We start from the raw sequence: 263,029 nt of genomic DNA on the forward strand, positions 1-263,029 counted from the left end.
ATTTGATTGCCTGAGCCGGGTACCTAAATTCTGCAACATGAGAGTGAATTCAGCCACGAGAGCTGCGAGTTGAAGAGCAGGTTGTGGCTGATCTCTGGGCAAGCCGTGGTATGAGAGGAGCTAATTCAGATGCACAACGTGTGCATGCCAATCCTTACATGGGGAAGCTGCCAGAAGAATATCTCCCCAGGCGTGAAATGCCCTAAATATTGTCTTGCAAAATTATCTGTCAGAGAACAGGCTGTTTTGGGCAGCAATGTGCTAATGGCAGTGGCCATGCCCAAGAGTTGCTAGCCTTTAGGTTTGAGCACAGGTGCTTTTTTTGTCACTTATTGCACAGTATTATTAGAGTAGGAGAAGGCACAATTCCCCTTGCCTCCTCTTACAGCTCCGTTTGGTGATTTAGAAGACTGGGTGATGGAATTCAAACCTAATAATGGGATTGTGTAGAGATATTGATTTACTCTACATCTGATGGTTGTGCTGCTTTATTCTTCTCTGGGCTCGGTAGTATTACTAGTAGTTCATCTTTGTTGATATGTCTTTCCTTGAAGCTTTTTTAAAAAATGTTAGTGGGTTTCATAAAATATATATGCTATATAACAAACAGAGGTGGAAATGTGCTCCATCACAATGATTTTGTAAAACAACACACATCCTGAATTGTTATTTGCTTGATTTTCTTTCTCTGATGTTTGATTCCTGCAGCTTTTTCTCACAGTGATATTTATGCTTTCTCTGTTACATCTCTATTACTCCTGCTAAAATTTTTCCAACCACAGATGCAACCCTAGATTAATTCTAAAAAAGGCATTATAGGGTGTTGCTTGTTAGAAAACAACCTTGCATTGTAAATTAGTGGGGCAGGAAAAGTCTGAATTAATTTTTGGAGAGTCTTTGGGCTAAAATCTGATAGTGCCATGGAGTTTCTGGTTACAATCAGTTTTCAGAACTGTATTAGATGCCCAAGAGAGAAATGTTTTCTCTTTCCAGCACTGTAATGTTTTTTTAGTGTTCCTGTTGTTAAACTAAGGACTCATCATCATCAGACACTTCTAGTCAATTTTCATTTAATAGCCAATGGAAAAACATAAAGAAGTGAGGAAGAACAGCAAGACAAACTTCAGAAAATATGCCTCCCAGTGGGATTTGTAAGCAACCTGTTACTTTGGCATCCAGACACACACATGGGTGGTGGGCAACAGTCTTTCCCTGCTGTGGACAGACGCCTCTTTGCTGACCACATCTGAAATACTTCTTTTTTTTCTCCCAGAGCTGCATGAACAGCTCCTTACAGAGACAGACATTGCCTGGAACTATCTACTTCCCAGCTGTTTTAAAGGCAATTCCATCCCTTGGTTTGATCCTGCAGTCCCAAGCCCCATGCTAATTGCTCTTAATTTAAATGACATATTTATTTGTTGATGTTGCTTCTGTGCAGCCCTGGGTTTGTGATATCTGGGCAGCCTTGAAGACTCAGAGGGTCTCTGCACTCATCTTCCCTCAAGTCTTCCACCAGACTAGGAGGTTTGGTTTGGCCTAACCTGGCTCAGAGACATGAGACAGCCCCAAATCTGGTCCAAAGTGCTGTTTGAGTTGTTTCCCCACGGGCTGTTGTGCTGGCCATGGCATGGAGGCCATCACAGGTGGGGGAGATGTCGGTGGTCCCCAGGATGATGGGTATTTGGACTGCACCCAAGGAACGACCTGTCTGCAGGCACCATGGAACACATCAGTCTGTTCACGCGCTGGATTTGTTCTTGCTAAAGGCAGTTGGCATTTTGATGCCTTTTGAAGATATAGCAGAGAAGTGAGTCCAGAGAAGTGACAGCGCTAAACTCTGATTAATGTCTCCAAGGAGCTAAATAGTCAACCAGAACCATTTTCTTTAAGTTGCATCAATTTCCAAATGTAGCTCAGATTTTTTCTGAGCTTGGAAAGAACATGGCTTGTTATAAGGAATGTTTCTCTTTCAGCCTTTAAGAAGATATGAAAAAGATTTCCCAAAGCTCTGCTTAAAGACCCCAGGATATTAATTTTCACAGTAATTTAGGGAGAGCATCTTCTAGAGATATGGCTGGGTTTGTTCACACCAGGCACATGACATAAGATGCTGCCCAAAGCTTTAGTCTGTGAATTAAATGACCAAGGCACTGCACAATCTAAAAATGTACATTTGGCACTTGGGTCATCTGCGTTCAAACAGAAAAATCACAAGCTTTGAGCAGAGTCCTCGTGAGCTGTGCTAACGACCTACAAGCACATGGCTGTGTTGTCACATGTTGTCACCAAGTGTCTAGCATTTGGCCACCCTCCTCCTCCCTCTTTTCCTAATTGCTGTGCTAACAGACTGCTGACCACGTTCAAAGGGTCAGAGATATGAAGCTAAGAGTGGCAGAGAGGCTGAGTGTAGCCAAATACAGCATTTTTTTATACAGCCTTTCTTATCACCCAGAAATAGTTAATTTTAATCATCTTTTGCATGGGCTGGAGCAAGTATTGCAAGTTTCCATCTATCTACTAGCACCACACATGCACATCACACACATACACACACACACACATACACTGCAGCCTATAGAGATTTTGCCTTTTTTTTAATTGCTAGAGTAGCTATTTGGCAAGTCACGCAGCAGCAGATCCAAGGTCCATGTGCTTGGCAAGGGGAGCAGGAAAATGTACAGTGTGTGTAGGCTGCCCAGATCTGAACCTGAGCCTATCTGAAACAGCCTGGGATGAGGATGAGCAACTTGATCTGGGTGAAGATGTCCCTGGTCATGGCAGGGGCTTGGACTAGATGAGCTTTGGAGGTCCCTTCCAACCCAAAGTATTCTATGATTCTATGCCTTGGAGGGTGATAGGCTCAGGGTTTAAACTCAGCACTTGGATGATGAAACCCAGCAGGGTTAGCACATAAATCATGGGAGTTGATCTGGCTGTAATAGTGTGAATACATCCTGACTCTGTCAGTGACCATATTTCCAGATGGTTCTTCTTGCTACCTGTCCACCCAAGCGATGCTTTCCTCCAGCAGTCAAAGCACGTGGAGCTCAAGCAATTTTATGAATGTCGTCCTCCGTCAGGTTGGATGTCAGCCCCTTGGTCAGTGATGCAACTCCACCTTCTCCACATCCCGTGCACAGGGACCCTCTTTGTGCCTGCCACTAGCAAATCCTGCCCTGGTCTAATTGTCACCACCTATGAGCTGTTCCTTCCACCCCTGGGTCAGCTGCTTCATGAGACCTCTTGAGTTTACCTGATCCATTGTAGAGTGACGAGACCCTTCCTAGAGTTATTTCTCCATGGGAAATCCTGCCTTTTCCTCCTCCCCCACCCTTTTTTTTTTTTTTTTAAGAGATCTGTGATACTTTTGTCACAGAGAAGGACATCTCTCAAACAGCAAACACATGGAAACAACCCAGATGCGAGTTTTTTTTGTGTTGTAAATGGCTGCCCACCTTGATGACCAAGGGGCCAAGTGCAAGGTTCACCCAGGGAGAAGTATTGATGCAACCAAAAGAGAGCTAGAGAAAACTGGCTGTTTGCAAGATATATTCAGCTCTTCACATAATAAGGCATTTGTACAACATCATCTTTCAACTCCCACTTTCTTCTTGATTTCTTCTGAAATCGTATGTTCTACATGAAAGATCTTGTAGTCATTAAAAGAAAGTAGAACTCTCTGAGCAGAGCAGAGTCTGCTTCCTTCCCTGTGTGCCATGAGAAAGGCTGGAAATAGCCACCTGTTGCCTTAATTATATGCCACAAGATGACTTTATATAATAGAACTGACTTGCCCATTCACTTGGTGTTATTGGGGTTTTGCTTAAGCTCTGTCTCAGAGCGATGCACAAGATGGATAAAAGAAATAGAGTCAGGCAGCTGAAGATCTTGCATAGTGAATATGAAATGTGTCCAGATTAAAATGGCAATAAAACAGAGGGAAACCAGGAACACAGGTAGAAAGTGTTGCGTGGCTGACTTTCAGTTTTATTAGACTTTCAACTTAAATGCTACTAGAAGGTTCAAAATAGGAGCTTTTTCACATAGAGGGTAGGAGATCTATAGATTGTCTCGCCAAAAAAAATATGGGTGATAAATATTTCATGAGTTTCATGGAAAACTAGACAAATCATCCAAATCATAGAATACTGAAGTTGGAAGGGAAACCTGGAGGTTTCTGAACTGTCATGCTCAAAGCAAAGACAGCTTCAGAGGTAGATCAGGTAGCTCAAGGCCTGATGCAGCTGAGGTTTCAATATCTCCAAAGAAGGAGATCTGGTCCCAGATGCAAGATTTGGCATTTTTCTGTGGAAAACCCCTGGGGTCACACGGAGGTTTGCACAGAAACCATGTCTGAGTGGGGAATTTCCTGAACTAAAAATGGTTGGATGCTTGGAAAGTAGTGGAGAGTGGGAAGGCATATGATCCAGACTGTCCTTGTTCTAATATTCTTCCCAAGGCATCTCCGTATATCTACTGTTGGAGAAGTACTTATGGGCTGGATAGACTTTTTATTTCGAAGAGAAGAATGTGGTAGAAGTCTACGAAATCAGAACTGGCCTGGAGAGGGTGAACAGGAAAGAATGCTCATCCTTCTTCCTGATGCAAGGATTAGCCAGTGCCTAATGAGCTCAGCAGATCATAGAATAATGAAATTGTTTGGGTTGGAAGGGACCTTAAAGGCCATGCAATTCCAACCCCTGCCATCTGCACCAGCTCAGGTTGCTCAGAGCCCCGTCCAGCCTGGCCTGGGATGTCTCCAGGGATGGTTCATCCACCACCTCTCTGGCCAACCTGGGACAGGCTCTCACCACCCTCATAGTGAAGAGTTTCTTCCTTTTATCTAACCTAAATCTACCCTCTTTCAGTTTAAATATGTGACCTCTCATCCTATCCCTACATGATGGCATGTTCAAAATGAGTGAAGGAAGATACTTCTTTACCTGAAGAGTAATTAAATTGTGGAACTCGTTGCCTCAGGATGGCAGAGTAGGAAAAACAGAAATAGTTCAGAAGGCAAGCACCCATTGGAGGTTATTAAACACTACAAGAGCACTTCTGGCTCAGCAAATTGCTGAACCTTTAGTTGCTGGGACCAGAAAGGATGGCTAGAGATACCACAACAGGTTCTCTGGTTTTCAGTCTCTCTCTGTAAGAATCTGCCTCTGGTCTCTGCTTGAGGTAGGATCCTGGACTAGATCAGCTTCCAGGGATGTGCTGTAGCTGTCTTAATATTACATGATCACCAGGAGATGGTAGCGATGGCTGGACCCGAGTGGAGATGAAGAGCACGGTGGGTTTGCTGAGCTGCTCGTGCAAATCTCCAGCACCCGCCTCTCTCGGCCAAACCCATCCACAAAGTGCTGATTTCGGAGAGCGGGGAGATTTCACGCTTTTTTGGGAAGAGATATGCCAGCTTTTACTGCCTTGGACTTTTTGTTACATCTCCAGCTCATCTTGCCTGGCTTTGCTCAATCATTATCAAAAACCTCCCAGCCCCAGCTGGGGGGCTGTAGGGGTTTGTTCTTTTTTCCCCAAATTGTTTCTGCCTATGTTTCTCTAAGTATTTCCCTTGCACACAGAGTGGAATAAAAAGCTGACTCGAGACCAGCTCGTTTTATGCCTGAATTGCTTCGATTTTCTCTGCCCGAGGCTCCTTATTCTTTTCCACTGCATTGCTGCGAGTCTGCTGGGACTCTCTCATTGCCCATGAAAGTTCCTCTTGTCCTCCTAAATTGATACTTCTCTCCATGAGCTCAGGTTTTTGCATAAACACGAACTCTTACAGAGCTAATTTCTCTTAAATCTTACATAGTTTGGTTAGGCACATGCATGCATGCCAAAATCCATTTTGAAATGGCTCAGGTTTATTTTAAGTTTGTGGGTTGTTGTTGGGTTGTTGTTGTTGGTTTGGTTTGTGGTTTTGTTTGGTTTTGTGTTGTTTTGTGTTTTTTCCCAGATGCTGAATGCATTGATTCCTGATTTTTTTTTTTTAATAAATAAATAAGAAGGGAAAAAACGCACAAACACCACAGAGTATTTTCAACATGATTTAGTGGCTCATCTACAATGATCTTGACTGGCTTAACTAAATGGTTGGTGCTCACTCGTGTACAAAAGGCTTTGGTGTCTTGGGACGCACATTATTTAGATTAAATAGCCTAAAAAAATGTAATCTCAGAGTTAAAAAGCAAGAGTTTAAGCTGATGTCTCACAGCTTGAGACAATTACTACTGGAAAAATAATGCAAGCTATGTCATTATTTTTTGAGCAAAATGTTTTGTTTCAGTGAAGCTATTACGTTTAAAGACTTTGAATGCAAACTGTTAGAATTGTTTCTGGGAACAAAGCTTTTCTTTTAACACAACTACAGCTTAAAATGAAAGTATAAGGAAAAAAAAAAGATTATCAGATAAGCCTTGAGTGAAACAAAACATTCAAGTCCAAGTAAGGAAAAAATTGATTTTTTTTTTTTTTTTTTTAAGATAAATGTACAACTTTGCTTGATTCCTTGCTTAGAAAAAGTTTGCGTTTTGGTTCATCCAGAATCATATTCTTTCCCCTACTTTTTTTTCTTCTGGAAGAATCATGAAATCAGGAAAAAAGTATTCATATGACTTCATTTTGAAAGGCTTAAATACTGTTTCATGGCTCTTCTGCAGAATACTTTTAAGCAGTGCTAGAAATACTATCAGAATAGTGGTGTTAAGTGGAACTTAACATTAACTTAAGATTATGAATTTTGAGGGCAGTTTAAGAACCTGTAATTTACAGAAAGTAAGTAAAACCACACCACAATGACCTTGGGCATATAAATACAGCACCGCAGAACAAACCAGAGCCTTGTTGTGTGGTGAATATGAAATGGGCTGTCTTGGGGCTTTCACGTCCTGATGAGACAATTCGAATGAGCAGCTGGTTAGTTTTAATCCAGGCAGCTCTGTCAAAAGGGCACCGTTAGCTCCATGGCGTGGAGGGAGCTGGGGGGAGCCCAGGGAGGACATCAGACCCTGCAGCAAATTCATGTCCCCACGGCAGGGCAGAGCTGGCGACCAGCTGCTGCTAAAATGTTGTGACAGATGAGACGATGGCCCCAAGTGTTTTCTGGGAGGAAAGGGCTGGCGTTTTGATAAGCAGCTCCTGAGACGGGCACTCAGACCGTGCCCTAGGGATGTGGTGTGTTGGAGACTTCTTGTATGGGCTTGGAAGCAGAAGCTTCGTGAGAAGTTGCAACCAAGCTGGGGAAGGGTGATGAGTAGCAAGTGCACCAAGGTGAATATATGCCATCAAGGGGAAGTCGAGAGGTGGTGGCAAGGTTTAGCACCAGTTCATGTGGGAGAACTGTGAAAGCAAGAGAGTGAGGGTAGGAGGTTGTAGCATGGAGGGTGTTGGTCTCTTCTCCTAAGTAGCAAATGACAGGATGAGAGGAAACGGCCTCAAGTTGCACCAGGAAAGGTTTAGATTGGCTATTAGGAAAAAATGCTTCCCCAAAGGGCTGTGGGGCATTGGAACAGGCTGCCCAGGGCAGTGCTGGAGTCACCATCCCTGGAGGGGTTGGGCAGACGGAGATGAGGTTCTCAGGACATGGGGCAGTGCCAGGGGTGGGTTAATGGTTGGATTTGATGATCTTGAGGTGCTCTTCCAACCAAAATGATCCTGTGATCATGCCTTCCCCTGTCTCATTGCATTGGTGGGGTCTCTGGTTTGCAGGATGCAAGACCACAGGGCATCGCGGGGTCACCACTCAAGTTACGCAGGGTAATAGCACTGGTCTTTGAAAGAACAGCGGAGGACAGATCTGTACTGCTGGCACGCACCCTGGGCAGTTCAGCAAGGCTGGAATTTTTGTTCGTCCTGGACAAGAATATATATCTTCAGAGATGTACAGCAACCTCTGAGCAGTAGGGGCTAGGGACTGAGCGTGGCTGCAAAGCATGCAATACATGGTCCTGTTATGGGGGGCTCAGGCAGCCTTGTACAAACCTAACACCAATGTACAACTGTAGGCAGCAAACCAGGGAGATGATTGATAGAAAGAAGGAAGGGAGAAGAAAAGAAAAAAATAAAAGAAAAAATGAAGAGAGAGAAGAGAGCTGTTAACCATCTTAGCACAATTGCTCACTACTCTCTTAAAGAACCCCTGGGTGGAATAATAGATGAAGGAGGGCTCCAGCTAAACCTTTAGGATCTCTCCCAACTAGGTCCTCCTTCAAGTCTCTTTACTGTCTGATCTTTAAGCATTTCCCACTGGAGAATCATACGGCAACTACAACCACCTCCTCTGTTCACATGCACAATTCTGGTGCCAGCTGTGAGGAACAGGAGCTGGAGAACATCTGGACACATTGCTGTTCCTGTGCCTGACCTCTCAGTCGTTGGGAGATTCCCAGTGGGCTTCAGCCAGTTTTCCTGCTATGATTCGCCAGTCTAAATTGTAGACTGTGTTGGGTGTCTATAGAAAATGTAACTATAAAAAGAAGTAGGATAAAAAAAATCTATTAAAAAGGGAGGAAGTGAGAACACAAAAGATTTCACCAGACATTCAACAGCTGACACCAACAGCCACTCATACTGTATGACATTGCAAGAGGTGGGACTACCACTGCTCTTGCTTGATAAAGAAAATCTGTAGTGGAAGGAGAGCTAGAAACCCCTTTCCTGAGCCTCTGAACCATCTGGCTTTCACAAGAGAACCCAGATGGGAGATGCTCAAACCACTGACCCCATGGAACTGACACCATCTACAAACAGGCAAGAGTTTGTGGGGCTGCAAAGCAAGGCTTTGGTTGGTTAAGAGCAAAGGGGACTGCAGGAGGTCCCCCCACCACAAAAAAGCAAAGAAGCAATTTAAAGTCAAAGCGACCAAATAATTTACACCAAAAGGAGGAAACCAGACTTTTTTTTTTTTTAAAAAAAAGATACATCATTTAGTATATTTTTTCAAGCTTGCTGTACAACGTACTGAAGCACTGTAAAGCAGTCACAGAAATTTTTTTTTTTTTTTCTGTTGTCAACCAAAGCGTGCTTTTATGGAGTCAATTAGCCACAAATTATGAACACACATCACTTGTCTGAGAATGAATTACAGTACAACCCAATAAACAGATCCGTCTTTGCTCATTGGTCATTGCCCGGATGAGGAGACCATTGGACTTTCCTATCCAACCATAAAGGAAACTTCATGTTCATCTGTGTTTCACTCTGTGAACGTGCCTCTTTCAAGTGCTACAGTGTGAGGGGAAATGGGGTCATTGGTATTACTGCTCTGACGTGCAAACCTGGACATGAGCTCAGTGTGTAAAATGCAATTACATTGGTGGAAAGAGTCCATATAAGCTGGGATGGCATGAGTGCTTGGATCTACAACAGAGCCTATAGCTGCTGTCATATTTAATAGAGACATGCAGCCAATGTCATCTTTACATCATATATTGTGTGCTCTCCACAGACCTTAGAGCCCTTTTCAAAGGTGGAAAGCCACAGTCTTATCAAGTTTTTAGGGGTTTGTTTGCGCTTTGTTTTTTGGTGGTTTTTTTTTTTTTTTTTGGTTGGGTGGGTGGGTTGCTTTCTTTTTTTCTTTTTTTAACAGTTGGGGAAACCGAGGCACAGAAAGGTGGTGTGACTTGCCCACAGTCTGTGGTAGACCTTGGACTCCCCAGTCTTTCTCACGGCTTCTCAGCACCAACCTGGGACAAGGTGAGAAGGGAGGGTTGCCCACTTGTTCCCACTGAGGGCGAGGAGAATCGCAACCCCGAGAGGCAAGAGAAGCAAGGAACCTAAAATGGCGAGGCAAGAGTCCTTTGGTCAGGCACTAGGCGAGAGGACATGGCTCTACAGGATGCACTCGTGCCTCTCTGTGGCTTTCAGGGCCTCGTGCATGCTGGCGGCGGAGAGCCTCCTGTTGATGTTCCTGTACCTGCACCTCAGGAGGTTCCAGAAAGTAGTCCTCAAGTCTCGGTTAAAGAAAGCGTAAATCAAGGGGTTGATGAGGGAGTTGGTGTATCCCAGCCAGAGCAGAGTCCTCTCCAGCCGCAGGGGCATGCAGCTGCAGCGGATGCCGCAGATGAAAGGCCGAGCCGTTGACATCAGGAAGAAGGGAAGCCAGCAAAACGTGAATGCCCCCACGATAATGCCGAGGGTCCTGGCTGCTTTCTGCTCCCGTTTGAAGATGGAGATATTCTTTCGGTCTTGCCGGAGCAGTTTGGAGAGCGTGGCGCATTCCTCCACGGCTTTGGTACGCTTGGAGCTGTGGTGGCCCCGGCTGGAGGCCTCCAGGCAGTAGACGCCCTCCTCTTCATAGTGCTTGGGGAAGTTCATGAAGCGGTGCTTCTCGGCGCTGACCTTGGCGGCTTTGTAGATCCGGCTGTACATGACTAGCATGACGGCCATGGGGATGTAGAAGGCAACCCCCGTGGAGTAGACCGTGTACCCAAAGTCCTGGCTGATGAGACACACTCTTTCCACGGTGACGTTCTTGGCCCAGCCAAAAAGTGGAGGAAGGGTGATGGAGGCAGACAGGAGCCAAACGATGAAGACCATCTTGGCCATCAGCTTCCCATTTTGTCTCACGGGGTACGTCAGTGGCCGAGTGATCCCCAGATACCTGGAAAAGAGGAGAGTTGCGAAGTGTCAGGGGGATTGCAAGGTTTTCATTCCTAATCAGCTGTTAATTGTCACAGGAGAATTTCAGCCCTGGGTGGGGACAAGAAATGAATTCCCCAAATGAAAGTGGTCCGGAAGACACGCAGCTGCGGCACCGACTGTGAAATACATTTCACACCCTTTCAGCTCTCCTGTCTAAACACTCTGCTTCAACTATTCCCCACTGCTTTCTTGCAGCCACCCCGTGCATGACATGAGATGCCGTTTAACAGCTGAGTGCAGTCTGAGCTCCGCATGGTTTTCCTGGGAATAAAAATGCTTTAAAAAAAAAAAGCTTAGTTTTTCCACCAGAATTAGTTTGTACAAAGAACATGCAACGGCTTCCAGTCATGGCATGTAACTTTACTCAGGAATGTTGAAGCAACTGGAAGATGCCCTCAAGATACCTTCAAGAAACATTTGGACAACGCCCTCAGATACACAGTGTGAACTGTGGGGGTGTCCTTTGCAGGGACGGGAGTTGGACTTGATGATCCTTGTGGGTCCCTTCTAACTTAGGACATTCTATGACTTCCCAGGGAAACACCCAGGAGTGGGATGGGTGATCCACAGAGTAATACTTCAGAGAATCATAGAATGTCCTGAGTTGGAAGGGACCCACAAGGATCATGGCGTCCAACTCCTGTCCCTGCATGGAACAACCCCACAGTTCACACCATGTGTCTGAGGACGTTGTCCAGTCTCTTCTTGAACACTGTCAGGTTGGGGCCGTGACACCTCCCTGGGGAGCCTGTTCCCGTGTCCAGCACCCTCTGGGTGAAGAACTTTTTCCTAACGTCCAACCTAAACCTCCCTGGCACATCAAAAGTCCTTTCAAGGTCAAATTTGCACCACGATACACCAGGACTGACTCCAGATAAAATGAATAGACTCATACCAATGTTTAATGGGAAGTGAGAAGGACAAAACTCTTCTCTTATTTAGCCAGGCAACGTGGGAACTTGGAGAAGAAATACAACCTGCAGTTGAGACGGCCCTGAGGGTGAGAAAAATCTTGCCTCTGGGAAGACTTCAGGATGTCTCTGGATGGGCACAGAAAGCAAAGGTAGTGATGGGGGGTGATGGACTGTGGTGTAACACTGGTAGCTGTTGACTCACACCTGCCTTCAGCCGATGGACAGTGTGTTTGCATCTTGCAACACTGGCATCCATGGGAGACACCACCGTCAGCAGCACACCCATCACTCCCCTTTCCATCTAGGTTGCAATATCAGGACAAACCTACAGGTTCCTGTAACAAGTACTTGAGATGACCTCTAGAAACCAAGACAGGAGCAAGCACCAGTTGCAAACAGCTGGAGCAGTCTGTTCCCTTGCATGGCCCGTATCTCCTGAGGTGATGGTGCCCAGCCATCCCTGGAGAACAAAATGAGAGGATCTCTGAGTAGGACATCCCAAAAGCATGTGGTGACCCACAGATTCACAAATCCTGATGCCTGGAGTAGGAGTTACCTTGTTAGCTTGACTGAAAGGAGCTGGAAACTGCAACACCCTTCAGCTCCTGGTTAGACTATGGGGTAGAATTTTGAACCATCCCCAGCCTTGATTGAGAGAGTTCATGTTACTAAGAAATTGTGCCAAATATTCGTTGGTAAATTAAGATTATAAACTAATACCTCAGTAGGGAGTTGGCCACTGTCAGACAATGTTCCCACTGAAAAACTTCTGCCTCCTATTTAGTCTCAATCAGTACAGCAAAAGCCTCCAGCTGTCAAATTGATTTCTTTTATGTTACAGCCTTTTTGATTCAAACCTGCCTGCTATCAGGAATGTCTAGGCATTTTTAGGCAAGACCATGTCACCTCTTAATTGTTTTGGATAAGCTGCATCAGTCCAGAGGGGCACTAAGAACAGCAGCTGTTTGGATACTTTTAGGTGAAAGCTTTTCCAGGGAAGAAGGAGCTTTTCTGCTGAGATAAAAATTTCTGCAGAGAATTTTACCTCTGTTGTATCATTATTTTTTTTCCTGACAATCAGTCTCATTGTAGGTGTTAGATTTTTTTCTTCTCTGATTATTTCCCTTTTCCAGATCCTCCCCCAAGATTGGAAGAAGACAGAAATAAAATTAAAAAAAAAAATCCAATTCTCCCCTCCTCCTGACTGCTAAATAAATTCAAAGCCTTAGTATTCTCTCCTGACTCTCTGATAAAATGAATTTGAATTCATTCACTGAGTTATTCTTTTCCTGTTTGCCTTTGTATTTTCTTCAGCTGGCCTTACTCACACAAACCAAGCAAAACGCTCCACGACCACCTATTCTGCTTGAAAGCCCAGCAGTGGTACAGGCTGAAGGACGATGTTCACGGATGCAAAGGCAACACAACATCTCAGGACAAGAAACAGCTTTTAACCCCATCACCCCACAGGGCCCTGTCTGTGCAGGAAAAGCCCTGGTGAGATGGAGATGGACTGGATTTGGTGCTGTTTTTCCAAAACTTACCATTTTCTTCTTCTGACCTGGGCTGAGCACAGTGAGAAGTGATGAGCCTGGCTGGAAGATCAGAACTCTGGAGCACAAGTGTGACGGGAGCGGCTGAGGGAGCTGGGGGTTCAGCTGGAGAACAGGAGCTGAGGGGAGACCTTCTGATCTCTGACCTGCCCGAAAGGAGCTTGGAGCCAGGGGGGGTCGGGCTCTGCTCCCAGGAACAAGCGCCAGGACCAGAGGAAACGGCCTCAAGTTGCGCCAGGGGAGGTTGAGGTTGGACCTGGGGAACAATTTCTTCCCCGAAGGGCTGTGGGGCATTGGAACAGGCTGCCCAGGGCAGTGCTGGAGTCACCATCCCTGGAGGGGTTGGACAGATGGAGATGAGGTTCTCAGGGACATGGGGCAGTGCCAGGGGTGGGGGAACAGTTGGACTTTATGATCTTGAGGGGCTTTTCCAACCAAAATGATTCTGTGATTCTATGACTCTGAGAGATGGGTGGGAGCAGGTTGGAGGGATGCTACCAAATATCCCTCCTGCTGTAGGAAGAGGCTTTGGAGAGAGAGCACACTTGATGTCCCCTAAGCTGGGAGAAAACCGTGCCCTGCCATTGCATATCCAAATTCAGCACCTAAAAAAATCACTCCTCTGTATACCCAAGCCAAGAACTTTGCAAACTAATATATGCTGTGTTGTGTGATATCCTTTATTATGCTATTACTGGGTTTTCTTTAGAAGCCGATCCACTCGGGATTTGCTGAAACTTCAAGGAATTTACATGCTAGCCAAGCAAAATGCACAGTGACAAGATTTAAAAAGCCAGCAAAGCTGACACTTTTCATCTGCGGGTGCCTTGTGCAGGCGCTGCTGGAGGAAGCGGGGCTGTTTTGAGGTCTTTGCTTATAATTTTGATGAGAGACGGAAGAAGACCTCAAAATAGGCCGGCGTTTACAGCAGCGCGGGAGGCGAGATTGCACAGACACGCAATGGAATTTAAATCAAATTCTCTTGCTTTGATTCATTTATTTTTTAATTTGTGTGTGTGTGTCTTGTTAATCAAGTTTAGCGGTAAGCAGGTAACAAAAGCCAGTTCCCAGAGCGGCGATTTACTGGCATTTTGTGAGGCTTTGCAGGACTCCCCGCCATGCAGAATTGATTGTGTAGCTGCTTGTTCCTTCTGCAATAAAATCCTTCCATGTCCTCGCTCCCACAGATGCCGGGGCAGCGGGGTAGGAGACCTGCCCCAGGCTGAGCTCCACCATCAACCCCACGGATTAGCCAATTCAGTTCATTCATTCTATGCTCAATGGTAATCACTGAATTCTGATGCCCGGCATTAAATAAAAAGATAAACAAAAATCTCTCCAAGGTGTCCCTATCTCCGTTCTGCAGCTGGCAAACTGGGAAAGGAAAAATCTCAGCTCTAACAGGTTGGTTGAGCCCAAATGAGCCCAGAATTGGGATTTCCCTGGCCCCACTGTTTTACCACAATCCCATGCTTCCTCTGGGCTAAATTTAAGCTTCCAGGCTGATGTCCTGCCTGCCCCATCCTGCTGAAGGAGAGGAAATCTCCAGGAGGAGGATGCTGGAGGCTGAAGCTGCTGGTGGCTTCACCTGTCCATGCTCTAAGCCAGGGGTGGTGGGAGCATCCCAAGGATGCGTTCCAGGATGCTGGAGATACAGTGCAGGGACCTACCTGGCCTGGGACATGTTTGGATGAAAGACAATCCAGCAAAAATACGAAAAAAAAAAAAAAAGAAATAGGGCAATCCAGCAAAATACTGTGCATGTTTCATCCCATCAACTCTTCCAGGAGGCATCCTTTTTACTGGAGATGATGCCAATTTGGAGTATATCGTCTGATTTTGGGTAGAAAACACTTGCCAGAGAGAAGGGAGAGCCCCAGCAGGGCTGCCTGAGAAACGGATGGAGACTTTTTTTTTTTACTAGCAAAACCTGAAGTGATATGTGGGATGTGGGGAGCTGCTTTTGTCAGCTGCTTGGCATGTTTTACGGAGAGCTTCATCAAAAGCTGAGCAGCCAAAAGGGTTTTTTTTTGTTGTTGTTCTGATTTTTTGGTTTGTGGCAATAAGGAATCTATAACATTGGCAGGCTTTTAGATAAGAAAAATGGAAGAGAAAGACAGATGTTTCCAACATCTTTCCTTTTTGATTTAAAAGAAAATCAATCAAATTCCCCTTCAGAGAAGATTAGTTCTACCAGCTTCAATTAGAGGCTTTTAGAAAGCGCTCTGCATTAATAATCAATAATAGCAGCCTACATTTTAATAGTACCCATCATCTTGGGCAAACCAAGCACCTTTTATACCTAAACTAATCAAAACATGAGGACACTTCAGCCATCAATAAAATTACAACCTGCTCTTTGGCAGAAACAGGCACCTGTCAAACAGTGCTGACCAAGTTGGCATGTGGGACAGAACTAGAGGAGATGTTTATATTTCCGAGGAACACCAGTGCTGCTCCTCTTTTTTGTTGTGAGGCAGGAGGAACAGCTTGCTAAAGTCACCAGTGGAAATTTCAGTTAACACCTCACTGAGATGACCAACTATTTCATCTCTTTTGGCGCAGGCGTTTCAGGCTCTCTGCAAACTCAAGTATACTTGTGCTTTAGCTTTGGGTTCAGCTCTGCTTTGTATCAGCACAGAAGCTGAAAAGTGTGCTTGGAAATGTTTGCATCAGGAGCTAAACCAAAAATCTTGCCTAACCCAAAGTGGAGATCCAGGTGTGGTCCTGGATCTGTGCTCTCCCTCAGTCCATCCCCATCAACTGCTGTGTGGGACCAACAAGGATGATGGGTTGACACAGAATCGTAGAATCACTTTGGTAGGAAAAGACCCTCAAGATCACCGAGTCCAACCATAACCCAGCCCTGGCACTGCCCCACGTCCCTGAGAACCTCATGTCCATCTGTCCAACCCCTCCAGGGATGGTGACTCCAGCACTGCCCTGGGCAGCCTGTTCCAATGCCCCACAGCCCTTTGGGGAAGAAATTGTTCCCCAGATCCAACCTCGACCTCCCCTGGCGCAACTTGAGGCTGTTTCCTCTGGTCCTGGCGCTTGTTCCTGGGGAGCAGAGCCCGACCCCCCCTGGCTCCAAGCTCCTTTCAGGCAGGTCAGAGATCAGAAGGTCTCCCCTCAGCTCCTGTTCTCCAGCTGAACCCCCAGCTCCCTCAGCCGCTCCCATCACACTTGTGCTCCAGAGTTCTGATCTTCCAGCCAGGCTCATCACTTCTCGCTGTGCCAGTCCCAATGCACTCGCAACATGTCCTTCCTCCCACCCAGAGCTGAGGTGGACACAGCTGGGAGGACTTTCCACCCCTTCCGTCTGCCCTGCCAGTCCTTATTCTGGTCAAATTACAACCTTCACTCTTTTTCCCTGGCTCTAAATGCATCTCAAGCAATTGCCCTCTCACCACGCAACTTCCCCATTAGGCATTTGGCTGAGGAGGATGAAGGTCTGGGAGCAAACGGTGATGCTGCAGCCCAGCTGAGCTCCCAGCATGTCATGGTCCCTGTGAAAATGCACTCAAAGAACAAGCCTGTGCCAGAAGACTCAGGTGCTGTGGCAGCCTCTTGTATCACAGGCTTTTCCTCCATCACTTTGCTGAGAGGTCAGAAGCACAGAAGTGTCAAGACATTGTAAAAAAACACCTGGCAATCCGCTCCCTCTGTTATTTCTTTTGCTGCAGCTCCCCTTTCCTCTCCAACATCCAAAAAAAGATGAGGAGTTTTGCGTGGCCAGCACTCAGAGACGGTGCAGCAGAGCTAAGTAGGTGCTCGAGAGCTCCATGAGACAGGACACAGGACTGTGTCCCTCTATTTTGGGATGGTTTTCTTTCCCTGCAACCTCTGGGCTCCTTAGAGCCTTACCAAGCTCATCTGGGTGAACTGGGTGGAGAATCTCCCCCAGAGAGGTGCGGGTTGCTGGAGACGGAAGTGTACCAACAAGTGCCTCCAGCATCACCCAGCTAAAAGACATCCTCCTTGGCTGTGTGACCGATGGGTCCAACTTAGACCCACCTTGGGGCTGCTCTCATTTAAGCCAGGATTAGAGTTATGCACATGCAACTCCTGCCTTCCTACATACCCTCAGCACTGCCCAAGATTTGGCACATGTGGACTCCCCGACATTAATGTCCACACCTCCCCAGAAACCTGCCTGGTCCCATTCCAAGAGGAAAAGGTGGAGAAGTGTCAACATGAGGCACCCACTTGCATGGCATCCTCAGACTGCGGTGACATTGGGTGGGAGGGACGTGATGGACAAGCGGAATGAATTGCTGTGATTTTTGTGAAAGGTCTGTACTATTTGTGTGTGTGTTTGGAAAAGTGTTTCTCCAAGAGATGGGATGGGTGGGGAAGGGGAAAAGAAGGGGAAAGGAAGGGGAAAGGAAGGGGAAAGGAAGGGGAAAGGAAGGGGAAAGGAAGGGGAAAGGAAGGGGAAAGGAAGGGGAAAGGAAGGGGAAAGGAAGGGGAAAGGAAGGGGAAAGGAAGGGGAAAGGAAGGGGAAAGGAAGGGGAAGGGTGATTTTTTTAAAGCAAAGCCAATATGACCAGTGTGTAGCTGCTTCCCTGCTCCTCAGTCATCAAGAGGAAACATTGACATGTTTCATTACTGCATTTAACCTCTTCCCTCTAACAGAGACAGACTTCTGCCAGCTCCCGATACACCTGCTGTTTTATGAACAGGCTTTTTTAAATTAAAACAAAGCCAGTTCAGAGCAGAACTGGACCTCGCCGTGTGCCTGGGGAGTGATTTTGCTTTCTAAGCGGATCAGGGCGATGGAGCTCGGGGCAGCTCGCAGGGGAGCAGCGGCTGGCGGGGACCGAGGGCTTCGGAGCAGGAGATGCTGTTCGCTTGCTGGGGGATAACTCAGTCATCATCAGCAGGATTTTCTTTGTCCTTTCTGCTTTATCACCTGGTTTCACACCCGGGGAGAGTGGCCAGGGAGGTCTTATAGCTGAAGGCGCACACACACATCTCATCCTCTGTCTCCTTCCCTGAGCTGCTTATCACAAACCAGCCTGGCTCAGCGGTGCCAGCGTAAACCCAAACCAACCCTTGAGAAAGCCAACGCTCGCGTCAGATCTGGATCCGGCCCACCAACTCGTCAGTGCGATGTCCTTAATGACGCAGGCTGCTATAATTAGACCCATGGGGGTGCTGACTCGCCCGAGTCTTGCCAGTTTGCCAGAGGGGCTTAGCCTTTCCCTCCCAACTCCCGATGTGGGAGTTGAAGCCAGAAAATCCTCACAAATGCCTGTACCGGGCTAAACGAGGGGTTTTGGGGATTTGGGATGGGGTGGGGGGAGCTGCCGATGTCCTTCACCAAGGCACAAGTCCAGGCAGCAGCAGAGCATCCCATAGGACCAGGCTCCAGAAGCTCCGTAACCTGGATTTTCAAGGTGCATGTGGGGTTTTTTTTGTTGTTGTTTTGTTGAATAATTTTATGGTTCAGCCTCCTTCCCTGGAGAAGGTCAGGTCATGGGTTTATCCTCCAGGCTCTGCTTCTCAAGGCAAGAAAGAACAATGAGAAGCAGCTGCCTAGATGGGGAGGACTAAGCAAAGTAACTTAGAGAAGTTACTTGAGAAGGCACCTTAAGCCCAGCTCTTCCAAAGGAACTGGGGCACCTAATTCCTGCAGAAAACCCTCTGCAACCCCATGCACCCGGAAAACACAGGCAGAAGTATTGATCCAACCGGCAACATGACCCTGGTGGCCCTCAACCTTTGGAAACACCCTTATATTCCAGCCCACTCAAATACACGGCAAGCGCCTGGTCAGTCCTTACCTGTCCACGCTGATGATGCACAATGTCATGATGGAGGCGGTGCAACACATAACGTCCATGGCGATAAACACGTTGCAAAAAACCTTCCCAAAGAGCCACTCTCCCCCTACCAGGTCTGTGATGGTCACAAAGGGCATGATGGCGAAGGCCACCGACAGGTCGGCGGCTGCGAGGGACACCACCAGGTAATTGGAGGGTTGCCGGAGCTTCTTGACAATGCACACGGAGATGATGACCAGCCCGTTGCCGGCGATGGTCATGAGGATGATGATGGAGAGCACCGCTCCGATGACAATCTTCTCGGTGTCCCCATAGAGCAGGATCTCCTCGCCACAGTCCGTCGTGTTGGTGAGGTTGGAGGACAGCAGGTCTGGCTCGGTTGGGGCGGAGGGTTCCTCAGTCATGAATGGATTCGGGAGCGATTTCTGAGCTGGGTGCTGCTGCTCTGCGTTCTCCACAAAGAGAAGATGATGCTCCAGAAACCGCCTGGGGCTGGCCCTTAGCAACATGCTCTGAGCTCACCGCAGCGGGCAAAGGCACGAGTTCCTTCCCAGCAATGACACCTCCAGTGACAAACCAGAACATTTTATCACAAGCAGGCTAAAAAAATAAAATATTTCCCCCCGCCAGCCCCAGCTCTTTCCTCCCAAAGCTGGATCTCACATGCTTAGCAAGAAGCCGCTTCTCAAGACTGCTCAACGACACACAGTTTGCTGAAGGATGCTCAGAAAAAGCTCATTCTCCACTTTTAAAGGAGCACAAGCTGCCCAATCCTCCTGCAACAGCTGACTGATCATCTGCATGCATTTCCAGAAGGATAGACAACAGCAATCACTCATAACTGCCCACATTTTCATGTGTTACTGCCGAGCTGTGCTGCTGATTTTGCACTTCTTTGCATCCTTACATTTAAATCCCATGCAACCACATGCATATTCTCGTATGTATATATCGAAGAGTTATGTGATAACACGAATCACGGCCACAAACCTGTGCACACACATCACCAGCTGCATCCCCTGCATACGTTAACACACAAACTTCAAAGCTGCGACTGCAAATCCATGCACATGGTGCGTGATGGCAACATGCAACCGTCCGTACGCCCAGGAGCACGGTGCGGAGCTGCGGATCGCGGTGGGAGCACATCCATCGCATGCAGCATCCCCAGGGTACCACGCACGGCCGGGGCATCCCGGAGCCGGGAGCATCACAACCCCACACATCACAGAGATACACGGGGGATCGTGGTGGGAGCGCATCCATCGCATGCAGCATCCCCAGGGTACCACAAACAGCCAGGGCATCCTGGAGCATCACCAGCCCACACCTCCCCAGAGATACATGGGGAGCAGCTACATCGTCCCCCCACAACTCGGGTATTCACCCCTGTAAGTATTTCCCGGCCATCAGTAAGGAAACTTTAGGGCAGTGCTCACCCCTCTGCAGGGCTCCAAGCATCATGCACAACCTATCCTCCTCTTTTTTTTCGTTTCAAATCCCCTTTTTCCCCTTGAAGGGAGTTTTGTTTAAATCCGAGGGGGATTGCAAACCCCTCCTCCCCTTTGCAGCCCCCCCATCCTGCCTCAGGTTGGGGTGATGGGGGTCCCGGAGTTACCTGTGCCGAGGGGGTGAGACATCCTCCAGGCGAGCCCCTGCGAGCTCCGGGCAGGCGAGCAAGCAGAAGAACCACCCCCGGAGCATCCTTCTCCCGTCCCCGCCTCGCCGGTCCCTCCTACCGCCCTCCCCTCGCCTCTCCCCGGGCAGGGACCCAGATGGTCGCTCTGAGCCCCAGGGAGGAGCGAAGATCGAGGAATGGGGGGGTCAAACACCCACCCCATCCCTGCAGCGATGAGGGGGGAGCGTGCGAGGACCTCAAGGGCAAGGCTGGAAGTTGAGAAGATGCTTTAGAACGCAGTCCTAGCGCAGGAGGAGCCGCCTGAAACCCAGCAAGCAGGGTACAGAAGCAGGGGTATGGCAAAAAGCTATTTCCAGAGCACCCTCTCCCATTTTTTTCTTAAATCATTATTTTACAGAAGAGGGTTTCTTTCCCTGCTCCATGCATTTTTCCACCTCCCTGCTTGTAGGAGATCCCATATTCCTTCAGCTCAAAGAGCAGCGAACAGCCAGGGAGATGCACAGCCCTAAAGATGAGCCTTTCCCTTATCCTAGTAAACTCAAAATAGAGAGAATAAACAAACCAAACAAGAGCATGCAGAGATCCACATCCCTTTTTCTCTCTGCCAAGTGTTTCGCAGGTGCTTCAGTGCTGGGATCTCTCTGGCGCTTCAACCCAGGGTATCAAACATCTGCTGTTCGTTCCTCCCTGGGCGAAAGAAGCAGAGCAGAGTCATCTCCTGCATCGATTGCTCCTAAAGGCATCTCCCCCAGGAGCTCAGCCCATCTGCTGCATCCCCAGGGTGGGGAGGGGACAGTGTGGGGCTTGTCCCCTTGCGCAGGTCCCATCCTGCACCCCTTGGGTCATGGGTGTCCAGCCAGGAGAGGTGCAGGCGGCTTTGGAGATGTTTGCAGGCTTGGAAAGTGTTTCCCACTGCCCTGGCCCATGCTAAGCACCTGGAGAGCAAGATGGGCACATCCACCCCTGGTGCCACCAGCTCCCTCACTGTGCAAACACCCCAGCACCCCCCAGCCCTCCCGGTCACAGCACAGAGGGCTGATCATGGAAAAAACACCCTTAAATCTCCGAGATGCGGAGCACGGCGTTACATCCGGTCAAAGCCGGCACCAACCTCAAGATCTTTGGGGCAGACGTTCGCTGCAAAAAGTACATCAGCAAGGAAAGCTCTGGTGAGCTAAACCAGGGCTGCTAAGGCTGTGCTTAACACTGGGCTCTCTCCTTTGCTGCTCAATCATCACAGTCTGCGTGGGAGGCTGGCTAAAATTGCTTCCTCACCAGGGCAGGGTGTGCTGAAGCTCTGGCTTTCTTGCTCTTTGCATTACATGTGTTCTTTTTTTTCCTTGAGAGTGATGACATGTCCATCCCTGGAAATGTTGTTCCATCCCTGGAGACATCCCAGGCCAGGCTGGACGGGGCTCTGAGCAACCTGAGCTGGTGCAGATGTCCCTGCTCATGGCAGGGGGGGCACTGGGGGAGCTGGGAACGTCCCTTCAAACCAAATTATTCTGTGATTCTACAATGGACTGATCCACAAACACAACCTGCAAACCCTGAGCCAAGAGCTGCTCCAGTGGCCAGTCTGAACTCACCAATATTTAGTGGAAAAACACACCCTGTATTTCCAAAGAGAAAAGAGGGATCTGCAGAAGCCCCTGCTGCAGGACCAAAAGACTCTGCAGTATCAAAACCCCGACAAATTAGCCCAGGAATAAAACCATCCCCTAAGGACCAGCTGTTAAATGCCAAGGCAGCCTCTCGCCAGCTGCCCGGAGAGTTTCAGGAAAACCATCTGTGCATGAGCTGCAAACCCCTGTCCTGCTTTCCAGCTCTGGGACCGGGGTTTGGCAGGAAGGATACGGGGTGGGGGACAGGCAGGAGGGTTTTTTCCAGTTTCTCCTTTGGGAGAGCAGCTCCTGTGCATTAGCAAGGAGAGACCGAGAGGGATTTTCTTCCTCTCGATGCATCGCTGGGAAGCAGCCAGCTTACGCACGGCGGTCGAGTTCACGTTCTGGCAGAGGATGGAAGGAGAGAAGGTGCTTATGAAGGTGATGAAACTCATGGTCCCTTTGCTCTGGCTGATCTTTTACACACGGTAGAACCTCCAAAATCCTGCAATAGCTTTCAGGGAGTGGAGTTAAGCTCCCACTCTCACATCCCAGCCCCATTTCTTTAGGATGCAACACACAGCTTCTGCCTTCTGAAACCCCTGTGCATCTAGGGACTCCAGAGGAGGGTTTTTTCCGCCCATTTCCAGGGAGAATGAGCAGCTCTGATAATTTGGGGCACAGCAAAATCCCTGGAAAACCAAGGGCAGCAAGCCACCAGCCAGCTCACGGGACATGCGGTGAGCGGCTGGAGGATAGGTTCTCTGCATTGGCTGATTTTTGGGAGGAAAGTAGGGAAAATGCCAATTTTTGCATGAAGGAAGAATTAAAAATAATAATTCTCATTCTCCTTAAAACTCTCAGTGCAACATTTCTCCAGCTGCAGGCCATGATGACCTTGCTAAGACACTTACTCCTGGGACACCCTGGGAAGCACTAATCGCATTTAATGGTAATTAGGGGAGGAAATGGCCAGTGCTCCTTAGCTTAGCTGCTAACCATAGATTTCTCCCTTTGGCTGAGAAGGGAGCACAGATTTGGAGAAGCAGGGATGTTACTGGAGCATGAGGGATGAACTCCAAAGAAAATTGTCCTTGCAGAATAAAGCTGAGACCCTGAAGACCCAAAATAGCCAAATTTTTCCCCCTCCATCTTCAAGCAGACAAGAGACAAAGTCCTCCTGCTGTGTCATGAAGGCAGCACCCAGATATGTTCTTCCATCTTCATGTACAAATGACCATTAAAGTAGCTATTTTATTAACTGTTAATTGTTAATATGACACCCTATTAACTCTAATGGCAAGGTAATAGGCACAGTTATTAATATGCAAATTCTGATAAATCTCATTAACTCCAAGGTCCTAAACCTCTCAATATTTTCAGGGCTAGCATCCCAAAGCAATCTTCCCTGTATCACAGGTGTTGACATTTCTCTCTGCAAACAGGCAGAGCCTGCCCAGGCAGATAAAATTAATCACTTGACACCATCAGCTTTCAAGGAGCATCACCAAGGACTGCACTTACCACCAAAGAAGGTCCCGATGAACGGCTCTGGGGTATCTAAACCCGCTCTGATTTGGAAACAGAAGGGTCTTAATCCACTTTCACGAAGGGGTGGCCAATAACCAAACCACGTGCAGACGCCGTGGTGCTTCTCCCCAGTGGTTGCAGTCAGGAATCACGGTGACAGAGACATTTCAAGGACTCAACATGCCCAAGGCATCACCTCCTCTCCACGGACACGTGTCTTGCTTTCCCTCCAAGGCTTCCCACTCCTGAAGACAGCCTTGTCTCATCCTGATGAGATTTGATTGATGAGCATTTCCTAGGGACAGACTTTTCAACAGGGCCTGTTACAACAGGACAAGGGGTGATGGTTTTAAACCAAAGGAGGGGAGATTCAGGCTGGACATGAGGAAGAAATTGTTGGCCCTGAGGGTGGTGAGAGCCTGGCCCAGGTTGGCCAGAGAGGTGGTGGCTGAACCATCCCTGGAGACATCCCAGGCCAGGCTGGACGGGGCTCTGAGCAACCTGAGCTGGTGCAGATGTCCCTGCTCATGGCAGGGGGGGCACTGGGGGAGCCGGGAAGGTTCCTTCGACCCAAACTATTCTATGCCTGAAGCCCAGCTGCCCAGAGGTGTTCACCCAGCAAACACCATCTCAGTGTGGTGGGAACGTGGTACCCAATAGATGGCTGGGTCTCCAGACAATGGACCTCCAGACTCAGGGTCCAGCCTGGGGTGACCATTCTCAGTCACTCGGCACCCACTGGAACGGGCCCAGCAGGGGTCTGTGGCAAACAAACTGGATCTCGGAGGGGAACTGAGGCACTTGAAAGGCTCAAGAAGACAGCGAAGCGCTCCATTTAAATATTCAAATGACACATACCCTTTAAAAATCAACGCACAATTCCATAAAGGAAAAAAAAAAAGTGTTCGAAGAAGAGACCCCAAATGAAATATATTAGCACTGAAGTGGAACAGCTTTGGTTGGAACAGAGGATGATCTCCTCCCTGTCCCTCCTCCAAGGCGTGAGGTGCTCAGCCCACCTGAGCATCCCTGCGTCCTCCTGTCTCTTTGGTTTCTCTCTGCACTGCAGCAGCACTATAGGGAACTGGCTCCTTGCAGAAACCTCTGGGAAGGAGGAAAACAGCAGGGACACAGAGAGGGGACACTGCTCAACACCCCGTGGGGGCCAGGGGACCTTGTCTCATAGCGGTGACATCAGTAACCAAAGGACTTCAGCAATGGGATCCAACCAGCAAAAGTGTTTCTGCATAAATCCTTCTTCTACTAAGGGAAAAGCCAACAAAACATTGATAAATTAACAACCTACCTGTGACTTAAAACTCCCAGAGCGGAGTCTTCTGTTTGTTGTTTTTTTTTTTTTCTCACTGGACTTCCCTAAAACAGAAAAATAATTAAAAAAATAAATTGACTTTTAATCTATTCATAAAGGCACCTCATGCGTTTTGCTCTTTTAGCAGACAGGGAGCAATTGAGAACCTTGTGGGAAAACGCCATCCAAAGGAGACATCCAGATAGCTCATCTCAAAAGAAAAGGTGCGTTTTCTGAAGAGCAGCGGGCACAAATGTTATCAGACACAGCCACGCTCCCTCTGCTGGAGTCTGCACAGACAGCAAGCAGCTTTTCGTGCTTAAATCGCCCATGATTTGCAAATTTTGCTCATCTGAGAGGGCTCGTAAAGAATTCTCTCTGTGCTCCATCGTAGGTAAAGTCAGTGCAAGCCACACGCTGGCAGCACCAGTGCCTCATCCCACGTCCTGCACAGATGGGACTGAAAAAGCCTGAAATAAAAGAGAAAAGGGTCAAAACTGAAGGATTTAGCTGAAGTTTCCAACACAAACCCTTCAGCCCTGTAGCTCCAGCTCATAGCTGTAGTCACCCACTTAACATACTTCTATTAGCGACTGGCATCATTAGCACTCATTATTTATTCAAAGTGATGGACGTGCAGCATCTCCACCTACTGTGCTTCCATCCACCATCTCCAAGGGTTTGGGTAGAGCCTGATTTTAATTATATGCAGTGAGGTAGGTGCTGATGTAGTTTTTTTGGCGCAGAGTCACGCAGCGCTGAACCGGCCCCCTCAATGTGTGGAGCTGGTGCTATAACTCCAGACCATTCCAACTCAGGAATGAGAGAAGAAGTTGATGCAGAGCAAGCACTCCTTGCAAAACTTTTCCTAAAATGCAGCAGCAGATGGCCCTCTGAAGAGCAACGAGAAGGAGGAAGGTTGCTTCAGGTCATTGTGGCCCACCTAGAGCTGAAAACTTGAGGGGGCTCTGAGCAACCTGATCTGGTTGAAAACACCCCTGCTCATAGCAAGGGTTGGACTGGATGAGTTTTGAAGGTCCCTTCCAAGCCAAACTGTTCTATGATTCTATGTGCCTACCGAAAGGTGAGCTCACAGCCTCCCTTAGAGCAAACCAACAAAATAAAACCCTGGTGCAGGCTCCTCTGGTCCATGGTTTTGGGCCCCTCACGCCAAGAAAGGCCTTGAGGGGCTGGAGCGAGTTGAGAGAAGGGAACGGAGCTGGTGAGGGGCTGGAGCACAAGTGTGATGGGAGCGGCTGAGGGAGCTGGGGGTTCAGCTGGAGAACAGGAGCTGAGGGGAGACCTTCTGATCTCTGACCTGCCTGAAAGGAGCTTGGAGCCAGGGGGGGTCGGGCTCTGCTCCCCAGGAACAAGCGCCAGGACCAGAGGAAACGGCCTCAAGTTGCGCCAGGGGAGGTTGAGGTTGGATCTGGGGAACAATTTCTTCCCCAAAGGGCTGTGGGGCATTGGAACAGGCTGCCCAGGGCAGTGCTGGAGTCACCATCCCTGCAGGGGTTGGACAGACGGACATGAGGTTCTCAGGGACATGGGGCAGTGCCAGGGGTTGGGGAACAGTTGGACTTGGTGATCCTGAGAGTCTCTTCCAAACAAAATGATTCCGCGATTCCAGATACTTTCTGTCCTGGATTTGGGGCTGGCCAAGCCCTGCACCCACCAGCTCCCCGTTTTGAGCCTGGTTTCCCCACGCTTGGAGCCAACACAACCAGCCGAGCATCACAGAGGTGGGCTGAGACCCTTCGGAAGTTGCAGGTGGTTCGGGGTGGTGGAGAAAGTATTGCAGGTTTGGAAATGAAACTCCTCCTTGTCTTCTTTTGCGTGTCCTCTAGATGGCACCTGCTCTCAGCAGATTAAATCCCTGATGAAAAAACAGCAGGTTTTAGTGCTTGGAGAGGCTCAGGGCTGCAAACTGCTTGCCAGAAAACAAACAAAAACCCACCCAAACCAAACAAACATAAAAAGGGGCAGTTAATGGCTTTTTTTGACTTTTACACAAAGCACTCAAGATACCTGAGCTCTTGTTGGCTGCAGCATTTTTCTTGCTTTCCCTTCTGGTCCGTCTCTAGGTCCTCAACCCCCCCAAAACACAGTGGACAGGGGCTGATGGAGCCTTTCCTATCAGCTTTACTGCAGCGGCCGATGCAGATCTGGGGGCAGCAACAGACCCCATCAGACCTGGGAAGAGATATTTTGGTCCTTTATAGGGCTGGAAACTGCAGGGAGGAATGTGCCAGCTCCCTTTTCTGTTTAAATCAAAGCAGGTCACTGAGAAGGGAAATACCCTCAAACACTCACGCCCCTTTGAAGAAAGCCCAGACACAACCACCCTAAACAACCCGTTTTTCTGTGTCCTTCATACCAAGAAATGGTACACGGCAAAAATGCAAACTGCATCCCAGGTGCCTGGCTCCTCTTTGAACAATTTATCCAGGCAATTTTTGGCCAGTGGATATTTAAACCCCTCCTGCAAACCTCCCGGCAGCACATCGCATATGTGTCCTGGTGGGAAAATAAGGGCATGGTGAGTGGAAACATGTCCCCATCTGACCCCTTCCTTCCCAAGCTTAGATCTGCACCAAATGCTACTGACATTTAAACCAGCTATTATTAGATGCTTGCTTTGAACTTTGCACCTTGTGGGGTTTTGGCCTTGCTGTCTGCAGTCACAGGCAGATGCCCATGAGGCCAGACATGAGGAAGGAATTTTTTACAGTGAGGGTGGCGAGAGCCTGTCCCAGGTTGACCAGAGAGGTGGTAGATGAACCATCCCCGGAGACATCCCAGGCCAGGCTGGACGGGGCTCTGAGCAACCTGAGCTGGTGCAGATGTCCCTGCTCATGGCAGGGGGGGCACTGGGGGAGCTGGGAAGGTCCCTTCAACCCAAACCATTCCGTAATCCTATAAAACCCCATGCAGCGCCATGCGGAAGGTGACAAACGTGGCCTGCCCACCCTCTCAGCTCGCCAGCACCCGTCCCCAGGAGCTCGCTGCATCCCCACCTGTTTATGGTCCTTGTGTAGCACTGAGCCCTTTGCCACACCTCACTTCAGCACAACGGTGCTTTCAGCCTTCCCAAAGCTACTCCTGGGCACCGAGCATGGACCCGGGAGCTGTTCCTGGGAATAGGCCCTCATGGACTGGAGAAAAATCTGCCACACACAGCGAGACCATGGGCTCAGGGGACCCCGCAGCTCCCAGGTGTTTTTCTTTGATGGGTGCACAACCACTTCTTACCAATTTTGTGTCCATTCTTGGTACCTCCTGCCTGTCCAGGCTGGATCCATCTTGGCTAGGAACACACCCTCACTCTCCAGTCATCTTGCAAGGAGATCTCCAAGTGTTTAGGACAATCAACCCACACATGCAATCCTTCAGCACAGACTGAGACTTCCAAAGGGAGAGATATTTACCACATGCCCCACTCTCCTCCCACCCCAAGCTGCTTCTTGTTGCCAAGGCCTTAGTCCTTGCACATCAGTCTGAGGATCTCTGTACCTGGCTCCTTTTGAAGGTCCCTTTTTGGACCTTACTATGAAGACGGATGCAATCTACCACCCTTCTGCAGAAGAGGACAGTACAGCAAGCAGTCTGGACGCTCCTTTACCACCCCAGGGACTGGCACATCTCAAAGGTTCCCATTACAGAGTGTGGAGCAGCTCAGGTCCCAAAAATCTGACAGAACGTGAGGGAATGGCAGGAAGATGTGCTGAGGAGGTTCAGGTTGGACATTAGGAGAAGGTTCTTCCCCCAGAGGGTGCTGGACACTGGAACAGGCTCCCCGGGGAGGTGTCACAGCCCCAACCTGACAGTGTTCAAGAAGAGACTGGACAACGTCCTCAGACACACGGTGTGACCTGTGGGGTGTCCTGTGCAGGGACAGCAGTTGGACTCGATGATCCTGGTGGGTCCCTTCCAGCTCAGGACATTCTGTGATTCTACGCTCACAGGCTCAACTGCCTTCTGAAGGCAACACTGCAAAGACCTTTGTCCTCCTCTTCCTGATAGCCTATCTAGACATATATATATACACACATGGAAAAATATGAAGAGGGTCACCAGCACTGCTTCTAGAGCAGCTCATGCTTATGGAGGCCAGAACTGACCCTCTGCGTGGAAGGTGAATCCCACAGAACATGGCGATGCAGTGGCTGGAGGCAAAGAGCAAGTTTGCAGACTCTGGCAGCTCCCAGATGGTCCTGCCAGCCCTACCCTTCCCTCAATCTCTCCTCGCTTTCAAATCCAAAAAGCCCCTTTTCTGCAAAATTAGCTCCTCAGGGATCCTGATGGGCTAGAGGGAGCTGGAGAGTCACAGAACCACAGATTCTAGGTTCACAGAACCACTATGCAAGCCTGGGTCCTGTGGCAGGTAACAGTGAATTTACCCCTTGGAGAAGTCATCATTCCCAAGCTCCCACATGACACAAAATTGACTAGATTTTAGCCTCATCATCTCTCAAAGGGCAATTCTAGCCAGGTCTAGATGCTCTCAGTGCACCACATCAGATAAAAGGTTCTGTTATTTCTTATGCTTCCCCATTAAAGCATGAAGGAATCCCATTTTTGGCTCTCCAGACTCCTATGCGTAAGACAATGCTCATTCTTATATTCACCATTGAGATGCTCAAACGCCACAAGTGTTGGGGATTACAGAAGTGTCTCAGCTACAGGGATCCCCACCAGTGACCAGAGAAAAACGTACATCAGCTCTAGGAGAGAAGTCCAAGCAATGCTGGGAGCTAAAGGTTAAATGAAGGACACCGAATAGGCATGAAGTAGAAATATATAAACAGTATATTTCTTTTTTTATTTTGTTTTTAAATACAGAGTTTCCTTATACAATAAAGGAATTCCCTCTCCCTCCCCACCCCGAGCCCCAAGCAACTCTTATCAAAAGAAATCATTCACTGTAAAATCAACACTAGATAGAGGCATGCGCTTTAAGAGCAGATTTAGCAAGTGCTATATCTATAGGCCGTATCTCCCTAAACAGGAACATGTGCTTTCCCCTCACTTAAAATAGTTCCCTTGGCAATCTGTGACGGAAACCTCCCGGTTCACGCAATACAGAAGTATTTAAGCAGTTACATGCCATTTTGGAAAATGAACCCACCGCTGGTTTTCTGACGTGCTGCAGGTTGCCCCAGCCAAGTGGCTCCGCTATAGCATGGGATGGGGACACAGGGTTTGAGATCAGCCTGCTCTGCCTCAGGAAGGTTCCTTCTCTTAAATCACCTCCTCAGAGCTTGTCCTGCATTTACACTCCAAGGAAAGCAGGAGGGGAATAAGAGAATATTGAAGATACAGCTCCTTTCTCAGCTCGGGACAAGGGGAAGAGGGTTTGATTTGCACTAAAGTTCAGGATGTAGACTTTGGAGAAATAATTTTTGTCTTTAGTAAGACAACTTTTTTCTGGGTAAAATCTGTGTGGGAATGAGGTACAACTTCACATCAGTAAAGAGGACAGGGAGAACAGAGGGGCTAAACACTTCCAAAAATAACCAAGCACTGAGCCACCTTACTTATTAAATTAGAGTGGCTCCGCCAAACCTGAGACACTAAAATCCTGAAAGGGTCAATAAGCTTCTTGCTTTCCAGCAGCTGCCAAGCTTTGCAGCTAAATCTCACTTCCCACCATGGGAATTGACCCACCTAGACCTGCAGGGTGCTTCAGATCACAGCCCAGCATCTGTCAAGGATGGACACAGGGGTGCACATCCCAGCAGCCACAGCTTCCAGCCACTGGCACTTAGAACCTCGTTACACTTTGGCATCAGAAGCCTTGGAGACAGGAGGGAGCTGCTAACACCTGGGCAAAGGATGCTTTGCAATAAAGATGTGAATCACTTACACAGGCTGGGACCCTGCTGATGATGCAGCTTGAAGTCAGCAGCACTGATCCCAAAATTGAGAAGTTGAGAAATGTGTGATGCTACAGATGTAAGATGTAAGTAACAGAAAGGCGGTAAATGTATCTCCCAAGGTGAGCAGTTCACAGAGAGGAGGGTACACTTCATGAGCTTGGTCATAGAACCATTTTGGTTGTAAAAGACCCTCAAGATCGAGCCCAACCATAACCCAGCCCTGGCACTGCCCCATGTCCCTGAGAACCTCATCTCTGTGTATTTTAAACCCCTCCAGGGATGGTGACTCCAGCACTGCCCTGGGCAGCCTGTTCCAATGCCCCACAGCCCTTTGGGGAAGAAATTGTTCCCCAGATCCAACCTCAGCCTCCCCTGGCGCCACTTGAGGCCGTTTCCTCTGGTCCTGGCGCTTGTTCCTGGGGAGCAGAGTCACATCACTCAAATGTCAATCTGAAAAGAGATCACCTGCACAACTGGAGATGCCATCGCTCACCGCACCAAGGGCTGCACCTTCTCCAGCCTCGCCTGGCGGAGACCAGCACAGCTGCACTATCCTGCCATGGCTCGTACAGACACTTGCCAGAAACCATCTATGTCATCCAGTCATGAGAAACTTGACTAAACTCGATGCCTGCAAAAAGTGTGCTGAGACACCGATTGTTGCTGATAGGCAGAGCTAGAACTGATATCAGCCCTTCAGCAAGACTCCCAAGCACTGAAACTGATACTCCAGCTGTTGAATTTGATATGCTGATTTTCTGGAAAACACTGATCGCATAACAAAGACTTTACTGCCAAAGAACACTTTTTTTTTTAAATGATAAGAGCAAAAACCCAGTATATCTCAGGTCAAGAATGAGAGAATTTAATTGCGACCTTTTTTTTCCCCCCCCAGCTCTTTGCCATTTTGTTCCCACCTACAACTAAATGGGGGATACTGATAGCTTCTGCAGCAGCAGGAATTTGTCACATGGATGACCAACTGAGATGACACATGCATCTTGTTCTTCTGCTCCAAGAGCAGCCTTCAGCTCTCCAAGCAATAGCTCCTTGCAGCACAGATGCGGATGGGGAGCAGAAGGCAGCATCTCCCCCAGGACAGGCTCTTAATATTTAATGCAACATCAGAACAGTGCCAAGCGATCCAAGCTCACGCAGAGTTTTCTACAAGGGAAAGAGACAGACGCAGCCAAGGATTGTCTTTGTTTGAAAGGAAAACACACAAAAAGCTGAAGGGGAAAGTGCTAATTTGTATTGCTAAAGCATGTACTCCAGCAACTCCCTCGTCTGTCTGCTCTTTACACAATATTGATGGTTTGCTCTTCGCAACCAGATCTGCAGCCAGTAATGTAATGGACAGGGTTTGGTACTTAAATGCCTTAATTAGATATGAAAACAATTAGAGAAGACTATTCTAACATCCACAGGCCTCTGCGCAGATAGAAAATGGGGCAAACGCATCCCATCACGTCTATTTAAGTTGTTTTGGGAGCTTGACAGATGAGAGGACAACAGCCCAACTGGAACACTGCGCCATAAAGTGATCATTTAAAGAGATGCAGAAGACAGTGCAACTGCAGGACAATTAGGAATCTTTCATAATTGCCTGTTATGGCAAAGCGATCCCCAAGGGATCTGCTGCTCAGACACAGGCTTGAGTTCTCCGGAGAAAAATATCCACTGGGTACTTGGGCAGCATTTCCACAGAGGGGACGGCAGAGCCAGCTTCCAGAAAAGTGCTGGGGAAGATGAGTTCTAGGTTAGGAGATGAGAGAAAATGCTTTGCACAGAAGTTTTGGGGGGACAGACACAAGAGATGAGCTTGAGCCAACCCCAGTTCTGCCTGTTAACCTTCCAGGCAGGTAGAAACACTACAAAGGGAACACACAAACACAACGAATGAGGAAAAAAAAAGAAGCTTGATCAAGGAGTAACGTGAATGTGTGAACAGATAGTGTAGATACACGCTTAGTGGGACACCGGCTGAAAAAGGTAGGGTGCTTTTGGTGATGTGGCATGTCTCATCAGGTCCCTTTTTTGTTCCCTTCCCTCCCCTCCCACCCCCCAAGTGTTCTCCAGCTCTGTCCACCTTTGGCCAACTTCACGTTCCTTCAAAGGGTGTCCACAGAACACAGTCCAGCAGCAGTTTCTAGAGCAGCCAAGTACAATATGCAGAAGTTCACATATAGTTTGTCTTTTGGTGCAGCTGGAGACGTGGACTTTCTGGGGAGAATCATTTGACCTACAGTATATGAAAAGGCAACCATTTACCATATTTGTTTTCAGAGCATCTCAGCTCACGCAGGTCGTCAGGAAGCGTGTATCACATCCCATGGTCATTGTGCTCATCTTGAGGCATTTCACCAGATGGCAGCCTTGGAGCAAACCAGTTGAATTCATTTACTCCATCCCCATCCTCTCAGAGCAAACCAGCTGAATTCATTTACATCCTCTCTCAGCAACACAGTGATGCATATCTAAGTAGAGCTTGACATTGACTAATAGCCTCACATCTTGACACCAGAGAATTTGGGGATTGTTGTTAGTGAAGTCGTCAGATTTGCTTCCTAAGCAATCCAGAAAGTGCTATGCTGCCCGTTCAGCAGTTCATGTTTTCACCAACTTGCCTTAATTTACATGGAGAAACACACCTATTTCCACACATAGCATGTCAACAATATTTTTGAAGGCAACAAAATAAGTATCAGGCCAATAAAACTATTCAGGTATAAATCCAATTTTAATTATCAAGCTAACTTCTAGCTCCTACATTCAATGCAAGGATCAAAAACTACAAGTTTGGGAGCAGGAGTTTATTCTGTCTCTGGTTTCTGATCGTTTTGGCAGCTGTCAGAAGTTAACTTCCAAAATCCACTTCTTTCAGAAGCTTTTTACTACCTTGTGGTTCCAGGTGAACATCACGGACTCTCTTAATAGCTATCAACATATTGCAAACACAGTTCTTTGGCAAAAGTTACACATAGCATTGTGCGTATATAAAGAGCTTATAATAAAACTTCTTTTACATTCTAATTGTCTTAAACCTTCACAGAAGTATTAAAGTGCTCAATCAACTCTGAACAAACTCTCCTTCCCTAGTTAGCCTACTTCCTGGAAACGCCTGCACTTAAGTCAGCAAAACCAGAAGCAAACAAGAAGAGAAAAGATACTTGCATGAAAAAAAAAAAATCCTCTGCAGGATCATCACAACCCCTCATAAGCCAAGAGGCCTCGCGTCTCACATCTCACTTCTACACACGTATTAAGACAAGGGTCCAAATGTTCAACCAGTGTAAGACAACACAACTTCTTTTCCCGAGTTGTGCTGATTTCCTATCACTTAATTCTTTGGCCCCTGATTTCTGTGGAAAGAAAATCCTGCAGAACAGAATCCTATCGATGCTACAACGAAAACGTGAAGACTGAAGTCATAATGGTAAAGCAACAGTAATAAAAAGATATAAACAGGAGTTGTGATGGATATTTAAGCCCTTAGTTATCTGGATTTCAAATGACGTCAGCAACATTTGGCACTATCTAAAACTGATGCTTTCAAAGAGGCTTTAAATTAAGGACATTTTTGGTCGTAAATGAGGGGATGGAGGGTACATCTCAAAACTATTTCCTCTGGCAAGACCTGCATGCCAGTTTGCCCCACCATGCTCTGTGCTGGAGGGACTTTCACCCAGGGCCTCTGCTCTTCCTCAAAAAGGACCAGAGCCACATTCCCTGGGGCACATCCTCTCCTTCCTCCAGCCACAGCATCCACAATAGGATTCAAACCAGCCCACAGGGTCACTTTGTCCTGCCAAGAGCTGAGACACCAGAAATGCAACCCCAGGACATGCGCGTTTAATAGTCACAGGATGGTTTGGGTTGGAAGGGATCTTCAAGCTAATCTAGTTCCAACCCCTTCCATGGGCAGGGACACCTTCCACCAGACCAGGTTGCTCAAATCCACATCCAGCCTGGTCTTGAACACTTCCAGGGATGGGGCATCCACAGCTTCTCTGGGCAGCCTGTGCCTCACCACCCTCATGGAGAAGAATTTTTTCCTTATATCTCATCTAAATCTCCCCTTCTTAGCTCACTCAACCACAGGATGCTGCTTTTCATTCTAGTTGTGGTTAAATCTTTTGACATCTGTGGGAAAAGCTCATTATTTAAGCATCACCAGGCCTTTCACTCCCTGTCTTCCAGCAGGTACTGAACCGTTTGCTGTCACCTGCTCTTTTTCTGTTGACTGAAGATCAGACATACTTTTACCACCTCTGCCTTGACGCTGCCCCGAAATCTTGTTGACTGTTTGCCCCGTTTCAACATGTAGACCTTAGTAATGGCTATTAGTGATCTCACCACAGAAATGACTCAAATGCTAGGAAATATTGACAAAGGCACGTATTGACACCTGCTGTCACGCCGCTTATCAGACATGGCGTGAGTTACCCCTGCTGCCTCCAAGACTGACTGAGGGCCCAACGAGTGGCATTTACCTGCTTTGATGTCCTGGGGTGGTCAATCCTGACTCTGAGACTTCCCAGCAGTCCTACAGGAGCTGGTTGGTGCAACACGATGGTCACGCGATGCTGTTTTGCTTGCTAAGCTGAGGGCTTTGTCCTGCGATTGCCCTGGGAGATATTGGCCACGTTCTTGGGAACGCTCTTACTGCTCTCCCCCATCAAGTATCAATATAGAGACGAAGGGCTTCATTAGAAAACAAAAATTTAGTTTCTTCCCACGTTTTAAAGCTGTAGGCAGCTATATTAAGATGAAACGTCTTCTGATATTTAGTGCAAATACACCAAATCTTCAGTGGCTTGAGTGTGGCTTTGTTTTAGCATAGGAGAATTTTATCCAATGCCTTCCTCCCTTATTAAAGGGTTGGTCTTCCTCATCATGCAGAAGACAATTCATAGTAGGGCATACACTGATAAAAACTCTGCACCACTTACTGGGTAAGCAATTGGTAAGAAACACTTCCCTGTGTCAATAATACATTCGCATTTCCTTTTATATTCCCTTTCTTCCCTCATTTCTACTCTTTTGAAAGTTAATTATCTTCACAGTCTACATTTTTTTTTAACACTTTACCTGTGATCTGTAGTGTGCAAAGGGCAAGCACTGAGCTAAAGGGCAGCTTGTTTCACAGTACTCCAAATAAGAAAACTGGCCATAGTACAAGCAAAATTAAATAAACTGAAATATAAAAAGACAGCAGAAGTTAGATTCATCCAGAAATATAATATAATGTCTGTGAGTGGGGGAAACTTGAGATTAGCTACAAAACAGAAACAATGAAATGACCAACAAATATTGATTAGGCGAAAGAGGAAAACTTTCATTGCATGCTGTACATTAAAATTAAATGCAAAATTCACACGTTGGAGCATCAAGACAGAATGAAGAGTGTCACAAGCCATGGGAAGACGACAGCAAACACATGAACAAAACCAGTAACTGAGCAGCTTCAAAAGGAAAAAAAGTGACCATATCTCAAATGAGAAAAAGCAGCACTGAAGCAGCAAACAAGTATATGGTCAAGACATCACAGGTAACACTGACTGCACAAAACACTTTTGATATTTTGAAAGAATCAGGCCTATTTGTAGATCTATGCAAAATATATACAGAAATCCATATGTATATATGTACACATAGGCACTACTGTACATATGTATAAGCAATCGTTAACACAACTGCCCTTTGACGAGTTTCAGTATCTGACTCTGGGTGCAAGCAAGAATATTGGAGTTGTGCAAAAATACACTTTTGTGTTTGATTACCAAGTAGTAACAGTAGAAAGATCCAAAATCATTCCCAAATTGCTTAGACCCAGATGCAGTTTCATCAACATCACCATGCGAGCCCAACCTCTGAACATTTCCAGCTCATTTGTAGGAATTAAATATTCATCCAAAGCTGTGGATTGTATCAGTACAATTTATATCTGTTTCCAACCCTGCTAATCTGAAGAGGTGGCCAGAAATCTCTCCTGACAGTGGTTTAGTGTAAGGCCATCCCACCCAAAATACCAATTTGGGAACACTGGATGAATGGGAAATTGAATTCAAAGGCCAGAACAGGACTGTCATTCTGTAAAAGAAGGGCCAGTTGCTGTCCTTATAGTGTTCTGAAAGAAAAGGACGTGGTGCATTAAAAAAAAAAAAAAAAAAAAAGAGAGAGAGATTCCCCCCACCCCTCAAACAAGGGAACACATGACAACTCTGAGAACGCATGCTCCAACCCTTTGGACACGCTGATCTTTGGGGTTTCCAGTTTTGGGATGTGGAAAGTAGCATTTTCCATAAAGCTTGCTTGCCTCGCAGCTCCAAAGAGCTTCGGCCTCTCAAGTCCAAGGCTGTTTTGGTCTGTCACCTCAACGCTCAAGTGGTCTTGGATGTGTGCGCATTGCCAATGCCATATTAGAGCAGAAAGAAAGTGGTGAAAGAAAGATCTGCAGATAGATTGTTCTATGCCTCGGCAAAGCCGCCTTCCCACTCCGAAAGAGCCGTCCTCGCTGCTCCATGTGCGGAGGACCCCAGTTAATACTCTGCATCCATAGCATCCAAGTACTTGGCCTCGATGATCCTAGGGAGCAGGTTATACCTAAAATTGAACCAGAGAGCGCACATTAGTACTTGTTTTTATTTACAAAACCTTTTGCATGTCCCAAGACCCTCAGTTGAGTTTGTCCATGCGTACAACAGATTCGCCCAGCTGAAGGGCAGATGAAATGGGGGAAAGGAAAACCAACCAATCCTGCAAGCAAATGCAGCACTTATAGAAATAATAATAGAAATAATAATGCGGGTCTCATCCTGGAAGAAGCCTCCTCATTTCAGTTGAAGAGGAAAGAGAACATACTCATCCTCACAGGAAAAAAGTCACTTACCCAGAGCACTGTCTCACCACAATGCCTTAAAAGCACCAAAAATAGACTGTCTCACCTGACCCACACATATGGTCCTGGTTTGTGCTGGGGAGGCAGGCAAGAGCTTCCTGCTGCCTCCAGTTTGTTAGTGGATGGGTTACTTTGCCAAGAATCACTTCTAATTTCTGCTTTCTTCACCACTTTCCCAACACACGAACCCCACCTGATACAGCCTTACGCTCATTACAACACTGTCAACACCAGACATTGAGAGCTGACCGGAGAAACCCTGCTCTAAATTCACAGGGCTCACTCAAAGTCCTGCACATGAGGGTTATTTGCCTTGCACTTCAGTTCTCCAAGTACCCCAGGTCACTTCTTTCAGCTCTCACCACAAAGAAGTTTTAATAGACAATCCAGACGCTTTGGTCTTTAGAGAAGCACCAAATATATCAGCTGCTGGCAAGACTTTATCCCCACCTGCTGTCTGAATTCTCCACTGGATCGTGAAGACAGTGATTCCCTTACTTATTTGAATTTCTTTTTCTATTACTATTTGCTTCTTTGCAAGAACATCCTCATGAATTAACTTATTTGGGCGAGAAAGGCACGGCACTGTAATATGCTATGTAGTTTCTCCTGGTAAATCCTATTGCATATTAAGTTTGACACTTTTCCTTGCTTAACAAGGAAGCTGTTCTTCAGCTGTTAAAATAAGACACAAAGCACTAGAAAACCAGTTTAAGACTTGGAAGGGCCTTTTCAATAGCTATGCAAGAGAACTGAAACAGCACTACTGAGAAGCACCAGAATCTGCTTAAACAGACCTGCCATGAAATAAAATGCTTGAGAGCTGTGGGAGCACAGATAAGCATCACAGAAAACTTGGAAAGAAGATTCCTCCTCTGAGCAACAAAAAAGCTAGTCATCCCAAAGTTTTGAATCAAAGCCAGGAGCCGGGGATACCCAAAGAGATCACATTTTGTCCCAACAGGCTGTTCTTCAGTGCAATCATGAGAAGCCATTTAAATCTATTAGCTTTCACGTTAACGCTGCACCAGTGAAAAAAGACGGTCCCTCACGACTGACAATGCAAATCATGCGTCTAATGCAGTCAGACAGATGGAAATGTGGCTCGGAGACAGACAAGTAACATGGCTGGTTTTCTGGATGGGATACTGAGCCATGACTCACTCATCTGGGTTTGATTCTTGAGTTTGACCCCTGGCTACTCTCCCATCTCCTCTTCCTCCCTTCACTACTTTAAAAATAAAAAAAAAAAAGATATTTCATTTCTTCTACTCTGTCTCATCTATTTAGAGAGCCAAACCTCTGTAAAAAAGTCATTGTTAACTCCAGAGCTCATGCATCATGGTGCTGCCTTCTCAGCTGGACCCCCCGAAACGACACAAAGACAAAAGATGTCAGAGAAAGGAAAATCAAGAGCAAATTTCTGTATTGTGCCAGGTAGCACCATGTTCCCCTTAGCAGCAGGGTTGGTTATCCAGCTACTAGAAAAATCTGCTCCAAAATGCGAAATGAGTTAGCAGAGCTAGTATAAGATGACAGTATCTTATTTACTCAAAAGAAGATATTTGCAGCACTAAATTAGCTCTTATTACAAAATCAGGTTCTTTGACATCACTATCCCCACATTAATTTTGCTTATTCCACTCTGCCCAATATTTGAATGTTGGGCAGGGGACCCCACATTTTCTTTTCTGTACTGAGCTGCTCTGTGTGGGGACTTGCAATTCCCACAAGAGTCAATCATCCAGCACTGCACACAGTTGAAATATTCACCAGCCACTTAACCAGTCACCCAAAGTGATGCCCGTGTGAAAGGTGGGTGAGAGACTCTCACCGTAGGAACAATAATTCCAGTGTTTTCCAAGAATTTGTTTATGTTTAAAAATTCAGTCCAAATAGCTTTAACCTGATCCTGTTGAAATCCATGGTAGTTTTGACATTTGCTTTTGTTTTAGAAAGAACTGGACCCGTCTTTATCACCCAAGGAAAACACCACAATAGCTGCCTTGGCAAATTATCACCTTGATAGCCCTGAACTTTGAGATCAGACAGAAAATCTCCGAGACTACAAGCTCAAAGGCAACCAGATATCGCTGGATACCACGCTGGCCTAAAAATAATCAAGTGGACTGGAAACAGATCTGTTCCTTCCAAGACCTTATTATGACTTCTCATTATAACCAAAGGATGGAGAGCATGAATGATTTAACCAGAGAATGATGGGTAGTCACTCTTAATGAACATTAAGGAATGAATTACTTAAATTTCTCAATGTCTCTCTCTCAAAACTGCAAGATATTGTTGGGTTCTTCTGATTTGAAGACAAAATTTAAGACTAAATGCAGCCAGTTTGACCTAAGGGATCATTTGCAACAGGACCCTGCAAGTGCAGGTCTGTAAGGTCACCACAGCACTGGTAAGAGATAAAGATTCCTCTTTGGAAAAGCTTCTAGCTCTGCTCTGAGCACATCCCTTAGGAAATCAAGTTGCATAGCAATAAGGATCATCATCAAATGCCTCAGGCATCTCATAAACCACAAAAGGAGACTTATTTACCTCTCTGCAAGCTGCAAGAAAAGCACCTGCCAGCCCAGAACCCTTTGCACAACATCCAGCATCAGTGAAACGACAGATTTCCTGTGCTATTCCTCCTCCAGGCTGAGCAGCTGGTGAAGAAAAGGTCACCATCACCCACTTCCAATATCTGGCTACTCAGGAAAGTACCAGATGCCCTTCTAGACCACTCAGACTTCCTGCAGTCCGAGTCTCAAGACAAAAGGCATTGGAGACAGGAGGAAAAAAAAAAAAGGCAGACACCCTTCATACCTGATGGGGATCATTCCTATCATGATGAGCGGGAAGATCATCTTCATGTAGGGCAACGGTGACATGCCGAAACCACAGAGGATGAGGAGCTGCAGGACCTGCAGGCCTGTGAAATAGTGGATCTTCCTCTGGGGCACTCTGCGGATGTAATGTGTGGGAGGATAAGCAGTCTGGGAAGAGAAGAATTACACATTAGATATGCAGTGACCTGGAATCGTGACTGCAGAATGTGTCACGGGCTTTTGAACACAAGGGTTTTTAGGAAGTCAACGTGCACAAATGGAGTCCATCAACATTAGAGTCCTTAATAGGTCCAACAGCTGAACACAGGTTTTGCAGGGTTAAAACAAGTGCCTTAAACCACAGCGTTGGCAGCAACACACAGCAGATGACTGGGCACTAGAAACCGGGAGAAGAAAAGACACACCACCCAGCTGAGATTGCCTTCGGGAGCATCTGGAGTGCAACAACAATATCTTGATAAGTACAGTAATGAGATTCCCCTGAGCAGGATTATCAGGGCTTTGCAGCAACACGTGAAGTGCCTGTGGGGGTGCAGGTAAGCAGATGCATTTGGGGGCTGTTACTGCTGGATGGTTTCTCCACTTGCAGCCTAGCTCCTCATTATTTTACAGCCTTCTGTCCTCTGCTGACCAGACTTGCCTCTGGTGGTCTCGCTTCTTGGCTGAACCCCAATAGGGGAAGACCAGGATCTGTGATTGCAGAGGTGTGGAAAGAGGCTGTACTCAGGCTGCAGTGATTTTCTATCCATTTTTGAGGAAAAAAAAAAAAGGGGGGGGGGAAGTGACATTAATAGGCTAAATATCACTCGTGGTTTCTTTTGACAGTTACTTGCTCATGTCTGAGCACAGGCTTTGACTCACTGTCTATACATCAATGAAGACTATGAGCGACTGTCTGCTGGCACCGATACAGACTCAATGGATTTCAAGTTGTGCCATGACTCATTAAAAGGTTTCCAGAAAAGGGAGATCTCCATATTTGAGAATACTTTTTTTAATTTTCCAAACCAAAGCCTGGAAAATTCCACACATAATTGGTACTAAAACCAGTAATATTCCACACACATCACTAACTATTCAATCCTCATTCAAAAATTGACATGACAAATGTAATCTTTACCCAGATTTCACAGTTTTAACCTCTGGGATGTAATATCAAAGATTGAGATAGATTAGCAGAGATGTAGAGCCAAATTTGGGGCTTATTAAGCCCTTGACCCTCATTTCATAAGAGAAGGTGAGCTGGAGACCTCTTATGACTCCCAGGTACCACATACACCACCAACCAACACCTCCTCAGCACTTGTAATGGAGCTGGCTTGAAAACAGATCTTCCAGGTTTGTTTTCATCCCACATCAGAAAGGTTTCAATAATGCAAATGATTTCGTTTTGAGTTTAAAATCCCCTCCCGTGGTGTTCCACATAAGTCAAAACGAAAGTGTAAAATACAGCAAAAAGTTACCTGTTCTGAAGCTTTGTTGGGGAAATCAAAGATCACCATTTACTGACATTATGCATGTGCTTTTTTATTTTTATTTTTTAATTTTAGAATGTGTCTACCCTGCAGCTGACAGACATCACGGTGGGTTTTTAAAACTTAAACACCCTAGATTCAGTGAGCAGCAGTTTGTGCCTTCTTTTTTTTTAAAGGCATTGCTTGAATGTATTTTTGTTCGCACTCTACATGGTTTAGGGGGTATCTTCACTGGCAGCAGGTATCCTGGCTCCATCCATGCACTCATTTTTACCTTCTGGAGATAGGGGCTCCAGAGCAATTCTTAGATTGAAAAGAGAATGACTACATTACTCTGAACAGGAAAACTCAAATGCTTTCGCAGCAGTGAAAAGCAGAAAGCACTTTATGTAGAATTTAAAGGACGGATGAAACGCCGTGCAATTCTATGAACAATTCAGCTGCCACCTTTGCTTTAACCCAACGATAACCACGCCACTTTTGTTGTTTCACACTGCATTATTCTCCAACTCATTTGTCTGCTTTAATGGAAAAGATTTCTCTTGCTCATGTCTCGGTGGCAGCCAGGCTCAAATAGAGACCAAGTTTCACTCCCTCTTTGCAGAGAAAGCAAAAGGGATATAAAGTGTGGGTTGGAGCTGGAAATCAGCCTCTTGAGAACATGAGTTTTGTGGGTAACACCGTTCCCAACACCAGCAGCTTTCTGTGTCAGCTCCTGGCACGTTTTGCTTCCAAGGTTGTAAATAAAATTTCATTTTCTGCTCCACCAGGCTGGCGTCCCAGTCCGCGTACCTGTTCTTTGAGCAGGAGAGCCACCCTTTCGAAGAGCTGGTTCCCATCTATGGAGGTCAAAGCAATGTAGAGGAAGAGCCCGTAGAGAACCGGCTTTGGGATCCACTGGAGAGGTAAAGGCAGGAGCAGGAGCGAGAGGCCAACCAAGAAATTTGCCACGAGACTCGTCAGCCGCGTCTCCTTCACGCTCACAATCCTTAAAGCGAGAAAACAGGGATTAAAGGAGTAGGATGACGTCCCAGTATTCATGTAAAGCTTACGGCTGGGGCTCCGTGCTCCGTGTAGGTGCAGGACACGTGCTGCTGGGGAAAGGGAAACTCGTCCCCGCGGCACTGAGATCAGCGGTTCTGGCCTGAGAAGGCAGAGCGAGCTCTGCTGGACCCGGGCCAGGCGCTTAATCCACAGCTCAAACCGAGCGGCTGGAAAAAAGCCAAATTCCCCTTCTGCAGAGCTCCACAGATCCCATCCTGAACTAAATTGCCCTCTAGACTAATTCTGTTTAGCACATCGAGAAGAAAAAAAAAAAAGCAAACCAGGCAAGAATCCTCTTTCTGGGCAGTAATCCTTTCCTCAATTTACCCAGTGCATATGCAGCTGGCTTTTATCCAAAAGAAAACTCATCGACTTCTACAGGAACTAATGAGCCTCTTGAAAAAAAATAAAAAAGTCTGCAGGCTCTCAACTACGAGTCAGCATTTTTGATGTATATGAGGATCTCCTTGTTTACATGGGAGGGAAAGCTGAGAGCACTACTCAGGGAGCTCGAAATTTAATTCTGCTGTGTATAACAGCAGTCACACTACAAATTGCCTATTACCATGCAAAACATGTAATTAATTAATGCAAATTTTCCAGAGTTGACAGACCACAGATTTTTTTTTTTCCTTAACGGAGGAAAAAAAGCCTGACAGGAAAGCATGCAGCAAATTTCAGAGCCTACTTGGGGGGGTGAGGAGAGGTTGCTTTGTTTTTACTTCATTTCAACTAGACCTGTGAGCATCTCCTAGTTTAAAAAAAAAAAATACCAGAAACGATAGGAGGAAAGAAAACTCTCATCTTTCAAGACTATTTATAATGGAGAAAAGGGTGATTCGTAACATAACTTTTTTGAGAAGATAAATTCACCAATTCAGTGGATAAGCTAATGAGTAAATCCCACTATAATCAAGACAAACTCTTGTCCATAGGCTGTTTCAGTGTCATCCAGTGGCCTCGTTCCCTGGATGTGAGACCTCCTATTCCAAATCAACCCTGTGCACAAAATACGCTGACTATTAACACAACGAACAGCCATGAGAGCTACCGAAACACATTTCCACATTTCTATGTGTTCTGTTGGGACTTCATAATCCCTTCTGTCCTAAAAAATGACTGCTTCCCAGTGAATTCTTTCAATATTAAGTTTTTGGGAGTCTGGCTTATAAGTAACATCGGGCTGAATTTCAAATCTGTTTATACATTCAAGAGCATAATGAGGCTGTGGGGATGAAGGAGCCTTGCACACGTGTATTTAGAGGGCAAGGGTAACAGCCTAAGGCTTGCTCTCAGGGTTTGGATCATGAGCAGTCATCAGACCTAAGGAACAACAGATCACAAACAGTACCCAAATCCTGAGGACACTCGAATTCTTTGGTGTATAATGGGGCAGATCATACATATTATCTAGGATTACCAAGAGAGAATGCACAGAACCACCACAGGAGATGTTAACCGCTAAGTAACTCACCCCCACGAACCCAGATAGGTTTAAAAAGCAAAAACCACATCTTTCCTCCTTCCAAGTAGATTTTTCTTTTTTTTCCAGATCCTCTTGCAAGTCTCCCACGTCAAGAGGTCCCTGCCAATGCCTAGAGAAGCTGAAGGAAAATGGGATCACAGAATCCCAGCCTGGTTGGGGTTGGAAGGGACCTCTGGAGATCATCCAGTCCAACCCACCTGCTAACGCAGGGTCACCAGAGCAGATCACACAGGGTCGTGTCCAGGCGGGTTTGAATGTCTCCAGAGGAGGAGACTCCACAACCTCTCTGGGCAGCCTGGTCCAGGCTCTGGCACCTCACAGGAAAGAAGTTTCTCCTCATATTCAGATGGACCCTCCTGTGTTTCAATCTGTGCCCATTGCCCCTCATCCTGTCGTTGGGCACCACTGAACAGAGTCTGGTCCATCCTCTTGACACCCACCCTGGAGATATTGATCAGCATAAATAAGATCCCCTCTCAATTTCTCCAGGCTGAACAGCCCCAGCTCTCTCAGTTTCTTCTCCTAAGAAAGATGCTCCAGAACGCTCATCATCTTTGTAGCCACTGCTGGACTCCCTCCAGTAATTTCTTGTCCTTCTTAAACTGGGGAGCCCAGAACTGGACACACAACTCCAGATGGTACCTCACCAGGGCAGAGCAGAAGGGGAGGAACAACCTCCCTTGACCTGCTGGCCACATTTTTCCTAATGCACTTCACTCTTACCTCCAGACTGTCCTTGCCAGATCCAGAAGAACTGGGACATCACCTGGATGGATATAGTTTGGCACCCTTTTCACTGCCTCCAGGTCTGTTTCACCACAAAACAGAAGTCATGGAGATTACAGAGCCAAGCAGCTCAAAGCACAACTGTGAGTGCTAATTCAGAGTAATTTGACAGTCCAACAAGGACTGGTCAGGTCGCTACCAGAACCACTACGAGCCTCTCAAGTGGCCCAGTAACGTAGGAGCGAAAGGATGCACTAGTTGATTTAGCCTCATCAAGCTACAGTGAGAGTTCTTTGGCTTCATTGTCAGGCAAGGTACAGAACTAGCATTTCTGTTATTTCAGGCAAAAATCAAACCCATTGGATCAAATCAAAACCTGCTGGGGATGCTCACGACCTGCGAGCAGTCTGAGCATGCACAAGCCTTCTAGGTTCCTGGGAAACAAAGTCAGGATCAAAATCAGATATAAAGCCACCACATTTCTACCAGATGCAAGTCTGCGAGTACAAGAAAAGCCCAGCAGCCCTTTGGTAATGGATTTTTGAAGTTCATGCAATTTTCTGCCTGTCATCTCTTGAGGATGCAGCAATCGCAGCACTGGAGAGTGTTTGATCACAAACAAGATCCACTGCAACTACTACTGCCAGCTCCTGCTGACGCCACTTATTAAAGTAGTTTGGAATTTCTTAGCAGAACACAGTTTAAATTGCTCATAATTGACCCAACTTGTGATCCTTAAAGCTGAAGTTCCCAGCCTCAGCTGGTCTCAGAAGACCAGCCTCGGTCTTCTGCCAGTTCTAGCACCTTTCTTATTTCCAAAGTAAGGATATCAAGAGCAGTCACTTCAAGTCAATAGAAGAAACCTTGTAATTTGTATGTGTTCAGAAACTTGTTTGGCCCTTGAGGAAGCAGTGCCAGAAAGCTTATGCTGCAATGAAGTAGCTAATGGAGATTAAAGAGCATAATCCAGGCTCGTTTCCCCAGGATCCTTTAAATATGGCTAGCACAGGATTAGGCAATCCCAACCCCCTCCATATGAGTAATAGAACCTGTTTGCAGATTGCCACATGGAACTCAAGTGGTTACTCTACAGGGGAGAAGAAAGTTTTACTTTCGTTGTGACAGATCTTTATTCTTGTTTACATCATCATCCTCACTTAGCGCTTTGATTCAAGTGCAGGAGAGGAGAATGCCAAGGGAGCCAGTGCTGAAAGAGCTTCTGATTTTCTATAATAAATTGAGCTTCAGGACATTTCTTTTTCAGCAGAGCTGGCTAAAGAAAAAAAAAAAAGAACATAGCTCAGAGCCTCCTGTTTATAGCTCAACATTTTGCAGAGAACAAAAAGCTTCCGTCTCAAAGGGAGTTCAAATAACGAAGCAAATCCTAGTTCCCTTCTTCGCTCCCAATATCCAGTTCACAGCACTCATTTACGTACCGATTTGCCTCCAGCAGAGGAAGAGCTGTGCCACGAGGGAAGACGCTTAGTGAGATCAGGGCATCCCTCAGCTCTTTCAGGATAATATCCAGAGCCATATCTAGGTGAGCATCACCAAATACTCTTTTAGGGGAGCTGGGTGAAGGAACAGAGGACAAGGGCAGAAAGTAGTCCTTAATTCAGGTAGGGAACCAGACTTTTGTCAAGGAGAAGCCAGAGTGCAGAATAAAGACAGTGGCAAAATGGGAAAAAAGCCACCAGGTATTAAAATTAACAACAGAAGACACAGGGGAGGCCTGGCACATGGGTTTCAAAGTGTAAATTATACATCTCACAAAAAAAATGGAGAGCAGAGATATCCCAGAGCAGATCATGGATGCCAGGAGCAAGGGCATTGACTAAAACTCTACGGAACTCAAATTACAGAGTTGCCTTTTTTTTTTAAATAGGGTTTAGCATGGATTCAAGACAAAGATATAGTTGTCGCGACAACTAATACCAACACATACTAATGGGAATATGAGCCCAAGGGACTGATCTCCCAGGAAAGATTTGTAAAAGCATTGCAGGGAGCAGCAGGACTTGGCAATTTCCAGATGTAGAAGGTGAAATCTGTCCACCACCGACCCAAAAAAGCAGCTGTGCCAGGTTGGGCTGGGCCAGCTGGCAACAAGAACAGTGTGAAGGCGAGACCAAAATTAAATGACAAACACACTTCATCCCCCAAAGTAAATGACCGCTTAGCCTCACTTTTGGTAAGTGGCAAGTCTGAAAATGGAAACCAAGACAGGATAATAGGACTAATGGCATGTGAGTGGAAATTACCACTTCTGAGGTAAAAACACTCAATTATAACATACCGAGATCAAACAGGCCAGATAATCTCTATTTTGGAGCAGGTTTCATGAGAATTTTTTTTTTTAAATCTTTATTTTTTTAAATAGGCATCTGGTAGGAGTGTGTTGGACAACTCAGAACAGCAAAAAAAGTTGGTCTTAAATAGAATGCCGTGACCCGGGCATAGCTCCACAGTTGCTTTCGCATAAAAAACAAGATAATTTAATAAGCATCTCGCCTTCCTGAAACGTGGCGGAAGATGCTATGGGAGCTCTCAAATAATGGTGCATTTTTCCTGCCCTTTGTAATAACCACCAGATAGGTTTCAGGCAATGAATCAGACTGGATTTTTTCTGGTGAAGACATCTGGAAAGATCTGGCCAAAGCATCTCCTCAGCTTTCCACAAGGATAAACCCTAAAAAAGGCCTCGCCTGATTCCTCCAGAGAACAATCTGCATCAAAGCAGGCTGAATCCCTGCAGGTTGACACCAGACACTGATCATAGAATCATTTCAGTTGGAAGAAACCCTCAAGATCGAGTCCAACCATAACCAAACTCTAGCACTAAACCAAGTTCCTAAGAGCATTGTCTATATGCCTTTAAAACCCGCCCAGGGACAGTGACTCCAGCACTGCCCTGGGCAGCCTGTTCCAATGCCCGACAGCCCTTTGGGGAAGAAATTGTTCCCAATATCCAATATCAACCTCCCCTGGCACAACTTGAGGCAGTTTCCTCTTGTCCTACCACTTGCTACTCGGGAGAGGAGACCAACACCCTCCTTTCAGGTAGTTGTAGACAGAAATCTGTGTCAGTCTTAAAATAAGCACTTTGGTGAAGGGAGATGAAGCCAGGTCACCGGCCATGCTACCTGAGGTGGCTTCATTTGGTGCATCTCCCCTCTACCTTCATATCTTGCAGGTGTTCAAGACAACAGCTAACTTCCCAACCATGTAACCCACTGCACCCAAGGGATTAGGAAACCACAAATCAAACTAAAGAGATCCGAGACAATTCCTACTTACGTCTCGTAGATGTGTCCATTTTCTACTCTCTCCTCCACATAGGCCAGGGCACGGACGTGCATTGGGGAGTGAGGGAAGGCAGCGTGGATCCACGGGAGGCCGAAGAGTGACAGCCCCGTGTTGATCAGCGCAACGAGCAGGAGGTCCCAGTGATAAGCTGTTCCCTTCACCAACCTGAAATGAGGTTTTTGTTGACAGCAGTTACACTCGGTGCAAACAATAGCAGGCTGCCCTTGCTGAACCTGAGCTCAAATGCTGAACACCGAAGTGCACTTCTGTGCACAGAGCAATTTCACACTCCCCCTGCTTCACAGCCTGTGTTACATGAACAGGAAAGGTAATGAAACTTGATAGTTTGCTCCCAAAGCAGTCATCTCCTGGAAAGAGCAACGCTGAGCAGAAAAGGCAACCCACTAAAATAACAGCCCATTAAAATTTCACCAGCATTTTACTGCTACATTTATTGCAGAGTCCACTCAAAATATACATGTGTACTTCCTAGCAGAGCCCATAGAATCACAGAATGGTTTGGGTTGGAAGGGACCTTCCCAGCTCCCCCAGTGCCCCGCCTGCCATGAGCAGGGACATCTGCACCAGCTCAGGTTGCTCAGAGCCCCGTCCAGCCTGGCCTGGGATGTCTCCAGGGATGGTTCAGCCACCATCTCTCTGGCCAACCTGGGCCAGGCTCTCACCACCCTCAGTGTAAAACATTTCTTCCTCACGTCTATCCGCTCCACGTAGGGAGTGGTTAGAAACCTGAACATGGGTTGCCAGACAACTGACACTGAAGTTTCCCATCCATCTTGTTTTTAACTCTGATTTCTCTCTTTCCCCACGAGCAGAACACGTGCTCAGTATGCTGCAGAAATCCCCTAATTATGTAATTGCTACTGCATGATAAGAAAATAGGACATGAATTCATTAAACTTTAGCTCCTCCTTGGTAGGGAACCAAGGAGATAAGCTCCTAACTTTGGTGAATACACAGTAGCCTCTACATTTCCTTTCTCAGGGTAGGAGGAAACTGTCAGCCTTCACCAAGGAAGACGACAATTTCACAAAGATGACACAGAGAGTAGCTGGTAACGTTAAACTCACATCTAGCTCAACTTTGCCATGTTTTTGCAAGGTCTGCCCCTCTCCTGAATACATCCATCTGGTGCTAACCACTCAGATGCAATAAGTTTATAAAAAGGCTGGGGAAGGAGTCAGCGCTCAGAGGTTGATACCTAAGTTAAAGGTCTATAACTGTGTTTCTGCCTGGCACTATCAACTGGAAACAAACACCATTTAGGTGTCTTAATGCCACCCAAGCAAGCTCCATTCAGAGACTCAGAGCCAGAGATGCTGTAGGATGAGAGGTGCATGGAGCTATTAGACATGACCCTGTAGACATGTTCTACGGCAAACATCTGTCTCGAAGAACAGCAGATGTCATTGTTCAGGCAGCAGAAATCTTGGGTGGGGTTTGCTTTTGGAAGACGACTTGTCTCACTTGGAAGCGCTCACCTCCATTGAGTGAGGAGGTGGCCACAGGGTGACTAGGTCAGGTAGATGTCTACACTGCAATGCTTCTGAAGCTGGAAGGTGCTGGCAGGAAGGGTGGGGTTGTAAACACACTTCCTGCGTTGGCTCACACTTCGAAAGCACAGCCCCTGCTCACATGCTGCTTCCTCAGAGCAAAAGCATCTCCAGTATCCTCAGGGTTCTCTCTTGATTGTCCCATCTGCCCTTTTTAGAGGGTTTTCTATGTACAAAGGCCATACACGTAACAGCAGCATCATTTCAGCCCACTTGGGACACTGTTTGGTCTCAGCAGGCTTGCAGCACTGCATGTGGTGTGCACCTGATTTGACCAGACAGGCTCCATGGAGCTTGTCTAGCTCAACACACAAATATCTAGGTACCTTATCCTGAGTTACCCTCACACTCCCCAACCAGCCCAGTATTCCTTGGACTGTCCCACAAGTTTGCTCTGTTTATTCTTTACCAAGGCACACCAGTGTACTTTCAGGCAAATATCATCTTCTCCCCGCTTTTTTTTTTTTCCCTGCAGGAGGAAATCACTATATTTGGTAAGACACCAAACAACACGTTCTCCATTTAGCTGGTATCGATGATGGTATTTCTATTCTGTGATGGTATCACAAACAGAAGATGTCAAGTTGTAGTTTTCCTGTCTCTAAAACCCCATGTCCTAATACCTGATCAGCATAAGCTCAGGCCTGCAACAAGGCATTACGAAAAACACTACTAAGAGCTCCAAATAATATTTTACATTCCTTAAAGACATCCTAGTGGAAAACACCAACTTGTATTAGGAAAGAGATGACCCACTTACATTACAGATTTATGCAACACTTTAAGTAAAGGGATATAATAAAGATAAGAGGAAAAATCATGTGGTCAAAGAAAACTAAATTAGTATAACTGGATTTGAGCTTGTCTTCTCTCCCCTAATTCCGTGTCACTCCAGCTACAACAGGGAGAATGCTAATTATTTTATGCAAGGAGAGAACCCTCCCACGCATTACATTAGCAAAAAATCCTCTGAGACACTGTGGTTTCCCTGGAAAAAAAGAGTCATATGCGTTCATTCTTGATATCATTTCTGATTGCAGCTGGCACAAAAACATCAGAAGGAATATTTTAATAGTGCGACATCTCAACGCAAGTTTGCACGTAAACCAGACATATGAGATATTCGACATACTGTTTTACTTCACTTCCACCTTTTCAATTGGAGACTAACAGCTCCAAACTCTTATTTTCTGATGCTGAACTGCAGTGTATCATGCTATGACATTTGTGCAGGTCACTGACTTTTCATTTTCAAAAAAATTTCTCTGTACTGTAAGAGCAGTGCAAGTGTCCACATGGGTCAGACACACCCTAAATACCTGGAGGTACATCCACAGACCTCAAATCATACAAAATATCTATGTAACATTCATACATTAGCAAAGAAGAAACAGAATGAGGTGATGAGCTAATTGATGCTTTGCATTTTTGACTCACTGCCACAACACTGGGTTTTTGGGATGGTGAGGAGTTAAGCCGTAGAGTTACTTTCAGCTATGACAACAGTAGTTCTCCAGAACATGTCACAAATATCCTTTCCGATATTCAAGACAAACTTTGGACAAGCAGTGCTAGGAAGAGACTCAAGGACGTCCCTCCACAAAGGATGAGGAGTACCGAAAGCATTACCTGTTCTCTGGTGCATTTGTGAGCGACGCCACGATGTTCTGCTCTATGAAGAAGAGCATGGACAGAAGGAATCCCAGCCCCATGGCGCTCATCACTGACCCGATGGACAGGGACTGGACTGGGGCCAGCATGAACAAGCTCTCAGATGTGTTGTAGTTAAATTTCGACACTGGAAAGATGAGTAGAACGATGTTAGGAGGCACCTTCTTTTCCAACTATTGCATGGACTCAAATGTTTCATGCATACCACAAACTATGGGGAACCAATGTGGCAAGCCAGGCATGATGCTCTGGCATGTGGGAGCCAGAAGGCCATAGAAGATGGGCTCATCTGGCTGTTTTAGTTTATTTTGTTTTCCTCCATCCTCTTAGAACTTGGCTGCCATCCTGATTTGACAGATTACTGCTCGTTCTAGCGGGACATTACATATATTTGAGCAAAACAAAAGAGGGAAACTTGTTTTCCCACAGATGCAAGGCGTTTTTAGATTAGAAAACCTTATTTCTAACTAGCAGCATACTCCTCCTGCTCAGTTAATCAACTGACAAAGGCATTTAAAAAACTTTCTCATATCCAACAAGCTGTGCAAGGCATTTTAGTCTAAAATGCCCCTACTTTCCTGCCATTGGAAGAAATCCACGACTAGGGATAAATCACACATGGCCACACATTTTACAATCCAACTGGATGGAATGGCCATCACAGAAAAAAAAAAAAAGCCATTTCTTATTTGTTTCCATACATTTCCTCACATCACCCGCTCACGTCACCACGGGACAATGCAATTCCTGTCCCCATTAACGCTTCCTGATATGGAAAAGTTGATCTATTTGGCCAATGAATGGTGCCTCATTTTTAGATTTCTTTGTCTAACTAAAACTGCCCAGATGCTCTGCACCATTTCACCTAAATTAGGAAAACGTAAGCTGGAGACAAAGAGGACAGGCTGGGATCATCATCTCTATGTCTGTATGGCTGGCAACAACCCTTCCTGCCTGCTAATTACTCTGCCCTTTGTTCTTTGCCAGAAATTGTGGATCCCCTTATTGTAAGGGATACATACTTTAAATTACATTGAAATGAAAAGACACACTGGAATAATTTGTCTAGAGAAAAAAACGTCACGCTCAGCCTCGTTTGATCAGGGTTTTCCATGAATTCAATCTAATATTGAGGAAATCTGAGCTCTTGGTGTGGTGGGAGGTACACTGAGTATTGGTGAAATGATACAGAACTTTGCTATTTTTTTAGCAAAATCTTCCAAGGATTTCATTTATTTTTCAAACACTAAATATTCCAGAGAATAAGAATTTAACTTACTTTCGATTTCCTTGAAGATATAGGAACCCACGACAGAGAAAGTCAGTACTGAAATCGGTAAGGCACAGTCAGACAGAATTTCACGTACTCTTGCATGCAAATATGGGCTGCAATTTAAACACAGAAAATTTCTATCAACACCACACTGCAGGGACAACAGCTCAATCCAGATTGCATTAATGCTTTAACAAGTGAAAATTCAGTCCAATCTTGCAATTCTAAAGAGATACTTGGAGCGAAGAATTAGTCTTTAATTCAGCCCTAAATCCTCTGGAATCTATAGCCTTTGGAGGTTGATAAATGCATAAGCAAAACCATGAAGAAACAACAAACTAAGATGCAAGCTAGAAAAACATCCTCCAAGCACCAATTTGTGTCTTATTTCCACTTTAGTTGAATGGCTTACTCCAGTATTTCAAATGAAGAGTTCTAAGGGCAATGGGTGTAAAATCCAAATTAGGGCTGGGCATTTGACTCCCAGGAGCACAGTGAAGGTCAGTTCCCCTTAGACCTTCCAGCACCCACCGGGGATTTTGCCCACCAAAATGGTTCAATGCCTATTTGGGGAAGAGTTACAGGAGCTCCAACACAAAAGACATGGTTCACCCAAAGCTTTCTGAAAAGTCACTTGCGACGCCAAAACAAATACGGAAGGGCAACGTCCAGTGACCGAACATTTTGTTCTGCTGCTAACATTTTCCAGGTGGCCAGCCAAGTTCATCTCTGGCTTTGGTTTCCACTGCCACTGATGGAAGAGTTCCACCTGATTTTACTAGGTTACAAAACTAAGATCTGAACCGTTCGCCATTCCTCACAGGTAACGTGAAATAATCAGTAGTCTGAGCTCTAAGACTGAAGTAACTCACCTTTTCTTAAACTGATAGAGCGTATGGCCAAGCCAAAGGGTACCCAACATCAACATGAGACTAAGGACGGCAGTTTCACGTCCATAATGCACATCATGCATGCCTGTTTGATTCTCTAGGGATATGGATCTGCTCACTGATGAATTCATCAAGAAGGTGGTATTGATGCCGAGGCTTGGAATAGCATCAGTTCGTGCTTTTTCCAAGTAACTGTCTCCTGTGCGCCCATGGCAGTAATATTTCTTAAAAACTGTACAAACAACCAACAGGCAAGCATTAGGATAGGTTTGTGACAATCAAAGCAAGCAATATAAAGTAGTTCTTTCTTGCTTGATCATGCAGTATTAACATTATGCTTCACCAGGTTTATAGCTCTACCCCTCAAAGCAGTGAACAGAAACCAGGAGAGCTGCTTCTCTTATAAAGCCAGCACTTTACAAATTTTTTTTTTAAAACGTATTTTAACAGGTAAAAATACAATTGTTGTTGCTTTAGATCAATTTAAGGACTTCCAGTGCCAATTATTTACATGATTTTGTTCCTAGCACTGGAATCACTGCTCTTCAATAAATAACATATATATATATATATATTAGAAATATGTATAAAGACATAAACCTACTTTGATCAGCCTGGTAAACAAATTCCATCAGGAACTCTGAAAAATTAAGAGCAGCCAGGCTGCACAGATCCTTAAGCGGACTATAAAATGTACAGTAATTACTTTTCCTCCAAGGCTGGTCCAGATTTTAAAGATAAGTGTTTTTATATGCAAAACCTGGCAGAAGACTTAAATGTACACTGCAAATGAAAATACAGTTACAGAGCACGTGCAGTAAACCTGTACAAGTGAAACACCCAGTAATGCCTCTGTAACTGTCCATAAATGTATTAGGTTTGCTAAGAGGCATTTATGTAAGTAATTAACAGCTGTAAATACACCCTTGATCTTGCTCATTTAGACAGCTGGGTTCGCATTTCTATGGCAGTAGCTGGCTCCAAGCTTATAAACACGTTCGGATGATTTTGCATCTTTTGGGACCAAGAGCCTGAGGTGACACAAGGAGAAAGTAAAACCAGAAGATGGACGTTGGGCTTTGTAGCCTCGATGCTCCCATGTTCCACAATCAGATGGCAGCACCCACTCACCCCATAGCAATGGGGAGATACAGGAGGATGAAACCACCTCGTTAGAGCTTTGCAGTCTCTCTGCCTTTCTTCGCTTTAGTCCAAAATATCCCTTCAAACTTGGCATTGGGAAACTTCAAGAATTTAGCGTAAGACCATCATATTTAGGTGAAAATACAACAATCTGAAGCTTATGCTGTGATGCTCCTCGTAACATTTCCCCCCCCGCCACCAAATAATCATCAAGTTTCTGAAAACCCCAAGCACCTCAGCTTTTCCATCTGCAACAGCTACACGGAAAGCAGGCAAACTGTGATTCTAAATATTTGAAAACAAGCAAAACAAACTTTAAACATTCTTGCAAAACAGAATTGGTATTTGCAACCACCTTGGATTTGGCCAAAGCACAGTTTGTGTTACTGCTGGTTTGGAGCTCACCCCAGTGTAAAACACCCCATGTTTTGTCATTTTAGCAGTGGTAATAACCCTTGTTGTATCACCTTCATGTTTTAACAGAAGTCTAGGCATTCAACAAGTGGATGGGCTCAACAGGCCATGAAGGTCACAAGAGAAAAGATCAGTTACTTCACATTCAGTACTTCAGTATATAAATTTAGAGATCATAGTTTACAGTTCAAGGTTTAACCTTTCCATTTGCTCTCAGCAGCAGCCAGAAATGAGGAGATCATCGTGCTTTTAAAGCACAAGGAAGGTTCCTGAAGTAAGGAGCAATCTCACTATGACCTCCATTGGCATGGTGTATTTCTGCATCGCGCTCTACGGAAGAGGCTCTGCTATCATTTCCTCCCTCCATCCTCGCAGCTGCGTCTAGCCCAGGCAGGACACCCACACCTGCTTTGCAAACAGGTAAACTGAGGCACAGAGCACTGCCATGATCCATGCAACAGTAAAGAACAGGTTGTTGGAGGATTTGTGGTTTCCGGCTTTGAACATTTAAAGGATACTTTTGTCATAACAAAAATGATTATGGCAGTATTTCCTGAGGATTAGCAGCTGGCCAGGGCTAAAAGCCTGTTCACCATCTCAGCTGACCCTAAATGTTACCAAGTCCTAGAGGCATGCACCATTACTGAGCATATGATAAACCAACAGCACTTACAACTCAGCAACGATGCAGAATATAATTGCATGCCTCTGTATTTAGATTTGAACTTGAATAAGAAACAAGTTACTTTTTGGGCTGGGTCCTGGGCATTTTCTCAATTTGCCTACACTTGGCTACATTGCAATAATACATTATGGCCAAGCACATCTTTGGTGCCCTGCATTCTATATTCTATGTACGCTACCTCTCAGGCTGCAATTCAGTTTGCACCCACCTCCAAACCAGGTAGGATTGCTCCACTCAATCCTGGATGTAGGAAAATAAACTTGGACTTCAGTCTTTTATTTAAATTAAAGCAATGAGAATGTGTCAAGACGACTACCAGAGGCCCTCATCTTGCACTACAGACTTGCCGTAAAGTATTAGATTCCTGCAAGTTTAGAGTTTGTTTTTGTAACAGATCTAAGTGACTCCTGTTGCCCACATTCAGAGAGAGCAGCAAAGCAGGTGGTGCCCTCGCTGAAATGGAGCTGTTCTCAAACCCCGTGTGTGCTCAAGTTCCCTCCAACAACACTAACTCGCTTTGTTTGCTTCGGCCGGTTCAACGCTGCTTCCTGCAGAGTGCAGATGTCAAGATCAAACAAACGCAGCTTCAGTGGCTGGGCCACGCGGCGAAAACAAAGTGTCACCGGGGTGGTGTGAATGCACATGGCTTGATTCTTCTATACAGTATCGCATCCTTCCCCTCCTCCTTTCCTGCACATATATGAGTACCTTGCAAATAAAGATCAAGGCTAGGAACAGAATGAGGAAAGCACATCTGGGCAAGAGCAGCATGTCCACTGGCACTCAGGAAGCCACAAAGTCCCTGCGAGCTGGCTAGCTGTCCCCAGGACACATCTAACAGCTTGGTACCAGCTTTCTTTTCCTACTTAACCACTCAACTGAAGTTTTGGTGGGGAGACAGCAGCTGCAACCATCACCTCCTGCTACCAAACAGGAGCAGGAGAAGATGAGCATGTGGCTGTGAGCTGCACTGGTGTCATATGTTTAATTATGAGGGTTAAGGATGAATTCTGTGCCTGCCAGCACCAGTGCCCTTCTGCATCTGGGAATGTGTCTGGATTTGATGTCCCACCTCCTGTTGTGCTGAAGACTCCAGATGCAGCTCAAGCCAACATGAACTGGCAAACAAGTGAAGTGTTGGTCTGATTTTATTGTTCCTGTAAACTCAGCCCTTCCCAAGTACAAGGGAGAATTATGCTAATTATACTAATTAACTTCCATGATCCTCTCCTGTCCCCACTACAATACTCTGAGGTATTACTCACATATTCCTGAAATTCTGGCAGCTGAGACCAATGGATGCTTTCTGTACCTTTAACCCACACCCTGCTATGGGAAATCATCTACTACAGAAGGACTGTGAATATTTGCATTTGCTAATTTTTACAGAGCACTTGAATATTCTGTTGAAGAACACAGAGTGCCACAGGGAGACTGTCCCACGCCTCCAGAACAGGGCACGAGCAGCACACATTAAGCAAAGCTCACAGCTATGTTTTGAGCAAGGAGGAAGCAAAGCATCCCAGAACACCTTCTCTTTCACCAGGCTTTGTCTAAAGTAGGATATTTGAAAGATGCAGGTGTTGTGCAGAAGAAAAAAAAAAAATTCGATTGCACCAAAGCATACGCCCAAGGAGCCAAATCAAAGATTCCCAATGAAGCGAGGAAGAATCTCGCTTCAAATTGCTTTGCAGTGTCAAACCTGCTCTTTGAAGGTGTTTTCCATGCATGCAAAGACACCATAATGAGCCGAGCCTGAGAATCTTGAAAACACGGGATGTGCTCAGTGTGCTGAATTATGTCCTAAAGGATTTCAAACGATAGCCCAGACTTGGGGCTGTTGGACAATAGGTCATAACAAACAAGGAGTGCAGACTTGGCTAACTCCTCACTGGGATAAACAGAAAATTGCCATTCACGTGGCATTTTCTGCTAACATTTTCACAAATACCTCCTGCCAATCCTGATCAGGAGGAAGAGAGGAATTTGTTAAATTCCAAGGCTGCTCATGGATACTCACCTAGATCTTAACCCAGAAATAAGGACCAAGTGGTTGGAAAGGGCAGAATAGCTTTAAGAGCACACTGGAAGGGTCTCAGTGCTCACATGAAAAATGGGCAACCTCAACACATCTTTCACTTCCCTTCCATGTAGTTTTAATCATTTAGCAAGGAAAAAGGTCTAGATGCACTGCATTTAAATTGGATATTTTTTGCCAAGACCATTTGAGAAGAGACTGGTATCAGGAAAAGACTTTCACAGCACAATTATTATGGTTTCTCCATTTGGTAAAAGTTAAGATACTAATCCCACCCCAGCTACCTGAAGTTAGAACTGATAGAGATTCTACATATCCAGGTAAACTGCTGACAAAGGGCTGCTTCAGTCTCACACGCTGGTTTTTTTTCCTGAAGACCATGAATGAACATGGAACAAGCAAACATCATGCATATTTACAGCCTTATACTTCCCTTTGACAAGGAAGAAAAGAAGGGATCGGCACTGAAAACACACTGTTGCAAGACTTACCTTTAATAATGCCTTTGATAGCATCAAGAACAAAGGTGATGGATATAAAAAGTGCAATTATTTCTTCTGTTGACCTGTGGAAAAACCCCAGGAATTAAAACAGCCATTAGTAGTATCTGCATTCAACTCCATTCAAAGGAAAATCAGCATATTCATGCATTTACATGAAAATATACCAATTTTACTTAGACTTCAACTCAGGAAACAAAATCCAGTGAATCTTTAAAAGCTTCTTTCAAGCTGGAACAATAAGCTGAAATGATACTAGCCTCATCACACAAAATACATTTTACAGCAAGTTTGCAATTAAAGAGCTTGTGGAATGTATAATTTTTCCATTTGCTGAATAATCAGATCAAAATATGACTTCTTGAAAATAGCTACCTTTTAAAGAGCTTCATCAGAAGACTGAAATTAAAGAGGGAGTACATCACAAGGAAAAAGCTGTTCCACAGTCCAGTCCAGGCATAGAAAGCATTGAAATCCAAGTTGTAGTCATCACAGATTCCTCGGATGACTGCAAAAAAATGAAGCATTCACGTGTCAGATTAAATGTTTGTCGTTACTACCCTGTGATTCTCCTCTGCTTGGTGGCAAAAAGAACCTATTTCAAGACTTCACTGCAAGGCACTTATAGCACAGGGCATTAAAACCCTTTTCTTACACTCCCATATGACCACTGGACCAACCCAAATCATTCTCCTTCCCCCTTTTTCCACTAGAAACAAAGCAGCACTTGGAAAACTTTCTCCCAACACAGCTCAAAGCATCTTTCCCAGGGATGAAGGCCACAAAAAAAAATCAGCCCTTGGAATTTGCTCTCGCTAATGTTTCAGGATGCTGTTGAGCAAGGGATCTCACACACAGTTTTGCATCCTGTTTACTCAGTCATTACATCGTGAGCAAAACCTCATGTCTTAAAACCTTTCAATCTAGACGTAGCTCATCTGATTGTTCCTATAGATGCTGAGTTTACTCCTTTACACCTCTGGCTCAGTGATATGAGCATGCAGCCGTAGCTGGGAAGCTAGTGATCACACCTTAAACAATTAAGAAAACCCCAGCAACAATAACAAAAAAACAACCAAAAAGGCCACCAACAAAACAAAGCCAAAAAAACCACTTTGTCTCAGGCTCTTATCCTCAAATGGGTTAACTGTCACCACATGAGGAAACCATCAGACGAAACAGATTGCCTCCTTTGAGCAGAAATAATCATTATTCTCACCAAGTGATTTTTTTTTATGCAAAATGATTCCTTTATGAACCAGCTTTAACCAAACCTGAGTCAAATGCCTCCCCTTTCCCTCAGCACCATAAGCAACCCTTTAGTATTGATTTATTAAACAAATGCAACTGAAGCTGGAACAGGGTCACAAGGTTCTCGTACAAAGTCACATTCCACCAATTGCAGTCGCACCGGTTCCCCTCATGTGCAAGTTTAATAGACTTACCGTTAATGTAGAGCGCTAAAGGAGCCGTAGTAAGGAGTACAACTAGAGGCTGCCCCGAGAAGAGTGCATACAGCAGCCCTCCAATGCTCTGGCCGATGATTGTCTTCTTCACGTCTATGGGTAATTGGGAAGAATGGAAGCAAACAAGGTTTTTAACCAAAATCTCCCCAACTAAGGAGAATTCACAAGGCATACAAACCAACTGCTAATGAGTAAGAGCAATACTTAAGATGGTATAGAGGTAAGACACTGAGAAATCAAGGAGCAACCCTTTGCCAGCAACGTGTCCCAGTAATTTAGGATGCCGTCACATTTCTGGATGTTGAACTATGAAACTTGGGGGTGGGGAGGTTGTTTGGTTTAGTTAGGTTTATTTATTCATTTTAAACAGGTATAAAAACATAACCAGTTTCTGTGGAAGCCTTTAGGACAAGATTTCAACTAAGGCTCCTGTGAACTGTAACAGCAGTATGAACTGCTTCAAGGGCCACAACTGGGACAGAGGAAAGTATCATACGCTGCACCAGTGGTTTGGATACTGGCAATCAAATTCAGATTAAAAAAAAAAAAGTCACAGGAGCTTGTACTAGGAAAAATATATGGATAACTACATAGTTATAAAGTGAGCATAATTTAAAAATACGGTAGCATTTATCTGTATCAGTTCAAGTCAGAAGATACTATCCAAACTAGCGCTCAATTTTTCTGGTCTTCTGAGGAAAATATCATGAACGTAAGTAGTTGTAACTTACATACATCTTTCAATGGTGTCCTAGTCATCAAATAAAAACTATCACGATTTCCTGTGACTAGAGCTACTCAGTTCAAATACATAGAATTTTAAAACAGATGCACAAAACTGATAAACTTACCAATAACTCCTCGGGTATTTTCATCATTGAGTGACCCAAATGCAATGGATGGAAGGAGACAGGCAAAATACAGAAAGATCATAGTCGTGATGTATTTCCCTATAGCTTTGTTGTTTCCAATAATACCTAGTGTAAGCCACAACAAAAATCATGTTATTACTGCCCATTTGCAAAGCATTTAAATCCTCCTTGCATCAGCCATATGTACCTTTAGTTCTTTTAATGCTGAAAGGCAGAAGTAGAAATTCAGTCCATACTTCAGTCTTAAATGTATACAAAGGTCTCTAACATTCGCTTTTGCACAACCGTGCTCTTTTGTTCATCTGGGACCGACATGCCACCAGACGGCCTCAGACATTTCTGCCATCATCAAAACAAGAAAGACTGGAAGCCTTTTGTTCAGCTTTACCAGCCCCAAAAATTCAGAAGAGAATCAAAGCAGAAAACCTAAGTTTAGGGCTTATAAGCCTCCCACTCCCTGTGTTTTTAATACCAACATAATAGGTGTTCTGGATTAAGCCCCTAATGAGCTTCATGATGATCACTCGTCTTCTCAACTCATGATGCTTTGAGCAAGAAAACATGAAGAATTTCATTTTTCCCCAGGCAGAAATCTGAGGTTATAGGCTTGAATCAATAATATGCAATGCTGAGCCAATTAGTGCTAGCAGACTTAGAAAAACAAATAGCACAAGAGGTCAGGAATGCGTACATTAAGAGTTTCGCCTCAAAAAAAAGCCCTTCTGAAAGAATGGCTTCTTTTCTTTTCCATCCACTCACCCCCTCTCGTCTCCATCGGAAAAAACACGGCAGGCCAAAACAAAAGCAGCCAGAAAGAGAATTAAAGTGTCATAATATGAATTTAAGGGCCACTGAAGTAGCTTCCCTTTCCTGTTTTCAGCCTGATGTCCATCCCCAGTGAGCTCATATCACACCAGACAAAGGATGAGAGTTGACAACAGCTGATATTGCTCGAGGAAAACATAAGTTTTTCCACAGACCAGCCTCTTTCAGAGAGGACACACCAGAGAGGGCCTTTTCAAAGAACACCTTGAAACAGCCTTCAACCTGTGTCACCACCCTTGATGACTCTTCTGTTGCAAGACACTTGGACAAGCTTGGAATCATCCAATTCCCCCTTCTGGAAGCCTCCTGGAGCAGTAAACTCCGACACAGGGATCATCCCTTAATGTCCCAAACCTCCATCTAAGCCTCTGGCAGCATCAGTCCCTTGCTAAGGGAGCTACAAGCCCATGAGTTGAATCGGAGAAGGGAGAGCTTAGCATTAGAGACTGTTGGGGCAACGTTGAGAAAATCCAGACATTGCCACAATCGCTCAAAGACTCTGAGACCTTATCTAACATCTATTTTTTTCTGCATCATTTGCAGTGCGGAGATAAGGACAGAAGGAGAACGCAAAAACAAACAAACGAAAAAAATCAAAGACTGTGTGTAATGAACAGGCAGCTGCATGAACAAAGGACACCTTGTGATGGTTCCTATTCACAGATACAAGAGGAGCAGACATAAATACGACTTCTGATGGTCAGCATCCTGAACAATAAAAGGGCAGGGGTTGAAAATTGACAGCAGATATCTCAAGCATGCAAAAACGAGCCCAACCTTCCAGGAGTTGGAGGACCAGCTGTTTCAAGGCAGATTCCTTTCAATTTATTGTGAACATTCAGAAACCACAGACCACATTCCCGATCACTCTTGGCAATCAAAGGGCCTAAAATTTACTTCTCGCAGATGAAGCTTCCTCATGTGATCTGGAGTCCAAGAGCTGCAGGCTCCTACCTCACACTCCAAGTACCCAAGACCTTTAGAGAAAAGGAAGACTTGCCAGATCAAACAGCAGAACAAGTGGTAGTTTTATTAGCAGACAGTCACGTCCTTGTTCAGAGGACTCTGCGTTGCTCCAGAATACCGTTTTTTGGACAAAGGAGTCTTTACAACATGAAAGGTCAGAGGCGGCAATGCCTGAAAGCTTTGAAATCATTCATAAAGAGACAAGAAACCAGAACCAGAGAAGCAACTAACATTAAGAAAAAAACCTCTTTTGCTGAGCAGAGAAAACTACATAAGTGAGGAGGTGCTTTCTAAAAAACTTTCAGGTGGATAAATCATCAGAAGGAAGGAAGAAGCCTTGAAGAACATCACAACAGCTCACGGCTTTTAGTTTCAGCTTCAACCCTTGCAAAGCAAGTCCTTGGTGATCGTGGAGGTCCTTGTGCCACATCATAGCTGGGTCCAAGACTTTAGGTACAAAGCCAGACTTTATTCAGTTCATCAGCCACCACACGAGATGCAAGGAGCAAATAATCCTTTCTGGTGGGCAGCAAAATTCACTTCGTAATGGAGACAATAACTGCATCAGATTAAACATACCTTTTCACAAACATGATTAATCACGCTTTAATTGCAGTTCAAATCATGAGCAAATACTGCCTCCCTGTACAGGTTCACCTGAGACAAGCTCTAAAACCCCAAGTTAACCACAATTTACCTTTTGTCTTTTTAAATTTAACACCTGGCTAAATATTTTCAGGGCCTATTTGCAACCCAGGGACCAACATTATTTCATTTAAAAGGAGGTGGGCTGCATTATGATGGCATTTCATCTGTGGCAGGCTCATAAAGCCATTGAAAAATGTGTCACTCCAACTGCACAATGTCAATTTGTAGCACAAAAATCAACCCTCAGTCCAGCTGTGAAATTTGAGTAGCTGACTATTACAGAAGCAATCCTTTGAAATTAAGGTACATCTACACATTGAAACGGGAAGCAATTATGTTCATCAACATGACAGTTCTATTTTACTTGCTTGAATTTCTGAAATGTCATAGTTTTTAAAGGCAAGGCTAGAGTTTCAGAGAAAACTGCATCATTGTTGGCCTCACTTAGCTTGGTATTGTGCATCAATAAGTTTATGACCAAGAGACCCAGAGATTGGGGCTAGAGCTCCTTAAGTCTAGTAATTATACATTTGCGGAATCAAAATTGAGACAGATGGACATTCTCTGAAATGTCTGACTATTAATGTTCTTTCCCAATTCTCTGAAATACCCAATGCAAAACAAATTTAGTTACACTGATCTGCAGCACAGCAGTGTCTATTAAAACCTTGATTAAAAAAACCCTAAAAATCACCTTTCAATGGTCAAAACACACAGTAAGGATATGTGTTCATAGGTTTTGAGCTATAAAAACTCAAATCATTACAAACTTCTGCTAATGTTCTCAAGCTGGGCTTTCATTTATGTTAGTAGCTGCTAGACTCTGCCCACTTTTCTGAAGATGAACAGAGGATGAATCTTCCCTAAAGTCCTGTGAAGAGTAAATCAGAGTGCAACTGAGACCAAGAACTTAGCTGGAAAAGGAAATCTGCTCTTACTGATTTTGGAGCAGAGAAGCCAAGCAGATGCTCAGACCAGGGGAGTATGAAGAAGGAAATCAAGGGCTCAGAGCTTTCCCATTTCTTGTTTCTTTCAGCCCATTTCCCATGAAGTGCTAGTGTGGGAAGCACCCACAGGCAAAACAAGATGCTTTTATGCGTCTTTAATGCATTCCCATCCACCACTGGCACAAAGAGACTTCAAAAGCATCATGGCTGTGAACTCAGGTCATGATGCCCCAAAGCGTCCAACAAATCAGTCTTCAAATTGAACTTTTACACCCAGGTGATATTTAGGAATAAAGGGCCACAGAATGATGCAGGAGCTACTCCATCACCAAACGTGGGGCAGCCAAAGTGCTGAAGAGAAGGGAAAAAAGCCTATCTACAACTCCTTTAGTTTTTCCTCCTCCTCCAAAAATGCAATTCTGCCAAACAAGGTGTCCAGCACAGCCAGGTGGTAGAGTCGAAGATTTTGCACATGCCACAGCCAATCCACAGTCAACATTTTAGGTTTAATCTCTATTCTGTCTTAGACAACCAGCAACACAGAACTTCCCTTTCAAATCCCATTTTTCCAGTGCCTTCAAGCTTTCCTTCTAAGCACACCTGCATTACTGGGAGCTTTGGAGATCTTCCTCCTGCAAACCATCACCACCAAATCCCAAAGATGTTGTCAGCAGATGTGCACATATCTCAGGAGCTGGTTATGGATCCTCTGCAGGACCAAGGACAGGGAGGAAAATCCACGTCTCCAGCTGAACTATCCACTCACTGTGGCCACATGCCAAGGACACAGGTCCAGGAAAACAGGGAGAAACAGAATAAATCTCAGCACTCTTATCTTCCCTTCACCCAAGAGGTGAAGGGATGCAGCAGAACACAGCAAAGCTCACCGTAAAAGTCACAGACATCTCAAATTTCCCTCCTGAGCACTCCAGGCACTACATTCATAAGTGTTTATTTCTTTGTGTTGTACCAAAAAATACACACTGAAGAATGAGGGTAGCAACTTCAAGGGATTTCAGGAAAAACTTGTAGCTGAGCCCAGGCAGAATTCTCTCCTTCATTCAAACCAGCCTCAACAACAACAAAATATTCAGGTAGCTCCTATGGTTCAAGTGAGTCTTAAATAGCAATAATATTGATACACATTTTGAGGCTATTTGACAAGATCAGGATGAAGTTCTGCACATTTTTTTCATAAAAGAAAGTAGAGCCCCATAAACAAAGGTTGTCGTCCTTAAGAGGAGACTACATGCCAAATTGCACTAATCTTAAAGGGAAAAGTACAGGTGCTCTTAGGCTCAGCACAATCCACTTGTCCATCTTGAGATGCTCCCCCTGGAAGACACCTATTACAAGTCATCCATATCACCAAAGTCCTGGACTAAAAGTTTAGAAAACGCTTCCTTGATCCTTGCATGTTCAGTAAGATGTGCGAGACTCCACAATCTTAAGCAAACCTAAAGTTGACAAATTCCTAATCTGGAGGAAAAAAAGAAAAAGCAGAGGACAATGACTTCTTTCCTTCCTCTCCAAAATCATGATGGTTAAGGATAACTTAATGGGCAGCTTTGTGCAGCGTGTGAAGACAAATTCCACCGAGGTCCAACTGACAAAATATTTGCTGGCCGTACAAAAGCCTTATTATTTATCACTTTGCCCTTATTCAATTTATCTGTCTAAACCAGAACCTCAGGATGCTTCTCAGATTGAGGATTTGGAGACTCCAACTGCTCAAAAAAAAAATAAAAAAAGGCATCTTTGTAACTCAGAGCTCTCTGATGATACACATGTGGTTGTACGGAGTGCAGAGACTTGGATAACTCAAATCCCCAGTGCTCTGGTACACTGCTGCTTTGAAATGGTCCAGGAATTTCACATTCCTGATCACCTTTGGTCTTGGTGGTTTATGGCAGATGCTTTATGCTCCATCTGGTTTTCATTCCATGCAGATCTTTAAAGAATTCATTCTAATTTCTGGTTTCTGGGAAGAAATGGCACATACTTATATATATGGGTTCTCTAAAAAAATCCTCTTTTTCCCCATATCCTATTTGAAACAGCACAGCTGCTCATATGGTGAATACTTCACATTTGAGCTGCAGTAGTTCTTGATTTTCACTTGGCTCATTTCTGCATCCTCCACTTTCCAGTTCTATAACAACACAGTGACGCTTTTAAAAATACACTTCATACTAAACCATACATTTTCTATCAAAACCATTTTTCTTGAATATTTGTAATGCTGTATTCTCACTATGACAGTGTTTCATCATTCAGGACAGATGTAACCAAGGGAATCATTATTTTAAGCTAGTCAGTCCCTGCACCTTGTTTAGGCCAAGTCTCATCTGCTGTGTATACTGGTTCATGCAAAGCTTGTGGACTTGGCTATAGCTGAGAGCCCCATAGGCAGCATGCACAGGTTAATTTGGATACACGCAGAGCCAGAAAATGGACCCAAAAATGGATTTCCAAATCTGCTGACAGCCAAAGTTGGCTGCAGGACCATCATATGATGCTTTTGTGCCTGTGAACCTGCTGTGCTCAGGACACGGACAGCCATAGCAGACACTGCTCTGTCTTGGGATGCACATGGGTCCTCACAAGGTGCTTCTGCAACATTTGCCTTCTGAAGTGCTTCAGTATCCATTTATAATTAAATGTTAGATTTTGACAGCCCTACAAAGCAACAGCCATGGAGATGAAGTGTCCTGAACCCACTCCGGAGGTGTCCAGATAAAGAGCTTAAGTCCCCTGCCAGATCTAGTGCCAGGGATATACATGCCAAGAAATAATTTTTGTGTTTCATTAGACTCCTTACTGCTACTCTGAAAATAATTTCTTGTCCACCTTCCTCAACATACCCTAAATCCCTAAAGAATATAGCATTTGCTTGTCTTCAAACAGCATCTGCCCTGGTTTCACCCCAAGCTTCCTGAAAATAGTTTCATCCCAGCAGTTATAAAGCACCTGGAAAAAGCACCCAGCACTCAACCACTCTGCCAAGCCAGCACTTTGTATTCTTTCCAGCAGAGCGGACACCACAAACTTCAGAACCCATCGTGGTGGGTGAAGCAGTGTCAGAAGACAAAAGCTGGATCTTTGTGGGAAGCAACCACTCGGCAGCTCCTCCAGACAGACGCACGGTATCTCCTTCAGCCAACAGCCTATTGCTATACTCCTCTGCTGGTGGTGGTCATTCTTCTGGAAATGGAGGGGAGGACACACATCCGTACCCCAGCCACACTTACTCTCTGCTTAAGGTGCTGTGGAAGTTGGTTTTGCACCAGAATACTTGTCTACAAAACGGGGCTCGGGTGCACATCTTATTTTCTTATGCCAGCTCCAAGGGAAATAGCCCCCAGCAGAGGTGCAGGGAGGAAGGCTGGGATACTGTGGCTTGAGCAAAGGAGGATTTAGCAGCAGGAAGGTGTCCGTTAAAGCCCTAAGATTCTCCCTGTCTACACTCTAGATCTTAATTTCATGCAAACTTCTTGGGTTTGACACTTGAATATATTAACCAACTCCCTAATAAGCTGTAAGAACCTGAACATGTTTTGATGTCAGGCTAAGGCTCGGTAATTACGGTTTGCCCTGAAGACTTTTCACAGCCTATAAGATCCCCTGAAAGTGAAAGTTTGAAAGTGAAAATGGAGAAAGTGACTCTTGAAAACAAAAAGGCTGTTGTGGAAGCTATATAAAGCCGGACACCTGAGGCTCAATATAAACATTGAATTGCTGCTCCTGTGATCTGGCTTTGGCAGACAAGCTATATCCTGTTTTTAAAAGCACCGAGCTGAAGTTATTGCAGCTCAGATTTGGTTTAAACATTCTCAGCTCCCACAGCAACACCATAATTGCAGCTGATGCTGGCTTGCAAAGACAGCAGAAAGGGTCTATTAGGCCAGTGCTGACTAATTAGCTTGCAATGAGTTGATCTGTGCCTACACACGACTACAATCAATCCATTTAATCACCTCGTTGCTTAATAAAAAGTAAAGTCCTGATTTGCATACAGCTAGCATCTTCATTAATGGAGCACTGCAAGATTTTCATCTATAGTGTGCCACGCTGCCTATTCACACGCTTTTGTCAAAATATTCTTTTAAACGAGAAATAAGAGAGCTATTACACTTATCAAAGAACACATTCAATGCACACTGTAAACAGGACATCGCATCACAAAAATTCAAAAATCAGGCCAATGTTTTCATAAACATTGGCCAACATACCGTCAGTGAAGTCCAAAGCGTACACTGGAAGTCTTCGTGCAATGTCATCAGAAATCCCCTTGCCAACATTGAGAAACTCATGCAACTAAAGAAAGGAAGGAAGTACTGTGTCAGTTTAAAGGCTCATGTATTGTTAAAGAGATTAACCTCCTTATTCAATACTGATAGGAGCAAAACTAGTCATTTTGAATAGGGTATTCAAATCAGATTTTGTAACGATAATAAAAATAAACTCTTCGCACCTCAATTTATATCCTCAAAAGCATTGTAAAAGACAAAAATCCCCCAGATCACCCTGCTTTCCTCCCTTCATTCCCTTTTCCCCCTCCCATTCACACCCGCATCCCTGCACGTGAGGGAGCTGATGCACGGTGTGACCCACTGAAAACAGCCAGGTCAACAGCAGGATCAGACCCTGGGGTGTTGGGTAATTTCCTGGGTACCCAGGGGGTAAAGATCAGGTCAGAGATATCTTTCCCATCCCTCCAGCCAATTTCTTTTTCTTTAGACACCACTGGAAAAACCTCTTCCTCCAAATCTATGTTGAAGTCTCTGAAATGGGATCCCCAGCAAGTGCTCCCTTCCTTGGCATTGCCAAAGGACAGGGAGACCTCAAATCAATGTAAGGGAACTAAAACTGTCACCAAAAGGGAACATGCTTGAATAACTTAACCAAGCCATAATTTCTGCCCATTAGAAGATAGCATGGTCATTGTGAAAGGGTTCCAAAAACACAACACGCTCCCCTTTATATTTCTGGTTTGGGGGCCTGCAAGGTGCAGTACAATTGTTTATACAATCTGATGCACACTACAGGCAATAAGGAGCTTTTTAGAAACACGTGACAGCAGCTACTGACTTACAGCCTCCCAATTCTCACAACTACATCCTTACAGAAAGCACATGGAAAGCGTCAAAGAGTAGGCAACACTTACAAATGAGGCACTTGTCAGATTTCTTCCCCTCAGCCTCATCTCAGAATACACATACTACTCTGAAAATCAAATGCACCTTTATATGGTGCTAATAATTACCCCAGCTGTCCCATGTAAAACATTTCATATGTTTGCTGCAGAACAGACACACTGGACATAACCCTCTGCTAGGAAGGATAGGGGGAAGAAAAATGACAGATCCAAAAATTTACACCAACAGATCATCTCAAAACCACGTGGGCATCTTCCTAACTCTTTGGCTGGTTTACATCAAAACTGATAAAATTTACTGCTTTAGAAAGGACTTGGCACCACAGTGCTCTTCGAACAGATTACGCACAGCTTTGCCTTTTTTCATGGGTCTCACCTGCCTTGCAGTGCGTGGAAGATCAGTCTCATAAATAAAACACAACAAGGAAACCTCTCCTTTAGAAGAAATACACTGGGTACAACAAATACCAGGGTCTGAGGTGCAAAAAGATCCCTTAGAGGACCAGCTCCTTTATCAGCAATTGTCACACCTTGTATTTTACCTGCTTAAATCAACTCTGTTGCACTTTACATTTTGCCAATACACCTGTATTACTTCAGGACAGTTTCAGCTCCCCAACCTGAACAACTAGGATGAAAAGACAGCAAACACCAGCACAACATCTGCAATTTAAAAATTTTGAAAATAAAACCAAACTACAAGCTTAAACCATATTTGGAGGCATATTTGGACATCAAAGCCATCTGCACTTGAAAAGCAATTTAATTTTTTTCCCCCCAGAAAGACATTCCTGAAGGCACGAGTCACCTAGAGAATCACAATAGCTTTAATGACTAATATGTTTACTCGTCTCGCTGCAGTGAGTATGGGGGAAAAATGATGCTCAGGGTAGCTCGTCTTCCAGGACAGAGGCCACCCGCTTGCTGCTGCCCGGGGTTGAGAGGGAAGGGGCACTCACACATTGTCATAGTCAAAAATAAGGGTCCAACAAATAAAAGCATTGCCTAACTTCTTGTCCCACAAGGTGCACTGAAGCAAATTTGAGAGAAGGGGAGGCAATGGGTTACGTCTGAGACCTCTCCGATTCCTTCACGAATTTATTTCTTGCATGCGTGCAAGTTTAACCTGGGATGGGGAGGGGGGATGTCAAGCTAAACCTCAGCAGGGCTGTTTCTGTAGAGATCACCAACATCAAATCTGGGGTTAAATAAGGGGAAAGGGGTCTCTTTTGTATGGCTAAACATCTTTCCTCTCTGCTCTACTAACCTCATACTCAACTTGGGTTGCACTGAAGAGAGAAAAGACCAAGTTTACTGACCTCTGAAGTCACTGCCCTTTTGATTTTAATTTTATCTCCCAACCCAACCACCGTGCATTTGCCTTGTCTAACTCTACTCCAGATACGTTTTGGTCTGGGTTTTGCCTCCTGCTATCTTCTGAGCTTGCACCTTGTGAGGTTTCCAAAAATCTGGAGAAGGACAATGCTAACACTTGATTCTTGTGTGTTTTCACTTGTTTCCTCACATACTCCAGTGCTGGGAATTTCTTGGACTGCCATTCCACTTGTCTCTCCTTCAGTGGGTCACGTTTGGCTGACCAACTGGCTTTTCACTCACGCTCATGGTGGCACTTGTCTCATGGTCCTGTCATCTTTTTCATTTAACATCCCGGTACTAGGTGACCTTATCCTGAAGGCTTTTCTTTCCCAGCGATGCATCCCCCACCAAGCTCAAGGCTTATTTAAGAACCACAGCTCAGGTACCCAGCACCAAATCTTCCTCCTGGCTCCTCCCAGTCTCCTCTTCTGCAAGTCTACCAGTGCTTTGCTCCACGTTGCAGCCAAAAGGAACACAAAAAAAAAAAAAAAAAAATCACAGATGAAGTTCATGAATTTTCTACTTTCTATTCTACAAATCCCTCCAAGTCTCTTGCCATAAACAACCATTGTTTGGATTAGAGGTTAAATCAGCACTATGAGCTACACAGCCAAATAGAAAATATCTGCTCCAACAATACCAACCTTTTCTCAGTCCCCTGAAGTACTGGGGGGCTGCACAACCATTTTACACAGACACAGGTTATCCCCCTTCCTGTTGATGCTGAGCCAACATTGCCCAGCCCTCTCTGCAAATCCACACAGGTATCAGAGACCAAAAAAAAGCCTAACCAAACCAAACATCACAGCCAGAAATCATCACAACTGCTAGGGACTCCTCCATGAACAAAATCACAATTAGATGCCTCAGTAAACAAGATGATTTCAGGCTGACTTAATTATGACTGAGCATGCAGCCTTGCCTAAATGATCCCCCGAGGTGAGCCAAAGCAAACTCACTGTGCTGCAGGCACAGCGTGGTACGCAACTGCCATGTCCCCTTCGGTATTTTAGCAGAGGTAAAGATTGAGCACTTGCAAAAATCCCACTCACGCACAGGGCATTCAAAGCCCATTTCTCCCCCATCACTGCAGTATCAAGGAAAGAAGAGAAGCAGAAAGTTGATTTTTATGCTGCCAAGAGACTTCATCCTCCTGGTCCCTCCTAAGGGTTCAGTTGCAATCACACAGTGGCTCTGGATTAGGGTATTTGTTACACTGGGGGTGGTTCACAGGTTGAAATTACACCCCAGTCTCATTTGCTGTCATATTAAACACTTCCTTTCTAGAAGGCTATCGCCCAGGGCAGGCAGGGAGGGAGGAGATGCTACTGGATATGATTCTCATAGGAACTGAGGAATGCAGGCTATGATCTTAAAAAAAAAAAAAAAAAATAAAAAAAAAAAAAAAAAAATCAACCTCACTTCTCCAGGCAAATCTTTGCTTGTCAGAAAAAGAAATCTCCATCCCATCTCTTAAGGTCTATGCTGGTAAGGCAAGGTCAGGGACAGCTTCTTCCAACAGACATGAGAAAGCAGAGTTACCAATATACAGGCTGCATCTCCCGAGAGCTGAAGGATGAAATGTTTTTAAAACAATTTACCAAATCCAGACCAAGGATGGTCAATGGAGCAAGTGCTAAAGAAACAAGTGTCACTATTACAGTTCTGGCTCAGGGCCATCAAAGGTCTGCCCGGCCAAGTCTACTTGCTCAGCAAGGCAGGTAGGAACCACCACATCTCAGGACCACCAACACCATAAGCTCAGCCTTGCACCCAGCCCTCCTGCTCACCAAACCACCTTGACAGCTGTTTTAAAAAGGGCTGGTTTTAGCACAAGACGGAGCCAGACACTTCGACTTTCCTACAAAAAACAACTCTTTTTAAAAAGCAAGTGCAAAGGGTTAAACCTACTTTACCTCAATTACGTTGCTGCAACTACTCTGAATAGCATCACTCTAAATCACCAAGGTTTGAAGAGGGTTTTCAGGACTTGTTCTGAAAACTTAAGAGCAGGTATGGGGTCTAGCAAAGTTCAAAGCATTACCTATATAAGCAAGGGGATTCTGCAGGAAAAAAAACAACACATGAGCTTTGCTCGTTTCCAGATGTGCAGATCAAAATCTCAAGTCTATTCCAGGAAAAAAGTGATAAGCTAACCAGCTTCTGCACTGTAGGCAACCCAAAGCTTTAAGGTTATTTGTAATTCAGAGACAGGAGCAGAAAGCTAGAGATGGCAGAGTTTGTTTTTCAGGTATGCTGTCTGGTTGAAGAATGAATTTCTGAACGGAAAAGCAAAGCAATGACCAATACACAGGAAATTCCAGAAGAGAAAGCTGAGTTACAGCATTTCCCTTGGACTACAAAGCAAGTAACGTTTTACAGAGCTAAAGATCAAACAGCGAGAAGTCAAGCCAAATACTGACAGGCAACTTTTAAGTGAAATTACCATGCAGGGATGGCCAAGTAGTCTTTTAGCTGCGGGAAAGGCAAGCAGCAGCTTCTTCAGAGACTTCTGATTGTAAGGATTAAGTACCTTGGACCAATAATGCACAGTGATCGATTAATCCCATCCTTAACTGAGCACATGGAAATCAAAGTCCTATAACCATTCCAACCCCCTGCTGCTTTGCATCCCTTCAGCACCTGCCTCTTTGAAGTGCTTTTTTTAAGATTTACAGCGGGAGCTGAAGAAGGTGGACATACACATAACAGCTATTTGTAGAAATGTCAATGCTGAGAGCTTGCTAGGAGATCCCAAAGGATGCAAACAGCACAAGTGTTTCTTCTCCCTACCCAAAACCCCTCGCATTTACACGTTTGGGACACCACTGGAGCAGGGGCATGGGCAGATGTTGGCCAGCCTTACCTTGAGTGGCTTAGGACCATGTGACTTGTGCCCATCGCTCATTGCTGAGGGTCTCTGATTCACCACCGTCAGCAAGTGGCGTTGGTGGACTAAGGCTTCCTTGAACTCCTCCTCTGTTTTGGTTTCTAGGAGCTTCTGCCGAAAGGTTATGTCCGAAAACATTGTGGCAAAGGTCCTTCCCACTTCTGTGGCCGTTTTGGTACTTTTCTGAGTGGGGGAAAAGACAACAGAAGAAACCTTGTAAAACTATTTTATTTCACTTCCAAAAGATACCACTGATTTTCCCTATTTGGCACCAGCTAAAGATCAAGTTCTCCAGCTTCCAGGACCCCAGAGACATCCCATAGAAAAAGGCACATGTGGAAGCTACTGCAGATGAAGACACCAACCACAGCAAGATCCTGTGAAGGCATCAACATACAGGCCCTGACCAGAAGCACTGATCAGTCTTAATCACCTTCCCAGGACTTGAGCCAAAGCTGAATCATGCTAAGTATACATTTTATCCCCAGTCTCCCTTCAAAGCTGCCAATACTAAACAAATAAGAGTCTTTGCTATCCTACAGCATCTCAGCATTACTGCCACTGTGGTAGAAAGACACTGTAGCCAAGGTTCCTGCAGGTAGAAGTGTCCTGATGTCTTTTCCGGAAGACTTGAGATTATTGTGCACATCTGCTTCATCAACCTCCTATTTTCTGGGCATTAAAACTCAATTTGGTTGACCTCTCTGGGGCAATTCTGGCAGCACAAGTGGAGATTTAAAGCTCTCAGCTAAAGCTGCTACTGGCACAGAGGAAAGCATAGGAAATAAGCAGCCAAGCAAGTACACAAGCATCACTATCCTCACCAAATACTTGGAAGGGACAGGAGACTCGCAAACAGGAAAAAGGAACAAGTGCCTATTTGTAGGCTTTAACATTTCTGCGAGCCACAGCCCTGATCTTTGAGGGTTCAGCTTTAACAGTATCTAAGTCCACTTTCCTATTGCTCCAGGCAACTTGGAAATTAGATGTAAAGGGAACAGTAAAGGAGATCGAGCTCCTCATCCTTGCACAAACCCACCAAATCCACGCTCTGCAAACCCTGACCTGACCAGCTGCTCATACCGCTTTGTTCAGAACAGATAAGATACTTGCCAAGGCAAAGTCATGTAGAATCACAGCTCGTTAAGAGCTCCTTTGACGCAAAGTTTTAACCTCCCTGCCTTAGCTACACTCCACGCTCATCATGCAGCAACTGCTAGAGACACCCAAACAACCACCCTCCCTTGGACAGTCTCCAGCCTCCTCATGGTACTGTGAAAAGTCCTAGTGAGCATCTGTGGTTGACCTGAATTAGTTTTCATGATTCATAACAAAGCAGATGAACAATTTCTTCGTGAACACAGCCAAATAGTTCAGTGTGGCTAGTCACAGAGATTTGGACATGCGGGTGGCACCAAACTAATCCCAAAATCATCACTAACGCTATACCTGCTCCATTACTCGCACTGCCCTGCCTCCATCTCTCCTCCATCACCCTCTCTCCAGCAGAGATGGTTGCTAGGACACATTCGACATAAGTTTCTAGGGAAGGGTTTGCATTTAAGTGAAGATAACCCACTCTGGAAGTTGCTTTTACAGTTTATACACTTGGTCCTTTTGGACTGAACCAGCTTGGATTTGCCATCACAGGGGAGGCTTCTCCTTTCACCTCTAAGCAGCAGTGGTCCTTGGGCTGGATGCTGCAAGGGGTTACTGCAAGTTGCCCAGTGATCTTCCTTTTCTTTGCTGTCCCAGAGAAAGAGATGAACTTTTTGGAGGAACAGCACAGAGACTCACAAGAGAAAAAGTTTTTTTTTCCGTTCTTCATATTACAACCCAAAGCTGTACGGTGTGGTTGACTCGCTGGAGGGAATGGATCCCATCCAGAGGGACCTTGACAGGCTGGAGAGGTGAGCTCATGTGAACCTCATGAAGTTCAGCGAGGCCAAGTGTTCTGAGGCTCCTAACATCGGAAGGACATGGACCTTTTGGTACAAGTCCAGAGGAGCAAGAGACGATCAGAGGGCTGGAACAGCTCTGCTGGGAGGACAGGCTGAGAGAGTTGGGGTGTTCAATCTGGAAAAGGCTCCAAGGAGACCTTATAGCAGCCTTCCAGTACCTAAAGGCAACCTATCAGAAAGCTGAAGATGGACTTTTTTACACAGGCATGTGGCAACAGAACAAGGGGTGATGACTTTAAACTACAAGAGGGGAGATTTGGATTAGATATAAGGAAAAACACTCTTCCCCATGAGGGTGATGAGGCAGTGGCACAGGCTGCACAGAGAAGCTGCGGATGCTCCATTCCTGGAAGTGTTCAAGGCCAGGTTGGACATGGCTTTGAGCAACCTGGTCTAGCAGAAGGTGTCCCTGCCCATGGCATGGGGGTTGGAACTAGACGATCTTTAAGATCCCTTCCAATCCAAACCACGATTCTATGATCTGAGAAGGTTCTGTGATCTGAGAAGGCCAAGAAACTGGATTCGTCACCACAGATGCTCATTTTCTGGGCTTCTTCCACCCTCCCAAGCAAGGCTCATTTAATCTCTTACTGCCAGCAGGTTAATTATTTTAACTGCTGTACCAGAAATGCGTACTTAGAGCTGGCTAGATAAACGAATTTAACATAAAAAGCATATTGGCAACTGCAGCTCTGCTTGGCTTCCACTCCCTTTCCTTAATTTGATGATGTCCATTGGAATTGCAAGCTTTCAGGATACAAGTGGATGCAGAGCTGTTTGCTGGGTGCTTTGCACGTAGCCGCCCAGAGATAAGCCAACTGCCATACAATGAAAGACAGATCAATGCAATTGCACGCAGGTTCAGTTGTTTGCCTGCTGCTTTTCACAAGTAACATCAATATGTTTTCATCCTGTTGGGTTCAAGATCTATGCCAAAAGCGCTGAACTGCTCAGTTGGGAAAGATCTGCCAGAAACCCTGGGAAATAAGGAAACACCAGTATTTCCATTTAAACAAGGGTGGTGGTGGAGAGGGGAGGAGACAGACAGACCAGACTAGAAGGTCCCAAGGTCATGCAGATAGCATTGGAGAGCAGGAAATTGAATCAGGATATGTCCTGTTCCAGACAAGGTCCACAACCTCTCCAGCACCTCCTAGACACACAGACCTAGTAGCCCCAAGGTGTATACAGCCAGCTTAAGTGTGAAAAGGTCTTGAGCTTTGAACCACTCCACCATTAGCTAGAAGAACACACCATCAAGCCAGTGCTTTCTAGGAAGACAGGATGGTGATCCCCAATTGACCTTGATGCCCCTTGTGATATTGCAGTAAATGTGTTCTATTGGGTCATTTATTGGCCTTGTCTACAGAGAACTACTAAGTACACTTGAGAAAACTTTGACCTTGCTGGTTTGAGTGCCAATAGCTAGGAAAACACATCCCAAAGGACCTCAGCACAGTCTGACCTTACAAGAACCCCAGCTCCCAAACGGTCTTGCCCATACTGCGATACAGGTCACAAAACTACATCTTCCTCTTGGTTCCATCAGTCCATCTACAACTGCAGCAACTACATCTGTAGTGTAACTGTCAGTCCCATCAAGAGTTTGCTGGGAAGCAACTGAGACTTTTGCAGTGGGGCATCAGCTGCAGACTCCCAAGAGACCTTCACAAACATGGATTTAACAAGGAACAATGTTACTTACCTCTAAAAATAGCAGCTAAACTGATAGAACTGGAGGGAGTAATACACACATCACAGCTATAGCTCTAGCAAAAAGTGTATAGGGACTATGGACCTACTTGATCTGCAGTGTTCTCCTCCCAGTCAGGCTAAAAGCCATTCTCCAGTATGAGATGAGGACACAGCTGACTAATCTAACCCTCACAGGCACTTAGTATAAACCATCTTGACAACTGTGGAGAAGATCTCAGGCCTTTTCATATCCCCTTGTGGTTTATAAATGATATGTTGTCATTAACCCTAGAAGGAGACCAAAGAAAAGCAATCTTGGGAGAACCCTCTGAAGCACCAGAAAAAACCCAAAAGCACGATACTCACCATTTTAGGAGGAGCCAAGACTAATATGACAAATCTCACTTCACAGGAGTTTTCACCCCAATTCTGAGGCCTCTCCAGGCGGCTGATGCAAACATGACGTCGCTGAAGAGACCTTATAGTGCAACTGTCAAAGAAGATGGTATTGTTATACTTGGCATTACGACACATGGAATCACAAAATGCTTTGGGTTGAAGGGCCCTCCCCAGCTCCCCCAGCGCCCCTCCTGCCATGAGCAGGGACATCTGCACCAGCTCAGGTTGCTCAGAGCCCTGTCCAGCCTGGCCTGGGCTGTCTCCAGGGATGGTTCATCCACCACCTCTCTGGCCAACCTGGGCCAAGCTCTCACCACCTGCACCATGAAAACTGCTCTTCTCATGTGCAAGGTCTATAAACACATATTTCAACTTTGAGAAACACAAAACATTGTTGGTTGTGAAAGGCTCGCTTCAGAAGCCTTAAACAGTGACTTTCAGTTACCATTTGCCCAATCCTGCTATCTCTCTTGCAGAATTTGAACTTTTTTTTATATAGGACATAACTTTCAAGATGTATTCTTTCTCTTCCTCATCTGCTTTTTAATAGCCAAGAAATCAAAAGACAGAATGCAACACACCTAGTACTTGCGGTACTATAGAAATTTCTGCAAAAAAAAAAAGCGCTCTTAAAAAAAACCCAACACCTACACTACTGGAAAGCAGTTCACAATTAATTTCATTTCACCTGATCTCCAAAAGTGCTTTTAGAAACATTAAGGCAAGATGCCAAGCCAACACATTTCCACTGCTTTTGCCTTGGGCAGATCTTCCTCTCTGCTTTAACAGCTTTGAATGGCTTTCCCTATTCGCTCTCAGCTGTTATTTTTCCCTGTTCTGGTCCAGGTGTGTTACAGAATCCAAGCTGACCTGCATGTTCAAGATCTACAGAGACTATTGCAGGCAGGATTACTGCTTGGAGAGAAATCCTTGTCTGCAATCCAGCCACGCTGGGCATACGAGGGCTGTTTGACTCCCATAACAAAGATTGGCACCAAATTGTTTGAAATAAACACAGAGATCATCTTTGGAGGCCACGAAAGACCAGGTCTGTCTCCTCCCTGGGATATTTATACAGAGCTGTGCTCTAACCATCATTTTTTCCTGCTGGGTAACTCTGAAAGAGCAGCAAAACGGGTCAGTGCAGTTGCAGAAGGAAGTTAACACCAGCCTGGACTGCAGATCTCTTGCTCCCATTAAAGCCACCTACTACTTCAACTCTTTTGAAAAGCACTGACAAGATACGTACACAGATTTTGCCTACCTGAAAGAGGTATAGAAGTGCGTTTCCCTACCTCAGAGTGATTTTTTTGACCTGGTTCAAAGTCACTTAGACTGCTTCCTCCCTTTTATTCACCTAGCAAGCATCTGTCAGTCCTTAAATCATCTCTCCTTTAACTTCTCCTCCACAAACCTCAGTCATCTCTTTCCTTTTAACATGTATTCCCACACCCATGCACCCTGAGGGTTGTTCCACTAACAGCTCCTGAAGATCTTTGGCTGGAGATGTTCTAGTCAGGAGCACATCACATTTTCTACGAAGTTCTTAAAAACACGCACACAAAATCACACCACGTTTTTTTCTTATTAAGTTTGACTTGCTGATCACAGATTGGAAACAGCCGATTTGCGCAAATTAATCTGACAAAGGCACTTGTCTGAGAGCAACCAAACAGCTTAATTAGAACAACTTAGGTCATTAATAAGATGACAGTATTCCATTTATTTCCTTACTTCCCTCCACCACAGCCCCTTGTCCTTTTTCAACTCTGATCATTTGAATCAGCCTTGAAGGGAGAAAAGAAAAAAAATCAAGGCAGGTCTTAATGTTAGGAATAAATCTCTTCTGAAGAAACTGAAAATAGAGAGCAAGCTATTCTCTCTTCTAGAGTTTTATTTTGGATCTGCAACAATCCTTGTCCTTCCCTCTCAAGGAATCAAATGAGCACAGACTACACTGTTTTTTACAAATAGATCAAAGCCCTTATTAGCAATCCTGCTGTGGCTGGACAGCTTCTCCTTGTGTTACAGTTTGATGAGTTAATGGGGAAAATAGGTGCACTCTGGGCTTTAGATTAACAGGAAGACTTTCAAGTGGTCCAACACCTTCAGTTCTCTCACCTTCATCCACCTGAACCAGTCAACAACAGTGAATGGTTAACGCACCGTTGGCAAAAATAGCCTTTATTTTGTGCTCTGTTCTCAGCATTTTCATACCTCAGCTGTTGAGCTCACCGATTAATTTGTTTTGAAAAGGAAAGCATCATTTCTATTCCAGAGATGGCCAGCAGCAGGTACCAGATACCTACTGCTCAGAGCTGTACTAACGCTTTCCAGACATCACCCCTTTCCTGATCACACCAGCACATGCCTCAGAGCCTGAAGCTGGGCAGGATACCAAGTCACACATGTGAAATTAAATTTGTACATGCTGTGGAGGTCCAAGTTACCAGCGACCTCTCCACAGTACCTGCTTGCCCGCTCCTACTCCATTTGAATAAATCCAAGAACTGAAACCTCACAAAATTCCCCAAATTTCAGCTTAATTTTACTCAAGGGAGAAGAGCCAACAGGCAGGAGCCCTGCTCCCCTTGCTACAACATGTGAAGTCATGTAGCAATATAGCTAGTTATTTGGAAAAAAAATCTATTATGTAGTGCAATTATTAAGCAAGTCACATGTTCTTCTGTAGTTAGTTTTCTCCCCTAAATGACAGGGTTGTGTTTCAGCTCCAGTAACTTCTCTGTGAGGCCAACAGTGCCAGTCCACAGGGCTACAACACCACTTCAGCTCAAGAGCTTCTTGGGTACAAACGGGAAATCTTAACTATTTAAAAGGCTGCTCTTTGTCACCAGATCACAAAGCCCACTGCTCCTTCTTTAGAGGTGTTCTGAATTTTCCTAGCAGCCACCCCAAAAATCTTGTGTTTCTCTAAATCAGGAGTCCACTGTTTCCTTACCTTGAGAGACTGGGAGAGTGTGCAACAAGAGGATCTTACAGAGCTTAGGCCATAATGAAAGATTTAGCAACACTGAGCATATTCTCAAGAAACTGAGAAACCCACTGTCATCATTACCCATTTTTTTCTGGAATAGCTTTACCCACAGAGCTGGAGTTTGAGACTTCTCACACCTATATGAGTTTTTTCCAACTCTTCTGTAAGGAGTGCTCTCGGCACTGACACATGCACCCGAATGCCAGTATCACTTACATCAGTAAAACTGAGTGAAGAATTTCCAGCCTAATTTAGGTCAATGTATGGACGCAATTCAAGTCAGTAACAGCTCTACAAATCAGGCTGAGTTGTTAGTGAGCGTAAACCAGTGTATAACCCAATTTAAATAGGTCTGATGCACCTGAGCATTGCTGCATGGAGGGGAAAACCAGCACCTTTGTGCAGAATGTAGCCTCACCTGCACTGAGCCTGGTCTTGCTCTGTTATATCTATTTATTTGGGTAAAAAAAATAATGTATTAGTACTTCTAGCACAAGGCCAAGTCATTTCTGCCTGCACGACATCCAGCATCTCAAGCTTTTCTTCAAATTTAAGCCATTGTTTATTTGCCTCAAATCCTATTCCCTCATGCAGCACCCACAGTTCCCACTTTTGTTTTAATTCCAGAATTCAGATACAAATACAATACAAACCAAAGTCGTAGACCCTACTAGACTTGTGCAAGTATTGGTAAAGGACAAAAAAAAAAGTTATTTGGTTCACATGGAGAAATCCCAAGTTATGCAAGACTGCAGGTAAAACTCAGCATAGTTCAGGCCAATATGAAAGTCACTTTGAAAATCAAGTTTTTGGTTTTTTTGGGTTTTTTTCCAAGTAGCACTTAAGTTCACACTAAGAAAAAAAATCTCAAGGGTAAATAGCCAAAGCCCCAAAAAACCTGAGAACTAGAAAGACATTTTCAGCTGACTCTAAATCATGTCTGGTTTGGCCAAAGTCTCCAAGTTCCCTTTTGGTTTGAGTTGAGCTAAATTTGATTCTCCTTCGGTTTGGCCAACAAGCTGAAAAATCTGTTTTCACCCAGTATTAGTCACACAGGAAAGTGCTAGGCTATGATTTAATGAGATGCCAGGTTGTGTTCTCAGCAGTTTTATCTTGATCCTCCAATAATTGAGCTCATAAAAAGGGCATTTAAATTATAGCATGAGTTTCTCCTTCGCTGTCGTCCTCTCTTTCCAGGCTGGGTATCTAGCGGCATTGAGCGTGGCACTCGGATGGTGAGAACTGGCAACGCTCCACCAAAATTACTGATACATCGAGTCACACACGCCGCAGGTCTGCCCCACGCCCAAGATGTTATCGGAGTAATAACACATTTCTCAAACAAATCATAAAAAGGGTCAAACTATGGAGACCCAAGAGAAACAGAACCCTCTTTAAACAGGGCAAGAAAGGAAGTTAATTCAGAAACAAATTATCCCCTGCAGTAAGAAAAAGTGTCCAGCAGAGGTAATCAGCTAGCCAGCCTTTTCCTGTCCCCATGCAGAACAACAATGACACTTCTTGTTCTCATCCGCTGCAAATAAATCTTCCTCCGTGGAGTCGCTCCGGGCACAAGCTTTCAGAAACCAGAATGTGCAAGCGAGGAATGAAGCTGTGACCAGCAAACCAGCTCACCCGCAGCTTGGCACAGACACATTTCAGCAAAGTTGCTCCAAGCTGGATATTGTTTTGCGCGGGTAAACGTGCTTTGCTGGGCTACATAAAGACCCATCTTCTCTCACAGTTCATCTCTCCTGGAAAAAGTATTTCCTACAGGTCAACGCATAAGGAGACACCTCCTCCTCCTCCCTGCACACGCGCTGCAGGCACTGGAACGAGTCATCCTTCTCTCCAAGAGGCTTCTTTCAGGATCCAAATTCCTAATGAAGGGTTTGAATTTGAGAACTCCTTTTGATAACACAGCATCTTCAAGAGCTTCAGCTCTCCAGTGTAACCTAGGACAGCCCAACAAGTGTGGCTACAGGCACTTAAAAGAAAACTAAGCAGTTCTTGGAACCCAAAGAACACTTGAGAGATGATGGTCATAAGTTCTGGAGAAGAGGCTCGTGTTTACAACACTCCAAATCCTGTATTCATTCCTCTAAAGGATATTTTAAACGGTTGAACTATTTAATTTCCCATAGCATCCCACTTTGATCTTTGAAAGGAGGGGAACTACTCTGAGGAATACACAGCAACTGAAGCATCTCTGTTTGAAATCTATTCTACAGCAAAACCTGAGGCACTATGGCTTTTCTACAGACCCAAGCACCTCTGGGTCTGCACCAACTCTTAAGCACGTGAAAAAGGCTTTGCTTTTACTTTTGTTGAGGGATCTCTTAGTAATACATTTCACACAACCATCAGTTCTGCATTAAATCTGAGAAGTTACTGCTCTTAAACTTTCCTCTGTTTGAACAACAGTCTTGCTTGATGTCCAAAATAACCTCACAATACCTGTTTTTGAAAGGCTACCTGGGTTTTTCCAAGTTAAATTCCTCCACAGGACTCCTTGCAATGACACACTATATCAGAATAAGCAATTTTATAGTGACATGGAACACACAAACCACTAAATCGCCCTTTGCTTTCAGAGACACTTCTTCCTCTGCTTTGCCTGTTAAAACAGCTTTAGCAAATCACTTGAATGCACTGAAAACAAGTCCTTCACCAAACCACGTGCCTTATCAATGCAGCCAAAGGAAATGACTCTTTGACTTCTCAACCCAGACTACAAAGTAGCTTGCTTTCATGTTTTTCTAAGGATTCAGCTTTGGAAGAAAGCAATTATGCGTATCTCCTGGCAAGGAGAATTTAGCCTGGAAGTTGTGATGCCTTGGGAAGTCCACACAGCTCAGGCAGCATTTGTTGAATAACCCACACAGCCGGTGTTTGTGCTAGGAGGACACCAAGGACAGAGATCCAGCAGACAGTTAACAGTTAATTTAACATACTTAGCCTTAAGGATCCCTCATTTCATCCTTCATCCCAAGTTCTCTAATGAAACAATCAACCAGCAGCTTCACAGTGAAGCTGCGAGAGATCTCCATGCTGATTTGTGTCTTACCCTTCTGGCAAATGCTGTGAACAGGAGAAAGAAAGAGTTGTGTCCATGGTTTCTAAGGTATGAGATCATGTCCTTGACTGATGAAGCTAATCCATAACTCTGAAGATTTGCTTTCTATTTAGAAAACCATCACAGACACAAGTAACTAGTAACCTTCATTCTTCTAGAGCTGAAGATTGCTCTTAGTGGGGCATACTGTATTGTGCTACTCTCAGCTACACAGAATTTTAATGAAGGAGTCTCAGGGTTTCCATAAGCTTAAGTACCCTGGTATGGCTTCAGCAAGGTCAGGTTTTAGTCTATTCTTGACTTAAAAAAAACCGCTAAATTCTCTTGTGATTCAGAAGCCAGTTATTTTCCTGGACTTCAGTAGAATGTTCAAATCTCGAGATCTTCAATTCCCCAACAATTTTTTCTGTCATGTGGCTACAGCCCAGATCCATATGGTACATCAGACCTTGCTGGTGGTTCAAATAGACCTGAAATTGTCAGGAAAACATCAATTCCAACAGAAGCAGAATAGCTATTTCACCCTAGGTCTTTCCCACCATGCTTCCCACTGAGGATAAGTCAGACAAGAAAGAACAGCCCTCTCTCCAGCATAGAAAAGAGGGGGAACCAAACTTTGTGCCAGTATGAATGCTCCTCTGCAGCCAGGCTCTGCACAACTCAGTGAAAATCCTACACAAGTGTTTTCTTTCTAACTAATTTCAGCTTTAATATTTCCCTTCTAAAACAATGCAGAAGCAGCACTACCAAATCTCAGAGCTGCTCTTCCTCATTAATAAAATCCTATCATGATACTCAAGCCTATCCCATCCACTAAGAATAAAAAGATGCACAAAAAACAGTAGCGCTAACTTAGTTTAGCAAAGAGTATAGACTAAATGCAAGGATAAAGAACAGCAGATATCTTAAAGGTTCTTCCCACTCATATGGATAATTTTTTCATCAACAAATTCCTTTTACTTCAGAGTTTTGGAGGTTGTTTTGCAATCCGACTTCAAGAAAAATGTAAGATCTAAAAATATGGTTCACAATCTGTTGCACAATAGCTACAGCAGAAATACAGCGCAATAATTAGATAATTATAGTTAATAACTCATCGCTGCTTTCCCACCACTTTCTTCTCTCTTCAGAGTAACAAAAGGAAGAAACAAGGAAAGTTTTGTACAAGACACCTTCAGGCTGTAAGCTTATTTTTCAAATCATGTCTTGTCATGGAAGTTCACATTACTCACATGGATGTGTTTAAAGCTTTGGCACACTTTCTACAGAAAGGCTGAACCTACCCTTTTCAGCTTCATATACATAATCACAGCATTTGTATCATGACCTCAAGAAAAGCTTTGTTATTAAGTCAACGCTCTCTAAAGCCATCCATAGAGTCATGTCACTGTAGAAGCCTCCACCCTCTACCCTTCCTAGAGTAGAATGTATGCATCCTTATTGCAGCTACCTTACCTACAGCATCCGAAGTAAAGAAAACTGCTCAAAAACCCTCTTGGTTGATCAGTACGGAAAGACCATTTAACTGTATAAACTCATTTTCTTCTTTGTGCAAGCTGCTCTGTACATGCCAGATGTATGAGGAGAGCCGGCAGTAGCACATGTAGCACAGATATTATCCAGTTCACTTATTTCACACAACAGAGCCCTGATACGCAATAGCTACCTTTTTATATAAAGACCATGTTTTTCTCTTTCATTAGAGATTAGAAACAATGGTAGGGTGGGTTTTGTTGCTTGTTGGTATTTTCTCCTTTTTTTTTTTTTAAATAATCTATTTCCAAACCAGAATATAATTTTCTTCCAGCCATAAGCAGAGGACAGGAGAAGAACTGCTAGTAGAAAGACACCTATTGTGACAGTTGTCCTAGCAAACTGGCAGTGAAGGCTAAAACATGTGCATGCACTCCCCGAGCCTTCAGGCTCCAACATATCTTAGTAATTTCTCCAGGAATTAAGATACTTCTTGACAATTTGACTTAGAGAGACTGCATAGGTACAAAGCAACAGACAGAAGCCAAATCGCATTGTTTTGGCTGGCTCAGCAACTCAGGTTCTGGCCGTCTTCTGGGAAGGGACAGTTAGCTCACACAATGCGCTTGACTTCGGGACAATAACTTCAAAATCCAGTTTTGGTCAAGTAAAAGCTGGGGTGAAGCCACGACGTCTCATAAATCCCAGGTGACAAGAGTCCTTACTGTCTTAAAGGTCTGCTCCAATGTTTAACAGTGTTGACAATTAATAAGTGTCTGAATTAATTGTCAGACAAAGCAATCAGTGTCTAAATAGCGTTGGAATTTCTGACTTCAATTTTCAGTTACAAAGTTTAGATGTTTTCAAAGGATCTAAGAGAACTTTTGGTACAAGTGCCCAGACTTTGGCAGGCAAAGTCATCCACGAACCAGTTTGATTGTCCCTTTCAGAAGTTCCTCTCGTTAACATTTCTCAGTAATTAGCATTTTCTGGCTCAATTTTTTCAGCATTCTTAGCTTATTAACACCAGATTTCAATAACATCCAGCAGCTTAATGCCCTGAAGAGACTGTGATCGTCTCTGCTCAGGCTGCTGCTTGACCACTTGCAAAGAGAAGAAACCTAATGCTGAGACTGATCCCCCAGGACAGGATGCATAAATGGAGAACGCATCACCATCTTGACTTCCAAGGGCACATTCAGAACCACTATTTTTCCCAGCAGCAGGAAAAATTACAAGTTTTGAGCAGCCAGCGGATTCTGCTAATTTAACAGAGGTACTTACATGATACAGAGCCAGGACTGCTGATACTGCACCCCTGTGACTGTTGCTGTGACCCCTTGAATTGTGTCTGATAAGAGGTGAACTAAGAAAAGAAGAAAGGGAAACGTTACAGGCTGCCCATGTTCTGTTTGCAACTGCAAATAACATTTCCTTTCAAATAGAAGCTGAGTACTAATACCAAGCACACTTATTTATCTGCGCAGTGGATTGATGCAAGGGTGAGGGGGTGACAACAGAGAAAGATGGAAACATTTGTTTTGATGCTTTTGAATTCTGTCCTTAAACTATTCACAGCTTGCAAAGGCAGTTGTGTTCCCTTCCCAACATCAACCTACTGCAATATTAGGTTATTAGATTAGTATTACTCAACATACACAGACAGGACTGAGGCATCATCTTCTGAATCCCCTGCCCTCTCTCTCCCTCTTCCTAATCACTGTTGTCATATTATTTTGTGGCACTGCTTAATTTTTCTCTATTGGCAGAAAGCCTAAATTAAAGAGATTATAAATGCAAAGCTCTAAGATAAGTAGCAAGAAGTAACCAAAGCATGAACATGCTTACTACATGCTCAGGACTTGACATATCTGTTAGACAAATTCACTCAGGCTGTGACAGTTACATTTGAGGTGCGATGTACATGTTTGTATATTCTTTCCTGTTGACTCTGAAACATCAGGGGTGCCTACAGAGAAACAACGCTTAGTTAAGCTTCTTTACATCTTGGGCTAAAAGGTAGCGTTTTAGACTAGGCTATGGCATTTGCTGATAGTTTAAGGTGACATGTGTGCCAACAATGTTGGTTAGGGCTGCCCTAGTTGAGTTTCTGAAGGAAAACCAAGTGCCTCTCATCCCTTCCAGTGGGCTGGGAACAACATGAAGGCTCAGCCCTTCCCAACCAATTACTCCTCCAAAGCATCAAACTTCCTCAGCCTGTGTGAATTCAGATAGAGAATCACAAGGCAAAGGAGCCATTTCTGAAGGGATACCAGCAAGTGTCTCTTTGCTGAAGAGCATCAGACACTTTTCTGAGGACAAGCACATCTAATGGGTCTAAACAAACAAGACATTCCAGCACTGTAGACTTCTTTCCCCCAGAGAACATCATCATGTCCCATCTTAATGAAACAGGGGTAAGACCCCACCAAAACGTGAAAACCCCAGAGACATGAGACCCTTCAGCCTGGGTGACATGGAAAAATAAACCCCAAGCGTCACATGCAACATGCAAGTTTGGGTACCACACAGTAGTGAGTGTTCAACACATCACCAATGGAAATGTCGACAACATAACGGTAACCCACGGGCAAAAGCAAATCAAGAGGTGATTACCATTCCCTTCTCGTGGGGTCCCTGAATCCGTGAATAAAGTGCTCATGATTTTTTCAAAGTTGCAGCTTGGCTCTGTGTTCTCAGGATCCTCAGCGAAGTGTTTCAGCATCTCCCGAAGAACATCGTCCAAGGAGGTGGCTGTTTCGTCAAGGATGATGCTGGCTCTGGCCAAGAACCCGTCCAGGTCTCGGTGGGCTCTGACTTCCTCCTCAAAATTCTTTAATTTCAGGTACTGTGTTAAGAAGAGGAGAGGGTTAGCTGCACACAATACCCAACAGCAAAGGTGTAGGATCTGTGCAGTTCACAAGCAGTTTCATTGAAGTTATTGCCACCAAACCAGTGATTCTGGAATAACTTTGTTCAAGATCATGTTACAGAAAAAATGAGTTTTATGTCGTACTGTTAACACACTGAAGGCTTGCATTTTCAAGTCTTATCCTAACAGAGTCACCACAGGTGAATGCCCAGGTACCATTTACACCCTGACATAGAAAGCGGGAAAAAAAATTAGGGTAGCATGTAAGTTAGCTTAAGACAGCATTTAAATTCCTCTTCAGGTTTAAATAATTCCAGAACCTTGCAGAAATGTGTGAAAAGTCATTTGGAAGAAAGGGACTCTGAGCTCAGTATGCATCTCAGGGCAACCTAACCCAGTTCTTCTCAAACTGGAAACCATGTCTCCCCAGGGCTCCCAGTTTGGGAGCCTGAAGTGGAAATGCCATCTGGGCCATCGCATTTTTTGTTGCTTCCTAAGTTTCTATCCTTCCTGCTCCCAGGGAAGTTTTCTTCCTTTGTGCATAACATTTAACTTCGAATTAATGCATGACAGGAGAGGGGGGAAAAAAAAAAAAACCAAACAGTAGACAGAGACTGATACAGACTGATACTGTCTCAACTCTGCTGGTTCCTTCTGCTGTCCCTTCTGCTGTCCCAGACTTGTTGGCCTTGAAATGGAAGAAACAATCATGCTGTATTACTGAACCTCAACCTCTTTCTGTACTTGTCAGCTGTGAAGTTCGTTAATTGAGTGATCAAACTACAAAATGCATCATTCCCATTTCACAGTCATTGGAAATCCACGCACACAGTTGGCACTCACAGTGTGCTCCAGGACTGACAGTCCTGTCCTCTCCTTCAACAGCTTAAGATCGAGTGAGGAAATGGGAACCGCGCTTTGCGACACGCATCTTCCTCCCAATGGGAAACCGGCCAGGCTTGAATTCATGATGTTGAGGACCAGATTGTCAAGGTACATTTAAACCCCCAGCTCCCATTAAGCTCAGTAAGAATCAACCTTTGAGTGGCTTTTACAAGTTTGACACCAATTTGCCTCCACAACCAGGATCTTGGCACATTCTCCCCCAGGTTATGGAACCACCCCAGAGCCTGAGTCATGGACACCCTCCTCTCACATAAACCTTCTCTACCTTTTCCATTTACAGCCTAGATGCAGGGGAAAAAATGCTAACATCTCCCTAATTACCGTAATTATCACAGCAACTATCAAGTTGTCAGTATACATCCATCGCAATTAGCACTGTTTTACTCTGCATCAATCACTTCTTACACAGCATCCAGGAGAGTGAGGATTCTCCAAGAGATTTCAGCTCCCGCCCCCAAGGCTTTGTTGCCATCTGCTCTTAAGAGAGGAGACAGTGACACAGCCATGTTACAACTCCACCTAAAAGACACCATTTAACTGCAAGTAGCCACGTCAGTCTCAAATTATCACTGTATGAGAGCAAATTAAGACACCTATCGCCACCTGTAACACCGGTTTTCATGGGGTCACCATATGACCAGCAGCCACCTCCCAAAGGTAACTCATTTCAGCTTGTCTCGCATGGAAAATCCAACCTAGGATGTAGGTTCAATCAGCAAAGAAGCCAAATGACCTAGAGAGGATTTCACAAGGATGGCAGAAGAGGTACCTACGGAGGTACGAAGAAGGTTAAGAGGATCAGGAGAGCCACAGTGCCGAGGAGCTTTCAAAAAAAGCAGCAGTGGCTTCGTGTCACCAACTTCTCCCATGCAGAAGAGAAGTCACCAGAGGCAGAACAGTAGAAGGAGAAAGCTGAGGGACAGCAGACATGGATCAAAGGCATTCAGAGGAGGGCTGTTATCTGCCCACATCATCTCAATCAACGCTGTACACGACAGCAGCGTTTGCTTGTTGTGGCAGGACAGCCCTGTCAACAGCAAGTCACAGAATCGCAGAACCATTTTGGTTGGAAAAGACCCTCAAAGATCGAGTCCAACCATAACCTAAATCTAGAACTACACCATGTCTCTAAGAGCCTCATCTATATGCCTTTTAAACCCCTCCAGGGATGGTGATTCCACCACTGCCCCGGGCAGCCTGTTCCAATGCACAACCACCATTTCCATGAAGAAATGTTTCGTAAGGATTCAGCTCCAGCTCTGCCACAGGCTTCAGGCGATGCTTTGGGTAAATAACCACACCTCAACTCCTGTTTCACACCTCTGGTCCTTTATAGGAAATATCCTTCCTTATTATCTCTCCCATAACTCTGGGGAAGGCATGAACATTAAACATCAAGACAACTAGCCACCATTAAAAGATACAGATACATCACTCCCTGAGACAAACCAAGATGAAATGAGTGGAAGCACTGGTACAGCAATGCCTCAGAGATAGCTTGAACTGAAAGATTCCAGTCAGAACACTCACAGGTTTCACGAGAGATTAATGATTGCTCCTTGACAGATATATTTTTATCTAGATAGTCAAGGCACACCAGGATACTTGATGCTGAAAACCGCTTAGCAAGAAAACTCAAGACAGCTACCTAATAGCTGTTTTAATAGCGTTGAATATCCTTGATGGCAAAGCTGCATCTTGCATCATAGCAAGGGAGGCTGTTGTGCCAAAGAAGGGGGAACACGTTGAAACAGCCTCCCTTGACTTCAGGCAGGTCTCTTGGCCAAAGTTGCACACTATCTGTGCAAAAACAGAGCTCTCACCACTCACCAAGGTGGCCCAAAATGCAGGTTCTCTGCTGGGTGGCTGCTCTGGAGACCACCTCTGCTTACAGACACTGCAAGAACCTTAGAAGAAGGGGTGTCCAAAAAGCATTTTGTCCTGAGCAGAGCTCTACCTGTGCTGTTGCCAGGGTCACTTGGGCCAATTCCCTCAGAAACACACTGTGACGGTTATTAAATGGTTCAAAATGTGTCAAGGAGCTTCTCCTTATTTATGGGTACCAAGTGCCATACCAGATAGCAACTTGCCCAAGACACAGATTGCCCTTCCAGCACTCCCAAAGGGGCACAAAACCCACAGGCTACCAGAGACAGGGAAAAATCTCCAGACAACGCTTCTGACCTGATCATTTTTCTAGCAATTCCCCCTTCCCAGACACTTGGAACCATCTCCTCCACAACTCAGGTCCCAATTTCCTTTGCATTTGAAGCACAAAATTTACATTAGTCCTCCTTGGAGATAAAAACTGGCAATGGTGTCTTTTCACAAGCCCCGCTAAAGCTTGCTAGCTCTTTGGTATTTGTTGCTCAACAGCACACTAAAATCAAGCATGAACTACAGGCAAGAAGAGCAGGAATCCTACAGCTCTGAAAAGGAAAAAATAAAACAGAAGAGACACTTGTGCTAGCCGTTTCCGACTATTTCTTATCAAAGGCAGATCCTGCATTTGGGCTTAGAATTTGCACTTGATCACTTAAGTTCTTAGGTTAGTTTGACTCAAGCGTACACAACTCAGAGAACCTTGGCACTAGTATTAAACAAGACAAATTACTGACAAAGACACTTCCATTCCTGAGCACAGAATAGCTTATTTTAACTTCTATGACTTAATACTAAACAATGTTTGTTTGTTTGGGTTTTTTTTTGTTAGTGGTGGGTTTGTTTTGTTTTTTTAACAACAAAAGTTTCTTCTATTAATGTTGTTTACACATTTTTCTCCACCCTACTAATTCAGCCTGCTGAAATACCTTTTGAGCTGCTTTAGAGGCCAAAAGCAAAGCAGAGTTAAAAAGCTCTCTACGCTTCCCTAAAAAGCCCCCAAGGCTTTGGGACACAAATTTAAGGACCCAAATTACAGCCTTCAAAGCCTGTAATATTTGATTTAGCAGGATCAGTGGTGCTAGACATTTTCACGCAGTCCCTCCAATGGGCAGACGAGGCAAGAGTCAAGAAAACTGAAATTACCACGAGCCATGTCTCACAGCCCCCAAAACCAAGACTGCACATAGTATTAAATAAACCTATTTCCTGCCTCTATGCTTTCTGTGTACTTGCACAGTTGAAGGTTTGTAGCAATACAGGCTATATGAGGAGGTTTTTTTGCATTTCCATCTCATCGTTATTGAGTTACAGTCTTGAGAGCAAGCGTAAACTAAGCGTTGTTTCCTAATCATCCTCCTAGACTGCATGTTTCCAGGGAATTCACTCCTGCTGAACCTCATGAAGGCAGATCTGATTAGCTGGAATAAACAGGAAACCAAATCACAGCAATGTCTATTGGGTGTTTCTGCTTTCGGCTCGCGAGGAGCTCAGCAGCCTGAATCTCTGTGGTGCGGACTTGGATCCCTTCACAGGCAGCTGCGGAAGAGAAAGTGATGAATTAACATGTCAAGGAATTGTCTGGGACAAAAAGCAGTGGAACAACCAGAATTATAGAGAAATTGTTTGGAGAACGAGCACCACGTGGCTTTTTAAGGTTTAAATACAGCTAGAGGAATTCAAGGAGAGAGGCATTAATATGCCTTCTGTTTTGGCCAGTAAAAACCACCTCCTCGTCCCCATGGAGTGTTTCAAGATCCTTTTTGCTGCTTCTAGATTATAAAAAAACCCAGTAATTTGATCACGCAGCATTCCTCCTTACCTTCCTCGATGTGTGCAGTAACACGCAGCCAGCGCTTTCACTTTCAGCTGGAAAGGGGGAAAAAATAAAATAAAATCAGAGAAGTGTTATGACCACAGGTCCCTGACAGGCAGCAGGAACCAAGCAGACGGCTCAGAACAAAGTGAAGTATTGCTCTCTTGGTGAAGGATGATCTCTAGATAAAAGCAGCCATTCAATTTTGACAACATTTCCCATTTTGGGTGTGTACAGTGTAGAAACAGCCTTTGGCTTTATCCGACCAGTCAGGGTTTGTGTCTTGCAGCTTTTTTTTTTTTTCCTTCAGATTCCGTATGTATTTTTACCCTTCATCCCTCCCAAAAATTTAACTCCTAATCCTTTAGGTAATCATTTAATCCCATGCATCATTGTTTGATAGATTGAGGCTAAGATTGCATGAGTCACACTTGTTTGGAAACCATTCTTGTCCTCGTTAAAGAGTCAACAATAACACCCAGGCACTTCCAAGAGAGATCACACGCAGTGACTCGAGGATGAGCACATTAACGTCCTGTCAACTCACCACGCCGCCTCCATAAATCTAACCATAAAGCAACACAGCTCTTGGGAAAGAAAACTGCTGTTTAGGGACTATTAAATGTCACTTAATATGCAGCCGACACACAAGGATGAGGGTCCCCGGGAAATCCCCGGTTCAACCTTCCAAGCACCAACATTAGTATTTTCTTAGGGTATCTATGAAGCAATTTTGGGGGTATAAGCTAAAAAACAAATAAAGCCCAGTTTTTGCCACAAGTCCACCCCATACTGCTCACATCCAAGGTAACTTCCCTGTAGCATCGCTAGTACTGTGCACCCTCCTCCTGAAGTCCCCATCTTGACACTCTTCAAAAAACCCTCAAGATTGAGCTGCTCCCAAAATTATACAAGGAATGCATGAACAGTTTTCATTCAGATGAGCGTAGCGACAGCATGGAAAAAACCCACCGAAGACCAAAACCTTTCCAGAGGCCAAGCTGTGGAAAAGTACAGAGACGTAACACAGAGGTACAGCTATTCAGACGAAGATTTTGCTTCCTTTCCAGATATGGACTTTAAATCCTAACTTAGAAGAACTGCGGTGATCCCATTTCACAGGCTGACCACACGCACAGGCACCTTCAAGCCCAGCCCTGCTACTCTCAAAAAAAAAAAGTGGAGGATGCAATTCATATAAAAATGCCAGAACTTCAGAAAAAATGATTGTTTACTTTTTCCACACAGAAAGCTACTTTAACCAACACCACCCCTGATCAAACAGGAATTCAAATCATGTCCACGGTGGGGTTAAAAGGCTGCAAGTCAAACTGGGAGCAGAGTTGACGGAGAAGAGGGAAAGGATTGCCTTCATCTCCCACTAAACAAAATAAGATGTTTCAGAGGCTTTGGTTACATCACTCGACCTCTCCGCAAGTTCACTTGGACCCTGTACGTGTGATTAAAGCATCACTTAACTAGACAAGTCTGCTGGTGCAATGGTCCGAATTATTACTGCTTTTGACACATCTTTTGGAAAAACACAAGCTGTTTCATCTTAAAAATGCTATTTATTATTAAAAAGCAAGCACCCAAATAAACCAGAAACATCAAGTGTTTTCCCCAGGCTCTTACATTTGTAGCTCTTCAATGCTCACTTACTCAACTTACAGCCTCATTACACATGCAAAAGTATGCTGGAAGATTTGGGAGCCATAAATATTCATTGAGGAGAAAACATGTTTTGGTTTTTCTGCTCTTGCAAGAAATAGTTCTAGAGAGACAAAAAAATACCCACAACCCTGAACAACAGCAAGCACATGCTAAAAAGATATCTACATATCTGCAGTCTGTCCTTACAGATGCGTGAAAATGCAACAGAAATTCATGTTGTCCTTTCATCACGCAGCAGCTCTTGGTTTCTCTTACCAGTTTCAAGCACATATCAATCTTCTCCATTCACAGCTCTCTCAGGTGTTCATCTCCGATGAGCACCAAGTGCAGCTTTATCAACACAAATAAAACCAATCTAATTAAATCTGTTGGATTGGGGTCTTTCAAACTTCGAAAAAAGAGCTGTTCTGGGTACAGAATTGATGATTTGGAAAGCCCAGAGCTTCGTTTGTCATTTAATCCAAGCAACATGTCACTCAGACTTGATCCAGGGAAAGGAGATGGACTGATACAGCCACCCCAGTTCAGGGCTGTTATCTTAGAGACCCCACTGGAGTGCTAAAAAAAATTACTAAGAGATAGTAATAAATCCACTATAACATGAAAAATGGGGGGGGGGGAAACCCCAAACTACAGAGACTTTCCCAGCGTTCTTCTGCCTGGCTTATGAACCACCTGCTTAGTTACTATGGGGGAATCTGCTACCTAATGAGGGATAAAACCCTGCATGAGGTTGCCCATGACACATCCATCAGGAGACAGCTTGGCTAAAGCCCAAGACATCCACCACCAGCCTGCCACCCATTTTCTCCTCCATGGAACCATCACTGCTTCTCTCCAGCTATGGAGGAGCTGCAAAGATGCAACACCCTTGACTCTTGCACCCTTGCATGGAGGAGCCCTTCATGGTGACAAAATGGATATAGAAAAAAAATCATGGATTCATCCTCTACTGACAAGGAGGAAGAAAATACCCATCAATCATCCATTATGTCTCACTACTAGGAGTAATAACTAAATTTCACACCTAAATGTCAGGATTAAGTATCCTTAAACAGAAAGAAGAGGTCAGTGCCACATAAAATTTTCATTTCTATTTTTGTGGGCCTCCTTGTTGGACAAAGCAGGCTGCAAAAGTCTATTGTAGGCAAGCTAGGTAATGGGCAGCATTGTCTCTGTCCTCATCCATAGTTGAAGGAGAGCTGCCAGGGGTGACCGACCTTATCTGTTGGGCTGCATTCCAGGTTCTGCGCAGGGGAAAACCAAAAAGTCAGCGACACATCACCAACATCCCCTGGCAGCCACATCAAGGCAACGCGAATATCCCGAATTTCTAGGATGCATGCGCACGAGCACGCAGCACTACTGAGCACGCCACAAGCAACTCGCTGGGAGTTCGATTCTAGCAACAGCGATGAATCGCCGGTGTTAGACTTGCACTTGTAGCCACATTCAGAACCCTACCAGGGCACAGTGGTGTTCCTCCGTTTTTTAATTTCCCACCATTTTCAGAAGAACAGGACTATGAACAAGGAAATCTAGTATTTTGAAGCAAGAAACGCAGCAGGAAAATTATTTGCTATACGCCAAAGTGGTTTCATTCCAGCTGCCCTTCACATAACATCACCAGCAACCTGGAGAAGTAAAATCCCCTACTCGCTTCCCCTCCGCCCCTCATTTAGATACTGACATCTTCTATGCAAAGGCAGCCCTGAAAACAAACCCGTGGAATTAATATGCCAAAGTTTAAGGCTTTTCACCTTTTGCCTTATGAGATCTCCTTTCACAGAAGATCCCCTTTCCATCCCTTCCCCTGTACAGGTCCCCAGTGCTGCCCCTAACACCTGAGAAGACACCACAGTCTTTGGAGTAAAGCAGCTCCACACTGGATGTCCGCAGCATCTGAAGATCACATTTTATATGGAATATAGGAGTGGAAATTGGAGAGCAGGAACTTTTTGGCTGCGCGGGTGTCAGCCATCATTACTTTAGGTCTACATGCACTCCCCAGAGCATCTGCATAATAAACAGGCTAATAAATCAGAGCAGAATACTACACTAGCACTTCCATTATCTTCCCAGAAAAATATCAAGCATCTGGCACGAGGTTTAAGGTTTGAGTTGCTGGGTTTTTATTATTTAAAAAAGTAATTTTATCTGGACATGGGTGATTTCTTCAGGGGTCTGAGCAAATCTAAGCTGCAACCACTTGTGTTAAAGCACATTGCAAACAGCAAAAACTGTTCTGCTTTCAGAATGTTGCCTTAAAAACATGTAAATAAAAACACACCACCACATTACACAAGAGGAGCTTGTTAGGAGCACTGGAGATAGCTCTAACTCATCACTGGCAGCGAGGGATTGCACAAGCAAGGTCTCCAGGGGATCCTTCGCTTCACCATCCTGCTGTGCCTGTGCTGAATCTGGACTCATTCCCATCAGACTTGAGTAATTTTCTTTAAATATTGTTATATAAATAATTGTGCACGGGCAGGGCAAAAAGGTGTATTTTTTCCCCACGCTAAGTGGAGGGACAGGGCACTCAAAATCCTGGGGGAAGCTGCCCCGAAGCAAACCCAAGGTGAAGCACCTCAAAAGGAGAAAAAACCTCCTTCGTGCAGAACCACCCGCGCTCCCCAAACCCCCCCTGCACCTCCCTCGGCTTCCTAAGCACCGCTTTGAAAACACCCTCATCAGGAAATTCGGATGGAGGCCATCTCCCCGACACAATCGGTGTATCCACTTTCCATTAGAGTATCGGAAGCTTTGGGAGCCCAACATCCCACGCTGACATCAAACTGCTAAAACAGGAGTTATCAGATGGAACGCGTGGGTCAGCATTGTGCCTCGAGACATAAAAAGGGCTTTGGTATTAATGTGAGGAAATGTGACTATTGTGTACAGAATGATACCCATTCAGGCCCAGACCACTTGTCTCTGGACACTACTCTCTCTGGAATATCCTTGGCGCCAGCATCCAGCGTTTCTCCTCGTCCCCCTCAAGAAAATAAAGTCATCTCGGCAGGGGCTGGGCCGTGAGTTAACGCGCCGTGTTTTGCTCGGAGCAGCGGCGGCGGGCGCGCACGTGCGTGCCCCTGGAACGGGTTACAGGAAACTGTTGATTCTCCGTATCTAGGAATGATCAATTGTCCGGAGGGTGGAACAGGCTTTAATTTCTCCTGAAGCGTAAATCGTGTTCCGTTATTTCCCCCCCACACCCTGACAAAGCCACATCCTGCTTTCCGATTGGCTTTTTGCTGCCATCAGGATTTTTTACCTTTTTCCCCTCCAAAAAAATAGCCTCAGGCACCTCTCTGCAGCTAAAACCACCAGTACAAGCATCAACTGTAAGGAGCAACACACTGCAAAAGTTGAGCAGCTACAGCTACACAAATCCCTGATAAACTGTGACCAAGTTCAGGAAAAAAAATCCTGTGCAAGCCCCTCTATTGCAGTCTGGGGCAAGGAGGAGAAGGTGCATTTTTTAAAAACCTCAAGCCACAAGAATGAGGTGCAAAGAAGTGTTTTAAAGCCTCAAACTGCAAGAACAAGCGATGAAAATACTTGCCTGGTTGACTTCAGGGAGCTGCCAGGCAGATCAGAGTGCTGTGACCAAAGACAAGGCTGTAGCCCTGCAAATTTTACAGACCCACTGCAAGAAATGAGGCTCCCGTTGCCTGTCTGCAAACTTTGCGGCTCAATCGACACCAAATTGCTGTATTCGTTTGCAGGGATTTATTTCCAAACGTGCTGCAAAGAAAGCAGCAAGTGGTTGAATCCCCCAGTTAGATGGTTTGGGCTTAAGGGATGTAGGTACATCCACCTGCAGCCCACGCTCCAGATGGATTTATGGAAAAGCCCACACATAATTGCGATGGATGCACACAAATCAGGCTGGATTTCCTACCTACACCACAGGAAAGGTAACAACTCTGCTGCTTTGGTGGGGGCTCACTCTATGACCCCAGGCAAGGGTGTCAAGGAAAAAGGGACTTCATTTGGGTCAGAAATGCAGTGTTGACTCCTACAAAAATACATGCAGCAGGGCACAGACCTAACATTTTACTTATATCTATTGTGACTTAAATATAAGCCTCAGCTTCTCTAAAACCTATCCTCATCTTCCCCTGGAAATGCAGATCCCAGGTCCAAAAGCATGCAGCTTCAGGTAAAGACCCACAGTCATTTTGGAGCTATTATTTGCTGAAAACAGAAGTCCTGCCACCAAAACCTAAGCTGGAAGGACAAGAGGTAATAGGGAAAAAAAAAACAACCACACCTCACACAAAACCAACCAACAACGATAACCAACACCACCCAAAAAAATAAAACCCACACATACCACCTTTTCATAATCTACTGCAAACGAAGCCATAAAACACCCAGGAAAAAGGACCCAAGTGTCAAGACTGAGCAGCATTTTATCACCTGGCAATCTGCAGTGATTTAGGCTCAATATTCTATGCGGCAGCAGCCGGTATTAGTTAAAAATGAGATAGGCCATACCTTAAACCCTAGATTTCTTCAGGCTATCCTGGCTTGTACACATCTGTGCACACAGCCCAGCATCTTAGAACAATGGTTAATTGTCAGAGTTCTATGGGCTGTGCTATGTTTTGTTGGCTCAACGTTTAATCCCGTGCAGCGATCTTTTTAAAACAGAATTATAGTAAAGTGCATCCAATTATGTTCATAGCGAGCTGCACATCCATCACACAGAGATTAACGGCTCGACAGGATGATGGCAGAGCTGTCACTGTATCTGTAATTCCACTTCCATCGCCTGCCAGCAGCCAAACCCTGGGGTACCAACTCATTCCCTTCCCAGATGGGATTTTTAGACTCTTTTATCCTTATACTAAGGTGGGCAGCAATCTCACAACAGCTCACCAGAAAAAGGGCTCCAGCAGGAGCTAATTTGGACACCACATTTAGCAAGAGACTGAACTATGACAACCAGAACACGCACACAGAGACTCTCAAATATCGCAGGGCAGCGATTCATCTTGTTTCCAGTCACCTTCGAGGTTTTTCCTGCTGGGGATTGAGCAAATGTATTTTATGCAGCAAGTACTTGACACGAGGGAACAAATCAACCCTGAGAGCACTTTTCAGAGGATGGCCCATGGTCAGTCCCTCTCTGGCCAGGCAGCAACTGCCCAAGCCCCACAGCAAATGTTGCAATGGGTTGCAAGACACAAGAGGGCAACATCGAATGCTCTGGCACAAGGTCTTGCAGCTCAGAGGTTTCACAGAGCTTGGAGAAAGCAAGAAAAAGGGACCAGTGTGGAAAGGTATCATTCCCACACTTGCTTTTCTCCTCTGCTTAAAAAGCCACAGAGGATTTTGTAGGATCCTGGTGCACTAGCTCAAGTGGGGGCTGGAAATGAGGTGTTTGAGGGGGATTTTGCATTGCATGGACAAAACCTGCCTTTTTTTTTTTCCTCTCCCCTCCCCACTTTCTTTTCAGCTCATCTTGCAGGAGACAAGCACTACAAGTGCTCAGCTCCACAAGTTTTGTACCAGGAATGCAAAGCTTGAGCATAAAACAAAACACGCAGAGAACAGCAAGAATGCAAAGGCATTTCTGAAAAGTGTCCCCTTGCAGAGTGGAACAAGGAGCAGTATTCCCAGATACCCCTCAGCAAGGGCACAGTTAAATCTTGGCTCTGGAAAGATCTTAGAAAGCTTGTGAAGAATTTTTTTTTTCTTCTCCCCACAGCAGCTGAGGCTGCTTTCATTAGCAAAAGAGCTTAAGGGCCTCATCTCAGCCACTTTCAGCCACCTGAAAAGTCAGCTCTCCAGGAGGATCAGCTGTGCCTTCTGCAGCCAGAGACTTTATATATATATAAAATCAACTCCGGAAAATGCTTCAGCAAAACCACCTCTGAGCAAGAGCTGACAGCCCAGATGACTCAAATACCTGGAAGTCTGAGGAATCCCATGCCTGATGCTCACAGAGAACCACTTGCTACCTGGACCACTTTGATGTTATCACGGAAAACAAAATAAAAAAACCACCACCAAAAGAACCACACTTTACACCTGCCCTTATTGGAAGTCTGGACTTTAATTCTGTCTAAAATCCATTTTTAAAACCTCTATCCTTACATTTGAAAGGAGACTCTCCAGTGCAGAGATCCATTTTTCCTTAAAAATCCTAAATATCTCAGCTGAAAAAAAAAGAATACAACTAATACCACCATCGCAAGCATCAGTGCTTGAGGGAAATAAGGAAGCCTTTTTTGTCCTGTTTTGAATGGAAAGGAAAACACTTATAAAAAGCCCAGAAGAACACACAAGGAAAAATCAGCTTCTTCAGACCGAAGAATCCACAGCACTTGCATTCCTCATTCCCAAAAAATGCACCCCACAGCATTAGTCCCAGACTTGTCATAGCAGAGTACAGTTCCCCTTAAATCCTCCAATTAAGATAGCATTTGTAAAATCGCATGCTTGAAAATTGCTAGATATTATTAAAGTCACCGCTCAGCTTCAAAAAGTGGACTTCAAAATAGTTGAGCAGAGTTCTGGGTCCTGCCTGTCCTGCATCACCATTTCCAATAATTGCTCACTGTAGATCAACTGGGATTTGCTCGTAATCTAAAAATAACTTTCAAACTTAAAGGACTCTCCGATACCACGATGCCAAGGATAATCCAGAGCCCTTGCATTTAATCTCCCAAATAGTTCGTGCCCACACAGGCAGGCTCCAGGCTGCCTCCAGCTGCTGAGACTAAATCCAGTGTCCCAACAGTTGCATTTTTGTAGCCACAAAGCACAAAATCCAGGTTTTGCTAGCCCTCCTCCCGCACCATTTAGCCCGTGCACTGCAAAGGATGTTAAAATACTATTCTAGAGGCAAAAGCAACCTCTCAAGCAATCCAGGTATTTTATCCCTCAAGAGCGAGCATTTTAGATACCGTCACAATCTGTGTGAACTACACCGTTTGGAAGTTGCCTCCACCTTACTCCCCATGTTGGACAGAGTTTCTAAAGGATGCTGGCTTGGCAGGGAGTACAGAAAGAACACAAGTTTTGGGCACGCGTGTCCATCTGCAACACAACTGCACAGCTTCATTCTCAGCTCTCTCCCCCAAGGAGCAGCATGGCAGCGGTTCCAGCAAACCCGGCCTGATCCAAAGTCTCTCCACTGATCTGCAGAGCACTCTTGAGCACTTGCTTCTTGCACAGCCCTCCTCTACCTCCTCCCAAAACACTCGGTATGAGCCAAACCGCCGCTCGAAGCTGACACTGTGACTCCGCACCAAGGGTGGAAGCCCCAGGGGTGCATTTTTCTGGTGGGTTGGTGCCCACCAACAAGCAACACTGTGGGCACCACCACCAAAAACCGTCCTCCTCCCCAGCATGAAGCAGGCACAGATCCCACTTATTATTTAGGGGAGCTTAACACTTGTGCCCTGACACTGAGCACATAGTTTATATTTATAAACCCAGCATGACACACACAACAGCATTTCACTGTACTGTAGACATAGCTGTGTGCTGCGGGGGACTGACTTCCATCAGAGGTGTCTAACAGGCTGGTTTTTCTCCTCGTTTGTGCTGTCTGCCTCAACACAGCAGGTACAGGGCTTGCTTACCTGCAGCCAGGATGATTAAACCCAAAAGGCAAGTGTCCAAACCCAAAAGTCCCTCCACACTTTTCCCTTACAGGCTGCTATGGAGAGCAGCAACTGACCTGGACAATCCACAGCTCCAACTTGCTTCCAGCATTTCAATTTAAACTTGATAAAACACCAACCAAAACCAAAATAACAAAGAAAAACAAAGAACGAACAAAAAAAACCCCAACCCTCCCCCCCCCAACAAAGACTCCAAAAAGCAAAGACCCAAAAAAACCAAACCGCCACCTCCAAAAACAAACAATCCCAAACAAACAAGCCCCCCAAACCCAAACAAACAAGCCCCCCAAACCCAAACAAACAAGCCCCCCAAACCCACATAAAAATCAAACAAACACACAACAAGCCTCTAAAACCCTTGGGAATCCCCAGAGCCACATTTGAATTCTCTACAGGGACCAGACACACCAAAAATCCTGATTTCTCACTAGAAATGGCTCCTTCTCCAGCGACCAGGCCACACCACCAAGAGCAACACAAAGCCCAGACCCCAAACTTAAGGCCTTTTTAATTAACAACAAAAAAAAAAAAGGTGGGGGGGAAATAAGGAGTTAGGATGCTTCATGCAGATGGCTGAAGACCCACTCAGCAGCCCAAACTTTTAAGTTCTCCAAAATTTCACAGCAAGGAACGAGGGGTCACTCACCGGTGGCATTCGGCGGCCCCTCCAAGTTGACATTGATGAAGAAGCGGATGCTGTCCCCTGAGACGATGGAGGAGTTCACCACGTCGAAGAGCTCCTCGCCGCCCGGCTCCTCCCTGGCCCTGCAGCCATCGTCCGTGTCGCACTTGAGATACCCTGCAACGAAGCGGTGAAAGCGGTTAATGGGGACTCGCCGGGGCCCGGAGCCACCCAGTGCGGGGATACCCACTTCTTAACATGGCGAGGGACTTGTCTTATGCCTGACGAGGGCTGAAAACTACAGAAAAAAAAAAAAAAAAAATCGGTTCTGACGCTTTTTGGATCAGCCTCAGAGCTGGGTCCCAAGGGCAACTCTGCGGCCTGGTGAGACCATGGGCCTCGCACGCCGGCCCACCCGCCGGGTCAACGGCAAGTGGTGGATCCCGGGAGATGCACCTCCCTCCTCTCCGATCACAGAAAAAACCCCACCACGCAGGATGAAAACTCCAACTGGAAACCATAAAAATTGCCAAGCAGCGACCCAAGAAGCAAGAGGTGGCACCACAGCCCTCCAGCCCACCCCCAAACTCGACACGTTCATCAGTTCGAGTCACCGGCACCGTGCGGCCGTTTCACTCGCGGTTCAACAATTTGAAACCCAGAGTGGGGGGAAAGGTAGAGGAAAAAAAAAGAAAAAGGTTTCCAAGGAGATACCAGATATGGACAGGCAGACCCGCAGCTCACCATGGGGCAGAGGAGCAGGTCACAGGAGACAGCAGCACCGAGTAAGCAGGACAAGTTTCTTAATTACAGCGGACAACTCCTTAGCCTTTTACAATGCTTCTAATTAGAGTTTAACCTAGCCACATTCAACAGCAAGCTGGTTCACTGCAATGTTTTATTACGAAGCAGCTGGAGGACTCTTGTGGTGTGCTCATGTATCATGTTTAATTAGGAGAATTAGGGACATTATAGAATGTCAATTTTTACATTACCAGGATTATTCAGCAGCTTCTACCCATCTTCTGACAAGTCTTTTATGCTTAATTTGAAGCAGGAGGGATATATTTCATTAGCTTGCTTTAAGGCACTACAGCAAAATGAAGAGGATGAACTTCAAGGTGGAGGCTTGAATGGAAACAAAAAGTATTGATGGCTTTTTTTTTAAAAAAAAAAAAAAAACACACTCATATAAGCAAACAGAGGTGGCAGCAGCATCTTGGAGGGATCTCGAGCTAGCAGCTCGTCACTGTAGAAAACAAGCCCCAAGCAGGGAGGCCACAAACAGGAACCCGGCGACAGAGAACAGGGGCTGCAGGGCTTCCTGCCGCGGGTGACACACCGATGGGCACTCATCCCAAGCAGCTGTCACCTCCCCGGGAGGGCTGCAAGGGCTCCAAGCCTCCGGGTGACTTCTGAGCTGCTAGTCTGGGGCATAGGAAACCTGACAAGATGCTCGGATTAATTCCCCTCCCGATCTCTGCCTCCTTTATCTATCTCTTTTACAGGAATAAGTGTGAAGGGGTCCCTGTCAGAAGTGCTCTGAAGGCTTCAGAAAGCATCCAGGTTGCTGCAGTCCCCATCCAGCCTGCCAGCAAAATGCACCGAGGGTACTGTCCTCTGCTGCTGGTGGAGCTTAGGCAGCCGTTTCCATCCCTGCACGACGGAAACTTGGCCAGAACAGCCAGAAAGAATTGAGGTGAGGAGAGCATAGGAGACACCTGTACCTGACGCAGTACCTGAAGTATCACAGCACCAGGTATGAAACACTTGACACATCTGCCAGCCTGGTACAGGATCAAGTGGCAGCCTGTGTCCTGGAGGGATGGACAAGAACCAGGCAGGTTTCCCATTGGTTTCAGAAGTACATGCAAGCGTCTCAATCCCAAACAAAGCGTCAAATTTGGGGTTTGGTTCCTCTGAAATGCATGATGGACACCACCACCTCTCCCCAGCAAAGCAGAGCACCCACCAGTGCTGACAGCCCCCCTGTGCCAGCTTGGGCTGCCCTGCAAAGCAAAAAGCAACCTGGGCTAGGCTAAAATCTCTGATCCTGGCTTTTCCATCTCAGCCATATCCGGGATCGCAGTCCCAGGAAAGCTGTCACAACATGTTTGAGCTTCTCCATCCTTCCCCACTTGGTGGGTCCAATGAGAGGCACGTGGGGACAAGATGGTTTGAGCACGCAGCTCTGAGAACACGGCTGAGTTTTTCCCCACTGTCCTAATGCAATTAATACACAGGTGGGTTAATGGGTAAAAAGCCAAGCAGGGAAAACTTGTTTATTGGCCTCCCAAGCCCACTGAAACTGGCCCTGACAGCAGAGGGGACTGGAGACAGGAGAGAAGCAGCACAGGAGCTGGAAGAAGGGCAAGGGTGGAGTAAGATCAGAGGGTTGGGCAGAGGTCAGCGAGGACTCTGGCAAGGGAAGCATCCTCTGTTCCTCCCTCTTTAGGGGAGGAAAGAGCAGAACAAAAGGCAGCCGAAGCCTTGTGTCCCTTGGGCAAGGGACGGACAAAACACTCAGCTTGCAAGTAATCCCAAACCTGGGCTGTACAGGAACTGCACACTCCCAGGCAGGTGTCTGCTTTGTCACTAAACCACCTCAAGGCTTCAAACCCACTCCCTGTTTTGAATCCTCCAGCTTGTTAAGTCTGCCAGGCATTTTAAAATGCAAGCAACTTACTCCTGTCAAATGCAGGGTCACCTCGAGGTGAGAAGATGAGCTGCGTGCATGGCAGATGCACCTTCCCTTCCCTCTGAGCATGGATCAGTAGCTGCCTCCAGCCCTGGCAGCTGTTTTCTCCCCACTGCCTGATGATCGCTAAGTGCCATCCCTGCTGCTTGAAGGGCAGCAGATGCCACAAGCAACAGCAGAAGCTGTTCAGCTCCTGTGAAAGTTTTGCTGGCATTTTGCAAAGTTGAGAGCCGGATCTGATGTGGCCATCACACAATTTGTGTAAATATCAATCAGGTTTCCATATGGAAGCACAGTCTCAGTAATGCTCTATAACCTGTGCTATGAGCTGTTGCTTGAGGGAGGCGGAGGCGGGGGGTTAGACACCTCTCCATACTGCCTCAAGTCGGCTGGAGAAGAGTTTAAGAGCCCCCAAATGATGCCCCCCCCCCCATCTCCATCACTGCAGATTGCCACTTTCATACGCAGGCACAGGCAGCATTCGCTGAAGCACCATGAGCTACATGACAGGGTGAGTCAGACCTCCGAGCACAGGAAGTGCCACTTCACCCTGAAATATGGTCTAAAAGCACTAGAGAAAAAGAGATTTTGCTGAGCAGGAGGCCAGAGCTGGGAACTGAGTTAAGCTTGGCCGAGAAGATCACTGCAGCCCTCCTGCACCTTGAAGAACACCTTGTGATCAGGACGATCCCCCTGAGTCCATTCTGCAGGACCCATCTCATAGCGAAGATAAAAGGAAGAACATGAAAAGTGCACAAGGCCAAGGACAGCAGGTACCATCCTTCAGTGCTGTAGGAATAAAATCAGCTCCTCACCCTGTGCAGCCGTAATTGTAGCAGATGCCTTGACCCCGAGTCCTTTCTGTACCTCAGCCCATCATATGCAACATGAAAATAAACCATCCCCCATTTTGTACAGATGCTGTGAATTTAAAAAAAAGAAAAAAGGGGGCAATTTCCCTAGCCATTCCTCTCTAAAGCACAACCCCTTCCCCTGTAGTTCATGCCTGGCCCAGACCTGCCTTTCTCCAACATCTCAATGTCCTCCCCCAGCCTTCTCTCCTTACTCTCATCACCTTCTCAGAGCCACTTCATCTCCCTGGTCCTGCCACTATCAGCCCCCTCACAACCCTGACAAGGTGCCCTGCAGCTATTTGACTTTTGAGCTGAGTTTTAAGAGCCCAGGGCTCTGTTGGGAAGAGCAATGAATTGAGCTGCAGCAATCAGAGGTGGCATTAACTCTCCCTCCGCTGCCTTAGTGGCACCTGGCAGCTGCACCTGGGGTAATAAAAAAAACAGAGTAGGAGTTAGAAGGAAGCACAACTTCAGCCACATCATATATGTTCCCTAGAAAAGCTTAATTGCTCCGTGGGAGCAGCACTCACAGCCCAAGGGCCGCAGACTTCTCCAGGAAAGCCAAAAAAATCTTAATCACACTCAATTTCCTGGGAGAAAAGCAGCTATATTACTAATAACATCATCTCATATCCTAGGTTATGAGGCTTATGCCAGACACAGCCCCAGCATAACCTCTTGGTTATGCCTCAGAGGAGACAAAGCCAATCGCTGTATTTTAATCAACGTCTGCAAGCATCCACACTAACCAGGAGGATAGGAGTGCAAAGGCATCTATCCACACATTGCTGCAGACTCAGTTTAGCACAGAAAGCCAGACAAAGCATCTAAAAAAAGAGATTTTTGAGGGATATTGGGCATTTTTTCCTTTTGCCATTACCCAGATGTTGCCCAGTTCTGGGCATATGCATGCTACACTTTTTTTGTTGTTTTTGAGAGATCTATTGCTGCTACTGTTTTAGCCAAAGTTACATGGATGAGATAAGGTACATATCCACCTAGCTAGATCAGCAGGGCAAAATAGGAAAGCTAAGATCAAAGCTTGTCAATAGTTATTGACCTCTGCCAAGTCTCTGCACAAATTGTTGGCTTTATTTCTAAGGGACATACGCTACTCACTGCAGTTTTCTGGAAACCACTGATTTTTAACCTCAGCTTTCAAGGTACGCTACAAGTCTGGAAAAGTGTTTTCGTTTACAGCACCTATGTGCACAGCAAAGCCTATTCCCACAGCCAAATCCAAATCCCAGCCTCCAGAATCACGGGACGGCATCTCTTCTTCAGAAGTGGTAGTTGCCCCATCCCACAAAGTCTCTTCAGAAAACCAAAGTTACATTAAATGGGTTCTTTTGAGCTCAATGTTTGGAAACTAAATCAGCTAGCCCATCTCAGATTTCTCAAATGAGTTTTTAAGCACAAAAGGCAGCAAATTACAGGATGGTCCTTTTTATGAGTTTTGCAAAACAGGACTTATGGTCACTTCACCAGAACATAGGAGTAACAGTAGGTGCTGTGCTCCTGTCAGCTTCAGCAGCCTCAGACATTTCACCCTGGAAAAAGGAGAAGTTTTCCTTCTAACATCACTGCTTTAGATGCTTTTGTCACTGAATCAGACCCAAAAATCCAATCGTTGGCCCCACTCTTAGCATTTCAAGCCATAAACCTCACAGCCAGAGAACCAGCTCCGCTGGAGCCCAACAGGCAAGGGCATGAGTTTGCAAGTTCTCACTTCAAAAGAGCCCATGAGCTATTTGCATCTGCTTGCTCAGAAGAACTACAGGTCAAGTACAGAAGGACAACAGAAACAATAATAATATATATTCAATAGCTTTTAAAGGTAAGGGGGGAACAACTGGGACATGAGCATTACCCTAAAAATCAGATCTGGTTCTTGGAGCATCCCAGTGCTCAGCTGGGATACAGTGTTGAGGAACTCAAGAGAGAATTAAGCCCTGTATCTAACTAAAAACCAGTCATGATACTGGCATTAAATTAAAAAACAAAACCAAAAGTCAGCTTCATCTGATTTTTCCACTCTCATGGATTTTCAACTTGCTTAAACCAACAGCAGACACTAATTTTGAGGAAAGGCATGAGGTTTTAATTAACCTCAGCTAAATGGATCAGGCTGAGCTTTAAGCTATTGGAGGACTCGCTTTGTTCCCTGAGTGCTGCAGGGTTGCAGATTCACCGCACCACTCTGAAAATACCCAAATTCCCAACATTGGGTGGCAAAAGGAAACTTGATTAATGGTGGAGCCTCCACCTCCATTCTGACCTTTACACTCTGCACAAAAACACAAAACTCGTGTTGCCTCCAAACGTTAGACAACCTTACAGTTAGATAATATTGGCGGGGATAAAGCAACTAAAGGATTCAGGAGAGACTAGGAAGAACTTTGTACAGGTGTTATCAGTTCTCCAATTTGCACAGTATTCTAGGAAAAAAAGGGTTTAAATACCATTCTGCTCTCGCACTAAGACAAGAGTCTGGTCACATCATATGCTGACTTCCACATAATCACCTATTTATCAAAATAATTCTCATTTTTCAGGCAAAAAGAGCAATCCTATGGGTAGAACATCTTTTATACAGATATTTGTCTAAATTTTTCATGCTCCTGCTGAGGTTAAACTTCAAAGTTAGGGGGTTACTTATTGTTTTGAATCACAAGAGTCTGAAAAAAGAGTTGTGAAAAATTCCTTCCTAACAAATTATTGCATTGCACAGACAAGAGCAATTGAAATGCTGTAGCCACCAAACAATAGCAACACTATCAAGTCACATTTTGCAAAGCTGTCTCTCACAAAATTAAAATTTTAAGCCACAACGATTAAATAAAGCTGTTCTGCATACAGTTGGATGCTTGCTAGAATTTTAAGCTTTTCCTTTGGTTCACAGCCGAGAGATTCCTTGGCAAGTCTCCCTGTTTTTGTCCTAAGGAGACTCGCCCATCATGTGGCAGGCAGCCATGTGGACGTGGTCTATGCCAGCCCAGGAGAAGACAACTGGGAGGGCAGGGGATGTCCACAGACGGTGTTGTCGGACTGCTGAGAACGGTTTGGCACAATGAGTCCAGAGTTTACCTCTCCCATGCTTTTGTTAAAATCACAGAATCATTTTGGTGTGAAAAGATCATTAATATCATCAAGTCTTACCATAACATAACTCTAACACTGCCCCACGTCCCTGAGAACCTCATGTCCGTCTGTCCAACCCCTGCAGGGATGGTGACTCCAGCACTGCCCTGGGCAGCCTGTTCCAATGCCCCACAGCCCTTTGGGGAAGAAATTGTTCCCCAGATCCAACCTCAACCTCCCCTGGCGCAACTTGAGGCCGTTTCCTCTGGTCCTGGCGCTTGTTCCTGGGGAGCAGAGCCCGACCCCCCTGGCTCCAAGCTCCTTTCAGGCAGGTCAGAGATCAGAAGGTCTCCCCTCAGCTCCTGTTCTCCAGCTGAACCCCCAGCTCCCTCAGCTGCTCCCATCACACTTGTGCTCCAGCCCCTCACCAGCTCCGTTCCCTTCTCTCAACTCGCTCCAGTACCTCAAGGCCTTTCCTGACATAAGGGGCCCAAAACTGACCCAGGATTTGAGGTCTGGCCTCCCCAGTGAACAGAAGACCAACCTCCTTTATTAAGCTAAATATTCTAGGTTGGCACAGGTAGACTAATGACTTCTCCAGGTCACCCAGATGGGATTTAGAGAGATGTCGTCTCCTCCCAGCCCCTCCACGAGCAGCTTAAAGGGCAGAAGAGCTGGGGAAGCGTTGGGTGATGCTTCTTGGCTCTTGAGCAGCCAGTGGGAGCCCATCAGATGCGGGTTTGCAGCCTTTTGGAGTAATGGCCACCTGCTTCAAGACCACAGAACTAAACCATAACCTCCTCTTGTGGAAAAAGAGAGGTAGAAAGTGTCTAGCAGGTGGAATCACCAAGACCAGACCTGAATCCTTTCAGAACCAGATCCCTCCACTGCTGGCCAGCCATGTTTCCAACCCTACTTCAAGTCAGTCTTTTGTCATGAAGAGCCAGATGAAAATAAAGTTAAGTTTCCCTTGCCACTTCAGCAATAATTCATAACAGAACTGAAAGAACTGATCTGCTGAAAAAAAAAAAACACCAACAAAACAGACACACAACACCCAGGCACTTTTGAATTAATTCCAGTATTGTATTTTGCAGCCAGATTTCTAGGAAATGTTGTGAATAATCCAAGTAATTCAGTGGGGCTCTGTTTTTATTTTGTTTTGTTTTTACAAAACACAGCAGCACGCGGAAGTTCAGCTCTGTACCAGCACCCACAGAAATCAGGAGTGTTCATTTTATTATAGGCCTCCCAATAGACAGTTCTCAAAAATAAAAATATGCAAGAAACCTGCAAGCCGCCCCTTGGGCTTTCCATAGGTAGCAACAGCTCATCTCCTGCTGGTAAACTGGGCATCTCATCAGGGGAAATCCATTGCGAAAGGATTTGTTTCACTAAGAAATTTAGATTAATCTCTTAGTTAGGCAAGCAATTCCAAGACAGATAAAGACAAATTTAAAAAAGGAAAAAAACCCCCACACAACAACAAAAAAACCCAACAACAACAAAAAACCAACACACAAAACAAAACCAAAAAGAACACACACAAAAAAGCCATACACACAAAACAAACAACCCGTACCACCATAGCACACATACCAAACTGAACTGCAAACCGAAAAACAAAAACAAGCAGATAAAATATATCCAAACATCCTAAGCCAGACTGAGGCCTTGGGGCCCTTCAACACAACTGCAATTTATTGTGCCAGCAAAACCAATTAGTAAGTCAGAAGAGACCAAGCAGTGAGGGATTTGCTCTGGAAGACAAAAAAAAAAAGTTATACCGTGATATCGGTCGAGCCAGCTTTGAAACAATGCAACAAATTCAGATATCCCCAGCGCTACACTGGGACTCCTTCCTTCGGATTTTGCCAGATGAACTAGAAACCCTCCGGTTGTGTCTTCTTATCAGGGAAAGTTCTGGAGTCAATTAAAAAGCTCATCATACATTGGCAGAATTTAGTCGCTTGCAGCTAATACTGATAGTTTTAGAGCTAATCCACTTGTTGCAGGCACCGGATTTCCCCACCACCACCACGGAGGGTGCAGGAGGTTGACAGCCAGCAATGCAGGGCTTGATAAGCAGTTATTCCAAACACTGATTGCCGAGCTGCATTTCATCAGGACTCCAATTATCTTTAGGTCTGGATTGGGTCTACACAATCGTCTCGTTAGTCACTTAAAGCTGCCGGGGAGAAAAAACTCATTTGGCAAAACAACTTTGCAGAAGATTCAAGTGACATAAACACACACGGATTGCTCGCGGGGCGGATGAGGGGGCACCAAGTGCTACTCATCTGCTTGAGCAAGAGGCTTGTTCCACAGACTCAAGAGAATGAGTAAAACCAGGTATTTTCATCAGCAAGAATGTCAGGGGACAGCTATTGAAAATGACAACACACACGGCTTGAAAACAGAACATGGCCAACAACTGTCATTGTACCCGCTGCCACCACACTCCCCATCAGAAACTCCTTACTGGCAGGTACAAACTTGTTTCCTTTTTTTTCCTTAGTGTTGCCTCTACAGAGCAAACTACTAAATAGATTTTTTCCCCTCCCAGTCATCCTGCATGCATTTACCTTCTGCAATGCACTAACGGCCACAAAAGTGGCTTTCAGTCGAGTTCTTCCAGCAACACAGGAAAAAAACCACAGTATTATGGAAACTGGAACTTGTAGCTAAAGACATGGGCTCCTTTGATTAATTTTCCAAGTTTTTAGCCCATTAAGAAGTTGTCAAATAGCTCGGTACATGGTTGGGATCATAACAACCCTCTGAGCTTCCAGAATAGTCAGATATTAGCATCCCTTCACTAGAAAATCCTTCCTGGGCTTTCCTCAGCTCCTCAGTAATTAACAAACAGCTACAAATTATTAAATACCGAATTGAGTTTTTATGACCAGTTAGTATCCAGGAGATTCTTACAAAGCACTGGTTTGGGGCTACAGCCAAGATTACCATCAGCACAACAGTTTAAACTAAATCTGGAGTCTCAACTTTTAAGTTTTAACATTGCTGCAGCTGCTCTTGAGAACACAACAAGGGTAAGGAAAAAGCTGGCAAAGAGAGAGACAATCTCTGAACAGAGCCTCAGATATGGCCAGAAACAAAAACATCCTAATTACTAAGGATACAGAAAACCATATGTATATGCACGATCTTAGGAGGAGATAAGGAAAAAAAAAACAACACTCGACCATGCAAAGAGCAGTAGTAGCAAAAGATGTTTCTCTACTGAGAAAGAAGGAAGAAAATAAGTGCTAAGGCAATCAAAGGAAGACATTTATTTTTTTCTTTTCCCCTCTCCTCCAACACAAAGCTTGGGGGATTGTTTTTAGCTTAAAGGTTGGGCAAGAGCATCTCTTGGTCTCCATAATGACCTGGCAGATCCCAGCAAGTGGTGCCAAGAAACAGCTTAATGATTACGTAGCTGCATTTCAAAACAAGCAGTTTTGAAACTATGTGAAAAGGTAACTTTTTTCTCTGTGGTTTCCTCTAGCCCTGATTATGTTTTTGGGTAAGTCTTGAAGAATCTGAGCACATGACACTTCTGTACAGAGAGAGCCGAGGGATGTGAATATTGACACGCAACCTCCAAGATGTGCTGCCCGTATATTCTGTGCAGATACGCACAAGCCCTCAGTTAAATCAGGCAGTCGGAGGTGACTCATCACTCAACAGCAACTGAACTTTTAAAAAAAGGTCAGTTTGTAATGAGGAACGAGAATGACAGCAGATTTGAGTGTGAAATAACCAAGAAATCCACTGTCTTTTCAGTCACAGTTACTACAGCATTCAATCCTGCAGGCAGGCTGAAGAGGACAACCTTCCCTCCTTCCCAAAAACCACGGGGAAGCAAAGCAGCATACACAGTTTCATGATGTCCTTAATGATACCTCTAAGGTGTCATCTCCTTAAAACAAAAGAGGAAGCTGAGTAATAACGCAAATAGAGCAGAAATAAATGCTCGCTGCCATGGCACCAAGTTGCATATCTCACGGGAGAGCTTTGCACAGGGAATGCCCCAACTACGAACATGCGCTCTAGAAACATCCAGAGTTCTGCTTTTTTTGTCGTTGTTTGGACAGTTTGAGGAAGACTAAACATCAAGTCCTGGAAGGGGGCACGTGGAGCCTTTCCACAGAAGATGCTAGGACAGAAAGCTCCGTGTTCCCTGTGGCAGGAGGGCTTGGGATGAAGTAGGTGGCTCCAGAAGACAGCTGTCTTTGTCCTTCCTCCAAATCACACCGCAGAATTTCTCCCCGAGCCTTTACACGGCTCTCGGCCAGATGCTGGAGACTCAGTCATCTCTCCAGGTCCCAACCTGGATCACCCTCTTACATTCCCAATCATCAAGAAAGCACCAGCCACATCCCAAGGGACCAGAAGAAAGCCACAGAAGGCCGGAGCAAGACCGCCCAGACCTCATGCACCACGTACTCTCGAAAAACCTGCCAATACCAAAGAAATAAAGCATCCCTGACGTCAGGCATTAATTTCTGCCCTTCTACAATTCAATCCAGCCTTCAGAAAATACCTCCTAATAGAGTTGAGAGTACTTGCTTCCAGTTTCATCCTTTTATTCCCAGAAACTGGCTCCATTTAACACTTTCAGAGAAGGCAAGCGAACCAGTACCGAAGGAAGCGCTTGTCAAAAGCAATGCTGGATCTACTGCAGCTGACATCTGGCAGACATTCCGTTTCCCCTTTCCCAGATGTTAACTTAAGACTTGGCCCCCTGGAAAAAGAAAGATGAGCCTTGTGACAGCAACAAGCGTCTGCAGGCCTAAATAACATTTGAGTCTTCTACTCTCACCATTTGGAAGTCCGTAATACTCCAAGCACTGCACCTTCTCAAGGGCAAGAAACCCCAGGACCTTCAAAACTACATCCTGAAGAGGCTGGTCTCGAGGTGAAATCCCAATACGATCTCTCCCTAGTAACCCTGGCACACGCTGAGCCACCTCTGTTGAGGCAGATGATACAAACCTCCAAATGCCACAACTTAATTCTAATAATAATAATAAAAATAATCTTTGAGGGCACTGCACACTGAAAGACATTTACTAGAGCCATCCAACATTTGCATGATGCTCCTGGCAGGTTGTCTCCAAAGGGATCTGACACCTCCATGTGATTTCCACTCCAGAAAGAGACACACAAATATACCTGCCAGCCTGCACTACAGGAAAACATCCTGAAAGAACGTGAAAAACGAGGAGCCACCCAGAATAGTCACTGATGACAATGTGAAGATGATTATTTAATGCTTTGCATATCTAGAATGTCTACAGGATTTAAAAATGCAGAGTCTGCTTCCAGTACAAGGTTACACAACTACCATGCAGGGTGGTCTTCACGTGCTGCTTAAGCTAAATGCATTTTGGATCTCTTGAGTTTAAAGTCCAGCTAACCCCATAGCACATCTGTCCCTCCAGTACAGTGACACTACACACAAAAAGGTCAAATAATACTTGCCGCTCTCTTCAAAGAAGTATCCATTCCTTGACATCGCTGCTGGTGGAGACTCTAAAAAGACAGAAGGAAAAAAAGAATCATCAAGATGCTGAGCGTCCTCACCTTACTGCTAAACTCACTGTAAACCGGGGTTACAGCAGAAAGCCAGCCCCAAAATACTGCGGGCATCAGATTTTCCTGAATGTGGCAACTTTAACCTTTTGTTTATTGACTGTAGTATTTACCAGAATATCATATACAGTCACAGTTACTGCTTGAAAAGAGTTAAGCAGTCTCAGACATCCTGGGCTGGGACCACAAAACAGCAAGACTAAAGATCACAACAAGTCTGATCATCTCAGTGACCTATTAAACCTGAACAAACGCATTCAAAAATACAGACTGAGCATCTACAAAGCTTTATAAAAAAATAAAAGCTATAGTGAAGTCCGGGCTGTAGCTTATGCTTATATTAAAAGAACTAGTTTAATTTAGAAAAAAACAACTCAATTTAGATGAGAACAGGATATCACATCCTATTCTGCTGCTCCTAATCGTTAGGATATCCCAAAACAGTGCTTGGCACTTGAAGATAAGCACCAGAACGCCATAGCTTTCCTGGGTCTCCTTCCTGAGCTGGGGTTCTGCAAACACCATCTGCACCAAGGGGGTCTCCCAAGGAAACCACATGTGGGAAATGATGCTGCCCAAGAACAAACCCACAGATGCAGCAGGACCAAATCCTTTGTCAGCGAGGCAGTTCTACAATTAACTGCTGGCAAAATTACGTATTGAGCATGCAAAGAAATGTACAAACAGCATAGGAGGCACCTGCTTTCAGGTGTGATCAAAGTCTGGTACCCAAACCCAGCCTGGCTGGTTTTAATATTAATAATATTTGACAGTTCAGACTGCGTGGGTTAGAAGCACCAGCTTTCCTGCACAGGTGCATGCCCTGTTTTACAGTGAGCTAACAAAGCTCTTTACTCGAGCAAAAGTCACCCAAGCAGTCTCTTAGAAAGCTGCTACTAGATGATGCCCATTTATATGTTTCTTCCCAGCCAAAACGCAATCAAAAAGAGGAATATATTTGCTCTGTCTTTCCCAATTCATTAGGCTAATCAAACATTACCTACGCAAGCCTGGGATGAATTTGGGCCAACAAGGAAAGAGGTTTTCCCTGCTTTATTGTTCTACAGATTAGGCTTCCTGCTTTTCGTTTAGAGGTATGAGACTGTTTCCCAAAAACCCTTTCTCTACCCCATAACTTTTGGCTTACAGGTTATGTGTTTTTTTTTTTTTTCCTCTCCTTTACAGTGTGTCACATTTTCAAGCATCATAATTCATCCCGGTCCACTGGGAACCTTTGTGCACCAGACGGATACAAGTCACACCACTGACGGCAGCACCTTCCAGCCCTAACGCTTGTCACAGACCTTCCAGCACAGACAGTTCCTGGAGGGACACCCTGATGACCATTAAAAAAAAAAAAAAAAAAAAAAAATGAAATACAAAAACCCGAGGGCAATTCGACTGTCTGGTCCAAAAGAGAAACGCAATGTTCCAAAGTTCATCCCAGAACAATAGGTTGGAGGAACAAATGCACCCTGGCCAAGTGGCACCCATTACACGAGTCAATTGTTTCCCTCCACCTGGAAGGGAAGGAGAAGATCCATCCAGACTGATTAGCATGCTAATGATCAAAGGAAAGCCTTTTTTTATTTTTTTGAGAGGCTCTTATTGTGTAATGATTGCATTTACGTATTTCAGAGAAACAAACAAAATACACCTATGCGGATGGATTACCCAAGGACCTGACGTTCCCACCAGGAAGGTATATCAACTTCTCATTTCTGTTATGGCTTCTGAGGGAGCCTGAAGCAACATGTTCATCCTTCACCAGGCAAAATGAGATGCACTGTTTGCTTTTTAACTGAACACACCTATTTCTATGGGTTGATAACACCTAACGAGCAGGAATTCAGAGTTGGTTGGTTTCCTCGCTAGAAATATCTTCTAACTGCAGTGTTGCCCGGGTCGACATCGCACCTTTACGGGAGGCTCTGGTTTGGTCGCTGCTTGGACCAGGCATGAAAAGGGCAAAGCCGGGGTATTACAGCAGTCAGTGCCACTTCATTAGGTGGCACTCGTTCCTCTGAGTCACTAACGAGCGATAGTCCCCTAGGCAACATGCTCAAGCAATTATGTTGGAGGTGCTGTTTTTTTCAGATGAGTCATAAAACAAAGGTCTTAACCTTGTAATTAAAGATGCAATGGCACATTTAGGGAAAAAAAAAAAAAAGTCAGGTGTTCACCCTACTATGTCCTGGCTGAAATCCAGCCCTGGTAATTTGTCTCCTCCCTGTGTAATGTTGTCCCACAGCACCAAAGGGACTCAGACTTCAAAACAGTCTTGCTGGAGCCTTTTGAAGAGTTGTCACAACCCCCCACGGAAGGGGCTACGCATATTAGTATCAGGAATAGTGTGTAACGTGCCCAGGAGGTAAAAGGTGATGAGGTGTTTACACAAGCCCAGACACACGCACGGAGCTACTGGACTAGCTTGAAGGTAAATGCATTAGCAGAAGCAGAGGTAGGATGGGTAAATTGGGGGCCACATCATCTGCATCACTGAGAACCCAGAAAAAGCAGCGTTTTTAACTTTCTAACTGAGCAGAACAGAGATAGATTTGGAGGAGAGAGCAATTCATGTATTTCCTCCTTATGCATCAGCCTCCCACTCCCTATAGGCCAGACATGAGGAAGAACTTTTTGTCCCTGAGGGTGGTGAGACCCTGGCCCAGGTTGCCCAGAGAGGTGGTGGATGAACCATCTCTGATCTGGGTGAAGATGTCCCTGCTCATGGCAAGGGGTTGGACTGGGTGAGCTTTGAACGTCGCTTCCAACCCAAACATTTCTACAACACTGTATTTTCCAAATTGATTTAGCACAAGCATAGCTTATATGTTTATGGGTCACTAGCTATGGACAAGACCAGCTAGACTGCGCTTAAGTGCATGCTCAGTAGCAGTCGGCACAGCAAACATAACAGCACATGCCTCTCCTTGCACAAGGCTTATGGGATTTTAATATCCAAGGTCCCAGCTCCTTAGTCATGTTTTGCTGGAGACAGGAGCAACAGGTTCACATTATACAGAACCGACAGCAAGGCAGAGCCCTCTTTTCTCTAGCAATAAGGTACATACCCACCGCCTGATGCTCCCCAACCTGCCTTTTCTTGCCCCATCTCTCCTCCGCTCTTGAAATTAAAAGAGCTCAATCACCAGGCAGTTATAAACCACTGTGCTAATCGATGCAATTGTTAAGCGTAGGGAAGCCTGGGCAGGAGTACAAGTCTCCAAAGACATTAGAGATCAACATTACAATGCTCCGAGGTTTGCCTGAAGTTGCAGAAGTGTTTCTATGAAGTACAAATCAGCCCTTTGCAAGCTGGAGGAAAAGACGTGCAGTCTGGGGAGCGCTTTATTAGCACAGGGTGGGAGTTCCCTTCTCCACACCAGCACATCGTTTCCCTCAGATTCACCACATTTTGCTTGTTCTTTTCCCCCAGATTGTCTTGCAGATACTTCAACAATTAAAAAAAAATAAAATAAAAAAAATCCAAGCAAAGCAATTTCAGCAAGACATAAGGTCAGGCTTCTAGAGGCAAAGCTGGAAGGCATTACCCCGAGAAGCCAAGATACACCAACACAGCAAATTCACCAACACAGCAAATTCACCCTCATGCCTCTAGTATCTCTGACAGAGAGGTCCATGTCCTCACTTTCCCACCCAACACCCCCAAGGACAACCAGACTCCCCCCATCCAAAGGCAGAACAAGATGCCGTCTCCTATTATCTGCCAAAAGCCTGTGCTACAGGTCTTTCGACAATTTCAGCAGCGCTCTTCATTTTTAAGAGTTAATTTACTCCAACAAATAAGTTTTGGCTGCCACCCCACCTCATTCGCTACAGGGATGTCTCCTCGATGAGACTGAATCCGACAGGCATTAAAAGTGTCACCACTCGGTTGCTTTTTCAAATAAAAGCTTCTGACTGGTTTCTCATCCCTTTATGAGCACTGAATTCAAAAGGTAAAATTGAAGAGCTGAAGTGCTGCAAAATGGAAAACAAAGCCTAGTTCTCAGGGACGCGGCTTAAGATTTCAGAAATAAGGCACTGCCCTTTGACTTGAAGCTATTGCAGTGACTCCAAGAGCCAAGAAGAGGGAGGTACATGAAGTTTACTACTTCACTGGTAGGACAGTCTGGTCCGCTGTACTTTAAGGTGCTTGGTCTTAGGACTAGGACAAATCAGATGATCTGCAGTGGGACGTATCAGACAAGAAGCGGATATATTTCCTGATTTCTAACATTCTTACCATTTTTACATTTGCATTTGACAGAGAACAAACTCTACCATGCCATCCTCCATTATTAAATTCCTGCGGGGAAACGTGTCTCAGATCTAATAACCCATTTTAACTCTCTTGTTTTAAAGTTAGTAATAAGTTCTCTTGAGCCTTGCAATATTAGCGGATTACAAATAAAAACACATTCTCTGGATACTTCGGTAACTCAATTACAATGTTCTGCTGCTGGCATCTTCCAAGTAAACAGCCCTGTGCAGCACAAGCCTTATATTGAAGCAAAACAAGCTTTATATAAATGGTACTACAGACTTTAACTGGGTTGAAATCATAAAAGCTGATCTCTCTAAATTCTAGTGTCTTGATGTTTAATTGGAGTTTACTTTAAGGCAACACCATTTTGACAGAGTTATTAGAAAGATACTTTTCCATTTACAGACCCTTTAATGTTGGCTCTGAACATAAGCCGCCTGTATATCTGAAGGATTTAGCTACCCCCTAAGCGGAAAACCATTGGGTACCTTCATCCTCTGCTCAGGGTGTGCTCCAATATCCCAGTTTCCACCACATTCTTCAACACTGCTTTGCTGAAGCTCTGAGGACATTTCTGAAACTCATCAGCAAATGCAATGTCTTGCCTTAAAGCTGGTAAGGCAAAACACTTGAGCCTTTGAGCAAGAAGTTACAATAAAAAAAAATATTTAAAAAAAATTCACCTGTTCGGCTGGAAAAAAAAAACCTTTAGACTTTCCCGATTTCCTCCCAGGAGGAGTTAGCAATTGTCAACATGACTGACTCAGCTATCTGGAAATAAACCTACTTTCCAGAAGACATGCAGGGCTTTGGCTTTAAAACAAGGTTTTGGCCACTTCAAGAGGAGTTTGTGGGTCAATGCTAAAAGATCCATCACTACCATTTAAACAGTTGGGCACCAGCTTCCCCGCATGATGGGGAACATTGCAGTTGGCTGCACTCCCTCAAACAGATCTGGGGCCAAATCCAGCTCGAACAAGCGTTTTGTCTCATCTAAGGTTTAGATCTGGGGAAGGTGATAAAGCTACCCCTTATCCAAGGCTCAACCAGACCTGGTATTTGATGCTAAACTCTGAACTCATTTATTGTTCTCTCCATCTCACCATGAATTAACATCACAGGAGAAGGGGGTCTGCAGCTGCACAAGAGACCTGGGAGCTGCACCCAGGTTTATGCCGTTTGGGGCTGGGGGAGAGTCATGATTCAGGATTATACTTTAATAACCAAACGATGCTGCTCCCCTCCTCCACCCCAAGTCAGCAGAAAAATCAAACTTCAGAAAATAAACCAAAACACACACACAGAAGGAATAATATCCCAAGGGAAACCTGCAGGAAAAGCTTTTTTATTTTTTAATTATGTGGAGCATTGACTGAAAGGAGCTTGCAACCGAGAGTCTAAAAAAATCTCTATATGCAGCAAGAGCTCAGCAGCAGGAGGATGAAGAAGCCTCAAACTCCTTCCGTAACAACAAACTACATCACCACAGAAAAACAGGAAAAGACACCAGCAGGCAGCAAACCTGATCACATTGACCAGCCGATCGGGTCCAAATACATCAATACTGCAGGATTCTCCTGCACATCGTTTGTGCTTACAGAACATGAGGTTTTGGCAGCTTTCAGGGAAGAACCAAGCAGCGAGGTCTCCTGGTGGACACATTTGCTGCAAATTATCTAAAACCATTCAAGTCAGCAAGAACTAGTGGACAGCAGCATGTGAAAAGCTACTTGGCCTTAAGTTATCGCATCTCGTTTCTATCCAGTCCTTAAACAGCTGATCCCTTCCCCACAGCCCTGCAATACTTCAACTGGAAAACACTGGTGAGAGCACAGCTCATACTGGCACAGCGATGAGAAACGTGCCCACGTTTCTGGGCAATAACAACTGTACATACACAATAAGAGCCTGAGATTTTACTTGTTTTTCTCTGCACTTGGAGATGTGACAAAGGCGAAAGAAACAAACCACAAAAGTCAGGGTTTCAAAACTGATCACCGTAATTCACGGAAGTGTAAGATGAGTATTTGTTAATGCTCGGGCAGGAAAGCGCCTGGTAAATATGGTGTAATGCTGCTGCCCATGGCAAGCCCGAACGTAGACCCTTCCCTGGAAAGCACCGGTTTGCTTTGATAAAAGCAATGGAAAACATAATGGAAAAGAATCAAGAGTGATAAAAAGACCTTTTGTAAGTCATTAAATGGGAAATAACGGCACTCTGCTACCTCCCAGGGAGTTTTACCTTGAAGGAATAAGAGTCAAGATCAACTACAGAACTCTTTTTCACTGCAGCTTTACAGCCTCACCCCCGCAAGCACAACACGCATCTCAGTGAGGACACACACCCGGCCACGTCCCATCGCAAGCAGAGGTTCAGGGGATAAACCCCTTCACACGGCACAGAGCCCTGTCCCTCCCCAGTTCATCCTTCATCTCAGTGGTACAGCTGTTGGGAAGGGCTGAGACCCACGACAACCCACCGGCTCCACGGCGGACCAGCCATGTTCCTTCTTCCCCAACTACATCCCCGTGGCCACCACACATAGAATCACACAACAGTTTGGGTTGGAAGGGACCTCCAGATCTCCCCCAGCGCCCCCCCTGCCATGAGCAGGGACATCTGCACCAGCTCAGGTTGCTCAGAGCCCCGTCCAGCCTGGCCTGGGATGTCTCCAGGGATGGTTCAGCCACCACCTCTCTGGACAACCTGGGCCAGGCTCTCACCACCCTCAGGGCCAACAATTCCTTCCTCATGTCCAGCCTGAATCTCCCTCCTTTAGTTTAAAACCACCACCCCTTGTCCTGTCACAACAGGCCCTGCTCAAAAGTCTGTCCCCATCTTTCTTATCGGCCACTTTTAAGTACAGAAAGGCCACACTAAGGTCTCCCCAGAGCTTCTCTTCTCCAGCTGAACCCCCCAACTCTCCCATCCTGTCCTCCCAGCAGAGCTGTTCCAGCCTCGGGTCATTGCTGGGGCTCCTCTGGCCCCTCTCCAGCAGCTCCATGTGTGTCCTGTGCTGAGGACCCAGAGCTGGACACAGAACTCCAGTACTTATATTCAGAGGAGGACAGAGAATCTACATACTCCTGCTCCCAAGTCCTCAACAGTATGTAAAGTTTCAGGACAAGCTTTGAATAAAAGAACTCAAGTAGTAAGTGAAAAACTGAATTCAACAAGCAATAGAGCTGAAGGGGTAATCTATGCTATGCCAGCCCACTATTTTCTGCCTGTAAAAATAATTCATTTTATAGACCTAGGAACTACATATCTAAATAACTTCCTAATACTGCTCTTCTTCATCGCTATTTGAAGAGCTCGCGATGTATCAGTTATCATGGTGAAAGCCTAAGGGGACGCTCCAGCCAGTGTTCACAAAAAGGGCAGACGACTCTGTATTTCTTTTCTGCCCCCTACTTTTCATCTCGGCTCATCCTCCTCATCATGAAGCTGTCAAGCCTTTCAAAAAGCACAACCAGACACCAAAGGATGAAGGACTCATCCCCACATGCCGTGCCTATAGGTTTGACGCAGGCAGCAGTGTGCTATACTAGCAAGCGCTGCCACAACTTTTGTGATAAAGTAGGGTTTTATTGGAGACCTTTACCTAAATGGGTCATTTTACACATCATCCGCATGCAAACACCTACAATAAATCAACTTTTGAGGTCTTGGAAACAGTCTAGAAGATAGCCATGACCTAGGAAGGCTTAAATCTAAGTTTACCAAGGTGGAGAGGTTTGGAGAAGATAAAGTGTTGTCCAAGTCAGACGCCAAGCAGGAAGGTGCTTTTAAGTAGCTCAATGCAATGGCAAATTGTTGCTTTGGCCAAGAGGCTCAGGCCTGCAGGGACACAAGCTCTTCCCTCATTTTGTGTAGACCCAGCCAAATCCTCTAGCAATTATTAGAGGAGAGGATGTTTCTGTTCATAAAAAGCACTTTTTTATAAAAAAAAAGTTATGTTTAACATACTGCTCTTGCCACAGAATTCCACGGATGAGTCACTTGCCTTCCCTGACCCCCTTCCAGAAGTATCCCCTAAAGGCTTCGCATCACCTCTTTGCTTCCCACAAGGGTTTCGTATCCCCAGAAATCCCATTTTTGGGACTAAGAGGTCTGGATCACTCCAAAATAAGCATCTAACACACCTGTGTCCCATTTCTCTGATTTTTTGAAGGACGTGACACCAATCCTCTGACATCTCCCAGGTGCACCAGTCACTTGGACATAAAGCTTTGCTCCACAGATCTACCTAAACAGTGTCCTCTATCACAGTGTCACCACCCCAGGACACCGGTCCTGATCTAGATGGAAAACGCAACTTTGAGCTTCACGGCTCAGCAGTCACTAAAATATAAAATTCAGGGATTATATGCAAGGAGCTGCTTATTCTTCTGATGGAGGTAAATTGCACGAGGAGGTCTTAAATCACGCCGGGGTCACTGTGGTACACGAAACCCCAGAACTAATTTTCACAGTCGCTGGCTGTAAAAATAAGAACGAATCATATTGAAAGGATAAAGCAGGAGGCATCTCCTGCCTGCTCACTGCCAGGCAAACACACACCCACACACAGGCTCAGGGATCAGACACGTCTGATTTCAAAGCATTTTCCTCGCTACGTTGAACAATTCCCCTTCTCCATCCCCTCCCCAGCGTCCTCCAGAGCACCCATCGCCGTAAAACCGTTTAATAAAAGATTGCTGGATGCAGCGGGGGCAACCACCTTCCCCCCAAAAAAAACAACCCATGCACGTTAGAGGTGGGTGTTCGAGGTGCTTGGATTTACCAGCAGCCCCAAACTCATCACAATTTAGCCCACCCGAGCAATTAATATCCGAGGGTGCCTCCCAGAGGTGAGCTGCAAGAGGAAGCAGCCCTGTAAATCATGCAGCTGCTTTGCTAATGGGATATTTTCTCCCCTCCTCCACCAAGTTTCTTGGCCAGCATTTCGTAGGTGAGCGGGACAAGCTGAGAAGTGGGGGAACGACGACACTTTGGGATTTGGCTGGCGGACAGAATTTGAGCTCTTTGCCTTTTTTCCCAGGTTGAAGGGGGAGGTTTCATTCTTTTTTTTTTTTTTTTTTTTTAAGAGGGCCCAACAAAAAGTGATTTAAGACTTGCAAGGATTTCTTGCATAAGTGTTACATAGAGAGGAGAGAAAGCAAATACCTCCAGAGATCCCGCAAGCTGGCAAAGACCCAAGAACAGACCAGTTGAAGCTCTTCAGTAGACTTTTCCTGAAACATTTAAATAATTTAAAAAGCATTCACTCTTACTGACAGCTTTTCAGACAGCTCTTTCCCTTACAGGGCCCTATCAAAAACCTCATAACTCTTAATCAAAAAAAAAAAAAAAAGATACCGCAATGGCCCCAAATCTTGGTGAGGGTTGAATGTGGCTTCCAGAAAGCTGCTTTAGATATTTTTCTTTGCTGAAACGCTTTCTTTGTACAGGCAGGTCTTCCAGAGGCCACCACCTGCCACTCCTCTGCACTGGTACCGTGTAAAACATGCCAAAGCGGTTAAGGGACAGTCAGTCTGTCAACATTTCACTTGCTTGGGGCTATTTGGAGGAAGGGAGCTGTTCCATGCAGTGGTTCAGCTGTGTCAAAATTAAGCAGCTACTTAATTAAGGTGTAAACTTGCAGCTACAGACTCAGCTTTGGTGTTCGGTGGAAGAGATGCTCCAGCACCACCAGTTTCACGCTCCAGCACCCCCACCCAGGATACCAAGACCATGTTCTGGAACACAAAGTGCATTTCTACAACTTTTTTTTTTATCCCCAATCTTACTGCCACCAGAAATTAAAACAGACAAGAAAGAGGCAGCAGCGGCTGGGCCAAGTTTGCGGTAAAGTTATTCCTGCACCCCTTCCCACCACCACCCAAAAGGCATCTGGATCAAAACAGGAGACCAGCTCTAATTCACCCCAAAACAGAAGTTAGATCGAAAAAACAAGGTCTATACTGTAAACACAAAAAGACAGAGCACTGAACCCAGCCACTTGGTCACCAAACAGATTTTTCAGTTGTGGTTCCCAGAAAGACACAGAAAGAAAAAACCCTCCCTTGCCACTAAAAGTGAAGATAGTTCAGAGGATGCTCAAAGAGTCCAAAGGATGCTCAGAGTGCTGCCCAGCTGCCCTCTGCAGCCTCAATCCTCCCCACAGAAAAAGGGATTTTTCATCACGACAGGCTTGGCAGGATAACACAAATCACCCCATACAGTTTCTATGTCTAGGAGCCACAAAACAGCAGCAGTGACAAAAACAACACCACCACAGGCTGGGGGTGGGAAAGAGCCAGCAGCATCAGATCTGATTTTACTGTCCATCATCAACCCAAAATAAAAATGCCCTGGTCCGGTGGTGAAATAATTGCAGACTGACAACCCATGATAGAGTGTTATTCATTAGGACATTGTTTACGGTTCATCTACATGGCTTCCATGGCTACAGCAACAGGGATGATGTTTGCGAGCATTTTAGATTACATATATGCATTTTGTTTTCACTCAGCACTGCACTTTCCCCACGTGAGGCATCAGTATGTAAAGCCTCGCAGACAGACCGTTCGGATGCTTGAACCTTAATTAGAGGAAAAAAACCAGAACAGGTAAGACCTCTTGTGCTCCTCTCCCCATGCATACCCTGAAACTAAATTCAAAGCCTGAAAGACAGCAGTCTGGCTAATGTAAATTGAATTCAGAAGGTATTCTCCATCCTTAAACACAACAGCACAGAGACATCCGGCACAGGCAATAGATATCATTGCTAAGCAGCAAAGCCCATTGAAAATACATCAAGTACTGCCTTACTTCAGCGAATTAAATAATTAAAGAGCTGGCAGAGCTGGTTTTCTAGATTTCCTGTCCAAAAGCATCACCCAGCAACATTAGTGCTTCAGTTTCGGGTGGCTTTTTTTTTTTTTTTAAGAGCACAACTTACCTGCGCTACTTCTTTAATATAGATGCTGTTCAAACAGCCCCTGCTCCCTCCAAGCCACCAACACTTGTTCCCAAATGCCACTCGCTCAGGTGGCCGAAAAGGCAACGGCTGGTGCTTTTTCAACGGCTCCAATATTAATCCATCCAGAGCATCTTTCTCCCTCACTTCCGATTGGCGAGAGGCGAATGGGTGGAGTGAGAGGGCGACTCATTAGCTCCCAAAACAGACACCTCCAACCCAGCTCTCCCAACCTGGGACTTCACGCCCGCCAAGCATCGCTCCACACGCCACCGCAGCCAAGGTTGGGCTTGGGGTTGTCTCTTCCAGCCACCCCTCTCAGAGCTATTTGCTTCTTGTACCAAGGAGGGGAAAGGAAAAAAAAAAAAAAAATAGAATTAAAGCGACCCTGTGCTTCGGAGCCGGTGGTTTTTGCTGGATGCTGTGTGGACAAAGCTCATGCCTCCTTAAAAAAGAAAAAAAGAAAAGAAAAGCAGCTTTGTGGCAGCCAGGCTCAACTGAAGTGAGAAGATGATGTACCTTACAGACAGAAGTACAGGGAGAACGAGAGGATGTGAAGATGCAGGAAGAAGAGAGGGAGGGAAAAAAACCCACCATAAACAACACAAAAAAACCTGCTGCCAAGAGGTATATATTGCAAATTTCTTAAAGATATAGCTGCTGTGCTCTGCCCCATGCAGGGCTGGGCTCCGATGTTTATTTTTCCTAGGGCTACCCAGCCTGACAGCTCAGCAGCGACTCAAGGGTTAACATACGTGTTCAACGAGGAGCCTGCATAAGGGAATGAGAAACGGGGCGATAAGTCTGCGTTATACCGGCCAAGTCGCAGAAAATAGAGCTGAAGAGACCTCACCTCATCCGAGGAGACTTATATCCGAGCCCGTCTGCCCGGCGCTCGACTGTGCGGTGCCTAAAACGCTTTGGAGGGAAGATGCCACATCCTCCCCCCGCTTCCCTCCAGCCTATTCTAGTGCTTCACTTTCCTTACAATTCAAGATTTTCATAACAATAAGCCAAGTCTCCCCCAGCTGGATAGTTAAAGCCCGGAGGAATGGTCTATGCTGGCCAAAAAAAAAAAAAAAAAAAAAAGAAACCTAACTCCCCAAAGCAACATCAAGTCAGCCTTAGAAAAAGCAGAACCCTACAAAAAACCAGAAATAAACAGCAAGTTATCCAAACGCTGGCAAGACGGGGTCAAACTTTCATCTCCGAGTCCCCTACAGTAATTCTGCGACTTTTAAGTCAAAATTTCCCCAGTAATCACATTTGCCAGGAGGCAACAAGCGTTCCCCAGCACCAGGCGAGGTGCGGCAGGGCACGGCGCGGGCAGAGGCATCGCTTCTAGTGGAGAAATTCGGTCAGAGCCACATACCCCGTTTTCAGTCCCTGCTACAGACTTGTTTCCGCTGCATGAAACCACAGGCAATGTTTTTAAACACCTCCTACGCATTTTCTCTGCTGAGACTGCTCATCCAGTCTCTATTATTTTTTTTTTTTTTTTGCATGCCACCTGACGAGCTTTTCCAGGTAAGGCACATCATATTCAGGCTGTTAATAAGATGTAAAGGAAGGATTACCGTGGTTCAGAAAGTATTTGAGGGTGGGAGAGACCCTTGGAGGTCTCCAGCCCCCTCCTTGCTCCAGGCAGGACCACGTTCAAAGCTACATCACGCTGCTCAGAACCTCATCATCATACCTTCTCCAAAAAAAGTTTTACAGGCAAGACTCCTGTCCTTGGGATCAGCACCTACACCAGCGCTCAGCTCCTACAAACAGGAGGATTCGCTGAGATGCTCCTTATAGATTCTTTGCAGTAAAGCAACGTGTAACATTTTGAACCGAGCTGATACTTTAAAAAAATACTTCCTCATAGTGAGACAAATCTTCACTAGAGGATCTTAATACCTTCCCCTATTCCTACACTTGATACCTTTAATAATAGTTTAAAAGGGTCAACAGCATCACGGCTCTAAAGGTGAAAGGAGCCCACCCAGCCTCCAGCAGGTATTTCAGGTTTCAAAACGCCGCCGGATTCGTTTCAGCAAGCGAACAAGCTTATGAAACAGAAGAATGGCTAAGATCAGTTTCTATTTTTATTTTTTTCTCCACTCTGAGGTTGTTTATCAGCTCTCCCCGGGCACCAGGGGGTAGGAGGGACCGGAGCTGCTCCTCAGTGGAGATGACAGTGGCCAAACGAGCACCACGAGGGGAATGTCCATCAACACAACCACCCCAACCTGCATCACCTCCATCCTCACCCAGTCTCCAAACCCCCCCACCCCGAAATCTCAATGGGGTAGCAGAGAAGCCCAACACCACCCCTCTCCAGTCCCCAACCCTTTTATCCCCCGTCACGCACCGTCCACCGACCCGCTCCACCTCTGCGCCACCAAACGTTGCGGCCACGGGGCCAAATCCTGCGAAGAACCAGCGCTGGCCCCGAACTGGCCGTAGGGCGAGCGGAGAAAGGTGAGCCGGGGGTAGCAAAAAGAAGCCGGCTCCATGAGGACGGAGAAGAGAGGAGAGCCAGGTACGAAGCAAACCGCGTCTCCCTTCGCCTCCTTCAGCGGGTACTGTTGGGACATGCAGTCTCCGAGCCTTCTCCTCGAGAAGTCCCTTTTTGGAGAGGAATTAGTGCAAAAAAAAAAATATATATATATATATATAAAAAGAGCTGCTCAAGCAGCCCCGCTGCTGCTGTCACAGCCCGGCAGAGCACACTGGAAAGGCTGCGTCTTCCAGCCTGTATTTAAACGCCCCTCGCAGAAAGCAGAGATGCAGCACAGGAAGAGACAAATTCCAGCTCTGCGTCGCGCTGATAAGCCAGGTTTATAATATTCAAGAAGTACTGGCATTACTACAATTCCTCCTCACCCACCCCCCACCCCAATGAATATCTTGTGCAGTAGCTTGTTGTGCACAATAAGCAAAAAAAAAAAAAAAAAAGAAAGAAAGAAAAAGCTCAATCCCTAAAAAAAAAATAAAAAAATAAAAATCAGCCTGTTCCGGTGGGAACAGCCAACACGTTGAATAAAACAAACACACGCGTGTTAAACCCTGGGGATGCAATTAGGCTCAGAGCTGGGGGAAGAGGCGTTTCACTCCCGGAGAAGGAGATGGCAAAAAGGAGAGTAAACCTGATGGAATAAACCTGATGCTCGACTCCGTGTCTATGGGGTGATTCTTCCCCAGGGGATGAGCCCAAGACGCGGCTCCCATTGCTGCAGGGGGTCATCACCTGCCCCAACACCCAAAGGGGTAAAGGTCCCCTCATCCTCAACCCCCAGACTGCCCCTCTCCTAATCTTCTGCTCCTTCTCTGCCCCCATGAGTAAGCAGCACGCAGCAATAACTCACTCCCATCACCATTGCCGTTCAAAACCCACCCGCAGCATCTTGAGATGAAGGTTGGCCCGGCTTCAAGCAGCAACTGGCCAAGATCTCCTCTCCACCAGCTTCAAATATGGGAGTTTTCGCCCCCACACGAGCCCACATTATCACTAATCTCCATCCATCCATCCCTTGCTGCTGGCATTTGCATCAGGTCCTTCAAACTTAGAAAGCCAAAAAGCAACCACAGAGAAGAAAGTTCCTGCTCAGCACAAGTATAAATTCAGTGTTACCCACTCCAGTGGCGTGGATCAGGTTTTCATGTGTTCCTGCCCATCTTCTTGCAGTTTCTCAGCAGGACATTTATGAGGAATGAAACTGGACTCTATTCCCTCTGTGCCCAACCCAAATCACGGCTTCCACTGGTCCATCAGAGCTTGCAAATCCTTCTTCAATGACAGAGTTACACTGGAGCGCTTGGTGTGTGTGTATATATATATATATATATATTTTTTTTTTTTTAATTTTAAGTCAGAGCCAAGGATTAATTTAGAAACAGGGAACAGAAAAACCCAGGGAATTATAAGTGACAGCTAAGCACTTTGATATCAAAGCCAGCACTGACAGATGCAGAAGCCTACAGTGCTCTGCTCCAGGCCAGCGTGTCACCATGCTCTGCAGAAAGGCTTTACGGGGAGCTTAGATTATTTGGGAAATTATATTGCACTAGAAAATAAATAAATAAGCGCTTTCCAGCTTCACCAGGTCCCCAGCACAAACTCCTCAAGGAGCTGCTTTGCGGACTTCACGATCACAAACCACTGCTCGAGTTAGGACGAACTTTTAAGGAGTTGCCTCGGCATTCCCGGTTTTTAACCTTTCTGCGCCGCGTCCTTCCCAACGGGCTCCCTGCCCCGCTCTGGCAGCGAGAGCATCATGTCACACCTCGGCACCAAAGGGAGCTTGGATTTAACGTATGGTGTGGACCTGCTGGTGTGCCGGGCAGTCGTTTGCATATTTAGAGTCTCGATGACAATTTCATGAAGATGAGTCATTAAAGCGTCCCAGAGAGCTGCTTACTTCCAGATAAATCCTATGTGAAAGAAATGAGGCTCTTCTAGAAGTGGTTTTGCATTGGAAAGATGAATCTTGGGGGTTCTGTATTAGGAAGTAGTAACTCAAGCGCCACGCAAGCTAAAGCACTAGAAAGTTTTTGGATAGCGATCATCGCGGCTTCGCAGAGACACCTCAATCACGGCACTGTTTTCAGAATTATTCACTGAAAACAAACCCACCCCAAAGAAACCCAAATACCACCACACAGCAGTTTTTTTTCCCCTAGGTAATATGATTTAGGACCTGTCTTAAGGCACAAAATACATGCACAGAGCATCACCACAGTTCTGCAAGGACAAGGTTTGAGGTTTTAGCCTTATACAGGCAAATATAACAGCACCAAGCCAAATCAAATAACTCTCGACTAAAATCCAGCTTCGCAGCTAGCATCTTTGTTTTCACATTGACTCGACATAAAAATAAAGCTCGTTTTAACAACTGTTTACAGCCTTGAAATGATTTACTACAGCTTTACTAGAAGTCAAGGCACTATGAGTTTACATACAGATATCTTATGCCACTGGGGAAGTCAAGCCAGTGCTCCATTTAAAAGCCCAACTCGTATTTCTAGCTGCGTTCACTTAAACAAGCCAAAGCGTTCAAATTGCCAAGGAATAACACGAGAGACGGAGAGGAACTTTTCCCCTGCGGTACGTATTCTTACAGAGTGGCAAGTGCGTAAAAGCCACAGATATTTCAAAACTAGAAGGACTCTGGCTGCGAGGAATTAGCCAACGCGTCTCGATTATAGCGGGGAAACGGCTCACGGGGTGGTAGCAATGACTGAGGTGGTGGTGTGGACAGGACCGAAGTGTTGCATCACTGTTCTCTTCCAACCTTCGAAAAAAAAAAGGACAGCCAGAAAACCAATTCCAACAGCGACCCAGGTGAGAAGGGCGAAATACCGCTGGATTTATCCAGCCCCGGGTCAAGCAGTTTGTCCCACGGTTCAGCTACAGCATTTGATGGACAGAAAACTCTGCAAAGGAGGGAACAAAGCTACATTTGCACCTACAGAAAACCCACATAAGAAGTCCTGCAAACATTGCATGTTGCAACAACTCAGTTAAAAAAAGAAACCAAAAAAACCCAAAAAACCAAAACCACACACACCCCCCACAAAAAAACCCCAAAGTTCTATGTTCCAAATAGATTATTCACATGCATATTGCTGCTGGACAGCCCGTCTGCTCCATCAGGTCTCAACAGCGACAATGAAAAACAGCAGGGCAGAAGAAAGCCTTGCTTCAGATCTGATGTTCTTCCTCAAACTTTTTTTATTAAACTGGGAGAGGGGGGAAAAAGAAAATAAACCAAGGGCACAATCCTCCTGGAGATCCTCAAGAGAAGTTTGAGGACCAGGCTCCCGATCGCTGCTTCGCAGGCAGCAAAGCTGTTGTGCCACCTACAGTTGCTTTTACTCCAGAACAAAAAAAAAAAAAAAAAAAAAAGAAAAAGAAAAAAAAACCCACACCAACACACCAAACTTTTTCTCCACGAACCCAAGTCCCTGTCATTTAATTTAGTGTCAAACCAGCGCTAACGCAGCCATGCTGATTAAGGAAGCGCTTCCTCTGGCAGGGCGCGGGGGGGCACTTCAGAAAATAACTTTTAAAGTTTAGAGTCAGCCACAAAGTGCATTTCAACCCACCCTTTCCAAAAAAAAAAAAAAAAGGAAAAAAACCAACACATCGGTGGAGTTTTTGTTAATGCACACAACTGCACAAGCCCTTTACATTAGTTCAGCTTGAGATACACAGTTTCACTTTTTTTTTTTTCTCTCCTTTTTCCTCTTTATTGCGGCTTTTACACCATTGCCAACATCAAGTCGGGCAACCGCATCCGCAAAGTGCCGGAGCGGAGATAAACGCTCTCCCCTTAGGTAGGTACAAACAAGCACCAAAAGGAGGAGGAAAAACACCCCCAAAACAACAAGCCCCGCAGTTTTCATCGCTCCTTTACCTCCTGGTACTTTTCTCGCTCCGCATCTGCGCTCCCTGGGCTGGAACATCGCGCTCCTGCCCACGGAGCGCAAAATTTGGGGGGTGTCACCGCCTCCCCCCAGGCAACCACCAGCTCCTGGACAAAAAGCCTTGCGGAATGATGCAAACTGGAGAATCTCGCAGATTTCTTCCCCCCGCACACACACCCTCCCCCAGCACCCAAGAGGGGGGAGCAGGATACAACCCCATCCCCTGCATCCCAGCCCTCCCCGCTGCTGCAAAAGCAGCAAAGCTGCGGGAAAAGAGAAGGGGGGAACTATGCAAACTGACGGCAAAACCTCATCACCCTGGTGGTGTGCGTGTCCCCCCCAAGGGCTCCTGCTCCTCACCGCATGGCTGGAGGTGAAACACCCGTCGCGCTGCCATGGCCGCCCGGGGTTTTCCTCTCATCCCGTCTTCATCTCCACACTTTTTTTGCGGACTTTGTGGTGTTTTCGGAAGGCTTTCTATTTGTTTATTTATTCGCCCGGCCGAAACAACAAGAAAAAAAGCCGGCTCGGCTTAAAAAATAATAATAATTATAATAAAGAAAGAAATAAAGTGGCGGTGCGGGCTGGAAGGGGAAGGGAGGGAGCGGCGGCACAGCCCCGCCTGGGTCCTAGTGCCGGCCCGCCGCGGCCCTCGGGGCACCCCGGCACAGCCCCAGCTGCACTCAAAACAACAAAAAAGAAGATTTAAAGCCCGTTTCTCACAAGTCTTGCTTCTCCCGTAACGCGTGTTGGTGTGCAGCACGCTGCCCCATCATTCGGACCGGTTTTCTCTGCCCTTTCAAAACTTCCTCTTAAGTAACCTGGCACAGGCAGGTTTGAGTCAAAAGCAGCCAGTTGGGTTACAAAATAAATCCCCAGGGCACAGCACAGTGCTGTACCTCGAGTTTCCTTACAAAACCAAGCAGCGACAACAACGAAGTTTTTAAAAGCAGGTGCAGAGTGATGCTCCCCAACCTGCACTCTTTGCTTTAAGAAAAAACAGGCAAATTTCTTAAGTTCTTCCAGACTTGGCTGCCCCCTTGCCCCCCACCCAGTGAACTTTCTCCAGCCACCACTACCTTGTTTGCTCACAACCCGAACAAGCCTTTTTTTTTTTAATTTTTTTTTTTTCCTCCCTGCCAAATCACTCTACCCAGAAGTAGATGCCAACACCAGGAACACTGAACATGAAGCATTTTGAGGAAGTGGCGAATAAAGCTTAACACCCCTCTGCTGAAATAAAAGCAAGGTAGCAATTAGAGACTGGCCAGAGGATGTTTGCATCACCTCCAGCGTGTACACAGTGTATTAGGATAAATAGCTATATGACCATAAAGGCTGGACTCTTTTGTTCTTCCATTTCCCAATCTTTCTTTCCTCCAAAATGTTCTGAGCTGATGGAGCTGCAGCAAGCAATTGGGGAAATTTGGAAATTAGGGCTGAAGGAGGTTTAAAGAATTCTTAAAAGACATGTTGGCTTTTGATTCCTACAGATCTTGGTCTCAATGCAGCATATCCAGAGTGAACTTTCTCCATCCCCTAAATCGGCAAACTGCATCCATTAAAAAAAGCACCTAGAAAACCATTTGACACCATTTTAACTGGAGATGGGAAATCCCCTGCAAAGATTTGAAGGCTTAAGATACTGTACAGATCCAGCAAATACTGGATAAAAGAACATTCATGCTTCTTTATCACCTAATTTCAAAGAATCAACTAATTTTCCACTTTCAGATGCTAAGTGCCCCCTCTTTCAGCTCACAAGAGAAACCCATCCCCACCCAAAAATCATCACGGAAGAGGAAGGAGATCTGGTTTTAATGCAATTATGCTGTTTTACAAGATGTATACGTTTTTAAAAGTAACAATTTGTGGTTTTGCTGAAGTTCTGCTTACATTGCAGAAGCTAATAGTTGTTTTAACAGTTTAAGCTGTACAAATTTAATACATTTAACTCCTCGCACAAGTTGAACACATTGTAGTCCAGTTACATCAGGTGGCTGGGAGCCCAAGTCTCCCAAGTGGGGACCTTGTCTGCACCTCCTGGAAGATGACAACCAGGACATGGCTACGGGAACACATACAAAAGCTTGCAGGGACAACTTTGCAGGGTAGTATTTCATACAAGTCTCCTATACAGGTTTGTAGACCTGTTTCAAGACCTACATCCCATGGGCACACAGCTAACGGTGGAGAACTGGGCCCCATATTAATTTCCTTTTATACAAACCCAGCTATATTTCCTTATGATGATGATGAGTTGTTACAGCAATAGGTGTCCCTTTCTAGAAATACTAGCCCCACCACCAGTATAGCTTTCTGGAAGGTATCGATTTATCTGATATGATGCCAGGCACCAAAGAAGGTATCAGATACCTTTTGTCTGGCGCTATCTGGTCTGCCCCAGTGTCTCCAGACCTGCTTTTTGCCAGCAGTGTCCACTAACCCAGCTCAGCACAGTCACCCAGAGGGAGCTGGATCCAAGGAGCAGCAGTTCCACCCTACCCTGAGCCCTTCAGCTTCTGAGGAGCCTCATCTGAGCATTCCCCTCCAGCAGGTTTTAACTTTATGCACAAAGACAACCTCCCTTCAAGGCAGATGCTCATTATCCTCTCTCAGCAAGTTATTTCTTCTTGACTGCCTGATTGGCATAAGGTAGTTCTTTGTATCTAGGGCTGGTTTGGGAATCCGGTGGGATTTCTCCTTGCCTTCACAACCAGGTCACACAGGACCTGCTCGCCTGGTCCAGCAGGATCAGCCATGTTTCTCAACAGAAGATACTTGGGTTTCCTCCAAGCCATGGACAGATACCAAGTACATTTGCTTTTTAGTAGGACGCTTTTGTCAGGACCATGATTTTTCTGGTGGGCTAGCACTGCAGACTGCAAGAACTTGGGAGGCAGAAAGCAACACTAGGTGGACCCAAGCATTGCAGAGAAACTCTTATCCAATGCTCACGCATGAAGTACTGCTGGGATTCCCTGTGACACAGCCAAGGCTTTAAACAAGAGCCAAAAAGTTGCTCATGGAATCAAAAAAAAAAAAAATAAAGCACTGCCATACCTGTAGTCGTAGTTCATTTATTCCGTTTTAATCACGCTCTGGACTCCTTAAATCCCCTCCCCTACCTCCTGCCGCTTTGACTGCGACTCAAGTGAAGTGGAACTTTTGCTTCCCAACCGCATCTCCTGGAGCACAAGCCGCCCGGTGCAGCTGCAGAGCCCAGCTCTGCTTGCAGGACACTGCAATAAATGCTGCAGCACAGCAGAGGGAGCACAGTGTCCTGCTGGGAACCCCCCCGAGGGGGGAACCACCAGGTAACAGCTACTTTTCTTGGAGTTTTTGTCATTTGGAAAGGTTTTAAAGTGTTTATCCCACCACTTTGGGTCTCAGCCCTGTAGCTGAATCCTCCAGATGCCAACCACAGCACTAAGGATCCCAGTTCGTGATAGACCTTTGAATTTGTCCTGCAGATACCCGGGCTGGTTTGGAGCACTCAATGCGCTTTTAATAGTCACAGAAATTCAGTATTATAGGCCAAGGTAATAGTGGCCTCACAATTTGAGCAGTTGCAACCTTAAGACTGAGATACGGGGGTGAGTTTAGCAACTGTCCCCCACCTTTTGGTGCCTGTCCTCCAGCCCACAGAAAAAGCACAAATAAACGTCAGATAGAACAGTATCAGTCCCTCCAGATGCAAGGGAGGACATCTCAGGTTACCCTTTAAGGGTCAAATCTTTTAGGGTTGCCCCCCACTTCAGAAGTTCATCCAAATGAGAGAGAATACTGCAAAAAAAAGTCACAAAAGAATTCCAAGAAAAGGCACAACAGTCCCTTTAGCATAGAGGGGATCCAGGGAATTTAAGAGGCAGCAGCACAAGGAGCCGATGCAGAATCCTGATGCTTTAAGGCAAAAAGACACGACACTGCTGCTTCTCCTTGCTCATATTCACAACTAAGGGGAGGGCCAGTAGGAGAAATCAGTGATATTTGATAAAGAGGTACATAAATACTCATTCGTCTCCCTCTTTTTTTCCCCTATGGCTTACTACAGCTCTTAAAGTACCACTGGCTCTCTCCTCCAGCTGCTTGGAGCTCTGCAGGGCCAGCGAGGACCAGGGCTGGTGCTGCTGGGAAGGTCCTTTAGATGCAGATTGCATCCAGATGGTGATTTCCTCCTGGCACTGGTAGGAGTCGGGGAAAGCAGCCCATTTCTCCAGTGTGCTCTGCCAAACCTACAGGCAGAAACTCCCTGGCAAAAGTCACACCAGCACGCAGGTTTTATTAGGCCAGGACTGCTCAGCCAACTTATGTTACCACTGACTAGGACAGGGAGATGCAAGCAAGAGTGCTCAAACATGGTAACTGTTCTTACCATAAACATAGCCCCCTCCCCATGTTTTTACCTCATCTCCCAGACGTATTTAAGGGTTCCTTCAAGCACATGAGGGTAGCAGTTCTTACCCAACCATTGCTTCTTGGAAAGGAGCTGAATGCCACCGGAGGGGACTGTAGCTTGGAGAGGATCACAGAACATTTTGGGTTGGAAGGGCCCTCCCCAGCTCCCCCAGTGCCCCCCCTGCCACGAGCAGGGACATCTGCACCAGCTCAGGTTGCTCAGAGCCCCGTCCAGCCTGGCCTGGGATGTCTCCAGGGATGGTTCAGCCACCACCTCTCTGGCCAACCTGGGCCAGGCTCTCACCACCCTCAGGGCCAACAATTTCTTCCTCATGTCTGTCCTGAATCTCCCCCCTTTAGCTTAAAACCATTATCTCTTGTCTTATCACAACAGACTCTGCTAAAAAGTCTGATCCCACCTTTCTTATAGACTCCGCCTAGGATCTGACTGCAAAGTCCCTGCTCCAGCACTCCTAAGGAACACACATCTGGGGCAGGGAACAGCATCAGGAATAAGCCTTTTCCTCTTTGGAGATTTCCATGTATGTCACACCACTGCAGGAACAGCAGGAATAAGGATCCCCTAACAAAACCTGGGCATCCTGACTGGAAGGTCTCACGAAGTGTGAAGATGCCACTTGCCAGCAGAGCAGGAACGAGCACAGCTGGACACCCACAATACTAAGCTGTGGTTCACAGAATCCCAGCCTGGTTGGGGTTGAAGGGACCTCTGGAGATCATCCAGTCCAACCCACCTGCCAAAGCAGGTTCAACAGAGCAGATCACAAAATCTGGTTCATGCGATGGACACCAATGCTGCCAGAGCTTTCGTCTCCTAACTGCGTTGGTTAGCAGGGACTGAATTAACCTTGTTCTCCTTGTCTGGGGCCCCAAGGGCCAAAACATAAACTATGGACCATCTGGCCATCCCTGGAAACTGCCTAGACCACAAGGCAAGAAAGTCATCCCCTTCCCATGTGTCCAAGAACAGGGAATACTCAGGTCTTCCCCTCAGTAGGGGTTAAAGAGTTGCTCCTCATCCAGCCATCTATTTTCACAAGGTATTTCACAAGCAACACTTGAGATCAGGCAGTCTGAGACTGGCCCAACTCACACCTTACTGGAAAGACAGGGTCACAACACACTAAGACAAGACTTGGTCAGGCTTAAGTCCCCAGTAGCTGGGCTTATCTTAGAATCATAGAATGTCCTGAGTTGGAAGGGACCCACAAGGGTCATTGAATCCAACTCCTGTCCCTGCACAGGACACCCCACAGGTCACACCATGTGTCTGAGGACATTGTCCAGTCTCTTCTTGAACACTGTCAGGTTGGGGCCGGGACACCTCCCTGGGGAGCCTGTTCAGTGTCCAGCACCCTCTGGGTGAAGAACCTTTTCCTAATGATCTTGAAAACAAAGGGAGCAAGAAAAACATTTGGTGGACTGCCACAAAGTTCAGTTAGCAGAAGATTTGTCTGGAGAGCCCTCCAGGCTGCAACCAGTGAGCTCTAAGTTTGGCATGGACTTGTGGCCACTGAAAGCTTCCACCAGACAGCGCAGCCCTGTGCACTCACCTTGGCTGACTGATTAAAACATCTTGTGCAGTACAGAACATCTCGGGGCCTCTGAGGCTCCCTGCAAGAACCACATGGAAAGCAGAAGGGAAAGACTTCCCCAGGCAAGTGCCAACACAAAGTCTAAGCTAATCCAGACCTTGGAGTCCCACAGCACACCAAATGCCATCTCGAGTCTTTCCATCACTTGTAGGAAGGCAGAGGTGCAGCACAGCTTAGTAGGGGAGGTGAGGTGATGTAAAGAGAGCAGCTCAGGAGAGGAACAATAGCATGTGGACTTCATTGGTCTTACAGCTCTCGTCTGTCTTCAGGCTCCTGAGCACGCTCTACCTGAGGGTGGGATTTGAACCATAATTTGAAGGAATATTACTCATTGTTACCTTGGTATAAAGGGAAAAGCTACTTTTAAGGGAGTGTGGCACTGAAATCCATCTCCCAAGAAGGAACTGAGGCTCTAGCCTGCCATGAACATCTGAGTATCAGTTCACCTTCCTGAAATAATTAAACAGGATGTCTCCATGGAGCTCAGAGCACATCTCCATTTCATGGCTCATTACCAACAGGACACAGTATCTCCAGATGTATCATTACTCCCTAGACCCCATAGCAGCAGTCAACCAAGGACCAGAGAGCCCAGGCTCCATCTCCCTCCGCCAGCACATACCTGAGAACCAACAAAAAAATCATAGAATAGTTTTGGTGGGAGGGTCCTCCCCAGCTCCCCCAGTGCCCCCCCCTGCCATGAGCAGGGACATCTGCACCAGCTCAGGTTGCTCAGAGCCCTGTCCAGCCTGGCCTGGGATGTCTCCAGGGATGGTTCAGCCACCACCTCTCTGGCCAACCTGGGCCAGGCTCTCACCACCCTCAGGGCCAACAATTTCTTCCTCATGTCCAGCCTGAATCTCCCCTCCTTTAGTTTTAAACCATCACCCCTTGTCCTATCTCAACAGCTCAAAAGTCTGTCCCCATCTTTCTTATCGACCCTTTTAAGTCCAGAAAGGCCACAATAAGGTCTCCCCAGAGCTTCTCTTCTCCAGCTGAACACCCAACTCTCTCAGCCTGTCCTCCCAGCAGAGCTGTTCCAGCCTCGGGTCATTGCTGGGGCTCCTCTGGCCCCTCTCCAGCAGCTCCATGTGTGTCCTGTGCTGAGGGCTCACATCCCATCCTCGTGGGACACAACATATACTGGTGCAGCAGGATTGTTGAGACCCAGCCGTGCCACTGATGTCACCTAAAAAGTGACATTCAGCAAGAGATGGTTTTCCTTTGCTTTGGTTTCTACATGGGTGAGATCACAGAATCACACAGAATATGGGAAAAGCCTACTCTTAAATGATGTTCCAGCCCTACAACGTCCTGCTAGCTTAATGAGTAGGTCTCAGGCAGAGATAAACACACAACAGATTCGCATAGAGCCATGGCTGAATAGCTGACTTCAGCCTCAGTTTAGCCTCAGAGCATTAAGAAATTGTTGATTCCAGTAGAGAACACACTTGCCAGCCTTTTTTGTGCAAGAGTACAATTTAAAGAAAAAAAACTGCTCAGTAAATAGTCCAGCCATTGGCAACCCAGCCTCTCTTCTGTAGTTAGCAGTGAATCAAACAATGTGAATATTTTCACTGCTGCTGGAGGCGACATACTGGCGATAAGGAGTTTAGCATGGCATTTATTTAGTTATTTTCAGAACACCAGTGGATTTAGAAATAAATGATGGTCCTTACCCAAGACTCAGCTGAACATGTTACGAAGCTCAGAGAACAGACTAGAGCAGCAGATCCAGATGATGTCATGTAATAGAGCAATAAAGAATTACACAACTGAGGGCAACAGATAAAAAACAGGAACACTCAGCAACATCTAAAGATGTAATAAGGAATAGCCTTAAATCTTAGCTGCACACACTTGCAAAGCCCCTTGCCTAACTCATGCAGTTAGATCACGCCACATCCACGGGATGTAAATATTTACCCGAAACCTCCATGACCAAGAAGAGGAGGGCACCAGGCACCAGTGCAGTTTCACGCCACGCAAAAACACATGGGAAGCAGCGGAGATGAAAACAAGCCTGAAGACCGACATTTTCCAGGCAAAGAATAGTTTTTAATCCAGCTCAGCAGCAGGTTCATGAGGACTTGCAGTACAGAGAGGCTGGTAGTCGGGAGCAACTCTAACAGCTTCCAGATGAGCTAAAACCCCCACTTTTGACACAAAAAGCGATCATATGCAGGGATGCGGTTGTGAAGATTCTTCACACTTTGGGATGACAACTTTCATCTCACTGAGCAGATACAATTGCTGGCAGCAAATACACAAGAACAGAAAAAAACCCCACACCCTCAAGTTCCACAACAAGCTTCAAAGCCCTATAACATTTTACTCGCTGCTAAAACAGATTCACAGATTGTTATGCTTGTTTAACGTCGAGTTGCATGAAAAGCCTCTTGCTTTTCTCCCCTTGAAGTGCCACCCTCCCCCAGCGATGGGACAGTTGGGTACAAGTAGCAGGGATGCACTGGTTTTCCAAGTGAACTTATCACTTGACACCTCTAGTTTTGACACTGCACAGACTGGGATCAAAACTGGATGTTGGGTAAAAAGATGCAGAAGTGGAGGTGTTTTAAGAAACATGTCAAGTCCAAGTAGCCAGCAAAGAGTTTGAGCTGAGTGTAGGAACTGCAGCATCCCTGTTCAGGTCCTCTCGGAGTAGGGACACCACTGTCCTCTGTGGAGGATTCACTGGGACTAAGGGCAGAAGGTGTCCACATACCCATGGGTTATCACATCTGCTCAGCTTTGTGAGACCACCGCTTCAAAGGAGCATCAGTTTTAAGGAGACACCTGCCCTCTGTAGCCAATAAAATAACAGTAAAAGCTAATGCAGAACCACAGCCTAACAGTGTAATAACACTTTGGAGCTTGTCTCAGTTAGGAACGGAATGTGGATCATAGAATAGTTTGGGTTGGAAGGTCATCTAGTCTGACCCCCATTGGACTAGTACTAGTATGTGCCAGTACCTGGACCCTCCAGGGTCTGGAGGACCTCTTGGCCAGCCAGACACAGAAGTTTATGGTCAGCTGAAGGCCCCACCAACAATAAAGTTATGTTAGAACTAAGCTTAGAAATAGATGCTCAGATGAAGCCAAACTAATTGATGAGTTTAGTCTCATCTCTGGACAGACCAATTCACGGGTTTGCCTCCCTACCATTAGCAAACACAACTTGCAGGCCGCGATAAGGAAGCAACAAGATGTGTTTTCCCACTGTTAAGTGAAAGCCCATAGTAGTTATCAACACACCTCAATAGCACAGATGGGATAAAACCCTTTTAACAGCTGTTTCAGGTTGGTTGGGGACATTAAGGGACAGGTATAGAGGTATAGTTTGCAGTTCCTTACTCCCACAACGGAATTGAGGCACAAAATTTGGTTATTTACCAATCTATGGCACTCGCCACCTTCCTTGGTAAGAAATGTGCTAGCACAGAGCAGCCAGGCAGCTTTTACCTCCTTAAAACAAAAAACCTAAACAAAACAAAACCACACAGAAAACCCACAAAAAGACTCAACTAAAATACAACTCCCCCCACCATACACAAAAAAAAAACACCAAAAAAATCCCCCAAAAAAGCACACACACACACCCCCCAACCCCCCCCCCCAAAAAAAAAAAAAAAAAAAAAATCACTCAAGTTTAATTATGAAAGTTCTCCATCCTATTCCAGCCCTGCAGATATGGGACAGAAGTTCTCCCATTTACAAGTGAGCTTTTCCAAGCTAATTAGAGCATGAAAGCAGTAGCTGGGAATGCACATACTGAAGCACAGACCATTAAAATAGCATTCTCATTAATCAAAAACTTAATTGACTGCTTGCTGATCAGCAGCATAATAGACTGCAGGAGCCACCGCCTGAAGGAACAGCCCCAGTTTTGCCTCATTTCCACGCACAGGTAGGTGATGCGGTTGCTGAGGGACCATCACTCACCATGGTTTAGGATGCTGGTACACAGACCTCATAATCACTCCAGCATAAACACCAGCAGCACCTCTCAACAGCAAACTCAAGATTTTGTAATCCACCTCCCAGACAAGGAGAAAGAGTTACACTCCCTGCTGCCAGATTAAACAAAACCAAGCTCTTTCGATGTTAAAAGCCCCGCTGACTCAAGTGTACCAGCTATTAGATAGCACTTGTTCCTTAAAACTAGTTTGGACCAGTAGCATTCCCACTCCCAGGGGAACTGGATAAATAAAAGCCTTGATACCATTATAAAGCAGCTCAGCAGCCATATAATTATATTTTTCCATTAAACACCATGGAAAATGTATGCCACAAAGGGCTTATCTGCTCTCTCTGTCAATAGTGAGAAAGTACAAGGCCAAGCAGGAAAGAGTCTGAAAGTATTACAAATAGCCATCTTTCTCATTTAAGCACACACTTGCATTTTTTTCTTCTGTTGCTTAATGCAACCAGTCATGCTGTGAAGTTCTACCCTAGGCGTAGGTGAGTTAACTCCAAGCTCAAAGTCTTCCATTCTTCAGTCCACCATTCCACCACGAGCTACCCATGGCCTGTGTTTGACCAGCCAGTTTCCATTCAACCCAGGGCTTTCCCAAATATCAAACAAGGCCAAGCTCACTTTCAGAAGAGACTTTCTGCAGGAGCTTAGCGGACCTGCGGACAAACAGATCTGCGTAGCTATGCTGGCCAAATCCCAATCCCCACCAACCACCACCACCTCACCAGTTATTCCCTTCCCCCTTTAAAACCAGCCACACACCTCCAGTTTTCCACGGGAGGGAAAAAAGAATAAACACTTGGACAAGCCATTCTTGAGATAGAACATTTCCAGTTGGAAGGGACCTGTCACAATCATCCAACTTTGGTGTCATTAAGCCTGCTTTCTGCAACCCTTTGCAATAGGGAGAAGCTGTTTCAGCATGATCTGGAGGCTTTGAGTTTTCTTTTCAGTCTTTGCATGGCAGAAGGGGAAAATTTAAGCTTGTTACTGGCGTACCAAATTATTTAAAATCACCTGCCGGTCTACAAAGTGTTCAAGGAGAAACTTTTCCATAAACACTTCCAGGTAGACTGAGGTTTCCACATTTCACAGCTCCTGTTTTGTGGCTTACATTTGTCCCATCTGTAATCAAGCATCTTAGCATTAATAGTCGGTGTTTCAATAATTCAGCTCCATTCTTGGCATGAAGCATTGGGCAGGTAGGTTTAAAGCCTGCAGTCGGAATCGCTCGCTCCAGCGTTGTTGGCAGAGCTGAACAGGAGCCTGAGAGCAAACAAGAGAATGGTGAACGATCACGGTTTCTCAGAAACCTGACCTGTGAGGAAAGCAATTGTAGACAGGCTTCAAGACAGGGGAACTGGAAAGGAACAGAACAAAACCAAGCAAGGTAATTTTGGCTGACGAGCAGGGAGGTCTCCAACAATTAAACCAGTTAGACTGCAGTCTAGTCATCTTCTCCCAGGAGAATATTATTCCTGCACAAACTGGAAAAACCCAAAGCTTGCAGTACAGCAAACAAGATTTATTTTTATTTACATGTATATATGTGTGTATATAAATATATATATATACACACGCACAGAGAGAGAGAGAAAGATTTCAAGATAAACAAGTGGTTCTTATCTCCAAATTCAGTCTTACCATCAGTCCTGTGCCAGAAGAATAAAAAATTCCTTAATCGGAAATATCCCTACATGTAAAGGGACACAATGTATTCATGTAGGATTAATTTCTCATGCAGGGTTCATTTCTGAAACATCACAGCCTCACAACACTACCCTGTTTCCCCAAAAATAAGACAGGGTCTCATATTAATTTTTGCTCCAAAATGCATTACTTTTTTTACCTGTATAGCTATTTATTTACCTGGACGCTATTTAAATTGACTTCTTTTTATTAACTGTAACTAGGGCTCATTTTTGGTGTAGGGCTTATATTTTAAGCATCCTCAAAAATCCTGAAAAATCGTGCTAGGGCTTATTTTCAGGGTAGGGCTTATTTTCAGGGAAACAGGGTGTAACTGTGCACAGACAACTGTAAGCTCTTTGGTAAGAGGTTTTCTTCCCTAGACGAGAGTTTGTAACTCATCCAGATAGTTTAAACTCCTACAGATTTGAATGGACACACTTGGCCTCGGTGCACAACACCAAACCCGCAAAACATCCAGCCAAGCTTGAAAACGACAACGTAACGTTTCTGAGACTCCACCACTTGATTTTAATTTTTTTTTTAGGTAGCCCATCCATAGTCCTCTTTTCTCACGCTCCGCTTGAGGTTGCAGAATTATGCAAAATGCCTCAAAGCACTGTTGTTAGCAGGGCTCTTACCCCAACAATGACCAAGAACAAGTTTTATACACCATAATGGACAAACCCCAACCTTGACTTGCCAGTTTGAGAGCTGCATTCAGAATTGTTCGCCATGACAGACTCATGTACGCCAAGCTGCAGATCCTGTTCTGCAGGCAGCTGCAATTACAACATCAATCCCCCTGTCCTTCAGTTCTAGACTTTTGGGTGTCCTAGGTGACGATAAGGACTAGACTTCAAAAAGCCACCTACAGAAAGGCTGGCATGCTGTCATCCATTCAGATGGTTTCCTCACGCAGACAGACTGGCTCCTGGCTAGGAATCTTGAGGAAGTAGGTAGAAAAAGACTGAAATTAAAGCAGAGAGTGACTTGACAGTAATTTCCTTCTCTGGGCAGCTCCCACATGCCCTGCCCTTTCACCAGCCTTCCACTGAACGAGGTCATGAAGTCCTAGGATGTGGCAAGAAATTACACCCAAAACCCAAGTAAAACACATCAGGAGCACAGCTTCATCACAGTGTTACTTTTTTTGTTTTTGTTTTTTGTTTGTTGTTGTTGTTTTTTTAAAAAAAAAACACCACTTTTTTGGATGATCGAAGTCCCCCCACAAGAGTTCAACTTGTTTGAACTATCCACAAGGATGGGTTTGTAGAAGGAGACTCTATGCCACTTCAAATCTCTCAGCACCAGAGCAGCCAAAACTAGAGTTTCACTGGTTTGACATCGACTACCGAACAACTGTTTGGCCTCTACATGAAATAAAATATCCTTGGTAGTCTAGTAGTCTAAAGGTTTTGCTCGTTACTCCAATGAGAAAACACTTCTGAGAAAAATCACATATCTTAAATCTTCTGAGAAACTCCAGACTGACATGAAGGCAACTAGATTCAGCTCAGACTGTCCTGCAATTGCTATTCCCACAAGAGAATATTTTTACACCCTGGTAAGCTAGACAGCAGTTTGATATTGGGAACATTTGAGTTGAGAGCTAGAAACAACTCCTCTATTCATAGCATTTTCTTTCCCCGAGACAGTGCCACCCTCAGATAATTTTGCCTCTAAACATTGAGATCTTGAACTTGAGACCTGCTGGGAACCAGAGAAGTAGCGAGAATTGGGGTCACAGAGTTGACATTATTAATCCCACTAATGTACAATGCTGCTGAGCAGAGGATGCCCTTAAATAATCAAATTTACTGTAACTTCATACTGTTCTAAGCTTTAGGAAAGGTCCAATGACGCCTTTCCCGGAGCAACCCTCCTGCAGAACAGCAAGAGGTTGACCTTCCATCCCCTTCCAGATACCAAACACTCTGATCACAAAAGATACCTTGTTGAAAACAAACAAAACCAACAGTAAATTCCTACAAGGATATTTGCTTTCATACACAAACCTGCCAAAGCTAGCGCTGCTCTTCCCTAAACAATGCAAAAATGTTTGGGTAAGAAGCTGCATTACATATACTTAATCTCCTTGGTCACACTTTTTTCAAGATGTTTGTCCATATCTCCTCACCCAGGTTATGCTTGACATGAACTTTATTCCTTCGAGTCTTTCTTTCACTGTCAGACTAAGCTACCAACAGGCTGCACTGCTGCCAGCTGGCAAAGACAGAAGGGAGCAAATCAAGGCAGCATTTGAAGGAAGCAACTCGGGCAGAGCTCTGTTTTCAGCCTGAAGATACAAAGCAGATACCCACGGTGCATTTGAATAGAGGGCCTGCATGCTGCTGCAAGTATTTTATTGAATATATACTGCAAACACCACAGCAGTTTGCTGCCAGCCATATTCTGTTGACATGTGCTACAGGACTCCCCTCTAGCTTAGTTGGGCTATTTTGATGATTACCTGAACTATCACTGTCAAAATACTTCCCTGTACTCCGAAGTAATGCTATGGGCATTATTAAGTATTTAGAGCCATTTGTGGTCATGTTGGTTGAGCAATAGCACCTCCCCAGGACTTTTGTCACCTCCTCAGGATACAGGCATTCAGTGCTCAGACTGGGATGAAGATATCCATCATGGTCCACGCTGATAAATTAAGTGCTCTTGTTAGTTTTAGCAGGAAATCTTCACTGAAGATTTGACCCAAGCTTGCTCCCCAGCATTGTGTATCTTCACCACAAGCAATTCTCCCCAGGCAGCCTGGTTAGACATCACGTCTCTGGTTTCGGTCCCCCAGCAGCAGGCTGGAGAAGCAACTTATGTCTTCACCAGAGACAGGCTGGTTCTGCCTCAACATCAACACCAACTCAGGTTTCAAGCTCAATCCTAGAGTAAGGTAAATGAGATCCGACAGCCCTAGAGATGCTCAAAGCCTTATCCCGTATTGCCCAAGGTACATGCTCCAGCTCAGAGCAGTTTAGCACAATTTACAGGTCGTTTCAGTCTATGTCGAACTTATCGCTGCCTAGATCTGGTGTGGGTCAAGTCACCAGACTGCTTTCAACCTCACTCATGAAAGAGGTTGAAATCACTAACTAGCAGTGTCCCAATCCCACAAAGCATACTGAAGCGCTGAGAGCACCATCCTTGCCAGATTCAAGGTTATTATCTGACTTTCTGAAAGACTAAGAGGTTCACCTGGTGCATTTCCTCTGTAATAAGGGTTGTGAGCATCAACAAGCAATAGAAACTATGAGGAAAGGATTTAGCAATTCCTCTGAAAAACATAAGGAACAGCTTAGTAAGAACTGGGGAAGAGAGCAGGATGCAGACAGCTGAAGACACAACCCACCTCCTTACAACATCACCACAGAGCAAGTGTTTCTGGCCATGCTTCCCACACTAAAAAAAAACCATTAAGATTTTGATTCTGCAGAGAAAGCTAAAGCCTGGAGCACTGTTGCTATCGGTACATTACCTTTGAACGGGATGGGAAGTGCTGATGATGGAAAAGAGCATCTCAAGAGCTTAAGAACAGCTCCTTCTGCTGATCTACAAAATCTCCATCTAGTCTAGCGTCCTGGATTTGATAACAGCTACCAACAAATACCTAGAAGAGAGCTCTCTCACCAGGCCAGCCTATGGGGAGGTCTCCTAAGGTGTTCTCCAACAAGTCTGGAGACCAAGGACTTGGAGAGTTAGAGGTGGGTCTCTGCATTTTACAGCCTGCAGCATGTGTCGCTACCACAGAAGGGCTCACTCATTCCTTGAGGTCATCTGCATTTCAGCATCTCTAAACTCCTGCAGCAGGGAGCTCCACAGCTTAGCATGCTGTCATAAGAACAGTTTCCTTCTGATAGGCTTTTAAGCGAAAAAACCTGGATAGTGTACCTTAATTTCCCACCTTTGTTGGCACTCTTCGCTATTTCCTTGTGACCTTTTCCAGGTTGGAGATACTCATTTTTGTTATGTCTCGTACAGAAGCTATTATATTTTGACGTTGGTCCTCACTATTGCCTTCCAACTCTCCAGTGTAAGCCAGAAACTTCTCCCTGAACTTCCAGTAACCAATAAACCCTAAATCAAAGAAAGATCAAATCATAGAGAGTCATTCAGATCTCCAGCAGCACAAACAGAATTACTGGAAGCCTGGAAGAATACAACTTCGACAGACTATTTTAGGTAGGTTAAGCAAATTTGGCTCAGTAACACAAGCTTATATTCTACTTCCCTCCGTGAATTATGCCCCAGCAATGACACTAGAACACAGTTTAATGATGATAGAGTTGATTAACAGGGCAAGAGAGAGCACCGCAGAACAAAAGTCAGGAAAAAAACCGGACAGTTATTTAACCTGTAACAGAACACCTGCTGCCAACATGAAAGATCTCTGAAAGCTTGGTGCTTGATGAAGCAGCAGCACCTCTGCTCCAAAGTGAGGCAACCTGCACAGTGATTTCAGCCACGTGGAACAGTTTTGTTGTTGTTGTTTTGGGGGGGGGTTTGATTTTTTGTTTGTTTGTTTGGGTTTTGTGTGGGTTTTTTTGTTGTTGTTGGGTGGTTTTTTTTTTCTTCTTTTTCTCCTCTCTCTCCAGCAGGAACTTTCCTATGCTCTGAGCAAACACAGTGCTCTCAGGGTAATATTCCTACTGCCAGACCACTGTGCTGATGTGAGATGGGTCCTGCTAAGTGGCTGGGGACACTCCACCTAAGACAATCAACGTAACCACCAATATCCAGGAGACTCCAAGGCTGCCAAAAGCTCCTCTTCACACCATTACAACCCTGGAACATGGTTTGTTGACACAGGAAGAAACCAAAGCAACTCTTTACCTGCATCCTTTGGAGCCAGCTCCTCAGAGCTGCCAGCTCTCTGTAAGGTTAAGACCTGCAATTTTCGGGTGGGTTCCAAGTACTTTTCATGAACAGATCCTGGCCAACCCAAACTCCCAGGAGTTGGTGAGGGCTGGAAATCCCAGTCATAACCAATTTGGGCTGCTGCCTGCATACCTGTGCTAGGAGCATGAATGAAGCTGCAGGACCATGAATGAAGCTGCAGGACCAGCTGCTGGAGCTATCCAGACCATTCCAAAACACCGCCCCCCCCTCCTCCCCATCCATCCTGCAGCTCTACAGGGCAGAGAGACCTCACCCCCAACCACATGCCCCACCACGCAGCAACCCATCTGATCCATGGAGAGCTCACCACTCAGATACTATTAGCCTGACAAAGATAAAATAGAAAATGAGGTGCGAGTTTAAAAGCAACAAAAGCCAGCTTGCATGGAATCCCAGATTGGTTGGGGTTGGAAGGGACCTCTGGAGATCATCCAGTCCAACCCACCTGCTAACGCAGGGTCTCCAGAGCAGATCACACAGGGTCGTGTCCAGGCGGGTTTGAATGTCTCCAGAGAAGGAGACTCCACAACCTTGCCCTAAGATGAGCTCTCGCCATCTGCTCGCGATCTCAAATCCCAAGGGAGAGGCAGAAAGACACAAGCTGAGCACATTTCCTAGGGCCAGCCCTGTCTCCATCTTGACCATCAGTGCTAGTTACCAGCCCTGCCATCACCACCTCTACCAACAGGAGGCAAACCATGGCCATGGGCCATTCCACCACCTTGCAACCACCTTCCCTCCTGCAGATCTGCTGCTTCATTCTAACTCAGAAGTGTGGGCATTTTTTTTTTTTGGAAGGGGGAGTTGTTTTGGTGTCTTTTGTTTGTTTGGTTTTCCACCCCTGCCTCTCCACCACAGCAGCCCAAGGTTGGACACGATATAGTTGAACATGTCCCTGCTCATGGCAAGGCCACTGCACTAGAGAAGCTTTGAAAAATCCTTCCAACCCAAACTGTTCTACAATTCCGTTCTGTGGACCTATGCTGCAAGAGTTACACGGGATTTTGCTGCACAGATCACCCAAATATAGCCAGGAAAGGGCCAGTATCCCCGCGCAGGAAGGTCCCCTGCCTCCGGAAGGAGCTCCAAGGGGAAATGCTCACTTGGTGGCTTCCTGGCTCGGATGGCCGGGGAAGCTGTTTGTGCTGGCAGCCCCGACCAAGGGACGCCCCTTCGTTTCATCTCATCTTGTAACCATTAGTCATACCCAGGGACAGCCCTAAGGGCTGCACCAGGGCATTGGGAACAAAGCCACAAGAGCAGTTAATAGCGTGCAGAAACGGCTTGTCCTTTCGGCATCTCCTGAAAAGGTACTTTCTCTCCTGCATTGGCTTCTCCCTCCCCTTAAGCTTCAAAGAAAAAAGAAAAAAAAGGGTTGGAGGAGACCAAGGCAGAAATAAAGCTGCTTGCCCAAGTTCAAGAGGGAAATAGAAGAACAGGAGAAAAAAAAAAATTAGTTTTCTTCAGTCCCAGACATGCACCTGGGTCATCCTTCGTCCTGTTCTCAATGCCCTGTGGCTCATTCCTTGCTTGGGATAAGCAGAACACCCCCATCCCTGTTACTTTATTGCCCACAGAGGGGCTGTTGCTTGGACAGAGGTTTTCCCTGCCAGGAGCAGCAGGGAAGCAAGCTACAGCTGGGAACAGCACGTTCACTTTCAGCTTCCAGGCTCAGAGGGATGAGGGGTAAATAAATTTAAAAAAAAAAAAAAAAGAATTGTGCGCAAGAAATTCCATGTTTTATTACCGAGGAAGTTTGTCTATAGGGCAGATCCCAATTAAGGGTGTCACTTCTGAGCGTCACGACACTCCCAGCACACACACAGTCTGCTCGCAGCATTCATTTCTTAGAAATGTTAAAGCAGCAGGCATGGGAGCAGGCAGCGGGCCTTCAGAGCCTGCTTTCTAGGTTTTCAGCCATCCAGAAGCAGCCAGAGGCACACAAGACAAATATACCTGCTGCTTTTAAGCATGTATATCTGCAAGACTTCCTCAGTGTGCTCAAAAACAGCAGTCCGGGCAATCTCCAAATGTTTCCTTGATCCAAAAAGGTCTAACCAGGTGTGGACAGGAGCAAGTGCTCTGCAGAAAGGCATCAACAGCTAATTAATCTTCATTTAAAATTGCTCTCCAGATTTCCCCCAGTTTGTGTAGCCTTTAGCCCAACATCGCAGCACCAGCTCACCTTGGAGAAGTCATGTGGGCTTTTTTCCTCATCTCCCCCAGAACAAGGGACACCAGGGCTGCCAACGCCTTTTGCTTGACTCCTGGTTATTGCCTCTGGATGGGTCTCATCCACCTCCGCTATTGTTTCACATCTTCTCTAGTGAGAGTCAGATAAGCTCTGAGGTTATTTGCCTCTTGGCAAGATTTCCAAGGGAAACTAGAGGGCTCTTGGACCACTTGAGAGTGTTTTTCCTAGAGGTAGGAACCCATACGCAGTCTGTTTTGCTCACTGCGTTGCTGACAAGTGTTTCACATCCATCTCCCCCGTGCTCACCCCATCCTGGCACACGCACCCTTGCTTCTGAAGTGGACAAAACCAACCTGGTGACCAAGGTCATTTCAGTAGGCAGCTGTACTTCAATGCAGTCTATAGCTAGGTCACATGCTAGAAACATCTTGACTTTGTCAAAATGAACTTTTCCACATCTAAAAAGACCCCCACAGTAAGCATAAGAGTTTCTCTTTAGAGAGAGGCACTCTGCAAAACTACCGAGAAAGCCATCATTTAGCAAATGGATTTCTATGTTGCTTAACGCGGTCATTCTGCTGCGCCGGATTGTTTTTGCACTGCAAAGTTAACTCTTCCAGACAAAAGAAAGAACACTGAGTGGGTTATGACTTCCTTCTGTTAAGTCATTTAATACGAAAGGAAACCCCAGCAGAATACACAGCATGGCATGTCCTGCTTTGTCCTGCACCATAGGATTCCTATTCTGCACATCTTGAATTTGACTGAATTGCAGAGTTCTGCTTTTTTTTCCCCCCTAAAAGAACATTTTGGAGAGCTGACATCTCCCAGCACGGGTGCCTTTGAGCGTCAGAGGCTTTTCTGGGGGACATCATGTTTGTACACCAGAAGAGCCAAGGACAGCGTGAGGAGGAACCCTGACCACCATGTAACAACCATACTTTTGTAAGCCAAAAAAAAAAAAATGAAGTCTACAATAGGTACGTATGGCCTGCTCTGCTCGCTTCTGGCTGGCAACCCTCTTGGCCTTGCCATGACATCTGTTGTTCCATAGCAAAGTCTCCTGTGAGATTACACACACGATTTAGCCCTTGCAACCTTGCCAACCTCACACATCATTATCACAGCCACTTCTAATTCCGACTCTCCACCACCACCTTAGCCTACAGGCTTGCAGTGTGATTTGGCCATCCAACCCATAATCAGGATTGCTTGACAAAAAGCCCTCTGAAGTGGGTCTGAACTGTTGCCCTTTTGGATTGCGGATGGATAAGTTCTGAATTTGTTTTTGCACACTCCAAGTTAAAAGTGTGTCAGATGTGAAACTGGGCAAAAAGAGTTGCTGGAGCCCCAGTTCAGAAAACTCTCAGATCTGCTATAAATTGCCAGGCTGTGTCTCAAGGGACAGAGTCTGTAGAGATTAAACATTCAGTACCACAGAAAAAGACAAATTCATTCTCCAGTTGTAACATACAGTGTTTATCTCAGGGGTTAATTTTAGACTTTTAATAGGCAGAAATTACTCACATGGGAGACTTCTTAGGGGGAGTTTTGTAGACACAGACCCATCTTACAATCCAGAGTGACTTTTGCAGCACTTTCAGCTCAAGAAGCTTTAATTTCAAAGAGTTGTTTTGCATTTCATCGCATTTGGATTGAAAGAAAAACCGCCGCCAGAGAAGATGGAAGGAATGCTTTAGAGTGCATTAGTTAACCAAAGGCAAGATGTGCAACCACAGACAGCTCATCCCTCTTCTACTCTGCAAAGGAGATGCCCCGCTACAGAAAAATCTTCCTTAATGCAGCCATCCGCGCTCATTTTGCAGGCAAGGAGTGCTCACAGGCAGAAGAGAGCATCCCAAAGCCACCCCAGCACTACTGGAGATGTTCAAGCAGAGAGGAGAACATGAAACACCTCTGGTCCACACAGCAAAACCTACAGCACACAAGCCACAACACTAATCCCTTATCCCCCAACTTCCCCGAAGATGAGGGACCAGAAGGTCAAGCGTATTATTCAAGAGAAGACCCCCAAGTGGCTGGTGACATTGAGGGAAGAGCTGATTTCAGTGGATCAGGCTGGTTTTTGTTAGCAGATTCTTGCTGCAGCAACGCATGGGATGAGCCAAAGGCTCAGCTACCCACAGGGAATTTCAGATACCTACAAAAGGTTATTTTCAATACTATGTAATAGATATGGCCTTACCCTGGCGGGACCCCTAAGTAAAATTTAATTTTAAGTGCTCCGATGATACCAGTATTTCCATATTAATATAATGCCCAATAATATAAGCAGGTATTAGAATGTTGTTTTAAACACCAACTGCCTCATACTTTTTCACTGGCAAACACGCTCATTAAGGTCATCACGAGTGGTTATTTAACACGAAACATAACACCACCACAGTACCCCTGTAAGTCACCTCGTCAGAAGATTTATTCCCTAATTTTGGAAGCATTGTTACTTCTGCTACAAGTGACCAGAGCAACAAGAATGGTTTTTTACCTTCAGACTTCCAAACCCACCCTTACCAAGGGTCCTACAGGCCGTGACAGTTGGTTTTGGGCAGACAGACTACCTGGTGTATATTATTGACCTTTTCATGTCAAGAGCATCCAGGGACCTACAGAGGAGTGCTCTGGATTGTCCAGTTTGGGCAGAAATCAAAGAGATTATAGAAGTATTAAAGATGGTTTTTATTCCCATCCACTGTCAACCACAGTGAAAGGAGACTTGTAAATAGTTCAGTCTATCAGGCAGCTCTGGTTTTTTTTGTAAGAGCAAAATAGCATGGATGTTGACTTTTTTTTAATTTCCTGCTCTGCTTTTGCTAGCACTTGGATAGAGGAGACCAATTGTATTTATTCATAGTCAGACAGCATACAAAAAACCCCACTACTATAGATTAATCTTTAAGCTGTCAGTGCCAAACTGCTTCTTAGTTAGACTACAGATACAGCTAAAACTGCATGGATACAGCACATTTTATCTGAAGCTCTATTACAGATGTATTTCATGCTGCTCTTCCACATGGCCATCCAGCCCCATGCCAGGTAGAGGAGACCCCATCACGCCATCTCAGAGGGGACCCTCCCTGAAGAGCTGCTGGGTGGCTTGTCACCCTGGGGACAAGGTCTCTCCTCCTCAGCCCATGGAGATAAAAAGCCAAACTCTCTGCTTTTATACACCCAAGAAACACCTAAGGCTTCAAAAGCCTCCAAAGCTGATCGGAAGTGGAAAGTCCAAACTTGCAGTGCTGCTCCCTAGGGCTTCCCAGGACCATGTTTTCAAGGTTCCTTCTCAATTCTTTCACATAAACCTCCTCAGTATAAATTAAGTTGCAATTAAATAAGGATCCAGCAATCAAAGGCCATGCAAGGGTTACAGCGGACATGCATGCTTGGTTGTGTTTCTACATCCAACTTCTAAAACCGAGCTCGTTAAATACACATTGTAGGCAGCACGCCCCACCCCACATCTGCCTTCTGTCGCTGGAGCCATTCTATTAGTCACTGTCCAAATTCACATTTCACACTACAAGTGGTGGTCAAGCAATCATCCAAGCAAGCAAATAGATTTGCATTCTTCTCCAAGACACACAACTACCTGCCTCCCCGGGTGCATATTTAAATATCGAAGCAGTCTATCCTTTAAGACTCCTCCAAAAACACATCGTTCTCACATTCTCTCACCTGCAAAGCTGGAGAGACCTACTCACCATGATGCATTTGTGACATTTGAATACTCTCCACTTAATTTTTGTCTGCATGTGAATTTTGAGTTGAGGCCAGAGCTGCACACACAGAACTCTTCTCCTCCAAGAGTCCCTGCACTGCTGCACACAGGACCTACACCACACCTTCCACCATTTTTGGCAGAAGACAACAAATCCAGCATCAACACATCAGGATCCACCAACTATTCACATGGCAGAGGATGTCAACCATATTCTACCAGCGCTCTCACAGCTTGTCAGGAGGCAGAACTCAGCCTTATGACCTCTAGCAGAAGTTTTGCAAACACATTTTGCTAAGGGACACCTCCTCCTCTGCTTCACGGGGAAATACTTATGTTGCACAGTCTCCAATCCTCTAACAAGGTGCTGTTCAACTTTAAATACACAGCACCAATGACATAGATGATACCGAGTGCATAGTTAAGAGCAGCCAGTCAAGGCATTGCAGGATCAAGGCATTGGGTTTCTTGATATTCTATGCACAGGCTCTGATTAATTTGCAGCCAGAGCTGTCACCTATTGCCTTTTGAAGATGAAAGCAAAGTTACTCCAATTTCTGAGCTTTCCTAAGAGGCTCAGCTTCCAACTGCTTTGTTTTCAGAGTCAAGTATCATGCCTGACTGACACTATCCCAGCTCTTAAAGGAGCTGCCTTACATTTGGGACATCATAATTAACCAGCTGCTCAGGTGAGGTACATGCATAGCAAGCAAGAAACACCATAAATGGATACCTCCAAATTAAAAAAAAAAAAAAAATCTAGATCAGTAAGCTATCCATCTTCTTAGGAGCTGGCAATTGGAGTGGACAAAAGCTGTATCTCATACAATGAGCAAGATATGGGAGAACTACAGCACAAAAAAACCCAAACCACACCCCAACAAAAACCACAACTTTGGAGGATTTGAACAGGAAGGTTGGGGCTTTCAGTGATGAAGAGTGTGCCATAGATGAAGATTAAGTTACACCGAGCTCAGGTTGGTAGTTAGCTTCACACAGAGACAGATTTTTAGTTCTGCAGGGAAGTGACAACTTACTGATGTCTCTGTCAGCATGAAAAGAGATGAATCCATACTTTCAACTAATAGCAGCTAGAGAAAAAAGCAGAGAGGGACTTACACTGCTATAGTTACCTCCACAGAAACCAGGAATGAAGTACACTTGAGATGGGCATATAACAACACAAAAAATACAGCAAGAATTAATGATGAATCCATTTATCAGCTTGCTGGAGGAGCTGAAAAGTGCATTTTTTTTTTGAAAATGGAAAAAGGTAAACCAAGCTAACAAGACGTCAGCTGACAAAAAGAGATTAAAGTCATGGGGATGAAGAAAAAAAAATAAAATGTGTAATCACTACCTATATTATCCTTCCATCAGGAGAAAGGAGTTGTCACCCACAAACATACAGTGCTGATGAACAGATGAAGATGCCAGTTAAGCTAAAAACCTTGTTATTTAGAGAAATCCAGTCCTCCCCTCTGCCGAAGGATGTTTGCTTAAGAAAAATCTTTCTGCTAGACTCTGTATTTTGGCAATTTGGGTTATAAACCCATATCTGCTGAGGTTAGAATCCACATCCCAGTGTGGATATGTCCTTTCCCTGCAGTACATTTCTCAGTGTCTGGTACACCATGTACAATTAAATAGAAGGGTCTGAGAAAAGAGCTACAGCTGAAAATTACTCAAGAAATAGTCATGTTAATAGAAACCTGCCTCAGAGAATTAGTGCTCATCATTTCAAGCTTCCTTGCCTGTCTCTATTGGTCTCCTTACTAGATATCTGTGTCACACTTGGGCTACATAACTGTTTGCCAGACCCTCATCTTTTACTATTTTAGGTACTAAATGACTCAAATACAGAAGCATCACATTTGGTTTTTTGCCAATAGCCAGAAGTTTTATTTCCTAATAGTTACAGTAGAATTTAGCGCGCACACAGAACTTTTGAGATATAAAGTGTTATTTAAGTGCCACCATGAAGTACTAAGAAAAAAAAAAAGACATTTAGAAAAGATAATTCAGGGAATATCATTTCAGTTTCTCATAAAGAAAGGGTCTTTCTTCCAAGTGCCTTTCCAAAGGTATGTTATCGAGATGAGGGTCATACATACATTCAAACAAAACGCAGTGAGGAGCAGTGCTATGGCTCGCCATAGCTCTTCAGTCAGCCTAGGAGATGTTCATTACCAGATGACAAAGTCTTAACTTGTCATAAACAAATATTTAATGCTTTGTCAGCAGGTTTCCCACCATTCAGATTAACTGTTTCTCTACTCTGTGTGAACAAAATTATTAAATTAAAAAAATAAACCACAGCAGCAACCGAATTCTATTGTTGCCAATAGAAATTCAACTTGCAAAATGATTCCCCCCATCTGTGTAAAGAACACTTACATAGTCCTTTCCTTGTCCACACTTATTCCTGGCCTTCTTCTCACCATGCTACCACAGAACAGGGAGATGTGGCCAGATGTTCCATACTGACTACCTGCATGTCAGGCCCAAGGGGATGAATGACTTTCAGCATTTCCCTGGCCACCAGCATCCAAGCGCTTGTGTCTGGGACATGCTCTGAAGTTTGAGCTAGAACGGTGCTCAATAGCTGTGTAGTTACAGGAGTTGCCTCTTTCAGAGGCGTGCAGATTCTCAAGTTCAACACCTGACAAGGACGGAAACCGATGCCCAGATCCCTCTCAAGCTGATCCTGCACTGTTTACCCCTAACCTAAGCTCAAATTTCAGTGCCTAAACTCATTGGTTGCTGTGCCTTGTGGCCTCACTTGACAGAATCGCAGGATAGTTTGGGTTGAAGGGCCCTTCCCAGCTCCTCCAGTGCCCCCCCTGCCATGAGCAGGGACATCTGCACCAGCTCAGGTTGCTCAGAGCCCCGTCCAGCCTGGCCTGGGATGTCTCCAGGGATGGTTCAGCCACCACCTCTCTGGCCAACCTGGGCCAGGCTCTCACCACCCTCAGGGCCAACAATTTCTTCCTTATGTCCAGCCTGAATCTCCCCTCCTTCAGTTTAAAACCATTTTTTTTCCCCCATTAGTTTATATTCTCACAAGTCTGATATGCAATAGGTGAGATGAACATGAGGACCTCTTCAGGAGGGTTAAAAGGCTGAAGCAAAGTGACATTTCATATACACTGTTAGCAGAGAACCTCTAAAGTCTGTGACCTGGAGACAAATCTTGTACCATTCTGGTCAGCTGAAGCCCTGGCCAGGTTCTACATACTGAACAGCATCTTCAGTAGACAAGAACTGGTCTCCTCCAACCTGGAGGTGTTCACTTTCAGGTAAAGATCTGCCTGTATGCAAAGGAAATACTCCATTTGAGTACAGAAGTCGAGGTCTTTCTATGTATGCAGCCCATTATCACTAACAAACACAAACTCGGGCTACTAAGAAACCAATTAGCTTCAGAGCACAAGACATACTCTTCGTAGCATTTGAAAGTTAGAGGAGATATAAGTAATAAGAAAAGAAGAGTCACCAGTATTTGCCAGCTATTTCTACCCTCTAATTAGAAATGAAAATACTGTGGCTTTGAGAAAATACGATTTCCTTATCCTTTGTCCTTCTTGCTCCCTGTCCCACACCAATAGCAAGCCCCTTAAGATGCTCATGCTGAATCCAAATCAAAGAGCACATTTTCCTGTGTACTCTAGTGCCAAAGGTGTCAGCAACACACAGAAGGGACATAAAATGGATGCCTATCACCATGCTCACAGCCTGCTCTTTCTTGGTCCCTTCCTGAATTTAGCCTGGTTCCAGAGCAGACTTCAGCCTGAGAGCACATTGGAAGAACAAGAGTTGGGTTGTAGGTCCACAGAGTGGTGGTAGTGGCTACTTCAGTGTAAACCAAGGTCACACCTGATCCAGGCATGCGCTCCTCCAACTGCAAGGCTATTTTTCCAAGAGTTAGTGAGTAGAATTGGCTGTTTTTCTTGTTAATTCCATTGCTCGGTACCATGGAGCTCAATACTATTTGGCCACGTCAAACACCAAGGAACATTATTACAAGCAAAACCCTTCAAGGACTTATCAGGGAGATAACTCAGCCCATCCAAGATGCCAAAACCAACTTAAGCTTCCATCAGCTTGAATCTGAAGTGAATAGGTAGCGGGGTGGAATGGTGGAAACCAGTGGTCAACTTCGTTCATCTCAAAGTTTGGCACCTATGTTCACCTCAGCTTGTATATTAAATACCCAACTAGACTTATGGGTCAGAGCATGAGAAGCTTGGGAAGTACTGTGGAAAGCAAAAAATACACCAATAAACTTAGAAGACATAGGGCTTCAGTTTTAAAGATAGTAATTTTACATAACGGCAGCCTGACTACCATACCTGAGCAGCCAAATCTTGGAGGAGCATTGAGGGACAGTTCTCCTGATGGGGATGGAAGCAGCTGAATTGACAGAAAACTCAAGATCATTTTAACAGACACAGATCACCTACTGCGGTTCATCTTCTCTGTTCCAAAACCCAACACCCAGTCCTGCTGGCAGCACCATATCTTGCTTTCCAGCATCCACCAGCACAATGCAGGCCTGGATAAAGGTGTCTAGAGGTGTTGCACAGCAAGTATTACATGTCAGCACCTCTTTGTAAGGAAAGAGAAGGGAAAGAATTCTGAGCATAGAAGAGGATCTGGGCAGAGGTCCCTCATGCTCCAGTACTATAGATTTGGCATTGAAAAGGCAGCAAGGGCAGAAGAGGAACCCCTAGTATGGTGGACATCAGTTGAGCATCATGACCATGGTTTCTTTCTTCATTCTTCCCCGTTTCTCATCCAGGATGAGGGCTAGCAGGGATTCTCCAGTGCCCTTGAGGAGTTTGAACTGCAGAAATTACCAACATGCTACAGCCCTTACACAAGTGATGGTCAAACAAATGGAAAAAAATTACTTCAAAAGCCTACTGCGAAGCAGCAAGCAATACACCATAAACCACCACCTAGCAGCAAAAGCCCCAGACCTGTCTGCATCTCTCCTCCTCCCCAGCCCCCAAATTCGGAGGAATATAATAAAAACCCTTGCAGCAGGGTTATCCAACACACACATTCATGCTGGTTATTGCAGAGCTTGCATGCCAATGTCAGGCTAGAGAAATGCCACTAACCTCTCACAGGAAACATCTCCACAGCAAGGCACTCGCTTGGACAGGTCAGACGAACACACCGTGAGACTGACAGTAATTAGAAAGGCCAAGGAGCAAGTCTGGAGAACCCAGACACTGCTATGACATTGATAAAGATACATTCAAAACAGTGAAGTCAGCCAACTCCAGCCTTCCATTTAAAGAACCACCAGATCAACACCAGGCTTATTCCATTAGATACAGACAGTAGGAGATGAAGTTTTTAAAAAGTTGTTGAATCACACCCATTCTTAAAAATAAATCAACTATTAAAAGACACGCTGCTTTAGAGATACGTATTCCTCATTGTCCCAATTACAAAGTTGGCTGGACGCAGCTCTTTGAAAAATGAAACACGGCTGTTGTCATGCTGTTTCAGCAGGGTGGTGTGTCAGAGGAAGTTCTCTAGCAGACAATGTTCTTTCAGGGTCTGATTGTATATCTAAGGGAGGGCCACATGGCCCATGACCCCTGAAATGCGTCCATTAAAGAAAATAGACTTGCAAGCACACAATCGCTTCCATTTGTCTTTTGTGCTATTGTGGTAGATTCAAGAATACTGGGCTATTTAAACAGGAATGATGTGGGGTCTGTGGAGGTCTGCGCAAGAGTGTGGCAAGTCTGAATTAAACCCTTCAGGTTCTTATGGGAATTCAGCAGAACTCTTTTTTTTTTTTAGGACACTGTTTAAAGAGATGATCTTCCTTCCAAGACTGCATCTTCAGACAATATTATTAAGGCTGCCTAACTCTTCCCAGTACTGTTTTCAGTTACTTATAAATTCACCAAGTCCTGGCTGTTCGAGATAGAAGTTTGCATGCTAGCTGGGTCTGCCTCGGGCAGAGTTATTTTGGAACATGTGAATTCAACTGCTTCTCAGAAAGCAGCATGGGAATAAACACATTGTTTTGTTCAATTTCTGGTGACTTTTTTTTTTTTTAAAGCCTTGGACCCATGATTTAGAACTGAGACTTTAATGAGCAGGGGATAGCTTTTTGTGTCAAATTTAATTTTTGTCATCGCTGAAAATCTAGGCAAATTATAAGCCTTTTGAGGCGAGGAGAAAAAGCAACTGAATTGCATATGCTCAACAACCCTTAGACTTTAGAATTTAAGACTAAGGGGTTTTGGCTTTACTGAATAAAATTGGAAGCAGGTATGGGGCAAGCAGGAGGTAGTGAATAGGAGCCAGGAAAAAAGAAGATAAAATATGCAGCAGCAGGAGATACACCAAGATAATTGGTGACTGAAGGAGACTCAAAACCTGGGTTTAAAGCCAATAGGCCAGAGTAGCAGCTTAGAAAGAGCAAGGAATTGTAATAAGAGATGGCGTTCAGACAGATGCGGCAAGACCACCACAGAACATGCCTTTCTGTATCACAGGGAGGTCCTCATTTCACCCACTCTCCTAGTCAGGAGTGCTCAGTTGGCCAAAGTATATTTTGTATGACTAGTGCTGCTCAACTGGAGAAGCCCCTTGCTGTTAGATGTTCTTGTTTTGAGGGGCAGAGGCTGCCCAGAAGATCTGGAAACACAAACCTGCTGATGGACACCAGCACCAGATGCACACACACTTTCACAGTAGCAGGCAGGAATTGGTTTCTGCAAGTTTTTCTTATTTTTATGAGTGACAGAGTGTAAGTCAGTCTTTAATTATTCAGCCATAAAACATACAGTATTAGTTCCATTATTCTGTGCTTTAGAGCGCTGCTTTTGTGGCCTGCCCGTTTTTAAACCATTTGGCATGAATTTGAGCGTTAGGCATTGTGCTCGACGGAAACAGATTCGAAACAGTAGCGTCTGCTGAGCCTCATTCAACATTTGTATAACCTTATATCTGATTATTATTCAGTTTGCCTTTATGTTTTGGAACAGAGATGGAAAAGCATGAGCTACGGTCACATCTTTTCCCATGAAGCCAATGACAGACAATTCTGTCACCACAGATACAGACTGCTCCAGAGATCTCCAGCTCTAGCAAGAGGGATTCTACACGGTACCAGAAGACAGAAAGCATTTGTACACTAGCCATGAAGGGTGCAAAGATTATAAATACAAGTACCCAGTTAAGTGCCAGGCCATCTGATGTCTAGAACATTCCAATGAAGTGTGCATCTCCAGTCCTAAGCTTATATCAATAACATACGCACAAGTTTCAAGCAGTCTACTATTACTTATGTGGTAGAGGTTGTATGAAAAGTCATAACTCTGCTTTCATCTTCTTCCTTCATTGCAGCTTCAAGCAAAGCCTGGTAACACCTAACTATGACATTCCATGCTCAAATGAAACTCCGCTAATGCCACTGCAGAGGCTTAATCGCAGTATTTGAGAATTTCACCATTTGTTGGTGAAAGTCAAGTACACCTTCTTCTAATCAATGACATACAAGATCTTTAAAGCAGTAAAACTACCAGTGACAAAGTAAAATCCCACTTCTTTCTGTAGAGATTGAGTCTCCAGCTTATTCAATCTCACTTTTGAGCTCAAGAGGAAACATCTTGTCAAGTTTATGGTTTGTTAGAAGTGTAAGCTACTAGAGGCACCCGTTATGCAAACTTTGCCTGAATTTATGACCTCAGCAGCTCTTTCTTCCCCTTCCGTCAGCCCACACTCTTCAGAAGGTCAGTTTTATATGCTTTTATCTTGTTTATCTAGACCTTGCCAGCTTGCCATCCACACAAAAGTTTTTCATGCCTTTTTCAGGGTACAATAAAAGCATATGATAGCATCTGAAAATGAGGCAAAAATGGATCAGTTACTCCACTTCACTGAATTAATGGCTTGCAGAAAGGTAATGAATCCTGTCCAGAACAGAAGTCTACTCCTAAATGTTACCCCTTACAGTTCAGTTTCACCATTTGCAAGTTCACAGCACTTGACATCTATTTACTGAGACTAAATAAGCCTATTTACAATGTGATTGCTTTCATAAATGAGGTTTTTTGGATGCCTGACCTAGGCAGTGTCCTCATTAGGAATTCTATAATCCTACTGTGCTTTAAACAACCACACTTTTAGTATAAAATCGGTTGAACAGTCATTCTCCCAATCTCTGCCAAGCCAACTGCTTGTTAATTGTCTCAGCTCAGACTCAAATATGTCAAACGACTTCAGCTTTTTCTGCAAGATCATTCTTATAACTGCTGGGCACAGCAAAGCCCTTTCAAAAACCTGCCTTGTAAATTTAAAGGTAACAACAAGACTAGCAGAAAGGTAAAAAGGACACCCTCTGAACCTGAAGATATCAAGCTAGGGGGTATGTTGCATCCAGTTAAGATGATCTCTTGCCTTTCCAACCATTGGGAGCAGTTGGGAATACTGCTCTCCACAGGCGTTTTCCACAACATGTTTCTTCAGGAGACCCCAAAGCCTTATCTCAGCTGTGTTTTGTTTTGGCATAGCCTCATTAACCAGGTTTGAACTGCAGAGGTTTATGAGTAGATGTTCTAAACTACGATATCACTTCCTCTGTACTTGTGCAGTAAACTCTTAAAGTCACGTTGTCTTGCGGGACAGACATCTGCAGAGCTTTTGCATCTCCTTTGCTTTGTTTCTTAGAAGTGCACAGCTACCCATCTTAGCAACCAAGCCATCAGAAGTTCTCTATCCTAAGAATAACCTCACCCACTTCCACTTTTTCTTACACAAACCAATATCACCCTAACGAGTTGAGAAACTAGTCAACAACAATACTGAGGGAGGTTCAGCTTTCAGCTCAGCCACATGCTCTTTCTGGCTTTACAGAAAGGAGACTTCAGCCAGCCCTTTCAAACCTGGAGGGACTCTTGGGCTCGTGCACCTGCTCTCAGGTCTTAAATAACCTGAATGTATTCTGTTCTGATGAAGCAACAGGAACATGAACGTGTCTCCGCCAAAATATCTTTCTTCCAAATAGCTTGTTTCTCATGCAAGCCAGCATCCTTAAACCCAATTGCACAACTGCTTCTTTCACTTTGATCTTGGAGCACATGGATGAGTTTTCACATGGGGATTGCACCCACTCCCTGCATAACTTGCTGCCCATGTCATGTCAACTGTGCTACTGGTGAGCCAGTTTTGCTATCCTATAATGTACCATCATACATCGTGAATTATGCCAGCCAAGGGGAAAAAGTTTCAACTATACGGAATTAAGGAGTTCGTCAGAGTAAAAGTCTAATAGAACTATTTTCCCCTCTAGCAAGAATTATCTAATGAGATTGCAGAGCTCTGAACACTCAAGGGATGCCCTGCAACCCTTCCCTATGTCAAGGAACTAGGGAGGTGGGAGGCTAGTTAGAAATGGCTACATAATCCAAGCTGGAAAGGACTCCAGCATTTGAGACTAGTGCTGGACAAACAAGTGTTTCATAAAACCATTTTGGTTGGAAAAGACCTTTGAGATCATGAAGTCCAACCATTAAACTAGCACTGCTAAGTCCACCACTAGCCCATGTCCCTGAGAACCTCATGTCCATCTGTCCAGCCCCTCCAGGGGTGGTGACTCCAGCACTGCCCTGGGCAGCCTGTTCCAATGCCCCACAGCCCTTTGGGGAAGAAATTCTTCCCCACATCCAACCTCAACCTCCCCTGGCGCAACTTGAGGCCGTTTCCTCTGGTCCTGGCGCTTGTTCCTGGGGAACAGAGCCCGACCCCCCCGGCTCCAAGCTCCTTTCAGGCAGGTCAGAGATCAGAAGGTCTCCCCTCAGCTCCTGTTCTCCAGCTGAACCCCCAGCTCCCTCAGCCGCTCCCATCACCCTTGTGCTCCAGCCCCTCACCAGCTCCGTTCCCTTCTCTCAACTCGCTCCAGCACCTCAAGGCCTTTCTTGTAGCGACAAAATGAGTAACTTGCAGATTTATGCCTGGATTCAACATCATGGGTGGATTCCTCAGCAACCACTGTAGCGCAAGGAAACTCCTTTAGCAGAGATGCTAGTTAGTTATTTCCCTTTGTGTGTCCATTCCTTTATAGTCTAGTAAAAGGCTTTGAGATCACCTCTCAAGCTTGGCTGTAGCTGGTTGTTAAAGAAAAGACACACATGGTACCATTACATAAAACCTTACTTCCTTTAGGGGGAAAAGCAGCTAAGAGCACCTCCCACATAGTTACTAGCGTACTTCAAATACCCAGTGCAGAGACTACAATAGATCTCGGAGTGACAAGATCTGGATGCACACAGTGCTGGAGGCTCAATAAACTTTGATTCTTCCAGGACTGTGACAGGTCACGGCTCACACAAGTCCAGGGGAACATTTCTGGGGATGAAGTACCTCATTCAGTCACAACAACAGCTTGTGAAGACTTTGACATTTATTTTTATTTCGGTTTGAAATAAAAGGCATCCCCAGGCTGAGCAAGCTGTCAGCTACAAGCCTCCGGCACACAAAGCAGCTATTTCATCTCCGCTGCACAGGGCATCACTGTGCTGTTTTGTTATTACAAACTCGCTCCTTAATTCCCTTATCTTGTGGCAGGGGGAGAAATGCCAGTGGGCTGGTGGGGTCTGAACAGCCTAACTCTCCTATTCAGAGGCAATATGTTCCTGCTTTTCAAGAGAAGAATGGCTAATTAGCAGGGAAGCTATAACTGCAAGAACAGAGGAATCCAGAGATTAATAAACCAACAGCTTCTAGGATTAGTCCAAGGATCCTTTTGCACAAACAGATACAGAAATATATCCGTGTAAAAGGGTGTTTGCGTAGATGTGTAGAGGCTCTGGCAACTCAAATATCAGACTCCAGTCCAAGACCTTACTACAAATAGATATTGTCATCAACACCAGCAGGCTCAGAAGTGTTGGTGGGAGGGAGCTGGTATCTCCCACCACTTCTGCCCCATGGACCAGCTGCAGTGCTCTGCCCCATTCCCAGGAGCAAACTCCAGCTCAAGCCATCAATGACAAATGGGGAAAAGGAAGTTTGGGGTCTGGAGCAACATTCTGGACAAACATTGGGAGAAAATCCATATGCCACAAGGAAAACCCCAGCGCTCCCTTATTTTACCTTTGGCTGGTGATTTAGCAAGATGACATAGCCATCTAGCTTGTAAAAATGTCCCGAGGACAGCTTCAGCAGACATACAGCCTGTCCAGCTGTCCTGTCTAGGGCATGTTCCTCAGCGTGCAATAAACCAGCCATCTCAGGCCCCTTTTGAACCACCACTGAATACAGGCAGATATATCAACGCCTGAACCGCTCCCATCACAGCGGAGCTGGACCTGGAGCAAGAAGTAAACTGGTCTGACTTCCTGACACAAATACGCACAGGCAAACTAGTAGACATGGGATCAGCCACCACGTTAGGACAATAACAAACATTTACATAACACTGCTGAAATCCTAATGAGATGCCCAATACAGACACTTGTACTTGAAAGAAATCTGGCATGCCAGAGTTACCACAAGATTAGGAAACAAGGCAGGGCTGAGGCAGAGTTGCCACACTAATGAGCCTGGCCACATACAAAGGAATCCAGGAAATCACCCGAGGAGTCATCTGGCCTCACTGTCTGTGCAGGTGAAAGCCTTCAAACTCAAGAGTCAACAGGCTAATTGCCTGGAGAAACCGATTGTTTCAGTGCTAAAGCAACAGCTGGTGCATAAAGTTTTATGCCTTTCAATTATGACTAATCTCAGAGCTGACATCAAGCTACAGCCTGTTTGTTGTAGGCTTCAACCTTTTGTTTATCACCTTAATGCAAGACAAGAATGAGCCTGAGCATCACTTCACCTCCCTCAAGAGCAACTGCGTCATCTCTCCTAAAGGAACACAGGAGGATGAGAGTTATTTGAAGAGATGCCAATATTTAAAACTATTGAAAGAATGTATTGATAGCAGAGATGTGGGATGGTTCTTGTTGTTCTTGAAATATCTTGGAGGATGCCATCAACCACTTTCTTGATCTAGCATGGTCCAGAGAAACAGGTAAAGCGGTGGGTTTGCTCATCATGGATGAGGAGTATCTCAATGGGATGTTCTCCTTTTGATACAGACACATCTGAACCCACACTTTCCTTTCAGACAACCAAGAGCCCATGGTGTTGATCTCTAGGTCAAGGCAAGTAGTGTCACTACCGTTCCTTTGTAGATTCATAGTAAGATTTAAGCTCTTACTCATCTAATATTAGGCTATTTTGTGTTCTGCCTTTTCTAGAGCAGGAGGAACTTTTGAAGAGATAGTAGACCATCAAAGCTACCTGTGCCTATGGAAATTCTTCTATAACTTTCTGGCAATTCCTTCTCCCTGCTCAGCACTGGTGAGACCACATCAGGTGTGCTTTATCTAGTCCTGGGCTCCCCAGCACAAGAGGCAAATTGAAGCAAAACCAGCAGAGCAAGACCAGAAAAAACAAGGAGCCTACAGAGTATGAGAAGAGTGGGATAAGTGGGTCTGTTCAGCTTGAAGAAATATCAGAGGAGGTATCTCACTGCTGCAAACAGCTGCCTAGCGTAAGTCAACATGGAAGACAGACTTCAGAGGTGCACAGTTACAAATGCTACCTGTAAAAATTTAAATTCCAACTCAGTCCTATTGTGTTTCCTCCCACACACACACTTTCTTACTTAATGGCAGTGGTTATGCACTGGATTTGGATCTCAGGGGGGTGGAAATGTCTCCCATCCTTGGAATTACTCATAGCTTGAGTGGACATAGATCTTAGAAACCTGACGGAGCCTTAAAAGACATAGAAACCTGACCTAGCTTGAAAAGCCACTGATCCTGGAGCAAGGAGCGGGACCAGAGACCTCCAGACCTCTCTTCCCACCTGATTTATTCTACATTTCAAATTTAAAAGGTTTTTACCAATGTGAGACTCACAATCCTTTTGCTCAAGAAATTAAAGGCACTTTCCCTTCAGGACAGCAGCCACACAAGTAGAGTACAATTCCACTCCAGACTTCTCCATCCTGCACAAATCAAGAATAATCACATTGCAAGAAACACTGGCTATTTTAGCCATTGTTGCTGCTGAAAGCACCAGTGAGTCATGTCACAGAATGAGACCAAAACAACAGTCCGTTTCCCTGAAAGAAACTTAAAAACAAGCCTGGAAGTTTACCTGGAGTGACCTCAAGACAGGTACTTCTATACAGAACAAGGCTACAGGGATGCTATTGTTGGGATTTTGTCTTTCCGTTAAAAGGTGGCCAAGGCAAAAGATCTCGCACACTTACTCCCTTGGTGTGGGCACTACAGGAAAGCTGTCCTGAAGTAGGTAGCTCTTGAGCATGAACACCACGTTGCTTGCACGTGATGGGTGTCCTCTGGACAGTCCTAGCTATGGAGATGCTCAGCACACCGCAAGTCAGGGGGTTTAGATCCCAGCGGGACCACTACTGACTCACTGTTGTCCAACTCAAAGCCCTAGTAACACATTGCAGGAGGGACCTGGTGTCAGCAGGCACAGAAAGGGGGAATTCAAGAGACCTCCAGCAGAGCACTAAGTTATATTTGTCAGCCTGGATCAGCACGAGCTGCCCTCAGCAGTTCATGAGTACCTCAAGCCAAGGTAGACTGCAAAGACAGGCTGGCTACACAGCAGCAGCTTCCTAAAAAGGACCAAGAAGCATTTGAACAGCTTCCCTTGCCAGATTGTATGCCTTATCCCAGGAATGCTAAAGAAACATTTACTTTCCTACTGCCATCATGACCATACTTTTTCCACCAAAAGTCTCACCTCAGGCTTTTAAGAAGCAAGAGAGATTATAATAGAACCCCCAAACACTAATGAAAAACAGACAGGTCTTTCTTTGAAAGAACTACACCCAAGTTAGTATTTTCCTTTGAAGTGTCTTTTTACGACCTGCATTTCACAGAGCCTGCAGCCATCAAGTTCAGCAGCGGTGACAAGGCGACAGTATCCCCCCCCCAACTAAAAATATTTCATTTGATATTTCAGCAGCAAGAGGGGGTCTGGCCTCTGAAGATGCGTATGGTCATGCTGGGAGCATCACAGCTTCAGATCAAAGATCACAAACAGCAGCCCAATTGTGGGCTGCTGAGAACACAGACATGAAACAGAAAAGTGTGAACCAAGGCTAGACTGTGGCTTGTTTTTTGGTCCTGGGGCCACACTCAGCTGGTCTCCTGGGCATTATTTTTAGAGCACTGCAGTTTGCAAACTAGATGCCAGCAAGAGCAGCTAGCTAGGACTGGCTGGAGGGTTTCTAGAGCTTACCTACCAGATCTAACAATCTAAATGCATCAGGGGACATGGGCTGCCCAGCCAGGTGAAGCTTTAAGCCCATCAGCTTAGTCCCTCCTCCAGGTGGGAAAGGGACCAAGATATTTCTCCACTGTCACGCAAGCCATTTGAAAAAGCAACAGCAGATCTTATCTGCACCGAGACCAAGAGCTGTTCAAAAGCAAATCCTTTTCAGGCTCCAGCTATCACACATCCTTCAGACTGGGAGCTGATGAGATGGGAGTTGTGAAACACTGTGTCTCTGTTGTCAACGTGACCTCACCACATCCAAATGGGTATCAGATTCTATCTTTTCAGACTCACCATGGCTGCACAAAACTATCTTGGCAAGGAATGGGATACTGTCAGCACATCCTGTCCCCAGCCTTCCCTCGTGTGCCCTTCAGAGGTAGGAAGCCATCTCCAACTGATCTGAGAGGCTATTGAGCAGATATATTCTCTGAACCGAGAGAGCCCAGCTCAATTCAAGTCCAGATTTGCATAAGCTAGCAAACAGTCATGCATGCACAGCAATTGTTAAATTCATCTCGACTCAGTCGCTCCTATACAAGGCAAAACACAGAAGTTGTTACCTGTAAGGTCCCATCAGAGCAATTATTGTGACTGAGCATCAGGGGCTTTTCTGCCAGAGAACAGGCACATCCAATGCAGTTGTCTACCAGAGGAGCAGCCAGAAAAGAAATCAGAGGATGGGAGAACTAGGTTGTACCCTTTTCAAGCAAAACTCCTTCAGCAGTCTGGGCTGGAATAGAAGGACAAGAGATTCAGTTGCAGTTTTGAAGCTTTAGGTGGATGTCTTGATTTCAACTGGGATAGAAATATATTTCTTCCTATTAGCTGGTATAATGCTGTATTTAGGGTTTAGTATAAGAATAATGTTGATAGCACACTGATGTTCTAGCTGTTGCTAAAGAAAAAGAAGCCTCCTGATCTCAAGGGAAAATAAACTAGACTTTTAAAGTCACTAAATTAATCAGTAGTATCTGGGTTCCAGGCAGCTGTAGAGTTGGAGACCTTTGTAACCTTATGTGAAGACGCAAGTTAGAGTTGTTGAGCAGAGACAACCCATGTCACAGCAGTCCTGGAAACCAAAAACTGAGCAGCTTCATCAGGCACAGGTAGGCAGACAGTCCATCTCCCAGCTCACTTCCACTGGACACCATTTAGCATAACGGGTGGCTTTCACTTCAGATGTTCAGTGGATGTGCAAAGTGCCGCCTATATGAGGGCTCCCAAAACTGAGGGGGTCAGCAACAAGTCCCTGATAACAAAAAGTAACTTCTGTTTATTCTACTTTTATTCTACTAAACCAATTCGGATTTTAGCCCTTCCATCCAAGAGCACGTGACAGATCCCACTATTTGCAATCACAGCCAATCTACTTTTCAGAAAGAGAGAAGAGCAGAGGGTCTCTAGAAACTTACTGATATCTCCTCGAACCCTATACTGGGCAGATGCACTGAACTACAGATAATCTGGTCTTTTCATCTTGGTGAAGGTTGAGGAGGTGGCCATCAGCAGAAAGCCACCTGCTGCACTGCTACTGTCAGGAAACTCCTTCCAGAGGATCAGACAGTTTGAAAATAATCACTGTTGGCTTAAGATAGGAAACAGAAGGACACACAACCATTAAGAAAAAAGAATAACTGTTTTCCTTCGCCAAGTCCCTGGAGGTGTTTAAAAGACATTTAGACGAGGTTGTTAGGGACATGGTTTAGTGCTAGAGTCAGGTTATGGTTGGACTCGATGATCACGAAGGTCTCTTCCAACTGAAATGATTCTAAGCCATCTTCCTTGCTTCATAGGTTGTGTGTTTGCTGCACTCTTTAGGTGACATTTCACCTGATGGAGCAGAGCAAGAGCCTAAACATCTCCCACAGGGGCCATTCCCCTCGTCTGAAGGAAGGAAAGTGCTCTAGAGATCTGAAAACAAGAAAAAATGTCTGCATACATATACATATTTTCCTTCCCTGATCTAAGGAAAGCAAGCTTGAAGCTTGCTGCAAGACATACTTGCCAACAGCTCACACATAAGGAAGAGCAAAGAAGAAGGTGGGAGCTGCATCACATCAGTCATTTATGTTTGCACCCACCTTTGGCCCAGGATTGCCTTGGCCAAGTGCACACAGATGCTGACAGCACAAAGCTCTTGCCAACACCAGACCATTGCAAACTGGGAGCCTGTGCCAGGTTTGACTATTCCAACTGCAACTTTGCAAAGTCACACAAAACAGTAACCTGCCTCCCTTTTATTTTATAATAGAAATGCTGTAATTCCATGGTATTAAGATTCCAGCCACGATCTACATGAATCAACATCAGCAAGAAAACTGAAAAGCACATATTTTTCAGCCTTCTCAGATTCAACAATTGCTCTCAGTTTACATAGCAATTATTCAAATCTCATTTGTCATGCTGAAACGCAGCAAGAAAGAAACAAGCTGGGTGCTCACACTCCACACAAGGTGCAGACCAGCTTTCCCCATCAGGATTTGAAGCCCAGCTGGCTCCGACATCCAATTTCAGAGCAATTTCAATACACTGTGATACTGCCTAATCTGTGCAGCACCATTAAGAGGAAGACACGAGTTTATTTTCTCTTTAAGTCGGAATTTTTTTTTTCTATTGGATGAGTTTTGATATTCTTAGCAGGGAACCAGAGATAAACCATGTGCTGGGTGAGAGACCTGATGTTTCTATAAAGCATCTTTCATAAGGCAGCGAGGCAGACGTTAAACAGGAAGCATTTATTGACTTTAAACTCACTTCATAAAACATTTACATGTTAAGAGGAGAAACAGGAGCTCTCAACAACCCAGCCTGGGTTTCAGTTAAAACAAAGATGAGTTCATGCATTGTTCTGGCATGCAAGTGATCTCAAACGCTGAACAGCCTGAGCTTTAAGGTTGCAACACGCTGCTGGAAAAAGTGAGAGAAACTGAGCTATCCCAGTCAGGGCTTCTTACTGCTCAGCCACTGAAGTGCAGTTATCTGCCATTATCCTTTCAATAACTTAAATCGGCATGGAAAAAGCCTGTGCCATTATCACAGTACTAAAGTGATAAGTAAATATTGCAAAATGAGGGCATGGAGGGGAAAAAAAAAAAAAAAAAGAAAAAGGAGCTGCTGGTGCAGGTGAACCGAAAAGCAGCAAGGCAGCACATCTGCCCATTTGCAGTTTCCCAAGCTCCCGTCACACCAGTTATCCTGCAACTTCAGGCGTTGTGCTGGGCAATCAAGACCAGCATTCGTTGCAGGCATTTGCTCTACCATCCTCAGAGGACCAGCATCCTCCAGCCCCAAATAAGGAGCCATCAAGCACACGAGCCTCAGGGAAGCAACAGTTGAACTGTTTTGTAAAGAAGCCACATTAAGCACTTGCATGCATCACTGCAGCAAGTTCTTAGTTCAGAGCAGGTTCATGCAAGCTCAACTTCAGCTCACGACTCCGGAAAATCAGCACACATCGCAGCTCACACAAGGTCAGGCTGGTGCGACAGATAGACCAGATCCAGCACCACGTTCACCAGCTGCAAGAGCTACAGGTCGCTCAGCTCTCAACCCTTTCATCCATCCATCCAACAACAAGAAGTTACTCGGATACAGGAGCTGCGTTTCTCTGGCTGTGACAGATCTACCCATTTACTTGAGGCTTTTCAAAGACTTTTGAGGGAAGATAAAACTTGTTTTCCTTCTCCCCTACAGGCAAGCCAGGAAGGCAATTCGAGCCAGCCACCATGTAGTTTGGTACTGGATCAGCACTGTGTTCAACTGTCAGAACTTGGATCCTCAGCTGACATTCACCAGCAGGACATTAAATTTTCATAGCCTTCAGCCTCCTTTTGTATTACTGACTCCAATTTCAATCAACACTCTGGGTAGCAAAACCACCCTTCATCCTGCTCTCCTCAAAAATATGGATGCACCAGCCTTGTGCTGCAAACTACATGGATTTTTTTCTTTTTTTCCATTTCCAGTTACGTGTTCTTGCATTTTAAAGAAGATACCATGGAATGAACTAGGAATACAGAAGGCCTTGCCAGGTAAGTGGGTTTTGTTTGTTTGTTTTTAATTAATCGGACGAAGGAGATAGTCTTTACTGGCATCAAGCTGAGCAACCCACTGCCAGTCTGGTGAGGAAGCGTGGAAATATCCAAACCTAATTAAAAGCATTTCCCATGAAATACAACATTCTAGGAAATACTTCAAATGCTCTTGCCTACCGCACAAATCGCATCCCTACCTCCTTGTGAGGTTGCTGACAGATGCCACATATCAGATGCCTCTTTGTTTCAATTAAATTAGGCAATGAGCTTGATTCGATTAGCACGAGGAAGCGAGCAATCAAGATGTTCTCGCAGCAGGAGCAGTGGGTCCTGACCAGTCCTTCTGCTAACAGGCTTGGACACACGTCGCATCATCATCATAGGAGCAAGAGTAGGACAGCATGAGTCCTGCCCGCAGTTACCATCGGCAAAGATGTTCCGCACATGCTGAGAAAGGATGTTGAAGACAGAATACCTACAGGCTATTTTAGATTGGTCTTACAGGCACCACTCATAGCCACCATGTGTTATTAATATACCCCTCGCCTAGATGGATACAGCCACAAGCCCTAACACACCCATGTCAACATGCATTACGTTTTTAAAGACACATTCATTTCTTTATAACCCAGTGCAGATTTCTGCATTTTGTTCTATTCATTAGCTGCAAATTGTTAAGGAAGAGTTCCTATAGTCAAACGGAGATAAAAAAACCCCAATGCGTGACATCTGGAGGCTTTGGCCTTAATTCTGTTTATGGGAACGGCTGATGTCATTTTTTTGTTCTGGGAACATACATCCATTAGTTCCAACTGCACAGAACTTTTAGAAAGAGCCACACAGAGATCAGAAAACCCCAGAAGTGAGAATGACTCAGCCCCTTGCCAGGGCTTGGGGGGAGATGCACGAAGGGCTCTCTCTGGGCTCCAGCAGACCTTTCAAGCTGCTCTACCATAGAATTTATGCGACAGACTCAATTCCCAAAAGCACTACATCATCTTGTCTACACACCAGGCATGTGGCTGGAGGCTCCCACACCCACATCACTTCCTCACCAAGGACCAACCCACACAACGCTGGCGCTGCTGAGACATGATGCAAAGTCCCTCCATCCCTGCTCCAGAGGTTGGTAGGGGACAGCAGGTGCTGGTTGCAACAGCAACCTTCCTTCCACAAAAAACAACCATTCCCTTCTTAGGAATAAGCCACTACAAAAAATTAAGAGAGATCGTGAACTCACTTCCCAATGATAAACAGTAGGACGTGGCTTGTTTTTCCCCATCTATTTGTGATCTTATGTGAATGACATCCTCCATTTTTACTCATACAGGCCACCGATATCCCTGACCAGAGGCTATCAAGTGTTTCTCACTATATCCTGCAAGGCAAAACATCCTGCCCCAGTTTCCCCCAAGCTGGTGTGAAGACACCAGGCATCAGCCAAAGGGATAACGCCAAATATGTTAAGTGGACATGAAATGAATAAGACTAGCCCCAGGTACTGTTTCTACATGGTGGTAGCGTCTCTTGTCCTCTGTATTATGCAGTTCTGTCCCCTACCCAGACCAGGAAAAGCCTTTGGCTAAGCTGGAGTTCACTCCATCCTGTCCCTCAGTCTCCTACATTAGCATATATATTGTCTGGTTGAGGATATCAGCACATCCCTTACCTCAATTGCTGCTATGAGCATGCAGCTGGGATGATTACATTATACTCCACCTACTTCTGACCCTGCACTGTACCAGGAGAGCAAGACTTGGACAGTCAGTTCTACGTCAATACCAGCAAATTATGCGACTCAAGAAGGGCTTGGCAAAGCAGCTCACTCCACCTCTCTGTGCAAGGCTTTAGCCGAGTTGTATGTGGATGAAGTCTCCAAAGCACTGTCTGACTAGGAATTATATTTTGAATTGGTCACTGGGATGAAGGGTCAGAAGCCCAATGGCATGGTAATGCAGCAAAGAAGGTTCATAGCACCCACCCTTGGTTCTGCCAAGGGAAGTCTCCTTCCCTGGGCTTGCAATCCAGAAAGAAACAGAGGAGCCAGCTCCACTTGTCTCCCCTTTGCTGACAGGTCTTGGGGATTAAAGGTTCCCACTTTAGCAGAAATAATAATTACAGAAGTATTGGAATAAGTCATCGCTGGATACGGTGGAACCCAAATGCCTTTGAGCTGTCTACTTCCATCAAATACAGTTAAGATTGATCGGTGAGTTAAATAACAGAGGATTTGTGGTTCGGCTTTTTGGGGGTGAGTGACAGAGGGCAATCATGAAAACAGGAGTGGAACCTGCAGACAAATGATGCAGAGGTCTTAGCCCATCGAGAAGGCAAAGATTAGTTTAAGGTCTGAGTTTCAGTCTTTTTTTAAAAAAAAACTCTTGCAGTAGACTAGAGTTTAGCTAAGGTCACTCTCAAATACCATACAACTGTGAAGTTCAGAGGCGAAAGCCACCCTTTGAAACAAGGCTTGTACAGGAAGGGGAGCCCAGCTGGGAGCTTAATTAGAAGATTCCCAACCACTAAATTCCCAAAGGGAGCTCCTCTGTCACAGCCAATTGACTCATGAAAGGGAAACGTCTCCTCTGCTGCCCAGAGCCTCCCTTTGGGGGTCCCACGCGACTCCCACCCCTCAGCTTGATCTGCTGGGACAGCACACGGCATCAGGGGAGACACTCGTTGGGATGGATCATCCATCACAGGAGAGAACAGGGGCCTTCGGATTTTGAACTGCAGCTCCTATTCAGGGCAGGGAGACAATCTGATGATCTGGGTCAGTTCCATATCTCATAGCTCTTCAGTAAATTAAATTATTGCTTTGAAGATTAAACTGTGGGGAAGTTCAGTTTCGTGTTTTCTCCTAGGGCCACACAGAGAGTTTATTGGCTCCTGGGAGGAAGACAACAGTTTTCTCCTCTACAGCCTCTCCCCAGAAAGAGTAGAAGACACATGGACAGAATGAGGTCCCCCAGGAAGGAGGGAAAGTGCCTCTTTTCACAGCAGTTATCCTTTAATCAAGTCCTAAGGAGCTGGTTTGCAGAATATATCTGAAGTCCAGAGCAAGAGTGACAGGCGGGTGGGTGCAGCAGATAACTGAATTACACGGTATTTGATAACACACACCTGAGTCTCTTCCCAAAGATCAGTCCACCAGCTACAACACACCCTTTTAGAGAAGAGAGCACCCCACATCTTCAGTGGCTTTAGGGGTCGGGGACATTTTCCCAGACATCCAATTGCATACCTGGGAACATTTTCCATTGAGCTCATCTCTGCTGTCTGTACTCCAGACCTAATTCCTGAATTGAAAAAGAGACCGAACTTTCAATCCCCTTCGTGTCTCCTACGCACAAGTTACCACCTGGTGGTTACCCACATCCCTCATTGTTTCCCTTCAGGAGCAACCTGTTCCATCAAGATCTATCAGAAGAAACATCAAGTAAACTAAGAGAAATCACCTCTGGAACAATGAGTCTCCCCACTGCCCCATCACCAGCATTTAAAGTTGGCATTTTAGCCAGAAGTAACAGGCAGAACCTAAAGTTTGCTCTTATAAATGAAGGAATAATCGCTGCACAGGGTCCATCCCTGTAGTTTCCTCGTCTCTCACACCATCTCCCAAGGCAGCTGTGCCAGCTTGCTCAGTGCAGCAGTACAGATGTTGTGGCCTCATCCCTGCTGACAGAGGGACTTGCAGCTCCTTCCACGCTCAGCTTATTTCATCCCCTTCCAGCCCAGGCTCTCATTAAGAATTAAAAGAAATCCCTAGACACTAATTGCCTGGTCTCATACCCATATGCTTCGCTTCTCCTGGGGAGGAAAGAAATCTTCCTGCATTAGCTCAAATAGCTCATATATCACCCCGTCCACAAGCCTATGCTACCACAGGAGGCAAAAGAACTTTCTTGGCTGTTTCTCTAGACAACAGTGAAGAAATTTCTTCCCAGGAACTATTGGTAGTAGCTGTCTGTCCTCCTGACTGTCTCTTCTCCTGAAAAGCAGAGGTAGAGATGCCGCCACTTAATGGAGAAGAGGTGCAGCCTTTTGTCGCCTTGGCTTCCCCACTACCCAGGCAGTGGTGGTGTCTCTCTGCCAATAGCTTTTTAATAGCTAAAAGTACAACTTAGTTATAGGACACATAACAAGTTCGTATTTTTTTTTCATATTTTTTTTTTCATAACATCTTAATGTTGAAAGACATTTCAAGCAACATCCACTCCTACATCAGCCTTTGTATTAAAGGGTGGAAGTTTATTTTTCAGCTCTGTCCTTTTCATTGTTTCACATCACCCCACAGCTTTGCTTGTTCACCCTCTTCCCTTTATAGCAAGACCTCTACAGTCATCACCCCTGAGCATTGTTTTTCTCAGGACAGGTACAACAGACAGGACTCCTCAAGAACAGATTAAAAAAATTAAAAAAAAAAAAAACAAAAACCCAAAAAACCAAAACATTTAAAAAAAAAAAAATCCACCAAAGACTGAAACCAGATGCCTTTTAACTGAGCCCTTCAACAGCTTTCCATTTCACTTGCTTTACCAGCCCCACACAAAGCCCAACCACTCATTGCATCGCTTCCATTCTCTCCCTTTGCTACAAATAACCTCGAAAAGACAAAAAAAAGTAGCAAAAGACAAAATTCACAACTTACCTTGCTGGACAGAGAGCCCATTTTCATTATTCAGGACCTCCTTTGACTCAGAATTCATCTTCCCAGGGCTCAGGGAATGGAGGGCACAATCACCCCCTTCTCCTCCCTTTCTGCTGGCTCCTGGAGGGGTTACCCCATTCATCACCCCCACCACAAACCCTAAAGAAACAGCTCCTCTCCACCACTGGAGAAGAAAACAGGGCACACAATAAGGAGGTCAGGTCCTCTAATGAGGGTGGGGAGGAAGACGACCTCCCCGCCCACCCTAGCCTTTACCCTCAGCTATTTCCTATAAACTCATTTACACTTTGTGGTGGGGGAATGCTCCTCTGCTCACTGAATTAAAGCCCAGTGGTCCAGCAACCCAGGCTTGACCTGCCTGGGGAGCTAAATATTTAGGGTACCAGGCAGTGTGTTGCCTCCAGGCAGGGAGATGGGTCAATGAGGAACAGCTGGACATGTCCAGCTTGGTGGTCCATTGGTGCAACAGTAGTGATCGTTTGGCTGCTGCTTCCAGGAATCTTCCTGGTGTTTGAAAACGCAGCTGGTGCTGGGGTGGGGTGGGGTGGGACGGAGGTGTTGCACAGGTGATGTTGGGCAGCCTGATGAGGAAACTTGGTTCACATGGGGACAGGGAAGGGCTCTTCCCCAAAAGTTCCTTTCAGTAGCATTCTATAGGAATTGGAGAGGCTTAGAGAAGCTGCAGTGAGTGATAAGTAATGTGAAAGGTCTCCCAAAGAATTGGGATTTGTGTTTGTGAGATGTTTTGGGGACTGCCTGATAGGAGAGCTTAGATCATATGGCCGAGTTTGCTCTTGGTTCTTACTCATTTCCCTGCTTTTTCAGTGTTATTCCTGAGATATGTTTTTGTGGGTTGTAACTGGAGTTCCTCATACAATCCCACACCCCTGGTACTTCTCCAGAACAACTGCTCATCCTGGTATCAAAGCATTTTTCTTTATAATTTATCTCACAATGCTGGGCTCCTGATAGCAAAAATGGGAAATGTCAAGGAACCATCTAAAAAAAAAAAAAATCAACTGCTCAGTATCGTTACAGACTTCTTATGTCAGACAGGGGCTTTAATCCCAGTTTCTGAGGAGAGAAAAAAATATACACCCAAGCACCCACTGAAGTGACAGTAAACAACACACTATCTCATTCTTTTGTATTAAATGACCTAGGGCTGAGTCATGCAGCCCTCCTGTTACCAGGTGCAAGTGTTCACCACTTACTGCTTATGTTGGGTCTAAAAATATAATCTAAAAACTTTAATAAAGCTGCAAAGTTGTGAGCTTTACCACAACTGTATTCTCTTCTGTCTCTTCACTTTGATTTGCTCAGCCACAGATATTAGGGGTTCCTCTTTCAGAAGAAGGGAAATTATTTGCTATTTCTTTGTATCCCCCATTCTCGGTGTGAAGCTTTTGGTCTTATTTAAAGCCCGTCATTCAAATTCTGCTCTGAAGATGACACGACTTTTCTTGGAGAGTGAATTCCATGTTGGCTTTTATACAGTCGTACATATGGATTTGCAAGAAGCTCTGAAATGGGGAGACAATGTTATCGCCCCCTCTGCACAGCTGCTGCAGGGAGATGTTCAGTTCGAGCCCCTGTTTTCTGAAGTTTTGTGGCAATTTGCTGCAGGGACTGATCCCTGCCTTGATGGGCACAGTGCCCTGACTGCACCTCTCTGCCACCTTGCCCAGGAATGGAGAGGGGACATCCTGCAACCCATTTGCTTCGCAAAATAACTCATAATTAATGAAATGCAACAATTCCACTGTGAAAATAGTTTCCACCCAGCATGGAAATTACCTCAGCTCTCAAACACGTTATCCCTGACGGCTAGGTTATGCCATACATCACAACTGGTGCCAGCATTTCACAGCAACGTGATTGGACTCAAATCAGAGATCAGGTCACCCATCAAGAGGGATTTCCTCTGGCTGGTCTCATTTATGAGCACTAATTGAGATCTGTCTTGCAGTTTTCAATAGTAACATCAATAACTTCATGGAGATGCTGTTAGTGTGAAAGATGGAGCATCTTCCACTCAAGAGCCTCTTTAATGAGGACATATAGCATCTCAGGAGGGCAGGATGATACCATCTCACACCTCTCAGTAACTGAGTACCTGAGCTGCTCTTGTGTGAGCATCTGCATCCATAGCAGAGTCTGACAGCCTTAATCCCACTTTCTCACATAAAACCAGATTGAAAAATAAGTGGTGGTGGTAGTTTCTGTCCACACTGGACGTGAGAATTGCTGTGGGAGGGAGGGTGGATATGAGATTTCTGAGGTTTCTCACCTCTGCTCAGCTGCCTGTTTTCTTAAAACGTACAAGAAATCAGTAGTTTTGTGGCTCTGTCAATTTTGATTGGCATTAGCCAAAGGGGTAAAAAGCAACACCAGGGAAGAATGGGGTAAGAATAACATGTACATTCACACATGATGCTCCCATATGCCCCAATTGCATTAGAAAAGTAGGGTAACAATGTTTCTTATTTTCCATTTTTGACATCAGAAACAGCATTTTCTCCTGCTGGAGATGCCTAGAAACTACTGCTATTTGCTCCTGCAGTGCAGAGGAGAAAAACCATCACGGCACAGAAATGAGGGTGAGGTGGAGGCACGTTGGGCACCTCCAGCAGTCACCCTTACAGGCGAATCCCAGCCCCAGCCCAGCCCAGCTCTCTGCAGGGACTTTGCCTTCATGAACCACTTTCTGCTGAGGCTGACATCATCCTTGCAGTGATTTAATCCAAAAAGTAAGGCAGGCTTTATGTTCATTATTATTTTTTATTCAGGGTGGGGAGGGGTCCAATGGTTCAGCTCAAATCTGTGATCAGGGAAAAACATACACTGGTTTTTTTATTATCAAGGAAGGAGAGAAAGAAGTAGACTTTTTTTTTTTCCTAGAAGCCAGTTTCCTAAGGAAATGAGGCTTATTCCATTGAGCTGTGTGTCGAGTGGGAGGTCAGACAGTCATGCTATGAGGGATTGACGTCTGCTCAATATTCCACATTTTTGAGGTGAATCTGGAAGCCTGCGGTCGTGATCTGAGGATGAGAACAGACAGGGTTTCACTTTCCTCTGCAGCTGAAGCCTTGTGGGACACAAGGGTATGGAGCCAAAATTGTCTGAAACTTGTAGGTTTCAAAAATATAACATTCCATACAGACAAATAGGGGTGACCAAGATGCTGAGGAGCTCAAGCCTTTTATAGACACTCGAGAAGCCACACAGAGCAAAGTTATTGTCAATCATAGGAAGAGCTTCCACTGTAGTTAGACATGAGGACTCCGCCATGAGAATAATCCATATGATGAGGACACAAGCTGATCTTTCTGTTGTTCCCTGAACTCCTCGTTTTCTTCTTCAGTTTCACTATACTTCCCCGGAATGGATACATTCAGAGAGCTAACCGAAGGATAGGGACTCAAGCACTTAAGAGCAATGCACATTTACAATAACTGAATCATATAATAGCTACCCATGCATTCAGGGGCATATTCTCAAATGACAACAACAGAGGACAAGTTAATAATAGTCATTGTTACATGATTAAATTAGGTAGACAGGAATAATTTTTGGAGGATTCATAATGGTTTTAATGATCCTGTTTAGTTACCAAGAATAATATATCTTCTCTATTCATAAGTTCCTGGAAATCAAGGATGTTGAGCTGTAAACTCTGTTTTTAAAGACATAGTTGTGAGCTACAGTCTCTCTGAAAGCTAGTTATACACTATATTGCAGTTCTACAGCTCTTGAACTGTCCTTATTCAGTGAGCAGGAACAAGACTTGCATGGAAACCCTGGGCCTGTGCATGATAGCTTGGGCAAGTTTAGCTTTTGAGTGAGACTCTATGGAGGGATTTCAGATTGGTTAAAAGCCTAGAGAACAGTTGCATCCACCTTGTCTTCATGGCTTCAGAGGAAGTCATACCATCATAGCACAGTTTGGTACTGATGTCGTGCTGTGTGGCTGCACCATATCCTGGACCGATCCAGCAGCTGACCAGCCCCACTTGGATCTCCCACGACATAATGTGGTTCTGTGGCTCTCAGAATACCTTACGTGATGTGGAACAGCTCTGCTATGAGTACAGGCTGAAAAAGTTGGGGGTATTCAGCCTGGAGAAGAGAAGCTCCAGGGAGACCTTATTGCGGCCTTTCCGGACTTAAAAGGGGCCAATAAGAAAGATGGGGACAGACTTTTCAGCAGGGCCTGTTGTGATAGGACAAGGTGGTTTTAAACTAAAGGAGGGAGATTCAGGCTGGACATGAGGAAGGAATTGTTGGCCCTGAGGGTGGTGAGAGCCTGGCCCAGGTTGGCCAGAGAGGTGGTGGCTGAACCATCCCTGGAGACATCCCAGGCCAGGCTGGACGGGGCTCTGAGCAACCTGAGCTGGTGCAGATGCCCCTGCCCATGGCAGGATGGACTGGATGAACTTTGAAGGTCGCTTCCCACCTAAACTTTTCTATGATTCTGTGACATTTCACCTTGGCAGATGTGGTGGCAAGATGGGCTCCAGGCTAGAAGTGAGAGAGGAGCGTATTGCACACAAACTGGACTTGCTTTAGACCACGAGAACTGGGACATGCTGAGTACACTGCGCCACATAAAACATTTATTTCTTGTGAATTGTCAACAGAGACATTTTCCTAGAAAGTATTTTCAGTTTTGCAGTGTGCATTCTCTATGAACCACATAAAACACACAGAAAATCTCCAGCTGTAGCGACACCGCTCTGTCACCGAGCTGGCATTTGTCAGTGTCTTTACACTGCTGGGAATTATTCCACAGGGCAGTTTGCTGTGGAAACACAAACTGCAATTAGGGAGGCCTACAACAACAAAAAAGTGGATATTGAAGTGTATTAAAATAGACCTGATAGCTTTTCCCTCACTCTGGTCCCAGTGAGAGCCAGCAGCTGCATTCACGGTTGGCTTGAGCTGGACTGCACCAGCAGGCACAGGGGATCTTTGTTGCTCCACCAGTATGAACCCAGTAGGGTGAGAGCAGAGAAAAAAAGCAATTGGGAAGCAGAACAGAAAGTCTGGAAGAGCAACTCACCATGTATCCCAAGAATGGGATCAACTCATGTCCTTTGATGGGACAACCAGGTCAACTTTGTGAGCTAACTTCAGAAATGCTATCAGGAGGCCAAGATGACACTTGTGCTGAAAGACTAAGATTGTGCAGGTGAATTTGCCACAGTAGATACATTTAAGCAGCTGAATATCCATCCTTAAAATAAAAAAAAAAAAAAAGCAGGAGGGAAGCAAAAGCTACAAGGGCTACAAGGCTGATGATGGCCAAGGAGCACAGGAGACATGCGTCCTGACTTTGGAATAAAGAAATAATCTCTCCATGTGGTTTGGAGAAACAGTGGATGACAGAGAAACATTTGTGGCTCCCAAACTCTCCCTTTCATCACCTTTTAGTAAGACTATATTTTTGACATTTGTCCCAGTTAGCAGCCTGGTCAAGGCTGTGAGCGCAGGCACCTGGTTTTCAGCTCTTTATGTGAACTCATACCTTCTCCCAAGAGTAAAACCAACTTGCTTTTGTTATATTAACCGAAACAGACGTTCTCTCATGGAGCAAGGCTGCTGACTGGATGTCAGTCTGGACATCCTCTCGTGCCGGCCTTCAACGGCAAACAGAAAGAAAGTTGTATAAGGCTGTATGTAGATTTGTCATCAACTTCTAATTAAGATAACTGTTTTCCTAGTTTCATGATTAGATTTAAGCATGTCATTCCAAAGCTGCTTACAATAGGAAAAAAAAAAATCAAAGGGAGGAAGTCGCAATGAAAGTGTTCTTGACAAACATTTGCAGACGTCTGTTGTACAGGAGGGTGTCACCCTCTCCTGGTGTCACCTGCAGAAGCTCGTGAAGTAAAGGGTGAGATCCCGCCAGCAACAGTTTGCACATTAAGAGTAACCAAATACTGTTAGTTAATCAAGGTTACAACACAAAATGTGGGGGCTTTTTTCTGCATTCAGGCAAAGTATTCTGCATATTCTCAATAGCCAGAAGATTTGTTTCTAAGAAAAAGAGAAGCAGCTGAAGTCATCACCTGCTAAGTTTTTGCAGCATAGTCCAAACCGAGTAATTTCAGCTGTGTTTCTTTTTGACTGAATACCATTACTTGTGTATTTTAAGAGTTTCTGTTTTTCCCAATGAGGACTAAGACCCCACTTTCACCAGATAATGTTCTATTACATTGTAGAGAAGACATTATCATTTACGAGGAGACAACAGTCAGTAAGTGCTGGTGTGAATAGTCCTGTGCTAGCTCTGCCCTTGAGTTCACTGGTGCCTTTTGAAATGTCAGTGTTGGAGAAGGCACTGGAAAGGTGAAGGCTCTCATCCCAGAGAGGTTCACAGGGTAGATGTCACAGGAGAAAATGGGAAAGCTGGCTAAATGTCGCAAGCACCTTGTCCCACCACACTTGCCCCATCCCATACTGGAGTGAACTGGGGACACGGCTGGAGCTGGACTTCCAACCTGAGCTCTGCAGCCCTGAGCTCTGTGTGCCTGATCCCTCTCTCATGCTGAATGAACGTTATCGTGCATTGGGTCCATTATGCGTTGTTCAAAGAAACCACTTATCTCTAGGAAAAAAAAGGAAAAAAAGAAAAGAAAGAAGCAGAATAAAGAAGAATTTGTCAAGCATTTTTGGATCTGTCATTGCAGTCCTTTCTTGAAGAGACAGCTGGAAACCCTTCAGGTGTTGATGACAAAAGCTCTTTTGTGATGTCCCAGAAAGCAGCTGCCACAAAAAATGTTACATAAGGCTTAGAATTCCGACAGCGTTTCTGTTTGATGATGTATTAATCTTCCTGCAAACAATAATGGCCTTCCATTTCTCTCCACTACTTTTCTGTCCATATTAAGGCTCTTACTATGCTTTTCTTACCTTTATATTAATCTGGTCAACAAATAAAAGCCAGTGTTGTCCTGGTGGGGATGGGAAAAAGCAGTGAACATTTCCAGCATGTGCTCTGGTGATAGAATCATAGAATCATTTTGGTTGGAAGAGACTCTCAAGATCATCGAGTCCAACCATACCTAGCAGGTTAGCACAACCAGGTCTAACACCTACTGCCCTCTACAAGGTCATTTCATAGACTTTGGTGAGCTTTGGGTGAGGCCTTATCTTTGAGATAATGAAGTATAACTGCTCAGTGATATGAGGATTACCCAGTTACAGCGGGTCAGAGGAGTGAAAGCATTTTTTTGGGGCAAAACCCACAAGTTTGTCCTTGCTTTACACAATCAGGCAATGAGGCAGTAGATGCTGTGCTGCATTTTGGGTTGTGTTTTAAACCCACTATCTGAACTAAGCTGGAGCAACCAGCCCTTGTGGTCATATTCTAATCTTGGGTAAATTTAGAGCTTTCTCATTGATTTTACTGGAGTTAAGTCATTTTCTGGAGTTTGAGGGCCATCAGCCCTTTGAAGGCACAAGACCGAACTTCAGCTTGAAGTTGTGGTTTTCTGTGCCAGACCTCTTCTTGGCCAATGAACAGGGTTGTTGTGATGCTCACTTTTGTGCTGATGTGAGAGCATGTTTTGTTGACATAATCACTTTTTGCCCTCTTTTTCTTGATCTTTACTAGCTCAGGTAGGAAACACATAGGAGAAAAGAGCCTCCCAGTTGCAGGGCCTAAGAAGACCAAAAGGAACTTAAGTTGAAGGGAAATGACTTTGCAGCACTTACTGTCCCTTCAAATTTGGGCTTCCTTGTAGGGCACTTACATCTCCCCATTCTGGCATCCAAGAAGAGACAAGGACAGGTTGTTATTCAACACCAACTCACAAAAACATCCTCTTGTACCTCCCAACCCCTTCACAACCCACTTCATGGCCATCATGAACTTGGTCATCTTTTGCGCAGGGTAGAGCTCTCCTCTCGAGACAGAGGACAATAATTTCTGTCGTGACTCACATTGTAGTTGGAGGTCACAGTGTCCAACGCAGTTCCCACACCACCGCCTCTGAAGCTCAGCAGGAACCACAATGTGTCTAGGAAATAATATCTCCACCCCCTAATTCTGAGGCCATCTCAGACGGAAAAATCACAATTGCCATAATGAATAACCACAGGGCTGAGGAAACCTCCCAGCTGAGGCAGGTTCCACTGCTTGTTAATTAGTCCAATCATTAGGGTGATTTTAATGCTGTTTCTGAAATTCTGTTCCCTGCTACTCCCAGCTTTGTTTAACTGAGAGCTCAAGAAGACACGCTTCTCCAGATGAAGAAATTGAAATTAGGCTTCCTTACAAAGAAGTTTCTTATGTCAAGGCATATGTGCTAATTACGTTGTTTTGTGCTAATGGCCTTTGCAAGAGCTTTCTTACTCAGGGCAATCCCAAACATGGATATAGGCTGAGTGATGAGTGGGTTAAGAGCAGCCCTGTGAAGAAGGACTTGAGGGTACCGGTGGATGAAAATAAAAGAATAAAGATTGCCAGTTTGGGGGGGGATTGTTGGAAATAGATGTAGAATAGGCAGCTCTCAAAGAGCCTGGGCAGCTCTTGAACGTAGTTTTAGAAATTAATGGAATCAGATTAATTTCACAGCAAAAGGTCAGGGGGAGCCCAAGTGTGAATAGAGTCTATCAGAGAAAATATACCACTTCCCTTGTTTATCCACTGCCTCTTTGATGTAAAACAGCCATCTTCAGGAAAGCTTGTGCAACCTTGACAACAGTGAACAGAGACCAGATGAAGAGGGTTACAAGACCCTGCTTTTGATTGTGCTTGTTGTCAAGCCACTTTGATTTCCTAATGCATTAGCAGTGCCAGTGACACCGAGCAGCTGATGCTGATAGGGCTGCACATCTCCGAGTCTGTTCAACCCCTCCAGGGATGGTGACTCCAGCACTGCCCTGGGCAGCCTGTTCCAATGCCCCACAGCCCTTTGTGGAAGAAATTCTTCCCCACATCCAACCTCAACCTCCCCTGGCGCAACTTGAGGCCGTTTCCTCTGGTCCTGGCGCTTGTTCCTGGGGAGCAGAGCCCGACCCCCCCTGGCTCCAAGCTCCTTTCAGGCAGTTCAGAGATCAGAAGGTCTCCCTTCAGCTCCTGTTCTCCAGCTGAACCCCTCAGCTCCCTCAGCTGTTCCTCTTAAGACTTGTTGTCTAGACCTTTCATGAACTTCGTTGCTCATCTTGAGATCAAGAGGCCATTCCCATTGCCTAAATTTAGGAACAACTCTGAAATACCTCATCTAGGAGTCTCAGATCCTCTACAATCACCAGAGAAAACAAAGGATTATCAGAGAGCCCACTTAATGGTCCACATATGCTGAATGCCTGAAGTGTCAAAAGCATGAAAACTCCCTGTTCGTTCATTCAAAGTTGAAATCCAGCAGTCTCTGATGGTAAGTCATGTCTCCCTTCCATGGATCATCGCATGGCTCTACCAACCCTTTCCAGCTGTCAATGCTTTCCGCAAGCTGTGGCTCCCTGAACCATCTTCCAGTGCTGGTTTCAGGAGGACTGAGCCCATGGGAAGCACAGTCCTCCCATTTCTACTTTATGTTTCCATACCACTTCTGCATACCATGGTCACATCAGTCCTCTGATCACCGAACACGCATGGGAGCCCAGACTCACATTATTCCTGCCGCTCTCCCAAATTTCCAAAGCCCATGTCCATGAATTGCTGCCATCTACCTTCATACTTGGCCACATTCAAATGCATCCTGATTGTGTGGCAATAAAATAATCAAATTTTTTTTGCATTGCAGAATTCCTTCCATCATCTTTTACGACTTCCCTGCTCTTTGGGTCATCTGAAAGGTTTTATCAGCAGCGACTGTATGTTTTCTTCAGGTCATTAATTCAAATGTTAAATAGCATGGAAACGCTTTCTGCCCAACCCCAGTGGAAACACAGCCAATACATTTATTAGTGCGTTTACAATTACCATTTGAATCATATTAATTAGCTAGTTTGAGAACTATTTAATGTCTTCTGTATGTGTTGTGTAACATTGTAACTCTAACTCGAACTAAAACCAGGACTAACTCGAAGCACCACTTTCTCTAACTATTTGATAAAACCTGTAAGATCAAGCCTGTTACAATTCTGTAAAAACTGGTGATCTTATTTTAAAAAGGTACCAAATTCACTTGACAGGATTACTACTTGGCCTTAGTTTTGTTACCCTCCTTTAATTTCCTTCCTCTATTAATTATCTTCCCTTAATTTATTGCGTCCTGTGTGAGATTCTGTATTATTTTGCCTGGGACTAATGCCAGACAAACGGACTTGCACTTTCCTAAGATATCCCATTTACCTTTTGAAAAGCATAGTTATGACATTAGCCAGACTATCATCTTTCAGAACTACCCAAACCAAGTGAAAAAAAACCCATCATTAATGTTCCAGAGACCTCCTCAGGCGGCTCTTTTAAAACTCTTGGGTGCAGTTATCCAGACCCAGCCGTGTCAAGAATTAATAGCTGCTGCCCAAACCCCACTTAGGGGGTTACTATTGGAATGGAAAGCATTTCACCATCTAGGCGGTGATTACATTATCTGACTATTCCCAACTACAGAGCAGAAATATTTAGGCAACTTTTCTGCCTTCATCATTATCAACACTTTTTTTTCTTTCTTTTTTTTTTTTTTTTTTTTTTCCATTTCAATCTGGTAATGGCTCAATACCATTGTGAAAATTCCTTTTGTTTTTAATGTCATTTTAAGACTCCTCATTGTCCTCAGCCCTCCTGGCCACAGATGTCTCCTCGCATCCTTTCTCTCTGTGACCATGGGAATTCCTCAGTTTACTCTGGATTTGCCAACCACGAGAATGATGTGCAAGGTATGTAAGTGGCATCAGGACTCCCATAAGGCCATGGAATCACAGAAGCATTTTGGCTGGAAGAGACCCTCAAGATCATTGAGTCCAACCGTTCCCCCACCCCTGGCACTGCCCCATGTCCTGAGAACCTCATCTCCGTCTGTCCAACCCTCCAGGGATGGTGACTCCACCACTGCCTTGGGCAGCCTGTTCCAATGCCCCACAGCCCTTTGGGGAAGAAATTGTTCCCCACATCCAACCTCAACCTCCCCTGGTGCAATTCTGGGGTTCATAACAGAGGGAATTATGATTTGCTTCCACCGCAGACACACACTGCATTTGTCACCTTGCCCTGATACCAGAAAACGTTACCCAAGCTCCAGAAGCAGTTGGACAGCTCAATGTTAGAAGCTCCCTTACACGTTATTAAATGCAAAGACATCATGGCTGAATGAAGAAGTAAGTTGCAAGTCACTGGATGCAGGAGAACAGTACCTGTCCGTGGTGGCCCTGCTCTGATGGATGCACCTCCATAAACATGTGCTATGGAGCGGTGTTACCAGCCGGAGCATTGGACTTGCTGAGTGCTTGCTCTGCTCCCATGGAGCTGGTGTGCGCCTCGACCCAGAGTGTCTGTCCAGAGTAAATACTCTCCAGTGATTACTTTTTTACATTCCAGTTTGGAAAGTGATATATCAGAAAGAAATCCGATAGAACTGCTTCTCACTCAGTGTTCAACACTGAAGTAGACACGCTATGAGTAAATAAGGTAAGACCATGGATGTTAAAAGGAAGGGTTTGTATGCATTCAAGGAATATTTGATCAAACGAGCAATCAAATTTGCTTCAATGTCCTTTGAAGAATTTGAAGTAAAAATCTTTTTTATATTTGGACACTGTTCTCAAATAATAACTCAAATAAACATAATAGCTGTGCTGTCTTAGTCTTTTTTTTTTAATAATGAAGTACCATAAGTAATATGTGGTACGCTAAATTCTTCATTTATATTAGAATTTGCCAAAACTTTCATGAAAGGGAAAAGCACTACAGGCTCTTGTTTCAAATCCTCTTTTTTTACTTTTTTTTTTAACTCTTTAATGCTCAGGTGATTTAGAGCAGCCTCACTTCTTGCACAAACACTTCAGCCTACTTGTCCCCTCCCTGGCTTGCATTAAATCAGTCTAAAGCCTCCCCTAGCAGTATCCCTCACCCAATGCCTTTACTAACATAAAAGGAAGAGATGCTAAATAAAAGGAGAACAACACAATGGCCAAAGACAAAGTCATGCATCCCACTAAGGGTTCTGAAGAGGCTGCTCGGCCGAAGCAGCTGCCAAAATATTCCATACAAACCTTGAGCGGACTGATGCACAGGGAACTTCAGCTGGGTGAGAAAACAACCCTAGACACTTGAAAAATAAATAAAAATTAAAGAAAGGATAAGTAATGTTTAATTCCTTCTCATATTAATTTGGACGTATATAATGTATTTTAAGTTTTTTGTAACATTTTCTACATTTTGTTGCACTTGCTGCTCGTGCTATTGCTAGTATGCAGTATGGGGCTTCTCAGGCTTGTTTTTGCTGTAGTTTCTTATAACTAGGACAGCTGTGAAATCAGAACTGAAACAAGAGTGAAACTGTAATAAGAAATTAGAAGCAATTTCTCTTCAGAGTATTTATAAACCTTTGTTTCAGCTGGGTCTTCATTTGCTCAGAAGTCTCCTTTAGGAGAAAGAAGGCTTTTTTGGTAACATAACAGTTCTACTTTCACCTTGGGGACTAGAAAACCTTCAGTCCACATCAAAGCTAGATAAGGTGACTGGAAACATATTCTGGTCCTGTTTCTAGCGCTAAACAACCAACAGGGGAAAAAGAGGTGCACGACACAAAACCAACAGAGAACAACAAACACAGTACTAATGCCATACATATACTGAACAATACAAAATGCAAAATTTTTGATCTTTGACTAAATAAGCAGAAGGGAAAATGTGGAAGGGGAGGGAAGGCTTCAGCTAGTCTCTCTCGAGGTCTTTGCAAGGTATTTTTAATGCGCTTGTAGAAGCTGCATATAAGAGCAGCCATGGCAGCTCAGAGCCAAGGTCCAAGTGACCCCATGTCTTATCTCCTGGAAGTGGCAATAGCAGCCAATGCCAAAGGATGAGCTCAAGAAAAGGGACACTATGGAGCAAAACTTTCCCACTACACTTGGTCAGCCTGCAATTTGCAGTCCAGAGACTTCCTGAGCCAAAAGTGAGGTCTTTGCGTTTAAGCCTTCAATGGATTTTTTCTTTCTTCTATTAATTTGAACTGTTGTTTCCCGACCCCTCCCCTCCAAAAAAAAGCTATGGGGCAAGTGATGAAGATGAGGCACTCTGCCAGGACCTCTTGCCCATGGGGAGAAGCTGACAGACAACCAAGTGGGAAAGTTTCTCAGTGGGAGGAGGTAAGTCAAGGAAAATATTTCTGCTGTCTTGCACAGTAATTGCTGCAAATCCCAGAGGGATGTTTGATGGGGAGTCAGCTGAATGTGTCCAGGCCATCCAGGCAGCATGGAGAAGAGATGGGGAGGACAGCTCCATAAAGTGTAGGTTTTGTTCTGTTTGTGAAGCCAGGCAGCAAAATAGATGGTCTAGTACAGAGAGCGACCGCCTGATGGACCAGACTGACCTGGTGACTCCTGCCCTCAGCATATGGGATTCACCTCTGGCTGAACTAGACACACATCTGGACCTTCCTTTGCTGGGCAGGAAAACCCAGCAAGGAGAAGAGTTCAGGGGTTCAAAGATCATGTGCAACCAACATGTCTGCTGAGGGTGTGAAGGAGTTTCCATTTGATTTAACTCCTTGACCCAGGGTGAGGATGTCTTGTGCATCCAGGAGGACCACAGTGAGCAGTATCCTCCTATGCTTGTTTTCCTACCTCTCCTAAAGGGAACAGGCTGGACATGAGGAAGAAATGTTTGACACTGAGGGTGGTGAGAGCCTGTCCCAGGTTGGCCAGAGAGGTGGTGGCTGAACCATCCCTGGAGACATCCCAGGCCAGGCTGGACGGGGCTCTGAGCAACCTGAGCTGGTGCAGATGTCCCTGCTCATGGCAGGGGGGGCACTGGGGGAGCTGGGGAGGGCCCTTCAACACAAACTATTCTATGATTTTATGATTCTATGATTCTATGTAATTGCAGGCAAAAAGGATGTCTCAGGCAGATGGATGACGACTCAGCACTCCATCTACAAAGCTTTTCTAATGTAAAAGCAAATACTAGACTGGTAAGAAACCCAGAGTACAGAGCAAGTTCTTCTTCCTTTTGACCTCCCCACCAGAGAAGCTGAAAGAGTAAAACAAAACCACAGCTAAGCAGGTGTTTGATCCTTCTTTTAGCATGCCAAGATGAAAGAGGCAGTGAGGTTGGAAACACAAAGCTTGGCAACGAGCTGCTTGCTTAGAGCAATGTGCAAAATCAGGAGACCTTACACACACGTGGCTACCAGCCCAAAGAGCGAAAAAAAACCCATGTAGATAAAACCTAGCCTCAGAAAATGGAGAACTGATGTGCAATTGTTCCATGATATATCATTACCCACTCATTGCAAAGGGACAGCTGGGCTTGAAATGAATGGAAAGGATATTGATGCTCAAAATCCTTTGCAGCCTTTGACTGCCACACTGTCTCCAAACCTCAACATTGACTGGACTCCGCAAACCCTTGTCAAGCCAAGCAACACTTGCACTGTACCAATTATGCTTTTAAAGACTGGTCAGGGACAAAAGAAACTCAGAAGACCTACTTTTTCTCTGCTTCATACTATGAGGATCATTGGTGGGGCTGGAGCTCATTCCACCTCAGTTGAAGAGAGAGGGCTACATGGCAGGGCGATATATTTGCCTCCACTGAGACTGTAAATCTTGGGTTTTCTGTGCTGTCCTCTCTGGATTTGAAACCCTCTGTGTTTGTGGACGTTCTGGGAAAGTGGCAAAAGACATTTATTCACAATAGGATTGCTGGAGACAGCTGAGGGGCTGTTTCCTGGAATGATGGAAAAGGCTTCTTTGTGGATATCTGGCTAGACTATTTCTATTTGAGTGATGATTTGATTGCTCCTGGGGTTTTGCTGAAATACTAGTTGTATATTAAGACATGCTGACCCTTGTATGAGCATGTTTTTAGTATTATTTGAATAGAAAGAAGCTGGCGAATACTTGGGCTGAATAAAGGCAGCAATATGTGGCTGAAGGCAAGTATATTTGGGTTGGGGAAGGGCCCAGATCAGAGGTATCCAGTCATTCTTTTAATGGTTGACTTTTGAGGCTCCAGCCCAGGGTTTTGTTACAGTGCTGTGTGTTAGAAATGTTGGTTTTGGGGTGAGATGGAAAAAGCATCCCAAGCCTCCCTGAAGGACGTGTAGGCAGAGCCAAACCCCCAGCCAGGTGTTCTGTGTGTGTAGGTACTGATTGTGGTTTGGCCATTGGGGTTTCTCTCATCCTAGAGAGTTTCAAGCAGGCTGCTCAAAGGAGTAAAACTAAGTCTGAAATTGGGGAATTTTTGTGCTTGCAGGGAATATAGCCAACTGCTCAGCTGTAGACTTTCCCATGCCACCTGCTTTCCTTTCTTTATCTTCCTTCCTTCCTTCCTCCCTCCCTTTTTCACGCCATCTCTTGCTCCTCTCATCTTCACACACAAGTGTGTCACGTCCTCCCTACCTCCCTGCTGCAAGCAGGTCTTGCACCGTTCCATCCTTCCCCTTGGCTCTCATTGAGCAGTTCAAACACCAAGTCAGGCCTGGCACAGCCAAACCCAACCTCAACAGGGTCAGTCACCTCTCTGCAACCTGAGGTCACCACCCCAGCATCACCCTACACACAGTCCTCTCAACCACCCACTCAAGCTTTGTCCAAATCTTACCACTTCTATGTCTCGCTACCTCAAAAAAACCACCAAAAAAATCAAATAAAAAAAACAGACTTATCTTTATGTTTGCTTGAGGAAGTAGTCAAGGCCTTGCTGCGACCCTTCTCATCCTGTTATGCATCTGCTAGGAGTTGCTTCTTGTCTGGCCTCAATGGCAACATCATGCTCCTCTCCACTTGGTCTTTCCAGGAACATCCTTTTCCCTCAACCCTGCCACTCGCTGTTTATGGCCCTCCATGGACCTCCTCAGCTCATGATTCTTGCCTGGGATGACAAGAGCACTGCTGTCCAAGTCAGGTTGGACAAGCTTCAAGCTGTCCAGCTCTGTTCTGCCAAAGATGGCAGATTTGGGCATCATCTCCTCACTCATCCATCTATGTTCTCCCCAGCCATGCGTCCCCTCTTCCCTCCCCCACCACCTTGTCCACTAGGATCTAGCAAACAAACAACTGGTTTATGAAAGCGAAGAGGGAAAGCCAACAGCAGCTGCTTTAAATCTGCTGTAATGCTGGCGGCAATTGCATAAGGCAGAGGTTTTGTTGATGTCTCCACCCCATTCCTGAGAAAATATTTAATTTATTTGAGCATCACTGTGCCCGCTGCCCGTGCCCTCAGCACATTTGCGGTGCGGGAACCACGAGTCCACATTTGCAGCATGTTGCCAGCAAGTGGCAGCATCAAAGGCCATCTCTGGATTCACTTCTCCCCCGACGCAATCCCACAAGAAAGAGGCAAGATTCGAAACAGCCTCCCCAGCCCAACCCAGCCAAGTTCCTTGTCATACCCTGGACATGCAGAGCTCAGTAAACAGATGGGTCTTACCATGCCCAGGGGATTGGTGGCTCTAGGCCCTGACAGAACAGCAAGTTTCAAATTAAATGACCCTTCAGCAAGAGGGACCAGCTCCCAGAAGCTCTCGTCTGCTAGCAAGACGCATCACTCAGCGTGGCAGAGCACGGACCTGTCCCACAGCTCTGGTTTGCATTAAATATTTCAGAAGAAACATGCCTCCATTTGAAGGTCCTGCCCTGACCGCAAAGCCAGGTCTCACATCTCAGATCTGCTGCCTCCAAGACAAGCTCGCGCCTTGGCTCGCTCTCAGCAGACAGGAGTGGGGTCGGGATGCTCTCCTGGATGCGGCACCTGGGCTTGGCCATGGCATCCCTCCATGGAGAGCAGGAACGAGCTGGCCGTGTCGCGGTGGGACAGCGGTCAGATTTTCCTTTGCTGTACAACTTTGCAGGTCATCTTTCTGCCCAAGAATATTTTTCCAGCATGAAAAAGCCGTCACTGTTAAAAATGGTCGTAGTATTTAGAGCCTATCTGCTATTTTTATATATATATATGAGGGCGGTGGAGCGCTGGAACAGGCTCCCTTAGGGAGGTGTCACAGCCCCAAGCCTGACAGCGTTCAAGAAGAGACTGGACAACGTCCACACGGTGTGACCTGTGGGGTTGTCCCGTTCAGGGACAGGAGTTGGACTCCATGATCCTCGTGGGTCCCTTCTGACTCAGGACATTCTATGATTCTAAGATAAGCCCAGCTACTAGGGACTTAAGCCTGACCAAGTCTTGTCTTAGTGTGTTGTGACCCCATCTTTCCAGTTAGGTGTGAGTCGGGCCAGTCTCAGACTGCCTGATCTCTGTGATTTCTGCAGTGTGAGCTGCAGGGCTGAGTTTGTGTGTGCTGTCCTATAACTATGTGTAACCTCCCCTTTGGTCTGCAAACTGTCTATGGAGAGGTAGGACTCATATTCCTGAGACATTAGTGCAGGGAAAATCCTTCCGTTGTAGAGGAAAGTATAGTTTGCAATTTTTTGAACTTGGAGTGGTGATACCTGCAGGAATCACAGAAGGAACTCAACAAAAAGCCCCGAAACACTAAAAAAACCTATAGCAAAGACACTCCCAAGATTTCATGTGTTTCAAATCCCATTACAACTGCAGGGCAAAAGACTCTCTTCCAGCATCTCAAATCTCTGCGCACACACAAATTATACTCATCATTGCCATCTTAGAACAGATGAAGAATACCGGAAGAGAAAATCTGGTATTCTCAAAATCTGCTGTTCCCATATGGAGGTTTTCCCTGCCCTCCATTCCCTTTTCTCTGGGGACTTCAGTCTCACTGCAGGCACTAAACACCTCAAAAAGGGGTAATGAAGCGCTCAGGACTCTGATGCTTAAATCCATAGTCAGATTTATTTCCAAATGGCTTGTTCAGAGCTACAGAGGGGATCTGTAACCCTGCCAAGAAATAAATCCACATTCCCTGAGCCCCAATAAGTTTTCTTAACCGCAATATAATTCATTCTATCTTCCGACAGGGATATTTGGAGATTTTAGTCTGAACTTCCTGGGCAAGAGGGATGTTTGTTCCTCTAAAAAATTTAAAATCTCTATCAAACAAAATTAATTTCAAGCTGGAAGTTTGAAATGTCTCACAGATTTTTTTTTTTTAATCTTGTTGACTATTGGGATTTAAAAAAAAAAAAAAAAAAAGAAAATATCAGTTTTTAACTTCACAACATCTTGCTTCATCCTGTTTTGGCTTAATTTAGCCCAGAAATCAAAATAAAACGGGATGATGAAGTCTGAATGCAGCTTCCCTCTGTCTCATCCATTTTCAAAGGAAAAAGCTGAAACAAATGGTGAACACAGTCAAACCTGATGTGTCCCCATTAAACTATGCCACTCCTGCAGAACTCCTCCTGGAGCCGCCAGCCCTTCTGCTGAAGCACACTTCAGATTTTTTTCTCTGTTTTTTTCCCAGCATTCATGTCACTAATAAGAAAGGTGGATTTTTCTGCCTGTGTTTCAAAAGGATTTCAGATCAGAAAATAGAGAAAGGCTTTCCTCCGCCTTGGGGGATTCACAGCTCATTGACTGGAGAGGGAGAAGAGGTGACATGAAAGAATGGCACAAATTGATGGATGTTTCTGAGACACCAGGTTGGGAATCCCTTATTTCACTGTTTTCATCATATCTAGAAAATAAAAAACATACCCACTCAGTTAAAAGGCAAAGAGAGCACCTCATCAATTTAAAATGCACGATTACAATGCTTAATTAAGCTGTGGAACTCATCACCAAGAGCTGTTGTGCAAGCTCAGGGGTTAGAAAGATTGCAAAAAGAAAAAAAAAAAAGAGAAGGAAAGAAAATGGCATTTATCTGGCTAGTGGAGCATCTTCAGCTACGTTAGATTGGTCTGGAAAAGGATATAAATTCTCATAGCGCAGAGTAAAAACAAGCTACCAACAGCCCATTAGGATGAAACTTCCCCGTGGGAAAATTGCGTAATTCATCAAGCAACGCGTTTCTTACATCTTTCTTTGAAACAGCTGGAAATGATTACTGTCAAAAGCAAGATCTGGAGTAAGGCTGGCCACTGGTTCTGGCACACTCTGGCTGTCTTTGTGTCGCTAATTAAAGCTCAGAGAACTTCAGCAGGCCAGGACAGAGTTAAATCGTTCTCCTATAATTTAAGGACTTCCCATCTGTGCGTGTAAAATTGCCTTCTGCAGAGGCTTATTCCTGGAAAAACAGACCCTCCTATGGAAGTTGATCAGAGGCAGTTTCACAAAATGTTTCAGAGACAGAAGACAAAGCTAAAGCTATGTTCACCCGGATTCCCAAAGTCAATGCTGAGGTTGCCTTGGTGACATGATGATGTGGTGATTACAACTCAAGAGGATTTTAACCCAAGGGAGCAATCTGACAGCAGAAGAGGGAGGTTGCTCTTAGTCATAAATATAAGGAACTGTGACCATCTTTGTGTTTTCCAGGCCATAAAAGCCCTATAAATTGGATAAAAGAACCCGTGACATCCACCAACAAAGGTGCCATCCTCATTATCAGCGGTAGCAGTCAGGAGCCTTGCTGGAAAACCATTTTAGTGTCTCTTGTCTTGCACGTTACTTGTAAGCAATTTGGAACAAGGACTGTCTTTCTATCCTACACAGAGCACTTAGCACAGCTCTAGCTGGGTCCAAAAGTGGTACTTTTGAGTTTCTATAATAATACGAATAATAAAACCGGACACAATAAATTAACAACTCTTTTTCTTTTTCCATTTCCTGGAAAAAAAAGTGGTTTACTTCTCATTGCAAGGTCTTCAGCTGGAGAAAAGGTTCCCTGATGTACCCTGGCCACAGAAACTCGTCATGCACCCTGAGGGGACCCAGCATGGGACAGGAAAAGTCGTGAGCCTCTGCGGTTGGATGGTGCAGAAGGCCCACAAAGGAACAGCTTTCAGTGATAGTCCCAAAACTTCTGATTTTTTCATTTAGAGTATTTTTTTTAATGTAAAAAATCAAGCTTTCCATGGGGAAAAAGCGCTACACTAAGTCATGAACAAGATACTACTGCCCTTGTTTGAGCTGTTTTTTGAAAACTACTGTACATATGGACTAAAGCTGCCTGCTATAGTTATTGATTCCAGTTATCACAAACCTACATCTCATGGAATTGATCTTTTCCTCACATTTAAGTGAGAACACAGATCAAGAGCAACACATCAGGTTCACTACCGGAGCTGCAATGGATGTAGGAATCCATAAAAAATTGCAGTCCTTAACCGGGAACCAGTGTTGTCTAATGCATAAGGGGAAAACATATGGATATGCACTCACTTCTGGGACCACAATGACAAAAGTAAAACAGTAAGTACCAAAATCCTTCCAGAATAAACAGAAGGATGCCCTGGTTGTGTTAGGGGAGATCAGTAATGCCTCCTCAAGTGACAAGTTGTCACCAGGAGTCATCCACCCAAGATGGAAGTCCATGGCAAAGTGGGCAGACGCTGGTTTAATTTTATTCAAAGATGCTGAAAGTGCAGCACCGAGCAAACAGACACAAGTGATCACTATTTTAACGTAAAGTGTGCTGTGACGTGATGGAACGCAATGCCTTGGATGTCGAGGAGAACAATAGGCTCCTGGAGGGACTACCAAATTGCTGGAGGATAGATCTAATGCTGGCAATGAAACGTGATGCTCCAGCTGGCATCTCTGACCCAGGAGCTCTGTTGGTTGCTGCAAGCCTGGAGAGTGCAGCAGGGGATGGGCCTCTGTACTTGTCATTTTTCTTCCACGGCTTATCTATCTTATCTATCCTTATTTATCGTTGCTTCCTCTGTGCTATATGGACCTTGGGATAATCAAGATTTGATAGCCTTTTTTCCCTGACCCCTTGTTGGGTGCTACCCAAGACTTTCTCAGGTGTAGTAAGTGCTTTTTTCACGTCCTCTTGCAACCTCCTCCAGACACCAAGTCATTCCTGCCACTTCTCCCCAAAACTTTGATAATAAAGCCAAGTGTCACGAACCTGCTGAAACCCCTGTCCTTTCCTATTGCCTTTCAGTTTCCCAGAGCCACTACTGCTCCTTGAACAAGAAGGCAAAGCCACACGAAAACTTCAGGTGCCTGCAGGGAAGTCCAGTTACACATGGAATTTTGGACTCTTCAAAAAGGAGAGAATCACTCCCAGGTGCCGTCTCTCACCGAAGACCCCATGTTCAGAAACACCAAATGCAGCTGACTGCACTAAAAACACTAGCATGGGCACCTACTCCAGCTAAATAGGACACTTAATTCCCATTAATGCTGAACTAATTAGAGCATGGTGAACAACAAAAGAGAAAACACAATCTTCATATCTGTGTAAAACTATTCATGAACGACATGCAATATATAGGCCATCTTTTCCTTCCTCAAACTCAAAGGAGAGTGTATATTCATTGATTAGAACAACCAGCAGCCATCCTCAAGATTTCATCTTTCATCTTTCGTTCAGGGATAAATTTATCTACAAAGAAAAATCTGTAGATATTCATGAATGCAAGCAAAGACAGTCACATTAGTCAAAAAGGCTGCATTGCTAAATACAGTATGTGCACTGAGAGTGACCTAAATATCAGTAAAATTACCTTACCTAATTTCAAGCAAGAAAAAGCTACTCAGAATTACTTTAATTAGCTCAAAAGGATGCTGTCAGCCACTTTCTCAAAGCAAATTTAATGTTCTATGCTGTTTGTTGCACACTGAGCATCCTATGGCAGGAAAACAAAATACTTGTCTACTCATCATTGTTAATACTACCATTATTTATTCTTACCCAAATCTCCTTAGGAAATGCGGCTTGTGCTCCATGGTGTGCTACATCTGTTTGCCCCCCAAAGTGTTTCAAAGCCACTTGTCAATTCTAAGAAACGGGAGAGCTAGTGCTGATTAAATTCCACATTATCTTACAGAAAAGCCTGGATCCTCTTGACCGCTCAGCACCACGATGGATTAAACCTCAGCATCCCAAGCTGTGTTCACTGGTGGCAAGAATCTGTGGGCAAAGCTTGGGCCGACTTGCCTGACATCACTGAGGAAACCTGTGGCAGATGTAAGGGCATAATTTGAATACAGCCAGTTTTCAAAATGTGTTGGGAGAAATTCGGGGAAGAAAAAAGCATTGCAAGATACAAACCATAAAGAGCCTTAGGGTTCAGAAAGACCCTAAACAAATTGTTAGAGGCTGGGAGAGTGTCTGGGGAAGTATCACTACAACCTCCTTATATTTTCACTATTGTCCACTGTTAGAGAATGGGCAAAGTGACATTTTAGCCCATGACAAATGACTATTTTTATGTCCTTATTTTCAAACATAGAATCATAGAATCAAAGAATCATTTGGTTGGAATAGACCCTCAAGGTCATTCATCTAATCCAACCACAACCAAACTCTGGCACTAACCTATGTCCCTAAGAACCTCATCTATATGTCTTTTAAGCCCCTCCAGGGATGGTGACTCAACCGCTGCCCTGGGCAGCCTGTTCCAGGGCTTGACAACCCTTTCTGTAAATAGTTTTTTCCTAATATCCAATTTAAACCTCCCCTGGTACAACTTGAGGCTGTTCCCTCTCATCCTATTGCTTGTTACTTGGGAGAAGAAACCAACACCCTCCATGCTACAACCTTTTTCATGTATTATTCCTTTTGCATGTATTAATAGCATTTCACTAGGCTAGAGCTGGACCTCTCTGGGGTGCCAACCCTTTTAGCAAGATCCGGGATCAAACACAGCAGTTCTTTCTCAAAGAAATCCCTCAAGGAGGTGGCAGGTGTTTCAGTAGCTCCCAGCCTGTGGTCTACAGCCACAACAATCATGAAGCTCTTGACAACCGTGGGCAAACAGCGAGAACCTCAATACCCACCCACGAGGTGTCATTTCTCGTTCAAGTGTGCAACAGCTCGGTTAGAAGCCTTTTCATTTTTGAGTTCTGGAAGGAGAAGGGATGACATGTCCTGCTGTCCCCTCTGGCTAAGGAACGGATCAGAGAAATTCCTGAAGTGCATTTGGTGGGGGAGACGAGATGTCACACTGATCAACAGCAAACTGGAAAAGGCTGGAAAAACAAGCCAACTTCAAAGAGAAAACGTAGCCTTGAGTGGTCCAGAGATTTAGAGCATCCTTCCTATCTTGGTTCTGTTTCCTGAAGTCCAGCACGGTGATGAAGGCAGAGAAACTGGACTTGGAGCACACGAGGCAGCAGAGAGGCTGAGGAGGTGCAGATGCTGTTGAAAACAGCAGAAGTAATCTAGCCAGAGCCTCCCTCTTCGTCACTGGAGCTGCATTTCAGCCGAGAGAACAAGAGAAACCCAAACCACAGTCTCTGGCAACCCGGACAGCCCAGCGGGACACGACGGGGGAAGGAGGAGAACTTAATCTCGTTAATCACTCCCGACTGTGAGAGACGGGCTAAGTGCAGGCGCCTTGCCAAGGCATTGACGGGTTTCCCAATCTGATCCTCTTCTCCCTGCTCTTTCCTCCCTGCCAGCTCCCTCCTGCCCTGGGTTCAGACACAACGATGCCCAAAGTCAGACCCTGCAAACAGGGGCAGATTTTGACCGTCAGAATAATCCAAACCAGAGGCTATCCTGGTCAGGAGCTGAGATAACCTCCTTCAAGCTTTCTGAAGGTGCTCACTGGCAATTAAACCTGTCCCGGAGCTGATGTTAGGGATACACAACCCAAAGAGACCTTGGGGACCACAGTCATCCTGAAGACGTGGGAGCATGGCACTAAGCTCACCATACAATATGCAGATGGAGGAGAGTTTCAATCCTGACATAAACAAACGAAATATCAGGTTGACATGCCCTGTCTGGAAGGGTAAGGGACTCACTCCTCTGCGTGCGTACCAGACTGCTCATTTCTTATTATACTTTAAGGACCAGAATGCATTTAAATGGGAAATAATCAACTTATATAGTTAAGGACAATGCTGTAATGAAAGACGACTTTAAACATTGCATATCCCTGCCACTTGAATCCTGAAGCTGGTTCGGTTCCTCTCTCATTCCTTAAATTTGGGTGAAGGCTCAGGAAATGGGAGAGGAGCTGTGAGACATAAGTGAGACCAGAGCCCCCCAGAGCCTCCCTGTGCCCACAACACTCCTCCACTTCAGGATTAAATCTGATAAGGGCTCCTTGCAGAAAAATATGTAACTTTTAAATAATAAGTAAAAACCCCACTCTTTCAAATCAAAGCTCCTCACTCACCAAGACCAACACGTGTTTTCCCTCTCACACCTGGGCCCCCAACCATCCCTGTGACTTCACAGGAGCATCCAGCAGAGCTGGAACACCACATGGGTCTGAAGTGTTTTTTGCCTCATCGTGAAAACAAGTTTGCCATAACTTAAGCACAATGCCTCTCTCGGGAAGGTTTTGGGGAACGGCTCAATCCTCTACCAGTCCCCCTCATCCTTTGTTTTCCTTGCAGTGCCTCCTGCTCCCTCCAGAATTAGGAAAACTTCCAAATGGAAATGTAAGGAATGTAAATGGATGTCTTCTCTCCGACATGAATTATCTGACTCCTGCGGCTCTCTCTGTGAGATTATTTGAGCTGAACTTGACTGTTGCAATAATTAATTTCCAATCAAGCAAATTTGCGTAAATCTTCCCTTTAGAAATCTGCCTTAAATCAAGGGTTTAGGCACCACATTCCAGCTTGGTTTCATTAAAAATAGATTGCTATTGAAAGCTGCCAGCACTGTAAATACAGGCACCACGCCACCCTGCAGGACAGCTTGGATACACACTGGCCACATAATGAAAACCTGCCTTGAAAGCCATGTCCACAGCAAACGTTCCCTGTAACTGGGGGTTGCTGGGTTGCCATCAGCAGCCCTGACAGCCTCCTCTTGTTGACATATCTAGTTTTGCAAGGATGGCTTTCAAGCAACCGGAATAAGTGGGACAAGGGCTCCAGGAGAAGGAGACATGGTCTTACTGACTTGAGAAATCTCCTCAGAGATATTTTATGCACCACCCACAAGGCAGAGAGCAGTTTCTACTGCTCTGAGAGAAAAGGAATGATAGAACAGTTTGGGTTGGAAAGGACCTTCCCAGCTCCCCCAGTGCCCCCCTGCCACGAGCAGGGACATCTGCACCAGCTCAGGTTGCTCAGAGCCCCGTCCAGCCTGGCCTGGGATGTCTCCAGGGATGGTTCAGCCACCACCTCTCTGGCCAACCTGGGCCAGGCTCTCACCACCCTCAGGGCCAACAATTTCTTCCTCATGTCCAGCCTGAATCTCCCTCCTTTAGTTTAAACCCATCACCCCTTGTCCTATCACTACAGGCCCTGCTGAAAAGTCTGTCCCTGTCTTCCTCATAAGCCCCCTTTAAGGAAGAGAAACTCTTCTCTGTTGGACAGGAACATCATCAAGGCCAAGCGATGAAAGACATTGCCACTGGTGAGACAGGCTGAAAGAGAAGACACAGAAGAGTAAAGCGACAGGCCTCCAAAGTGAGGTGATTTGTGGAGGGCCTGGAGTCACAGCTGCCCAGCATTGGGAGGAGAAAGGTGGAAACCAGCACCCCTGGGACCTATGCTGAGCTTGCAGCAGCCTCCATCTCAAGAGGGTGCAGGAAGGGGGTGTCATGCACTTGGGAAGGAATCATAGAATTATTTTGGTTGGAAGAGACCCTCAAGATCATTGAGTCCACCCACAACCTAATTCTGGCACTGCCCCATGTCCTGAGAACCTCATGTCCGTCTGTCCAACCCCTCCAGGGATGGTGACTCCAGCACTGCCCTGGGCAGCCTGTTCCAATGCCCCACAGCCCTTTGGGGAAGAAACTGTTCCCCAGATCCAACCTCAACCTCCCCTGGCGCAACTTGAGGCCGTTTCCTCTGCTCCTGGCGCTTGTTCCTGGGGAGCAGAGCCCGACCCCCCCCTGGCTCCAAGCTCCTTTCAGGCAGGTCAGAGATCAGAAGGTCTCCCCTCAGCTCCTGTTCTCCAGCTGAACCCCCAGCTCCCTCAGCCGCTCCCATCACACTTGTGCTCCAGACCTCCCACCAGCCTCATCACCCTTCCTCTGGGTGGAAGATTTCTCTTTGCTCCCTATGCCTGACCCTACCTCTCCCAGGCTTTACCTCTATGCCCTTCTCTTGGAAGAAGTAACTCCCCGGACGGGAAGGTGCTACCGACTAGCTCTGGTGCTTTTAAAGGACCGTGGGCGTTCACCCCACACAAAATTGTCCTAGCAAGGTGAAGCATCCATCCCAGCCATTTCTGGAGCCTGAGGCTTGACTCATAAAAAGATCAATTCCATGACATGCCAAGCAAGGCCAGCTATTTTTAGAAGTGCTGAACCCTTCATAAGACCAGACTATTTTATATAGAAATTCAGCAAAATGCCCTGGAAAATAGAAAGTCATTCTCCTATTGCTGTCCAAGTCTTCACTAAAGTTTTAGGGATGAGGTCTTCTTCTCCACACAAGCTTTCCAGCCAACACTGAAGTCCTCATCTCTGATTTATCTCCAACCAGCTCGGAGGGCTGTTGTCTCTAGCAATGGTGCTTTTTTTAAAGGAAGAGGTTGCTGCAGGAAAAGAACAGGAAGATTTGGAGCTGGGCAGAAGAATATCCAGTAATCCTGATTTCCAGTTTCCTCAGCCACCAACACCGCAGGGAGGGATGAAAGTTTGACAGTATGAGCCTGGCTGGTGGTTGAAGCACACTGTGTATTCTAGGCCTGTGAATAAATGAGAGATCTCCCAGAGAAACTGTTGTCTCAGCATGCTGTTCTGAGACCTGCCACTGGCATTTTGTCAATAGAAAGAATCTGTTGTCTTTTATAAACACCAGGATACAGGAGAGGAACTAGCTTGTTTCTGGAGTGGTCCTTTCTTTTTTCTTCCTTTTTCTCTTTTTTCCCCTCTCTCTCTCTTTTTTTTTTTTTTTTTTTTTTTTTGGTTAATAATTGAATGATCCAGTTGCTTCTGTGTTGTTTAAAAAATGGAGAAGTCAAGGAGGAAGCATCAGGAAAGGAAAGGGGGTCCTGGAGGAGTTTATTTTCCCAAAGCTATTCACCACATTCAACACTTCCCCAGAAGCAGCATTGCTCCAAAGAGATATTTAAATCACTGCGCTGAGAACTGGGACTTCTTCTCTGCCATTTGCTGCTCTAAACCCACTGTCAATACTTAATAAATAATGGAGATATATATTGAAGACATTCCTGCCGTTAATCACCAGCAAACCCACATCCCCAGTAAGTGCATTGATAGCACATCTACAATCCAATTTCTGTTTCAAGACACTTGAAAAAAAAATCAAACTATAAGGTTTCTTATTTTTCTGGCTTCTGCCTGACTGCCTGGGTTAGAGGATGCTTAAGAGACTGCTGCAAAATTACTTTAATCAGCTACTGTTCAGTTGGTCTCAGAATCTATTTTCCAGACTCCAAAGCAAAATTACAGTCATTCAATATTAAAGTATTTGCAGAGTGGCATTAAGCAGGGGTGCTGCTGTATTATTTACCATGGCAACTCAGGATGCTAGTTTATCTTTTCCTAAATGCAGAAGAGCCAAGACACTCGGAAATACTTTGCCCTTAATGTGACAAAAAAAAGCATTTTTGTTGCATAAAGCATTTTACCTCACCAGAGAAGCCTCTCTGTCACACCAGGACAGGCAGAGCTGGGGACGGAAGGGTGTTTGTCCCCTGATTAGATGACACAGGACTGCTTGATGGAATCAGACCATTTCATTCGTTGTTTTCACTCTAGGACTGGGTGGAGAGGACTCCAGGAGGTTCTGGATATCTTCTGCAGAATAACGTGGGTCACTTCTGCAGGGAAACTCTCCCTGGGTTTTGCTTCAAACTGGGTCATTTTGAGTATTTTGCAGTGGTCAAAATGTTTTTATGAGTTCTCCTCAGCTCAGGCATGTCCTGAAGAAACATGCTCCAAAGCCTAAATTTCCTTTCATTTGATTTAGCTCTGCCACCTTGCAATGGCACCAAATGATCTGCTGTTTTCCATGATTGCTGTCATCACTTGTGATGCACAGCAGGACTTGTACACATAGCAGTGCTGACAGTCTCGCTGAAAGAGGCAGTAGTGTCCCTGTTCTGCTGAGGTGACAGAACACAAAATTACTTACTCAAGTTTGCACGAAGAAACTTTTGCAGTGCCTCTGAGTCCCAGCCTGGTGGGTGAACCAGCCTTGTGTTGTCTAAATATAATTTACAATTGGCCCATGCATTGTTTTGGATCCAACAATCTTCCCATTACTTCTGCATCCTAAGCAGTCTTAGTATCTCCAGCATCTTCCCATGATGGGCTTTTCCCTACTCTTGTCATTCTGGTTGCGTCTATGTTACAGGACAGCAACACGTCTCAGCCATGTCCCAAGCATCCTTTAGGGTATGTCCCTAGGTTCTTCCCCTAAAAAACCCCACTGAAGGATGAACTGCAGTGCACTGTGTCTTGTTCCATATCCATGCACCAAGATGTCCCTTAGAAACTCATCTAGTCAAGGCCCTGTCTTGTGACACAGAGTCAAAGTGTGGCCAAGATGCACTGAGGAGGCTGGAGACTTCCATGGACCACTGCTGCCCTGTAGAGTCAATTCAGTTTCTGTTCACCCCTCCCAAGGAAGGAGGTCGGGACAGCCTGTTCTGTGGGAAAGAAACACATTTTGCAAAAACAGCATGATAATATGTGCTTATTAGCAGAGATTTTGTCCACTCTAAATATTTGGTGTGGTTTGTGGTGTTCTCGTTCCCTTGGCCATTGGTGTCTGAGGATTAGGCTGACACGCTATTCTTCGCCTAATTCAACATTTACTTTGGATTTTCATTGTTTATTCAACGCATAGAGAGACAGGTATCCACAGCCAAACAGTTCACGGCACTGAACCTTGCATATTCCTCTGGCAAAGCCCCTGCCAACTTCTCAGCCCTCCCTTGCTGGTTCAACCCAACATCATCTGCTGCTCTAATGATCCAACCACCACCACCATCTTGCAGCCTTCTGACCAGAAGCAAGACACACAGGAGCTGTCAAATCACATTGGCTTCACCAAATCTTGGCCTTACCCTTCGGCCAGGGTCAACCACAGTTCCCTGACTGAAAGACAGTCCTTTGCCACTCCTACAGTGTTGGTGGAGTTCCTTGTGGTCATGAATACCCTGGGCCCATCACATACTCTTGTGAAACTCATTATGTCTTGTTCATCAACATAAAACTCAATCTCCTAGGAGTTATTCAGCTAATTATGTGTCATCCCGCATTAACTCAAACACATTATTCCTTCCCCAATGTCCTCAAAATTTTGAGACATAGTGGGGTGGGGAAAAAAAGACCCTAGAGTTTACTTGTTCTGCAGTTGTGAAATACAGGGTCTGGAGGGTGGGTGAGGGATGGGTTTGGACAGCTAAATGCCAAACAATTCAAGAGCCCATTGTCATTGTCGTGGCTTTGGAGAAAATCTTCAGGAGAGGGAAAGAGTAGAGCTGGTGTAGTAGGAAGGTCTACTGTGCACCAGAGCAACTGCTGTAGGCCCAAGCAGAAAGGACAACCTCGGCCCCGAGGGTGAAGGACTATTCTCTCCAGCTCTGCAGGAGGGAAGAAGTCTGAAGGCAGCATACCGACAGTATTTCTGCAGCATTCAACCCATCTCCTCTCTTTATATTCTGTCCCATGCTGGCCATGTCAAACACAGATGCTTCCCTGGCTCTGTTCTTTTTCCCTCTCCCTTTGTTGCCTCCAGCAACAAACAGCCCAGCCCTCCAGTCTGGAGAAGAGAAGGCTCCAGGGAGACCTTATTGTGGCCTTTCAGTTCTCCATCCCTGGAGACATCCCAGGCCAGGCTGGACGGGGCTCTGAGCAACCTGAGCTGGTGAAGATGTCCCTGCTCATGGGAGGAGTGGGACTGGATGATCTTTGAAGGTGTCTTCCCACCTAAACTATTCTATGATTTTATGCTTCTCAACACTTCTCCTCCAGTCTCCACATCCATCTCTCATCCAGCCTTTCTCCTCTTCTCTGAGGACCTTCACCTCAAATCCATTCACCTCCCTCTCTTTGCTGTAACACCTATCACTTTGACATCACAGCCTCTCTCGAAACCTTCTCCTCTCCTCACTTCTATCATCCTCTCTGGATCTTTACTCAGCTCTGCTCACTTGTACTTCTTCATTTAACAAGCAACCCTCCTCCTACTCTACCTTTTACCATTACTTTCCCTGAAGGCCAAAGCATGGACCTTGTCTCCTGCTCCTCACTCCACAGATAGACCCTACGAGCCTGCAGTCCTTGGGAAACTGCACGGAGCCAGCTTTATCCTCCACTGGGCTCTAATTGCAGCTCTGTACTTCAAATACACAAAATCTAGCTGAGACTGGTACTTTTTGTCAGGCATTGGAACAGGCTGCCCAGGGAAGTGGTGGAGTCACCATCCCTGAAGGTGTTTAAAAGACATGTAGATGAGGTTCTTAGGGACATGGTTTAGTGACAGTGTTAGGTTAACAGTTGGACTCAATAATCTTAAAGGTCTTACAACTAAAATAATTCTAGAATTCTATTATTTCACTCAAGAGCTCATTCCCGGTCCCTCTCCATCCATCTCTATCAGAGTCCTTCTTGGTCACACTTGGGCACATTAATGACATCTCCCCTACCACACACTCAAGCCTTTTGCTCCTTTGACATCCTCAAGCATCACAATCAACTCAACCAGCCCTGTCTCACACTCCATATCCATCTCTCTGCTATCGCCATCGTGCCACCCTTATTGCCTTAATCCTGCCATCAATATGGCTTTCTTCTCAGCAAATCCACCTTCCTTCCTCACTAGACTGCTCCTCTTCCAAAACTTCTTTTTTGTAAGTCACACTTTAGACCCACACTTCTTCACCAGCCTAAATAGCAACCACCTTTGCACTGCTTCTCCTTGCTCTGTACTGCGTACCCACCTCCTCCGTGCCCTTTTCAGTCTCAGCTGGAGCGTTCTTGCTGACAAGCAACACAAAGCCCTTTTACATCACTCCATGTGGTGGCCAGGAGGGACTCGCTTGGGAGAAAGGCAACAAAGTCCTTCTTTATGGGATCTGCATACACATGGCCCTCACAGCACTGCCAAGGGAGCGATCTGAATGGAGATGCCCCTCGCTGAATTACAACGGCACTACCAACCCCAGCCCACAATGTGTAATGTAGTATAAATGTAATCGTCTGTGCAGAATGAAAGGCATGTTGCCAGGCCGCACACGGCTTGGCCCTGGACAATAAAGACATAATTATGGCTTCAGTGGGTTTGCTTTGCTTTGAGGTTTCCACCAGTGGTGAAATGTTGTTCCATCCTAACCTTAGGGAACAAGATGATCTCACGAGCTGAAACTGCACAGGCTACGCTTACCAGAGAGCCTATCGCAATGGGAGAGCTGGGAGCTCCAGCCCCCTTCCAGTGGGCAGCCTGTGATATGCCTTGACCTCTGGAGAAGCCTGTTTAGTCCTGGACTTCTTTGCTATGGTGCAGACTTCTGACCGTGGTTTTTTATTTTTCACCTGCCTGGGAGGTCACGAAAGTCAACTTCCAGTCTGCCCAGGAATAAAATCTGAGGATAGCTGCAGTTTGCCAGCAGTGTCATTGCTAAGATATCGCTTTGAACCTGTGTGCTTTCCCATAACAGTGGTCCCCTGACCATGAAAGGACTGTGGTCCCATCAGACGATTAAGCAGCAGGTCCATGCTCATACTGGGCAAAGCACACAGTTCTTGTCTCCAATTGCCCAGTACGGCTCCCTTTGGGTTTCTGTGCCCAGGTTTCCCTTCACCACAGAAAGAAAGAAAACACACTCAGGATGCACCAGGGGCCAGTCTTCATATCCCGGGTTAAACAAAGACTCTCTGCTCAAAGTCAAACCCTGCTGACGAGTGTAGGTTGAGGAACGGCACTGAGAAGTTTTTCCCTTCGGAGGGAGCAGGGGAATGCACACCTGCATCCACTCAAACTCTTTCCAGCCACCACTCAGATCAGCAGCCTGCTCACCACCTGGTGGTCGTGGTGTTAGAAAGTCATCTTGTAAACCTCATCCAGAATATACACCTCCACTCTTCATAACACCAGTGCTTTTGCAGACAGTCTGTTACCTTCTATAACTCTTCTCATTCCCTGTTATTCGACCCAAACTTGCCCTCTCAGTTCAACCCAAGCTCTATAAAAGCAATGCGTCAGGCAGGGCAAAATATTGATTAGCAAATTAAACAGGGCCAAGGCCTCTTCTCTGGCCCTTGAGACAGGTGGAGCATCGTGGCTTGTGATCATAGTCTTCTTCTTTACTACAAAATGGAACAGCATTTTCCATATTTCCTACAGGTGACAGCCCCTGACTCTGGTCCCCTACAGTGTTTCCAGGCTTTGTTAGGGAGGGCACTAGCTGGCACAAACCTGACCAAAACCCATTGGGAAGATGAAACCATCTGGGTGATCATTTGACAGTTTTTGAACCTATTATCCATCCTATTTTATTATGCCTTCTTAGTGGTGCAGCGTACCTTGCAGACCAGCCAGCCGCTGGCATCTCTCTCATGGCTTTCTGTTGGCCAGCAGAGACTTGTCTTTTTTATTTGTGAGGGTTTTCTGAGCTTGAGATTGTTTCATAGAACAGGGTCCCTTTAATGTCATCCTATTACTTCCTCTCTGTGCCTCTTTCCATTTTGATTCATCTTCCTTGAACATGGAGAGGAGGAAGAAAAAGGAGGAACCCAAACTCTCTCCAGACTGAATCCCTGCAAGGCTTTGCCAACTACCTGGCCTGGTCAGCTCTCATTATCACTTAAATGCTGCTAATTATTTATGATGAATTGCTGCTCTCTGCAGACCTACCGATGTTGCAGTGAGTCTTAAACTTTTTTCCCTGTGCCTTCTCTTAGGTTTGCAAAGGGAGAAGATATGAACTGGTGGCTTGGAGAACTGTGAATTGTGCTGTTTTTCTTCACCACAGCCCAGACTAAGTTTTGCACTGTCCCAACATACCATGGTATTCAGCTGAGCTTGACTCCACTATATCACTGACACCTTGTGCTTTCGGTCCCTGCAGCTGCTGTGACCTGCCTTTCCATGGGGAAAACTAGAGAAATTAGTCGGATTGTATTGCCTGATCCCTGAGGTGTTGCATGGAGCTGATGTTTTGAGTCCAGCGTCCTCTGCTGTGTAAGGATCCTGAAAAGCAGGACTGTGTGACATGCTACATGACAAAAGTCATGGTTTTGTAGCCCAGTCCAGGCAACTCCAGTTTATTTCTAAGCTCTACATTCATTTTCAACTCTGCCCTAAAAGATGTGTTTTGTTGTAGTAAAGCTCTTTTCTTTATATGACATTCGAGGATTTTAAGAGACTACAATTAAACCCAGCTTTTACCAACAGCAAGCTATTTCCAACAGCACATTTATATACTCCAAACATTCCCCAGCTCCAGTCCTCTCTGGCTGCTTAAGTTTACTCTGAAAACAATGTATTTGCTGTGGTAAACCATTCCCAAGCTCTTCCCTTTCCATGGATTTCAGTACTCAAAATAACAGCATCAAAAGCCCCAAACACAAAGTGGGCTGAACAGAACATTTTAAGACCATCAGTCTAATGAGTACATTTCCTAACAAGAAAATACCTTTTTTGGTTTTTTAAATTTTTTTTCACAAAACTTACTTCACATCTAAACTACCTATGTTGGTGAGGAAGAAACCATGGTAACTGCACATTTTAGTTGGATGTTTGTTGGCAAAAGAGAATGGGCAAGATTGCATAATTGGTGGTTGGGAGTCTACCTAAACATGACATGGTTTGGAAAGCCGAAGGATTCTGCTAAAGGGGAATGCGATATAGCACATCTGGCACTGGGGTGTATTTATTTCATGTAACACAAAATCAGAGGGTGTCAGGAACTCCGTCCGGTTCCCGCGAAACAGCACGATGCCTGATGAGTCAGGCAGCCCTCGCCACTTCATCGGCAGCCTAAACCTGGAACCAGGCTGGGGAACAGAAAACAGCAGCTTCTCCCAAGTCCTCTCCTCTCCTCTGAGCCCTACTAATTTCCCAGGGCAGGGACGAATGGCACACTGGGCAGCCCCAGCACTCAAAATGCATTTTTTGGGGGAGTTTGATCTAAATGTGGCCAACAGACCTCAGATTTCCCACCTGTACAGGATGAACCAACAAGCTTTGGGCTGCCTTAGTGCTCTGCCCTTGCTTCCTCTAAATTTCTTTCTTTATGTTTCTCTCCCAAATTTCAGGCTTCAGCCCATATTTCTCATATTTGGCCCCTGAATAATATCTCATTGCCCATGTGGCTAAAATACAGCATTCACCCATCACAGTAGCAGTACTGCTACAATTCTTCAGCTTTTTGTACACCACCATCTCATTTGCAGCTCACACCAATAAACAGGGCATTGCCTTCAGTTTGGTCTTCACCTCTAGCTTGTGTCTAAACCTTGTTGATAAATGGTCTTTAAAGATTAAATCTGCAGTGCTGGTTGGGCCATAAGTCATAAAACACTTACCAAGAAGCTGGTCGCTGTCTGTACCAATGCTGGAGTTCTGCACAGAAGACCTTCCAGCCCAAAAGGTCATCTGGGACTTATTGAGACAGTGAGCAGGTGAAGTCCAGCGATAACGGCTCCTATTATTCATCATCTGGATGTTGTGTCCCTTCTTCCCATAGCTGGTAAGAAACCCACAAGGAGGAGCAAGGGTGCTTCCAAGCAGGGCTCTGCTGCTGGAACAAGCAGCTCAGCAAGGGTGGCTTTGGTGCATCACTCCAAATAACACACAGCAGGAGATGGCAACATGTGGAGCTTGTAATGGAGGAATGGGGAGGATGGACTAGATGACATTTAGAGGTCCCTTCCAACCCAAACTATTCTATGATTCTGATGTGATCAATTCAAGCTGACCTTATACATCCATGTTGATCTCAGAACGACAGCCTTCACAACCTGAACTGCTGTTTCGGCTCTCAGGGTCTTTACTGTAACACTTTGGTTGGACAAATGCAACCTACTGTTGACCCAGAAAAAGTAGAGAGAAGGGCAAGATGAAATGAGGGTTATATGAGTCAACAGATACCTCCAGAATGATGACTGGAACTGAGAAAGGTGAGGTGATCGTAGAATTATAGAATAGTTTGGTTGGAAGGGACCTTCCAAGCTCATCCAGTCCCATGAGCAGGGACATCTTCACCAGCTCAGGTTGCTCAGAGCCCCGTCCAGCCTGGCCCAGGATGTGTTCAGGGATGGTTGATCACACCAAGAAGATGAACTACAGCACACTCCTGACCGTTCTTGTTCCAGGATATCTCACATGTTCTCAACCACCCTTAGACCCACTTGTGACTCTCCTACAGCTCTTGCTGTGCTCAAGGAACCGTCAGAAATGAGCCAGCGAGCTCGTAGCCAAGCGTTGCGTGTTTGGGGACTGAGCAAACCCTGCTAAGTGGAATCTGGCTGTGCTGTTTGTGTTGCTAAAGAGCAGCACATGGGCATGGATTTGCTCGGCTTCGCCAGTTGGTGAGGAAAGGCTGGAACCCAGCTGCATTTCGAAACATGAGACGTAAACAATGATTTGCCAATGAGAGTAAGAGTTACTGCCTCTCAGCAGAGGCTATAAACAGTCTTGCACATTGTATCTGGAACCATAGGGCCATTAGCCTTGCTATCAATACCCCAATAAAGTGAACTGGGGAGAAATCGCTGCCAAACTGCTCTCCTCCACGGCTGTCTTTGTACACCTTCTTCTTGTAAAGGCTGCTCTTCTCTTCCTTGCAGTCAGCAGAAATTGCCTTTTTTTTCTGCTTTCTCTGGTGCCTGGGGTTGGCTTCTCCAACGCAGTTAAAAACTCATTGCAAGGTCTTATTAGATATAAATCAAAACTGAACTGAGCGGAGGCACCCAACGTCTGTCAGTGGAAGATCTGTCTCATATTGGAGGGGAGAGGGCTGAACACTTTCCAAATTTTAAGACAAATTCTAGTCTTGCAAAGATGGCCAGGTACCTCCTGGCATTTCTGCAGCAATCAGACTTGAATCCCCACACTGCAGCCTTATTTATTCTTGCACTTGGCTGTACAGGACAGATGGGCTTCCCAAAACTCATTGATCTTTCCATGAGGGTGACAACATGGGAGGGGATTTCACAATCAGACATTTGCCTCCACGTCAAGCCCACGTGCTGGAACTGAGGATGATCCGGGGCTAAAGGGAGTTGCTGACTATTTCTGAGTCTTGACACCTTCCCTTTTCTTGGCCTCTGCTCCTCTGTCGAACGCTAGATCTTCCCAACCAAGTGTGGAAGCATCCTCCCTGCTCCTCATCTCTGCCTCATTGCCAGTCTTTCTGCCTCATTTCATTACTTGTCCTTTGCATCTGGCCCTGCATTTTGAGGCAGGATGGGGAGGAAAGAGGCGAGGGCTGCTGACAGGGAGATGTTTGGCTGATGGGAGACCACCAGCATGGTGCACCTCAAGGGATCCTGCTGTCCACCTCCCACTCCCTCTTCAGCAGGTTCTCTATCAAACCTGATGCATTTCCAAGCCTGGCAGAGTGCACAAAAAAGCAAGGGCTGAAGATGCTTTTAGGAGACAGAGGAGCAAAGACCAAATTTCTAATAAAGCAGCTCAGTGCAGAAAGACACACATCAGTAAATCCCAGAGCTCTGAGCAGTTCCAAAAGGGGTGGGTAAATCTCACACAGATTTTCTTATGAGGAAGTCTATCTCTTCTTCAAAAAAGTTTGCTTTTAATTCTTTACAGCAGGGCTTCAGTTAAAGAAGAAAGAAAAGTAAACAACAAACCTGAAATGGCTGAGGATTATCATCCAAGAAGAGGGAGACCTGCACAAATGTTTCACATCACTGCAAGCTTTAAGGCTCTTTTTCCTAGCTTAGAGGGCAAAACAGATTACAGAGAAAAGCCACCTATTTCCTGTGAGAGTAGAGGTGCTTACCCTTTGCTAAAATCCCATGGGCTTTGGTTGGCTCAGTCCCCTGGTGGCTCCTTTAAAGTCCTGTTTAGCAACAAAACATTTATGTTGCATCAACTCGGAAAGTATAGGCCCTGCATTTTCTTGGAACTTGTAACTCAAAATTAAGCTAACACAAGTGTTGCACTCACAACTGATACTCCAGGGAGGTATGGGCTGCATCTGCATGGGATGAAAAGAGTGTCCTTGGAGGCTGTTTGCATGATGAAGATGCTTTCTGTCTACGTTACCCGGTCTATCCTATAGATCTGTCTTGAAACGGCTGTGTCAATCCCAGGAAGATCTCGAGATGCTGGTGGAAGGTGCAGAGAAGGCTGACAGTGAGGACCGCTTATATGAGAATGACCTACAAAGTTGGTCCTTCACATCCAGGCCATTGTATCTCCTTGTCACAGGATCATGCAGATGCTGACTGCTTATGTGGCTCATGAGAAAAACAGACAAATTTGCAGAGGAAAAGTTAACAGAGAACTGCTAAATGCACAAAGGCCACTTTCATCTCAGGAAGTGTCAAGACAACATGCCTGGGGACATGGAGGCATCTTCCCTGGAATCGCACCCGGTCTGTTTAATGTCTTTATCAATGACTTGGATGATATTAAGGGTCTCTTCCAACAAAAATGTTTCTATGATTTTATGATCTCTAGTCCTGTTTAATATCTTTAATACCTTAATATCTCCATCGGTGATCTGGATGAGGTGATTGACTGCACCCTTAATAAGTTTGCAGATGACACCAAATTGGGTGGTAGTGCTGATCTGCTGGAGGGTAGGAAGGCTTTACAGAGGGATCTGGACTGGCTGGATCATTGGGATGAGGCCAGTTGTATGAGGCTCAACAGCCCAAGTGCTGGGTCCTGCACCTGGGTCACAACAACCCCAGGCAGCGCTACAGGCTCAGGGAAGAGTGGCTGGAAAGTGCCTGGCAGAGAGGGATCTGGGGGTGTTGATTGACAGTGGCTTAATATGAGCCAGCATGTGCCATAGAAGGCCACCAGCATCCTGGTTGTACCAGCACTGGTGTGGCCAGCAGGCCCAGGGCAGTGACCGTCCTGTGCTGGGCACTGGGGAGGCCAAACCTCCAACCCTGGGGGCAGTTTTGGGCCCCTCATGCCAAGAAAGGCCTTGAGGTGCTGGAGCGAGTTGAGAGAAGGGAACGGAGCTGGTGAGGGGCTGGAGCACAAGTGTGATGGGAGCGGCTGAGGGAGCTGGGGGTTCAGCTGGAGAACAGGAGCTGAGGGGAGACCTTCTGATCTCTGACCTGCCTGAAAAGAGCTTGGAGCCAGGGGGGTCGGGCTCTGCTCCCCAGGAACAAGCGCCAGGACCAGAGGAAACGGCCTCAAGTGGCGCCAGGGGAGGTTGAGGTTGGATCTGGGGACCAATTTCTTCCCCAAAGGGCTGTGGGGCATTGGAACAGGCTGCCCAGGGCAGTGCTGGAGTCACCATCCCTGCAGGGGTTGGACAGATGGACATGAGGTTCCCAGGGTTTAGCAGTGGACTTGGCGGTGTGAGGTTAATGGTTGGACTCAACATTCTTGAAGGTCTTTTCCAACCTGAATGATTCCATGATTCTACGAAGCAGCAGGCTTTGCTCTTCTACCTTTCCATAAGATCCTGCTTTTGGCCATGGTCAGACACAAGGCATGGAGTTAGATGGGTGTTCTGTCTGATCCAGCACAGCCCCTCATATACTCCTGCATTACATAGTCCTGCCCCTGTCCAGATGGGTCAGGTACGACAGATGAAAGTACAGATCTGCCTGGGCTTTGCTTCTACAGAACTCTTCAGAGGTTATAATATAGATAACAAACAGCAGGACAGAGAGAGGGCTTGGGACTGCATTTAGCCAGTAGCACAAACACAGCCCCTGGGATTACGGTACTGAGAGGCCTCAGAGACAAAAGACAATTGCAAATGATCAGTCTTAGGCTGCTGGTCAGGAAGCAACTCATTTGTCAGCTCAGCAAAGGAAGGAGCAGGCTCAATGCAGAGCACTCTTTGCCCGACAGATATTTTGCTATTAGCAGCGGCTGGGCCACGGAGAAGAGTAAAGCAAGAGGTTGTTTTGCAGAATATTGGAGGTTTCCCTTAGAATCCGCATCCGAAGAGACCTCAGTTCATTTGGAGGGTTATCTCTGTGTCTGCAGCACAAGGCGCTCTGTGTCCGCTCCCCTGCCCCAACCCACCTCTGCTCGCCCAGCTGCTGTCATAGAGTCATAGAATAGTTTGGGTGGGAATGGACCTTCAAAGCTCATTCAGTCCAGTCCCTGCCATGAGCAGGGACATCTTCACGCAGATCAGGTGTCTCTCAGCAGAGCCATGGTCCTGACTTTGGGCAGTCATTTTTGGTCTGTAAATCAGGAGGAGAAGCCTTTAAAAAAAACCAACCAAACAACAACAGCAAAAGACAACAAAACAAAACAAAAAACCCAAAACGAAAAAAACAAACAAACATACAAAAACAACAACAAAAACCCCACCTCATGTATCTGATGTATCTGAAAACTGCATTTTCAGATCTCCACTTCTTGAAGTGAGGATGACCCAAGCAGCCCCTTGGTCACCAACCTGATCCCAGCTTCCACATACAAAACCTTGCCAGCTTTTTTGGTCATAGCATCACATTGGGCACTGGGACTTAATAGCTCAAACCCCAAATAATTTTCAGTCCCTGCTTCCCAGGCAGCAATCCTCACCATACAAGCATGGCTTACCTGATATTTTCCTGGATGTCCAACATCAGAACTGACGGTGTGGAAATTCACATTTTTCAGCCGTAACCTTGTATTTCAGTGGCTTTTCTGAGATCTCTGAAGCAAATCTTCTGCACAACTTCACCTACTGCTTTGTAGGACACCAAACTCTTATTGAAAAAACTTGTTTCACTCACTTTGTAGCATGCACCTTCTTAGGCTGGCACGGGAGCCTCCTGGGAATAGTAGGACCACTACACAGATGCTATGGAAGTCCAAAATGCCTCAGGGTCATTATATATTTCTTCTGATTCTTTCCTTCTGGAGTGGAAGTAAAGGAGAGCGAACAAGATAAAGATATGCTCTTCAAATGGAAAAAAAATTATGAATTAAGGGTTGGTTAAAAATAAAAATAAAAAAATCAATCAAACAAAACAAAATAAACAAAAAACCAACCCAAAACAATGACAATAAAACACCAAAACCGACCATAAATGGCAATTGCTTCTTTCATACCCTAGCTCAGATTATCCACTGCACCTACAGAGCACGCACTCACATTTCCTTCCCCTTCGATGTGTTTTCTCTTTGCTTATCCTTTAGCAAATGTACCTCCCATTCAGCAAGGGCTAAGCAAAGGGTTTTCACTCCTGAAAACATGCAGCCAGAAAGAGATTTTCCCAAAGCCACAGCCATTCACAGAGAAGCCCTATGTCTCCCGCTCACAACGGGCTTCTATTGCCAAGCCCTGGGAGATGCTGCCCATTTTTGATGAAACCCACCCTGACCCTTGGGCTGAGCTCATTTTGGTACCCCAGAGGAGTGAAAGGATTCCACGAGGAATGAAGGTCAGGGAAAATCCATTAATTTATTTCTCTGTCTAAAGTATTCAAAACTCTGTGGCAGCCAGGGCCGTAGAACCTCACAGGAAAGGGAGAACTTCAAGTTCCACTTGCTGGAATATTTTATCATTTGTTCACAGTAAAAAAAGAAATTAAAAAATGTTCTTTTCTTGTAAGTGTTCAACCTGAATGATTACAGCTCTGGTGTACGTGCAAGCCTGTCTGTCCTGAGCGGAGGCCATGGAAGCATTGGATTTTCTTTTTTTTTTTTGTTTAGAAATATCCATTGTTTTCTGGTACCTGGGAGCAGCAACAGTGGTGGGGGAGTACAGACCCTGGAGACCGCTCTCTCTGTAGCACGGATGCTGCAGAAAACTCTCAGTTCTCCACCTCCTGTTGACAGCAGGTGCCCAGGAGAGCGCTAACACCCTGCCGACAGTGGCACAAATTCATCAGCGGTCTGTTAATTAACTGACAACCAGCCAAATTCATTCCCTTATCTCGCAGCGCACAAATGAGGCTGGTGAAGCAATTCTGCCTGGGAGTGGGTTTCGTTAATGTGACACGAAGAAGCCAGCCCCGGAAGGAAAGCGTCCAAGGAAATAGAAAATATAAATTCTTAGTGGTGTCCGCATCCTTTCCACCTGAGGTGACAGAACACACCTCAGTTTGTGTCTGGAAGATTTTATAGTACAAGAGACCAGAAATATAGGAAAGTTCCTCTGTCCTGGGGACCCTCACAAAGATGTCATCATGGAGAAAATTCCAATTAAAGAAAACTCTGTGCGCTGAGAAATTTAGCAAATCTTCCCTGACTCTCATGTCACCTTTAGCAAGGGGGTTCTGACCCTATAAACTGGTTAATTCCCCAGTGAACATATTACCAGCATTTGGCACACACACTCAATATTTTCTTCTCTTTCTGGGGCTACAGAGCCTTTTGGGAAAATTTATGTGGGACCTTTGTTTAAGTCTAGAATTGCAGTAGAAAGACAGAGGCAACATGTGGCTACAAACATTGAAATTCTGTGGGGATGCAGAGAAACATAAAACTACAGTGCACATTTTATAGGCATCATGTTTGTTTGCAGTGGGCGTCAATAAAACCTACAGAGTTTTTAATTCCCTCATTCGGAAAATAGGATGGATGAAGAATTTGAACAATTGGATGATACAATTAGTTCTCCTAACCATTAAAATGGGAATTGGTTCATGTGAAAAAATGCCGAGGTTAGAGAGAAGGCTCGATTTTGATAAGGACAGTGACACTGGATGGACTAGGCTATGAATTTCTCCAGCAGTACCAAACTCTGGTTTAGGGTCCAGGCAGGGCTCTTTCCAGCACGGGTGTGATCTGCTGAAGAGGATGCATTCTGGCAGAAAGACATCTCTGAGCGTGTAACAGCTGGGGAAGAGTCGGCCAGAAGACAGATGGCTGAGAAGTGGTAACACTGCACAAGCTTTTACAGGAGAGGAACTGTGAGATCATCCCAACTCACAAAATAGATAAAAACTGGAGATCTTTTTTTCCCTCCTGCCATGAAAGACAGATACCCAAAAGGGAAAGCCTGTAGAAACCACTCAGAAGAACTTGTCAAAGCTTAAATAATCCGTCTGGGTAGCGGTTTCCACAGGCAGAACCACAGCAGAGGACTCCACAGGAAAGGCAACGAGATAGCTCCCTAGGAGTGGCAGGGAAGAGAGATTACAGATATTTCCTCTGTTTGTTACTCAAACAATATAAAGAGAGTTGGTTTCACTCCCAGCAGCGGTGCACAAGTGCCCTGTATTTATGTGTGGTGTGCACCCCGCTGTCCTCTGGTCCCCGGCTGTCCCTTGGGGACAACACTGAGCAGGGATGAAGATGACTTAGTGTCTGCACGGTGACTTATGGCCATTGCTGATTCAGCAGGGAGGGACACAGAGCCCTCCGGTGATAACAGCTGCCCCACAGACACCAGCACTTGTGGGCTCAGCATCCTACAGCAAACCTGTCTACATATGTCAGACCTGGAGGAGCTGTAAATATAATAAAGCCCACTCCAGGGAGGTGGGAAAACTCCTCACCTCCTACAGAGGAAAGCTCTCCAGCTGGCATCTCAGCTTCTCCCAGAACTTCCAGCCAAGCAAAACATGTCTGTGTTGCTTCCTCCTACCTTTTTTTTTTTCCCACTCAATCTGTGGTGCTAAAAACCCTCTAGCCCTTGCTGCCCATATCCCCTGCACAAGCAGGAAGAAACTGTCACAGGTTGGAGTAGATCAGAAATCCCTGCAATAATTTTGGTTAGAAAACCTTGACTTGTCCAAAAATAATTAGCTAGGAAAGTACGGTGCGAAGAAGGAAGGTTGTCAGGCGGTGGGAGCATTTCTGATCCTCGCTAAAGGTCCACCCTCCTTCTCCTTAGCAGGGTCAGCTGTGATAGGACAACGGGTGACGGTTTTAAACTAAAAGTGAGGAGATTCAGGTTGGACATGGGGAAGGAATTGTTGGCCCTGAGGGTGGTGAGAGCCTGGCCCAGGTTGGCCAGAGAGGTGGTGGCTGAACCATCCCTGGAGACATCCCAGGCCAGGCTGGACGGGGCTCTGAGCAACCTGAGCTGGTGAAGATGTCCCTGCTCATGGCAGGGGGGGCACTGGATGACATTTAGATGTCCCTTCCAACCCAAACTATTCTATTATTCTATTCTATGATTCTCCTAACTCAATCCAGAGCCACCTCTGATGGCTGGAGCAGTCCCTGCACACCAAGGTTCAAGTTCCACCACCAGAGCAGAAGTCCAGGTCCACCTTAGCAAACACACATCTAAGTTACTGTCTCAACACAGTCTCTACACTATTATCCTGTTTTACACATTTTCCACAGCTGTGTTCCTATAAGAACGGTGTCCTGCTTGTCACCTTAGTCACTGCATGCAAAGTTTGGAGATACACTGACGTACCTAATTCAGGAATACCCCCAGAGTGTTAATTCATTTGCTTGGCCACAGGGAACGATGCTGCTTTGTACACGAATTGTGCTTGATTTAATCCCTATGTCTGAACTTGAACTGGGATTTTTTTACAGTAGGGATTGTCCCTTTTGAGTGTTTAGGAGCTCATGTTCCATAGCAGGAACTGCAGTTGCTACAAGCCGGTGATTAAACGTGGATGAAGATCTGGACCAAGTCACACCTGGCTTGTTTCTTTGTCCGTAAAATGGGCAGAAAATGGCAGAAAATTGTCTTATCCATCTCCTGGGGGTCTGCAGAGGGTCTGCATGTACTCTACTGCAAATAGAATTTTCATGTTGGCTGCAGGTTTATCAGAACTGCAGCTGCTCAAGAAAATGTAGGTTTGGCAAGATTTATATTTTCTCTTGGAAATCAATCAATTCGCCAGGGAAAAATAATAAAAGAAAAAAAGATTGCACCTAATGGTCTGTTTGGGAAAATGACTGGTTGCTAACTTCATCTAAGATTTCTCCTGCCTGCCTGCTAGTCTGGCTCCATATTTTTCTGCTTTTATTTTAGCCTGTGATCAGTTTTCCACAATACTGAAAGCAGCTACTGCTCTAATGAAACATCTTATCTGCTTGTCTGAGGTGTGTCTTGCTGCTGGAAAGGAATTGTTTGACATTTTGAATTAGATGGTAAAAGAAGCTGGTTCACTCAACGCTAATTAGAGTAGCAGCTGGTTTGTGGTTTGGGTGGTGTTTTTTGTTTTGTTTTCTTTTCTTTTCTTTTTTTTTTCTTTTTTTTTTTACTATAACATTAAGAGTAAATTAAAAGAAAAAGAGAGGCTGACCTCTCTTATAGAAGCTCAACATGCAGACGGTTTTTGAAATAGCCGAGAAAGAAGATTCTGAACTTTTATTTCAGGATTCCTGTTTTCCTAAGAGTTGGTAATTCTGAATCACTGTTTTCCAGACAATTGGACTTTCCAGAAAAAGGAATTTCTGAGTTTTGCCTGGTGGTGATTGTAATGCATAGGCACTGCTATTAATTTACATGTTCTCCAGGGATCCTACAGATTACAATGGGGTTTAATGTGTCCGTGGAGATCCATGAAGAACAAGAGTTATGATCACAGTGCTTCTTGTTACACCAGCAACAATAATTAGCCCTATGAAAATAGTCCTGGAGTGTGTATATTGGATCCCCAATCGATGCCAGCTGGAATCAGTCTATTGCCTTCAAGCATGAAGAACACACATAGTCCTTCTAAAGAGGGCAAAACCCCTGGAAAAACTAAGCAGCATCCATGGATCCCTACAAATCTTGCATGACCCAAGAGGAAAAGAGCAAGGAACTATGATAAACTGAACCTTATGTCTGTATGAACAGTAAAAAAACCGCTTTGCTTGGCTTGTTGGTTGGGACTTCTCTGTCCCATATCTCCTGGATGCTGGAGGTACCATCAGGAGAACATTACTTTGGACACATTGCAGTTCTGCATCTCAAGCCCACAGTGTCAGTAGCGTGTGTCCTGTCCTTGGTCACCAAACCAGGAGAGGAGCAAGTCTCTGGTTTTGGACCAAACAACAGCCCCTAAACTGTTGAACAGAACCAGCCATGGCCTTTGCTCTTCTCCTTTGACCAGACACAGCACCAGCAAACCACTCACTGCGAAGAATTTACTCTGTTTTGTTGCTCCATTCCCTTAGAGGCTTTGACTGAGATGATGTTTACATTGAACATCCCATACTACAGACATTGCCTTATTGCTGTACAACAGAGACAAGACACTTTATTACACACCTACTCCAGATGGAAGTGAATTTTTGAGCCAAAACAACCAGTCTGTTTGCAGTGGTGTATCACCCACGCAGATGAAGTCTGCTTGTCTTCTCCCTTCCTACCCCTCTCCAATAGATGGCATCCAAGGTCCCTTCTCTGTTCATTTTGGCACCATCAGGCCACGAAGGAAACTGTAAGTAAACGCCACAGTCCAAGCGCAGCCCATGCCTGCTGTGTTGATGGCCAAGTTCCTGGGGAAGGTGAATCTCTCTTCCTAACTCTTGGAGAAGGACTTTCTACTTGTCTTAGAGCTTTCTTCTGCTTGGCAGTTGTGCCAGGGACTGGAAGACGCCCATTTTCTTAGCAAAGTCACCTCTGAGCCCAGTAAGTGCCTAAAATCCAGGCTTGCTGGTTTTCAAGCACAATCTTGCATTAAAATATTGTTTATTTTCTCCCTCCCTTTGAATCTGCATGGATAGATCATTTGTTCTTCCCACACGCTCCATCCTTGCAAAGCAGGGACGAGTAAAAATAAACAGCAGCAGCACATTTCTGGGAGTTCATCTCTTGTAACAGCCTACCCTGTCTGCTCTGACTCAAACATGACCCATGGCGGATGAAAAGGAGACAAGAACCAGTGCAAAACCAGAAGAGACAACACAGTAAATATTGCTAGTGCGATCTGGGACCTGGTGACATCGTGTGGCCTCTCCTGCTGACAGATCTGCTGCCGGTGGCAGTATGGGCAATTTTGTTTTGCAGACTGTCACACCATGTTTGGAAACCTGCTGTGGGGTCTACATGGACCCCATGAACTCTCTGCCTTTGTCTGGCAAACGGACCTCGAGGACTCAGAGGTTTAGTCCATAATTTTCCCCACGTTTTCCCCAAGACTCACATTTAGAATCATAGAATCATTTAGGTTGGAAAAGACCCACAAGATCATTGGGTCCAACTGTTAACCCAACCCCAGCACTGCCCCATGTCCCTGAGAACCTCATCTCCGTCTGTCCAACCCCTCCAGGGATGGTGACTCCAGCACTGCCCTGGGCAGCCTGTTCCAATGCCCCACAGCCCTTTGGGGAAGAAATTGTTCCCCACATCCAACCTCAACCTCCCCTGGCGCAACTCGAGGCTGTTTCCTCTGGTCCTGGCGCTTGTTCCTGGGGAGAAGAGACCAACACCCTCCGTGCTATAACCTCCTTTCAGGCAGTTGTGGAGAGTGATAAGGTCTCCTTTTTTGGGAATTTGGAAATTTTCCCAGTGCTGAGAGGGAACCCAGAACATCTCATGTCTTTTGGGATATGGTGTAATCATGAAGTCTTTCATGGTGCACCAGTTCCTGACTGGGACCTGCAACAGGAGTTGAAGGACAGTCATTCTCCCTGGCAGACCTACATGCAACCTCAGCATGTCCCTATGCATCAGCTGAGCCACGAGGACTTTTTACATCACCAGGCAAACAACCACAGCCCAAAACAACCCGCTTGCTGTGCGTATTACCAGATCATCAGGAAATCCTATGGTCCATGGTGTGCCCTGTATGGTAAGATATGCTATAAGGTAGCAAAGCATGAAAATGCACCAGGGAGTGTTTTCCGTGATCCTTGGCTGTGCTTCCCCACTACTCCAGCCCCTTCTAAACAAAAAAGTCACTTACATTGTTCCTTCACTTTGTTTGCAGCAGCCTGACAGCTTCAGCATGACGATACTGGGCCAGCTCAGGGATGTCAATTAAATTCTTGCCCAATCTTCAAAAATTTTAGTGTCAGATTGGTTCCAGGAGGTGGGCTTCAAGAGGGGATGACTCTTTGCAGTGTTTCTAGGAGCTCATCAAACACATCGTTGTTGTTGTGACATGCCAGCACCGTGAGTTCAGAAAGCAGAATGTGCCCAGTCTCTGTGGGATGTTTTGTGCTTTTGATTTAAAAAAAAAAAAAAAAAAAAAGAGTTGACTCATTTCTGGTTCAAGTATTCACCTGAACGAAAAAAAACCAAAACAATATAAAACAAAGAAAAGGAAACTATGATGGAAGGCAACTGTCAAAAGCCCTGTGTTCTTCCTCAGCCTGCGAAAAATAACTATTCATTAAGAGAAAGCACTTGAAAAAGGTCGTCAAAGACAGCGATGCATAAGATGAGGCAACTCAGTGACAGACCTGATATATTATTCCCCGTATTGTTCCTTAAAATGTACCTTTGTGCCGCGGCAGCTCCCTGCCGCGGATGGGTGAGCTCTACCAAGCAGGAGCTCCCATCGAGGGGTCTTTACACAACACTGTAAATCTGTTCCCTGTGCTGCAGCAGCGGGGAAAGGTCCCACCTGAGATCAAGGTCCCAGATGAGAAAGCAGGAATCCCACTTTTCCATTTCTTTTCCCCACCCCACCCCCCAACCTTCTAATCTCTTATTTTCATGAATACTGCAAAAACAAACCAACCAATTAAAAACACCCCAACACTTTAAAACACAGTGTTAGAGAGACCTCCAAATCAGAAAACCTACTGAAGCAACTCATTTACCTTTTTTTTTCCTTTGTTTTTTAAATCTCATGCTTTCAAAGGCCACTCTAGAAAACAAACCCTTCCCCAGCTGAGATTGCTATAAAATTCTTAGACACAAGCAGCGTCACTTAGACACTATCCCCAACCCAGCAGGCGTTGCACAAATGGAATAATAAGGTGGCCCTGACGCACAAAAAGTGCACGTATTGGCCAACGACTTTTCAATCAAGCAGATGGATGGATCACCAGTGTCCAGCAGCTATCCCTTGTAGAAAATCGCAGATTCCAAGTAAATCAAGGGGTTTTAGCTGCAAGAACAACATGGTGTTAGTTTCTGAGGGGCTGGAGTGAACTCAAACCCTCCTGGATGATTTGGTTGGAGTTGGGGTTCCCTCCTGAAAGGCATGGTGTCCTTCAAACACAACTCACCACTGGCTGAAAAGCCAACCTAGACCTACGTTAGGTGAAGGTGCTTGTCTGGAAGGTTTTAAAATATTGCTTTTGCTTTATTTCCATGTAATTCATCCCCTCTTTCCAGGGAAATAAACTAGAGAAGCGGCTTGCTGCCAATATCTGAAGACTGAGCAATTCTCTCTCGTCTCTTAAATTCTGGATTCCTGCTGAGTGCTTTATAAAAAAAAAAAAAAAAACAACCAAAAAAACCCACCCAAAACCAGCTCCTGGCTCTCGAGCCAAGAGACTCCCTCAGTCTGGAAGGCTTCACAAGTTAAATAAAAGATTGCAGTGAAAATTACTCTCTCAATCACACTCTGCATCAGAAGGCTGCAGAACTGCTGCCACAATCCATACACCGTGGTCAGGAGCCCACAGCCAGCGCTGCGTCGGATCCCAGTCCTGCAAATCCCGAGTTACTCGTGGTTCTGCAGAACTGAAGCAAACAGCATGAGACAAGCCCCAGTTTAGAGTTTGATACTTGTCTGTCTGAAATTTCTCCTTGCTCTGCAGTATTAGTAATGTCACAGGATGGGTATGGCCTGGGGGCTGCATCCAACCCAACGGGGAGGTTTTATCTGCTCTCCACTATGCCACATAACCAAGGTGGGGTTGTCCACCCCAGCTGGATTTATCTTGGCTGCATCTGCAAATGCCCACTTACAGCTACAACTGAATACAGAAACTGGCCCTTCCTGCCATACGCGGATAATTCTGTGATTCTGTGATAATTAGGATCGAATCAGTAGCAGCTTTAGCTGGTGTGGGCAGTTTTTGCACATTTCTGGAGCCTCTGTCCCTCCCATCTGGCATTTCAAAGCACCCACACAGCCCACCAGCTCATCAAGGCCCTTGTCTCCGCACAGGGTTACTGCCACAGCCCCTCCTCTGGGCTCGTCTGATGAAAATTTGCCTTCATTGTATATGCAACATACCTCTCTGCAAGAGTACCTTTAAGCTCCTTGCATTGGTCAGGTCAACTGTTTCTGTATCTTGATTTTCTTTGCAATGTTTCTCTCTCTGGAAGGAGGGAATAAGTGATTTGCTTTTGTTATATAAGGTGTCTATGCCCACTCTTGTCTTACCTCTGATCCCAACCCCATCTCCAGGCTCACCTGGTTCATCCTCTACTAGCTGCTGAATCTCCAAGCGAGTGATCTTGTGCTATTTTACCTGTCTGTCTTCACAATGAGAAAATCTCCCAAACACAAATCACAGCAACGCCTCATCCCTCTGCTTCAAACCTTCCCTGCAAGTTGACCTTTTCCTGCAACACCTGCAAAAACCCTGTTAGATGGTCAATAAAGCTGCTCGGCAATGGTGACTCATATGGGCTCATCACTTTTGGTGACTCCCTTGGTCTGTCTGGTGTGGGTTTTTTTCCAATATTTCAATTACAAAAGCTTTTGTTTGCCCTTCAGATGTCATCTAGAGAAAGAGTCCCACAGCAAGGACAGTGACAACTTGCTGACCGATGTTCAACCTCATCTTCCTTGTCTCACAGATGAGCTGAACCTCTTTCTGTAGCCAGAGGAAGGGACGTGGCCAGCACCCAGGTGAGATGTCACTGATTTCCTGGACTAAAGAACCAGGGTTCCATTGATGGTGAGCTCCACCGTGGCCAGACTGCTGTCCGTAAGCCTGCCTGGAGGCTTGAACTCATACCTTGGATCCAAAACTACCTTAGCCAGAGGGGTGTAATTCCTTCCAAAGTATTTTGCAGTGTTTCAGTTGATCTCTGGACTGGGTGGAGACCAGCGCAGGGTCACTAACTGCAAAACAGACCTGTTAATGGCCACACAAAACTGGAAACACCGTTGAGTTATGGCATCTCCTGCTCTCTCCTCAAAGACCCACGACCTTCCTTTGCCAGCCTCCCACCACCGAAATCTACTCGCTGCAAATATTTCATTTTGAAACCGTTTTCTGTGAGTTAGGAAGGTCTCATTGCAAGGACCCAACTGACATGTTGTGCTTTCCCATAGCTGGGTCTGGTGTCCACTGGTGTCCCAGGTAAAGGGAGCAACCTTGGCAGGGTAAGATCCGGGGGGAGTTTAAATGAATGTTGCTCCCCTTTTCCAAAGTAATCTTCTTTTCCTTTATTATTTTTTTCCCTTACCACTTTCAGCCAAAAACTAGGAAAAATTCTTCAAAAAGATACATTTCCATTCAGTTGGCAAATACTTTCCTCCCTTATTATTTCCTGTCTGTTTGATGGAGAAAATTTTCAACATTTGGAGACAGAGTTAAGATGAGTGAGCAGAAACAAGGGATATGATGCCACTTAGTGGAACATAGTTAGATAATAATAAAGAATGATATTGTAACATTGGTGCTTCACATTTTTTTATTATCTCTATGAGACGGTTTTCTTAATCCTGATATGCACTGGGGACTTCCCAGGGTACTAAGCTAAAGACACGGGCTGCCAAGCAGCCTGTGCTGTGCAAAGCCAAGATAAAATATTCACAGAATCACAGAATCACAGAATGTTAGGGATTGGAAAGGACCTCGAAAGATCATCCAGTCCAATCCCCCTGCCAGAGCAGGAACACCTAGGTGAGGTTACACACGAAGGCGTCCAGGCGGGTTTTGAATGTCTCCAGAGAAGGAGAATCCACAACCTCCCTGGGCAGCCTGTTCCAGTGTTCCGTCACCCTCACTGAGAAGAAGTTTCTTCTCACATTTAAGTGGAACCTCTTGTGTTCCAGCTTGAACCCATTACCCCTTGTCTTACTGTTGGTTGTCACCGAGAAGAGCCTGGCTCCATCCTCGTGACACCCACCCTTTATACATTTATAAACATTGATGAGGTCACCCCTCAGTCTCCTCTTCTCCAAGCTCAAGAGCCCCAGCTCCCTCAGCCTTTCCTCATAAGGGAGATGCTCCACTCCCTTCAGCATCTTCGTGGCTGCGCTGGACTCTCTCCAGCAGTTCCCTGTCCTTCTTGAACTGAGGGGCCCAGAACTGGACACAATATTCCAGATGAGGTCTCACCAGGGCCGAGTAGAGGGGAAGGAGAACCTCTCTCGACCTACTAACCACCCCCCTTCTAATACACCCCAGGTCCCATTGCCCTTCCTGGCCACAAGGGCCCAGTGCTGGCTCATGGTCATCCTGCTGTCCACCAGGACCCCCAGGTCTCTTTCCCCTACACTGCTCTCCAACAGGTCGTTCCCCAACCTGTACTGGAACCTGGGGTTGTTCCTGCCCAGATGCAAGACTCTACATTTCCCCTTGTTATATTTCATTAAATTTTTCCCCGCCCAACTCTCTAGCCTGTCCAGATCTCGCTGGATGGCAGCACAGCCTCTGGCGTGTCAGCCACTCCTCCCAGCTTGGTGTCATCAGCAAACTTGCTGATAGTACACTCAATTCCCTCATCCAAGTCGTTGATGAATACATTGAACAGTATTGGTCCCAGAACTGACCCTTGAGGCACTCCACTAGATACAGGCCTCCAACCAGACTCCGCCCCATTGACCACGACTCTCTGGCTTCTCTCCTTCAGCCAGTTTGCGGTCCACCTCACTACCCGATCATCCAGTCCACACTTCCTCAGTTTTGCCGTGAGGATGCTGTGGGAGACGGTGTCAAATGCTTTGCTGAAGTCAAGGTAGACCACATCCACTGCTCTGCCATCGTCAATCCACCTTGTTACGTCTTCATAAAAGGCTATGAGGTTGGTCAAACACGACTTCCCCTTGGTGAAGCCATGTTGACTGTCCCTGATGACTCTCTTATCCTTGATATGTCTTAAGATGGCACCAAGGATAAGGTGTTCCATCACTTTCCCAGGGATGGAGGTGAGGCTGACCGGTCTATAGTTGCCCGGGTCCTCCTTCTTGCCCTTTTTGAAGACCGGAGTGACATTTGCTTTCCTCCAGTCCTCAGGCACCTCTTCCCTTTCCCCCTCCAGTTCTGAAGATGCAGCCTGATGGCACCAGGAATTTTGCAGAAGAGTGGGAAAAATCAAAGATGCAATAAGGTTGAGGCAGATGCAGGTGATGCAGAGGAGTTGTGAATTGCTCCATGAGGATCTCAGAAGAGAGCAAGACCTTGTGCTGTCCAAGCAGTGCTAATGAGTAGAAGGGGAGAGAAAAAACGCCACCAGCTTGGTGGATAACTCTGCTCTTGACACGAGTCAGCTGGGCAGAGCCACTGCTGCCCTGCCAAAGCTTGGCTGCCGATAAGGGAAAGCCTCTTGTCTCCTCCCTACCCCTCCTGTAAATACGATCTAGCCCCGACACTCTGCACAAGTGCCAGGTCTGCAGAGGCTTTGGTTGGCAGCAGCAATGTTAGCGTGTTCGCCGTCGCTTTGCAGTATTTTTAGCTCTCCTGACATTAGCAAGGTGCAAAAAAGAAAAAAGCAAAACCAGATGACCCTGATTTGGCACATGTATAAAAGGGATGGGGAGATGCTGGGAGTTGCCTGCCTTTTGCAAACGTCGGAGAGCCACAGCTGTGTCGCGAGCAGGGTGAGTAGGAACATCCCCCAATTTCAAGGGCTTTGCTAGTTCTGCCGTTAGCCCCCGTGCACGAGATAATCCGGGTCTCTCCAGGGACACCGCGCAGACCCACTGGAGAGCATCTCCCAGGGTTTTGTCATCCCTCTGCTTTTATTCCCTCAGCTCCGTCTACTCCATTGTCTGTACCACACCAGGACAAAGTGCCACATCCCCACATGGGGTGGCCTGGGTCCAGCATGGCTTTACCTTGGTGACCTCTTTGTGGTCCTCTCTCAGTCTCCTTACCACCTCCACCTCCCTCACCCCAACAACTCTTTGGCCAACCCATCATTCCCCATGTAATTTCCCTTCTCCATCCCCTGCAAGGCTCTTTAACATGGGAGGGATGCTGCAGAGATGTCAGATGGTATCTCTCTCTGCATGATCATCAGAGATTCACCATCCCTGGAGAGATTTAAAAGATGCATAGATGAGGTTCTTAGGGCCATGGTTTAGTGCCAATGTTAGGTTAATGATTGGGCTCGATGATCTTGAGGGTCTCTTCCAACTGAAATGATTCTATGATGCTGTGATCTTGTGGAGGTTTCCCATTTGACCCATTACAGCTTATAGAGGCAAAGCAACTCCTCTGCTCCCAACATTGAAACAGCACAGACCTGCCAGCAATAATGTCGCCTGGCGTACTTTAAAATTGCATTTATCTGCTCGGAGCGTGGTCAGGGCAGACTGAAATGCCTGCTCAAACAGGAGTCAAGAGCCTGCTGATAGCACAACCATCCCTGGGAAGGCACAGGGTGCTTCTCCTGTTCAAACTGCAGCAGGAGAAAAAACCTTCTGGTGTTTCATACATTGACACGCTATAATCTCCAGGGCACCATGGGACATGTGGAAGGGGCTGACCACCCTGTGGGTGCAAGCAGGGGTTGCACTAAGATCAATGTTCTCAAACATCTGTCCTCTCCAACTACAAATGAATTTTTTGGGGGAAAGTAAGAAAGCAGCAGTCCTCTGTTATCCTCTTCTCCAAGTGATTTAGGGGCTTCTGAGCTGGGGGTTGTGTATGAAGCATCATGTTTAAGGCATTGGGAGAGGAAACTATTTAGGCGAAAGTCTAAGTGGTGCTTTTGCTTAAATTTCTTTTAAAGTCATAAAGGCAGAAGCGATATGGAACAGAAATCAAACATTGGGTTTGAACCCAAGAAAAAGTGCTCAGATTTAAAAAAAAAAAAAAAAAACAGGCAAGTGAGGATTTTCATATTTTAGTCACTTGGAGATAAATTAGTTTTTCCACTGTTTCTAAGACCTGATCACCAAGGGGACATCTTCCACCCGCTTCCCAGGCTACTCACCTCCCAAATGCAGTAGAGAAAAAACAGCTGTGGAAAAATTGGGCTTAGATCCCCCCAGTTCTTCTGAAATAGGGGACATTTCGCAGGAGTAAGCCCAGCTGAAACACATGGAGAAAGGCTGGGGTTCCTGGCATCCGCTGGGATTTATTTATTTTTAAGTTACCATGCCCCGGTTCATGTCAGGTAACAACTGTGAAGGATTCAGAAGTGGCCTCTTGTTGCTCACTTAAAAAGTGGCAGGAAAAAATCCCTCTGTGCCTGTGACAGCGGGAGTGTGTGCCTGGGGATGGGAGAGGAGCCCAGCAGTGACCGTAGCTCACAGGCACAAGGGCAACTTGAACGTGTTTTCATCTCTTTGTGCTCAGGAGTAAATAGAGAACACACAGCCTCAGTGGGATATGCAAAACCCCCATGGCAGCAGGTTGGTTTGGGCTCTGGTATGGTTGTCCCGTAAAGAAAAACATCCCACGAGCTCAGGACCTATCTTGGGGGCACCTTCCATTGCGGCATCCTCTGATTATTTCAACATCCAACACTGGATTAACTCATTGGTGCTGTTTGCATGCTCTCGGTGTTCGTACGTGCATGCATGAAAAATAAAATTGGCAAGTCTGGAGTGGTCACGATCTCTTATCCCTTCTGGACAAGGCTGTCCTACCTCTGCAAGCCTCAATCCCAAGCTGGGAGGGAAAAAATAGGGTAGCAGAGAGAGGATGAGTGACATTTTCCCTCTTTCCTAGAAGACCGAAGCCAGTGCCCCAGTGTCACTGCTAAAAAACCCAGTCTGCTCTGCATGGGAGAGGCTGGAGGGATACAAAGAGTGACATTTCTGGGCTACGTTAAGTGGCTCTCAGCAGGATCTGCTATTTGCATTGCACAAATAGTCATTTCATGATTAAAAACAACAACAGCAAATAGAAGCTAAACCAAGATAAAACTAGTGAGCGTTGTGCAGACATTAAGGGCATGCAAAAGTTGGGTCTACCCACAGCTTTGACCCCAGAGCCTCATGAATCCTGCATTGCACCTTTCCTTCCACTTTTTAATGTATTTTCTCCTGAGGTTTTCTCACTCAACAGACCTACATTGCAAGTGTAAAACAAGGATAGAAAAAAAACCTACATTTTTTTCAACAGAACCTGAGTGGTAGAAGTGAGTCTGAGAAAAAAAACCCCACATACTAGTTATAAGGTGGGAGTCCTCCTAAAGGAAAAGTTTTCTGGCAGATGTACTTCTCTGGAGCAACGAAACATTAAATATACTAAGACTGGATATTCTTAAGATTCAGCTAGACAGGGTGCTGGGCCATCTTGGCTAGACGGTGTTTTTGCCAAGAGAGGGTGGAAGAGATGATCCTTGTGGTCCCTTCCAACCTGCTATTCTGTCCTATTCTATTCTGTCCTATTCTATTCTGTCCTATTCTATTCTGTCCTATTCTATACCTAGCTCTCAGGATGAGGAGAAATGCTAGGTGATTAGCTCTAGTTTCATGCAGGCAAACTGAGGTGACCACTCGTTCCCTGTGCCCACTTGCAGACCTTTCCAACACACACAAATGTCTCCTTGCCATTTCTTTGCAAAGGGAATAAGCCTGAGTTTTCCATTCCCTTCCAGTGCAGAGATGTAACTGCTGATAACCCACCACTGAATCTCCAACAATCAAAAAAAAACCCCACGAACCTGTATTTGACATGGAAACAGGCCAAAGGCTTCTCTCTGGCATTGCCATCCCTCCTTACTTCTGGAATTAGGAAAAAAAATCAGTACTTTTGGCTAAATCCAGCTGAACAAATCCTGATTTGCTGTAATTAACCATACAGATAAGAAGGCTCTGAAGTAATCAGTGCAGAGTACATTTTTCTTTTGAAAAAAATAATCTCTCTTTCCATCAGCAGACCTCTGTGGTTTCTTCACCCCCTTAACCACTGCACGAATGAAGACCAGCTATGACAGAGGCAAGTCATCCAAATCTCAGACTATCAAAGCAAATGAGACAATTCCCTCCTGTCGCCCCAAGAATGCCAACCACCACGAAAAACAAACCACCCAAAGCGTATCAAAGGCCCATCCCAGGAACCACAGAGAAAACGCAATGCCATCCCCAGCAGAAAATGTCTTGCCTGGCTGGAGGGGAGCTCAGATGTCAGATGTTTGTAATGGCAACCTTCCCCTGGGACATGTTTCTGAAGAAACTGGCTACAAGACCTCAGAGAAACACTCTCGCCAGGTCACCAAAGTGAACAGGAACAACGAGGGGGTGCTAAAGAAAGTCTCAACTACACAAAAAGTCAGGGTTGAGCCCAAGGATTCCCCCTCCAAGGCAGTTTTCACATTTTGGGCCAACAAAGTTAACAACAGCAGCAAAACGACTACATTCCAAAAGCTACTGCAGAAGTCATCCGTGACAGCGAGAAGCTCATTTCCAGCCCTCCTTCCTAATGAAGAGCTAAGCAGCTTGGAAGAAGAGAAGCAGGTTAAAAAAACCCAGAGAAAGGCCAGGAGAGATCTCTTCTCTGACTCGAAGGCTTTCAGCCACGTAGACGCCCACGTCCTACACGTGAGCCAGCAGGTAGGTCCTGGTGTCCTTCAGTAGGAACACAGATGGTGCTGTCAGTAGATGGTGCCACCAGCAGACCCACATCCCAACATTCAACTTCTCACCATATGCTCTGCTGACAGCAGTGACAAGGTGTTGCCTTGCAGCAAAACCAGAGGATTTGCTTGTGAATTTGTCCTAACCACGGCCAAAGATCACTGTGCAACCTGTGATGATCTGCTGCCCACCCAGGACCCACTGCTGCCCATCTCCATCCATCACTGGTGTGTAGCTGCAATATACAGCGTTTGCTGCAGCTCACCATGCAAAACTGGGAAGAAGGGTTGGTTTCATCATGGGACAGCATGTTTTCAGGGTCTCAAACAAGATCGCAGTGAGGTAGAGGGATCCTGGAAACATTTCTAGGAAGGGTGCGAGGGGGAGACAAAGGGACTCAGACCACAGGATGCCCCAAGGCAGCACAGGCTGTGTTTAGTTATCCTGCATGCGTGCTGCCTGCATAAAAAACACACGGAGACAAATAACCACACTGTCTGGCCATATTATACATTCAGTACTTAAGATGGGGAGATAAGAAAGATGGGGACAGACTTTTCAGCAGGGCCTGTTGCAATAGAACAAGGGGTGATGGTTTTAAACTAAAGGAGGGAGATTCAAGCAAGATGTTAGGACTGAAATCCCATCTCCTCAGCTTCGCTCCTCTGTCTGAGCAACAGCAGTGAGATCTTCCCCCATGAAAATAGAAAGCCTGAGTATAAGGAAGAAATTTTTAACACTGAGAGCGGTGAGAGCCTGTCCCAGGTTGGCCAGAGAGGTGGTGGCTGAACCATCCCTGGAGACATCCCAGGCCAGGCTGGACGGGGCTCTGAGCAACCTGAGCTGGTGCAGATGTCCCTGCTCATGGCAGGGGGGGGCACTGGGGGAGCTGGGAAGGGCCCTTCAACCCAAACTATTCAATCATTCTATATCCACCAACCCCTTCATATCTATGCCAGCCCAAGTCCTGCTTTTTCTCAAGCAGGAAGCATCAGTTTTAGCCTCTTTTCAGGCTGTCTGACATTATACGATGCTCAGAAGCCCAGAAGAGAAACGCTGAATTTTGTAAATCCTTCCTGTTACCTGAACCACACGCTGCCGGTGCAATTTCTCCCTCAGGCTCAGCACAATTTGCCTAAGCAGCGAACGCTGGACCAATGCAGCGCTTCCAGCTTACACGTCAACTTGTTAGTGAAAGCGAAGAGGCAGAAGGAATAATTGTGCCCTCTGTTATTGTGGAAACCTGTAATTTGTACCTAGCCTGAGGCTAATCTCCCTTGGGAAGAAGGGTGCTTGAGGATGTCAGAGTCTACCTAGTCTATTAAAAAGAGATGAGAGAGGGAGAAAGTTGGAAGACAGGAAAAATATGGTAATAAACAACCAAAAATACCTCCAAGGCAGTGGAGAAACATGAAAACAACTTGTTTCCCTGCTTGTTCAAAGCGCTACCTGTGCTAAAACTAGGTGCACTTCATCTTTTCCTCCTACCTGTGAATTATGGGTGCCAAGAGCAGCAGTGGAGCAGTTTACTGACCACCTGTGAGTAGGGTATTGCACCGCTGGTGATGGATTCTGCTTGGCCAGTGGTGCTGTGGGGACACAGACAGGATTGTCCCCTCTCCCCATGCACCAAGCCCTGGTGACATTCCCCCGGGACAAGGTGGTTGATGGGAGAGCTCCAGGTAGTTCAGGCACAAACCCAAACCTCTTTACTGGCCATTTAGGAGCAGCCTTGACAGGACAGTTTCCTGGGTATTTTTGGAGAAAACAGCTCCATCCATCACCTCCAAACACTCCGGCAGAACCAGCAGCTACCACAACACAAGATGCTCTGACCCATTTCTCCAGGGTCCTCAGGAGGACCAGGATTACTTGGGAACATCGCGACTCAATTCAAGACTGACTTTTTACCATCCCTGACTTGAACAAAGAATAGCATTGACTTAGGCTGAATTTGCACCAAGATGTGCCAGCAGGGAAGCAGGCAGCTAGATATTTAATGGCTATTATTTTTTTTTTTCCTTGGGAATAATTCACACTATTTGTTTGCCTAGCAGCTGCATGCTCATAACAATTTCATGACAGAAAAGCAAGAGGCCAGCAGGAGCACCATCATTTTGAAATAGGTGCTTTCCTGGTTGCATTGTCGTTTTTGAACCCGCATCCCAAGGAAAATCTTCAGTTGTTACAAATGCAACGTTTTCCACAAGCAAAAAGAAAGAAATTTCCATCTGTGTGAAACTATCTTACAGATGGTTGGGGCAGGAAAGTCATTGAGGAATGAAAGAGCAAGGACGGGACTTTGGAGAAATGAGCTGGGCTAAATTTAACTCGGTGAAAGAAAAGCCTGCTCCTAAAAATGCTTGTGCTGTCACAAAGGAGGGAAGAGCCCAGAAATGTGAATGCATGAATGGGAGGAAAGGGGCAGAAAGGCTTTCTTTGGGGTCAGGTACAGATTAAAAAATTAGTGAAGTTTTAGTGGTGGGCCAAAAATCTTATTTCTACCTATTTTGGGGCATGGGTTTTGAGTGAGGTTCTGGAACCTCAAGAAAAACATCTGAGCCACAAGTCTGGCCCTCTTCTGCATAAATACATGGAGGTGTTAATCAGCGCAGGGCTGGCAGCCCACTGTCCCTAGTTAAGTGTTGCAGAGTAACACCACTGGAGACACCCACCTCTAGAACAAGACCTTCTGGGCCAGAGGACACATTGAACTGGACAGAGAGGGCACCAGAGCAATGACACTGTATGTCCCAGCCAGCTGCTCCAAAGGAATGGGAAGTGTCACCTTCATTTCCTCCAGCTTGCAACTCCAGCCCTCAGGCTTTTATAAATCCATGCCTAGGAAAATGAGGAAAACATCCTGTTCTACCACAAGCAGTATTTTTGCATTTTAAATTCGGGGGGGGGGGGGGGGGGAGGGGGAATGCAGCTTTGGGGTTTTTGTGGTGTACATTTTCTCTCCAGCAAGCCCACCACGTGGAGCAGTCATCCAGCGGTGACTCCCAAATTCCCTTTAACTCACCCGTCCTCTCCACTGCAGCTGAAGCCTGGGCATGCTGGGTTGTCCATCCAGGCCATCGTCCCCGTGATCACGGCCAAATCCCAGAGCAAACTGGAGACGGTGCGGGCAATATGGTTCTGGCTCTGCCACAACATAGGTAAGTCTGGTCCCGCTGTTTTGCAGAGACATGAAAAGCTCTTTCTTCATATGCCATCTCCTGGATGTTGGCTCTCCATGCCCTGCAGATTAAAGACTCCATACTACTCATATTGCAGTCAGAAAATCATAGAATAGAATCATTTTGGTTGGAAAAGACCCTCAAGATCTTCGAGTCCAACCTTTAACCCAAAACTGGCACTACCCCATGTCCCCAAGAACCTCATCTCCACATCTGCTCAACCCCTCCAGGGATGGTGACTCCACCACTGCCCTGGGCAGCCTGTTGCAATGCCTGACAGCCCCTTCTGGGAAGAAATTTTTCCTAATATCCGATCTAAACCTTGAAATGTACCCCTCAACTTCACGAAAGTGCCTGCAGTAGGAACTGGCTCTCACCATGGAGCCCTCCGTCCTGGAAATGACACCTGCTTCAGGCCAAACCTGCACCAGCACTCAGGTGGCCAGACCCCAAGGGACACTGGAGGAGCCCACCCACCTCCAGTGCACCGGCTTCAATGTATCTGAGGCTATTTCCTTGCTAATGCAAATTTGATGAGGCTGAGTCACGCCTGGCAGGAGTCATCTGGGGACACAGGAATCTCAGCACAATGCAGCTGCTTTGTGCTGCTTTACTCTGCTACGTCCATGTGTGCGAGACAATATGATTGTCCCTGTACCTTGCCTGAATGGCACAAGGGCTGTTTACATGCACTGGCAACCCAACACCCCCAAGGCTTTGGCAATTCTTTGCCCAAATGCGGAATTGTCAAACTCTTGAACAATGACGGGTAGAAGAGCTGCCATGGCTTCCAGGGTGGGTACGCAGAGAAAGAGGGTTGGGCAGGAGAAGGAATGGGATCAGTTTGGAAATAATAAGCCCTTACACTGGCCTGAAATTTTATAGTATTCTCCCTTTCCTAGAATATGATGTGGATGGCTTCTTGGGGCTGTCTCAGAAGATCCACGTGCCAGAGCAGGTCCTGCAAACGGGGAGAGCTGTGTGTTCTGGTTACGCCCATTTATGCCAGGAAATGTGCAGGTAAAACTCACCTTGGGCTTTCACATCCTGGCCCGTCAAAGATCTGAGGTGGGGACATCCATCTGGCGCAGGGCTTCCTACACAACCAGCATCATTTACCCACCACGTCCCCGGGCACAACAGCTGCCTCCCTTCTCTTCTACTTGGATGGAGGAGTAGATATGGCTTTTACAGATCAACCAGAACCAGAGATATGAGGGGTGAGGTTTGGGAGTAACTGTGGGGTGAGCAGGGGTGTGGATAAAAGCCAAATTTGGCCAACAGCTTGCATGGCGGGGGACCTGGCTTTAAGGAGAAGGAAGTTCTACCTACCATGCAGGTTGGGTTGCTCCCCAAGAAATCAAGCACAAAGCTTGGTCTGTGGTTATCTCCTCTGTTGGCTGTCCCTGGACAGGGAGGCGGGTTTGAGCTGCGTGGAGGTCCCGGGGTTTGGCCGGAGCCCAGGCTCCAGGGGAGGCCGGTGGTGCCAGCAGCAGAAGAGCAGCCACATGTGGAACGCGGTGGAGCTGGAAGGACAGTGGTGCCTCCTGGATGCTTGCTGGGGTGCAGGGATCGTGGATGCGGAGAGCAGGTTGTTCATGCCCAGGTGAGACACATCTTCCCCTGCCATCACTGGAGACATGGTTCCCAACACAAATGGACAAGGCTCAACTTTGAATACACTCTGGAACAGTCACCCCAACCACTCCAGTATACTCCTTAGAGTCTGTTTTCACGAGACCTTGAGCCCCTACTTTCAGGTGCACCCCCAGAGGCCACTTGCAGAAGGTCCAGAGAACTGTTCTGCTCATCCTCAACTATGGTGGATGCTCTGGGACCTCATCCAAATGTGGGCCACCTACGTGCAAACATTTGCATAAAGTGCCTTATTCCCTGAGCTGGGGCAGTAACTTTTCAGATGATAACTTCCCCTCGCAGCTTATTTTTAATGTGCAATGAGTGTCACTTATGAAGTAATGACTCCTCATTTTCACAGCAACTTTGCTCTTATGTGGTTCCATATGTAATTACTTGAGATTCCTCAGCCCATGCTAAGCAAAAAATGACTCTCATGAAAGTTATTTGTATAATTTAATTTCCATTAACTGTATTATGGGATGGCATTTTTAATTTTTTTCTCTAATAACGCATAATGAAATAATTGTGGAATTTCTAATAGGTAATTATCTTGCTGAGAACAGTTTAAAACATCAGTGAATGTGGGTTGTTTTTAGCTGAGCATGGGGAAGAGAGGAGAAGGAGAATGAAAGCAACAGGCAGAGATAATAGCTGCTTGTGGGTCCAGCTCAGTGTCCTCAAAACCTTCAGGTCAACAGATGCCACAGGGCTTCACAGGATGACCCCAACTCAAGGCTGAGCGTGTTGACTCACACAGTAAACATCTAAGCAGGGGTGATGTTTAGAAAGTCAGGTTAGGCACATTCAAATTGGAACCAAGATACATTTTGTTTCTTAAATGGTCCATAAATTCTTGGAAGAGCTTTAAAACAAGATCAGATGGCGTATTGAAATATATCGTCAAGTAGCACAGGCCTTGGTAGAGGAACCACTTGGTAAAATTATCTTCTCTACGGCTCATAAGGTCATCTCAGGTGGTTGGTGGAAGAGGTCTGTGACAGGGCTGGGAACTGCAGATTCAACTCTGGGCATCTCTACAGGAAAAACAGAGAGAAAATGAGGGCAGCAGAAAATGAAATGCCAAATGAGAGCTCAGTCCTCCCTTACTGAAGCTGGTGAAGCTCTGATGGTGTGGAGGAAGGTCCCTTCTCTTACAGCGGCACGTCACGACCACTCGGGATGCTGAGGGTTTTCTTGTTCCTTCCATGGTGTCTTCTCCTCTCACCTTACAGGCATGATGATTTTTTCTTCCTTACCAACCCTGAGCACTTCATCGAGACCCATTGGCCGGAGGACCCCCAATGGCAGCTTCTGCAGCCCCCAGTCTCACGGGAAGACTTTGAGCAGAGAGTTTTTAAAACTTCAGAGTTTTTCAGGCTTCAGCTCTCCCTCCTTTCTCCAAACACGTCCCTCCTCAAAACAGGTAAATGCGAAGTGAAGGCTAAATTCTAATAATATAAAAGCTCGTATCCTTTTAAGAAACAAGCTTGGGTTGAGGAAAATATTTCTCCTCCAAAAATGGTCTGTCTGTCTAATTTTATGTACACGTTTAGCGTCTAGTAGAGCAGAGTCATATATTCAAGCAATTTCTGAAATCACAGCCATTGTGTGATACTGTGATTGGTAAACTGGGAATTAGAATTCATAACTTATGGTTAATGGAGCCAAATCACTTAAGCTCTTTTGTGCCTGACTTTTCCCATCTAAATCCACCAACAGTAGCAAAATAGCTCCAGCATACCTGAGACACAATCCTCATTGTGTTCATAAGCTTGGGAGGGAGACTCCCAGATAAAACATGGCTTGAAATGCTCACATTCTATTTTTTTGAAAATGAAGGGAGGAGGGTGGAGTTGGTTTTCCTTGATTGTAGTTTTATAATGATTTTTCAGGTTGGATACAACACAATCTTCTTTTTACCTGGACACCCTTTGTACATTCGTTCCCCAGGATGGTCCCGAGAGTATACGGATATATTATTATATATTATTTTATCAAGACAGCAAGCTAGGAGATAAAGCAATCTCAGATTGAGGGGAGTTGTCAGGCTTACAGAAAATGAATGTATGACAGACATCATCCAGCAAAGCTTTTGACTGAAAGAGGTTGTTACTTACTTAGAAATCAAACTCCTCCAGTATTCCAGGATGCTGGGGCTTTGCCGAGGTGGGTTCTCAGGCACCTTTTGAGCAGCAAGTAGCCTGTGCAAATCAAATTAAATTGGGAATAGCTGAGAGGCTGATGCTGCCTTTTATTCTGCCTTTGTGCATCTCCATCATAGAACCTCGGAGCATCCACCACCCAAGGTCACACAGCACCTACGTGGCAAATGAAGGAATGGAGACTTGGAGAAACCCTTTTCAGGTCCAGGCCACCAAGGAGGCTCCAAGTCATAAAGCCAAAAAGCACAATGTTCGCGGTCTGAGCAGAAAAACAGGAGACCAATGGTCCAACCAGTCCCTTCATCTGTGTGCCAAAGCGATAAATTGCAAAACATTGACTCCTACCCAATATCATTAGTGGTGGTACAAAAGCCCAAAGGGAAAAAATGAAGAAAAAATAAGTAGTTCATTATTCTCTCCCGTCCTTCCCCCTGTTTTTGATAGCCAAAAGACACAGAGATAGAGCCCAGAAGTGGCTCAGGCTATTAGATCCTCGCTGGCCATTAGCTGCCATGAGTCAAAAGGGACCTGGGGAGATGCTGGGGAACCAATTGCTCCTTTGCACCCCCTGGGCTGGAGGAACTCCTGTCCCTCAGCCACAAAACTCAGTGTGTGACCTGGGCTATAGGCACAGTTTTCTTTTTTCCTCCAAAACTGAGATGGAAGGAGATTTTTTCATTAGGAAAAAAAAAAAAAAAGCTAACTTCCCCCCCCTTGTGAATTTCTCATCTTGTGGAGGGAAAGAACAGCTTTCCTGGACCCAATCTGAAGAGTTTAACCACTGCAATTAGCCTCCACAGCCAGCCCCATATCAGAAGTGTGCTTAAAACACTAAATTGCAAACCCAGACTGTGAACCAAAACAGATGTCTGGTTTTGTTGATGTAAAATTATGGTTATGTTGATCTAGGTTGATGGAAGTAAGCCATCGTTTTACAGGGTAAACTTAAGCATCTAAGGCAAACTCAGTGCAAAAATACTCAAGATATATGGTGCAAAATCTGCCTATTTTCCTGGTTTGGTTACTGTGGATCTGTTCCTACTCTGTTATATTTAAGCAGTTCCCATCTGCTTAGAAGCTTTCAGCCAAGATTCTGCCTACAAATCACTCTGATGGGAACTGAAGGTGGGATACCTTGAAAAGGGACCTGATTTTTAGGAAATACCTGGCACCCACCCTCTGAAAACACAGCCCTTTTAATTGCTAACGTCGCCCAGGCATTAGGGTTGGTAACCACAGTGATAAAGGGCATTCAGTCCTATGGAATTAAGACTTAACATGATTATTTTTTTTTTGTTTTATAGAATGACAGTCATTGGTGGCATGTTGTAGACACAATAGCAAGGGTGGGAGAGGGAAAGGGAAGCATTTTAAACAAGGCTTTGGGAAATTAGAAACATGCCTGTACTTTAATGGTGGGGTTTTTTCCCCAAAACAATTAATGCAACATACATTGACCTCCTGCAGCACTGAGCATGCTGACATGGGAACACATCCCCAGCTTCACCTGGCTTCCCCAAAAACCACGAATCTCTAATGCATGGCTTGAATTATCACAATAAAACAAACAAATGTTTGTTTTAAACGTAGCCGTTAATTATCTCCTTGGGTCTCCTTCCTGAAGCCAAATGCATCGCTGGCTTCCCTATCTCATCATCGCTGGCTCCGCTGCATACAATGTTCTGTTCTTTTCTTTCTTCCTAAAGATCCTAATACGATGCAGCCGGCCAGGCCAGCAGCTTCGGAAACTAGCATAGAGCGAATTTAATAACAAGCAAACCTGCAGTTAATAAAGTCTGTCATCAGTAATGTCTCCACTGAATGCTTGCCAGGAGAGAATTGTTTGCACTTACTGTGTGAGCCAAGTCACAGCTTTAACAGGCAAGGCACAAATAAAACCCAGCCTTCCCATTCTTTTCACATCACTGTTTCGACCTACCAACAAAAACTGCGGGGCAAACAATGAAAAAATCCAGATTCAAACAGGGGGAAAAAAAAAAAAAGTAATTCCCCCCATTATTCATTAGATTATGAAATGCATTTCATAATCTAATAATTATCAAGGGACAATTTTTTTCAGCATGAATCTGGAGTCTTTTGTCATTTTGTGTTAGCACCCAAAACAAATGGACATTGTGCACAGCGCGGGTGCCGATACAGGCGTGGGCTCCCGCGGTGCCATTGCCTCCCCTCTTTCCAGCAAAAACGTGGTGAGGATGGGACGATGCAGAGCAGCCGCACTCTGGACGTGGGACAAGCCACCCTTGGACACTCAGGGACCCTGGGTAACAAAGAGCAGGCTTAGTTTCCGCAGACCTTGAGGGTGGTGGGTTTAAGCACACATCTCAGGACATCTGTGTGCCAGCATCAGGCTCTGTGAAGCACCCTGAGATCCTTCAAGGGTACCCTGAGATCCTTCAAGATCCTCCAAGTCTTGCTCTCTGTGGCCATTTTTCTCACGCTTTCATCTACGCCTGGAGAAAAACAGGTATATTAATAAAATACTGTTAAACCGGGGTTTTCTAATCAGGCTGCCCCAGTACCTGTGGCCTCACGTGCGATGATGCAGCTCACCACATGTTGAGAGCAGCCTGCTGTCTGCTGGTTAGATGGTCCTGTCTTCTTCAGGGCCAAGACATGAGGGACTGAGAAACCTTGGTCCTGTCTCCATTGCAAAATCAACCAACCATCCCCTTCTGCCCAGGAGCAGATGGAAACCCCTTGGGATGGCTTGCTGCACCGAGAAGTGCTCTCTCTTACCGCTACATGGGTTTACAAGCAGCAAGATGTGGCACATGGAGGGTGGAGGTGAAACCAAGGCCACCGTGACTCTTCTCCATGGTGACCTCCCCCAGAGGTGCTTCGTTTCTAGGTGTGAAGGTGGGTTTGGGTTGGCTTTAAAGCCACCTGCTGCAGCCTGCCTGGGGGAGCAGGTTGGTTTGCTGCTGGGGAGGTGCTGAGTGGTGTGTGGTAGCCCTGGGAAGGTCCACCAAGGAGTAAAAGTCATTGAGAAAGAGCCTCAGCACTTATCCACCAACCATGGTACCGCCATGAGATACCCATACCAATGTACACCTCCTTTGGACCTCCTGCTCTTCCCAGCTCCCCAGTGAGTGCACAGTCCAAGCCAGAAGCTTGTGGATTTTTTGTGATTTGGTGAAGCCAAAATTTAGAAAAAATATTTTAATAAATATAATGGGAAGAAATCAATTCGTTCCTAAAATGTGGCAGTGACGTGGGATCTCCTAGCAGCCAGGCTGGGATATTTTGATCCTCCCAGCTCCTTTACCGGTTTGACACACCTGCAGCTCAGAGAAATGACTCCAGCTCAAGGAGCCACGTAACAATTCCCCCCATATGGGACATCATCAGCTTAGTCTTGGGTATCTCAGGGCCCAAAGGATAACTAGTTGTACCTGTCCCCTTCAACTCTAGATCCAGTGGTATCATGCTTTCTCTTTCAGCAAGGGAAGAAGAATGGTAGAAGGTGAAGAAGGGTCTTGGTAAGGTACTTCAGCAGGTAGAGGCAAAAAGAGAAAGAGAATCAGGTCTCTGTCTCTCATGCAGATGATCTGGGTCAACACTGCAAAAGTGAATATGTTACACTGATGATGAAAGGGTTCTGAAAGGTGTTTTATTCACCCTTCTGCAGCCCATGGGGAGGTGTCAGTGATGCTGGGGACCACCCATCCAACAGAGTTCACCTACCAGCTTTCCAAACTCCAGGGTACCACAACCGGAGAGGATGTAGGAGCAGTTCACGGGATGATGACTGTGTCTGAGAACAACGTGACCATCAAGGTGACTCCACCAACCGAGGGCTTGTTCGACCTCCTGATCTTCGCGCGCCATGCTGATTCTCAGGACCCTTACAACTGGGTGTGCTCCTACCAGATCCAATGTCTGGAGCCACGCAATGAAGAGAAACTGCCTGAAAACCCATTTCATTTCTGGGGCTTTCACCAAAAGGTGAGAGATTTTGGCATCAAGGAGAGCAGCCACAAAGAGGAGATGCTTGTTGCTCCACAGGGAACTTTGCTCTTGACTCTCCAGACATCCCGACCCTTGCTTGCCACATATGAGCTCGTTAATAAAGATTTAGACACTGTTCTGAGCAAGAAATGCCTGGCTGCTCAAGCCGAGGAGGAGAAGCTGAGTTGCCACGTGCTCTGTCCTTTCCAAGGTTACTACCGGCTGTCTGTGTTTGTGAAGGATTTAGGAGGCAACACCTTCAGGAATGCGGCCAATTTCCTCATTCGTTGTTTGAAGCCCGTCAACCAGAATGAACTCTTCCCCTCAGGGCTGAGCATCCACTGCGGGAGCGGGATCAGCTCCAGCAGCCACGGCCTCTCCAACCCCAGCCACCCTTCTCCCATCATCACCACCAAGGTGGGAAAGTGCAACATCACCTTCCACACACCCACCGATGTTGAGGTGATGGCCAGCCTGAGTAAGGACAAAGTCAACAACACCAAGTTCCCCTTGGAGAGGTACGTCCTGGTCACCCACCTGAGGACCAAAGTCAGCGTGTGCGTTGTGGTCCCTGAGTCGGGCATCTACAAAGTGGCGCTTTTCGGGAGATGCGAGGACCAGCAGGACTTTGTCCATATTTGTGACTACGTTATACGCTGCTTCTCCGACCCCAGCTGGCCTCCCTTCCCCAGGGTGTACAGCCTGTGGAGTAGAGGCTGCGTGTTGCTAGAGCCGCGCACAGGGGTGCTCCAAGAGCAGAGCTGGGTCCGGTTCAGGGTCAAGGTGCCCAAAGCCTACCAAGTTGTCGTCCTCGGGCAGGAGAAGACGGCACTGCAGCAGGCTCCGAACGCGGTCTGGGAAGGGGATGTGTTCACCGGGGCTGAAGGGATGCACGTCAAATTGGCAGCCAAGTTCAGCCAGCTCTGCTCCTCCTTGGAGGTCATCCTGGCATTCGAGGTGGAGGGTGGCTCACCTGCCCCCCTGGGGTGTTCGGGGTAAGCCACAGAGAAGTGCTGGGAAGGATTAAATAAAGCCAGGGAAGGAAGCAAATGCTCTGAAACTGAAGGATATTGAGGAGACACGGAGAAAACTCCCATAACTTTACAGCACGTCGTGGGGGGAGGTTACCCGCAGAGCTTTTCTTCCCACAGGATATCCAGATACTTGCTGGGGCCTCCTATCCACTTGGAGATGTTGCCACTGTTTAAATCAGCACCAACATATGGAAGGCTCCTAATACTTTGCTTCTGTCGGAGGAAACCATTGTTCAGCTTCTCTACAGGAAGGATGTCTCGCTGCTTATTACCAGCTTGAATAATCGTTTGGAATGTTTTGTTTGACATTTATTCAAGAACTTGGAAACCCACATAGTTTCTTTCTCTTGAGAGGATAACAACAACAACAAAATCCACAACCAAACTGGAGCCAACAGCTTCAGATTGTAGCAAGATATTTAAAATGTGAGTGTATAGTAGAGCAAGACAGACCTCCTTATAGAAGGAGTCTGTGCTTGGGCAGAGGAAAGGGGAAAGGAAATAACGATACGCTGTATTTTATCATCTATGTCTTTAAAATATCTTCCAGGACTTCATTATCAAGGATGACATGCGATATATACTTACGAGTATTGAGGTCTTGAAATGTAGAGAAGGAACTGTCAAGGAAGCATCTCTGTAGCCAAAGCACCTCACTGCTGAGCAAAAAGCACAAGCAGTTCTGCTCTTAAACTCTGACACATGCTGCAAGGAACCACAAACATCAACTTATTGAAAGCAAAGTCCGTGTTCATACTTAGGTGGGCTCGAAGATACACAGTGGAAACACTTCCCCATGCCTGCACCTGACTGATGCTTGAAAGGGGGATTCTGTTTGCAACAATGAAAAGAACAAGCAGCGTGGATTTTTTTTTGGTGCTGTGCAAAAGATAGTAGGGGAACACGGTCTGCTTTCTTCAGGTCTGGCAATTTAAATTTGACTCATAGCAAAAATTCAAGTAGATTTGCACTTTTTCTGGGCCTGGAAATCAGCTAATGCAGCTAACATGTAAGGGTCCACATTTCACACCAGACTTGCCAGAACCATGCTGACATGTTGGAAGATTCCCCTGAAGAACAAAGTACCAGGGCTACCTCGCACTAAGGGAAGCACTTGCAGTGGCAGACGCCAGCTTGACTCTTGCGTGTGGTGCTAGAAACAATTTAAGAAGCACAGATCCCCAGATCTTTCTCTTCTGACCCATGTTCTGGCTACTCCATATTGGGCCATACACTTGGACGGATGAAGGAAAGAGAAGCACAAGGTGACTCAGCTCCCTTGTGTGTCTTTCAGAATAACCATAGACAAAAAAAACCTGCTCCCTCTGAGGTTGAGCAGATACTCAAGCCCAGCCTGAAAAGTCAGAGCCCATAAAGCTGCTGGCAGTCGGTGTTGTCCTCCAGACTGTCCCCATCACCTGAGCACCTTCCATGACCAAGGGTCTTCTGACCACATTGTGCTCCCTGAGCAATGAGGATGTTGCTGTGCAGCTCTCCAAACCTCCTCGGTGCTTCCCAACCCGAACATTGTCCTCAGACAGCACCGGCAAAGAAATTGTATCTGCAGACCCAGCAGGCTCCCAAAGACTATTTTTGCAAGTTTTTTCCCTGGAAGAATTTTGGCTTTCCAAACAAAAATGACTGACAGGTGAAGCGACTCTCAGTTCCCAGTGCCATATTCCTCTTCACATTTTTTTCCGTTCCAGTCAGTTTTGCTGTTAACTTTTCTCAGCTGTGCCCCTCTGACCCTTTTGAGCCACTCTACATACTTGTGTGTACACACTCTTTGCTAGCTGAAACTGTCCCATCTTTACCCAAATTTAAGCAGGCATTCATGATCACATACCTCCAGGGAAAATTCAGCTTCCAGCTCAGTGATTAATTCTTCTTTATCCATCAGAATGAGGTCCAGATTAGCGTTATCTTGAGTTGAGGTCCAAACAACTTATGTCAGAGCATAATTACCTGGAGGTGCTGAGAACTTTCATGATACTCCCACGGGGGATTTTTTACTTCAAGGACCTGAAGTCAATCTGCTTATATTTCCTCTCTGTGCACACTCGGCTATAGCATGTACCTTATTTTAAATGTCATTCTTATTTACATATCTCAAAGCCTGTGCTCAGAGCTCTAGGAGCCTTCGCAATAAACACAAGCATCAGCGCTCCAAAAATAACAGCCCTGGGGCAAGCATCACTCATGAAAATACAATGATAAGCAGAAGAACAAACCCGTATGTCTCTCCTACTCTCACCCCCTTTGTCCAGTAGGATTAAATTAAGTAAAGATATGTTACAACGCATACCTGCAGCTATAAACCACACCTAGTTCTGAGCAAACTTAGTTCAAAAAGTCATTAGGAGGCCTCCAGGCATGCATCAAGCTGTGGATGGCCAAAAAACAACCAGGAGGCTGCACTCAACTCTACAAGCCATCTTGGTTGAGAGGCTCCTTTACAACCAACGTCAAAACAGGTAAGACCAGGAAGGGCTGAGCCAGAAACCTGTGTACTAAAAATGCGTGCCTTTCCCAAGGTAAGACAGCAGTCACCAACTGCCCTGAGCTTGTACCTTCCTTCATGGACCCATACACAACATCCACCAAACGCGGTGTCCAAACTCCTTGGCTTTATACATTTCCCTGTGCTATGTCTGTATTTGCCTTGTAATTAGTGTAAATTATGTTAATATTTGTTTAGGCTGAGTTTATCCAATGAGTCTTTATCATTGAGATGTCTACATAAACTATGTTTTCTTTGGCTTCTTGTTGTGCTTCTTCACTTCAGTGCTATTAAAACCTGAGACGACCGTCCTTTCCAACCTGTGTTTGGACTTCATTGAGTTGGTCGGATGGGGAGCAAGGGTGTTGGAGTTCGCAGAAACAAATTAAGACGTGTAGTTAGCTGTCACACTGCAGCAAACGAATGGTAAGACAGGAGTTAAAAGTTGTCCTGTTTACACATCACAGTTGGGATGAATTTCATGCTCAGAGCACAGCCCTGGCCATGTATGTCCATGGGTTTTCTACACAAGGAGATCATGCCAAGTCCTGCAAGGCAGCATGGCAATATTGGTCTTGCACCCCCGTGCTGTTCTTACTGCTCAGGTTTTGGGGGTAGGACCCAACTGTGGTAATATCTGCACTGGGGTAAGATTCACCAACTTTGAATCATAGAATCATTTTGGTTGGAAAACACCTTTAAGATCATTGAGTCCAACCATTGACCCGTCACTAAACCATGTCCCTAAGAACATCATCTACGTCTACGTAAGACCAGACGAGACCAAATGCCTGCACGTGGTCAAATAAGTTCCACAACGAGTATGAGAAGAGCACAAAAACTGCTATACTTTGGTCAATCAGATCAGAAAATATGCCAGGAAAAACAGTTCTTACATTACCCAACTGTTTTCAAAATACAGAAAGACAAAAAAAAAAAAAATATCTACTTCAAGTAGGAAATTAAGAAGATTTCAAACTTTTCTTCTTTGGTCTGACAACTGGGATTTCATGGCAAAGTTGCAAGAAAAAAATGGGTATAGACAAGAAGAATCTCTTTAAGAAGTGTGTCTCTGAAAGCAGAGCTAAGCTCTTTTGTGCAGTCAGAAGCGACGTGTAAGCGAGAACAATCTTGTTCAGCAAGTCCCTGGGGATCTGACTGGGAAGACGAGTGGGAAGGAGGAAGAGTTAAAAATATTTTTCAGAGGAAGCTTGGCTATGGCTCGTGTCTCCACAGGCTGGCGTACAAGAGGGACTGGAGATAAACAGGCACGTGCTGGAGGTAGTGTCATCCACTCCAAACCAGAGATCTAATATTGATAACGCAGAAAAGATGAATCTGGAAAACTCCTGAAGAGAAGTATGAGGATATAGCACAAGTTTGGTTGTGGAAGTCCTAATTTTCACAGAAAAAGGGAGAAAATGATGAGTAGGCATTTCTGCACATGGCAGGAGAGAGACCTTCCAGAGCTGAAGGCTGGTGGGAAAGCCTCAAAGGGCATTTCTAATAACAACAGAACTCAGAGATTATCGCCTGGGTAGGCTAAGCACCAGGCAAACACATCTCCCAAATCCCACATTATCAAAGGTTTAAGCCACAAACCCATTTTACAAAGCTACCCGACCATGGACACCTCGTTAGCATTTTCACGACTGGAGCCAAAGATGTTTCATCTGCAGGGGCTGCAAAAACAAGTCTCCACAGGATGTAAGCTGGGCAAGAATAAAAGAGAGAAGGAAAAACTTCCTGTCATATCAAAGAGCCAACCTTAAGAGAGACTTGCCAAGAGCAGTGAAGTGGGGAGAAAACTGCGACATCACATTTACAATATTTTCCTTGTTTTACCAAAGTCTTCACTGTTTTCCATCCGTGGGTACACTGCGTCCTCAGTAACTACATAAGAAAAGGACTTCTGCTATCAGCCCTTCTGTTTACCGCAAATAAAAGCGTGGTAACCAAGGTTACTTGGGTTTTGCTCCTGTGATTTTCTGTTCCCAGAGAAAGCAATGTTCCCCCTCCTTCTTTCGATGGGGCACTGACAGCAACTCCTCAGATGGAACAGGGCTCCATTGTACTAAACCCTGAGTGCAGAAGGATGGGACCTCTCCAGCAGACCTTGCAGACAAGAAACAAGCAGGTACCCCGGGGTGAGATGATCCACGGGCTGGCAGCCTTCACATGGTGGCTGTGGAGGCCAGTGCCTCCTGGGTAGAGTTACCTTCAGGAGAAGCTAAGCTGTCCCAGCTGTCCCCCAGACCCTGTTGTGACATCTCCAGGAACGGTGTCACAGCTCCGGGAAAGTCTTCTCAGTTCCTCCCAGGACCTGCATTTGCAGAAGGACACTTGGGCTGTTACGGCCATATCGCTCATTAGTTTTTTGTCTTGAGGGGTTTTTGATGCTGCCTTGGATCAGACCAAGGGTCCATCAAAGCCAAGGCAGGACCCAGAACCGGTGCCAGGGGAAAGTGACCGTCACCTTGCCTTGCCCTTCCAGTTTCCAGCAATCTGCAGTCTCCGTCCTGGCAGACACCAAATTGGAGGAAATAGCCTCAAGTTGCACCAGGGAAGGTTCAGATTGGAAATTTGGAAAAATTTCTTCCAGGAAAGGGCTGTTGGGCATTGGAACAGGCTGCCCAGGGAAGTGGCTGGGTGACCATCTCTGGAGAGGTTTAAAAGGCGTACAGAAGAGGTTCTTAGGGACATGGGTTAGTGCCAGTGTTACATTATGGTTGGACTCGATGATCTCAAGGGTCTCTTCCAACTGAAATGGTTCTATTATTCTCTGAAATTTGCCTCTGCACTGTTCTGCTTAATGGCTCTTGACAGAACATGTTTTCTGCAAAAAGGGCTTTCTGGACCTAGTTACACTTTTGTAATGTAGTGAGTTGCCCCTGGGCTAAACTGCAAATTGCACAGAGTAGATCCCAAAGAGGATCCTGGTAGCCAAACCCAGCCTTGCTGAGAAACATTGCAGTGCTTGTGCAGGTCAACCGCAGTGAGGTCTTCTGATCTGAAAGCATTTGTTGTGGCAAGGAACAGCAAGAGCTGGCTCAGTCCTTCCATAAGATGATGGATTAACAGCAATGCTGACTATCTGGCTGGAGAAGGGTACGTTGCATTCTCATTGCTTGGCATAGCTTGGTTAGTGATGGCGTTTGGCTCTGTCCAGCAAAGTGTGATCGAGCAGTAAGGACCAAGCAGCTGTGAACCTCATGGGAATAAGCTGGTAGATCTCAAGTAGCAACAAGGCACCCAGTGTTGAACAAACCTCCTCGCTGGGCTCTTTGACCCTGATGGATCCTTTCTAAGCTCATACTCCAAGGACACCCAAACATACATCTGGTTCCCCCCTTCCAAGAGCTGAGAGAGGGCTTGAGGGAACATCCAGCCTCTGCACACCGACCTTTTGTTCACCTGTGCTTTATAGACACAGAAGAAAGGATGTTTGAGGTTTTTTAATCATAGTTTTTCAGTTTTTCTTCTTCAGAAATAATTCTTTCCTTGGAGAACTTGGTCCCCTGTGGTTAAGGTTGCATCACAAGATGGGACAGCCAGGCTTGGGATCCATTTTCAGGTCATGTTATTGTACCAATCCCAGCTCCTGTGTAATACATAAGTTCAGGTTTTATTTCATGATCTCTTTGCTAGAAATGTGCTTAATCTGTTCTTTATTTTCCCCCTGAGCCTTCCCCAAGGACAATCTGAACTGAAAATTTCAGGTATCTCAAAATGGGAATAAAACATAGCTCAGGTCCCAAAAATAGCTGCAAAGAAGGAGCACAGAAGCAAGGAAACAGCTGTGTGCTTTGTTTTGTTTCTCCTACCTTTTTTTTTAATCATCGCTTGGGAGGAGAACAGAAGTAACCTCTGCTCTTGGCCTTGCAATACTCTGCTAATTTGTGGGAAAGACTCCATGCAGGGATCTGCAGCCCCACATGAACTTCAGGGTCTCTCAGGTGCTTTGACCTGGTTTTGTTACACTGGATCAAGGCTTCCCCCTCTTTACATCATCTGTAGAGCCTACGAGACAGTAGGAATGCAAAAGTGCTCAGAGCCTTCCAAGCCAGCAAGGAGATGGGCTCAACATCTTTTCCTCATTATTTTACTTTCTTTCCTGCTTCCCTTCTATGAAAGGCAGCTCCACAACAGCATTCGGGCTAAGAGCGTGTTATTTCTAACATAGGAGAAGCGATCAAAGCCACCTCTGTGATGTCAGAGCTGTCTGAACACGTCCATGGAAAGAAGGATGAATCTTCACGTGCACCACAGATAGAATCACAGAATCATTTTGCTTGGAAGAGACCCTCAAGATCATCGAGTCCAGCACTGACACTAAACCATGTCCCTAAGAACCTCATCTACACATCTCTTAAACACCTCCCGGGATGGTGACTCCACCGCTGCCCTCGGCAATGGGGACAAGCAGAGGGAAGGATGAAGCCAGCAGGTATCAAAGCCACATGAGCGAACGGCAGCCTTCAGCAACCCTGATGCTACCAGGCCAGGTGCGTGAACCGGGCATGATACAGCAGCAACAAGCTGGCGATGAAGCGAAGGTGCAAATAACTCAGCACCAGGGTTGTACTTTGAATCAGCAACCATCATTTCACCCAAAGCCCAGCAGCTTTTCTTTCTGAACGGGGTTCAGCAGCTCCTTTTTCTTCCACTGGAAATGAAAGAGGAAATCTGGCTGCATATGATATGTAATTAATTGAAAGACTCTGACTTACAGAGACAAAAGAAAAAAAGAAGGAAAAAAAAAAGCCAATTCAATTGAGTTACAAAAATTAATCTGTGATGTCCTGGTTAACAGGTTGAGACCAGCTTTATGAGAGCTAAAGTATCAGTTAACTCTTCAAGGGCTGACTCAATACTTGCTGCAATGCATTAATAAATGCCTTGCCCAGGTAAACCTAAGAGCATCCTTCACATTTACTGAGCTTCCCTTTTGCCTTGAAGCATGGCCACCTCCAGCAACCCACGATCTTCATGGCATGGGACTTTGGGAGCAGCAGTTAGGAAGGAGAACATGGTTAGTGACAGCATTGCATGGACAGCTGCACATCCAAAAGAGAAAAACAGGGAACTACAGAATTAAGAAACCTCTCAAACATCCAAGTCACAAAGAAAATACAGATTTGCTCCTCATCACCCTGTAGGCATGACACGAGTGCAGACTGTGAGCCCGGATTGCAATAGGAAAGCTGCCAGGAGAAGACTCAGGCAGAAGACGACAATGAGCCCCACAAACAGAAGCTTCACAAGACCTTTAAAAGATTCACAGATGAGGTTCTTAGGGTTAATGGTTGGACTCAATGATCTTGAGGGTCTCTTCCAACCAAAATGATTCTATTTATGGCTGAGCCTTTGAAGGCTGCCTGCACCAGCGCACAAATTGTGCTTGAAATGTCAGATGGGCAGGACTACCGAAGGCAGAAGAGGGATGAAAACACCTCCGTGGCAAGCAAGGGACACTTGGCCCCAGCAGACTTGATGCAGACAACCAGAAATGTTCACATACAACAAAGAGGTTGACCCAAGGCAAGGGGAAAACACCTCCCTGGCCCGTTTCGGTGGCTGAGCCAGAGGAATCCTCCGGGCTGCTTTTTGCACACATTAAACTTTGATTGAAAACGATCGTTATTTTCCAACCTTCACCGGCTGCCAAGAAAGCGGCCGATGGGTGAGCTCAGCACTGTCTGCGAGCCAGCTGAACCAGAAGCTCTGCGAGAAGTGAACTCCTCCGTGCGTCCCAGAGGGACCGGCGAGTTCAGGACAGAGTTTAACGTGCCCTGAACGACGCTGGTGTGTCCCTCCTCTGTTACCGCATCCCGTGGCATCGGGTGGTGGGTTGCCATCTCAATCTGTAAGGAGGAAAACTTGCAGTTGGAGCCTGGTTGAAGTGGGGAGAAAGAAACCCCATGGCTCTAGCCACATGAAAAGATGTCCACATTGCTTCATGGCGCCATAATCCTTTGATATCCTTGATATCAACACCCTGGGCTTGCAACATTTCTGAGCTTCCTTCTTTCTCCTGGAGGTGAGCTGTGCCCTTCAACACTGCTTTGGGACATCGTGTTCATCTTAATCCCCAGAAACACTACAGGCTGGGTGAAGAGTGGCTGGAAAGCTGCCCAGAGGAAAAGGATCTGGGGGTGTTGATCAGCAGCAGCTGAACATGAGCCAGCGTGTGTCCATGTGGCCAAGAGGCCACCAGCATCCTGGCTGGTACCAGCACTGGTGTGGCCAGCAGGCCCAGGGCAGTGACCGTCCTGTGCTGGGCACTGGGGAGGAAAAACCTCCAATCCTGGGGGCAGTTTTGGGCCCCTCAGGCCAAGAAAGGCCTTGAGGTGCTGGAGCGAGTTGAGAGAAGGGAACGGAGCTGGTGAGGGGCTGGAGCACAAGTGTGATGGGAGCGGCTGAGGGAGCTGGGGGTTCAGCTGGAGAACAGGAGCTGAGGGGAGACCTTCTGATCTCTGACCTGCCTGAAAGGAGCTTGGAGCCAGGGGGGGTCGGGCTCTGCTCCCCAGGAACAAGCGCCAGGACCAGAGGAAACGGCCTCGAGTTGCGCCAGGGGAGGTTGAGGTTGGATCTGGGGACCAATTTCTTCCCCAAAGGGCCGTGGGGCATTGGAACAGGCTGCCCAGGGCAGTGCTGGAGTCACCATCCCTGGAGGGGTTGGACAGACGGAGATGAGGTTCCCAGGGACACGGGGCAGTGCCAGGGTTGAGTTAATGGTTGGACTCGATGATCTTGAGGTTCTTTTCTAACCAAATGATTCTATGATTCTAAGGCACCGCCGTGGGAGGGTCCCGCCAGGCTGGTGTTGCACATCTCGATGCTGTGATTGCCGACACCTTCTCCCCACACCCACCAAAGCAGCCCGCTCGGGTTTTCCTGCAAGCAGAACCAATGCCAAGCCTTTCCTTGTTTGGGTGCATTGACCTGGGCTTGGCGTCATGTAAACATCAAAGTTAACATTGCAAAGAGCTGGGTAGATGCAGTTATGCAGACATTCATGTCCAGATAAGACCACAAAAAACACCAGTCCCCCATCCAACAAATCCCAGGAATTAGCCGTACCTGACCGACTGCAGCCGTGCCGCCCCTCTTCTCTCCAGGGGCGCTGCTCTCATCTTTTGTCCAATTTTTGTCAGTTCTGCACCAACCACGTCCTCACATCTGGACCATATTCCCACTTCATTAATGAATCAAACAATGGTTTGCTCGTGTTCATGCTGAAGTCGGTGGGAAGCAGGAGCATGGAGCTGCTCAGGGTCTCCAACAAGGACAATCCTGACATACAGCCCCATCACCAGGGCTCTGAGCAATCCCACCACCCTTTCCCAGCCTACACAGGTTATATTGCCCCATCTCTGATCCACAGGTGTTTTTCAAGGGGTGGCACCAAGGGTTTGTTATTCATTTCCAGCAGCTGTGCTGCTGCTTGGCTATATCAAAAGGTCCCTGTCCTCCTCCTCCTCGGGTCCCAATTCAGCTCTACCATTCAAGAGAGGACAGTCAGACACCAAGAAAAGCCTTTTACAGGAGGAATAAGCCAATATTCTGTTTAGGTAGAGAAAACTAGGCAGTTGGATGCTCCAAGGAGCAGCAGTGACGTTGTCTTGTGGCAATGGGAATAAACAAAATGACTTCTCATGGGTCCTCCCATCCTTCATCCCTTCTCCTCTCCCTCTACACAGCTTTAAACCTTTTAATGACCACTTAGCTCGGGATAAGATACCGAAAGGACTCAAAGCAATGCCCATCGCTGCCTGCAAGATGGGTAAGATGTCAGACAAGGCACAGGGATGACGGGAAGGAGCACACCACATTTCCTTCCGCATCCACCCCATCCTCTCACATTCCCCCCAGCATCTCATCCACCGCGGCTGGCTTGTTCCCTTGCTCTGACCGTTCTGTGAGCCAGGAAATTTTTTATTATTAGAGCTTGCACCCACCTCACCAAACAAACAGCCACTAGCGGAAAGGACACCCTTCCCAAACCAAGCCAAACCTAAAGTGTTTGTCTTTTATTTGCTTTGCAGCAGCGATTTTAATCTGCAGAATGAACCAAGCAAGCACAGCCACCCTTTCCCCGCTTCCCTCTCTCATTTTCATGGGATTTACTTATTTCTCCGGTCTTGCAGCCAGAGAAGAAATCCACAGGCCTTTACTCTGAGAAATCTCTTCTCAGCCCCACTCTATCATGACCATGTCCCACTGCAAGGGAACAGGTCCCTGGGCAGGCGGACAATGTGGTCTTCTAGCAGATTTATTTTAGGGGAAAGAAATGAAATAAAAAGAAGGCATAATTCAAGGAGATTTTTAGCCCCATCTCTCGAAGAAACAAAGCTGCTGTGACCACCAGGAGCGGTACGTGGTTTTGCCACCCTCCATTCACACTTTCTGAGCTTCTGGCTGACCCAAACTGGGTCTGAAGAAGGGCTCAGGACTCTTCTAGTTAAGCCATTTCTGCAGAGGGAAGAGAACCAAGCCATGCCTACGACTGGGGACACATCGCTAAACATCAGAAAAACAGAACCAGCCACCTTTGCATCCCTGCCCCAGGCTGGACCAGCAGCTGGGAGGCACGGGAGGACATGAAGATGCTTCTCTGCGAGCAAGACGGCTCCTGCCTCCTCTTTCTGCTGTATCAGGACCAGCCAAGTCCAGGAAGAGCAAGCAATTTCTTTATTTTCTTCCTAAAATTAAAGCAGAAGTCTTCTGGTGTTTTTTTCCAAGGCAACTTCTACGAGCATCCGTAGTCACTACTGCACGTGAAGATGTGCGTTAGGTAGACGCACGTCATCCTGGTGGTCCATTCAGGATGGAATACATTGAATAGACATCACCTCTGGCAGCGCAAGACATGTAAGAGGCACCATAATTTCTAATTCTGCTTTTGTGTTCTGCTTCTTGCCAACAAAGGGATGTGTCTGCTGGTACAGGATGAACTTCAGCCCTTATCTCAAGAGGTTCCACAGGGAAATAAAACAGAATTCTCTATTGTTGCACAGGAAACACATCTTTCAACAGGCTTCGGCATCCAACCTGCCTCTGGGACCTTCCCCGTCTCCTGGTGACATCCCTTCTGACCTCTAGAAAAGGCTTCCTCCCCGTCTTCCTGCGATGTGGAGAAACCTGCCAATAGCCTTGGAACATCGGGAGGGCAAAATTCTGATTTGATGCCCACAAGCCACCTTAGATATTCTGCATCTCTCTCCAGAAGATCCTGCAGCCCATTCTTACCTTGCATCCGCTATAGCCTCCCCTTTTTGCCAGCTCCTCGGTTATTTATTATTGGAGAACCTGCGAGGGGATCTCATCAATGTTTATAAATATCTCAGTGTGGGTGTCAAGAGGATGGACCAGACTCTGTTCAGTGGTGCCCAACGACAGGATGAGGGGCAATGGGCACAGACTGAAACACAGGAGGTTCCATCTGAATATGAGGAGAAACTTCTTTCCTGTGAGGTGCCAGAGCCTGGACCAGGCTGCCCAGAGAGGTTGTGGAGTCTCCTTCTCTGGAGACATTCAAACCCACCTGGACACGACCCTGTGTGATCTGTTCTGGTGACCCTGCGTTAGCAGGTGGGTTGGACTGGATGATCTCCAGAGGTCCCTTCAACCCAACCAGGCTGGGATTCTGTGATTCTTTCTCTGGGGTTTCAAAAAGCAAGTACAGGCACAAGGAAAGAGCATGGACAAGACCAGCTCTTGGACTGACAAGATAAAGAGTTAAAGCAGGCGAAGCAAAAGATTTGGAAGAAAAAAAGGGTTATGTAATAAATCAGATATTAGAAGGCAGGAAGGTGCGCTGTATAGAGGAATCAAAGTCCGGAACAGGATGTATATAAAGCAAATATTGAACTAACTTTGATAACGCAGAAAAATAGAAGATTTTTGGTGGGGTTAACTGAAGGCTCAATTTTAACTATTAGAAATTTCCTGTTTTACTCGTGTCAGGCAGTTTTGCAGTGATCTATACAATGCATTGTGTGCCTAATCATTTCCTAGCCATGAATGGGTCACTCCAATTTTACTTTCCATGCTTTTTTTTTGTCTGTCCTGGAGCAACAAAGCTATTGAAATCCTCCAGGCCTTGCCCATTGGGTGTTTTCTTTCCTACCAAGACATCAAACTACCCTGAAGGTTTATTTTAAGCAAATTCAATAGGAGGGATCACACAAGCACCTTGTTGAAAGTGTACAATGGGAGCCGAACCCAGGGCTATTCAGTTAACAAGTGCTCCATTTTAATGAAATTCCTGTTGTGAATTCATTACCTTAATTAGGTTAGCGATTTATGAAGCTAACAAGGCACCATTCGTCTGTGGGACACGTAGGCAAAGAAATTCCAGATTAATTCACACTGGAAGGAAGAGGAGCTCATGAGAACCTAAGCAGAACTGGAAACCTTGGCAGATACTACCAGACTCACCAAAATGAAAGAGATAATTGAGAGTAAGGAACAGGAATAAAAGCCCCTGACTCAAGGGATATGTTTGGATTTATCTAAGAAAACCCAACTCATCTCTCTTAGGAATGAAACTCCTGTAGATCTATAGAACCATTTTGGTTGGAAAAGCCCCTCAAGTTCATCGAGTCCAACCATAACCCACCCCTGGCACTGCCCCATGTCCTGAGAACCTCATGTCCGTCTGTCCAACCCCTCCAGGGATGGTGACTCCAGCACTGCCCTGGGCAGCCTGTTCCAATGCCCCACAGCCCTTTGGGGAAGAAATTGGTCCCCAGATCCAACCTCAGCCTCCCCTGGCACAACTTGAGGCCGTTTCCTCTGGTCCTGGCGCTTGTTCCTTGGGAAAAGACCGTAGGGATCCCCATCATCTACTCCCTTTCAAAGCATTTTAAGCTTTACGTTAGTTGAGGGCTTTGCTCTTCACATACTCCTGTTAGTAAGGGAGCACGATGTTCCCACCATTCGAGACCTTCCTCCCAGCATCTAATCTGTGTTTTCCCTTGGCCACCGGGTGCCCTAAGTGCTGTCAGGCCAAAGCAGGGCTCATTTTCAGCGTCCCTGGATGAGATGGGAATCTCCATGCACCCTAGTGACTCTTGCTTATGTGTTTTTAGAGTGTTTATTTTGCAAGTACAAGTGAACAGAAAAGCACAAGTTATCCCAGTGATCTGTGAGGGACTAGGTCATCTCCTTCCACACTGGAAACATCAGTACCTTTCACATCACAGGACCTATTTGCATTTTTCAGATGTTTTTCCACCAGCCTCACATTTAGCTTTTCTTCCTCGGTTCTTTAAGTGATACGAGCTCAAATCCCTCTGCAATATCTTCATTATTTGGCTTTCAGTGCTACCTCTAGGTCCTCCACGTCATTTTCCACCATTTCTTGACCCTCCTCTGTACATAACACAGCCCTACTTTAGATCCTTAGTGAATTTTCTGTACAAAAACTCTTGTAACTAAGATGATTTACATAAAATGTTCACTGTGCACATTCCTCGAGAGATCCACCAGATAACCTTCTCTCAGCCCAATTCTCCTTGCAACACTGACCACTCTCATCAAACCTTCAGCCAGCTCCTGACTGACCTTGTGACTCTTCCATCAACCCCCTCGGTCTCCAAATTACCGCTTCCCATCTGGAAAACACACCAAATATACCGCCCAAGTCCAGCTGGACGAGATCTTCCACGTTTCCTTTACCAATGTTATTGAAGGAGAAACTCAGTTTCATAGGGAAGAGTCTGAATGATAAGGAGGACAAACCGGCCAACCCCATGAGGTCCTTCCCAACCGAGACGTTGCAGCTCCCAGGACACCCCCCTGTGCGTCCCTTCCGTCCCTGTTGGCTGCAAGGAGTTATTTTGGGTCAGAAGAAAACCAACCAACACAAAACACCTCAACCAAACTAAGTACAAAAACAAACAGAAAAAAACCCCAGACAAACATCTAAATCTTAATATTTTTATGGCAGAAAAGATCTTGAGAGTCCCTTTCATGGGAAGGGGAGGAAAGAAGTCCTCAAGGTTAATGGGACTGGAACCAGGATTTGGAGAGGAATGGGACCCACACTTTGAAGATAAGTGGCAATGAGGAAAGATTAAATATACATTAACTGGAAAGTTTTGTTCTGCTCCACAGTAAGGAGAGTTTGAGGAAGGGGAGCAGAATAAGCCACTTATAACAAGTGAAAAAGGACGCACCTGCCCAGCCCCTTACAGGAGCTGCATTAGAGAAACCTTCTGTCACCTTTATATTTTATTCCTAAAAAAAGGAGACCATAAAAATGACAAGCTTCTAAGTGCGCTTACAATATTTTAAACATGTTGCACACTCTCCTTCTAAAGTTTTGGCTGCTAAAAATAAATCGACGTTTCAACAGCCTCAGCCTGAAGAAGAGAGCTGTAGGTTAGGGACCAATGCGAGGGCAACGGGGCTGGGCAGGGAGAGGAAAATGCAGCTGGTGAGATGGAACGCCGAGTTTTGAGCACCACCAGTTTGCCCAGAGCCTGGCCAAGGGTTTTAAAAATGGGAGTAGGTAAAACAATCACAGCTCTGAGCAACCTGAGCTGGTGCAGATGTCCCTGCTCATGGCAGGGGTGGCACTGGGGGAGCTGGGAAGGTCCCTTTGACCCAAACTGTTCTGTGACTCCATGATCTGTGCCATATGGAAGAGTTAGAGGATGCACAAAAGTGGGGGGGATCGGTAGCCAGCAGAACACGTACAGAAGAAATACTGTGTTTGCTTTAAAACTCGCCCTCCCCCCCCCACCAAAAAAAATAATCTTATGGTACACTACAAGTGTATATCACTAATAAAACCGTAAAAACTAAATGGGTATTTGCAAAGAAAAACAAAACCAAACCGACTTGCCTTGTATTTGTAGGTGATGTTTTCTCCATTTTTCCCCCCTTTTCGCAACGTGCCTTTGTTAGACCAGGGCTGAGTCTGCAACGTGTACTTGCACAGAGGCAAAAAAAGCAACGGATTTGGGCTCCTTGCTTTGTGAAGGGCTCAGCACAGACTGCACCTCCAGAGTGCCTCCAAAAGTGTGTCCAGCATCACACGGACACACAAGGAAAATGTAGTTCACATTTTTCTGGAGAAGAGCAGCCTGAATTCAGCCCAAAATGATTGCTTGATACTATGTCGTGTTCATGGAGGGGACGATGGGTGAGCCAGTGGTCTCCACTACCAGATGTTCCAGCAAGTCTGGTAAGGGACGGGCCTCATTTCTAGAAAAATATCCCAACTCTTTAGTATCGGAGTAGTTTCTAGAAATTCTCAAATGACAAACAGCTCACCACTGGTCAGAGAGTTTTTGTGTTTGCACTCAAGCTAAAGGGCTGGTATGAACAGAGCTCTAGAGATGTTCTCCTGGCCAGAGCTCCGAAGAACTCCATGCACTGCGCCGACACACTCCACATTCTATAGCCGTTCTGTAATAACC

The 263,029-nt window shown here is 45.6% G+C and overlaps 2 protein-coding genes across 3 annotated transcripts; both read right to left on the reverse strand.

Moving 5' to 3' along the window:
• Window positions 1-9,834: 9,834 nt before the first annotated feature.
• Window positions 9,835-19,412, reverse strand: LOC135988487 (5-hydroxytryptamine receptor 7-like). Its single transcript, XM_065634488.1, has 2 exons — window positions 18,904-19,412; window positions 9,835-10,606 (listed from the first exon to the last, which is right to left on the reverse strand). Exons 1-2 carry the CDS (start codon window positions 19,410-19,412, stop codon window positions 9,835-9,837), a joined length of 1,281 nt encoding a protein of 426 aa, XP_065490560.1.
• A 13,479-nt stretch (window positions 19,413-32,891) lies between these two features.
• On the reverse strand, window positions 32,892-129,155 carry SLC4A11 (solute carrier family 4 member 11). Of its 2 annotated transcripts, XM_065633642.1 has the most exons (21): window positions 128,824-129,155; window positions 115,119-115,169; window positions 103,026-103,178; window positions 93,066-93,112; window positions 88,201-88,432; window positions 87,491-87,553; window positions 86,869-86,950; window positions 78,008-78,131; window positions 73,962-74,168; window positions 68,793-68,877; window positions 61,154-61,279; window positions 60,282-60,395; window positions 59,212-59,344; window positions 58,828-58,901; window positions 54,039-54,288; window positions 53,173-53,279; window positions 51,852-52,020; window positions 48,643-48,816; window positions 42,882-43,077; window positions 40,592-40,761; window positions 32,892-37,470 (listed from the first exon to the last, which is right to left on the reverse strand). In XM_065633642.1, the coding sequence occupies exons 1-21, from the start codon at window positions 129,047-129,049 to the stop codon at window positions 37,407-37,409; spliced, it is 2,847 nt and encodes a 948-aa protein (XP_065489714.1). In that variant the 5' UTR covers window positions 129,050-129,155; the 3' UTR covers window positions 32,892-37,406. The 2 variants fall into 2 exon arrangements, with proteins under 2 accessions (XP_065489714.1, XP_065489715.1); XM_065633643.1 differs by lacking the exon at window positions 87,491-87,553.
• Window positions 129,156-263,029: the final 133,874 nt, after the last annotated feature.

This window comes from Caloenas nicobarica, chromosome 4, assembly GCF_036013445.1.
Source record: "Caloenas nicobarica isolate bCalNic1 chromosome 4, bCalNic1.hap1, whole genome shotgun sequence".
NCBI classification, from domain to species: domain Eukaryota; kingdom Metazoa; phylum Chordata; class Aves; order Columbiformes; family Columbidae; genus Caloenas; species Caloenas nicobarica.

Coding starts and splice junctions, on each gene's coding strand:
- SLC4A11 (XM_065633642.1), bottom strand. CDS start 129,049: ATGTCCCAACAGTACCCGCTGAAGGAGGCGAAGGGAGACGCGGTTTGC. Junction 60,396..61,153: donor AAATACCCGAGGAGTTATTG/GTAAGTTTATCA, acceptor AATTACCCATAG/ACGTGAAGAAGACAATCATC. Junction 53,280..54,038: donor CTCTATCAGTTTAAGAAAAG/GTGAGTTACTTC, acceptor TTTAAATTGCAG/CCCATATTTGCATGCAAGAG.
- LOC135988487 (XM_065634488.1), bottom strand. CDS start 19,412: ATGTTGCTAAGGGCCAGCCCCAGGCGGTTTCTGGAGCATCATCTTCTC. Junction 10,607..18,903: donor TGCATCATCAGCGTGGACAG/GTAAGGACTGAC, acceptor CCTCTTTTCCAG/GTATCTGGGGATCACTCGGC.